Source organism: Rhinatrema bivittatum, chromosome 4, assembly GCF_901001135.1.
Source record: "Rhinatrema bivittatum chromosome 4, aRhiBiv1.1, whole genome shotgun sequence".
In the NCBI taxonomy this organism is placed as follows: Eukaryota; Metazoa; Chordata; class Amphibia; order Gymnophiona; family Rhinatrematidae; genus Rhinatrema; species Rhinatrema bivittatum.
Window position 1 is genome coordinate 188497894 of NC_042618.1, and position 288358 is coordinate 188786251.

General features: G+C 44.2%; 1 protein-coding gene and 2 long non-coding RNA genes across 5 annotated transcripts; 1 reads left to right on the forward strand and 2 right to left on the reverse strand.

Moving 5' to 3' along the window:
• Positions 1 to 59664: 59664 nt before the first annotated feature.
• Positions 59665 to 60736, reverse strand: LOC115089477. Its single transcript, XR_003856104.1, has 3 exons — positions 60603 to 60736; positions 60137 to 60189; positions 59665 to 59779 (listed from the first exon to the last, which is right to left on the reverse strand). It is a non-coding gene; the product is annotated as an uncharacterized LOC115089477 (long non-coding RNA).
• Positions 60737 to 114622: 53886 nt separating this feature from the next.
• LOC115090391 lies at positions 114623 to 162023 on the reverse strand. Its single transcript, XR_003856391.1, has 3 exons — positions 161768 to 162023; positions 160932 to 161649; positions 114623 to 117576 (listed from the first exon to the last, which is right to left on the reverse strand). It is a non-coding gene; the product is annotated as an uncharacterized LOC115090391 (long non-coding RNA).
• A 63-nt stretch (positions 162024 to 162086) lies between these two features.
• On the forward strand, positions 162087 to 241720 carry RFT1 (RFT1 homolog). Of its 3 annotated transcripts, XM_029599415.1 has the most exons (14): positions 162149 to 162275; positions 162898 to 163130; positions 168685 to 168770; positions 169304 to 169420; positions 171596 to 171785; positions 172784 to 172885; positions 180509 to 180643; positions 180740 to 180818; positions 197091 to 197141; positions 198375 to 198505; positions 205919 to 206063; positions 207223 to 207328; positions 229981 to 230230; positions 241157 to 241720. In XM_029599415.1, the coding sequence occupies exons 3-14, from the start codon at positions 168697 to 168699 to the stop codon at positions 241319 to 241321; spliced, it is 1545 nt and encodes a 514-aa protein (XP_029455275.1). In that variant the 5' UTR covers positions 162149 to 162275; positions 162898 to 163130; positions 168685 to 168696; the 3' UTR covers positions 241322 to 241720. The 3 variants fall into 3 exon arrangements, with proteins under 3 accessions (XP_029455273.1, XP_029455275.1, XP_029455276.1); XM_029599413.1 differs by lacking the exon at positions 162898 to 163130 and having other exon boundaries at positions 162087 to 162275; XM_029599416.1 differs by lacking the exons at positions 162149 to 162275; positions 162898 to 163130 and having other exon boundaries at positions 169327 to 169420.
• Positions 241721 to 288358: the final 46638 nt, after the last annotated feature.

The following is a 288358-nucleotide window of genomic DNA, read 5'->3' on the forward strand; positions in this document are numbered from 1 at the left end:
TTGAAAGGACATTCAATGAAACAGAATGTTTTTTATGTCATTTGAAAACAAGTGCACATCTCTTATTGCCTGAAGGTAATTTCTGAAATTGCTTTCTGGTCTAAAGTTAGGATGTTTCCTTCTACTACTTACTCTGCAACAATTTTCAAATTCTGTTGTCATTTTAGTAATAGTAACTCATTCTTTCTCCATTACTAGGCACTTTATGAAGTAACACAAAACCCTGCAAAAAAGACACTCAGAAGCTGTACAGCAAACCTTCCACACCAAAACAGCACGAAATCGCAGAACTCAAACAGCAACAACCTTACCTATGAAAAAACAACACTGAAAGATATTCCACTAGGCCCTAGAACACCGATGCACCTCTTCTTGGGAAAACAGAACAAGCTGAACTGCTATACATCCTTACAAAGAAACTACACACAAGTACCTCACCTCAGTCACACAAACCAAAGAGACCCTCATCAAATACAGAATAAGCCACCACATATTAGAAACAGAAATATGCACATAAAACCAGAACTGTTCTGTTTCCGGCGATGACGTAAACAGGACGGAAGCCTTGGGTTAGAGCTCCGCGGCCCCCCTCTGTGGTTTAAGAGCTAAAAATATATTATAAATAGCGTTTTTGCTCCCTTTCTGCTCCAGAGGGCTTCCTGTACATCCGTGCCCCCGCAGGTTAAATTTGGGGCGCAAAGGCTGGAATGGGCCAGCGGGCCACGCGAAGCGGCGTGGACCATCGGCAGAGTGCTCCCAAAATGACGGCCATACCGGAGAGCCCCAAAATGCTGGCGGCAATATCGGAAGAAATGCTGCCACAGGTTTCCCAGAGTGTGACCACAGTGCTGGATGCACGGCTGATCAAAATTCAGACCTTGATGGACAATATCAAGGGCACTTTGGAGGGACAGTCTAAGCGGCTTGACCACGTGGAGCAGGTACTCTCTGACTATAGGGACCGTCTGGCAGAATCAGAGTACCACGTGGAGGAGCTGCGGGCCCGGCAAAAAGAACTGTTAGAAAAATTGGAAGACCAGGAGAATAGAGGTCGGCGGAACAATCTTAAAATCAATGGGCTGCCAGAATCGGTAAAGGAGGGGGAGCTGGTAACATTTGTGGAGACTTGGCTTCCTGGTCAATTAGGTCTGACGCTGCCCGATGATAAATTACGATGCAAAAGGGTTCACTGTGTGGGCCTGCCACGCGAGGCGACCATCAAACCCAGACCGGTCATGGCGCGAATCCTAAATTGGTCACACAAAACGCAATTCCTTCGCGCCTTTCGACAGCAGTCCTCGGTGGAGTACCAACTTCTCAGCGGCTAAGGCAGCACAGAGGAAGGCAATGTCCCCGGCCTGCTCTGATTTACACAGAAGAGGGATCTGTTTCGTCCTCCTTTACCCTGCAAAACTATGGGTGCACTACGATAACAAAGTGCTTTTCTTTACTTTGAAAGAGGAAGCCTCATCATTTTTAGCAACGCTGCAAAATCCTGGAGCAGAATGAACTTTGTCTAATGAGGCCTACTGACGCAGGCGTTTTTCAATTTTGAGTGGGTAGTGTTGGTGGTTAGCTCCCTGGTAGAGGAAGGGAGAACCACCAATCTAAGTAATATGCGACCCTAAAAGCGCCGGAGATGTAGGGGCTGTTACTAACACTTGTTTGCTCTGTTATCTGCTATGCCAGGCCTGAGTGATTCCAGTGGTTATAGGGGGACATTGAGTACGGCTGGGCAGGCTTAAGTTACTTGAGTTCATAGTATGTTATTGTTCTTTTACATGTGATGGTTGATCTGGGAGGGGGGCCAGAGGGGGGTAACTCTGTCTGGAATTGAATGTTTCCCGGGGTGGGAGAGACCCTGTGCCTCTTGGAGTATGTGCATAGTGTTTGTGTGGATGTGGCTGTGGATGAGGTGTGTGTGTGTGTCAGGTTGAGGGGGGTGGGAGAGACACGGAAGGGGGGGGATTGGGAGGGTAGAGACCAGGAAATAAATATTCTGTTCTTGATCTTTACAGGTCTTGGGGCTCAGGCTGGGAGGCCCCGAGATCTTTTTGTTGCTTGTCCGGGGATGCGGGCCTGGGCCCCATCACTTACATACTAGAGATGTGCATCGTTTTTTGTGTTCGGGTCGTTCTTCGTTTTTTCGGCCGCCATGGAAAATGTCGGGTTTTTTTGGTTCGGGTCTTTTTATTCGCGAAAAATTGATTTTTAGTTAGTGCGGGCTAACTCCCTGTTAGTGCGCACTAACAAAAACCGTTAGATTTTGTTACTTTTTGTTTTTCCGGTTAGTGCGCACTAACAAAAACCGTTAGATTTTGTTACTTTTTGTTAGTTTTTGTTAGTGCGCACTAACCGGAAAAACAAATTTTTGCGAAAAAATGGGAAAATCCTGATTTTTTTCGGGCTCCCTGAAACATGCCGAATTGGACAATTTCGTTGCAATTTTCCAATTCGGAAAAAACAAATGCACATCTCTATTACATACTGCTTGGGTACCAGAAACGGCAAAGGCTAAAATTACATCCCTAAATGTGGATGGTATCCACTCCCCAATAAAGAGGAAAAAACTGCTTTCTATGTTTTGACACCTGCAGTCACAGGTTGTGTTCCTTCAGGAAACACATCTCACTGATGCGGAACATGGAAAGTTGAAAAGGGAATGGGTGGGACAATGCATGTTTTCCTTTCTCATCCCGCAAGCGAGGTGTATCCATCCTTATTCATAAACAATTGCCGTTTCAACTCACTCATGTGTGCCACAATAAAGAAGGAAGATTTGTGGTTGCTGCGGGGGTTCTCCATCAAAAGCGGGTGGCACTCTGTAATATATATGCACCTAATAGCTACTCCCATGAGTTCTTTACCAGACTGGTAGGCCTATTAACTGATCTGTCAGGTAGGTAGGGGGGGATTTCAATACAGTTATGAACAAGCATCTAGATTGTAAACCACCCAAGCTTATTGTCAACAATGATCTCTATCTGGGAGTGAACTTCCTGTCAGGCCGATACAGTACAGTGTGCTCCAGCGGAGTGCACTGTTAACCATTGTTTGGACGCGGGTTTTTGATGTGCTAGCTTTACCCCTTATTCAGTAAGGGGTAATAGCGTGTCGAAAACTGAATATGGGGTAAAGCTAGTGCGTTGAAAACGCGCGTCCAACCTCCCCGAAACTAATAGCACCCGCAACATGCAAATGCATGTTGATGGCCCTATTAGTTATTCCCATGCGATTCACTAAGTAAAATGTGCAGCCAAGCCGCACATTTTACTTTCAGAAATTAGCGCCTACCCAAAGGTAGGCGTTAATTTCTGCCGGCACCGGGAAAGTGTACAGAAAAAACTGCTTTTCTGTACACCCTCCAACTTAATATCATGGCGATATTAAGTCGGAGGTCCCAAAGTAAAAAATAATTAAAAATTAAAAAAAATATATTTAAAATTGGCCTGCGGCTCACGGGTCGAAAACCGGACGCTCAATTTTGCCGGCATCTGGTTTCCGAACCCGTGGCTGTCAGCGGGTTTGAGAATCGACGCCGGCAAAATTGAGCGTCTGCTGTCAAACTCGCTGACAGCCGCCACTCCTGTCAAAAAAGAGGCGCTAGGGACGCGCTAGTGTCCCTAGCGCCTCTTTTTACCGTGGGCTCTCATTTAAATACTGAATTGCGCACACAGGAGAGTGGCCTGTACGCATGCTGGGAGAGTGGGCGCTCGCCTGCTCTCCCGCGACTTTTACTGAATCGGCCTGTTAGTCAGGAACTGCAGTTGCTTGATGTATGGCGAGTGCTGCATGTGACTGAGCAGGATTTTACCTTTTTTTCCAATCCCCATCAGTCGTATTCTCGATTGGACTATTTGCTAGTCTTGGCTACAATGTTCTCTGGGATAGTGGACGCTTGCGACAGGACTTTGCAAACTGGTAAACCCAGCCCACTCCCGCCCCTAACGCCTCCTCTTTTTTGGATTTGCATCGCACCATACGATATGGTGCTTTTGCATGCGTTAAAGGCGTTTTCGCATGCGTTAAGGGCTTATCGCATGCGTTAATGGGGCTTTTCACATGCGATAAGCCCTTAACGCATGCGAAAACGCTTTAGCGCATTTTGATAAATGACCCCCTTAGGTAGGTAGGAAGGTAGCCAGTTGGTCCCTGGCATAGAAAGGTTGCAAAAGTCTGTTCTATAAGACATTAATCCCAAAATCATAATGGCAAAGAATTCAGGCCTATGCCTAGGCTGAGGCCCGGTAGTTGGCAATGGGACAGGGCCTCATCCAGCTCCTGATGTCAGACCGAGGCTTAAGTCTCAGCCCTAGGCCTGGGCCTGAACAAATGGTCCCCCAGTGGTTGTATGCAGAAAATACAACAGGTCTGGCATGTATCACAGTTTGCACTAACTTAGCTCTTTGCATAGGTAGTAGCGCAAATTGCAATAAATTATCTATTTGCATAAAACACACCCCTTTTGCTATTGCATGCGATACTTATCACATTTTGATAAATCCAGGCCTAAAATAGGTGGATAAGATGACAGCAAAATCCAAAAAGATACTCGGATGCATAAGAAGAAGAATGGTTAACAGAAAAAAGGTGAAATTGTTCCTGTATTAGTCCCTGGTGAGACCTCATCTGGAATACTGTGTACAGTTCTGGAGACTACCACTTCTGAAGGTTGGCTACTAAAATAGTCAGTGGTATTCATTCTAATGAATATAGGAAGAGACTTAAAGGAAAGGTGGGATAGAGGAGATATAATAGAGACATCAAAATGCATCCACGGTTTCCATGTAGAGGAGGCTGGCATCTTTCTAAGAAGGAATGTTTTATAATGAGGGGTCATGGAATGAGGATGAAAGGGGGTGGTGGTAGATTCAGGAGTAATCTAAGGAAATATTTCTTTACAGAGAGGATAGTAGAGGTGGTGGAGACAAGTACAGTATCTGAATACAAGAAAGTATAGGATAAACACAGGATCTCTGAGAGAGTGGTGGGGATTTTACAGCTGAATGGTCAGAGTGGGTGAACAAACTAGATAGGTTATAATGAGTCTTTTTTGTCATTGTGTTTCTATGTTTCCTTAAATTATATGGACCAGTTGCAATGCTGATAAGTGGGGGGAGAAGGGAGGCAGTTGGTCCCCCAGAAAATTAAAATGCAGGAGGAAAGATGTAATCCTTCCCCCACACCATCTCATGGGTCAGCCTGGCAGCTAGTGTGAGTCATTTTAATAAGGCAACTAGGCAGTTTAAGAAAACTGTTTTGTAAATAAAGTTGCATTTATTTAAAAAAAAAACAACCCAGCCCTCTCTGCTTTCTCCTCTGCTGTTTTTCCCAGGCAGCCAACAGTATTGTCCTAAGAAAAGAAGAAAAAAAAATCCCTCCCTCTCCCTCCCAGCCAGCTATTGGTTCACCATTAAAAAAAAAAAAAAAAAAAAAATCCATTCCTCCCTCTCTTTTCCTCCTCCATTCAGTCAGCCACCAGTTGGTCATTTTAAAAAAAAAATTAATAAATCCCTCTCTCCCCTCTGCAACCTAGAAACTACTAAATTCAACACCCCTACCCAGTGGACTTTTTGCCATCTGGGGCTGGCCCCAAGGCCTGATCTCTGAGAGCGGAGCAATTGCAAATGAATGCCAAGGAGTGTCTGCTCCACTCTCAGGCCCCATAGTGACTCTGTCCTCTCCAGACCCTGATACTGGAGCATACCCCCTGGCTCAGTTTCACACCTGCTCATTAACTTTCAACTTCAGCTGTTCTCCCTCCCAGAACTGGCTCCAACTGGAGAAAAAAAAAATGTGCAGGGCATGGCAGTGCAGGCGGAAGGATTAGAAAACGTCTCTGCTGGCTGTGGTGCAGGGTACAATGCAGTGTGCAGCTGCAGGACAGTTCTCACTTCCTTCTCATCCTCCTGCGATCACCATTGCTCCATGGACTGGCAGAAATGCTGCCGGGAACTGACTGGTGCCAGTCCATAGACTGGTGGTTGAGAAACACTGCTATGGAATGCATATTGGAAAGCCAGGACTGGATCACTATGGTTTCCTCATGGCATGGAGATTGGTTGTCAACACTGCCGTCTTCTCAATTAAAATGGCTGAAAGTCATTTACCAATAAAGGCCTGGAGGCTTTCTGGAAATACAGCAAGCATAATTTTAGAAAATAGTACAGATTAAAGTGGGAAATGCAAGGAAAAAGATAGATCTATTTTTAGATGTTATACGAGAAAGTAACACAGAAAATATTAATTTTTGTCTTCTCTTCCAACAAAATCTTTTGATGAACAGGAGAGCAGGAAGCTCTATGGTTTATCATCCCAGGTTTTGATATGCCTTGATTTTTATATGAAAATGACTTAGAAAGCAATTCTTGTACCAAATATTGTACAGTATTTAGAACAAAAAGACACATAATTTTACACTGATGACTAAGCATATAATAATAGAAATAAGATCATTCACTCATTCTGATCATGAGGCATGTAACAAAAATATGAGAGTCCTCATTAGGCATGATACACCTACTATCTGCAGTCTAATAAAATCTTCTGTGTTTTTGTTTTGAACCAGTACTCTTGCAAGATCTTTCAATCATTGCTGGCTGAGGTTATATCAGAAAGTCCTTGCATTTTTTAGACATGTCTCTTCATGAAGAAGGTTTTAGGATAGCTGGTTATCTTTCAATGGAATTCATCTTTTAAATCGGAGAGCATAGAAAGGGAAACAGAAAAATCCTTTTGTCTAATAGCCCCATTCCGATTAATAATACCACACCAGCCAAACCAAAGAGCACCTACTGACCTATATTCTGCTTCTATTACTCTCGCCTTCTTACATTATTTTTGTGTAATGGAGCAGCACTCATTTAGGGCCTATTTTTTTATTGTTTTATTTAAAAATATATTTATGTTTCACCTATAATGAAACAATCATGTTAGGCAAATTACAATCAATAAAAACAACAAAAATCAATTACAAAATACAAAAATTCATAAGCAATAAAAGAAACATAAAACATATTACAGTCTTATGAAGGAAAAGCCTCACAAAACAGAATGCATTTTAACTGCTTTCTAATAAGGTCATTCATCAAATCGCATTAGGGCTTTATTGCGGGCATTAGGGCCCTAACATCCATGATAACGCCATAATACGTACGATAAATAATGCATCGCGAGATGCATATGCAAATTCTAAGAATTTAGTCAAAAGGGAGGAGTTTGGATGGAGTCTATGAAAATGAGGGGAGTTTAATGTTGCATGCGATAGCGTAATGCACATTATCTACACCATTTTTCCTAGCTTTATGCCCGAAATGGGATTTGCGATAAAAGTTGCACATCCCATTTTGGGGAGGAGGGAGAGAGAGAGAGAGGGAGAGAGAGAGAGAGAGAGACGACCTAGTTTGATGCACTTTCTACCTAGCTGCTATCAAGTTAGGTCGAGAGTACAATGTATAAATCTCATCTTTGTGTACCTGTCATCACTCCAAATCACATCAAATCTTCACTGATGTCTACTGTGTTGTTCGTACCTCTGACAGTGCATGTAAAACTGCCCCCCAAAACCTAGGCCACCACCAAAACCTTACCTCGAGTTACTAGTTGCCCCTCTTACAGTGGTATAAATAGTTTATTTATAGGAGCCCTATATAAAGAATCTCTCTCTCTCTCTCTCTCTCTCTCTCTCTCTCTCTCTCTCTCTCTCTCTCTCTCTCTCCCCAAAAAGTGGTGAAAATATTGCAGGTGTGATAAATTTACTGCACATTGTATTAAAATACCTATGTGATTTGGAAATTACCCTAACCACACCCCTTTTTTTTATCACAGTCACTATTTCTGCTATATTTATAACACTTTGATGAATCTAGGGGTAAATGCATTAAAATCCTGTTCAAGCCTTAATTTCTCCAGAAGAAAATTCCAAAGAGATGCTTAATTCAGCATTGTAGATTTGGACCTCTAGTAGGTGAACAACATCCTAATTTCAGGTTTTCTCAAATATCTACTGACATAAACAAGGATACTGGGCCTTGTTTGAACTGTTTTGAAACACTGAACATTGGAAAGACCTGAAAGAGGCAGAGTTCACCTATATTCTCCATTGTCAGACTCCACTCTACCTCTAGTCCCGCCCATAAAGGGCTATTCACCTACCTAGATAGATGGCTTTTATTTGATTCCCTGAGGTCTAGGGCTGCCAACTGGCTCCAGCTTTTCAGGACAGGTTGATCCAGTCCTATTTTTATCCCATTGCATGCTGGGACTTTTTCTGATTTACCTATTGCATTTCCTCAGAAAATCAAGACTATAAGTACCTGTGAGTAGGGGAGTAAAACCAGGACTGGATTAACCTGTCCTGAAAATCTGGAGCCAGTTGGCAAAACTATTGAGGCTGCTATTCAAAATATATTTATTCCTGTTCAGGGATCTCACTCAGTAAGAGTGAGTGTTCTTCCTTGCAACTGTATTCTTCCATTATTTTCTATGGCAGGAACTGAAAGGTAAAAACAGGATAAATGGTGTGTATGTGGCAGTGGGGATGGGGTGAGATTGCATTTGTAAATCAGTTTGGGGTACACTTCTGTAGTTATGATTGTCAGATTTCTATTATCATATTTTTCCATAGGGCAGTAGCATATAACTTTAAAAAGGGAGACTACGATAAAATGAGGAAATTACTTAGAAAGAAACTAAAAGGAAAAGTTATAAAGATTAAAAGTTTGCATGAGTCATGGACATTGTTTAAAAATACCTGGAAGCCCAAATAAAATATATTCCATGCATTAAAAAAAAGGTCAAAGGAAGCTCAGACGACTACCAGAATAGTTAAATGATGAGGCGAAAGAGACAGTTAAAGCCAAAAGGACATTTTTCAGAAAATGAAAGCAGATCTAATTAAGAAAAATAAGAAAGAGCATCACTGACAAGTTAGATGTAACATATTAATAAGGCAGGCCAAGAGAGAATCTAAAAAGAAGTTTACCATAGAGGCAACATCTAATAATACAACTTTTTAAAGTGCATTTGAACCAAGAAGCCTCTGAGAGAATCAAATGGACTGCTAGATGATATAGGGACAAAAGGAGCACACAGGAGTGACAAGGACATAGTAGAAAACTAAATTAATTCTTTTCTTTGGTCTTTACTGAGGAGGATGTTGGGAAGATATCCACACTGGAAATGTTCTTTGATGGTGATAATTCAGAGGAAATGAAAGAAATCACTGTGAAAATGGAATATATACCAGAGAAAACTGACAAACTAAAGAGTAACAAATCACCAGGACCAAATGGTATTCATCCTAGAGTTCAGAAAGAACTCAAATATGAAATTGCAGACCTGTTATTAGTTATTTATTTAAAATATTTATTTTCCACTCATAGCGGACAGCCCTACTGGCTGATCAGAGTTAGGTGGATAAGTGCCCAAATCTTCATTTAGGTGGATAACTGAGTTATCCGGCTAAATGCTTTTGAATATTGACATCTTCCTTTGCAATATAGGTAAAGAATACTATTGTGGACTTTACAACTTCTCAACCAACTAAGGAAAAATTTATTTATATTACTTCCTTTAATATAGGGGAAATGAATATTACCTTTGAAAATTGTTACATATATGCTATTGAATTCTCAACAGGTTTTACCCGCGTTAAGGGCACTTAACAACATGGATAAATTAACTTTTAAAAATTGCTACATTAGTATGTTACATTTACATTTTCCTTTGAAAATTACCCTGATAGACATTTACACACATACACATGTGCATGTGCGATGCTGCTGCCATCCTTGAAGACACTATACAAAGACCTTAACTTCCCTATACTTGCCCTAGTGACTGTGTGGGAAGACATATGACCTGATCAATTGGAGGTCTCTTGCATCTGAGTATTGTATGTCCTATCACTTTGCTGTCATTAAGTCAGCAATGGAAAAGGTCCCTAAATCATAAAGCTAATGAAATTGTGGTGAAGTTATGAGTGAGTGGTAAGTGTTGCAGAGGTGGACCTCTGCAACACTTACCACTCACATTTCCCCCATGGGTGGCGCCAACACCACACTGAGGTGGTGTTGGCGCCACCCATGGGGAAATCCCCAAAGTCCGGATTGACTGGAGCAGAGGCAATGCAGTTGGAGGCTAAATCAAGACCGGACTGCAAGTCAGGCAGAGTTGAAGACGAGGCCATGTTCCAAAGTCCGGACTAAAGCAGACAGCACAGTTAGGAACAAGGTTAAGTCCAGACTGCAAGTCAGACAGAAGCCTGAGACAAGGCCAGGTCCAAGCAAGAAGTCAGGGGAGGCGGCTGGATACAAGGCCATGTTCAAGCGAGAGTCAAAGCCAGGGAGATCTGTCCAAAGGGTAGAAGGAACAGGAAGCTGGAACAGGTACTGGAGCAGGAACAAGGTACTGGAACAGGAACTGGAACAAACAGCAATGAAGCACACGACAGGAAGTGTGGAGACCTGTTGCCAAGATGAAGTCTGAATGGCGGGGACCGCCTTATATATGGAGACTGAAAGACGTCATCATCTGGGGCCGCGGGAGGCTTTTCCGCCGCGGTCCCTTTAAAACCAGGGAAGGCTTGTGCACGTGCACGTGCGCCCAAGGCAGACAGGCCGAAAACTAAGAGGTGGCGGCATCTCCCCATGATGCACGTGGGGAGGCCTGACCGGGACCAGAGGAGACCGCAGCAGTGCTGGAAGGGCCTGGGAGCATAGGCGGAGCATGAGTGCGTAGGCGGCTGCCTACTGTTGCCAGGGAAGGGACCCGGTCTGGGACCCGGGCATCGGGGGTGAGTGGAGCCAGAGAGGGCACTGTAAGAGGAATTGGCAGAGGTGGCCGTGGAGCTGCAGCAGGAGAAGTGGTGGGGCCTCCGGCAGCCGAAGGAGAGGCTGCAAGCTGCCGATGCTCAAGCCACTGGTGGCCATCGGAGAGGCCCGTTTTCCATTTGTGGAAGATGGGGGGCTGGGTGTTGAATCCCAGTACTGGTGAGGGCATGTTGCCAGGGAAGGGAGGTTCACACTGTGTGGGAGGGGAAGGTGAGAGTCTGAGATTTCAGATTATATTTTGGAGTAAGGAGAGAGTCCGGATGAAGTGAGAGCAGCGATGAGGTGTGGATCAGACATCCAGGGATGAGTAGGTCCCCATGCAGAGAGTGAGTGGCGGGAGAAGTGCCTCTCATCTCCTCCTGCACAGACACCGTGCTGACCCACAGTGTGGGAAGGGAGAGACGGGCAGAAGCGTGGAGTTTGAGGGAGATGTGGGGGCAAGTGAGGGACTTTCCCAGGAGGGCTTTCTGTGGGTCTCTATGTTCCAGGTTCTCAAAATGGCCGAGAAGAAGTTTGTGTGAGGAGTGCGCAGCCTCTTGGTCCTGGGGTTGGAGCTGATCTCTGTCTGCTGCTGTCTCTCCTCCCAGAACCGCGTGGCAGGTGGGGGATCTGAAGAGCTGCAGAGCGGGACAAAGACAGCTGAACTGCTCTGCTTTAATTTATTAAACATTTTAACCATAGATGCACAGCTTACGCTCTCCCCCCCCTCCCCAATCAGGAAGGCCCACAGAGCTGTGGTGGAGCTCATTCTACAACGGCCCGAAGACAACAGGAGGCCATGTGTGTGAGTGACAGAGCATGTGTGTTTCTGTGTGTTTCTGCATTTGTGTGTCTGTGTGAGAGCCTATATGTGTCTGTGTGAGACCCTATGTGCCTGTGAATGTGTCTGTGTGAGAGCCTGTGTGTATGTTTGTGTGCCTGTGAGAGCCCATGTGTCACATGTAGGCTTTCACAGGCACACACACACATAATGTGTCTGTGAGGGAGAAGGAACCTGTATTTGTTAGAGAGAGGGAATGTGTGAGAGAATTAATGTTATTGTGCATGTGTGTGAGAGAGAAGATAAAACTTGAGCGTCTCTATCTCCCTGAATCCACAACAATCTTAGGGTGACTGGAAATAACCAGATCACAGGTATGGAGAGAAGGAGATTTTTAAAATCCTTATTAGTCTTAATTATTGGGTGTAATTTGATAATTCTGCCCTTTCGATATATTTAATTTTTTTTGAGGCGGGGGGGGGGGGGGGGGAATAGAACATTTTTTAATTATTGGATTTTTTATTCATCAGATATTTTGAAATATTTTCTTGGTGTTTGGGAAATTTTGTTTATTCTATTCATTAACTGTTTGAAATATTTATTCTTTTTATGAATATGATTTTACTATTATGATTGTTTTATATTTCTTGATTTTATTATTTAATGTTTCATGCAGAATGGTAATGTTTCTGTTTTTCCATTGTTGCTCTGCATGTAGAGGCTGGCTTGTTGTGGATTCCAGTTCAGTTCTTCTCAACACGTTTCTGTTTATACTTTCTGATCTCTTTGGGGGTCATTTATCAAACTGCTATATGGCGTTTTCGCATGCAAAAAACGCCTTTAATGCATGCGAAAACGCCATAACGCATAGTGTGATGCAAATTAGAAAAAGGGGAGGAGTTTGGGGCCGAGTGGGCTGGCTTCATAATTTGCGAAGCCATATTGCATATTTTAACTACACCTTTTTCATTTGCATAAAGCCGTGCGATAGGGTTTTATTGTGCTTTGTGATGTTTTTGCAAATGCCATTTTTAAGCTCCTGGAGAGCCTGCCTAGCTATCAGGGCCCATCTACATGTAATTTCTGTGTAGGGATCTATAACAGCCTGGTTTCCTAATAAGAATTTTATTGGTGTTCTAGGGCCTGGTGTAATATGTGCAGTGTTGCCTTTTCATAGATAAGGTTGATTTGGTATGGGAGGTTTACTATATTGTAATGGTAATTCTGTTTGTTCATGGCTTTCTGAGGGCCAAGCTCACACCCAGTATGCATTACAAAAAGTCTAATTCCACAGGAGTTCCAAGTGTCTTTTTTTGCAGAGTTTTCTGGTTGGCACCTTAGGAGTGCATGTAATTATAATATGCATGTTGTAGGTGTTAATTTTGCCTCAGCAGGCTGTACTTTCGAATGTTCTTTTTCATGTAAAATTTATTATAAATGCATAATTTAATTGTGTGTGTCTGTAAAGGATGTGGAGGTGTGTGGGGTGGCGTGTGTGCAAGGCTGTAAGGTTTGCCTAGGGTACCTAACACCCTTCCCGATCCATGGTTTGCCTAGGGTACCTAACACCCTTCCCGATCCCACCCTGATTAGGATCTAGTGTAATTAGGCAACTAATGCATTCCATGGCTCAGAGCTGGTAGAGACCCAAATGCTTAATTATAATCTCATTATCGCCCAATTTTCTGCTATTCAGTCTCCTGCACAATCTCTGTTCCATATAGATAGATAGTGATTTTTTAAATTTTTTTTATTTATTGTTTATAATTTTCACAAAATTACAAAGTAACATATACTTTGTACAGCAACATAGGAAACATACAGAATAAAGAAATAACATAACAGTAAATCTATCCTTTTTAACTAGACCACAATTTTACTGGGAGTAAGCGTTAAAGAGACCAGGTTAAGGAGCATAAAAGGAAAATAATTTCTTATGGAAACAGCTTTACATGGTGCTATCCAACTAACTAATTACTCCTGGGATATGGGGCTTACTTGAGGAGAAAAGGCAAGGAGCAAACATTTTCGGGAATCTAAGAACATTTTTAACTGGAAAAAACAGGAAAAAAATATATGTAAATTTCATTGTTTAATTTCAGGATACATTTGCAAGGGAACTTTAACTGGAATGTTGCTCCTAATGATTGGGCTTCCTGTCATTTCCTCCTCTCCTGCGTGGATTTGGCTAGATCTGGGAATATCTATATGAACTGGCCATGGAAATTTACCTTTAAATTTTGGAAATAGCAATGCATTGCATGACATAACTGAGATCTGGTTTATATTCAAAAGAAATCAGTAGGATAGCTCTTTCTATTATCTCAATTGTAGAGGATTCTAAAATTTGTGTTAGATTTTGTAAATCCAACTGATGTTGACATTCATTATTTCCTCTTACACTTCGAAATGGCAAGAAGTATACCCTGTTAAATGATGGCATCTTTTCTAAAGGAATTTTCAAGATTTCAGTAAGATATCTTTTTAATGTGACTCTGGGCTGTTCACCAATAATCTTGGGGAAGTTTAGAAGCCTAAGATTAAGTTATCTTAGACGATTATCTATATATTCTATTCTTCTGTTTAACATCTGTTGTTCTTGTATAATTGTGGATTGTACTTCTAGCCCCTTTTTTTTGTACTGTCTTCCAACCCTTGAATTCAAATATTTTGTTCTTCCCATTTGGTACTATATTCTAGGGAAATATTATCCAGCTTCTGTACACATGTTGCTATTTGTTGGGAAAATATATTCACATCAGACCCAAGCTGTGCCATGAGCCTCCATAGGGAGTCTAATGTCACAACAGCAAGTTTAGGGAACAAATTCTCTGGATCAATTTGAGAGGAAAAAGCTAGTGCCGCATTGACATTATTCTCCTGACCCATTGCTGAAGTTACACTCACAAAATCTCCGGTTTCACCCTCTGGAGATTTAACTAAACCCGTAGGTTCGTAAGATGCCAAAACTGTTTCTGGGATAATTTGTGAGGTTGTCAATGTAATTTTCCTCAGGATTGAGGGACTTAAGGTGACATCCCCAGATGAAGCAGAGGCTCCTTCTCCAGCCTCAACTTCAGGGGAATTTGTCCCTTCCATATGGGGATAGCTAATGGTGTACTGCGGTATGGTACGCTGTCCTGATGGGATTGTAGGAGTAGAGGGATATACTCTAACTTTCCCTTTTCTTTTTGAGGGCATTTCTTATTACATCAGAAAATATTCAAAAGAATCTTTTTCAAGGACAGAGCAGACACTATTAACATATTGCAAATTAAAATCTCTTAACCTTACCGAGAGATGGATTTTTGCTATTAGTAGAAGTTCTTAATTCTCCCTACAGTGATAATATGATGTTAATCTCCTGATGGTAAGATTTCTCAGACTAAGCCGCGCGTGCCCCTTTGGCGCGCGCGGCTTAGGCGAAACGCGCCGCTCTAGGGCCGCTTTTAAGGCCCCTCTGATGGTCCCCATTGATGATGTCAGAGGCGGGGTCAGGGAACGGCGTCTGGGGCTCCGTTGAAGCAAGCTCTAATTTGCTCCTGGCAGTACAGGTAGGGATTCCACTCGCAAAAGCTCACAGTCTCTCACCTCCCAGATACCTAGATAGTGAATTTTTTAATTTGCTGGTCTTGGCAAATAGCTATCTACAATGATCTCCTTACTAGTCTCTGCTTGGGTGAATTGAGCCTTACTTCTTGAGGACTCAAGAGATAAATATTTAAACTGTTCCCAGTGTTAAAGGAAGACAGTTACTTTATAGCCATTCCCAGGGAACTTGGTTTCAACTGCTAAAGAAATATGTTGCATAATATACTGGTAAATGTTTGTTAAGTCATAAGCAAACTCTTGGAGTCAGATTTCAGTTTCAGACAAAGTAGGGCAAAAAAAAAAAATGCAAATAGCCTGCAAGTCAGTTTGCCTGCAGAATTTTGAAATGGTGCAACTTTTATCCAAGGATTTAATTTCTTGCAACTTTTAGGAGGAACAAAACTCCATATGCAAGCGAAAAATTATGTAAAAAGCATGATGGAACTTTGGCCTAATTATTAAATTTAATACCTTTTTCTCTGAAACTTAAGTTTGTGCTTTGGTGTCTTGCATTCTTCAACATGTCCTCACAAGCAGGGAGATATGTTCATAAGGCATTCATTTGGGTTGCCTCAGGTGGGACATTTGCCAACATTTTCAGAGGCCATCACAAGAATCTAAAAAAAACCAAACATTAAATGTTCTTGCATTGGAAGACTCATTTGATCTCTTTCCAGTTGGTGTAGAGCTGACAACTAATTTTATGTCATGAGAAATACATTGAGCTCACCATACCCTGATGATGTTTGTAACAAAGCACTGCTGAGGGAGGAGGTGGGACCTTTCTGCCACTGACTATGTGAGCTTGCCATTGGCAAATCACTTTGTTCCCGTGCGCCTCAATTTAGTTAACTGTAATTAGATAATTAAAATAACGTTTTTCTTTCTCCCCCTTGCCATCTGTGTCATACTTTAGTCCTTTAATGCCTGAAATGAATCTAATATTACTGCTTTAAATAAGGGTTGAGAGAGAAATAGAAAAAGTGAGAATAAAAATAGTTATTTTTAAGGGGGGCAATAGAATGAAGAGCTTTGTAAATTATTCCACTAAGAGTTTGACTCAAATTTACATTAAAAAAAAAAACTTTTGTAGATAGGACCAAGATCATAGAATGCAAGTTAGGGATGAGCAAACATTTAAGCACTTTGACTCCTACTATCAGACGGGTCGATACAGTAAGGCCGTGTTAGAAAGAGTGCGGCAGTGCCGGGCGCACCCTCGTTTGCCCCTCGCACTGTTCTGATCACATACCGCTCGATACTCTATTTAAATTGCTTGCAAATGCAAACCGCGTATGCAAAGCGTTAGGCGAAGCGTTAGGCCCGCGCAACCCATTTTACTGTATAGGCGCTTAATACAGCGCCTATACAGTATCCTGGGTGCGCTGGTACCTGTCATTTCAAATGACATTTGAAATGACAGGTACCAGGAAGTGGATCCCAACTTTAACCCAGGAAAACCTAAAAACCAAAAATCCCCTCCTCCCGAAGCGGCTCGACATGTGCCAACTTACCTTTTGTTGCTTTTCAGCCCCTTCCCTTCTCTGCCGCCCTCCGGAGGGGGCAGCCGGCGGCGAAAGCGGCTCGCAGCAGTCCCCCCTGCGCAGGTCCCGGTTCTCCTGGCTCAGCGTGAGGTGAGAGCCCACTGTTCTGTGCCCTCTCCGGCACGAGCGGAGTGAAGCGTTCTTTCATTGGCCGGAGCGCCCAAATCGACGGGTGCTCTGGCCAACGAAAGAACGCTTCGCTCCGCTCGTGCCGGAGAGGGCACAGAACAGTGGGCTCTCACCTCACGCCGAGCCAAGAGAACCGGGACCTGCGCGGGGGGAGGGGGGGGGGACACTGCTGCGAGCCGCTTTCGCTGCCGGCTGCCCCCTCCAGAGGTGGCAGAGAAGGGAAGGGGCTGAAAAGCAACAAAAGGTAAGAAAACAACAGAAAGTAATGTCGAGTCGCTTCTGGAGGAGGGGAGGAGGGGATTTTAGGTTTTTAGAGGTTTCCTTTTGGGGGAAAGTTTGCCATCTACCATTACCCCTGCCTCTAATGCAGGGGTAAGGGTAGGCGGTAAGTTAGCAGGTTAAACGCGGGGCAAAATGGCAGGGTAAAATAGCGATAGTCGGGGCGCGCGTTACTGTATGGGAGGGAATAGCTAATTCGATCGTTTACATCTGATATACATGCCGCGTGCGGAAGGGGTTACCCGGGGATTTAAAGAGGCGGTAAGGATGGGTTAAAGGGGATAGTGTATCGCAGGAAGGGCTAACGCGGCTGGAAAGTGAGTAGAAAGCGGGTTAGAAGCAGGGTAACCGCGGCCGCACTTTACTGTATCGAGCTGAGAGGTATCTGCCACACCATCTGTTACCTTGTAATAAAGTTGGGTTGCATTTACAATTTACATGATGATTGTGTATCCCTTACTGTAGCAGATTCATTCCCAAATCTAGTCTTCAATAACTCAGGTTTTTACAAGAAATATTCATGAAATATAATTGTATATATATATATTGCATCTTAGAACCATGTCCACTTGTATACTTTAGTTACCCTAAAAACCAGACCTGTTGGTAATTTTATGCGACCAGATTTGGGAACCACTAGCATAGAACATAAAAAATCAGTGTCAATATTGTTCATCAGCAAGGCCCTTGGACCTACATACAATACACATATACCTCCCATGACCTAATCAGGCTTGAACTGATGCTCTTGGAAACACTTACAGAAGAAGGAAGCCCTATCTTAGTGGGAAATAATGGCTTGTTTGAGAAGACACTGACCAATTTCTAAAGGAGCTACCTATACTAACAGGCTTATACTGGAAGCCAAGAGATGCAAAATGACTTAATTACAGATTTTATCTAACAAAGGTTAAAACCATCAAGAATAATTACTAAACAAGAAGGCAGATATTAACTTGAAGGAAACTTACTTTTGGCTTTAGGGAAAAGAGATCATATATCTTACCTCAATCCTTTTTGTCTTGATGACATCACAGAACCCTCTCAGAAGTTAAAAGGGACATTCACATACACACAGGCCACCCTTTTCTCAACTTTGATTCTCACATCACACTTTCCCCCTTCTCTGTTTCACTCTCTCTCTCTCTCTGTATAACAGCTGCACAACTCTCTGTAATATAAACTTGCAACAGACTTATATCTTATATAAAGTATTCTTATTATATGAATATCTGCTTTTGTGTCTATCTTTGCTACACCCACTCCACTGGGAAAGTGAACTTAGGACCTTGCATGCACATTACTTACTAATAATAATATTACATTTTGGGGTCTTGACTGTCTGGGATTTTTTCCTGTGAATCTTCATTTGGGTATGTAGAACATTTGCTTGTAGTATGTACTAAGAATTTGGATTATATACAGGGTGAGACATATATCCAAAAGTCTCTGTGGTAATTTTGAAATTTTGTTTAAAGGCTGATAAAATTGGTTATTTTTTTCAAGTTGTGAGTGTAGACAGTGTGAGGTTTATGATCAATAGTCCTTCTAATCAAAACTGATGATATTTCCAGGCATTGTATTTGTCGGGTTTAAATGAATGTATTGTATTGATAAGCTTGTTATGGTTTGTTTAAATTGCCAGAATCTTTTCCATGGTGTAAACTGCTTAGAAAGACATAAAGATATTCTGACTTGTTTTGGAATTGGGACAGAGTAAAACAGGCCTTAATTTAATACATTGCACATTTATCCCTGTGATTTAAGCTATGCCTTTTCCTTATGACATCTCTACATGCTAGTCTGTCCTTGTAAACTCAACTGTGGCTTGTCATACTGGAATAGACATCTAGCTATTCTTCATTTTTTCCTCCTCTTTATTCTCACTAAACTTCTCTCCACAAAAAGCCAGCTAGCCCTCAAATCTCTCTTCTTTGGAAAAGAGAGTATTTCTACATCCAAGGTTGCACATCTGTATAAGAAAAATATAAATAAAAAGCCCTATACTTTGAATAGATCTCTCTAAGCAGTCTTAAATATGGAAGCACTTGATTTCCAAGAGTTAAATGAGCTAGTATTCTCTTTTTGTAAGAAAAAAGATTGTCCATTTCTATTTGAGTCAAATGATTTGTCATGGAATGGAATAAAAAAGCAAATGATACGGTATAATCAGGAAATCAAGATAAAGAAGAAGAAATGTCTATTTATGCAAGGAATCCACAGAGGTCTATTTTTGTTTAAAAAATGAGAACACTGGACTCTCCAGTCAATGTGTACATCTCCAATGATTTAGAGGAGGCTCAAATCTTCATTAGCATGCAAAGAACCCAAGTGATAGAAGCCACAAATTCTTTTTAGCTTAGTGAAGAATTAGAAGCACTTAAGAATCAGGTTAAGCATTTAAAAAGTAATTGGCCTCCTAGGGACAAGTTAACAATTCAGTCTTGGCCAGCAGTTTCTATCTCCTCTTGTGCCCTTCCCACATACCAAGACCCTACTGCATGCCACCTACATGGGGGCCGATGCAATACAGTGTGCTCAGCCGAGCGCACTCTTCACCTGCAGTTGGACGTCGGTAGAATAGGCGCTAATCAACCCCTAATGCATTAACGCCCATCCAATGCGGAGTGAATCTAATTGCGCTCATCACATGCAAATGCATGTGAATGAGGCTATTAGGCATTCACTCCCCATGCAAAAAAAAATAAAAAATTGTGAGTCTCAGATGCACATTTAACTGTCATCTATTAATGCCTGCCTGGAGCATCAAAAGCAAGTACAGAAAAGCAGAAAAAACTGCTTTGGTGTACTGCCTCCTACTTAACATCATTGTGATATTAAGTAGGATGAAAAATAAAAGAAACAAAAAATGTTAAAAAAAAATTAGACAGTCAGTTTCAGGAAACGGACGCTCGACTGACAAACGTTCTCTTCCTGAAACCTCGGCATCGGGTTTTCTTACCAGCGGACAGCCATCACGAAAACCAATGCCGAGTTTATTGATGTCGGTTTCACTTACCGGCGGACAGCCATCACGAAAACCGACGCCGAGTTTATCAGCGTCGGTTTTCCTTACCGGTGGACAGCCGAGTCACGAAAACCGATGCCGATAAACCCGGCATCAATTTTTGTGACTGCCATCCGCCGGTAAGGAAAACCGACACCGGGTCTATCGGCGTTGGTTTTCGTGACGGCTGTCTGCCGGTCAGGAAAAACCATGCCGATAAACTCGGCGTCAGTTTTCCTTGCTGGCAGATGGCCGAATCACGAAAACCGATTCGGTTCTCGCAACCCTAGCGCCTCCTTGCTAACGTGACCCCCTAATTTAAATATTGTATGGTGTCCCCCTTGGGGGAACCTGGGGCGCGTTAAGAGAGCGGGCGCTGACTGTTCGGTGCCCGCTTTCTATGTGAATTTATTGCATCGGCCCCATAATGTATTGAAACAAAGGGTAAAACAAAAGTGCACATGGCAAGGCCAAGAAATGGAAAATCTACAGAAGAAGCTTCAGAAAGAAGAAACATCTGAAAGCCCAGTAAAGGAACACAAACCCAGAGTAGCAGGTCAGGCTTTATATTCCTCAAATTCTGATGATGAATCCCCTACACCTGTAAAAGTGGTGTTACACGATTCCTTGAAACAAAGTGATAGTGAAATGTTAGCAGAGAGGGCTGGCATGCCTTTTAATTCAAATGAATGTTGTACATGTACTACAGATAGCCTGACCCACTGGGGTCTAGGGAAGTATAAAAAGAAAAATTCAGTTTGACAACCTCATGCACCTGGTTTTGGGACCACACTACTATAAATTTGGTTCCCTTAAGAATCTATGCCAATTGGTGAAAAGGGAGCTAAAACAATTATTTTGCTTGAACCCTGTCCAAGTGATTGAAAGAAACCATTTCACTCCTACAAAATGATTCAGTAGAAGAGTTTGCTTACAATCTGAATTCTGGAAGCAATTTTGCATGAGGAGGAACACTGGCCCAGAGCAGGAGATTATGGTCATAGATAGCATAAAGAACTATTCTTAGAATTACTCTCCCCTGAAGTAACTAAACTCCTACTGCTGTTTTCAGAAGACTCAAAAGAAACACCTTTTGATACTTTAATGGTATGGATAGGGTCTGTTTGGAAGATTCAACCATCATAGATAACAATAGTATCAGGAAATGGCAGAGACGGAGGGAATAAAGGACACGGACCCTGGGGAGGGCAAGGCAGAGGTAATTTTCAAAAATTCCCTGGAATATATTCCCATTCATGAACTGAAAGCACAGCAAGATGAGCTAGAAAAAAAATGAATTGGGAACAAGATAAACTAGGATAGCTATCTGGCTCCAGATTTTCAGGACAGCTTGATCCTGTCCTAGTTTTACCCCTTTGCATTCTGGGACTGTTACGATTCCTCCCGTAGCTGTGTCACGGGAGGCCTCTCACCTTCTTTGGAGGCCGCTCTGAAGCCGGGGCCTCGCCTGAGTAATCGTCTGGATCTTGCTCCACAGCCTGGGAGGCCTTCGCTGTCAGCAGGGCCTACCCGAGGCCTACTCCACTGCAGCCTGGATGCTCTGGATGTGGGCCACGCCCTTCTCCTAAGGGGCGGGCCTGTGGCTCCTCTCCACTCTAGTAGGGCCAGAGAGGTGTGGCCCATCTGGACTCCTCCCAGGCAGTTGCCTGCTCCTGGGGTATAAAAGTTCTTCTCCAGCACTCATGCATTACCTTGCATTGGAGTTACTTGTCTCTGGAGGTCTCCTCTTCCAGCGCTCCATCTGGCCTTCGTTCTTTGTTCCAGCTTGGTGTCTGGTGTCTTGCACGTTCCTGATGTTTCCTGATGTTCCTTGATGTTGGTTCCTGTTGTTCCTGTCCCAGTCCTCGCTTCTGACTGCCGGTGTGCAGTACCTCGTCCCCTTCCTGCGCTGGTCCCGCTCCCGCGGATGTAGGACAGGGTGGTCCATGACCAAACCAGTGGTACTGGCTGTATAGGGCGCCCTGAGGGACCGTGCCAACGTCTGAACCTTCCAAGTTCCTGAGTCTACGTCTACAGTCTACAGTTCCCGAGTCTTTGTCTTCAGTTCCTGAACCTTCGTTTGTTTTCGTCCTGCGCTGGTTCTGCTCCCGTGGATGTAGGACAGAATGGTCCGTGACCAGACCAGTGGTACTGGCTGTGTAGGGTGCCCTGAGGGACCGTGATATGTCTGAACCGACCAAGTTCCTGAGTCTACGTCTACAGTCTATGGTTCCCGAGTCTTCGTCTTCTGTTCCTGAACCTTCGTCTGCCCATGCCCTGAGTCCGGCCTGCTGCCTTTTGCCATCCCAGCGGCAGGTCTGAAAGGGCCGGGAACGGTCGGAGGACTGTTCATTACCAACATTCCATAGTTGGTTCCAGAGGCATGCAGGTCCGGCTGGGGGTCGGGCTGTCTCTCGCCACCCACGCTGACACACGCTACACCTACCCTTGGCGCGGTCCTGATCCACCTGGGATTGTTCCAGGGGCCCAAGGGCACACTCCCTCTAAGGGGGACTGCTCTCCCAGCGCCCCCCATAACAGGGACTTATTCTGATTTCCCTATTGCATTCCCTAAGAAAAGCAAGACTATAAGTACTTGCATGTATGGGAGTAAAACCAGGACTGGATTAACCTGTCCTGAAAATCTGAAGCCAGTTGGCAACCCTAAGATATTACAGTTACAGCAAGACAAATTTAAACTTGATTTGCTAGCAGCCCAGGACAAATGTATATGGAAAAGGTTGACAACCAACAATGCTGGAAACATATCACTCAACTGGAACCATATGGTTAATGTGTGCTTATAGATTTCTGATTTCAGGCATTACTGAATGGGATAACTACATTGTTGCTTGCACTCTGTAAAAAGGTTTCTATGGGATGGTAATCTCTACATTGTTTCTACTTCTGCTGTACAGTTGATGAGTCCTATATAACGGATCTGCTATATATACAGTATACATATATATCTTGGTAACTAAGTGATGTTTTATCCTATTCTATATAAAAAGGAATATTGTTCATTTTATTTAGATTTTTATCATTTAGCATATCCCAAATTTATTTTTTTGCTTTTATCATGCTCTGTTTTGTTATTGGTTTTGCTTTCTTTTACCTAAGTTTTATTATAGGATGTGGACTAATTACACAGATGGAGTATACTAGTATCTGAAAGTACTCCCATCTGAATTTCTCTTCTGTACGGAAAAAGTCTGGAAGCCACCTATTTATTCTTTAGAAAGAACACAATTAAAGACTTTCCCAGAGACTGGCTTTCTTGGCACTCCTGTCTTGATGCTATACAATATCTCCTGTTAAGATAAGGGTACCTGGCCAGTTATCTACACATAGCTCCAGAGTAATCAAAAGCATATGACCAGGACTCACTTTTTTATGTATTTTGTTTACCTACCAGTTCTCTTATCACTTTTCAAGTTGAACATGATGCAACACATGATGTTTTATATGAGGTGAACTACCATTTTCTTGCTTGGGACCGTTTTCCTAAATTGTTTTTGGTTACTCACAAATATCCAAATTGTTTTCAGTTTGTTACTAGTCACATCCAAATGCTTAATGCTTGGTTTGATATACAGTCAGTCACATCTCAAGCTAATCAATTTTGATATACAATTTTAGGTGGCACAAGAACTATACTTTGTGTCCTTAATTCAATTGATTTAGAGGTATTCCACAGTAAGATGGGATCCACCTCTCAAATTGCTTCTGAAGGTTTTGTATCACAACATACAATTAATGAGGCTTCTTCAAAACTTTCCAATGTAATTGTTGATACTTTTGTTCTTTACATCACCCACATTAGTGCAGAAAAAAATACATATTAGGAAATAATATTTCGTGGGCTATAGCATGTGATCAGATGCAGATCAAGCTTATTACTACTAAGTCAATTGCATCTCTCACCTAGATGGCTAGCACCAAATTTTCCTAAATTTGCTATTGGTAACCTTGATTGGTGGACAGTTAGTGTTCCAATCTGTTCAGCATAAGGTTGAACTGGTCTTTGATCCCATGGTCAGGCCAATATATTATTATTTACCCTCTTGTCAATCTTGATGTACCCTCTAGATATCTCACATTGGTATAATCACTAGTTGATAGTTGCAAAATTCTCATACTCACCCACCACCTCATATTTTGGGAACTGGACATTTGTTTTCATTTACTTCTTCCCCAGAATGTTTCCTTGAAATTATTTGACCTTCATCTTCTTACAGACACTAAATTCTACAGTTTGGACTACCTACCTACTGAATGATAATTGGTGCAGCAATTCTTTACTATTCTCAATTACCAATGATGGCACAGCGTATTCCACACCCCTTGATACCAATGACTATTGACGTTCCAGACTTTCTCTCGTGCTGTGCATCTGCTATTTCTAGGTATGGGTGAAGAGACATTAAACTTTACAGAGCACTATGCTTATATTGATCACCTTAAGGCCATCTCCACAAAAGTGAACTATATCAGCACCTATGAGAATGGGAGATACGAGAATTGGTAACAAGTCCCCAAACATCTCACCATCAACATGAACTCTTCTCATCCAGGCAGGAAATATCATTAATAACTGGAATAGCGATGTCATATTGAAATGATATCAAATGATGGTCAGATCAAGTAACATCAGTTATTTTTAGAAAGGTATTCAAAGAAGAGCTAGTTGTTGAAGATTTCTTCTATTGATTTTAATAAATTCAATAAAATATAAATAAAAAAAAAGTTCTTCATGGAGTAGGAATAATCCCCAGTCGCTTCAACCCCATAGCTGTCATTATTACAAATGGCACCAATGTAAACCTTTACCGTACAAAATGGCATCAGCCTGGGCCTGGACAGCACTATTTTGTATGGTAAAAATTAAAAATGTATGGTAAAAATTAACAATGTATTTTTATTTATTTATTTAGGCAATTTATATTCTGCTGATCCTCAAATCTCAGTGGTAACAACTAACATACATAGTAACAGCAGATAAATCACAATATGGCACTGGTCTTGGTCTGCTGGTGCCATTTGCAATAGTGGCAGCTGTGGGGCAGGAGCAAGGATTGCTCCTGTTCTGTGAAAATATTTTCAACAAGAGGATCAGAGGGTCCATGATTGTGGAGGACTGGGAGATGACCAGTGTGTGTGGGGGAAGGAAGTGGGGAGGAACTGTTTGGCGGCAGTGACAGCCTTGGGCCCGATATTCAGCCATATCTGGCTAAGTTACAAGGGATATTTAGCAGCACAGCCCTGCTGCTGGATATCCACATACAAATTGCTACTTAGCTGGATAAGTTAGACCAGCTCCATAATCTAATCTATCCGATTAACTTAACCAGATAAGAACGAATATCGCTACTTAACTAGTTAAACCCGATGGTTTTTGAAACAAGCGTATTATAAAGAGAAGGGGAAATAGAAAACAGTCAGGAATAGGCAGAAGAGCACCGACGCACAGCACTAAGAAACATACAGTAGAGGGGTCTATGAACTCTACATTACTATAAAAATAATTGTAACACTATGAATAATGAATTCTTCCCGTAAACAGTACCTTCCTGGTACACTCAGTCATGACCTACTTCACTAAACAACTGTTTGTATTTAATGATTTATTGTTACTGAACCTTTGACGGCACCTGTTAGAATGTACTATAGTATGCTTCTCCCTACATTAATTTTTGTGCCAATATGTAAACCGTTGCAATGATAGATAACTTAGCGACGGTATAGAAAAGATTTTAAATAAATAAATAAATAAATAAGTAGTGCCACCCTAATCCACCCATTGCCTGCCTACTTTTTATGCAGCTAAAATATAGCCAGATAAGTCACTTATCCTCTATCTAGTGTTTGCTGAATATACCTGGATATTCAGCAGCCCACTAGATAGCTTGATAAGTTCCTCATATCCAGCTATCGAGCACTGAATGTGCTTTGAATGTGCCTCCTCCTTATTTTTTTGTAAATGAAACAAATGAAACCGTATGAAATTTTGTTCTTTATTTAGTTTTAAAATCAAAATGAAACAAAATGGAAAATTTCATTAAAATTTCCTGTTTTGTTTCCAAAAATGCACATCCCTACTATGAAGACTGGATAAGTCAACTGGTGTTTATCTGCCATCATGTGTTACTATGAGGTCCATATTCAAGGGTTTATCTGGCTAAGCCATTTGACAAACTCTTACATCCAAACCTCGCTGTCTCTTTGCCACACTCAATTTCCTTCTCAAACTTTCCTCATCTCCCTCCTCCCTTTCACTCTCTGCCCAGACTATGGCTGACTACTTCCATGACAGGATTCACGAAATCAGTCTTGAGTTCTTAACTAATTCACCTTTACCTGCCTCTCCCTGACTGCTTTCCTCTATCCTTCCCCTGGCCTCCGCCTCTCTCACCTCCTTTCCTGAAGTCACAGCGGAGGAAACTGCTCAGCTTCTCTTTTCCTCCAAACTCACAACTTGTTCCTCTGACCTGTACCCACCAAATTCCTCAACTCCATCTCCACTGCAGTCATCCCTTCCATCTGTCACATCCTCAATCTATCGTTCTCCACTGCTACTGTTCCTGCTGCCTTCAAATGTGCAGTAATCATATCATTCCTTAAAAAACCCTCACTGGATCCTACCTGTCCTGCCAACTATCATCCCATCTCGTGTCTCCCTTTTGCCTCCAAACTATTTGAATGTGCTGTTCACCGCCACTGTCTTGACTTTCTGCTTCTCAAGCCATTCTTAATCCAGTCCAGTCTGGTTGTTGTCCTCTATATTCAACTGAAACATTCCTTGCCAAAGTTTCCAATGACCTGTTTATGGCTAAATCCAAAGGTCTTTACTCTATCTTTATCCTTCTTGACCTCTCTGCTGCTTTTTATGCTGTTGATTACCTTCTACTCCTTGATATTCTGTCCTCACTTGGGTTTTGGGACTCTGTCCTCTCTTGGTTCTCTTCTTACCTCTCCCATTGTGCTTTTAGCATTTCCTTTGATGGTTCCTCTTGCCATTCCACTATCAACTGGTGTGCCTCAGGGTTCTGTCCTGGGCCCTCTTCTCTTCCCTCTCTTTATACTAATTCCCTTGGTGCTCTGATTTCCTCTCATGGCTTTCAATACCATTTTTCTGCTGACTCCCCCCAGGGTCTACCTTTCTACACCAGAAATTCAGTCCCAGATCTCAGCCTGCTTGTCTGACATTGCTGCCTTGATGTCCCACTGCCATCTTAAACTCATCTTGGCCAAGATGGAGCTCCTTATCTTTCCTCCCAAGCCAACCTCCCTCTTCAATTTTTCTCTGTATCTGTGGCTTACAGTCAACATCCCTGTCCCATCAGCCCATAACCTTGGATTCCTCTTAGATTCCTTTCTCTCCTTCTCTACACATATTCAAAGTTCTGCTAAAATGTGCTGTTTCTTTTTTTATAAGATTGCCAAAATCTATCCTGTCCTTTCTGAACACACTACCAGACGCCTTATCCACTCTCATCTCCTCCCACTTAGACTATTGCAGCCTGCTCCTCACAGGTATCCCAGCAAGCCATCTTGCTCCACTACAATCTGTCCTAAATGTAGCTGCATGACCTATCTTTTGCCAGTAACTATTCTCACATAACCCTCTTCTGAAGTCACTGCATTGGCTCCCTATCTTCTCCCGCATACATTTCAAGCTCCTCTTTCTCACTTACAAATGCCTTCACTCTGCAGCACCTCACTACCTCTCCTCTCTTTCTCTAAACCCTCCTCGTGCACTCCACTCATCAGACAATTCACTCCTATCTGTGCCCTTTTCCTCTACCATCAATTTCCGACTCTGTGCTTTCCACCTGGTTGCGCTGTGTGCTTGGAATAGTCTTCCTGAACTGGTGCGTCATGCTCCTTCTCTCGCCATGTTTAAATCCCATCTAAAGACCCATCTTTTTAAATCTGATTTTAAATCTTATGCCTGATTGTATGCTTTTAGTCTTGTTAACTAACTTTCTTTTCTTTTTAACCTTTGTCTTGCTTTATGAAATACCTCAAGTCTCTATTGAGCAGGGACTGTCTTTTTGTATGTTTGTATAGTGTTATGTATGTCATGTAGTGCTATAGAAATGTTAAGTAGTAGTAGTAGTAGTTGTTAGCTGGATTAACCCTGATGTTTGAAATGTTACCTGTCTCCTGCTCATTTGCTAAATTTTATCTAGGTAAATTGTTGTCCTGACAAAATTTATCCAAGTTAAAAGAAGTGGTGCTGGGAGTGTCGGATTCAGTTTGTGAAGGGTTAGCTGATATTCATCGCTGGCTGGACTAAGTTACATGGTTCAGCCATATAGCAATCCTAAAGTTACCCACATTCACATTTTTTTCTGGATATATTCTGTGACTGGATATCTGGGAAACTACAAAAATAACAACTGCTCAGAGGGTTTTCAAATTTGAACCTCTATGCTATTTTCACTAATAAAAGAGTCTTACAGAGCTGCATTATAGGAGTTGCACCAGGACAGAAAACCGTTACTCTATATTTAGACACTTTTGCAGTTTGCATACCCTAACCCTAGGCTTTATCCAATTGCGATGTCGGTAACATGAAGAAGAGAAAGGTTCTTGCACAAGATGATGCAGGAATCTGACTGGGTGATGCCTTAGTCCAGATCTAGGAGAATTCAAAACTAAGGAATTTGGAGTTTTCGCTTGAAATCACTTTAGGTATTTCAGACAGTACAGTACTGTTCATTTGATGTCCATGAAAGAACACCACTAGTGCCTTATGGCTAATTCTTAGCCTCTATAGCTAATTCTTAGCCTCTAATCTAAAACAGATTTTGTGTCAGAATTAAGACAAGGAAACTAAAAAGCAATAAATTGTATTCAGATCATGTCTGTGATGTTCCTTTTAGACATGCCAGATCTACAATAATGGATGAAAATTGAAAAAAAAAACCTTTCTTCAGTAGGATGCCTCTGTTTTTAATAAAAATATGAAGCTTTCATCGTCATCAAATGAAAACTAGCAATGATGTTTCTCAAAACTCAAAACGTCTTCCCACTGTTATCTTATAATCTCATGATCAGCAGACTACAGCTGCTAAACATATCCCAAGGATATTGTGTGCATTAAAGATACTGCTGGGTTGCTTGCTCACAAGCTAGCCACAATGACCATGTACCAGGACTTCCTGGCTCCCTCCAGCAAACATTTACACTGACCTGAGACATGCTGCATTTAAGATTCTGTTCTTTTTCGGTGGCATTTCAGTCTGATGCCACAGAAACAAATCTTGCTAAAGTTAAGTACTTTAGAAGGTTCCTTGTACTATCCTAATCACAAGATCACCGATGCAGTGGATCGGCTTGGAGAACTGTTCCTCACAATTGTGTCATCTTACTCTTTATGATGTGTTATCTTGTTTCTATGAAACTTAATTCTCGTGTTTTTCTTCGGAAGTTTCCCCGATGCAGCCCTCTTCACATTTTCGGCATTGGATAGTGGATTCTACTTTAATAAAGGAGCATGAATGTGATCCTCTTATGCTGAATGTCTTTCCCATGTGAGTAACAGTAGGATCTCTGATATGAGTGGGCTCAGTTTTCAGTGTGATGTCTTGCAGACTTTCATGCCATATTTCTTCTTTTTGTTTCTGTTTGAAGTTAATTTCTTATTAGTTTTTGCTTTCAATTAAGTGTTTGCCAGAAGGTTAGAACTGGAGGAGCAGGATTGGTATTGTCTTTGGAGGAAGGGGAGTCAGGAGGGGATGAATGCAGTGATGTACTAAGGTGGTGGGGGGGGGGGGACACATGCCTCGGGGAGAGCATGGACCAACCTGAGTGTCACTACCAGTAATCAATGCTCTTGCTGCTCAGGGGGCGTGCACCTACCTGGGAACCTTCCCTTCTTTCTCCTGTAGGCTGCCTGGGAAGGAGAGAAACAACAGGAGGAAACTGGCTGCAATAGGCAGCAAAATAGTTATTCCTTTCTTTGCTCTGCCTTCTCCACTGCAAACTCACCCCCTACCTCCTGCAGGGAATTGGGGGGGGGGGGGAGGGGGAACAACAGGAAGAACATGGCAGGATTAGAGAGCAGGGTGGTTCTTCTTTTATCTATTCAGTCTGTTCCAACCTGAGCCTTATCACCTCCCCTCCTGTTCCCTGTGCTGCTGCTAGGGAAGGCTGTTCTCGGACAATTCTTGTACTAGCCCTGTGTGCCCATGCTTAGCCAGGGTAGAACGCTGGGATCGGGGAGGGGAGGAATGGGGAGCACGTTGGGATCAGGCTTAGGGATAGAGGGAAGAGCACTATGGTCCACAATGGAGGGGGAAGATATATATATAGAGAGAGAGAGAGAATGTATGTGTGTGTCAGTTACAGAGAGGGAGTCTACTTGTGCGAGAAAGAAGAAAGAGAAAAGAGGAAAGTTATGGATCTGTGTTTAAGTGATGCTGCTCCCCTACCCCATGCATGCCCCAGTCTCTCCTGTGTGAGCTGATGCTTCTCTGCTATGCACTTCTATTCCATGGTACCTCTACCCCGCCTTCCCTGAATCCCTTTCATGCTGCAGTTCATCACCCGTAACGTTCAGCTGTGCTGTTGTTTCCCCTCTGTAGCAGTTGGCCAAAAACAGGACCTCATTCCCAGTCAATGTGGCCCTTGCCACTGCCACTCAGTAGACACACTGTGTGACTGCATTGCCCCCATACATTAGAATATCCCCTTTACATGAAGGATTGGGCAGTGAGAGGTACTGAAGCCACAATAACATGTTATGGCCTGGGAAAAAAATAGAAAAATGTAGATAAAATGTCATTCCCCCCCCCCCCCCCCCCAAAGATCAAAAGTGGAACACTTCTGAAGTTCCCTTTTATGCTTGCATTATTGTGATTTTCTGTGAAAGCATTACTGCAAGAAGGATGGGAAAGGGAGAAGGGGGGAGGTGGGCACCTATGAAAGCATTGGCTCCTGGGCACCAGACATCCACAGTATGCCACTAGAAGACATTTATATAACATCTCAGAGACATGGTGGGAAAAGGACAACTGGTGGGATATTTGATACAATGGTATAAAATATATCAAAAAGATTCTTGATATATCGTGCCACACCTCCACTATTTCTATAGAAATAGTGGAGGTGTGGCACGATATATCAAGAATTCCATAAAATCAACTAAAAAAGAGATTCTAAAAGAAACAAACTGCAATCTGAAATCTATATGGATATAAATTCCATGCGCGACAAGGAGGAAAATTGTGCTGGGGGTGAATCCTGCCTACCCAACTAGACTGGCTAAACAGACAATGAAATGCTGGGAGAGATTAGACAGGCTGCTAAGTGTGGAAACACAATAATAATAATGGGAGACTTCAATTACTCTAACATTGATTGGGTAAATGTCTTATCTAGGTATGACAAGGACATTAAGGGGGTCATTTTTTAAAGCTAGTGCACGCGAAAAGGGATGTTTCACACGTGAAAAGTCCCTTTTCGCGTGTGATATCTAAAAAGGGGCAGAGTCAGGGTGGCGTCTGCCCCGGAAGAGGAGGAGTTGGGGCAGACGCCGTGAAGACAGCATGGATGGCGAAAAGGTAAGGAGCCTTTTTGCTTCCAATTTCGTGCCCAATAACACCACCTTTTACGATGGCGCTATTGGGTGTGAAAGCGGCAGTGATCGCACCGCAGAGGTGCGATCGCTGCCGGCTATCGCAGGCCCGCCCCCCGCTTTGCCCCCCACCCCCCTGCACCACGCGATTCATGCTACCACAGTGTTTTAGAAAATATAGGCCTAAGTTTCTGGACACCATAAATGACTGCTTCATGGAGCAACTGATCTTAGAGCCAAGGAGTGTGGGGGGGGGGGGGGGGGGGGGGAGTGGCAACTTAGATGTAGTTCTTTCTGGAATATAAGATCTGATGCGAGAGATAGCAGTTGTGGAGCCATTTAGCAACAGTGATCATAATACAATCATATTTGAGATTGCAAAATTGGAGCAAAAAAACATAAAACTACCACAATAACCTAAATTTTAAAATGGAGACTATGATAAGATGAGGAAAATATTTAGAAGAAGAGTAAAAGGAGCAATTACAAAAGTTAAAAGTCTGCATGAGACATGGGGGCTAATTAAATCACTATTTTGGAAGCCCAGATAAAATGCAGTCTACAAATTATGAAAGGTCAAAAGAAAAACAAGCAGCATGGCTAAATGGTGTTGTAAAAGGAGATATCAAAGACAAAAAGCATCCTTTATAAAATGGAAAACATGGCCTAATGAGGAAAATAGCAATGTACATAATTATTGCCAAATTAGATGTAAAATGTTGATAAAGTAGGCCAAGAGACAATGTGAGGAAAGACTTGCCAAATAGGCAAAAATTAATAATAAAAAGTTTTTCAAGTTACATTAGAAACAAAAACCATGTAAGGGAGTGAGTTGGGCCAAAGAAGATTGAGGAGTAAAAGGGGCAGGAAGATATCCATACCTGAACTATTTTTTCTAGGCAATGATTCAGAGGAACTGAATCAATTCAGTGGAAGAAGTGCTAGAGCAATGACATATCAAACAGTAGTAAATCACTGGAATTTGATGGTATTTACCCCAGAATTCTAAAGAAACAAAAATATGAATTACAGACCTACAACTGGTAATCTGTAACCCATCACTGAAATCTGCCTTTATACCTGAGGACTTCATAAAGGGCATCAGACTGGTGAGCTTGATGTCTGTGTCTGATAAAATTGCAAAAACTATAATTGAGAACATTACTGGTCATATGGATAAACATAATTTAATGGGAAAGAGCCAGCATGGATTTAGGAAAGATAAGATGTGCCTCACTAACCTATTAGAATTCTTTGAAAGGTGTAAACAATCATGTGGATAAAGGAAAGCTGATTGATTTATATTGGGAGGAGGAATGATTTGAGAGGGAGACAGAGAGACAGACAGCCACACACAGAGGAGTGATGAGGGGGCTGGGGTCGGTTTGTGACAGCCAGAAGGGGTGATGGGGGAAGTATACAAAAGAATGCAAGAGAAGATATTGAGAGGAAGGAGACAGTATGCAAGCAGATTACTGAGGTTAGAGTGAATCAGAGAGAGGGAGATTGGGGGAGCATGAGACGGGAGTGAGAGAGTCAGAATGGAAGGGATGGTAGGGGGAAGGAGACTCAGTGTAGGTGATGGGGGAGTGGTGAGAGCGTCATAGACAGGGAGGCTGTCAGGAAGGTATGGAGACAGATAGTAGCAAATTGATGGAGAAGATGCAACCCAGTGAGGAGGAGATAGAGGGCTGAGAAAGGCAGGTGTTGAAAGAGGGAGATCTGGAGGGTGAGAGATGATGATGAAGGAAAGATGAGATGAGATCCAAGTGTGAATGGATAGAGAAAGTGAAGAGATGGTGATATAAGGGAGAGATTTAGAGGCAGAAAAGAGAGAAATGGAGGAGAATGAGATGAAAAGAAAAGAAAGATGTTAGGGAGGTGGACCCTTAGCCCAAGGTAGAGTTGACACTACCCATGGGGAAGCCCCCTACGGGTCCCCACCATCGGGAGGTGGAGCAGAATGGTAAGCGAAGTCCAACTGGAGCTTCGCCAATACCAGCCCTCGTTCCCCGCAGGTTGAGCCCTTGGGTACCGGGGCCGGCTGCTCTTAGGTGGGCCTCCGCGTGGTTGATCCCATGGAGGATGCTCAAGGCAGGGAGCCCGAAAGCAGCGGAGACACAGAGTCCAATGAAACTGGGTTCAAGACAGAGCCTGGATCCAGAAGCCCGGATAGGCTGAAGCAGGCTAGGAGTCGGGAACACTGTAAGTCTGGGTTTGTAAGTAGGCAAAAGCCTAAGAAAGGCCAAGTAGTCAGCTGGAGACAAGGTCAGGTACAAGCCGAAGTCAGGGCAGGCGGCTGGAGACAAGATCAGGTCCAAGCAAGGGTCAGAGACAGGGAATCCTTCCAAGGTGTGGTCAGGAACAAGCAAGGGTCAAAGCCAGAGAATCCGTCCAAAGGATAATCAGGAAACAGAAAGCTGGAACTGAAGCACAAGGACTGGAACTAGGTCCGGTACAGGAACAAGAGCAGGAACACGAACGAGCAGCTACTAAGCACACAACTGGAAGCGTGGAGACCTGTTGCCAAGGCAAAGACCAGATGGTGGAGCCTGCCTTAAATAGCAAGTCCCGGAGATGTCATCATCTGGGGCCGAGAGTAGGTTTCCTGCTGCGGCCCCTTTAAAGTCAACGAAGGCACACACGCGCGTGCATCTAAGACAGACAGACTGAAACTATGTGGTGGCGGCGTCTCCCCTCGACGCACGTGGGGAGATCCAACTGGGACTGGAGGAGGCCGCAGAGCTGCTGGAGGAACCTGGGAGCATAGCAGGAGTGCGAGCATGTAGGCGACTACCTACCGCTGCCAAAGAGGAAGGACCAGGTCCGGGACCCAGGTGTCAGGGGTGAGTAGAGCTGGTTGCGGGCCTGCCGCAGCCGGGAAACGCAACAAAAGATAACTGTCAGAGAGGTAGTGGAAGAAGTAATGAGAGGTAAGAGAAGAAAAGTAAAATGGAAAGGATACCTAGAAAACGAGTTAGAAAATAGACAAAAAGAAAGTAGAAAAAAGAGACCACGACCAATGCAATTATATCCCTCCTCCCCTACCACAAATCCAGACAACAAAGGTAGAAATGAGCCTTTCATTTTCAGTTTAATGATTGGAATTGTTAAGACAGTAATCTAGTAACTGTTCTATGGCTCCTGGAGTAAACAGGATTCTCTGATAGCTTTTATTGAATCAATATAAGTATTATTCAAACATATTATACATGTGCTGTCAAGACCACTCAGGCCCCTTCTTTAGATAGACAGGTCAATGTGGTTTCAAAAACTCATGTACAACATTTTTAGTTAATTCTTACACTAATCCAGTAAAAATGTTCAATCTGCCAAGAATCCTGAGGCTGTAATACAATTTTCACGTTTAAGTTATTGTATGGTACATGAGGCATTATTTTTCATTCTATGGAGAGATATGGTAGAGAGTTAAATAGAAAAGAGCTGGTGAAAACCCCTTAAAAAGAAGCTGGCAGCACAGCACTGATCATGTAAGAATCAATTAGTATGGTGTAATCCTTTTGCTCTTTGAATGTGTTTGCCTGTGTGATGGGCGCACATTAGGGATGTGCACTTGTTTAATGATATTTCCTGTTTTGTTTCAATTAGTTTTTAAAATGAACTGAAAGAAAAACAAATACAATTTCACCTTGGGGAAATTCCCAGTGCAGAGATGCTAAGCCAGCTGACGTCATCCTGAGGGGCCTCCTGCCCCCTTCAAATTTGCATGCCCTGTGGTCTGAAGCGGGAATTGGAGGCCGTTCCATCAGCAAACTTCCCAGGATGGTGACACTGAGCCAGAGGAAATTGTCCTCAGGGAATTCCTGACCCTTCAAATTTGCCTGCCCTGTGATCTGAATCAGGCGTTGAAGGCCCTACCACTGATGAACATCCCGGGGCAGAGACGCTGAACCAGCTGATGTCATCCATCCCTTCAAATTTGCCTGCCCTGCAGTCTGAATTAGAAATTGGAAGCCCTACCATCAGTGAACTTCCTGGGGCAGAGATGCTGAGCCAGCTGACATCATCCTCAGGGGACTCCTTTTCAAATTTGCCTGAATTGGGAGCTGGAGGCCCTACCATTGATGAACTTCCTGGGTCAGAGACACTGAGCCTTTCAAATTTGCCTGACCTGCGGTCTGAATTGAGAGTTGGAGGCCCTACCGTCATTGACTTTCTCGAGTCAGCGATGATGAACCAGCTGATGTTAACCTTAGGGGACTCCCGCTCCTTCAAATTTGCCTGTTGATGCGCCAAAGCCACATGCCTATGGTGTGCACACCTTAGAGAGGTTTTTATCTGTTGATGCCTCTATTGTTTCTTACCTAAATGGGAAAGGAGAGGCCACGTTCATATTTTCCCCTCCGAGTTTTCTGTGGCTTCCTCTTTTGTCCAACACAATCTAGAGGCATTTCAATTTCAGTGGCAGATTCTTTCAGAGCCTCAAGAGCTTGGAGGTTCGTTCTCCACTCCACTCATTGCATATGAGTGATTGAGTCCTGATGGTTCTTCCTGCTGCAGCCATCGGACATCTCATCTTGGGCTCGATTCAGGTATGATAAGAACATCTGTGCCTGTCTCTGTTCTGGTTGGGAAGTTCCAGGGCTAGACAAGGTACTGTCCAGCAATGATTTTTCACTAACATCTGTTGTAGATAAATGTTCCAACTGATGCAGTTACTTGTATGGTCAGCGATTACTCATCTTGAGAAAACTTTATCTTCTTGTATAGATGCTGCACTCATATCCCTTGGAACGTTATCCACCCAAGTGGCTGAACACTCTGTGTTGTTAAATGAACATTCAGATAAATTAGTAGACATTACTGAAAGATGTGCTGTTTTGCATGAATCTCAAGTTTCCTTGATTAATGAAATAAAATGCTTTGTCAGAGAATTGAAAATCTTGGTCATTTTTCCAAAAAAATTGAATTTGAGATTTTTAAAAATTCCAAGATGTTCCTTGATTCCCCCATTAGATATGTTACTAAAACTGTATCTTGAATTCTTGAAAATTCCTAAAGAATATTTGCCAACTTTCTCTAATGTCTACTTTAGTATCTGCAGCTCAGCAGTGGTAAAATGCCTCCTGAAAATTGAGGATTGAACCACTGAATGCGAGTTTGAGTATCTCATAAATCTAGCACAATCTCAATATGTAATCAATGATGGAGTTACTCTATTAGCTTCATTTAATTCTGAAGTTGACAAAGCAAATGGCATTAAGACTCTTTTTTTGAATTAAAGATTCTTGTTTCTTAGGACACAAAATTACTATTGTTCTTGATGTTGTAAGAAAGACCCAGTTAAAATGTTAAATGTTTCTTTTGAAAAAAACAGAGGGTGCTTGCCCTTGGAGGCCACATTTCTATTGAAATTTCCCTGTAGATGTTCAATTAAGTTCCAAGGGAATAAATAAAAATATGCTGTAACAAGATGCCCGAATGGGAGGTAGGCAGATCTTGCATAGTACTAAACGCACACACTATGATACAAAATACGAGATATACAGTAATGAAAATATAGCTTTATTTACAGCACACATACTTCATTTCCCGTGACTATAATACATACCAAATCAGCAACCTGCCACTCATCAGGTCAGGGAACCCCGGTGCGACCGAAAAACAGGTATCCCCTCGGGATACCACTGCTCGCGGCGCTCCCTAATACTCAGCCCCCTAGGCCCAGGCCTAGTTCGCCTAGTGCTTCCACCGGCCCTGGGTCCGACCAGGGAGCCTACCAATCCTGCACTAGGCCAAGGGTCCACCTCCCGGCGCAACACTAATAAAGCCACTTAAAGTTCAAATGGAATTCAGCGCACAAAGCCAGTTCTTCTGGAAGAAGTCCTAATAAGCAGTTGTTTCCATTACATTACTTAAATTCTGCAAATGAGATTAGGCACCCACTTATTAATCCACAGAAACTGTTTTTTTTTTCTAGTTTCTGTTTATCTTTGTGTAGGTAAAACCTCTACCTATGACTGTATACATCACACGTCTCTTTCCTACAGATCTTAATAAACCACACCCTTTCTTGGAAAAAAAATATTACAGGAAACATGCAGCCAAAATACACAAGGAATTGTTTTGGATGAAAAGAACCTTCAAAATGAGTGTACTAAGGAAGACAAATGTGACATTTTCCGAGCGGTGTACTACTAAACAGTTTCTCTCTGCTGCAACCTTTCATGCTAAGAAACCTGTGATTAAGATAATTTGATGAGACTGTGCCTGAAAATTGGAAGGCGATGGAGAGGCAGTATTAAATGAGGTTACATCTCCTGTGGCCAGGCTAAGGAACTAGAGATCCTGTTTAATCATAAAGGATCGTCAAATCTTTAAAAGTCAATCCACATCTGTTGAATACTGTTTCATTTTGTATTTTCTATTTGCAGCAGGACCAAATGTTATAGATCTAACTGCAATCCTTGTTCCCAATCCCATGCATTGTTAGAATTCTGTCATCAGAAAGCATCTATCAGACAAAGAGGACATTAGGGGGCCAATGCAATACCGCGCCCGCTTTCCTAACGCGCTCCCAGGCACTCCTCCTGGAAGCACCATGCAATATTTAAATTAGGGGTCACATTGTCAAGGAGGTACACTAGTTAACCCACAGTTGGGCGCGCGTTGTATAGGCACTACCTTATCCCCTTATGCAATAAGAGCATTAGCGCCTCCACAACATGCATCCAAAGTAGGACAAAACTAATAGCACTTATCACATGCAAATGCATGTGAATGAGGCTATTAGTTTTTCACTTCGAATGCAAAGATGCACATTTTTGCGCTCAGAAATTAACGCCTGCGATATTAAATAGGAGGAAAAAAATTCTTTAAAAACTTAAAAAAGAACGTTTTAAAAAAGTGCAGGAGGTTCTGGAAACGGACGCTCAGTTAACAAACATCCGTTTCCTGAATCCCTGGCTGTGCACTGGCCTGCTTCTGGCCAACCGTGGGGTTTGCTGCAACCACTGCCAGTTCCGGAACAGCCCTGGTCACACATCGCTACTGATTTTGTAGTCGCTTTACCCCCTTCTGGAGGAATGAATACCATCTGGGGAACAGTCGATTGCTTCAGCAAGATGGACCATTTCGTGGTGCTGCCTGGCTTACCTTCAGCCTTGGAGCTTGCGAAGCTCTTCATATCGCACATTTTTCACCTTCACGGCCTACCAAGACACATTGTCTCAGACCGAGGATCTCAATTCAAGGCAAGATTCTGGAGGGCCTTGTGCAAGTTATTCGACATCTCTCTAGACTACACTCAGCCTATCATCCGCAAATGGCCAAACAGAACAGATGAATGGAACCTTAAAGCAGTTCATTCGAGCCTACGCGAGTTGCCGTCAGAATAACTGGGCTGAACTGTTACCTTGGGCTGAATTCGCCATCAACTCTCATCCAGCAACATCAACTGGATCAACACCTTTTGAAGTGGTATATGGACGCTCTCCAACACCGCCACTTCCACTGAAGCTCTCAATCTACTGGTATATCAATCTACTGCTGATGAAATCCATAACCTGTGGACTCAGACGAAAGACATACTAGTTAAAGCGAGTGACCGCGCTAAGAAGTTCTATGACGCTTACCATTCTCAAGCGCCTGTCTTCAAACTCGGTGACAAAGTCTGGTTATCTACCAAACATCTCAGACTGAAGTTACCCTCCACTCGGTTCGCTCCTTGCTATGTTGGACCATTTCCAATCCTTCGATGTCTTGGCAACATCACCTACAGTCTGAAGCTATCACCCGGACTAAACATCCACAACGCTTTTCACGTTTCACTCTTGAAACCTCTCATACTCAGTGAATTCTCTTCCAAGACTCAGGAACCACCTGTCATCAATGCAGAAGATGACCTAGAATTCAAGGTTGAAGAGATTCTTGATGTCCGAAGATGAGGCAAAACACTTGAATACCTCCTTTCTTGGGAGGGTTTCGGCCCCAAAGAAAACTCTTGAGAGCCTCAGGCTAACATCCTTGATAAAAAGATGCTCCATCAATTTCATCTCGCGCATCCTTCAAAACCTAAACCTGGTACCCGCAGAGGAGACCGCCCTTTGAAGGGGGGTACTGTTACGACTGTCACTGCCCGACATCGCCACTCTGCCCTCCTTACCTCTCTGGCGACTCCTCCCGCGGTTGACAGATGTTTGGCTGCCGAGGCGTCTGCCTGCTGTCCTCTCCAGCGTCCCCGGTCCGGCTTGGGCGCTGCCTCCTGCCATGCTGTCCAGTTGCTTTAGGGCGCGCACGGCCCTGCTTCAAATACTTTCTTTGGTGCGAACCTCAGGGGCGGCCCCCTGTGATGATGTCACACATCCCGGATACAAAAAGCCTACACTACTGCTAGCTAATCGAGTTAGCAAAGGTATTTGTACAGGAACTCCTTACGGATGGGATTCGCTCTCCGTACCTAGCTACTCTGCCTCTCCATTATTGGACTTACTCTATTTGGGGTACCCGCTCCTCGGGGGGCCTCTCTCTTCTCTTTCAGGTCGCTGCCTGGAACCGGTACTCGCTCCTCAAGGGCCCATGTTCCCGGACTCGCTGCCTGGATGATGAGAATCTGCTGTGATCTCCATGAGAAGATAGCAATCTGTTGTCAAAGCTCTGTAGAGAAAGCTGGGAGTTAGCAATCTGTAGTTATTTAGAATAGTTGTGGGTGGATTCTTGGATCAGTGGCAGGTGACCACGCCCTCAGGGGAAATCCCGATAGGGACCACTGGTCAGGCTTAGTGTAGGAGACAGACACACACCAGTTCTTTTATTAGACAATATAGTAAACCACCAAAGGTGGCAGTAGTGAGCTGGAAGTGCCCCGCTGGGCTGTAGTCCCTCAGGTTCTGGAACAGCAATCCCAAGGTGGCTGAGCTGTAGAGAAACTAAGTGAGTAGGCAGTATATGCAGAGTTCTGGAACAAGTCCTTGATGGTAACACTCACACAATAGTCTCTTAAGGCAGCCCAGGAGATGGTATACATTAGGCCCTCGAGGAGCGAGTACTTAGTTCCAGGGAAAGCTCTGAGAGATACATATAGACACACTGATGTTAAGCAACAAAGACTTCTTAGAAGCAATATATTAAACCACCAAAGGTGGCAGTAGTGAGCTGGAAGCGCCCGGCTGGGCTGTAGTCCCTCAGGTATTGGAACAGCGATCCCAAGGTGGCTGAGCTGTAGAGAAACTAAGAAAGTGAGTAGACAGTATATGCAGAGTTCTGGAACAAGTCCTTGATGGTAACACTCACACAATAGTCTCTTAAGGCAGCCCAGGAGATGGTATACATTAGGCCCTCGAGGAGCGAGTACCTGGACCCAGGGAAAGCTCTGAGAGATAGATGGAAACTCACAATGTTGTAAGCAGCGATGACTTCTTAGCAGAAGTGGTATTCAGGAGCAAGTCCGGGACATGGGCCCTCGAGGAGCGAGAAAAAGAGAGAGCGAGGCCCCCAAGGAGCGGATACCTCTAGTGAAGTCTGAGGAGGCAGAGTAGCTAGGGTTGCAGAGAGAGAATCCCATCCGCAGCGACCAGGAGGAAGCTAGGTAACCAATCCCTTGCTAACTCATCTTATCGAAAGCTGAGGCCTTAAATATCTGGAGCTGGTGACGTCATCTCAAAGGGACGCCCCTGAGGTTCGCACCAACACTGGTATATCAATCGGGCCACGCGCGTGCGCATGCCCTTAGGCATCTGGTCAACATGACGGCTTGCAGCGTTGAGCAGGTCCGGGAACGCCGGAGGAGGAAGGCCTGGAGACGCCGCAGCAGCTAGCCTTCCATCAACCCAGAAGGGAGTCGCCAACAAGGTAAGGTGGGCGGAGCAGAGACGTCGGACAGCGACGGACACAACACTGGACTTCACTTCTGCCTGGAAGATACTGCTGCCTACACCATCAGTGAGTTACCATCTACTTCTCTCAGAGCTGTTCCCTGGAACCAGGTACTCGCTCCTCAAGGGCCTGCCTCTACTCCAGCTCCTATGTTTCCTACCGAGAGAAACCGCTGTCACAGCCATTGTGGGATCGCTGTTCCAGAGCCCTGAGGGACTACAAGCCCAGTCGGGTTTCATCTCAGGTCACTACTGCCACCTCTGGTGGCTCCTCAATACTGTTAATAAAAGATCTATCTGTGTTGTGTGTCCTACTCTAAGCCTGACCTGTGGCCCCTCATGGGACTTCCCCCCATGGGCATGGTCAGCAGCCACAGTGTCCAAGGGTCCACCGAAAACCTTACAAACAATAACAGTCTAGTTCTGAAAATCTACCCTTGTGGAGGAAGGGCAGGAAGCCAAGAACACTTGACTATCCAAGCATCTGCTTTTAGAACAACTAGTGTCTGGCAAAAGTTGAACATATGCTGTTATCTTAATTGAACCCATGATGTTTAAAGGTTTATTACTATAAAGGAGTGCCTGATGTATGACATACAGACTGTGACTCCTGTTGATCAATAAATGGTTCACATATTCTTAGGCAGAATGGCTAGAAGAGTACATTGCTGTAGGTCTTATCTAAAAGAAACTACCAACTCGACTATCCTGAAAGTCTTTATGAAGGGCAGCATGTTCAAGCTGTCTTTCTGTTTTATGGAGGAATTCCAAAAGCAGTTACGGATACAGATAAGAAAGTTGTTTGCCTGAACAATGCGTCGGGCCATTTCCTTATTTGAAATATAAAGCATGAGACAGAAGAGAGATGATCCTCCCTTTGTAATAGCCCAACATTTGCTATAATGAAGCGCTCCTGGGTTGGACAGCTCTCTCTTGTTCTGGGTCGCTCTCAAAGACTTCCGGGATAACTCTGCATGCAGTTTAATAATGGAACCCGAGGTTTTGCTGTTCACATAAATAGGTCCTTAACATGGAGGAAACAATGGACGTAAAAGATGTTACCAGGACCAATGATTATTCCCAAAATACAGGATTGCAAAACTATAGAAATACAATATGAACTTATCTTCTTTATACTTGAGACAGGATATATTTCGGTATTTATAATACTTTTCATTTTACAGAAAGCTATAAAAAGGAGCTATATTGTTTTCTAAAGGGCTGACTTGGCAGTATCCTTGTCAGCAAAGTCTTAGAACAAAATAATTTTGAAATATCTCACTTGTTTTCATGAAACAGCACTGGATACTGAAGTCCTCCATTTATCCACAGAATTGGTACAGCACAGGCAGTGATAAAGTAAACCTCCCCACAATATCTCACCAATGTGACTCAGCTTACAAGGGCTTGCTAAGCGATACTAACTTGATATGGATTGAATTACTCATCTTTCCAAATCCAAGTTCAAAACAAGTTACAAATTCAGGTACAGTTGGTAGGTCCCTAGCCTAGAAAATTCCTTCTAATGTGATCATTTACTACCTACAGTACTTTTTTGTAGAGCAGAAAAATACCACGGGAGCTTCCAAAGCTGTGGTACCCAGTACCACAGCTTTGGAAACCATTAAACATTTTTCTCCATGGAAACATAGCAAGGGGAAAATCAATGAAATGTGCATGATGGTGCCCCCCTTTGCCTGGGTCACCATTTTCTTAAAAGGGCAAGATGGCCCCTCCTCCACCAACATGTAAAAAACTGCTCAGGGGTTTTGAGAGACCCTGACTGCTTCTAGAGGCAGCCCAAAAGTGATAAAAGTAAAAAAAAATAAATATAGAAGTCACTTGGTGATACCTCACCCCCTACCTATACCTCCCCCTTTCAAAAGATTGCCCCCTCCCCAGATCCCAATATGGAGGGAGTTGAGAAGAGTTGAGAAGAGGGAAAAGCCTTGGAAGAGGGGTGAGAAAGCGTAAAAGCCTTTTATGAAGGGTTAAAAAGGAGGAAAAGCTTTTGAAGAGAGAGAGGGAGGGAGTGAGTGAGATGGAAAGACCTAAGGGGACTGGGTAGGAGCTGAAAGGCAGTGGAAGGAGCGTTACTCTCTTCATTTCTCACTTAGACCGCCAGCCTTCCACCTCCCTCTGTCACCCCCCTCCAGCCCCTTCATTTCCCCCTTTGTCTTGCACTTCTCTCTCAAGCTCCTATTCCTCCCATCTTCACCCTCTCTGCTCATCCTCCCCCAGCCCTCTGACCTCTCTCACCGGCCCCCGCTCCTTCCCTGTCACTCACCTCTCCCGGCATGGCCCAGCCCCTTTCTTCTCTCTCTTACCTCCCACCTAGACTCCCATTCCCTCCTTTTTACCTCCTCACTAGCCCCATTTCCACATTCACCCCCTTCACAGACCCCTCTCTTCTGTTTTTGTATTTTGCAGAGTGCAGGAAGGATTGCCTTTCTGTTTTTCATCCTCCAGTATTGCACTGCTTATAGAATCTGGCTTCACGTTTTGTCCGCATGATTCTGTTTCTGATTTGTGGTCCCTTGCTCTGTATTAGGCGAGGATCTGTCCATGTTCTGTATGTGTGACCGAGGGGAGGAATTCTGCTTGCGTGAAGTTCCTGTGTGGGGATCTGTAGCAATCCAGCTTGTTCTTTTTCCCAATAGGAGGTGCATTGGTATTCTAGGCCTGGTGTAATATCTGCAGAGCTGGCTTTTTGTAGCTAGGGTTTTGCTGTTTGAGTCCTGGGAGTTTATAGATTCTGAGGGTCTTTTTTCACAGTTTTATGTTACTTTACAAAGTATCAGTGGAAGGGAGTGGATGTAGCTCTTCCTGAGGTGACATTACAATCTGAATATACATTTTGTTGTCTGATAAGTTGTAATGGGGAAATGTTCTACCTGCGTTGTGGAAGGAATTTCTGTGGATCTGGTGTGTGTTACAGAACTGGAGGTGCAGGGTTTTACTGAGATTCTGTCCCACTCTGTGTAGACTCCAGACCTCACTCCCATCTAGAACCGATGGTTGAACGATGCTATCAAATAATGACAATAATAGGTTTATGGGAGGGGGGGGGGGGGGAGACTGAAACTGACTGGGGGGGTTCTTTGTGCAGAGAAAGCCCTTGAGACTTTTTCTTGCTCTTATAGCTCATTTAAAGTGGTGTGGGGCAGCCATGTTGTGTGGAAATGCCACTTTGACTTGCCCCCTTACAAACTTAGCTTGCCCTTCCATTGCCCCCCTCCCCCCCATTGTCTAGAGATTTCACCTTGCATGGCCCATAGAAAAAGGAGGAAACCCATGGGCTACACTGGCTGAAAGAGGAGACTGCTGCTACCTGTGCTTCCAGAGGTAGAGGGTTTATGTATGTGTGTGTATATAGGGGTAGGGGAGGAGTGCATATGTGTGTGTGTGGGGGGGGGGGGAGTGCATGTGTGTGAGGAGAAAGCTTGTGCACACAACCCTCCAGCCCTGCCCTGCCCCTCCCCTCTCACTAATCTTCGACATCCTCAGAACATCTGGAAATCAAATGTTCCCAGGCTTGGAGATTTTATAATCCTTATTTTAATAATTGGATGTTTGATGTATCTGCTGTTTTGAATATTTTATTAGTTTTTAGAAAAGTTTAAACAATTTTATGAGTTTTAATCATTGGATGTTGTTCTATTCATCAGCCATTTTGAAATATTCATTCTTTTATTACTATGACTATACTATTATTGATGTTTTATATTTCTTGATTTTATTTGCTGTATTATGAGGAATGGTGATATTTCTGTTTTCCATTGTTGCACTGCATGCAGAGTCTCTGGCTTGTTGTAGTTTCCAGTTCAGTTTTTGTCTGCCCGTTTCTGTTTATATTTAAGAACATAAGAAGTTGCCATACTGGGTCAGACCAAAGGTCCATCAAGCCCACCATCCTGTTTCCAACAGAGGCCAAACCACACCACAAGAACCTGGCATTTACCCAAACATTAAAAGGTAGATGTTTTTTAAAAACATGCGCGTGTCCATACGCACGCAGTTCCTAGTGCATGCACATGGATGTGCCGATTTTATAACTTGCGCACTCCGCTGCACGCATGTTATAAAATCTGATGCCCGCACGTGACCAGTCGCACGTGTGTGGGGGGGAATTTTTGAAAAATCTGCGCAGCGATGTGATCTGCCCGTTCTCAGTTCTCTATACCCCTTCCTCCGCAGAGTTTGTTCTGAGGCCAGTGTGTGGTGATCCCTTGAGCCAGCTCCTGCCGAACTGGATGATGCCCCAGCTGGGGTTGAGGGCTATGGACAAAGTGAAGAGGCTGGGGCTGACAGAAGGGTCAGTACTCCAGGCTGTGTAAAGCAGTTCTAGATACAGCAGACATTTCTCTGGTTCCCCAAGGTTCTAGTGGTCATGTTTTATGGGCCTTGTGTTCTCTCCCATTTTATAAATGGAATCTCGGGGATACTTTATATTTTAAAGATTTGAATTTTGTAAAATACCAATGATTTAACAAGATGTCGTGTAATTTTATATTCTTAAAGTTTCAAAGTATATTAAAAAAATGTTTAAAAATCCCATCTAGACAAAAGAATAATTTTAATTAGCTTAGTACACAATGAGTTATTAGAAAGTTTGTGTGACATTGATAAATGACAAGTTATTATGATTCTCTCTCAGATCAATTGCATGTTTTCTAAGGGTGGGTGACAGTATCAGTCGTGTGTGGATGTGGAAGGACACTGTCAGCAAAAACCTTACTCGGCTTCTCCAAGTGTTCAGAATTTTCACAGTTGAAAGTTGGTGACCCTATCTGTCTGTGATCTGCATGTGTGACCGAGGTAGGGTATTCTGCTAGCGTGTACTTTCTACGTAGGGATCTATAGCAGCCTGGTTTGTTCTACTTTCCTGATAGGTGTTATAGGGCCTGGTGTAATATTTGTAGTGTCGACTTTTCATAGATTGGGTTGTTCCTGTTTGAATGATTGCACTTAGTACTGTTTTGAAATGGGAAGTTTACTATATAGTTGTCATTCAGTTTACCTAAGGCAATTCAATTCCAATTTACATCTGAAGCTTTTAGCAAACTCAATGCATGTAAATGGTTTCTTTCCTGTCCTTTCAGTTGTGATTTTCAAATTAACTTTTTATCATATTTAGCAAAAGTGAATGGTTTTGCTTCTGTATATTCTCTCAGGTGTTGTGTACTTTGCTCACAGGGAGTCACATTCTCAGTGGAATCTCCTGTCAGGTCTCTCAGTCTTTCCTCTGGCTTGCACTGATTTCAGCAGTTTTTCCCCCAGGCACAACATGGGCAGGTATCTGCTCCATCTTTCTCTGATACAGTTTTAGTCATTTCCAGATGTTTAGTGGGTTCCTCAGGATGTCTCCCTTCATGTCTTCTCTTGGATTCATCAATCTCTGAATAAGAAAATGACAGACATTACTTGATGTGAGGGAGACTCAGAGTGACAGCAGTCAAGGTTTTCCAGCATTAACATCTCAGAGGGAACAGGGATGTCAAGCAGCCATGTCACCTCCTTTCTGCAACATTCTGATATGAACTAGAGCACATCACTGGGTCTTAGAGGAGGATGAAGCTGAGGACTGAACATCTCAACTCCATTAGGTGTATAAGTGGTAAGAGGAGAAGTGACACAGGGGAAAGAGCAGGAGGGAAGGGGACAGAGGGCAGGAGGAAAGGCATGATGGCAGGGGCCTTGGGTAAGATGAAGCAGGGCAGGAAGGAGAGGGGACAGAAGGTGGAGGGGGACATGGGGAAGATTAGCAGGGTGGGAGGAAAAGAGCTGGGGGAAAGGGCACGGGGGAAGGAGCCATGGGTGAGTGGGAGTGAGGCAAGAAGGAAAAGGCCATGGATGGAATTCAGAAGGGAGAGGACATGAGACAGAGGGGCTGAGGGTAAGAAAATGGACCAGAGGGCAGGAGGAAAGGCACTCGGGGCCAAGAGGAGGGAACTGCATTCAAAAAGGGGCTAGGGCTGAGGGGCAGTAGGGCAGAAGATGGTGTTGCTTTCCTGAAAAGTAATGGTCCTGGTGTACATCTCTTTATTTCTTTTATCACATTAATAATTTTCAATATATGTCATATAACTGTATGTCAAAATGAAAACCAAACGTGGTGGTCAGCAAACATTTTAAAGATTGCAAAGAGGTCCATGATCCAAACAAATGAAAAGTATTGACGACAGTGTTGCTTTTGGTGGCAGCGGCACAGCATGGAAATGGAATTCTGATTGCCCAGAGATTGGTGTTAAGCGGCAGGGGCTGGCATACACATCACGCACACATTGTCTCACCCAGACACCGCTGCTGCTCATGCACTCACTCAATGAGTGCTCCCTCCCACCCCCGGGCTAGCTATAAGGGTGATAGAGTATCGGTACAGGCATTTCTTGCACGTGCTGTCACCCCCTCACCCGCCTTCAGGCCCCCACTCCAGGGTTGCGCTCTGAGCAGGGACCAGGGAAGCACTAGGTGAACTAGGCCTGGGCCTAAGGCACCGAGTTTTAGGGGGCGCCGCAAGCAGTGGTATCCCGAGGGGAGCCAATGCCCCTGGGCACAGGGAGGCTCATGCGGCCGCCGGTGGACCTCATCCCACGGGCGGCTGAGCAGCGACACATAGCAGGCAGATCGGCAGGGCTGTGGTGGAGCTCACGTCACCATGGCCCGAAGAAAAAAGTTGTGTTTAAACGTGCAGGTGCTCCTCCTCCTTCCTGCCTGCACAGCCCCGGAAGAAAACGTTGCCAGAGCCGCGCAGGCAGGAAGGAGGTGGAGCATCAGCGTGTGCAGAAGAGGAGCAGCGCTTACTGGTTGCCGTGAATCCCAAGTCGCAGCGGCCCGAGAAGAGGACGAGGCCTGGTAGCAGGGCCGCCGTGGATCCCACTTTGTGGCGGGCGGCCCGAGAAGATCAGGGCCGCTGCAGAGCCCATCCTGCGGCGACCCGTGAAGAGGAGGCCCAGAGGTGAGAGAGAGGCTGAGGGACTGTAGTGTATGTGTGCGTGTATGAGATGAGTTGAGAGACTGTGTGTGAGAGTGAGGACCTGAATGTTTGCAGAGACAACATGTGAGGAGCCTATGTGTGTGTGAGAGAGACAGCATGTGACAGTGAGAGCCTGTGCTTGAGCAAGACAGCATGTGGGAGTGAGAGAGAGCCTGGATGTGTGAGACTCAGACAGCATGTGCCAGTGAGAGACTGTGTGTATGAATGATTGTATGAGAAAGAGCATTTGACAGTGAGAACCTGTGCTTCAGCAAGACAGCATGTGGGAGTGAGAGACAGTATGTGTGTGTGAGACTCAGACAGCATGTGCCAGTGAGAGCCTGTGCTTGAGCAAGACAGCATGTGGGAGTGAGAGAGAGCCTGGGTGTGTGAATCAGACAGCATGTGCCAGTGAGAGACTGTGTATGAATGATTGTATGAGAGAGAGCACGTGATAGTGAGAGCCTGTGTGTGTGTGTGTGAGAGAGAAAGCGTGTGAGAATGAGAACCTAACTGTGTCTTTGATGGAAGAAGATGGAGAGAAAATAAATAGAAAAAAGGCAATATAAAAGGAATTGGCAAAAAAATAAGAAAGGGAAGATGGGGAAAAAAAGCCTGTGACCAACCGATTAGAAAACTAAGATCAGACAGCAAAGGTTAAAAATAAATTACTTTTTAGTGATTGGCACATGTAATCTTTGGGAATGTGCAAGAGTAGCACTTTCTCTATGCGGATCTCACAATGCACGAGATCAGCTTGGAGGAAGTGGAAGCCCACGGAGCCTGCACAGAGGAGGCTGCAGAATGGGCTTCAGTGCCAGTAGCAGCAATTGGCACCTCCCCAATAGCCATGCGGCAGCAGTGACAGTGGCAGCAAAGGAATGAGAGAGGTTCCGAGGTTACTGGCAAAAGAAAGAGAGGGGGTTCTGCCTTTAGTGTGTGCATGTGTATGAATGGGACTCTGCCTGGGGGTGTATGTGTGTGAATGCATGGGTGCCTGCCTGGGGGTCTGTGTGTGTGAGAATGAATGTGTGCATGCCTGGGGGATGGAGAGGGAGTGGTGTGAAAATGAATGGGAGCCTACCTGGGGGTCAGTGTGTGTGTGTGAGAATGACTGGGAGCTTGCCTGGGTGTGTGTGTGTGTGCATGTGAGGGAGCCAGTGAATGTGAGAGCATGAGTGTGTATGAGAAAATCCAGGGGAGTAAGAGTTTGTGTGTGGGGTGTGTGTAGAGGGGGAGAGTGTGTCTTACACCCTGAGAGTGTGTCAGTGTCTGTGAGAGCGAGAGGTTATGGTGGTTATAAGAGTATGAATGTGTATGTATGTGACAGTGTGGGTTAGATTTTCAAAGGGGTACGCGTGTACCCCCCGAAAACCTACCCCAAAGCCCCCCTGCGTGCGCCGAGCCTATTTTGCATAGGGTCGGCGGCGTGCGCAAGCCCCGGGACGCACATAAGTCCCGGGGCTTGCATGGAGGGGCGTGTTGGGGGCGTTTCAGGGGTGTGCCGCGAGTGAGGCGGCGTTTCGGGGGCGGGTCCGGGGGCGTGGCGCCAGCCCGGGGGCGTGGTTGAGGCCTCCAGACTAGCCCCCGGGTCGGGTGATGGCGTGCCAGCAGCCCGCTGGCACGCGCAGATTTACGCCTGCTTTCTGCAGGCGTAAATCTGCCAACAAAGGTAGGGGGGGGGTTTAGATAGGGCCGGGGGGGTGGGTTAGGTAGGAGAAGGGAGGGGAAGGTGAGGGGAGGCGGAAGGCGATTTCGGAGCGGCCTCGGAGGGAACAGGCAGCGCGCGCTGGGCTCGGTGCGCGCAGGTTGCATAAATGTGCACCCCTTGCGCGCGCCGATCCTGGATTTTATAAGATACGCGCGGCTCCTCGCGTATCTTATAAAATTCAGCGTACCTTTGTTCGCGCCTGGTGCATGAACAAAAGTACGCCCATGCGTACATTTATAAAATCTACTCCTGTATGTGTGAGAGAGATTGGACATGTGAGTATGTGTGAGAGAGAGAAGATAACCTTCTAATCCTCAACAATATCAGGGTGACTGGAAATCAAGAGCTACCACAGAAGGGGACAGCGGGGGCTTTTTAAAATCCTTATTAGTTTTAATTATTGGATGTTCTTTGATATATGTACTGTTTTGAAATATTTTATTTGTGTTTGGGAAATTGTAAAAAATGTATATGATTTTAATTAATAGAAATTCTATTTATCAGTAGTTTTAAAATATTCTTTTATTATGGTTTTACTATTGTAACTGATGCTTTATGTTTCTTGATTTTATTTGTTTTATGAGGAATGGTGGTTCTGGTTTTCCATTGTTAATAAACAGAATCTGGCTTTTTGGAGTTTCCATTTCAGTTTTTGTCTAATTTGTGCTCCTTTATTTTGTATTCTGTATTTGGTGAGAGTCTGTCTGCTCTGCATGTGTGACAGTGATGAGAGATTCTGCCAGCATGTAGTGTCTGTATAGGGATCTATAGCAATCAGGTTTGTTTTGTTTCCTTAGTAGGTGGTGTATTGGCATTCTAGGACCCAGTGTAATATTTACCCTTGCTTTTTCACAGGTAGGATTATTGTTGTTTGAGTCCTTGGTGTTATTACTGTTATGTTACGATGGGATTGCAGTATAGATTTTGAGTGTCTTTTTTGCGGGGTTTTGTGTTAGTTCACAATGTGCCTGGCAGTGGAAGGTGTTTGTGCTGCTGTCACTGTGAGGTGACACCAGAATTTGAAAATATCTTTTAGTATGATGAGCTGTAAGGGAAACATCCAAGCTCCATGGTTTGGAGGAATTTCAGTGGATGCACAGAGTTAGAGAACTGGAGGTGCAGGATTTGTATTGACATTCTGCCCCTTCCTATATATTCCAGACTTCACTCTCATAGCCATATAGAATTAGTTGAATGAGGCTATCAAATGATTTTATAGTAGTTTTACTAGAAGTGTGAAACTGGCCAGCTTTTTAAAATTACACAGAAGACCCTTTGGACTTTTTTATTAACACTTTTTTTTTAAACCAATTTTAAAGCAGGATCCATGCTATAAAGGTGGGTGTGATGAAGAAATATCATTTTGGCTCCCCCCCCCCAAAAAAAAATTCTTCTGTCTAGAGATGCCACTAATTTTCTGTGACCTTAAGCAATAGTACAAGACGGATTAAGGGGGGGATGCTGGAGAGGCACAGAAATGCATTAACCCCCGGGCGCCAGAGACCCTTGTTATGCCACTAGGTGCGAACCATGTGGGGCCGCAAGCGGCGGCAAAGAGGAGTGGAGATTTGGCGGGACCCAGAAAACCACACAGTCAGTGGGCGTGATCGAGAACGATGTAGGAGTCGGGGCCGAGACTGGGGGGGGGGGGGGGGCGCAAGGGAGAAGGTTCGCCTATGGTGCCTAATCCCTTTGCACCGGCCCTGGTCCCAGCATACACAGGATCCCTCCTGCTCCGCGGGCCTTCTAGCCTTTTTGGCCGTCCGGGGCTTCCTAGTTAAGGGTATCTTTGCCACTAGCTCCTTCCTGGTTAAATAAGCCTTATGAAGGAGAAGCACAAACCCTGTGGAAAAAGCCCCCGGGTCCGAGGAGGAAGATTCCTGTTCAGCTTCTTCACGAGAGCCTCCCTGTCCTCTGCCACCAACAGGGTCGTTTCCCACAGGCAAAAGTGTGGGGGGAGTATCCCAGGGCTCAGATATGGGAGCCTGCACTTCAGCATGTGCTGCCAAAATGGCCTCTGACCCCACGGAGCCATCCCAGCCGCTTGCACCTTCGTGCTATTCTCCGGGGGTCGAAACAAGGTCCCGGTCCCGCCAAGGCACATTTGCTGCAAAACGAGGCCGCATCGAGGCGAGCTTGCCTCAAACTGCAGCCACAGCAAAGACCCAAGACCCCTGGCTATCTACTCCCCCTATCAAGAAGGGCCAAGTCTGGACAGGGATTACCAAGTCCCTGCTTCACCCGAGGGATAGCCCAGGAAGGAACCTAACACCTCGGGGAGCCAAATTCTCTTCTTATCTTTTTTTTTTTTTTTTTAAACAATTCCAGACTGCAGGTTTGCACCTCTACCATCTGCTGGAGACAGAGAAATACAGGTCAATACTGAAGGACTGCAGGTGGCACTCCAATTTATGTAGCAGTGCCTCAAAGGTTTGTTCTCTCCCTCCATCTGCTGGTAGGGATTCATAAACCCTCTCGTCTGGACTGATCTGGGGTACAAACAGGAACCTATTTCCTTAAAAGATGAAATGAAATGCCTAATGTCTCTTTTGCCCTGTATGTTTGTCTTGATTATATTGTAAGCTCTACTGAATAGGGACTATCTCTTATATGTTTTGGTAGAGTGCTATGTACATCGAGTAGCACTATGGGAATGATAATTAGTAGTAGTAACTGGTTTGTACCTTTAGGAATCACTGTCCCATGGGTCCATGTCCTCACTAAGAACATAAGAAATTGCCATACTGGGTCAGACCAAGGGTCCATCAAACCCAGCATTCCTGTTTCCTGTTTCCAACAGTACCCAAACACTAAGTAGATGCCATGCTATTGATGCCAGAATTAGAAAGGCTATTCCCTAAGTCAGCTTGATTAATAGCAGTTAATAGACTTATCCAAACCTTTTTTAAACCCATCTACACTAACTGCACTAACCACATCCTCTGGCAAAAAATTCCAGAGCTTAAGTTGAGTGAAAAATAACTTTCTCTGATTAGTCTTAGGGGTAGATTTTACAAAAGTACACGCGTATCTTATAAAATCCGGGGTCGGCGTGCGCAAGGGGGTGCACATTTGGGCACCTTGCACGCGCCGAGCCCTGCGTGCGCTGCCCGTTCCCTCCGAGGCCGCTCCAAAATCGGGCAGTAGCAACTTACGCGCTCCGGCGTGGAAGGCCCCGACACAGACCGCTTATGCACGTCCTGGGGCTTGCGTGCGCCGCCGAGCCTATGCAAAATAGGCTCTGTGGCGCGCGCAGGGGGGTTTTAAAAGGGTTACGCACGTACCTTATGCCCGTAACCCTTTTAAGATCCGGCAATTAATGTGCTACTTGCTAACTTCATGGAGTGCCCCCTAGTCCTTCTATTAAACAAAAGTGTAAATAACCGATTCACATCTACCCGTTCTAGACCTCTCATGATCTTAAAGACCTCTATCATATCCCCCCTCAGCCGTCTCTTCTCCAAGCTGAACAGCCCTAACCTCTTCAGCCTTTCCTCATAGGGGAGCTGTTCCATCCCCTTTTCATTTTGATCACCCTTCTCTGTACCTTCTCCAGTGCAACTATACCTTTTTTGGGATGCGGCAACCAGAATTGTACACAGTACTCAAGGTGCGGTCTCACCATGGAGTGATACAGATGCATTATGACATGTACTGTTTTATTCACCATTCCCTTCCTAATAATTCCTAATATTCTGTGTGCTATTTTTGACTGCCGCAGCTCACTGAGCCAATGATTTCAATATATTACCCACTATGATGCCTAGATCTTTTTCCTGTCACATGGTAGGAGCACTGGATGGCTGGCGCCCCTGGATCTCTCCTCTTCCCGAGGCCCCGAGGGGGGTCGATTTAAAGGGTCGGGTCGGTTTTTTTTTTTAGCGGCGCGGGCCTCCCTAAAAAAAAAGGGTCGGGAGGGTGGGGGAGGCTAAGGGGGGTCGATTTAAAGGGTTGGGTGGGTTTGTTTTTTTTATCGGGCCATCGGCGCCATTTTAATTAGTGGCAGCCAAAATGGCGCCGATGGCCCAAGAGCCGGTGATCGCGCCTGGACCCCCCCCACTGGACCACCAGGTAACTTAACATTTTTGGGGGGTTCGGGAGGGTGGGGGAGGATAAAGAATTGGTTTTAAAGGGTCGGGGTGGGTTTAGGGGTTGTTTTGGTGTGCCGGTTTTCCCGCCCTCCCCCAAATAATTCCCGTGCCCTATTTAACGATACAATACAAATGCCCCTGACGATAAATCGGGGGCATTTATTTATTTATTTATTTAAGGATTTTTTATATACGGGGGCACGTTAAAAACATCACCCCGGTTCACAATGTAACGTAACATACCAACAAGCTTTACAATAATTTAAAATAAGGCAAACAGTAAGAAAACTAATTCAACTTGAGACAGGTGGTTACATAATTAACTCTTAAGGAGAGTAGAGGAAAGAGGTTTTTTAACTATTAACAAGGTGACAGGATATAAGCGGTTAGTGAAAGGTAGAGGGACGATGGGGAGGGTGAGAGGGGAGGAGGATGAGGGGAAGGTTGGAGGAAGGGGAACACGGATGTAGGAGGAGGCGGGGATGAGGGGGGGGGGTCTGGGGTTGTTAAGTTCGATAGAGGTGTGTCAGTCAGGAGGGGCGTGAGGGTCGGGTATGTATCTTTGGGAGTAATCGGTTAGTCGGGGTATGCTAGTTTGAAGAGCCAGGTTTTAAGATTCTGTTTGAATTTTTTATGGCAAGGTTCCTGGCGTAGGTGGGGTGGCATTTTGTTCCAGTGGGAAGTGCCTGCTATGATGAATGATCTTTCTCTGATCGTGGCATGTTTGATGACTTTGGGGGAGGGTGTCAGGAGTTTGGCTTGGTGCTGCTTTCTAGTTGGTCTGGTTGGGTTGTGGAGATGGAGATGTTCAGGGAACCAGTGCATGTTTTGGTTGTGAATGGCTTTGTGTATGAGGGTGAGGGATTTATAGATTATCCTGGAGGTTACTGGGAGCCAGTGTAGGGATTGAAGAACTGGGGTGATGTGGTCATGATGGTATTTGTGAGAATGTGGGCGGCAGCATTTTGTAGGAGCTGTAACGGTTGAGGGGTATTTTTTGGAAGGCCTAGGAGGATAGCGTTGCAGTAGTCCAGTTTGGATAGGATCATGGCCTGCAGTACTGTTCGGAAGTCAGAAGTGTGTAATAGTGGTTTGATTCTCTTCAAGGTGTGGAGTTTGAAGAATCCGCTCTTTATAGTGGTAGATATGAATTTTTTGAGGTTAAAGTGGTTGTCTATCCATATGCCTAGGCTGCGGACAAATTGGGTGGGAGGGCAGCCTGGTGGCGAGGGGGAAGAAAGGCTGAGTGTGGGAATGTTTGGGGGAGAGAGGATGAGTAGTTCGGTTTTGTTGGTGTTGAGTGCCAGAAAGTTGTCAGTGAGTAATTTGTTTATTTCAGACAAAGCAGATTTCCAAATCTTCATTGCGTTAGGGATAGAGTCGGTTATAGGTATGAGTATCTGCACGTCATCTGCATATATGAAGTGCTGGAAGCCCAGTTTGGAGAGCAGTAGGCAGAGGGGTTTGAACGATTTTAAAATTATCTGACGATAATTTTAACCGTTCAAAAACGATTCACATCCCTAAAGCATACTAGGGGTGACATTTTTATGAATGAGAGTGATCGTAGCATCAGCCATAGTGCCTAGGGAATGCCCCCCACCACCAGTGGGGAACCCATTGGGACCAGGACATTTACCCTCCGGTAACAACTTGATAGCTGCCTGAATTTCAAGCAGAGAAATTGGGGCCGCCATAAGATTGTATTTTTAAACAATGTCCACATCTGTTGTACACTTTTAACCTCAGCAGCTGCACCTTTCAGTTTTTTTCTATTTTGCTCATTTTATCAAAGTTTCCCTTTTGAAAATTTAGTGTTACAGCTGTAGATTTACATATTGTCCCTTTCCAGTCATTAGCTCAAATTTTATGACGTTATGATCACCATTGTCAAGTGGCCCCACCACTGTTAGCTCTCTCACCAAATCTTGCGTTCTACTAAGAATTAAATCTAAAATTGCTCCCTCTATCGTTGGTTCCTGAACCAATTGCCCCATGAAGCAGTTGTTTATTCCATCCAGGAACTTTGTCTCTAGCAAGTCCTGATGTTACAATTACCCAGTCAATATTGGGGTAATTGAAATCTCCCATTACTGCACTGCCAAATTGGTTAGCTTCCATGATTTCTCTTAGCATTTCATCATCTGACCATTTGGGCCAGGTGGACGGTAGTATACTCCTATCACTGTACTCTTACCCAACACACATGCGATTTCAACCAATATAGATTCTACTGAGCATTTAGTCTCTTGTATGATCTTTATACTGTTGGACTCTATAGCCTCCTGGACATAAAGTGCCACACCCTCCAAGTTGATTCTCCCTATCATTGCGATATAATTTGTATCCTGATATAACACTGTCCCGTTGGTTATCCTTCTTCCAGCAAGTCTCTGTAATGCCAATTATGTCTATTTCATCATTCACCGCTATATACTCTAACTCTCCCATCTTACTTAGATTTCTGGCAATGGCACACAGACATTTCAAAGTGTGTTCTTTGTTTGTATTAACAACCTGCTTTCAGTTGATAGGGTTAATTTGGATTCTTTACTTACAGGCACATGGACTACGTTTGCTTTTATTGGAACTTCTCTGTTGGGATGCTCTAACTCTCCTATTTCATTAGTATCCTTCAAAGATACATTTTTCCGAACCGTTTAAAAGCTGCTCTATCTCCTTTTTAAAAGTTAGTGCCAGCAGAATGATTTCATTCTGGTTTCCCAGTTTCTTACAAAACTGAATCCCTGCTCCCTGCATCATCATCTCATCCATGAATTGAGACCCCAGAGCTCTGCCTGCCTCTGAGGACCTGCACCTGGAATGGGCAGCATTTCAGAGAATGCCACCCTGGAGACTCCAGATTTCAGCTTTCTACCTGAAATCCTAAATTTGGCTTCCAAAACCTCTCTCCCACATTTTCCTATGTCTTTGGTGCCCATATGTACCACGGCAGCCAGCTCCTCCCAGCACTGTCTTTAATCCTATCTGGGTGACGTGTGAGGTGTGCCACCTTCGCAGCAGGCAGGCAAGTTACCAGGCACTCCTCATGTCCACCAGCTACTCAGCTATCTACATTTATGATGGCCCACCTAACCCTTCCCTCCTGGGCAGTAGCACTAGGAGTCTTGTCCTCAGTGCGAGAGGACAACGCATCACCTGGAGAGCAGGTCCTTGCTACAGGATCACTTCCTGCTACACCAAGATGATGTTCTCCAACCGTGAGACTTTTCTGATCCAAGGCAGCACCGGGTGATGTGTGAGGTGTGCCACCTTTGCACCAGGCACGCAAGTTACCAGGCAGTCCTTCCGTCCACCAGCCACCCAACTATCTACATTTATGATGGCCGACCTAAACCTTTCCCCCGTACTGTAGAGGTTACATGGGATAAATCAATCAGGAGCCTGAGTTTTGTTTTTTTTATTTAATTTTATTTATATTCCAACTTTCAGCACTTCAAAGTGGATGACATTCAGGTACTGTAGATATTTCTCTATTCATAGTGGGCTCACAATCTGACCCTGAGGCCACAAGGAGTGGTGACAGTGGGATTTAAACCCTGGCATCCAGTCCACTGCTCTAACCCCTAGCTTTTACAGCCAGCGAGCAGATGTGTTTCAGGGATGGAGCTGAGGCAGAGCTGGAGGGGCGGAGTCAGCAGAATTTCAAATGTCTCTCCGGTGCAGCAGAAAAGTCGAGCCAAGCACTTGGAAAATTATTCTTGGTGATGAGCAGGAGTTTTAATTGTTATTTGCCTGGTATATTGAGAGGTTTTTTTATTCAGATGATCTTCAGCCGGTCAGCAGGCAGCAATATAAGAACGCAGTGTTCCACTGGCACCAGGAGCTGGAGCTGAGGGGATGAATCTCAGGACCGATGTCTTCACCCTGCTGCTAAGCTTCTGAGAGAGAGAGACTGTAACACTGAGAGAGAGATGCTCGTTTCAGCAGACATTGCACTGCTGCTGAGGATCTGTTAGAGTGATAGAACGGGCTGAGAGAATGACAGTTGGAATTAGCAGAAAGAGAGAGAGACCTGTTTCAGCTTGGAAGTACAGCTGTGGGTTGACAGGAAAAGGTTGCACAGGGCCCTCATATCTGACTGGGAAGGAAGCAGCATTTCACTCTGCAGACAAACTGTTAAGTACCAGCAGTTACTGTTCCTTTTCATTCCTTTTTGCTGTTTCCAGTTTTTGAAGCCTTTTGAGTTAACTGTAAATCCTTTTCTTATATATAATAACAAACATTCATTTATTAGCACTGTTTCTGTGAATGATTAGTGACAGGTAAGTTAGTGCTGGGTATCAGCAGGGTCCTGCACCAAGTCTCACACAGTTCTTTTAGGTTTTTGTGTCAGGTAGAGCTGGAATAACCAACCAGCATCTGAATCAGTGAGATCTTCTGACCACAGATTGTGCTAATAAATAAACATTTGACTGCTATTTAGTGATTCCTCACTTGTTATATTTATTGTTTTGTCTTTTCTGGGTCACCTTTCTAAGGTCTAAGCACCTCCCAGAGGAGGACCTATTTTAGGGTAGTGAGTGGACTAAACCATTTGCTATGGCTAAGTGGAGTAACTATAGCGGGCAGACAGTTCCCTGTGATCTGAGGGACTCCTCATCTCTGAGAAATCACTGATTAGCACTGTGAAATCCCTGAATATCAACAAAATGCTTCTTCATTTATATTTATAAACTAATAGGTCCATGCAGCGGTGCTGAGAGCAGGAAGTTAGCTGGACTTACCCAGGTACGAGTTTCCGCTGGATAGATCCAAAGACAGTGGAGTAAGTTTATTTAGCTAACTTCAGGGCTGCTACCCAACTAAACATAAGCCCCACACCCGGTCATCTTTTTTTATCCAGGTAAGTTAACCATTCATTGGCCCACAATTTTAACATTTTGCGGTTTGTCCAGCTAAATTCCAAACTCAGCCGGACAAATCCGCTGACCAAAGACCTTTAAAAGTATTTCAGGGCACAAAGCGATGTTTGCAAAGGCTCCTTACCGTTAGTTTTTCTTCGTAGCGCATGCACTGCAATCAGACCAAATACACACGGGATGTCAAGGAGAAGTAAGGGAAAGGAAAAGGGGGAAGGGGAAGCATAAACAAGGCAGAGAAAGGGGAGGAAAAGTAGAGAACAGCAAAGGCAGGTAGGCAGAGAGGAAGGAGAAATGAGATATAGAGAAGGGAGGCATGGGCTAGGGGAGAAGAGAGGAGGGAGAGCAGAGGGAGCATTGGAAGGAGGGGTGGGAGGAGTTGATACAATAACAGGAAGGAGCAAAGGAGAAAAAGATGGAAGGGGGAGAACAGGAGATAAGGCAGGGAGATTGATGGGAGAGGGAGGAGGGAAGATAGGGAGGGGGAGGCATGGTGTAGGGGAGAGGAGGGAGAGCAGAGGGGGCAGTGGAAAGAGGGGTGGGAGTAGTTGCACCGGTGCTGAAGTTTGCAGGATGAGCAGAACCGGAAAGAGAAAGAAAGGAGATATGTGAGCATTTCCTGATGTCCTACTTTCCATCTGAGGTACAGGCATTGATCTTGGTTATCACAAAGTTAATTGTGCCCATTTCTGTATACAAAGTAAGGGGTAAGTTTTCAGAAGAGCTGCTGAGTGACCATAAGAGTTGATTATGTGTATTGGATAAATTTTCAATCACAGCATGGCGGCTGGAAATGTTCCCAAATATAGCTTAGCCAGTTCAGCACTGAGAAGCCTCCTGAAAACTTACCCTGAGCAGCTCCAGAGGATCTAACCTCACTGAAGGGCCTGTCCCTTAATCTAAAAAGAATACCCACCTCTACCCTGACTCCCAATCGCTCGGTCATTTTTGATGCAGGCTTGTCTTCGTCTGTTGAAGAAAGGTTCAGACTTTAAAATGTGTAAGGCTGAATGCACATCACCATTATATACAGGGAGGACAATAATGAAAGCCATTTCTGGGGGTAAAGCGCTCTTTTATCCACAGAAATAGGCTGTTTGATTACTGTCCATCCTCTACACAAGTAAAGGTAGGAGCACATAACAAGGCATATTTCTGGTCTGGAGTTCGGACAGGGGGGGAACTATTTGCTATCCAGCTAAACATAAGCCCCACACCCGGTCCTCTCTTTTTATTCAGGTAAGTTAACCATTCATTGGCCCACAATTTTAACACTTTGCGGTTTGCCCAACTGAATTCCAAACTCAGCTGGACAAATCTGCTGACCGAGGACCTTTAAAAGTATTACAGAGCACAAAGCGATGTTTGCAAAGGCTCCTTACCGGTTTTTTTTCTTCGTAGCGCATGCACTGCAATCAGACCAAACACACACGGGATGTCAAGGAGAAGTAAGGGAAAGGAAAAGGGGAAAGGGGAAGCATAAACAAGACAGAGAAAGGGGAGGAAAAGTAGAGAACAGCAAAGGCAGGTGGGCAGAGAGGAAGGAGAAGGGAGATATAGAGAAGGGAGGCATGGGCTAGGGGAGAGGAGAGGAGGGAGAGCAGAGGGAGCATTGGAAGGAGGGGAGGGAGGAGTTGATACAATAACAGGAAGGAGCAAAGGAGAAAAAGATGGAAGGGGGCGAACAGGAGATAAGGCATGGAGATTGATGGGAGAGGGAGGAGGGGAGATAGGGAGGGGGAGGCATGGAGTAGGGAAGAGGAGGGAGAGCAGAGGGAGCAATGGAAAGAGGCGTGGGAGTAGTTGCACCGGTGCTGAGGTTTGCAGGACGAGCGGAACCGGAAAGAGAAAGAAAGGAGAGATGTGAGCATTTCCTGATGTCCTACTTTCCATCTCAGATACAGGCATTGATCTTGGTTATCGCAAAGTTAATTGTGCCATTTCTGTATACAAAGTAAGGGGTAAGTTTTCAGAAGAGCTGCTGAGTGACCACAAGAGTTGATTAAGTTTATTGGATAAATTTTCAATCACAGCATGGTGGCTGGAAATGTTCCCAAAAAGAAAATTGGTTCTTACCTGATAATTTTCATTCCTGTAGTACCACAGATCAGTCCAGACTCCTGAGTTTTGCCCCCCCCCCACCTCTGGCAGATGGAGACAGAAGTTTATCAAACAAAACTCCGCCTTCTCTAGGCTGGTGCTACCTACAGTCTGGCAGTATTACTTAATGTCAAAGCAGAATTGATTACAAAACACCCAAACTAACTATATACAGTAACCTAACAACTTGAACCGGTTCAATAAACCCCCAAATGGGAACAGAACCCGTGCTATCGATAACAGGACATACCCAATTGAGCTGTGAATGAAAGAAAACAAGCAGTATGGACTCTCCCTTTCCTTGTAAGAACAGATGGGCGGGACTCTGGACTGATCTGTTGTACTACAGGAATGAAAATTATCAGGTAAGAACCAATTTTCTTTTCCCTGTTCATACCCGGATCAGTCCAGACTCCTGGGATGTACCAGAGCTGCCATTAAATGGGATGGGATCCGGAGAGGCCCGCTCTGAGCACCCCTTCTCCAAATCCATCAGTTCCTGGAGCTCGAACGTCCAGACGATAATGTCTGGCAAAAGTATGTAAGGACTACCACGTATCCACCCTGCAAATCTCCTCTGGAGATATTTGTTGGCATTCCGCCCAGGATGCGGCCTGAGATCATGTAGAATGAGCCCGGAGACCCACCGGCAGTGACCATCCCTGCAACAGATACGCAGAGTTTATGGCCTCCTTCAACCAGCGAGCTATCGTAGTCTTCAAAACCGCATTGCCTCTTCTAGGCCCACTCCAAAGTACGAACAGGTGATCCGATACACGGAAACCGTTGGTAACCTCCAGGTAGTGCAACAGTGCCCTATGGACATCTAATTTCCGCAAGTCCTTAGACAAAGGATCTGAGCTGTCCAAATCCAAAAACGATGGAAGCTCCACCGCCTGATTTAAATGAAAGGAAAAGACAACCCTAGGTAGAAATGATGGTACCATTCGCAGAGACACCCCAGACTCCGTGATCCGCAAAAAGGGCTCCAGACAAGACATGGCTTGAGGTTCTGACACCCGCCTTGCCAATGCAATAGCCACTGAAAACACCACCTTCAGAGTGACATCCTTCAAGGTGGCCCTGCGGATAGGTTCAAAGGGTGCCCCACACAAAGCCTTAAGAACCACATTCAGATTCCAGGAAGGACAGGGCCGCCGGAATGGTGGGCATAAATGTTTTGCCCCTTTAAGGAAACGAGCAACATCTGGGTGAGACGCCAAAGACGTGCCGTGGATCTGACTGCGCAAAGAACCTAGTGCCGCCACTTGTACGTGCAAGGAGCTACACAAGAGACCCTTTGCCAAACCATCCTGAAGAAAATGCAAAACATCCGGAACGGTCACCTGAGTGGGCACGACATCCTGAGCAAGGCACCAGGCCTCAAAGACCTTCCAGACCCGCACGTAAGATAAAGATGTAGAAACCTTGTGGGACCTTAAAAGAGTAGTTAGCCAGCATCCAAGTACCTTCTGGATTTCAGCCGCTGCCTCTCAAAAGCCATGCCGTTAGACAAAAGCGTTCGACCTGGTTGAAACAAACGGGCCCCTGATGCAGTAGATCTGGAACGTTCAGAAACCGTTGGGGTTCCTCTAAGGCCATATTTACCAGATCCGCAAACCAGGGACATCGCGGCCATTCGGGAGCTATGAGCACCACCTCCATCGGATGTAACACTATGCGGCGAAGGACCCTGCCGATGAGAGGCCACGGAGGAAACATATACAGTAGAACATCCATCGGCCAAGGTAGCACCAGAGCGTCCATGCCCTTCGCTCCCATCTCCCTGCGACAGGCGAAGAACCGAGGAGCTTTGGAATTCTTGAACATCGTCATCAGATCCAGGGTGGGTGTCCCCCACTGGGCACAAATGAGCTGAAACGCGGTGTCCGAAAGTTCCCACTCTCTGGGGTCTAGGCAATTGCGACTGAGGAAATCTGCATGAACGTTCTCTACCCCGGCAATGAGAGAGGCTGCTATGCTGCACAAATTCTTTTCCATCCACACAATCAACTGACGGGCTTCCAACGCCACTGGTTGACTCTTGGTTCCCCCCTGCCGATTGGTGTAAGCCACCATGGTCGCATTGTCTGAAAGAACTCTGACCGACTTGCCTCGGAGAAGTGGAAGAAAAGCCTGCAGCGCCAATCGAACCACTCTGGTCTCCAGACGATTGATGGACCAACAAGTTTCCTGTGGGGACCATTGCCCCTGCACCGACTTCCGGAGACAAACCGTTCCCCAACCGGACAAGCTGGCATCCGTAGTGACCACTGTCCAGGTCAGAACTACTAACGGTACTCCGCGGCATAAGTTGCTCTGACACAACCCACCAATCCAGGCTGGACCGAGCTGAATCTGTCAGGGGTAAAGGAAGATAAATTGTTCTGACATCGGGTTCCATCGGAAAAGCAACGCTGACTGTAAAGGCCGCATAAGAGCAAAGGCCCAGGGAACCAATTCCAATGTCGAAGTCATTGACCCCAACACCTAAAGATAATCCCAGATGATCGGAACTCGCTTGGATAACAAGTTTCGCACCTGACCCTGTAACTTGTACATGCGTTCCACTGTGAGAGACACTGTTCCCCGATGAGTGTCGAATAAAGCTCCCAAAAACTCCAGAGACTGAGAAGGCACCAGCCGGCTTTTGGACACATTGACTACTCAGCCGAGAGTTCGCAACAATTGAAGCACCCGGCGAATTGCTTCCTGACAGAGCAACTCCGATTTTGCGCAAATCAGCCAATCGTCCAGCTCTGGGTGCACCAACAAACCTTCTCTGTGAAGCTGCGCCGCTACCACCACCATAATCTTGGTGAAAATCCGAGGCGCGGTGGCAAGGCCGAACTTCAGTGCCTGAAATTGGTAATGTTGACCCAACACGGAGAACCTTAGAAATCGCTGGTGATCAGTCCGGATCCCGATGTGAAGATACGCATCCGTGAGGTCCAGGGACGCGAGAAATTCCCCCTGTCACACTAAGGCAATCACAGACCGCAGGGTCTCCATGCGAAAACGAGGTATTCACAGACATCTGTTGACTTGTTTTAGGTCGAGAATGGGACAAAAGGTTCTTTCTTGTTTTGGAACCACGAAGTAAATGGAATAACGGCCCCTGCGAAGTTCGGGCGGCGGGACCGGAACAATCATGCCGAGATCATGAAGACGTCTCAGAGTCTCTCTTACTGCCCGGCGTTTGCCCGCAAAATTGCAGGGCGAGACTAGGAAGCACTGGCGAGGCTGACGTACAAAATCTAACGCTTAACCGTGTCTTATCACATCTAGAAACCACTGATCCGATGTGATTCTGGTCCACTCCTCGTAAAACCGAGACAACCTGCCTCTGACCACTGGTACCGAGGAATGGACCGGCCGCAATACATTGCGAGGGCTTTCCACCCTGCGCATTCTGACCGGCGCCCACGAAAGGACTGAGAGTACATCTGCTGCCTGTTGGCACTATGGCGGAAGGAGGAAACTGACCCCCGAGAAGTCAGAGGCCTCTGACCTCCCCTATATCGTGAATGGGAAGATAGAGCACCTCTCAACTTTGGTCTGTCCTCTGGCAAACGATGCACCTTGTTCTCGCCTAGGGACTCAATCAGATCCTCCAATTCCTTTCCAAACAGCAACTTGCCTTTAAACGGCAATGAACCCAGCTGTGATTTAGAGGACACATCCTCTGCCCAATGGCGTAGCCACAACAAGCTCCACGCTGAAACTGCCGACACCATGGATCTGGCCGATGTGCGAAGCAAATCATAAAAAGCATCCACACTGTAAGCAATCACCGCTTCCGGATGTCCCTTCTGGCCTGCTTCCTCTGGGGAAAGCGAGTTGTTGGCTAGTAGCTGTTGCACCCAACGAAGCCCTGCTCGCAAGGAGAAATTACTGCAGATAGCTGCACGAATCCCTAGCACAGAGACCTCGAATGTCTTCTTAAGCTGGATCTAAAGCTTATGGTCCTGCAAGTCTTTAAGAGCCATCCCCCCTGTAACCGGAATGGTGGTCTTCTTCATGACAGCTGCCACAGCTGAATCCACCTTAGGGACCCTTAGCAGCTCCAAGGCCTTCTCTGGCAGGGGGTAGAGCTTGTCCATCGCTTTAGCCACCTTGAGGCCTAAGTCTGGGGTATCCCATTCCTTGAAGAGCAAATCCGTTGCTGAAAAATGAAAAGGAAAAGCTGAGGGAGGACCCCCTCAGGCCCAACACCACCGGGTCTGTAGCCCCAAGCCTGGGGTCTTCCTGAGGCAGCTGTATCCCTAATTCCCCGAGTATTGCCGGAATGAGGGGACCCAGTTCGTCCCGTCAAAAGAGACAGACCACCTTTGGGTCATCACCGTCTGCTCTGTGGGCACCTCGCAAATTTCAGACAGGTGGTCACCGTCCCCTTCAACCCCCCTCGGGGGTTGGGATGGCAGGTCCTGGTCCTCCAACTGGTCCTCCAGATCCTCCGTATCCGAAGAGGAATCCGGATCCACCAGAGGGGTCCGCAATCTGAAAGGGCGTGGTCCCTCCGTGAGATCCGGGTCCTGAGCGGGCTTGGCCCGTTTTCCAGACCTTAGTGGGGGGTCCGTTCCTTGTGCCCTCTTCCTGCCCGCTTTGCAGGCCTTGAAGGCTTTATGCATAAGCAACATGAAATCAGACGAAAAAGAAGAGTCTGAAGACAAATCTGTCTGATCCCCCTCAGGGACCTCTGGATTGGCAGCGCAGCCGAGTCTCACAGGTCTGTCCCCCTCAGGGACTCTGCGTTGTGGTGACAATCGCGGTGGAGAGTCATTCTCCCCCCGCGCCGCTGGCGTCTTGGCAGCCACGGATAGCAGTGGGACCAAAATGGCGGCCGCTCCCACCGAAGTTGACCTAATGAACCCAAAATGGCGCCCGGGTTGGCACCTGAAGACTTTAAGTCTCCAAATGCTCCAGTCACCATTTGGACCTTCACCAGGACCCTGCCTGGGGCCGCAGAGACTCCCTCGCCTCCAGAGAGGCAATCGGAACACAAATTGTCCCGGGACAGTCGCGCCCGTGCGGTGCCACAGGCCCTACAAGCGGCCCCAACGCGGCATGCTGCAGCGAAAAACGGCCTGGAAAATCACTTGGAAGGTGGCGAAAATGGCGCGCAAGCACCCCGAACGCGACCGGAAGGGAAGGAGAATCAAGCCCCGACAGAACACACAAAAAAAATATTTTAACTTTTTTTTTTTTTTAAATATACTCGCACAATAGCCTCCGGGTCCTGGACCAACTGGGGGGAGTGAGCCAGGCTCCCTGGTATCATCCCCAGTCATGAATTCACGCTGGCAGGAGGGCAAAGCACCCCACACCTCAGCGGCCTCGGAAACCAGGGGGGATGGTCCCCTCAGGACCTCACAACTCCCTGGGAGGCGGAAAACTGGACCTGCAGACAAACCACTGCGGTCCTATACCTTATTCTAACTTTATCCTTCTTTTTACCCAGCTAACAATACTATCTAGAACTGAAAAACTAGGCCTCAGCACAGACTGTAGGTTTTGCACCTCCTCCACCTGCTAGGAGACAGAAGAATAATGCCAGACTGTAGGTGGCACCAGCCTAGATAAGGCGGAGTTTTGTTTGATAAACTTCTGTCTCCATCTGCTAGAGGGGGGGCAAAACCAGGAGTCTGGACTGATCCGGGTACATACAAGGAATTTAGCTTAGCAGGTTCAGCACTGAGAAGCCTCCTGAAAACTTACCCTGAGCAGTTTCAGAGGATCTAACCTCACTGAAGGGCCTGTCCCTTAATCTAAAAAAAATACCCACCTCTACCCTGACTCCCAATCGCTCGGTCATTTTTGATGCAGGCTTGTCTTCGTCTGTTAAAGAAAGGTTCAGACTTTAAAATGTGTAAGGCTGAATGCACATCACCATTATATACAGGGAAGACAATAATGAAAGCCATTTCTGGGGGTAAAGCGCTCTTTTATCCACAGAAATAGGCTGTTTGATTACTGTCCATCCTCTACACAAGTAAAGGTAGGAGCATATATCAAGGCATATTTCTAGTTTGGAGTTCGGACAGGAGGAAAACTATATGCAGAGTTTTCCTTTAACTACGTGCCCTCACAAAAAGCAGGCAGGGGTATTTTTGAGGGGGTAATAAACAAAGCAAATCTAGATATGTACTTTTGCATTCCTTATCACCTCAGGTTAAAATTCAGATGGGATTGGCCAGACCTTGCATACTTTGATAATTTAGGTCAAGGCTGTGAAACATCCAGACCCAGATGAGACCCACAGCTCAGTCCCAGGCAGCTGCTGCCAGAGCCCCGAACCAGAGGTTCTTGGAGGGAGCTTTTGCTCCTGGTCTCTGACTCCTCCCCCTCACCCCCGTAATCAAATGTTCAAGGCAGGAAAGAGCATGATCTGCTGCCACATCTTTGATTCATCCCTCCCCCTTATTCTTGAATTAAATTTTCATAAGGACTGGAGAGTGGAACAAGAGCTCCTGCCTCATCCTTGGCTCCTTCCTGCAGCCTCCCACCCCAAAAATTAAATGTTCACAGGGAAAAGAGAGCAAGAGCTGCTGCCACTTCTGGATCCGTCCCAGCCACACAGAATTAAATATTCATGGCAGGAATGAAGAGCACACATCACATCTCTTCCTTTACCTCCCTGGAATAAAACATTCATAGCAGAAGTAAAGCAAAAGCTGCTTCAGCTGACACTTGGAGGTTAAACCCTTGCTCACTTGCTTGGACTTTGAAGGTCCTAGCAAGCAGTGCAGAGGCCTTGCCTGCTCCTGCTCTTGTGCCTCACTCCTGACAACCTCCCACCCACCAACTGGGTTTCCCCTTGGATCTGGGGCAAGTACCCTACCACCTGCTCCTTCAGGAGGGTTTTCTGAGGACATTGTGACTCCCTAAACCTGGGGTTTCACAGTATCCAGACAAATAAAGACTGTACATCCAGAAAATACAAGAATCACTGAAAAACTCACTTACCTAGGATCCACAGTGCTAATAAACAGAGCTTGTTATGAAGGCAGAACAGTCAACACAAAGGATTTTAAATAAACTGCATTACAAGCAGGAGAAGAAGAAAAGGAATTTCACAGTAACTCCAACTGGTTTTTAAGAGAACGTTTTTGCAGAGCTGAATGCTGCACCTGTCTCAGTCGGCCGTGAGGGTGCTGATAAGATCAGCTCAGACTGTACAACTGGCTGGGCTTCCTTAGCTTTACAAACTCTCCCTGCCTGTCCCTATTAACCCACATCTCTCTCTCCCTCAGGGACCCTCTAATGGTAATAAAAGGGAATTTTACATGGGAGGGAAATAATATTAACCACTAAAACTGTTTTGCTGAAAGGAGAAGTAAGGGAAAGGAAAAGGGGAAAGGGGAAGCATAGACAAGACAGAGAAAGGGGAGGAAAATTAGAAAACAGCAAAGGCAGGTGGGCAGAGAGGAAGGAGAAGGGAGATATAGAGCGTTCACCCAGCAAGATAGGAACCAATCTCTTGAAGAGACAGCGTAGACCAGGCAGAAGGTGTGGCAAATAGCGAAGAGACGAAGTGATGGTCACAGGAACATGGAGACGCTGGAGGCATGAAGACCCAAGAGGCGCTGGAGGCATGAAGACACAGGAACATGGAGACGCTGGAGGCATGAAGACCCAAGAGGCGCTGGAGGCATGAAGACACAGGAACATGGAGACGCTGGAGGCATGAAGACCCAAGAGGCGCTGGAGGCATGAAGACACAGGAACATGGAGACGCTGGAGGCATGAAGACCCAAGAGGCGCTGGAGGCATGAAGACACAGGAACATGGAGACGCTGGAGGCATGAAGACCCAAGAGGCGCTGGAGGCATGAAGACACAGGAACATGGAGACGCTGGAGGCATGAAGACTCAAGAGACGCTGGAGGCATGAAGATACAGGAAGATGGAGACGCTGGAGGCATGAAGACTCAAGAGACGCTGGAGGGACGATGACACAGGAGACACTGGAGGCACGGCACCGAAGCACAGGGAACACAGCTTAGGAGCAACAGAGGAAGTCTGTTGCTAAGACCAAGAAATAAAGCAGTTGCAGGGTTTAAAACTTCTACTGTGGTGATGTCATAATCAGACATCATAATCCAGAGCTGGCTTAGCTCTCCAGCTGCAGCCCTTAAAGGGACCTAACACGTTGGTCTCTTGCTATAGTTTTCCCCCTGTCCGAACTCCAAACCAGAAATATGCCTTGTTATATGCTCCTACCTTTACTTGTGTCGAGGATGGACAGTAATCAAACAGCCTATTTCTGTGGATAAAAGAGCGCTTTACCCCCAGAAATGGCTTTCATCATTGTCCTCCCTGTATATAATGGTGATGTGCATTCAGCCTTACACATTTTAAAGTCTGAACCTTTCTTTAACAGACGAAGACAAGCCTGCATCAAAAATGACCGAGAGATTGGGAGTCAGGGTAGAGGTGGGTATTTTTTTTAGATTAAGGGACAGGCCCTTCAATGAGGTTAGATCCTCTGGAGCTGCTCAGGGTACGTTTTCAGGAGTCTTCTCAGTGCTGGACCGGCTAAGCTAAATTTGGGAACATTTCCAGCAGCCATGCTGTGATTGAAAATTTATCCAGTAAACGTAATCAACTCTTGTGGTCACTCAGCAGCTCTTCTGAAAACTTACCCCTGACTTTGTATACAGAAATCGGCACAATTAACTTTGTGATAACCAAGATCAATGCCTGAATCTCAGATGGAAAGTAGGACATCAGGAAATGCTCACATATCTCCTTTCTTTCTCTTTCCGGTTCCGCTCGTCCTACAAACATCAGCACCGGTGCAACTACTCCCACCCCTCTTTCCACTGCTCCCTCTGCTCTCGCTCCTCTCCCCTACCCCATGCTTCCCGCTCCCTATTTCCCCTCCTCCCTCTCCCATCAATCTCCCTGCCTTATCTCAGCAGATCTTCTGAAAACTTACCCCTTACTTTGTATACAGAAATGGGCACAATACCTGTACCTTAAATCCAGAACCTCCAGGGTAGCATTCTCTGAAATGCTCCCTGTTCCACGCGCAGGTCATCGGAGGCAGGCAGAGCTCCAGAGTCTCAATGCGTGGATGAGGCGATGGTGCAAAGAAGAGGGATTCAGTTTTGTTAGGAACTGGGGAACCTTTTGGGGAAGGGGGAGTCTCTTCCGAAGGGATGGGCTCTACCTTAACCAGGGTGGAACTAGACTGCTGGCGCTAACCTTTAAAAAGGAGATAGAGCAGCTTTTAAACTAGAACAAAGGGGAAAGCCGACAGTTGCTCAGCAACGCATGGTTCGGAGAGAGGTATCTTCAAAGGATACTAATGATGCATTAGAATTAGGGCATCCCGACAGTGAGGTTCCAATTATAAGAAAAGTAGTGCAAGTGCCTGTAACTAAAAACTCAGCTGAGCTAAAAAATTCTAACTTATCCCTATTGATTAAAAAGCAGAATGAAAATACAAACAAAAAACAAACTTTGAAATGTTTGTATGCTAATGCCAGAAGTGTAAGAAGTAAGATGGGAGAATTAGACTGTATAGCAGTGAATGATGACATAGACTTAATTGGCATCTCAGAGACATGGTGGAAGGAGGATAACCAATGGGACAGTGCTATAATGGGTACAAATTATATTGAAATGACAGAGCGGAGTACCTGGGAGGCGGTGTGGCGCTTTAAGTCCGGGATGGCATAGAGTCCAACAGGATAAACATCCTGCATGAGACTAAATGCACAATCAAATCTTTATGGGTAGAAATCCCTTGTGTGTCAGGAAAGACTATAGTGATAGGAGTATACTACCGTCCACCTGGTCAAGATGGTGAGACGGACAGTGAAATGCTAAGGGAAATTAGGGAGGCTAACCAAATTGGTAATGCGGTAATAATGTGAGACTTCAATTACCCCAATATTGCCTGGGTAAATGTATCATCGGTACATGCTAGAGATATAAAGTTCCTGGATGGAATAAATGACATTTTTATGGAGCAATTCTTCCAGGAACTGACAAGAGAGGGAGCAATTTTAGATCTAATTCTCAGTGGAGGACAGGGTTTGGTGAGAGAGGTAAAGTGGTGGGGCCGCTTGGCAATATTGATCATAATATGATCAAATTTGAATTAATGACTGGAAGGGGGACATTAAGCAAATCCACGGCTCTCGTGCTAAACTTTCAAAAGGGAAACTTTGATAAAATGAGAAAAATCGTAAGAAAAGACCTGAAAGGAGCAGCTACAAAGGTAAAAAGTGTGCAAGAGGCGTGGTCAGTGTTAAAATATACAATCCTAGAAGCACAGTCCAGATGTATTCCACACATTAACAGGTCTATCCAGTACCGAGCGGTAGGAAGAGCTGCGTTAGTGCCTACGGCACCCGCGGTTACCGCCCGCACAGTGCAGCTCACCTACCGCTCGATCCTGAACACTAATTATATGTAAATGTAAACCGCGTCCGTAATGCCTTCGTCCCGCGCAATCCATTTTACTGGATAGAGCGCCTATACAGTATCCTGGGTGCGCGGGCCTAAGGCTTCACGCCACGCTGGTATTTGTCATTTCAAATGTCATTTGAAATGACAGATACCAGGAAGCGAAAAAACCAAAAGCAAAAAGTAAGTCGCTTCGCCGCTTCACTCTTCCCTCCTCCCGGAGCAAGGCTGCTTTTCGCGCCCTGCTCCGGGAGGAGGGAAGAGTGAAGCGGCGTGACGTCACGTCTTCAGCGGCCAATTGCACGCTTTCCCCGTGCAGGCGGCCATCTTCGTTGGGAGGAGCTACGATCGCATGGGTTCCTGATGATGGCTTCAGAAAAGTAAGTTGGCAGAAAAACCAAAATTGCTTTTGGTTTTTTTTTGCTTCGCCGCTGTCTTCACCGCTGTCAGTGCCCCCCCTCCTCCCGGAGCAAGGCTGCTTTTCGCGCCCTGCTCCGAGAGGAGGGGGGACACTGACAGCGGCGAAGCAAAAAAAACCCGAAAAGTCGCTCGCCGTTGCTTCGCCGCTGTCTTCACCGTTGCTTCCCCGCTGTCAGTGCCCCCCCTCCTCCCGGAGCAAGGCTGCTTTTCGCGCCCTGCTCCGAGAGGAGGGGGGACACTGACAGCGGCGAAGCAAAAAAAAAACCGAAAAGTCGCTTTGCCGTTGCAGTCTCCGTGGCAGCCCCAGTCCGGACATCGGAGGGGGGCTGCAACGGTTTTTTCGCTTTTTTTTTTTGGCTTCGGGAGCAGGGGAGAGGACTGGGGCTGCCACGGAGACCGGCACCCATGATCGCGGCCGGGGCAGGTGAGCGGGGGCTGGGGGAAAGCTTGCCATCTACCCTTACCCCTGCCTCTACCGCAGGGGTCAGGGTAGGCTGTAAGTTTGCAGGTTAAACGCGCGACAAAACGGCAGGGAAAACTAGCGATAGTCGGGGCGCGGGTTACGGGATGGAAGGGAATAGCTAATTCGCTCGTTTGCATGCAATATACATGCCGCGGGTGGAAGGGGTTGCCCGGGGAATTTAGGACGCGGTAGGAGTAGGTTAAAGGGGATTCGGGATCGCAGGAAGGGCTAACGCGGCCGGAACGTGAGTAAAAAGCGGCTTAGGAGCAGGGTAAACGCGGCCGCACTTTACAGGATAGGCCTGTAAGAAAGGTGGAAAGAAGGCAAAATGATTACCGGCATGGTTAAAAGGGGAGGTGAAAGAAGCTATTTTATTTTATTTTTTTATTTGCAATTTTTATTGCTGTTAGTCATTAACATTGATGAACAAGATAGGCAAGATACATAGAATCAAACAGCATATTACAATTGAAAGTAAAGTATAGTATATTATGTCCCTCCCCTCCCCCCCATCATACTATACAAAACAAAACAGGTGATTGCCAAGTCGTTGATACAACACTCCAGTGGATGGTCGCATGTAGACCGAGGTCAAATTGATATCAAGAAGCTTCATTAATGAGATGAAAAGATCAGTTGTCTCCAGGAAATGTAAGGATTGCAAACAAGATTAAATTTGGGAAGGCGATGGTACTTCAGTGCTGTTAATCGGTAGAGAGTGCATACTCCGTCCAATTGTCATAATATTTCAGCCGAAGTGGGCGGGTAAGGTCTTTTCCATGTGGTGGCTATCTCTATCTTAGTAGCCGTGCAGACTTGTTGTATAAGAATTTGGGTAGCTATTTTAGCCAAAAGATCTTCATTCAAAAATTGGAAGAAGGACCCAACAGAAGAAAATAGGATAATGCATAAGCGTTGGCAAGTTAAATGTAAGACATTGATAAGACAGGCTAAGAGAGAATTTGAAAAGAAGTTGGCCGTAGAGGCAAAAACTCTCAATAAAAACTTTTAAAATATATACGAAGCAGAAAGCCTGTGAGGGAGTCAATTGGACTGTTAGATGATCCAGGGGTTAAAGGGGCACTTAGAGAAGATAAGGCCATCGCAGAAAGATTAAATGATTTCTTTGCTTCGGTGTTTACTAAAGAGTATGTTGGGGAGATACCCATTCCAGAGAAGGTTTTCATGAGTAATGATTCAGATGGACTGAACCAAATCATGGTGAACTAGAAGATGTGGCAGGCCTGATTGATAAACTGAAGAGTAGTAAGTCACCTGGACCAGATGGTATACACCCCAGGGTTCTGAAGGAACTAAAAAATGAAATTTCAGACCTATTAATAAAAATTTGTATCCTATCATTAAAATCATCTATTGTACCTGAAGACTGGAGGATAGCTAATGTAACCCCAATATTTAAAAAGGGCTCCAGGGGCGATCCAGGAAACTACAGACCGTTTAGCCTGACTTCAGTGCCAGGAAAAATAGTGGAAAGTGTTCTAAGCATCAAAATCACAGAACATATAGAAAGACATGGTTTAATGGAACAAAGTCAGCATGGCTTTACCCAAGGCAAGTCTTGCCTCACAAATCTGCTTCACTTTTTTGAAGGAGTCAATAAACATGTGGATAAAGGTGAACCAGTAGATGTAGTGTACTTGGATTTTCAGAACGCGTTTGATAAAGTTCCTCATGAGAGGCTTCTAGGAAAAGTAAAAAGTCATGGTATAGGTGGCAATGTCCTTTCGTGGATTACAAACTGGCTAAAAGACAGGAAACAGAGAGTAGAATTAAATGGACAATTTTCTCAGTGGAAGGGAGTGGGCAGTGGAGTGCCTTAGGGATCTATATTGGGACCCTTACTTTTCAATATATTTATAAATGATCTGGAAAGAAATACGAGGAGTGAGGTAATCAAATTTGCAGATGATACAAAATTGTTCAGAGTAGTTAAATCACAAGCAGATTGTGATAAATTGCAGGAAGACTTTGTGAGACTGGAAAATTGGGCATTGAAATGGCAGATGTAATTTAATATAGATAAGTGCAAGGTGATGCATATAGGGAAAAATAACCCTAGCTATAGTTACACAATGTTAGGTTCCATATTAGGTGCTACCACCCAAGAAAGAGATCTAGGCGTCATAGTGGATAACACATTGAAATCGTCGGTTCAGTGTGCTGTGGCAGTCAAAAAAGCAAACAGAATGTTGGGAATTATTAGGAAGGGAATGGTGAATAAAATGGAAAATGTCATAATGCCTCTGTATCGCTCCATGGTGAGACCCCACCTTGAATACTGTGTACTAGAGATGTGAATCGGAACAGATAAACAAAAAACCCACCCCAACTCTTTAAAAGTAACCCCTTAGCTTCCCCCACCCTCCCGACCCCCCCCCCCCAAAACCTTTTTACAGGTACCTGGTGGTCCAGTGGGGGTCCCGGGAGCGATCTCCCGCTCCGGGCCGTCCTCCGGCTACCGGGCCGTCCTTTGCCCTTACCTTGTGACAGGGTATCCATGCCATTGGCCGGATCTTGTCACATGGTAGGAGCACTGGATGGCTGGCGCCATCTTGTGCTCCTACCATGTGACAGGGGCTGACCAATGGCACCGGTAGCCCCTGTGACATAGTAAGGGCAAGGCTATCGGCGCCATTTTGGCTCCTGGCACCCGACGGCACGAGTGCAGGAGATCGCTCCTGGACCCCCGCTGGACTCCCAGGGACTTTTGGCCAGCTTGGGGGGGCCTCCTGACCCCCACAAGACTTTCCAAAAGTCTAATGGGGGTCCGGGAGCGACCTCCTGCACTCGGGCCGTATTGCCAGTATTCAAAATGGTGCCGGCGCTACCTTTGCCCTCACTATGTAACATATGAGGGCAAAGGCTAGCGCCGGCGCCATTTTGAACTCACTATGTCGACATAGTGAGGGCAAAGGTAGCGCCGGCGCCATTTTGCCCTCACTATGTCGACACCCCAACCCACAGTAAGAGACCTTGGGGTTATCATAGATCAACAACTCAATCTCAAAAAACAGATCAACTCCATCCTCAAAGAAGGTTTCTTCAAGCTTCACATCCTGAAGAAACTCAGACCCCTCCTCCACTATCATGACTTCCGCACCGTCATCCAAGCCACCCTTTCCTCAAAGCTGGACTACTGTAATGCCCTCTTCCTTGGCCTACCCTCCTCCACCACCAAGCCCTTACAAATGCTCCAGAATGCCATCGCCAGGGTCATCACCAACTCAAGGAAAGCTGATCACATTACCCCAATACTCAAAGAACTCCACTGGCTCCCCATCGCATCCCGAATTCTCTTCAAAATTCTAACCATAGTGCACAAGTCCATCCACTCGCACAATTCCAATTGGTTGGATGAACCCTTTCGTCCTATACGCACTGAACGACCCACTCGCACTGTCAACAAAGGCACCCTCTCCATTCCCCCTTTGAAAAAAGCCCACCTCTCCTCTACTAGGGACCGTGCACTATCCATTGCAGGCCCTAAACAATGGAACGCCCTCCCTACCACTCTCAGGCTAGAGCCATGTTACGCCAAGTTCAGAAAAAAACTTAAAACATGGCTCTTCCGACAAGCCTACCCTGATTAAGTACACCGACTTCTGCAAGTATCTTGCCTACGCCTTGTATATTCCTGTAAATAGTCCGTTGCAGTTTTTATTTATTGCTTTAATTCCTCCACCTCCTGCTCTTTGTATACTCCTCCTTGTTCGCCCTCCCTGTTCATTGTAATTTCTACCTTTAAAGTTACATTGTAAACCGGTATGATGTATGCATACTAATACCGGTATATAAAAGTTTTTAAATAAATAAATAAATAAATATGAATGAAGTTGTGGAATTATCTCCTATAGCTAGTTCTCCTCTGGATGTAACAGCACTTTTGGAAACTACCCAAAAAGATTTGGTAAAACCTGCCACATTAATAATTTCCTATTGGAGTCGTTTTTTCGCCATAGGCTGGAGCTTTTCCTGAGTATGAAGATCTCTGTGTTCCCAGATTTTTCAAAACAAACTCAAAAAAGGAGAAAACAATTTTTGCTTTTGAAACCAAAAGTTTTGGAACTGGGTGCTTTTTTCATACTAAAGTTTCCCTACAAATGTATAGTAAAATTTTAGAATGCCTCCTATGTCTTTTTCCAACCCTATCAATTGTCCACTTTTTTGTCGAGTAAAATAGTATCTACTCCATTGCCTAATAGCCGTCAAGGACAGAATGAAGAACCGCTCTTTACATAGGTCCTTTGCATAGTCAGCATTTCCTTAAATTAGTAATAAGTTTACTTTTTCTGAAAGTTTTACCTTGATATTTCCTCAATAGTGGACTTGGGTGTGGTGATTTATTTACATATTGTATATTACCTTTGAGAATTTATTTTCTTTTTTCTTGCCATAGAATTTCAAATCAAGTGTATTGTCTTGAGATGTAATTGAAAATGCATAAATAAAAAATGGAAAAAAAAAATAAAAATTGTGTGGTGAGGCTCTTCTTGGGAACCTTTGAGTTCGAAGGAACGAGACAGGGCATCCGCCTGGAGATTCTTCTCGACAGGACGGTATTGAAGGTCAGTCAAATTGGATGAAGAATAACACCCAGCGGGCCTTACAAACATTTAAACGCTGGTTGTGCCGGAGATGCTCAAAGTTCTTGTGGTCTGTGAAAATTGTAAGCTGATGTTCAGCGCCCTCCTGCCAAGGGTGCCATTCCTCGAGAGCAAGTTTGATTGCAAGGAGTTCTCGATCCCCAATGCTATAATTTCGCTCCACGGGGGAGAACTTGTGGGAATAGAAGGAGCAAGGACGCAGAACCCCTTTTGGGGAATGCTGACTTAGCACCGCCCCAGCTCTGATAGCAGAGGCATCAACTTCAACAATGAAGGGGCGATTCGGGTACGGCTGATGAAGGCAGGGCCCTAACTAGAAGGCATCTTTCAGGGCTTGGAAGGCGGCAGTTGCCTCTGGAGTCCAATTCTTCGTATCGCTACCCTTACGGGTAAGGGCCGTGAGAGGAGTGGCAACCAGAGAATAATTGGCTATGAAGTGGAAGTAGTAGTTGGTAAAACCAAGGAACCACTGGAGTGCTCGAAGGCCTGTAGGTCAGGGCCAGTCTTGGATGCTTCGTAGCTTACTGGGGTCCATGGAGAAGCCATGTCAGGAAACGATGTAATCCAGGAAGGGTAGGCTCTGTTTTTCAAACAAGCACTTATCTAGCTTGGCAAATAGGTGATTCTCCCACAGGTGCTGCAGCACTGTGCGGACATCCAAACAATGGGTGGCAAGATCCTTAGAAAAAATAAGTATGTCGTCTAGGTAGGCAATGACCTTTACATGGGGAGACCCAACTGGGACCGGAGGAGGCCGCGGAGCTGCTGGAGGAACCTGAGAGTGTAGCAGGAGTGCGAGTGCGTAGGCGACTGCCTACCACTGCCAAAGAGGAAGGGCCAGGTCCATGACCTGGGACCCGGGTGTTGGGGTAGTAGAGCCGGTCATGGGCCTGCCGTGGCCAGGAAACGCTGAAGCAGGGATTCCTGTGCCAAAGCTACAGTCAGGGGGTGGGGGGTGGGTGGAGTGGAGAAGGGGGTATCAATTTGTTTTCACAAATGGCATCAGTTAGTCTAGAACTGATCCTGGCAATAATGGAGGTGATGACAGTAGAAGGATATCTGGCCCATTCAGTCTGCCCACACTGCTAAGGATACATCCCAGCTGCTGGTCACTGAGTTTGACCACCTGTAAGATTTCTTCCTATTCAGGACAGTCTTTTTTATCTTCTCCTTTTGAACTCCACCATGCTGGATAGTACAGCATACAAGATCCTCATTTAATTTCCTCCAGCACCTACCTCTCCCATGCCTAAACACAGAATTCCACAACATTCCAAAGAATTAGAGACACCAGTGTGACCACTGCTTGAACATCTGATCTTTTAGGTCCACTGTGTAACCTACCAGACAGATCTGAATACTTAAGTGCCTGTGTTTCTACTAGAACTTCTAACATTTCATATTAACCACATTAACACTCAGACTGTAATAGTGATGTACTGCTAATTTCTTATCATGGGGCTCTTCCCAGCCCTGTTTACATGGTGCAGGGCTGGTGCTTCCACTAGACAAACTAGGTGGTTGTCTAGAGTACCACACCTTGAAGGGGGGGGGGGGGGAGGCAACAAAATCACAGGAAGAGGCCCAGGGCCACTGGTGGAGCTCATCTCATCATCAGCCAAAGAGCATGAGAGAAGGTCTGAGGCTGCCAGAGGAGCCTATCTCACCAGCAGAGAGTGTAGGACCTGTTGCCAGTAGGTAAGTCTAGAAGGGGGGTGCAAGGCTGAAGACTGCTGTGAGGCAGTGCCCCTAGTGTTCCCCTATGTACTTGTGCAGGACCAGGCTAGATGCCTGGTCCACCTTAAATACCTTAAGGAAAGTATGCTCTATGGGCGGGATCCTGCGGGATAGGTGGGGCTCAGAGGGCGTGACCAGAGACTGGGAAATAAAAGCTGTGATCCAGGTGGGGATAATCAGACCAGGCCAGGTCTCTGGGAAGAAGGCAGCTCCTGTGTGTAACACTGTCCACCCATGAACTGAGATGAAGCAACAACAGTCTGAGGAGAAGACAGTCTATGGTTGTGAGTTTGTGAAGTTATAATAAAGGGTTTCTGTTTTAAGAAGGCTGGAGTCAGTCTAATTTGTCTCCAGGCCTGTGGGAATCACCGTTCGTTCTCACAACTGCCTAGCGCGCCTAATATCCTTGCAGCAGCCCTGAGATAATCTTCGTTTTAATAACATGATTAAATAAGGGGCTCCAGCACATCATAATAACATAACACAGAAACAGAACTGATGACGGCAAAACTGTTCCATCCACTCTGCCCAGTTATTCCTCTTCACACTGCCAAGGATATATCTCAGCTGTCAGCCATAGAGCGTGACTACCTGTAGGATATCACTCCATATCCAATCCATGACTGGACTGTAATCCTAGAGACAGGGCACTTCTTTTTAGGCAGAGTATGTGCATGGCTAAACGATTTCTGCTACACTCCGATGTTAACTTCTGTATATATTTTATATATCGCATAGGCTGCTAGCAGGATAAAACATAACAGTGCAAATAATGAGACAGAAGAAGTAAATCAAACTTTGATTTCTTAAACAGGTCTTCTCATTGGTTTTGTTTCATAGGGTTAAGAATGTGTGAAAGTACTGGGCACTCTTTAATCAGAGTATTGTAGATATTGTTTACCCTGTTGGTATCAGCAGGAATGATGTCAGCACTGTTATTGTAAAAATACAACTCTATTTATATAAGGCCTACTGAACACAATAAAGTCTTTGCTTTCAAACAGGAATGGACAACAGAAGGCTTCTTTTTAATTTGATATATGCTCCTTTTTTTGTTTTTTATTAAAACAAGGTGCCAGCCTTATTGATAACCCTATATGTCAAGAAGGTCACAAGGAGTCATAGGTCTGGCCCATATCAGTTTGCAAACTTACTCACTTCCTATCTGGTTTAACACATGCAAAATCCTGATAAAAAAAAAAGTTATAAAAATCAGGACCTAAAACGAATGGGAGCCTTGCAGTTGGAAATTTGTATTTAACTTACCACTGTGCTGAGAGCCCTTTCACTTGATTCATGGGCAGATCAAGTTTACCATTTTAGCATTCTGCTGTGCTTCTACTTAAATTGTAGCCCTGTGCATGTTGCAAGACCAGGCTGAGTTAACTACATTTGGAAGTAGAGACCAAAAGAAGAAGATCGGTAAACACCAAGGATTCTTTATTAGCACAAACCGTCATAAAAAGCCAGTTTGTTTTTTTTAACTACATTTGGGATACACCAAAAAATGAGAATTTGCTTTGTTTAAAAGTGTTAAAAAGTATATCCACAAAATCTTTTCTAGGGCACTAAATGTCCTTGCAATTTCTCTTGCAAGAACATTCTTCTCATGGGCTCGTAAGAATATTTGTATCTTAGAAAATCACAGTGTTATACACGTTCAGTAGTGATTATATGATTCTTCTATCTCCCTCTATGGGATGTATTCTCCCTCAATTATTGTTTTCTGTTTTCCTTTTATTTGAAGTTTTTTTAAATAATTTTTTTGAATATTTGAATATTTAGAAAAACAAGTTGCTAGGAATGACACATTGCACCATCATAAGTGGGATTTCTTTAAGCTTTTGGGGTTTTGGTGACTCATGCTGTAGCATTTATTCATCTGAACAAAATGCAATTGCAGAGCTCATGATAAATCTTTCAACAGCCTGACCTTGCTTTGGAACAAGAGAGAGGCATTATGTCCCAATGACAATTCATGAAAGAATCATTCCAAGTCGCAACACATTTTTACTCTCTAGTAAACTGAGCATATAACAACGGTTGTTTTAACTCAGCAAACTATGCAGATCTAAGCTGTAAGTCACAGGGACACACACAGGCCACACAGAGGCAGTGACGGATGTAAGAACATAAGAACATGCCATACTGGGTCAGACCAAGGGACCATCAAGCCTAGCATCTTGTTTCCAACAGTGGCCAATCCAGGCCATAAGAAGCTGACAAGTACCCAAAAATTAAGTCTACTCCATGTTACCGTTGCTAGTAATAGCTGTGGTTATTATCTACGACAACATAATTAATAGCAGGTAATGGACTTCTCCTCCAAGAACTTATCCAATCCTTTTTTAAACACAGCTATACTAACTGCACTAACCACATCTTCTGGCAACAAATTCCAGAGTTTAATTGTGCATTGAGTGAAAAAGAACTTTCTCCGATTAGTTTTAAATGTGCCACATGCTAACTTCATGGAGTGCCCCCTAGTCTTTCTATTATCCGAAAGAGTAAAAAAACGATTCACATCTACCTGTTCTAGACCTCTCATGATTTTAAACACTTCTATCATATCCCCCCTCAGCCGTCTCTTCTCCAAGCTGAAAAGTCCATTTTGGTAGCCCTTCTCTGTACCTTCTCCATCGCAATTATATCTTTTTTGAGATGCAGCGACCAGAATTGTACACAGTATTCAAGGTGCGGTCTCACCATGGAGCGATACAGAGACATTATGACATTTTCCATTTTATTCACCATTCCCTTTCTAATAATTCCCAACATTCTATTTGCTTTTTTGACTGCCGCAGCACACTGAGCCGACGATTTCAATGTGTTATCCACAATGACGCCTAGATCTCTTTCTTGGGTAGTAGCACCTAATATGGAACCTAAAATTGTGTAACTATAGCATGGGTTATTTTTCCCTATATGCATCACCTTGCACTTGTCCACATTAAATTTCATCTGCCATTTTGATGCCCAATTTTCCAGCCTCACAAGATCTTCCTGCAATTTATCACAATCTGCTTGTGATTTAACTACTCTGAACAATTTTGTATCATCTGCAAATTTGATTACCTCACTTGTCATATTTCTTTCCAGATCATTTATAAATATATTGAAAAGTAAGGGTCCCAATACAGATCCCTAAGGCACTCCACTTCCCACTCCCTTCCACTGAGAAAATTGTCCATTTAATCCTACTCTCTGTTTCCTGTTTTTAGCCAGTTTGTAATCCACGAAAGGACATCGCCACCTATCCCATGATTTTTTACTTTTCCTAGAAGCCTCTCATGAGGAACTTTGTCAAATGCCTTCTGAAAATCCAAGTACACTACATCTACTGGTTCACCTTTATCCACATGTTTATTAACTCCTTCAAAAAAGTGATGCAGATTTGTGAGGCAAGACTTGCCTTGGGTAAAGCCATGCTGACTTTGTTCCATTAAACCATGTCTTTCTATATGTTCTGTGATTTTGATGTTTAGAACACTTTTCACTATTTTTCCTGGCACTGAAGTCAGGCTAACCAGTCTGTAGTTTCTTGGACCACCCCTGGAGCCCTTTTTAAATATGGGGGTTACCTTAGCTATCCTCCAGTATTCAGGTACAATGGATGATTTTAATGATAGGTTACAAATTTTTACTAAGAGGTCTGAAACTTCATTCTTTAGTTCCTTCAGAACTCTGGGGTATATACCATCCGGTCCAGGTGATTTACTACTCTTAAGTTTGTCAGTCAGGTCTACCACAACTTCTAGGTTCACCGTGATTTGGTTCAGTCCATCTGAATCATTACCCATGAAAACCTTCTCCACTAAGGGTACCTCCCCAATATCCTCTTCAGTAAACACCAAAGAAAAGAAGTCATTTAATCTTTCCGTGATGGCCTTATCTTCTCTAAGTGCCCCTTTAACCCCTCGATCATCTAATGGTCCAACTGACTCCCTCACAGGCTTTCTGCTTCAGATATATTTTAAAAAGTTTTTACTGAGAGCTTTTGCTTCTACGGCCAACTTCTTTTCAAATTCTCTCTTAGCCTGTCTTATCAATATCTTACATTTAACTTGCCAACGTTTATGCATTATCATATTTTCTTCTGTTGGATCCTTCTTCCAATTTTTGAATGAAGATCTTTTGGCTAAAATAGCTTCTTTCACTTCCCCTTTTAACCATGCTGGTAATCGTTTTGCCTTCTTTCCACCTTTCTTAATGTGTGGAATACATCTGGATTGTGCTTCTAGGATGGTATTTTTTAACAATGACCACGCCTCTTTTTTACTTTTGTAGCTGCTCCTTTCAGTTTTTTTGTAACTATGCTTCTCATTTTATCAAAGTTTCCCTTTTGAAAGTTTAGCACAAGAGCCATGGATTTGCTTACTGTCCCCCTTCCAGTCATTAATTCAAATTTGATCATATTATGATCACTATTGCCAAGCGGCCCCACCACCGTTACCTCTCTCACTGAATCCTGTGCTCCACTGAGAATTAGATCTAAAATTGCTCCCTCTCTCATCGATTCCTGAACCAATTGCTCTCCCTAGAGCCCTTATTCTCTTACTCATTTTCTCCTGGTTCTCCCCTCCCCTGTTCCATATAATTTCAATCTTTCGTTACAATGTAAACCGATATGATGTGTACTTTAATATCGGTATAAAAAAGATGTTAAAATAAAAATAAAATAAATATCATTTATTCCATCCATGAACTTTATCTCTCTAGCGTGTCCCGATGATACATTTACCCAGTCAATATTGGGGTATTTGAAGTCTCCCATTATTACTGCACTACCAATTTGGTTAGCTTCCATAATTTCCCTTAGCATTTCACTGTCAATCTCACCATCTTGACCAGGTGGACGGTAGTATACTCCTATCACTATAGTCTTCCCCGACACACAAGGCATTTCTACCCATAAAGATTCAATAGTGCATTTAGTCTCGTGCAGGATGTTTATCCTGTTGGACTCTATGCCATCCCGGACATAAAGCACCACACTGCCTCCCGGGTGCTCCTCTATGACATTGCCATTTGCCAACCCTAAGCACTGTTGGTGCTGTCACCCTCTTCCTCCTCCTGGACAAGGGATAACAGAGCAAAAGATCTAAAGCATAATCTTCTTAGCTCTGCTCTATCTGCTTGAGGCTCACCTTCTCCTCTCAAGTCCCTGAATGACAGAAAGAGAGGGGCTGGATTAGAGAGCAGAGTGGCTTTTCTTTGCTCCCTGCTGTGTGCTCTGGTGACATTCCATAGCAGGAGGGGAGGGGCTGGAATAGCACAGAGCAGCTTTTCTTTGCTCTGTCCTTCCAGCCTCGCCTCTCCCCTCCTGTTCTCTGCACTGGGAGGGGAGGGGGCAAGAAGTAGCAGATTGTTCTCTGCTGAGTGAGATTAAGCACAGCTGGTTGGTAGCAAATCTTCAGCTGGCCTGCTGCCCCCCCCCCCCCCACCCCGATTTCTGCCACCCTAGGCATAGGCCGAGTGTGCCTATTGGCAAATCCAGGCCTGCAGAGATGTCTCAGTTTTACAAAGTGACTATCTCTGGAGGCCTGCTTTAAACCAGTATTCAAATTAGCAACACATGTAAGGTGAGCAAATAGTTCCATGTCATAGGCCCAGGCTGGACCAGTGGCACCCATGGATTTATAATCCTGCTTTTCCTAGAGAAATTAGGACACATCCAGAGCCGCAATGGGATAATGCCAGGAGTCAGTCCCCAATGCCAAGCAGCGATCCAATCATTTTATACATATGCTAAGACCAAAAGTCAACACAAGAACCCCAGAAACTTTGGAAGGAGAGAATTAACGTAAAATGCACATTTTTATTTCCCTAAATTAGAATCCCGATACCAGAATCCATCCAAGATATAACACTAACATCTTCTGTGGTTTAGACTGAAAATAAAAAAAAAAAATGTACATGTTGAATAAACCAAGATACCTGGGAAGCATGGCTTGCCTGACGATACACAGAGAGTCAGTGGAAGAATTTGGAAGGAAGTCGTGAGTTAGAATGGTTCATATCCCTAAGCACTAGACCACTTCTCTTTCCCTTAATACAGCAGAGTGTGAAATTTAATGTAAAAATTACTTAGCGCATTTGCTTCTTCAAACTGCATTATCATAAGGTAACATCAGCATTGAGGCTGGCAGCAACTTAATATTAGTGTTTGGCCCCTTTTAGATTCCCCACTAATATAGGTGTGCTTAGTGTAGTCCCTGTCTCAACCTGGCCTTGCTCACAGGGGCTCATGGGGAGGCTCCTGGCCAAGATCAGGCACCATGTCCTCCTGGGGTTCCCTCACAGGGAGAAAGCAGTGTCTCTTTCAAGGTCCTTAGGGTCTCTCCTCTGCCCAGCCACTGTCAGAAAACACTACATGAACACTAAGACTGTTCAAAGAATAAAAGTTCGTTACTGGTGCTGATGGCAGAAAAAAAACAACAGAGTCCAAAATTAATGATACTCCAAAGGCTAGTGCGCCAAATAGAAAAGCAAAGTCCAAAAATCGCAAAAAAACTAACCTCAGTCAAAATCTCCATTAAAAATGTGAAGGACCACCTATTTATTTTAGCATTTCCCTGAAAGCAATAGGGCTTTGTTGTTGGATTTAATAGTGTCTTTTAATTCTGGATTCATATTATTTTGATTTTTATTGCACTTGTTTTATGATTCCTTATTTATGCATGTTTGTGTCATTTTCTGTTATTTGTATATGTTATGCGTTATTGATTACTGATATTTAACATGGTATCTGCTTAGACTAGCTGGATTTTATAAGCAGAATATTGAACAATGTTAAAGAAATAAATAACCTTTCAGCAGAAATACACTTCCCTCCCAAAACAGGTCAGCTTTCGGGACAGGAACTTTCCTCCCTTGGGTCTTCCCAGGTACCTGCTCTGAAGGTAGCTCTCATCCTTTGACCGGCTTCACTCTGGTGAGCTTCTGGATGACTTCTTTCAACCAGGCACTCCTTAGGATCCTTCCTTGGCTGGGGAGAGAGTCACCACATCACCCTTTTTTGAGTCAGTCTGGGAGTCTGAGAGCACATAAGCCTGAGAGAGAAGGGGGAGCATTAAAAGCAAGCCCTGCATGGGGAACTGTTTTTGTCCTGTGACTGCTTTTTTGCATAAGAGTTCCAGTTGGCTTGCCTAGCAGGGATCTGGAACCCACATAGCAGTCTGATATAATTCTGGGTGCAACGAGGAGTGAGGCTGAGTTGTCCAGCATGGTGACAGTGGTACCCAGCGTGAGCAGAGAGGAGCTGTGGCCAAAAAGGCACTAACGGAAGGAGAGGCGGCTTGCTTGCATGGGTGCAGCGTAAGAACTGTGGGGAAACACACAGGTACACAGATTTCCAGAGTTTTTCCCATCCAAGGTGTTTATCGCTGTAAAGACTCTGTTGGAAGCACAGTCTCTCTGTGGGTCCCAGAAACTGGACCCAAAAGACCTTTAAGTAAATCTCCCCCCCCCCCCCTCCGCTCAGGAGTGAATCAGACCCAGTGCCCCCTTATCCAGGACAGATAGCAGAAGAGGGGTTACAGTAGCAATACTAGAATAGTGCCAATAAAGCACTGCTAACCATACCCTCAGTAAAAACAGCAAAGTTAACCCAGGTTAGAGAGAGAGCACTATCATTGGCAGGACCATTATTATGGAACACATTACCACTTGAGCTAAGACTAATGAAAGATTTAAAACTCTTCAAAACAAGCTTAAAACCTTGGCTCTTCAAAAAAGCATTTCACAGTGAAGTCGCTGAAGAAACAACAAATACATTCAGCTGAAAGTCACCTATAAAAGCAGAGTTGTTTGTTTTATTATTTTACTTATAATTAAATATTAAATTAAAAACAGAATGCACATATATGATTATCCCGGCAATCATAAATAGCATCTCCAACCCACTTTTCATTTAGAGTATATTATTGAACTATGTAACCGTAAAATATTGGCACCGCATGGATAACTTAGAAAACAATCAAACCTATTTCGTGCCTAAATGTAAACCGTTGTGATGGTGTATTACTAAACGACGGTATAGCAAAGTTTTTAAATAAATAAATAAATAGAACAGCAGCACAACCTCCATTCCTTTCTCCTCCCCTCTCCTAAAATAATGTAGCAAATACAGCTAAAATATGGAATTTTAGCATTTTTGAAATTGGTATACAATATAATGCAAAGGACAACACTGCTCTAAATTCAGAAGAGTCAATTATTTTAAATATGTGCACTTTCCGTAGGTATAAATGATGACCATTGTTTCCTCTTCAGAGACAATGCTAAACACACTTCCTATAAAACATTATGTGCTTAGCAATCATTTCTGAAGCTACTGCCATGCAGCCAATAAGCTGGAAATGTTCGTGTTTAAAAGTCTGGCATGTGAAAGCTACATGTCCCAAAGTAAAATGGGAAAAGTCCACTAAATCAATTGATGAGTAAACTGGGTAAGCTTTTGGAGGAAAAACGTATTGTGGGTATGGGGGTACAGCTGCGAGTGGGGGAACTTGGTAATCCTAATGATCCAGAGCCGGTCAGCGTACTCAGAGACTGGAAGGAATCTTCTTCACTTTTGTACAGCTGCCTAGGGCTGCATTGTTTTGTTCACCTTTTTCTGGATTATCGTGCAGAGAAGGCTGCTGTGCAGTCAGGAGAAGACTTAACCTGATGGACCTCTGGTCTTCTTTAAGCCCAATCAAGTATGTGCTTGGACTAGGGCCCTGGTTTGTAGCATTGCAAGTCCTTCCTCCTCATCCTCTCGAATAGTGGCCTACCAGCATCAGAGGAGACAGAGAGAGAATTACTCTATGAGGAGATGAAGCATCAGGGCCAGGTCAGCTGTGACTGCAGGGCCCTTTGACTGGCAGGACACATAAACTGGCTGTATGAAAGTCGCCCTCCCTCAATATGGCCAAAGTACCTGCCTTGTTTAACCGCATGTAGGGGAGACGTTCCCAGGGACGGGTAGTGGGCAGATTCAGAAAAGTAATGAGCAGAGATGGGATTTTCAAGTCTACATATGTGGTCTTTCCCTAGGAGCTCTACTCACAAAAGAAAGAGCGGATGAAAATGTCTGTGGGAACTTTTGTACCTGCGTCAAGTTTTTAAGTGAAAGTAGGCATGCAAGATTGCACAGGGGGAAAAAGTACCCGCGGACTTTGTCCCAGTGCGGAGAATTTGAAAATTGCCCCCTGAATATCCCTATCAAGGAAGCCTGCTCTAAAAAACCTTCCCAACCTTGGTTATCACACTCTGAGTCCTTCTCCCCAAAAGAGATTTCTGTAGTTTATATGTCATTTCCTCAAAATGCCAAATCTCCTCTTTTTGTAATTAACATTGCTTTTATTGCTTCCAGAAATTTATAATTATTCCAAGAAGCCAGGCCTGGATTTTGGCATAGGCATTGTAGGCAACTGTATCTGGTGCCAAATTTTGAAGTTGCCAACTGGGCCTACAGTCAACATGGAGCAGAAAAAAAAGAGAGAGAGCCAGCACCTTGGCTATATTTTCAATCCGGAGCCTGCAGAAGAAGCAACAACAACAAAATAAGTCAGGATTGGATAGGAAACACATGCGGGCGGTGCTGCTGCAGAGCCAGGCTCATAGGCAGCAGCAGTGGAGCAATGATCACTTGGGCCCTGGTGCAAGTTTCATTGGGCTGCCCCCCCCCTCCCCCGGCAGGCTGATCCTAGCTGACAGCAGGAGAGCACAGCCAGTGGCACAGAGGGTCCAGATTTAACTGCTTGCAGGGGATCTCTCCTTATTCTTTTTTCCCTTGCCAAAGTCAATGTGCTGCTCATGCCAGGTGACCTGACATCTCCCCAATTATATTCCATATACTTGGTGCTGCTCCATTCTGGTTGACCCTGCCACAGTTCCCTGGAAGCTCAAGGCGGCTGTAGAGTACTGCTCTCTTTGCAAGCTAATTTTCTGGTCTCCGTTTTATGGCCCTCTCTTACTCTAGCTATAGATTCCTTGCGATTCTGATAAAATGTATAGTAATGATTGTGTGAGAAACCTATACTTCCCCTTTGTCTTTTGCACTCCAAGTAAGTACATTGAATTAGTCTTTCCACGCTGACACCTGCCTAACCTTATCTCTGTGTGCTAGGCCAGTACATGGAGAGACCCACCATGTCTCCAGAACGGTAGGTAGCGTGCATGTGCTGACTTACCTGCACGTCGATAAGAGGATGGGACACGCAAGGACTGGGAATGGGAGCATTATTCACAGATCTACGTTTATCCCCGACTCCTGTTCCACTACCGTAGCCTGTACAAAATTATACAGCCCCTTTTTGGTCTCTTCTCTTTATGGCTCCCAAATGATACTGGAAACATGGTGTTTATGGTGATTCAAGTCTCAGCTGGTCTGAGGAATAGATCTGATGTTACCTGCAAAAGCACATCTCCAGTTTTAAGAGGGCCACCTGGTCACTGATCTGGCTCTTTTGCACTCTTATTAATATTGACTAAAGCCTGCTAATGATTAAACTGAGACCATTAAGTTTATTCATTTACTTTATATGTTTAGCATAGAACCCAGATCTCTAGAGGTGAAAGGTTATCACCGCAGTCCTGTCTGCTACCTAGCCCTCTATACTGAATCGCCTTACAGAAATTATCATTTAGAAAGCTTTCTACTTATGAGTCCCGCATATTCAAAAAGAGACACAAGGATGACTAAAGTGCTAATGTCGAAATCACTTGGACAGGTGGCTGAAAGCCAACGATAAGAAAGAAAGAACAGTTTAAATATTATGCCATTATTTGATATAGTCACAGGAATCACATTAAGAAACTGATAACCATAAATACAACTACTGATTAACATCAACTATTGATTCAGTTTTTGTGGGCGTGGGAAGCCTTGAAGATAAAAGTTTCTTATACTTGCTGTGTATCAACTAAAAGGCATCAATCATGTGTGGTTTCCATTATAATGGCATTAAAAGGACAAACCAATGCAGTGTGTTGCCAATCTCAAAACAGGATTTGACGAGAGAGATGGGAAGCTTAGCTCCAGTGCTAAACTATTCATATAACACGTGCTCCATAATAAATTAGCAGGTGCTCCAAATGATATGTTTAATGGAAAAAACATCTGGGTCTTAATCTTTTCTTAATTGCTCCCTACATTTTTAATAATTTGTTATTTATATTCCACATTTTGTCACTTAAAGCAGATTACATTCAGGTACTGTAGGTGTTGCCCTATCTCGAGATGGCTCACTGTTACGCAGAGAGGTGGACCCCTGGGCCAAGACGAAGTTGGTGCCACCTATAGAAGGCTTGCTATAGGTCCTCGTCATCAGGAGGCGGACGCAGGTGGTGGAGACCCAGCTGGACCTTCACCTATACCAGCCCTCGTTCCCCGCAGGTTGAGCCTTTGGGTGCCGGGGCCAGCAGCACTTAGAAGCTGGTCTCCTGGACGAAGAAGATCCTGAAGACAGAAGGCGGAAGCAAGGTCAGGCATACCAGAGGTTGAGGCCAGCGGCAAGCAGGAGAATCCAGGAACGGGCCAGAGGTCAGGACAGGCGGCTAGCAGAAGAGATGGTGAGCAGACAAGCGGTCAGGGCAGGCAGCAGTCAATGTAGAATCCAGGGATGCAGAACCAGAAGAGCAATCCGAGGGGACGAGGAGCCAGAACAGGGATGGGACCACATGGAGCAGGGCAGGACCACATGGAGTAGGAGCAGGAACAGGACTACATGGAGCAGGAACAGGACCAAGAGCAGGAACGCATGGAGCAGGAGCAACCAGCAGCTCAGAACACAGCGAGACCTGTTGCTGAGGCAAGGATGGGGCAGCAGGAGCTGCCCTAAATAGGACCTAAGGGCGGTGTCAATATCCAGGACCGCAGGTAGTTTTTCCCGCTGTGGCCCCTTTAAATCTATCTGAGAGCTGCATGCGCACGCCTAACAGCAGCAGAGGCCAGCGGTGTGGCGGCGGCAGGATCGGCTCCCCACCACGTTGGAGGGAGGCAACGGAGGTGGCTCGGGGAGGGGGGGGGGACGCATGGGAGGCCCGGGCCGGCTCGGTGGGTAAGTTTGGCCGGCCGTGAGGCTCCATGGCCAGCCACTGCAACACTCACAGTCTTTCTATATTCTATTTCCATTTTAAGTTTATATCCCATGCTGCTCATAAAGATTCAGAGCAGCTTTCAAGCATAACAATAATACTCTAACAATAAACATATAATACAATTACATTTAAAAAATGCAATAAAATAAATCCATTTTAAAAACACAATATTCCTCAATACATACTTAGGAAAATGCAAATCGCCTCAAACAACTTCTCACACAGAGACCCGGAGAAGCCTTCTAAATAACACTCAATTGTGTCCTACTAAGGGGCACCCAAAGGGGCAAGCCCCTTTGGTTCACCCCTTTGGTGGTCACCTACCACCCCATGGCAATCCTCTTTTACAAGCTCTAAGCTTACACCAAAGTCAGCAGGGGAGTGGAACCAAGCACAGCGAGGAACACAGCAGCAAATGGTAAAAGCAGGAGTAACCAAGCATGGAGACGTGGGATGAGGCTGCAGGCAGCCAAAAAGAAGTCTGTAGTGTTCTTCACTCTGCTACATGTGAGTTATGATATAATCCGAAACCATGGACAATAATGCTTGACCCCTGTCCCACCTTCCATCTTTCTGCTGATGAGGCCATATGCTCTTAACTGCTTCCATGGTCAGCTTCTTGAAAACGATTGTACAAAGTGTTCTGTAGTGTATATTATTTGCAATTGATGTGATGTAAGTTAAAAAAGAGTATTAAACATAAAAGCTTTTAAAAGGATGCATGGCACAAGCTGAAATTGGATACCATGTGTCCTCATAAGTAGTCAAGAAATGTCTCAAATATTAAAGGCAATGCAAGGAAATGAAGACAGAAATTACTCAGAAAAGAGAAGTGCTGGTTTTACAAAGGTTATGGTCTTTAGCAAGGCACTGGTAATTGACTTGATGCAGGTCATTACATTAAATTATTTTAAAATGCCACTTTGTGAAAAAGAGATACTTGTCTTATCTATTAGTGTTTTCTTTATAACTTCCAGGCCTTATTTGCTCAGATGTCCAATTAAGATTAAGTTCTACTCTCTTCAGTAACTGCCCAATGAAAATCACTTAGGAAGTCTGGGCTGTGTTCTTGCTCATGACTGGGTAATATGGAAAACTGTAGGAAAAAAACTATAGGTTTGCAGGTACAAAAAAACTAAAGAATAAATAAGTCAAATACATTTAATCTCAGGGCTGTGCTCCTCCTATGCCACAGTTGCTTCAGAATATATCATCCACTTCAGCGGGGCCTTCAGGGTAGCGGTCATGATCCTGTTGGAGCTTCTGCTCGTCTTTTTGAAAGATGGGGGTGGGATTTCCTGCTGCTACTACAGTATAAGGACATTAGGGAAAAATATGTGGCTTTTCTAACAAAAACCCCAAAAACTTTGCCTGCAACAAAAATGACTAAATCCTACTTGTTGTCCGTGTTCACGTTTGCACTGCCTCATGATATTATGAGGCAGTAACTAGCCCACTGCAGGATGGTGTCATGAACAGGAAAGACACATTTCCTTTTCACGGGGCAGTAACCAAGATAATAACAAACCAGAAAGTTGACCAAGATGCAGCCTGGAAGTCATAGCGTAGTGTCTCATTTGTGGTAGAAACAGACAATCTTGGAATTCATGAAAGCATGGTATAAGTACAAAGAATTTTTAGTTATAGGGAAATGAGGGTGAGCTAGGAAAACACAAATCAGAATGATACACAACTGAAACTGGAGTACCACAAGGATCATCACTTTCTGCTATTCTTTTCAACATATATCTCTTACCTCTATGCCGCCTTCTTGATGGTCTTAACATAAACTTCAAAATATATGCTGACGACATTCAGTTCATTATACCTTTTTCTAATACTTGGTCAAATACATTCTCCTTGATGCAAATATACTTAACAGCCATAAAAACTTGGCTGTCCCACAACAGGTTAAAATTAAATGCAGCTAAAACCGAACTAGTTTATCTTTCAACGGTGCCTGACTCCATTCACAAACCTCCACAATTCTTTCTCTTTGACAAACAGCAAATACCCATAAAACCCTATGCAAAGAATCTTGGAATCTTCATCGACTCAAAGTTATCTCTCTCAAAACAAATATCAGAAACAGTTAAAAAATGCTTTTTCAAACTACATATGCTCAAAAAACTCAAACCTCTTTTAACCTTATCTGACTTCCGGACAATTGTTCAAGCGCTAATTCTAACAAACTTAGATTACTGTAACACATTATATTTAGGACTGCCACTATCATCAATATATCCACTGCAACTCGTTCAAAATGCCACAGCAAGAACAGTATATAACTTATCTCGTAAAGAGCATATAACACCCATTTTACAACAATTACACTGGCTCCCCATAACTCACCGTATTAGATACAAAATCTTATCTACCATTCACAATCTACTATATAATGTTGACTCAGTTTGGCTCTGCTCCATCTTATGCATATACAAGCCCTCAAGACAGCTACGATCCATGGACAAATGTTTGCTAGAAGTACCAACAGTCAAAACAGTCAGCCTGGCTCTAATCCGCAAAAGAACCTTCTCCGTCGCCGGTCCAATCTTATGGAACTCCCTTCCCGAAAACCTCCGACTTACATCAAACCGTAAGGAATTTAAGAAAATGCTAAAGACATATCTATTCAAAGAAGCATACAACATACCACAAATCCAATAACACAATATACCGATAGACCTTTATTATGTCTAATTTAGCTGTGTTTGTCTATTTTAACCTTCATATGTAAATTTGCTATGCTTTACTTTTAACTTCTGTATGTATATTTGTAAACCGCCTAGACAGACATGCAAATGTCTTATTGTTTGCGGTATATAAACATTTTTAAATAAATAAATAAATAAAAGCTAAAGGTCAAGTAAAGTCTTTGGTAGAGAAACTTAGGACAAGATGGCAGATAAGGACCATAAAACCCGTCTGGTCTGGGATTAGTGTAGATTGCTATGGCGGGCAGGGGGAAAGGATAGGGAAGGGGAGGAGGAAGAGGAGTTGGCTGTATGGACTTTCTTTCTTCCCTTTCCCCTCCTATAGGTCTTCTTGATCCTCCTCTTTCCTGTTCCCTCCTATACTTCCTTCATTCTAAAAAATGCAAGTTAGATGCCTGCAAATATTTGTAACCCCCCTCCTGTGTCCTCACTGTGGATGGAATAGGGATGTGCTGTCGTTTCAAATGAAATAGGAAATGCCAATGACATTTTCTAAACACAAAAAAAAAACAAAAGGCCATTTTTTTTCTTTCATTTTGTTTTGTGCAGCCACAATTTAGAAAAAACAAACAAACCTGGCTGCCATTTTTGAAAAGCCCTCCCTGGATTTTCTCCCACTTCCTGTGAGCCTTCCTGGACTTTGTGCCACTCCTCAGGGGCCCCCAAGGCCCCCTCCCCCTTCACACACCTCAAACTGGATAACCCTTCCCCGGGCCAGCACCAGGCCATTTTGTTGTAATGCAAATGGTCGGTGCCGGTATGAAAAAGAGCACTGGTGGGACAAGAGCGGCTGAGGATTGCTCCTGACCCTGGGAGAGGTTAAACAGTTTGAAACAATTGAAGGGGGAGACCCGGTGGCGTGGCGCAAAGTCCAGAGGGGCCCGCAGTGTGTGGGAGAAAGCCCTTGTAGAAATATCAGTAGACTGGTGTGAGTGAGTACCAAATCCCTTTCTGGCAACCCAGACTGCAATTTTCTTAAGCTCAGAGATAGGTCTCCCTCCTATGAGTGAGAACTATCATTCATTCTAGGGAAACTCTCACTTAGTATAAGAATGGAAAGCTTTAGATTTACTTTCCCCTCCTTACATCTATGGTACAGAGAGAGAGCCCTACAGACCCCTGCATTAGATCTGCAGTGTTCCCCAATAGCTCTTGTGCTGTCTGGGTGCCTCCATGCTTATTACATTACTCACTGACTCTTCTGGAATCTGCAGGGGTCTCCTCTATATACCCTCACAGGACAATCCACCGGTGACCCCCCCCCCAAAGGGGTTCTTTTACAAATGGACCATACCCACTCTTTGCTACCAAAACACGTCCTGTTAAAAAGAGACACGTTACACAGGGGACAATCTAAGGTGTTTCTATTTACAATAACATTCTCCTCCTCAACTCCCCCAGAAGGCAACCTATTCTCCTGCCCCTGCCAGCATTTACCCCCTTCTTACCTTCCCTTAGCATTTATCGCCATCCCCACCTCTCATCCTTCTCATCTCCCCCAACATTTACCCCTGACGCTGCCTGTTTCCCACCCCAAGCATTTACCCTTTCCTCATCCCTCCCCAACATTCATTGCTGGTCCTCACTCCCCACCTTCTCGTTTATTCTTATCACACACCCCAGCATTCACCTTCTCTTGCATCATCTGTGCCCCCAAACATTCGTCTAGCCTCATCTCCCCCAACATTTACCCCCCTCTCGTGCTGCCTTTTTACCCACTCCCAAGCATTTACCCTCTCCTCATCTCTCCCCAACATTCATCGCCGGACCTCAGTCTCCATGTTCTTTCTCCTCACCTTCCCTGCTATTCACCTGCTCATGTGCCATCTGTCCCCCAAAACATTCATCTCTGCTCACCTCCCTCAGCATTTAACCCTCTCTTCTACCGCCCCTTATCAGCAGCATTCACTCTCTTGTCACCACTGCCGCCTTTTAGCATTCACTTTCTCTCCCTCTTCCCCCAATCACTCGCAGTTCACCTGCCTGGTGCTCTGGGGGCGACCCCCTTCCTCCCCCAGCAGTGGAATACCAGGAGCACAGAGAACTGCTACTGTGCCTACTCTAGACCCTCCCTTCCCCTGCCCCCTGCAATAATAGGTAACGCACATGGGGGAGGGGGTGGGAGCAGGAGTGGGATAGACTGCAGCAGAGACCAGAGCATCTTTGCTCTGCCGTGTCCACGCAGGCCATGGGGGAAAAGAGAGGAGGTGCAAGAATCAGCAACTTCCTCCTGCCTCCCATCTAACCTGGCTGCTGTGGTTCTACTGCCTGCACCTCATTCAGTGCAGGAGGAAGTACCAGGCACAGCAATAGGGGGAGGGGAGAGAGTAGTGTAAGATCCAAGGCATCAGGGAATTGGGGCATCCAAATAGTTTGGCTATGTCTAGCGCCCTGGTAATCTGAGTAAAATCCTGCAGTCTGAAGAGTTCTCAGCTATGCTAATCCGCCCATTTTTTGTCTTGGTACAATGCCATAGACCCCAGTTGATTTATGGCTTACCCTTTACATCTTTGTGACTGAGAATCCTCTGAGCTTATACCAATCTTCCTTAAATTTTGTTACTGTTTTTGCCTTCACCATGGCCACTGGAAGGCTGCTTCGTGCATCCACCACCCTTTCTATGAAGAAATATTTTCTGATGTTGCTTCCTGACTTTACCCTCTTTGAGTTTCATCTCTTGACTTCCTGTTCTCTAGCATTCTTTCTTGTGAAAAAGGTTTGCTTTCTGTACATTATTTATACCTTTGAGGAAAGTAAATGTCTCTATCATATCTCCTCTACTCTGGGAGGTCCTCAAGTCTCATCCCATAGGGCTTTTGGGGTAGACCATGCATCATTTTGATTGCCTTTCTTTAAGCTGCTTCCACCTTATCTGTATCCTTTCGGAGGTACGGCATCCAGAACAGGGCTAAGGTGTCTCCAAATAGTTGCACGGAGACATGATCACCTCCCTTTTTCTCCCTATGCACCCCAGCATCTCTGCAGCTCTGGCCACCTCCTTATCACACTGTTTTGCTCTTTTGAGCTCTTTTGAGCCCCAAACTCTCTCCTGGATGTTGAACATTAGAATCTCAACCCCCTCCTCCCCATCATGCTCCTTTCGATTTCTGCAACCTGAGTACAGGATTCTCCACTTTTTTTGAGATGCATCTCAACTGCCAAACACTTGGACCCCACTCCTCAAACCTTCTTAGGTTACTTCTCATTCTGTCTAGAAACAAAACAAAAATCAGAAGAGAAAAAGAGATTCCTAATATTTTTTTCTCTGTTTCATACTCTGTAATTCTGCCTTAAGCTTCTAGAAAGGCAGCATACAAATATCACATGAATAATTGTGCTCATTGCAATGGCAACTGAATTCTGTAAATGTCTTAAGCAGAGCTGCTTTAAGGCCCAGGAAGGCAAAAGTCGCTTGCTCCAAGGTCAGATAGCATACCAGTTGCAAAACTGGGATTTGAACCCAGAGCTTCCTGACGTCTAACCAGTAGATGATTACAAACTAGAGATTAGAAAGTGCTGGTTCCAGTCCAACATTAGTACTTTGGGCACTTCTCCCCTCAGTTTGTCCTTTCGATCCATTAGCGGCGGTGGAAGACTTTGGCAATAATCACAAAATGTCCTAGGCACAGGGTTTCGAAAGAAAAAGCAAGCATAATGTCTTTCCATGAATATTCACTAGCAAACAGATCCTTCTTTCACACTGTATCTTTCAATCTGCTGCTTCCCTCTTGAAAGTGAGTTCCAGCAGTTGCAGTGGAGTAGCTTTGATTTTATGAGGGCAATGAAAGTGATGTCTGTGAAAGAGAATGCAGAAGGAAAGACAGTGATTGTTTTTACCATAAATGTACAATGTTCAAGATAAGAGGGCTGGGTGCATGGAATGCTCTCCAGGATGCTAATCGTGTCTTAAAAGGATTATTATTTTTTTTTTTTTTTTGCAGGACTCAGAGTCACACTATGCTTCTTAGAATGGTCTTTTCATGAATTTTGCCATTTTGGTCATGGCAGATTCATAATTGTACGCAAACTTTGTCATGACAAATTCATAGCCCCATTGATTATACAGCCCCAGAATTTGCCAAGGTTTTACAGTGGCTTCTGCTCTCAACTGCCTGGAAGGCGGGATCCTGTGGGATGTGAATATAAAAGAAAGCAGCAATTAAGTGGCATTTCAAAGCAAATACCTTGTCTTCATGAGAAGTAATTACCAGGCCTGTATGACAGCAGTTTCTTTGTCACAAGAAGTTTTGAGTAATTCAGAAGCAGAGTATTCCTATGCTAGCAGGAAGTACATAGTAGAAATGTTAATTTATATACAATATATTTTTGCATATTTTTATAGAAACATAGAAAATGACGGCAGAAAAGAACCAAACGGTCCATCCAGTCTGCCCAGCAAGCTAATGGTAGCATCTGCTGCGCCATACAAGTCACCCTCTTACTTAGCTTCCCAAACCGTCAAAGTCAGGGCCCTTGTTGGTTGCTGTTTGAGTCCAATTCCCTGTTGCCTCTTGCTGTTGAAGCAGAGAGCAGTGTTGGAGTTGCATCCAAAGTATCAGGCATGTTGGTTAAAGGTAGTAACCGCCACACCAGCAAGTTACCCCCATGCTTATTTGTTTTCCCAGAGCATAAAATCCAATGTCCTTGTTGGTTGCTGTCTGAATCTAATTCCCCTTTTCCTCGTTTCCCTCTACCATTAAAGCAGAGAGCAATAATGGAGTTGCATCAGTATAAAGGTTTATTGGTTAAGGGTCGTAACTGCCACACCAGTAAGCTACCCCCCATTCACTGTTTTTTCATTTCCATCCTCTAGCCCTTAGGGATCCACAGTGTTTATCCTATGCCCCTTTGAAATCTTTCACCGTTTTTGTCTTCACCACCTCCTCCGGAAGGGCATTCCAGGCATCCACCATCTTCTCCGTGAAGATATATTTCCTGACATTGGTTCTGAGTCGTCCTCCCTGGAGTTTCATTATGTGACCCCTAGTTCTACTGATTTCTTTCCAATGGAAAAGGTTTGTCGATTGTGCATGATTAAAACCTTTCAGGTATCTGAAGGTCCGTATCATATCTCCCCTGCACCTCCTCTCCTTCAGGGCATATATATTTAGGTCCTTCAACCTCTCCTCATAAGTAATTTAATAAAGACCCCTCACCATTTTTGTTGCCCTTCTCTGAACTACCTCCATCCTGCTTCTGTCCCTTTTGAGATATGGTCTCCAGAACTGAACACAATACTCTAGGTGAGGCCTCACCAAGGGGACTATCACTTCCTTTTTCTTACTGGTGGTTATTCCTCTCTATGCAGCCCAGCATTTTTCTAGCTTTATCTATCGCCTTGTCACATTGCTTCACCATCTTCAGATTGCTAGACACTATCACCCCAAGGTCCCTCTCTTGCTCCATGCACAACAGCCCTTCACCTCCCAAGATGCATTACTCTGCACTTTTTGGCACTGAATCCCAACTGCCATATCTTTGACCACTGTTCAAGCTTCCTTAAATCACATCTCATTCTCTCTACTACTTCCGGCGTGTCCACTCTGTTGCAGATCTTAGTATCATCTGCAAAAAGACAAACTTTACCTTCTATCCCTTCCGCAATGTCACTCACAAAGATATTGAACAGGACCATCCCAACACCGAACCTTGTGGCATACCGCTTAACACCATTCTCTCTTCAGAGCAGGTTCCATTTACCATCATATGCTGTCTTCTGTTTGTCAACCAGTTTGTAATCCAAGCCACCACCTTGGTGCTCACTCCCAAGCTGAGCATGTGTGTGTCTGACACTGGCTGGCAGTGTCACTACTTGTAACTGGTTCAAGAGCCAGACTGGGAATCTAGGATATATCTCTATAAGAGATATGTGTAGGGGACCCAACCAATTTGCATGGATGGAAACCGGGTTGCACGCAGTGCATCTCCACTCTTCAACCGCCGCCAGCCTGGCCTTCAGCAGAGGCATGTAGCATTAGGGATGTGAATCGTTTTAGGACGATTAAAATTATCGTCCGATAATTTTAATATCGTCTTAAACCGTTATGGAACACAATACAATAGAGATTCTAACGATTTATCGTTATAAATCGTTAGAATCGTGAGCCGGCACACTAAAACCCCCTAAAACCCACCCCCGACCCTTTAAATGGCGCCGGCAGGAGATCGACTGCAGGAGGTCGTTCAGCGAGGCGCCGGAACCCTCGCTGAACGACCTCCTGCAGTCGATCTCCTGCCGGCGCCATTTTCCGTACGAAAACGATTCGCGGCGGGAAATCGCTTCCTGACCCCCGCTGGACCTCCAGGAACTTTTGGCCAGCTTGGGGGGGGCCTCCTGACCCTCACAAGACTTGCCAAAAGTCCAGCGGGGGTCCGGAAGGACCTCCTGCCGTCCAATCGTGTTCGTCTATGGCCGCCGCCATTTTTCGGCGCCATTTTGGAAAATGGCGCCGGCTGAAGACAACAAGATTCAGTAGCAGGAGCCCGTTCCGGACCGCTGCCGTTCCGGACCGCCCCTGGACCCGAAGGTTATTTAAGTCATTTGGGGGGGGGGATTTAATTTAAAGGGTCGGGGTGGGTTTTAGGGGGTTTTAATGTGCCGGTTTTGCGATTTTAACGTTTTTTTCGATTTTTCACGATTTTTCACGATTTTTCACGATATTTTACCCCCCCAAACGGCAACAATACGATTCCCTCCCCCTCCCAGCCGAAATCGATCGTTAAGACGATCGAGGACACGATTCACATCTCTATGTAGCATCTCTCTGCACTTCAGCTGCCACCAGCCTGGCATCCAGTGGCAACACGCAGCATCTCTCCGCTTCCAACTGCATCAGCCCACCAGGGGATGATCCATCCCCTGATAGGCCCATCCGCCCCTGGGGAGAAGGGAAGCACAACTGGAGCAGTGGGACACTGGGAGCCGTGACACTTTTGCCGGTGCTTGGCGGCACACTGATGTGTCGTGACACACCGGTTGAGAATCGCTGCTCCAGAGTATACAGTTAGATAAACCCAGCACTGTATGATATTTTCCCAACACATTTTTCTGTGTCCCCCTGCACCCTGATAGTCTCCCACTCACTGCTTTTCAGTACCGGGGGCCAAACCTATCAGTGGACTAGAGTCCCACAAGTATATACTGAAAGCCCCTCTGTATTTTCACATATACTTTCCCGAGATTTAGAAGCCTTTAAATGTTCCCTGCTGGAAGATGTGCAGCTGGTTCATTATGTAGAAGACGTTCTGCTTTCTGCCCCTACCCCAGATGCATGTTTAAAGTATACTGAGTTATTACTTGACCAGCTTACACAAGCAGGATACAAAATTAATCCGCAATAAGCACAGGTATGCAGAACTGAAGTTTCTTTTCTAGGGCTCACCTTAGGCATACAGTGCCCTTTGCATAAGGAATTAAATGAACTCACTAGCCCACACTCCATCAAACGGTTAAGGGGTTTGTTTTAGGACTTTTGAATTTTTGCTGCTTATAGAGCCCTGCATTCAGTACTCGAACAGCCCCTTTGCGTAGACCCTTGAAAGGGAATCCAGCGGGGTCTACCCAAATTGTTTTATCCCCTAGCAATGAGGAAATCATAGCTGAAATAGTCTCTGTACTTTTAGAAACTCCTTTCCTAGCTCTGCTTAATCTGCAATTTCCGGTTGACCTCTGTTCATCATGGGGATTGGGGATGGGCAGCAGCTGCTTCCCAAGATAATAGCACTATCCCAATTGCATTTTTATCTAGTACATTCACACTTGTGGAACAGGCTTTCTCCCCCTGTGAACAAGGGCTAGTGGCAGGAAGTACTGCCATACTGAAATTCTTAGCCCATGCTCCTGGTATGATAATCAAATTACACACCTCCCACGATGTTACAGTTTTGTTGACCTATCCACAACTCACATTTACAGCTCCCCGGCGGGGGACTTGTATAGCAATGCTGTTAAAATCAGGAGTGGCCCTAGTGCCTTTTGGCTAAATCTGACCCTTTCCAATTCCTTCTTGAATACCTGGAGGGAGGCCCAGCAGTGGAACATTTGTGTGGGATCAATACTCTTCCACTCCCGGATAATTTTATCTTAGGAACTGACCCCTTGCAGCAGGGGCAGGCAGAGCTCGCAGCTCTATTTCACAATATGTGATTGCCTCTTTGCATGAACATTTAAGAAAATGGCACAAGAGAGGTTTTGTTTCAGCTTCGAGTGAACCTATTGCTAATTTGCCACTCTGGGAAAAAATTATTGGGACCCTACAGGACAGAGGTAGAAATAAAATTTAGACTGCTCTTTGTTGGCAGCGGACTCATCAGAGCCCTGATCATTGGCTGAGGAAACAGCCTGGCAGACACTGCTGCAAAAGAGGCTGTTTCTGGCCACCATGCCCTACAGTTACAGGAAGTACAAACACGACATAGTTCCTCTGCACCCCCTGTGCTGTCAGTTACTGATTTCCAACAATATGCTTCTAGGGAAGAAATGAATAGGTGGAGTCTGAATGGGGCCACGAATGAAAAAAGAGTGGAGTGGTTTGGACCCAATGGGCTACCTTGCTGTCCACTTGATGCATTATATTTGCTTTTACATGAATGGTACTACCCACACCATTTGTCAGCATTTGCTATGCTTACGGCTTTGTCCAAACTTATTTGGGCATGTAATCTAATACGCGGTGTGAAAAAACTGTTTCCGGTATCGAGTTCGGGTAAAAACCACGGGAAATCTTCGTTCCCGCAATTCTTACCCATTTTAATCGACTGTGTCGTACCGAAAAAAACCCAACACCCCGACCCTTTAAATTTAATTCTTTCGCATCCCCCACCCTCCAAATTTTTTAAGTACCTGGTGGTCCAGCGGGGGTCCCGGGAGCGATCTCCCGCTCTCGGGCGTCGGCTGCCACTAATCAAAATGGCGCCGATGGCCCTTTGCCCTTAGCATGTGACAGGGCCAGCCAATGGTTGGGGTGGGTTTGTGGTTTATTTTTAGGTGCCCTTTCTTTCCGCCCCCCCCCCCAAAATGATAAGAGAACCCCACGAAAAATTTCATGGGGTTTTCCTATTAGGTTCAGGGGCACCCCGAATTCTGACGAGTTTGAAAATATCTTCCGAAATTTTCAATCGTCAGAAAAATGATTCACATCCCTACTGTTTTTTATTGTCAGGTATGCACAACTGATATGCCCAGGCATGGGATGTATATCCCAGACGGACATATTCCTAAATCCTTAGGTCCTTACTTGGAATGGCATTGTGATTTCACAGATATGATTGACATATGTAAAGCATTTAGGTATTTACTTATCTGTATTGTGCATTTTCTCAATGAATAGAGGATATTCCCTGCCAATAGGAAACAGCCAAGATTATAGCTGAGACACTGGTGACTCATATCATTCCCCGATTTGGAGTGCCACACAAAATAGTTACTGATAATGGGTCACATTTCCGGAATAGTCTTTTACAATACTTGAAGGGACACTTGGCATTCGACTGGAGGTACGTTAGCATATATTTCCCTACCTCCAATGGACTACTGGAGCGATGTAATGGTTTGCTGAAAACTAAGCTACGCCAGTTAATAACAACAACCACTGGCCAATCATGGTTACAGGCATTGCCTGCCGCATTAATGATTCTCAGAAACACTCCTCTACGAGTGTGTAAGATTAATCCTTTTGAGCTTTGCTCTGGTAGGGCTTTATGCCCACCCTTGACTGGGAATGCTCCCAGAACCTACACTCCCTGATGACCTTTCTGTTTTTGTCCGTAATTTGCAGGTGGTCACTCAGGAAAATACAGCCATAAGAACTGCAGTACCACCCTTGCTATTGACGCTTTATTGATTATCACGCTTGGGATCTTGTTTACAGAAAGAACTTCACACACAAGACTTTGAAAGCCCCTGTGTATACAGGTCCATTTCAGAACGAGACTGTTACTCCTACAGCTGCCATTCTTGCTGGAGAAACTACCTGGACCCACTTAACTGACCTTCACCCTTGTCCTTTTGCTGCTCATGGGCAGTAACTTATTGCCACTTTGTGGATTTAAAGGACTTCATAAACACATTTGCATTTCATTTTTTATTACTTATTTCATTTACTCTTTCATTGAATTTTATATTTGTTTTTGCTTTCTAATAATGTTTTCCTTCCTGTTCTTTCTTTTGTGTATTACTGCCACTGATGCCATACTTCATGAGAACTCTGTAATTAAGTATGTGACCAATCTAACCTCCACTCTGAACATTTCTGAGTGTTGGGTAGGTGTCAAAACTCTCCTTTACTTGTTTTTCAAACTGGGGTAAAGGTCCCTTTTGGGGTAATTACTCTGCTAGTTGTATCTGGGTTCTTAATAAGTTTGGTTGGACTGCTCATAATGGGTCCGTGAACCAAGGTTTCGGTTGGATGTTTGTCAACAATAAGGGCACTCCAAAATTCTTGAGAAAAGGTTCCTGTAATAACACCCTAGTTAACCCTCACTGGGGTAGTACACTTCAATTGATTATCCAATACCGAGGTGGATATTATACTGACCATTGGTAGGCAGATAGTTCAGATGCAACTCAGGGTTTTGCTCCCAAGGATATGGTCACCCTCCTTGGACAATATTTTGCTTGTGGCAACACAGCATTCAGATCCCTCACAAGCAACTGGAGGGGCACATGCTATATAGCTTTTATTCATCCTCCTGTGAAGGTACATAAAAACATTACTGAAATTTTACACTCCCACAACTGGCTATCCCGCAGAAAAAGAGACATTAAGGAGGCTTATGATATATTAAACTGGACCTCACCTATGACTGAGGAAAAGGCAGTAGGATGGTCCATTTTGGGGTCAGAACCATTTTTAACAGGAATAACTGATGCTGTCCTATCTACTAAGATCTGTCACCTTCAGGCATTGTTAGAAATTATGGCCCATGATTATGAGATAGCTTTTCATGCACTAACCTTGGAGTTAAACCAGCTCCATACTTTTTCTCTACAGAATCGTATGGCTTTAGACTATCTGCTTCTCTCACAAGGAGGAGTTTGTGGTCTTATTCATGATCAATGTTGCCTTTATGTTAATGATTCCACACAGGTGGCTATGGATGCTGCCCATCACATTGCCAGTCTCACAGCTGTAAAGGACCCCTTGCCTATTAGTTCCTGGTTTCAGGATGCCATTGCCTGGCTCAGCTCCTGGGGGGGGGGGGGCAAGGATGGGTTTGATTTAATCTCTTTTCCTTATTTTGTTTTTAACCTTATGATTTTGTATATTGTGCAAATGTATTATAAGGTTTTCTACTCCCCTCCTAATAACTCTATCTTTCTGCAGTAATGGATTAGGGAATATTATGCTATGTTGCAGCGCATGTCTTGTGTTTGATTGCTTGCAGTCTATTGTTCCATCTCCAATTTAAGCCTAATTGTATCTAGAGGGACACACAGTAGACATTCACCTTGTGAATGAAGCTGTGAAATAGAGTATATTTGTTCTTTAGTTTTATTTAGGATCACCTCTTTCCTGTTTGTTATGCTCAAATGCTGAAGAACACCAGGCCTTCATGTTTCCCCTATGGATTATGAGGAATCCCTAATAATTATTAGGAATTCCTCAAGAGGGATATGTAGAAATGTGTCCAAATCCTTGTGTACAGGGCCCGGCCAGCTCTCTTTCACTGGGCAGAAAGACATTAATGGACAGAACATACAAGTATAAAAAATAATATACCCATATGAGACACTGAGGAGACCTGGAGGAAAATGTGCCTTGAGCTAGTAGCCAGAGTGTCTCGGTTCACATGGCATGGGGCAGAATTTGCATTCTGTGCCTGCAGGAAAAAGGTTGTGAAACTGTTTTTTTCCAGAAAGGAGCAAAACTAAAGAACAAAGGGAGAATATGGTCGCATATTGTCAGCAATAAAAGAAGGTGTGGAGGCTGGACATTGGGATGTAAAAGTGACTGTGTCCTGGCTGTCATGCACTCACACACACATAAAGGGAACCTATTGGTGAAATGCTTTTTGGAGATAAGCGTATCTTTCTATTTGTAGCATTCTCTCCCCAGGACGAGAGAAAGCTGACAATAAACCTTAACTATTAAACACTAAGGGGTAGATTTTTAAACGTGCGCGCGGGCGTACGTATGCGTGCGCTACCTGACGCGCACACATGTATGCCCGATTTTATAACTTGCGCGCGCAAATTATAAAATCAGGGGTCGGCGCGAGCAAAGGGGGTGCACACTAGTGCACCTTGTGCATGCCGACGCCCGCAGGCTTCCCCTGTTCCCTTCCCCCTAACCTAACCTTCCCACCCCTTCCCCTAACCTTTCCACCCCCCAGCCCTATTCTAACCCCCCCAAAGTCTTAACAAACCTTTTGCGCCTGTCTGGGGCAGGCGCAGGTTTTACCTGCCGGCACGCGATCCTCCAACACAGCTGCAAATGGCCGCTGTGTCAGAGGCCTCTGGCCCCGCCCCACCCAACCCCTGGACCACCCCGCCCCGCCCCTGGAGCGCCCCTTTAGTAAAGCCCCTGGACGTAGAGGCGTCCCAGGACTTTATGCGAGTCGTCGGGCCTTTTGAAAATAGGCCTGGCACAGGTAAGGCACTCTACGTGCGTAAATTCACTGGATTTACGCGCGTAGAGCTTTTAAAATCCAGCCTTAAGTGAGATGATTTTGTATGTACTAAGATATTTGCTGGCTACAGAATAAGTATTTACAACTTGTACATTGATTCTTTGTGTATCTCTTCCCATCTGTCAGGTTCTGGTAAGTGAAAGAAAATTCTAATTTTAGTAAAACCTGGGGACAAGCACCTACCTACCTAGCCAGAAGGTTTAGCCTGCATTAGCCTTCTGATTCTTCACCCCAAGTAGGGAGGACAGACAAAGAAAGGGTTAAACAAAATGCATTACTCTGCATTTTTTAGCATTAAAACAAATGCACCTTTCTGCCTGCACTTGCTGATGCAGCAAGTTTTGTGTGCAGAAAATGTGTGTTCCTAAACAGGAGTACTGCATAGCGCTCTCGCATGGAAATCTCATGCAAATGAGGGTATTAAGCATTACCACCACTGCATCTGGTCAGTGTGCCTTTTTTAGCACTGGAAACTTAACCCCTGGTTAGATCTGGAGTTAAGTTTCCAGCACTACTGCACTGGCACAAAAAAAGGGGATAAAAAGGTATAAAACGTCCAGAACATTATCCGGGAAGTGGCAGCAGCCATCGTCACTTACCCAGATATGTACTGACTTATCTGACTATCTGGTGCGATTTGCCGCTAATTAGCCAGATAAGCATTTCAGTCAGGAGGAGGGGGGTGAGGAGGGGAAGAACATAAAGCACATAGATTGAATTTTCAAATTATTGCATGTTATTTTCCATGGAAATAATACTCGCAGAGAATGCAGGTACGTATGTTTGCAGGTTCTTTGTCCCCGTGGCAATTTCCAAAGGGAAAGTTTGAGTGTCATTTCCTTTTTAAAATGGTGCAAAGTTCACGGGTAGAAAGTAGACGCAGACACTTATAGCCAGCTGCAGAGTTGGAAAATTACCCCATGAGTGTACCTGCACCTCCCATGGAGAATGGAAACACTGGGCCACTATTGTCATTCTTTCTCTTGCAGGAGATTTTTGGGAGGATCTCAGTCAGTTCCTTACTTTATTGTGCTTAAAGAATCTTTAAAAATGCATACATTTTTGCTTCTTTAAAGATGTGTAGAAAATTGCTGAATGTAAGCTTAGAACAATGTGAGAATCCCTAAGTGCGTCTTTGCTGAATTCAAATTTTCCCAGTCTTTTATTGAACAGATGCCCTTTCCAAACCAATCCTGACATCTGCACTCTACCTTGAATACGCAGTGGTGCCCCAAATTCTGTGAAGTTTTTTTTTTTAATTCTGTGCGCGCGCACGTGTATGTGGCTGCTTGTTCTGCAATTCGGGCTAAAGGCAAGAGGCTGTATTTTAAGCCTGTTATGGCTCTATTAGAATTTATTGTTCAGTTATCAGCATGCTATAGAAAAATTCTAGCAGAGGAAAAAGAGGGGCCATCTGAAAATGAACAATTATTTAAATATTCTGTCCAAAATCTTTATTAAGTGCAGTACAATACAAAACTTATAAGCTCATAGACTGTAATAACTGCCAAAAGAAGCTTCTTTATCATGTGAAAAGCCCTTAAGGTTCCTAGAAAATTTTCCTATGGAGACGTAAATATTTGTATTTATTATAGGCCCCTGAGGACTTTTCGCATGATAAAGAGCCTTCTTTTGGCAGTTAATACAGCCTTTGCATTTTTTAAGGTTTGTACAGTACTGTCCTTATGGCTTGTGACCCCAGATGTTTATAAATTGCAAATTTAGGTGCTTATTTTTCAGGCAATTAGGTGTATTTTGGGGGGAGGAGTACTGAAAATAAGTGCTTATTGATGTTTTTGTGTTGTAAACAATACCTCTAGGGGCATTTTTTTGGTGTATTCAATTTTATATAAAAAAAAATTAAACCATACAAAATGTTACCACAAATTAACAGTAAAAAAAAAAAAAAAAGGTGAAGGTGGAGAAGAGAGAGACCTGTGTGTGGTGAGGGGGAAGGGTGGCAGTGGGGTGGAGATGTGTTGCAGGGTGCATGCATGTGGCAGAGTTCATGGATGTGTTTGCCTGGGGTGGAGGTGGGAGGGAGGTGCCACCGGGACGGAAGTGAGGAGCTTGTACATATGGGGATATGTGACTGAGGAGGCTGGGAGTAGCTGCATATGTGGCTAGGGTGATGGCTAATGTGCGGGCGCTGTGGGGCTGGAAGGGCTCACTCCCCATAGCACTCCTCCCCCCCTCCCCCCCTGCATGCATTCCTTTCTTCCCTCCAGCCTCCTCCCTTGGTGCCTCTTCTTGAACTGGTGGGGCTTGGGCTTTGTTTGACTTTTGGGTTTTATTTATCATAAGTCTCTCTATAAATATTACCGTTATCTGAACATTGTCTCCTAATTCTGGCATTCATGAGAATATAATTAGGAGACAGGTTTATAGCATTTATTTTCTGGCTTGATATATTCAAAGTAATTTACAATCTTTGGCACCATGGTAAATATATTTATTTTTACTCAAGTTTCTAGTTGTTATTTAGTCTCCACTCCACCCTCTTCTAAAAAACAAACAAACTCAGTGCTTCTGATTATACTGTAATGTATTAAGTATGTTTTTATTCTCTTAGTCAAGGAATGATAAAGTTAGTGTTTTCCCAGTAGGGTAAACCAGCTCGCTCCAGATTTTTTTTAGGATAGACATATCTAGTCCTGGTTTTACCCCTCTTCCCACATGAACTTATAGTTCTGGTGTCCCTGTTGATTTTTCCAAACAAAACTAAAGGTCCGGGCAGGCAGTGGGTAAAACCAGAACTGCCTGCCCGGCCCCAAATTAATGATCCAGGCTTTTGATACAGGGTCTAAAGCTGCTTCTGCAGAGATTATAGTATTTCTTTGCAGTACATTTGTTTCCTGTTCTTACATTTTCATATCTAGAGTTTAATTTTGTATTTTTGCAATAAATATATTTGTTCAAGGTCTTGAGCTTCAGAAAAGCATATTGGCTGAAACCAATCTTTTTATTAAAAAACAAACAAACAGAGAAATGAATGCCAGAGAAAAGATTTGGTGTTTTTGGTTTTCAAAATAAGGTTTTAAAAAATGTTTTGAATCTCCTGGGTATCTACAGTACCTTAAGGTAGCTATTCCAAGTCTATAGCAGCATGGAGAAGCAGTGCCACACTTCTACTGTTAGGGCCACACTTTGCTTTCAAATGAATAAACTATACAACCCAGTTCTAAGAATCTATATTTAATACCACATATAGAAGCTGATGTGCTATGGTGCAGTAACCAGCTGTAAAGGAGTGTATGATAAACCCTCTTTAAAAGCCTGGGACTAGGCATTTAGCCTGGTCCACCTTAAACCACAGACAGGAAGGGAGTTCTATTCTGAGGGCATTTTTTTAGAAGGGGATAAGAAGCTAGGCCTAGGGAGAACAAGGGGCCCCAGGGGAAAATACGGAAGTCTAAGAGATACTAATATGGACTAGCTGTGAATTACATTGCTGTATTTTTGCTTTTGAAAACTACTAAGGTAAACAGCACTGTTTCAGTTTTGTTTTTCTGCATGCAAGTAATAAAAAGTTCATGAGCAAAGAGCCAGAGTCTAGCCTGAAATGATTTTCTGGCCAGCCACAGATCACTCATGGTGCCACATCTGTGTTGTTTTTAATATGGAAATCCCACATTACTAGTGAACAGCCCTCATTGAATAAAATGGGCAGTGCAATAAATAACGTGAGTTTTTCACGTTAAAAGTTTAATGTACACATTAGTGACTCAGCTGCTAAAAGAAACTTGCACAGCAGGTGAAACCATTCTACCCAACATTAAACCAGTTGCTGTTGTTCACAGTATTATGTCATAGCTACGCAGACTGGTTTTAAGTATTCTCCAGGAAAGGAATAGCTCAGGAGTCCAGGACAGGGCAGTGCAGGGTCTTCTGCCTGACCGGCCACCTCCCCTTTGGGTTGACTTTGCAGGTTCTGGTGGCTAGCAGCATTTAGCTGGATGTGCACACGAGTCAAGGGTACAACAGAGCACCCACAAGGGCAACACAGGCTGCAGGGTACAGAAGGGTGCCCATAAGTCACAGAACAAGGAATACACCACAAGGACAGACAACAAGCAGGCAAGATAGGAACAAGGCTAAATGAGCACAGGGCAAGACAAAAGCAGGGCAAAACTGAAAGGGTGCAAGGCAGAGACCAGACAGACATGACACCAGAAGGCCAAGGACAGGAACAAGGCTAAACAAGCAGGACACAGGCATGACACCTAAGACACCAGAAGGCTTTGCAGTAACCAGGAACAATAATCAGGCAGAGAGGCCTCTAGAAGGCCACACAGAAAACAGGAACCTAGACAAGGCAAGGCAAAGTGCTAGGGTGGCCACAGCAGGGAGTAAGGGAGACTTGATGTTGATTTAGGGAGCTGTGAGTGAGGCAGGCCAGAAATGATATTCATAGGTGATGAGTCAGAGGAACTGAAACAAATCGCAGTGAACCTGGAAGATATAATAGGGCAAACTGACAAACTAAAGAGTAGCAAATCATCTGGACCAGATGGTATACATCCCAGAGTTCTGAAAAAACTGAAAAATGAAATTGCAGACCTGCTATTAGTAATTTGTGAATTATCATTAAAATCATCTATGATGCCTGAAGACTGGAGGGTTGCCAATGTAATGCCAATTTTTAAAAAGGAATCAAGAGGTGATTCAGAAAACCACAGACCAGCAAGTCTGATGTCTGTGCCAGGCAAAATGAAAATATCATAAAGAGCAACATTGCTGAACATATATATTGCAGCTCCGTTACTGTGGGAGCATGTGGACATTACCTCCAGGGTGGCACAGGATGGCATTACTAGGGTGGTCCAGTGAGGCTGGAATAATGCTTGAACTGATACTCAGAAACAGTGTATGGGCAAGGCTGGTATTCGAGAACAGTGAATGGAAATGCTTGAACTTAGGAGCCATAAGCAGTCAGGGCTGGAACTCAGGAACAGACTGGAGCTGCATGGAGGTCAGGGAGGACTGGAACTCAAGAACAAACTGGAGCTGCGTGGAGGTAAGAGTAAACTGGAACACAGGAAAAGAAATTAGGGCAAGGACAGACTAAGACAGGACAGGACAGAACAGGACAAGGACAACACAGAACATTGAACATAAAGCCTGAAGGCAGCAATGCAGAAAGTCCCCAAAGGGGAAGACAGGGAAAGGCCTAGAATCAGGGACAGGCCTAGAGAGGCCTCAGGGCTAGGCCAGAGGTCAAGGATGGCCAAATAGGCCATGAGATAGGAAAGGACCAAGAGGCCCAAGGGCCATAAGGCAAAGCTGAGGTCAGAAGGCTCAAGGCCACGAGACAAGGCAAAGCAGAGCTAGGGTGAGAAGGCCCAAAGGCCACAAGACAAAGCAAGGTAGAGCTAGGGTCAGAAGGCCCAAAAGCCAAGAGCCAAAATAAGATAAGGCCTGAGAAGGCTGAAGGCAGAAGTGGCTAGAGCAAGGAGCACATAGGAACTCGATGCCAAAGCATTGAGGCAAGGGACAGACTGAGCTAAGTAGTGCTGTTGCCACCCCCCCCTTAACTAGACAGCAGGGAATCACGGCATGTTATCCTGACCTCCCACAGACAGTGGTGACAATCCTCCTGGGGTAGAACCAGGCTCTCAAAATAAAAGCAAAAATCTCAGAAACGAAAACTCCTCTTCCAAAACAATCCCTTCCAGACCCAGGGGATATGGGCCAGGGCAGTCTCTTCCCCTGGATCAGGCTTTGGGGCCTAAAATGGGGACCACTGCTTTCTAACTTCCTCCGCCAGATCAAAAACCCAACTCAAACTATGGGCCTCATTTTCCATCCGGATCGCACGCGATACCAAAATGGGGGCGGAGTTGGCCCCGGAAGAGGAGGAGTTGGGGTATCACCGGGGCCAACTCCACGAAGACGCCACGGACGACGAAAAGGTAAGGCCCTTTTCGCGTCCGAAGGTGTAGCTGTTGGGCACGAGTTCGTGCCCAACAGCTACACCTTCTATGGTGGCGCTATTGGGTGCGAAACCAGCAGCGATTGCACTGCGACGGCTAGAGCAGGCCTGCGATACTTTAGAAAATGAGGCCCTATCACACTTCTTGTGCAAGCCTGTTTTTTATAGGGTACTGCTGACCAATCCCAAGAAGCCTCTGTGAAGGTGCTTGCAGGGATGGTCAGCAAAGTAGAAAATCCTAGCCTAGGGCTTAAGCTAGGGACACGTTAACTAGTGGGGACCTAGAGGGTCCTTGCATCTATAAACAAACTATTCCATCCCCTATATTATTTTTGTTGCCCATTTCTGTACTTTCTAGTTTTGCTATATCTTTTTTTGAGATGGGCTGACCAGAGCTGCACATAATACTCAAGGTGCAGTCACACCACGAATCAATACAGAGGTAATATGATAGTCTGTTTTATTTTCCACTCCTTTCTGAATAATTCCTAACATAATTTTTTGTTTTTTTGACTGTCGCTGCACTCTGATTAGAGGATTTAAACATTTTGTCCACAGTGACGCCAAACGCCTTTTTTCTGGGTGGCGAGTCATAATACGGAAACCGGTATTGTGCACTTGTAAGGCTCATTTTTTCCTCTGTGGATCACTTTGCACTTGTCAATATTAAATTTCATCTGCTACTTAGATGCCCGGGTCCCCAATCTGGCAAGATTCTTCTGCAGATCTTCACAGTCTGCTCATGTTTCAACAACTTTGAATAATTTTGTGTCATCCGCAAATTTGACCACATTACTTGCAGCTCCATTTTCCAAATCATTTATGTAAATAATAAACAGCACTGGTCCCATTGCAAATCCAAGGGACTCTCCTTTCTTCATTCAACTCTCTCCATTGAGAAAACTGATCATTTAGTCCAACTCTCTGTTTCATATCTTTTAACTAGTTACCAATAGGGATGTGCATCGGGTGCCCGATCGTTTGCCCTTTCGGGTTCGTGTGGCTGCGGGTAAATATCGTTTTCCTGCGGATCGGCATTTTTTTTTCGGCTTAGTGCGCACTAACAAAAAATAACAAAAAGTAACAAAAAATAACAAAAATAAACGTTTTTCGTTAGTCTGCGCTAACCCCCATTAGCGCGCACTAAGCCGAAAAACGATTTTTCACGAAAATTCAGGAGAAAAGTGTTCGTTTCACGATTTAACCGATTTATAACGAATTTAAGAAATATCGTACGATATTTCAATTCATTATAAAAACGATTCACATCCCTAGTTACCAATCCACAGGAGGACATCGCTTTTTATCCTGTGACTTTTTAATTTCCTGTCAAATGTCTTCTGAAAATCCAGATACACTATATCAACCGGCTTGCAGTTGTACAATCTGAAAAATATCCAGTTGATAAATGTAATTGCAGGGGAGCGGTTAAGGTCACTAGGTGGCTCTTTCTTAATTCCTAAAACAGAATATATCTTCACATTGTACTTAGCAGATTTTCACATTTATTGTCCCAGGAAATTGAGTATATATAATAATCTAGGACTAATAAAAATTGCAAATGCACATAAGAATAAGGTATAATGTAAACAAGGAAAAATACAAATGCAATAAACCAAGGAATATATATATATATATATTCCTTGGTTTATTGCATTTGTATTTTTCCTTGTTTACATTATACCTTATTCTTATGTGCATTTGCAATTTTTATTAGTCCTAGATTATTATATATACTATATATATATATATATATATAATATATATATACTATATATATATAATATATATATATATATAATATATATATATTATATATATATATATATTTTTTTTTTTACAATGTAAAACTAAATCTGCTCACTTCTCTGAGGTTGTCCTCTGAATCTCAGCAGTGGAGCAGTCAGAACTCTTAGGACTTCAGTGCTGGACCACTGGCATGTCATGAACATCTTGCATTGGCTCCAGTATTTACTCATTGGTCTTGTGAAGTGGTTTATATAGAATATCTCATTCTTTGTCTAACTTTTCCTGCCAGTACCCAGCCATAAATCAGGCTGTGCACCCTTTCCTTTTCAATGCATTCCAGCCTTAGGGCAGAGGGGCCCTGTCAAGTGTTGGCTCAAAAAAGTAAGCGGAATGTGACCTATAGGAATCTTAATAATGCAGATGTCCTAAGGGCCTCAGAAACTCATCACTAGCACACAAAATTCAGTAGTTGAGTTTTCCAGGGAAGACAAAGAACTTAGCAGAAAAGGGAAGCCAAAAGGCTTAACAAATCCTAAATATATATATTTTCACAATTTATACAGCTCAGTCAGTGGTTCAATTCTTCAGGGGCCTATCTGGCCCTGCCTGTACAGCAAAGTTCTTCACATTGTTGGTCCCTGTCTAATACAATAACTCTTATCTACAATATCTCCTCCCCTTCCACCTCTGTGAACACAATTTGATATCCTCTACTACTATTCTGTGTATGGCTGGGGAGAGTATAAACAAATGGCATTACCAGCAACTCCCACCATGCTTAAACAGTTAATTATTGGCTCATGTAACTAAAATCTGTCAAACTGCTTCAGGGGAGAAGAAAGAGGGACCTGATGGATTGGAAACATGTGACTAGCACATTCTTAAAAGTCTTGTGACAGATACAAGATCTGTTTTGCATAAGGGATTTTCCCCGAGTCCCACAGACCAGCAGATAGTTTAGGGTTGATTTCCTATCCACTTAATAAAATGATACAATCTGGATTTCCCCCTCCACACACACACTTCCTTTGCTACCAGTGATCGATCCTCCTGCTGTGCCAAAACTAAGATGTCAGAGGCAGCAGTCATAAGCAACCTCCATTTTGTAAGCATAGACAGGTGATTTGAGATGAAACAGAATATCATGCTGGCTGTAATTGTTAAAATGTATTTCCAAATAGTACAATAGATATGCTAGATCAATGACCCTCAGCCTTGCTGTATGTTTAAAATTCTCCCAAAAAGTCTGACTGATTCATAGGATCTTTCCTCCCACACAAATACCATCCTTTTAAATCATCATTTTCAACAGTTTTTGCAATGATAGCACTAATATAACATTGTAAAACTCAACAATGTTCAGATATTCATTTCATGCATGATTAACAACTGACAAGGTCTTTTTCTTCCAAACTATCCTGCTTAGCTTGCCTTGCTCTATGTTTATTTATTGATTGATTAAATTGCTTTGGACACCTGCAGAAAGATAGTTTAATAAATGGAATGTAATCAATAAATAGACGAGTCTTTTGCAATCCACTTTTCCCAGTCACAGGCTGAGAACCGCTTCTGTAGTTTACCATAAATGAAACAGCTTTGCAAATAAAGTGGTCAGGTCAGAGAAAGAGTCCCCTATCCAGCTGAAATCTCTCCAGTGAACATACAGAGGGTATTCTAGTGAAAGTAAAGGAGCACAACCATTTAGATGTGACCACAATGCATCTGAAACTTGCTCTAACTACGATTAGCGATCCACAAATTGGTTAGGATTTTGGGCATCCAGCCAAAAAGCTATATTTTGTTTTTTATTCTTCGGTGGCAGCCCTGAGATCCATATTTGTTCCTGCCTGAGCATACCATAGGTCTGAGCTGGAGCTCTGCTACAGCTATGCAGCTGCCATGACTTCCTATAAGAACATGTTTGCAAATTATTTTCCCCTTTTCCCCTCTTTAAACACCCTTTACCTTAGACAGCATGCCTAGGCAGAGGAAGAAACCCTCATTAGCCCTGTTGTCTGGAGTTATAATCTTCTCTGAGATGATTATAGCCAACCACACAGTAATGGCAGCAGCCTCCCCTCGTTTCCAGGTTGGAACCCATCACTCTGCGGAACATCTGACTCCTGCTGGTCTACATGGACAGCAGACTCAAATCCACCATGCCGGATTTTGACAACACTTTTGTTATACTTGGAAATATAGGAAAATTAGCTTGAATAAATCATTGGACTTTAATATAAACACCCCTCCCCAAAACTGTGACAACTTTCCTCTATTTTTAAAGACTGCCTGTAGTTTTGCAAGCAAAAACATATTTTTGGAGTCATTTTAATTAGCCCATGTAAGGCTAAAGTTTGTGGGCAAATACTACCTTCAAACTTTATCCCAAATTTTCAAAGTGGTCCTACATGCATAAGTGTGCTTTGAAAATTTACGGGTTTGTGCTAGGTATGTGTGGAGACAGATGCATGGATATAAGACATGCTCGGGAGCAGCTGCAACTTAACACAAATATTTTTATGAACATAGTTATGATTTTTGAAAATATACATGTAAATCCCAATCCCCTCTAATTTCATCCCCCCAGAATACCTATTTAATATGCACCCAAAAATACATGCAAAATCATTTTCTGCAAATATTTTGCTGCACATACCCATGGGGCTATTTTCAAAGAACGTATAAAATGCATAAACTGGGTTTTATGCATATAACTGCCTTTGAAATTTACTTCTATGAATGGTAAGTGCTGCTTTTGCAGCCAGGAATCACAGTGCTCACCTTTTAAGAGTCACTTTGATCTACCCTAAGCTCTGCATTCACCTCTCTTATGCTAATTTAGAGCCATGTTTTTCTATGGGAAATGTAGTAAATCAATTCCTTAATTTTCTTTTTCTCTTCATTCATATCTTGATGCCCTCTGCCTCTCACAATCATTCTGTCATTACCTCTTACACACCACAAATTTTCTACATTAATACAATTCTCTTTTCACACCTATACCTCTCATCTTCTCTACCATACAGTGCATATCCAGGGCACTATCAATGTCTAGAACTGTAAAAAAAATCAGAAGGCACAGATATGAATGTAATGGAGCAACACTATACTAGAAAGCATGAATCAGTGAAACTAATTATAGTACTGCATAGTATTACTACATAAAATCAAATCTCAAGCTAACTTACATGTATCACTCACTCCACTTCTTCACACCACATACATTACATCTCAACAAGTCATATATTTTTAGTCATAAAGGAGCCAATACCACACACTAGAAATAAAACAGATACATAAAATTCACAGAAAACAAACATGTCAGCAAAATAAACCCCACCCCCAGCCTTTTGGTTAAACAGGCAGTGATGGAGATGGGTGTGGTTGAGTTTCTCTCCTCCTGATGGAGCCAAAAGGCTGAGATTCCTTCTCTCTTCTTGCTGCTGGTGGTACTTCTTCAAAGAGGCAGCATCGTGTATGGCTACAAAAGAAGATAAATAATGTATAAGAGAACAAATATTTAGATTTTTCTTAAAACCCTGCCTAACTGCAGCGTCCATCTTTAACACAATGTCAACTGATAAGGACAGGAAGTAAACAGACGAAGAGAGTTGCTGAGTAAGGAAACAGCAAAGGATCACAAAAAGGCATCAGAAAACTTTAATTGCAAGCATTGTAACCAATAATCTCCAACCTTGTTGCCAAAAGGGAAAGAAAAATTAGTAATTTCTCAAATATGAGTGTGACCATCGTTTCACACAATTAACTGAAACATCTGCTTTCCCCAGCAATAACACATAGCAATAAACAAGAAGCAACCAACACATATGATGACATGCATGCATCATGGACGGCCTTAGTATAGGCTCTGCATCATTACTTCCAAGTAGGGAAAGTTTTGGCTTCTGGAAGATCAACCCAGTTGGTCCTGCAACTACCATAAGAAATTGCCATGCTGGGTCAGACCAAGGCTCCATCAAGCCCAGCATCCTGTTTCCAACAGAGGCCAAACCAGGCTACAAGAACCTGGCAAGTACCCAAACACTAAGAAGATCCCATGCTACTGATGCCAGTAATAGCAGAGGCGATTCCCTAAGTCAACTTGATTAATAGCAGTTAATGGACTTCTCCTCCAAGAACTTATCCAAATCTTTTTAAAACTCAGCTATACTAACTGTACTAATCACATCCTCTGGCAACAAATTCCCCAGAGTTTAATTGCGCATTGAGTGAAAAAGAATTTTCTCCAATTAGTCTTAAATGTGCTACTTACTAACTTCATGGAGTGCCCCCTAGTCTTTCTATTATCCAAAAGTGTAAACAACTGATTCACATCTACTCGTTCAAGTCCTCTCATGATCTTAAAGACCTCTATCATATCCCCCCTCAGCCGTCTCTTCTCCAAGCTGAACAGCTCTAACCTCTTTAGCCTTTCCTCATAGGGGAGCTGTTCCATCTCCTTTATCATTTTGGTCGACCTTCTCTGTATCTTCTCCAGTGCAATTATCTTTTTTGAGATGCGGTGACCAGATTAGTCAGATAGTGAGGAAATCTCATGAAGCGTTTGACATGGCAGCCTTGATAATGACCACAAGGGCAGCACTGAAGGGTATTTTTATTTTAAAGGAGGTTTTACCATTTGACAGAGCTGATAGCGAGGGTGTGGTAAATCATGTCAGTAAAAACATGGCAGGATAAGGGTAGGAAATGTGAACTTACTTACTGCCTATGTGGTCTGTCAAAAATAGAATTATGTTAGATGTAAATGGGTGTGGCTAAGCAACTGACCAATCCATTTGATGTCCATTTCTGTTGATGTCTTTTTAGTGAGAGATTTGCTGCCAGAGAACACGTGGAAGAAGTAACATGGAAACAATAGTTTTGTATTCATTCCAGTATAAGAGTGAAATGAGACACAAATAGCATTATTCTCTCTTCTGTGTGCACGTGTGTCATTTCTTAGTTTCTGGAGAGGCTACTATGTCCAGTATTTCCTGTGTGCTTCTATGAAAGATCACTTGCTGAATGAGATTTGATCCTGATGATAGCTGTGAAATCTTAGCTAGATGGAAACTCTTTACTGATTCTTCTAACTCTAATCCACTCCTTTGAATGAGTATCTATATATTGTGTAATGTGTAGGTGCGAGTGCATGGTAAGGTTCAAAGGATGGAGCAGAGCATGAAGTCTTAGGGTTATGAAATACAATCTTGTACTCTCCTTTCTGATCCTTATTCTATGCAAGCTTCCTCACACTTGGGTTTTTCATTACTGTGTCCCTAACTCTGAAACAAGATTTTGCCAGATGTCCAAAACACGCCATCTATCCCCATCTGTAGGTCTAAGAGAGAAGCCTATCTTTTCCAACTTGCCTACTCTCAGCCATAAATCTCCTTGATGTTCTTAAAAATATAAGAATTGCCATACTGGTCCTTCAAGCCCAGTATCTTGTTTCTAGCAGTGACCAATCCAGGTCACAAGTACCTGGCAAGATCCCAAACACTAAATATTGTAGATCCCATGCTGCTATTGTGCTGTGATAAGTAGTGGCTATTTCCTAAAAGATAAATTTTCAAAAGCTGCATGTGTAAAAATTAGCAGTTACATGTGTAAAATAACCTTACCAACAGAGCCATGAGGATTCTGAAGCAACAGAGACCTTCTAGTAATTATCAAGAAATATTAGGGAGGCCTGCCCCAGAGGACTCCCTATTGGACCAACATTAGGTGTGGATCTAACAAACAGCAGTATATAAGAAAGCTCAACCTATCATACCTTTGCTGTTCCAACAGCCCACACAGAGTTTGCTCCATGTTTCCTACTTACTGGTCATATTCTGAAGCTGTTCTGGTCATGGCCATCAATTCCTGGCTCTTGCTCTTCTTCTACCTATGCTCCTGGATTTCCTGCTCCAACCTCCAGCTCCTGTTTCTAGTCTCACCTGGAATCTAGTCTCTTGCTCTGTTGTCAGGCACCACCCTTGGCACTCTGCTACTCTCCATGTCTCTGCACCTACCTTCACCTGAAAAGACCTGTTGGTCACCTGAATCCAAAGACTCAACCTATGGGGTACGGTGGCTGCTACAGATTCCTGCTCCAGAGCACCCACCCTTCATTAAGGTACATCTATCCAGTACCTTCCATATAGTCTAGACCCATAATGTATGGGCAGTGACAGGTCCTCCTGCAATTTTCCACAATCCATTTGGGATTTAAAAACTTGAAATAATTTTGCATTGTCTGCAAATTTGATCATATCACTCATTAGTCTCCTTTCTAGATTATTTATAAATATATTAAAAAGCACCTGTCCCAATACAGATCCTTGATGCATGCCACTGTTTACCCTTCTTCACTGAGAAAACTGATCATTTAGTCCTACTCTTCATTGCCTTTCTTTAACCAGTTTGCAATCCACAATAGGACATTAACTTCTATCGCGTGAATTTTTAATTTTCTCAGCAGTCTCTCATGGGCATTTTGTCAAACATCTTCTGAAAATCCAAATACATTACATCCACTGGTTTACCATTATCCACATGTGTATTAAGTCTTTCAAGAAAATGTAGCAGATTGGTAAGGCAAGATTTCCCTTATTTAAATTCATGTTATTTAAATTTATATGTTCTGTGATTTTGTTCTTTAGAATAGTTTCCACAATTTTGCCTGGCAATGAAGTTTCATTTTTGAGTTCTTTCAGAACTCTGGGGTGTATACCATTTGATCTGTGCAATTTGCTACTCTTTAGTTTATTAAACTGCACTTATTACATCTTTCAGCTTCACTGTGATTTGTTTCAGTTCTTCTGAATCATCACGATTGAATACAGTTTCCGGCATGGATATCTCCCCACCATCCTCTTCAGTTAACATCGAAGCATAAAATTAATTTAGGGGCAGATTTTCAAAGGGTTATGTGCGTAACCCCAACAACCTGCCCCTGCGTGCGCCGAGCCTATTTTACATAGGCTCAGTGATGCGCACAAGCCCCCGGACGCGCATATGTCCCGGGGCTTGAAAAAGGGGGCGGGGAGTGGGTGGGACAGGGCAGGGCGGGGCCAGAGCCTCAAGGCACAGCAGCTATTTGCCACTGTGCCCGGGATCGTGGGCCGGCCATTGGCCGGCGTGCGCAATCTACACCTGCCCAGAGGCAGGCGCAACTTGAAGATTAAAGGTCAGGATAGGGGTTTAGGTAGGGCTGGGGGGCGGGTTATGTAGGGGAAGGGAGGGGAAGGTGGGGGGTGGCAGAAGGAAAGTTCCCTCTGAGGCTGCAATCTACACCTGCCCAGAGGCAGGCACAACTTGAAGATTAAAGGTCAGGATGGGGGTTTAGGTAGGGCTGGGGGGTGGGTTAGGTAGGGGAAGGTGGGGGGTGGCAGAAGAAAAGTTCCCTCTGAGGTCACTGCCAATTTCAGAGCGGCCTCGGAGGGAATAGGGAAAGCCATCGGGGCTCCCCTAGGGCTCAGTGCGCGCAAGGTGCACATGTGTACACCCCCTTGCACGCGCCGACCCCGGATTTTATAAAATGACTGCGGTGGCACGCGCATGTTATAAAATTGGGCATAGATTTGTGCGTGCCGTGTTGCTTGCACAAATCTACACCTGCGCACACGTTTTAAAATTTGGCCCATAGTCTTCCTGCTATGCCCTTATCTTCCTTAAGTGCCCCTTTAACCCCTCAATCATCTAACGATCCAAACAACTGTACAGGCTTTCAGCTTCAGATATAGTTAAGAACGTTTTTATTATAATTTTTTGCCTCTATGGCCAGCTTCTTTTCAAATTTTCTTTTAGCTGCCTCTTTGTTTTTACATCTAACAATGCTTATGCTTTTTCAGATGGATCCTTTTCTAGTTTTTGAAAGAGATTCTTTTGGCTACAAAAGTCTTTTTCACCTCACCTTTTAACTATGCCAGCAGTCATTTAGTTTTCCTTCCATTTTTTTTAATGCATGGAATTAATTTAGACTGAGCTTCCAAGATATTATTGTTAAACAATGACTATGCTGGATACAAATTCTTGACCATAGTAGCTGTACCTTTCAGTTTTTCCTATTTTCCCAAATTCTCCCTTTTGAAAGTTTAATGATAGAGCTGTAGATATATTTAATGTCCTCTCATGTTTTGAGATGCAGAAATCCATTAGCCACTTATCAATTCGGACACGAACTGGAAACTGTCAAGCAAGAAAGAGATCTGGAAGTAACCATCTTAGTTTTCCCAATTGTTTATTACATTGACTGACTGCCTTGAGGTCATCTAACATTATGCTCAACTGCAAAAGTAAAGGTATATACATTAAGAAGAAGGAGGCAATATTGTACTAGTACAGATCACAAGCAAGACCCCATCTTCAGCACTGTGTTCAGTTTTGGAGGCCATACCTTCATAAGGATGCTGAGAGGATCGAAGTGGTTTGGAAAGAACTACTAAAACAATACAAAGCCTGCAACACAAAGGGCTAGATTTTAAAAGCTCTGCACGCGTAAATCCTCCTGGATTTACGCATGCAGGGCACTCGCACGCCGGCGGCCTATTTTGCATAGGCCGCCGGCGTGCGCAAAGCCCCGGGACGTACGTAAGTCCCGGGGCTTCGTAAAAGGGACGGGAGGGGGCGTTCCCGAGTCCCCCGGCACTGCGGCCTGTGCCGGGGGATGCGAGGCGGCGTGCGCAAGTTACGCCTGCTTCAAGCAGGTGTAACTTGCCCAACAAAGGTGGGGGGGGGGGGGGATTTAGGTAGGGCCGGGGGGTGGGTTAGGTAGGGGAAGGGAGGGGAAGGTGGGGGGACGCGGAAGGAAAGTTCCCTCTGAGGCCACTCCGATTTTGGAGCGGCCTCAGAGGGAATGGAGGCAGGCTGCGCAGCTTGGTGCGCCCCCGTTTCGGCCCCCCACCCCTCATTCCCTAAAGTATCAGGCCTGCGATACTTTAGAAAATGAGGCCCTTAGTCTTCTCTTCTCCAAACTGACGAGCCCTAACCTGTTCAGTCTTTCTTCATAAGGGAGCCTTTCCATCATCTTTATCATTTTTGTTGCTCATCTATGTACCTTTTCCACTATATATGTTTTGAGATGGAGTGACTAGAACTGCTGCACACATCATAATCTCTCTATCAGTCCATAGTGCGGTCACACCATGGATTATAATATTCTCTCTTTTATTCTCCATGCCTATTCATTTCTAATATTCTATTTGCTTTTTTTTTGACTGCCACCACACACTGAGTTGCAGATTTCAATGTATTATCCACAATGACTCCAAGATCCTGGGGGGCAACTCCCAAAGCAGAACTCAGCATTGTGTACATATAGTTAGGATTATTTTTCCCTCTGTGCACCATTTTGTACCTGTCCACATTCGATTTCATCTGCCAATGCCCCAGTCTGGTAAGGTCTTTCGGCGGTTCCTCACAATTCACTAGTGTTTCAACAACTGAATAATTTTGGGTCAGTTGCGAATTTAACCAGCTCACTTTTCCAGATTATGTATATAAATGTTAACGGCACCAGTCCCAGTATAGATTCTTGAGGCACTCCACTGTATACCTCTCTCCATTAGGAAAACTGACGAATTAGTCCAACTCTGTGTTTCCTATCTTTTAACTAATTTCCAACCCACAGTAGGGCATTGTGTCCTATCCTGTGACATTTTTAGTTTCTTGAGCAGTTTCATAAGCCTTCAGCATATGATCCCATATGCTACAGTGAAGGTTACTAGCAAGTGATAAAGGCATTTTATTCCGAACTAGCCTTTAACCTATGACTATATTTCTGACACTGTAGGTTAACAGGTTTTCAGTCTTCATTAATTAATTTTAATTGGCATTTATGATTTTATTTTATTGTTAGTATGTTTTAAATTAATATTTGCTTAGTTTGCTATGTTATTTAATGTTTTAATATTGATATTTTCTATATATTATATATTGGTATGGTCTATTTTAATGTTTGTTATCTAATGACTATGTTCTGATTGTTTTATGCATCTTTATGATTAGTACCCTGTTAAACACCTAGTAAAGTTGATGGGTAGTCTATACATTCAAAACCAAAACAAATGCTGGAATAAAGTGATACAGTCCCAAATTTTAAATGAGTGTGTAAATCCAAAATTTCTTTTATTCAAAGGATGGCAACTCCACTGTATATATTGAACACAATCTTTCATGCACACGGGGTCCCCCGACACGGACCCGTGTTTCGCCAACGGCTGCGTCGGGAGGGATGCCCAAGATTTTTGTTACAGGAATTCTAAAAGTAATTATAAAGGACTGTATTAGAAAACATGGTACCGGTACAGAATAAATACAATTGAATTAAGCACGCATCGGTTTTACCTTAGACGGAGTTCATAAATTCCGGGCATGGAGCGCGCTTGAGCATGAAGTAGAACAAACTTAAAAGCTGTCAAAACTCGCGCCAAACAGGTTTCACAGACCAATCAGAATAGAGGAACAAACAGCCAATCACAGGTAAGAAGGTAACAGCTGCACCCTATCAGAATCAGGTAAAATGGAACCATTCAATTTCTTTATTGAGGCCCTTCGGTATGACAGAATCTAAACGATGTATCCATCTTTGTTCACAGCGAAAGTGTCAAAATCACCACCTCGCAAGGAGGGGGAAACAAGCTCTAAAACAAAAAAGAATAAGTCAGATACTGTATGTGACTGTAATACCCAATGGTCAACAAGAGGAGCCAGATTACGAGAATGTTTTATGTTAGACCTGTGTTCTATAATACGGGTGCATATCTGTCTCTTAGTCTTGCCCACGTATAGTTTGTCACAGGGGCAGCGTATAATATAAACAACACATTCAGAAGCACAATCAGAGTCATGACGTAGAGCATAGCTCTTTCCAGTATGGGGTTCAATAAATTGAGAAAGTGCAGTTGTATGTTTACACACTGAGCAGTTTCCACATGGTTTATGTGTTCCCACCTGTGTACCAACAAAACGATTTGATAAAAAATCCAAGTCTGTCAGGATATCCCGGAGGTTTCTCCCTCTACGGTACGTGAATCTCAAGGAACCCTGGAACATGTTTGAAAGGGCTAAAGAAGACCAATGTCTCTGAAGGATATTGGATATCGCATGGCTAGACGGTGAAAAGGGCAAAATACAGTTTAAAGAAGTGTTATCATCTCTTCGTGAAGGGAGAAATAACCAATCCCGATTAACATATAGGATTATCTTTCGTGCCTACTGCTAAAGTTGATATTTTTGATGTACAAGTTCATTTGTACTGTTTTTTCAGATCTTTGAAATTGAAACTTTTCTTTTCAGATTTCCATCCTCCACAAGATGACTCACTGGTTACAGTGAAATCCAGATGGGTTCCCCCTGGTCCAGTAGACCCCATGCTGCTAGCCTTTGAGAAATTGGTACAAAATGATATTAAATTGTTGACACAAGATAATCACCAATATATTCACTTTAATCTTTCAAAGTATGAAAGAACTCTTTTATCTTCTTTGTCTGAGGACCCTTCCATCATTATTAAATCGGCGGACAAGGGTGGGGGTGTGGTAGTTATGAACAGGGCGGACTACAAAGCTGAGTTACTCTGTCAGCTGCATGATACGTCATTTTATCTCCCCTTGACTTCGGACCCGACAGAAACGTTGAAATTAGAGATAGCTTTGATTGTACAGGATGCTGTTTCCCACCATTATATTACTAATCGAGAGGCTACTTTTCTCACTATTCAATGCCCTGTTATACCAGTATTTTATGTACTTCCTAAAATTCACAAAACACTTGTGAATCCACCAGGGCGTCCAATAGGGTCAGGGATAGGCTCGGTTTTGGAGCCCCACTCACAATTTGTGGACATTTTTTTGAGACCTTTTGTCCCAACCATTAAATCGTACGTACATGACTCTTCTCATCTTATTACTTTATTAAATAGTGCTAATTTTCCTCCTACACCTTTTCTATTAATTACCCTGGATATCGTATCCCTATATTCTAACATCCCACAAGCTGACGCCCTTACAGTGATTGAAAACATTTTAGACTCCCGAATAGAGCCATCTAGGGTTCCAACATCATTTTTAATGCAGCTTACCAATCTAGCATTAACAAAAAATTATTTCCGGTTTGAAACCTCATTCTACCAACAGATTAAAGGGACTGCAATGGGTGCCACGATGGCACCCAGTTTAGCATGCCTATATGTAGCCCAATTCGAAGAGTCATGTATATATCCTTCCAGTTGGTGGAAATTTATACACTCATGGTATCGTTATATTGACGATATTTTGTTAATTTGGTTAGGGACAGAAATTCAATTTTATTTATTTTTCGATTGGTTAAATCAGTGTAACCCCCATTTACAGTTTAGTTTTTGCCTACATCATTCGGATATAGCTTTTCTGGATTTATTAATTTCTAATACAGGTTCAGGTTTTTCTACTACTCTTTACTGTAAAAAGACTGACCGTAACACTATATTAAAGTTTGACAGCTGCCACCCTAAAAACCTTAAGAAGAATATCCCCACTGGATAATTCCTGAGATTGCGTAGGCTATGTTCTTCCATGTCTGACCAAGTAGAAAAAGCTAAGGAGATGCTCTACCGGTTTAGACTGAGAGGGTACCCTTATAAAGTTTTGAAGTCTGCTTTTAAGAGAGCCCTATATGTTAATCGGGTTTGGTTATTTCTCCCTTCACGAAGAGATGATAACACTTCTTTAAACTGTATTTTGCCCTTTTCACCGTCTAGCCATGCGATATCCAATATCCTTCGGCGACATTGGTCTTCTTTAGCCCTTTCAAACATGTTCCAGGGTTCCTTGAGATTCACGTACCGTAGAGGGAGAAACCTCCGGGATATCCTGACAGACTTGGATTTTTTATCAAATCGTTTTGTTGGTACACAGGTGGGAACACATAAACCATGTGGAAACTGCTCGGTGTGTAAACATACAACTGCACTTTCTCAATTTATTGAACCCCATACTGGAAAGAGCTATGCTCTACGTCATGACTCTGTTTGTGCTTCTGAAGGTGTTGTTTATATTATACGCTGCCCCTGTGACAAACTATACGTGGGCAAGACTAAGAGACAGATATGCACCCGTATTATAGAACACAGGTCTAACATAAAACATTCTCGTAATCTGGCTCCTCTTGTTGACCATTGGGTATTACAGTCACATACAGTATCTGACTTATTCTTTTTTGTTTTAGAGCTTGTTTCCCCCTCCTTGCGAGGTGGTGATTTTGACACTTTACTGACACGCTGTGAACAAAGATGGATACATCGTTTAGATTCTGTCATACCGAAGGGCCTCAATAAAGAAATTGAATGGTTCCATTTTACCTGATTCTGATAGGGTGCAGCTGTTACCTTCTTACCTGTGATTGGCTGTTTGTTCCTCTATTCTGATTGGTCTGTGAAACCTGTTTGGCGCGAGTTTTGACAGCTTTTAAGTTTGTTCTACTTCATGCTCAAGCGCGCTCCATGCCCGGAATTTATGAACTCCGTCTAAGGTAAAACCGATGCGTGCTTAATTCAATTGTATTTATTCTGTACCGGTACCATGTTTTCTAATACAGTCCTTTATAATTACTTTTAGAATTCCTGTAACAAAAATCTCGGGCATCCCTCCCGACGCAGCCGTTGGCGAAACACGGGTCCGTGTCGGGGGACCCCGTGTGCATGAAAGATTGTGTTCAATATATACAGTGGAGTTGCCATCCTTTGAATAAAAGAAATTTTGGATTTACACACTCATTTAAAATTTGGGACTGTACCACTTTATTCCAGCATTTGTTTTGGTTTCTATAGTTTGACTGAATGCTGGCCGCAGCTCGGTTGCTTGTAGTCTATACATTCAAAATAAATAAATAAATGAAGGACTTTGTCAAATGCCTTCTGATAACCCAGATAAAGCTAAGCTGGTTGATATAGTGTATCCACAAATCCAAATCAATGGTACAACCAGTAAATCTAAAGCTAGTATCCAAATCTTTCACCAGATATTTGTAGGCCCCTTATTCCAAGGGTCTGTATAACATCACAGACTCTATTACGGTCCAGGGTCACCTTGCTTTAATTTATAACATCCTTTTGTTGTTTTTCATTTTTATATTTATGTTTATAATAAAATTTCTAAAAGTCTCATAGTACTCTTATTAATATACTTGCACTTATTTTTTCAGAAACATGCACACTATCCACAGATATAAAAGGAGCTCTAATACTCATCCGTTAGTTGGTCACCCTGACATGATCATGTTTCGGACAATAAGATGTCCTGCTTCAGGGATTGCCCTTCACACTTTTATCCGAGAATCGTCCCGTGTTAAATACTCCAATTCAAGCCTTCTTATCTTCTGTTTCAATAGATGCAAGAATAAACTGGTGCAAAACGAGCCTAATTTTCTTCCATATTGACTGCTATCGCTTGAGCCTTTTTATGTTCCTGGCTTACGTATCCGTCTTTTATACACAACAGCCCTAGAGCTGCGTGTCCTCCTGAAATGGCATCCCACTAGAGATGATCCTCTTATACCCCTGACCAACTAATGGATGAGTATTAGAGCTCCTTTTATATCTGTGGATAGTGTGCATGTTTCTGAAAAAATAAGTGCAAGTATATTAATAAGAGTACTATGAGACTTTTAGAGATTTTATTATAAACATAAATATAAAAATGAAAAACAACAAAAGGATGCTATAAATTAAAGCAAGGTGACCCTGGACCGTAATAGAGTCTGTGATATTATACAGACCCTTGGAATAAGGGGCCTACAAATATCTGGTGAAAGATTTGGATACTAGCTTTAGATTTACTGGTTGTACCATTGATTTGGGTTTGTGGATGCACATTACGGTACGCTAGAATACAGTGGTTTTTGTGGGGAAGAGGTTGTGATTGATATAGTGTATCTACATGTCTATATACACCTTAAAAAAGATTCTAATGGATTGGCAAGACAAAACTTCCTTTTCCTGAATCCATGTTGGCTCTTCCCCATTAAGCCATGTGAATCCATATGGCCTGTAATTTTTTCTTAAGAATAAAATTCTACTATTTTGCCTCGCTCCAACATCAGGCTCACTGGTCTATAGTTTCCCAGATCATCCCTGGAGCCCTTTTTGAAAATCAGAGTTACATTAACCACCATCCAGTCTTCAAGTACAATGGCTGATTTTAATGATAGGTTACAGATTGCAAGTAACAGTGCTACAATTTCATATTTGAGTTCTTTTAGAATATCTGAGCCTGGCAACTTGTTAATCTTTAGTTTGTCAAGTTGCTCTATTACATTTTTCCAGTTTCACAGTTATTTGCTTCAATTTCTCTGAATTATCACCTTCAAAGATCCCTACTAGTGTGGGTATCTCTTCAACATCTTCCTCAGTTTAGAGGATTTATGTTTTCACTTCTGGCAGTCTGGCATTTTCACTCGTACTAATTCACTAGCAAATTCGTTTCTGAAATGTACACATTTAACAGAAATAGAAGGGAGTTTGGATGGCTCGGTGGATTGTTACAGGGATGTTGAATTTTCCTAGTGTAAGTCAGCAGCTGAAATCTGGCTTGAGTTAGTGGTGGCAATGACATTAATATCTAAAACCACTGGGTGGCCTGCATGAAATTATTTTGTAGTCTCTACCTGGTTTCCAAGTGTCCATACCACTATTTAAAAAAAAGCCCATTCCATGACAACTGATATTAATTAGCTTCTCTTATCTCATGTTTCCACAAAACCACATTTCACTAAGAACATAAGAACATGCCATACTGGGTCAGACCAAGGGTCCAACAAGCCCAGCATCCTGTTTCCAACAGAGGCCAATCCAGGCCACAAGAACCTGGCAAGTAGCCATGTTACCGTTGCTAGTAATAGCAGTGGTTATTATCTAAGTCAACTTAATTAATAGCAGGTAATAGACTTCTTCTCCAAGAACTTACCCAATCCTTTTTTAAACACAGCTATACTAACTGCACTAACCACATCTTCTGGCAACAAATTCCAGAGTTTAATTGTGCATTGAGTGAAAAAGAACTTTCTCCGATTAGTTTTAAATGTGCCCCATGCTAACTTCATGGAGTGCCCCCTAGTCTTTCTATTATCCGAAAGAGTAAAAAACCGATTCACAACTACCCGTTCTAGACCTCTCATGATTTTAAACACCTCTATCATATCCCCCCTCAGTCGTCTCTTCTCCAAGCTGAAAAGTCCTAACCTCTTTAGTCTTTCCTCATAGGGGAGCTGTTCCATTCCCTTTATCATTTTGGTAGCCCTTCTCTGTACCTTCTCCATCGCTGTACCTTCTCCATCGCTGCACCATTTCCTTTCCTCACTGCTGTTAGTAACAAGCATGTGGAACTAACCCTCTGCAAATGTTTACTGCTTTTCAATGATAATTTTAACATGTCATGTTTATGATATCACAGTCAGTCACAGCAGTATTAAAAAAAATCCATAACATTAAATGGAACTATGGTAAAAATATACAGAGAGACACTAAAACCCCTCTCCTATAACATGATCATTTGTGAATAAACAGGTCCTTACAGCCATAAAAAATATGTATACAGTGTACTGTGTAGCTCATTGCATGTTCTTGGTACATGGTTTCCACATGACCAAACTTTATATCCTGCCTTTAAAAAAAATGTTGGGTTTTTTTTAATTGTAAAATAGAGAAGACAAAGAAACACATTAACACTGGCTGTGCCACTGGATACATAGATAGATATTTAGACCACAAAACAAAGACTGTAAGCCCACTGGGAACAGGGAAGTCCCTACAGTACTTGAATGTAATCCCCTTTAAAGTATCTGAAAAGTGGAATATAAAAATAAATAAACCCTGGATAATTCTTTGACTGGTTCATGAAAGGTATCACCATCTGCAAAGAAAACAATTAACTATATCTATGGATATATACATGCGGGGTTTTTTTGTTTGTTTTTTTTATATATATATGAGAATACTTTGTAGAACTTTAAATCAAGAGGATACTGCACACAAGCTTTGGAGAACTCTGCACTGAATATTAGCAAAAATGGAAAACAAAGCTTCAACAAAGTTCGCCTTTGAATGGCAGGGCTTCTGTTCAAGTTGATAATCTCCCTGTAAGTCATTATTTCCATTGGGATAAGGGTTTAGCTAGAAGGGACTGCTCCTGTTTTTTTCTAGATAATGTAGCAGAGTTATCTTAAAATAACACACTTTAAAGTGTAATTTTCCACCAGGTGAAATAACATTTCTTCTCAATAAAGGCTGGTTTCAAAAAGTATTTTACATTTTTTTTTTCAATAATTAAGAATATACAGTATAAAATCACTTTTTCAAGATGTATCTCCCCCAGTTAGAGAGATTGATTGACTTAATGTAGAAGTCTGCACCCGATTTCCTGTCTAGTAATTTGTGTGTATTTTAGTCTCCCATGCCCAGTGGCTATGGTGAAGAATGAAACTATTTTTGGTTCTCTTAGAAACTTGCTTATCAAACCGTGTAGCTGTGATCTCAGCAAATCTTCAGTCAACTAAGTTCTTGCTTTTATTTCAATTGCTATATAGGCAAATTGTAAGCAAAGAGGGAGGGAAGCATAATGGTAAACCAGATATTTCTGTACACAAGTATTACAGGACTTAGACTGTCCTGTTATTTAAAAGCTTTATCCTCAATGTAAAATGTAATATTTAAAAAGTAGGTGAAAATGAAAGACTAAAGTACCTCTTTTTACCAATAGTATTAACCCAAAACAAAAACAATTTTTTGTTTAATGACCTCATACCAGGCTTAATAGTGCAATTTCTGCACAGTCATTCGCCATTGTGTGCGGGATAGCATGTATTGGTTGTTTTCACCAGGCTATGTTTAATCATCGGTCATTAAAGTTTTTTTCATGCTATTAGTAATAATGCACCATATTATGGGGCGGATTTTAAAACCCCTGCGCGCATAAATCCGGCAGGATTTACACGCTAGGGCCCTCGCGCGCCTATTTTGCATAGGCCGCCGGCGCGCGTAAAGCCCCGGGACGCGCGTAAGTCCCGGGGCTTTCGAAACGGGGAGGGAGGGGGCGTGTCCGGGGGCGTTCCCGAAACGATGCGGCGTTTCGGGGGCCGGCCCGGGGGCGTGGTGCCGGCCCGGGGGTGTGGTCGAGGCCTCCGGACCACGCCCCCGGGACTGGAGGACGGAGCGGGGCTGCCGGCAACGCGCCCAAAGTTACGCCTGCTGAAAGCAAGCGTAACTTTGCCGACAAAGGTAAGGGGGGCCTCAGAGGGAACAGGCAGGCCGCGCTGGGCTCGGCGCGCGCAGGTTGCACAAATGTGCACCCCCTTGTGTGCGCCGACCCCGGATTTTATTAGATATGCGCGGCTACGGAGGATGGAGCGGGGCTGCCGGCGACGCGCGCAAAGGTAAGGGGGGGGTTTAGATAGGGCCGGGGGGGTGGGTTAGGTAGGGGAAGGGAGGGGAAGGTGGGGGGAGGGCGAAGAAAAGTTCCCTCTTAGGCCGCTCCGAAATCGGAGCGGCCTCAGAGGGAACAGGCAGGCCGCGCTGGGCTCGGCGCGCGCAGGTTGCACAAATGTGCACCCCCTTGCGTGCGCCGACCCCGGATTTTATTAGATACGCGTGGCTACGCGCGTATCTTATAAAATCTGGTGTACTTTTGTTCGCGCCAGTGGCGCGAACAAAAGTACCCGCGCACATAGTGTTTGAAAATCCGCCCCTATGTGAATAAAGTCATTTTGTGAACTTATCGCATTGTCCCTTTTTCATTGCATTATTTTGCATCGTTATATACAGATTCCCAGCTACTTAGCTTTATCATGGAGAAACACTTTTTGACCCACTGTCTAGGTATTTGACAAGCTGCCTGACACGGTCCGTGTTTCGGCAGAATACCTTCCTCATGGGGCCATGATTGACTCAGTTCAGCGTCTCATAACACCGTCATCCAGTGTGTAGTGTGCTACTTAGTGCCGATATTCACCGCTGCCAGCCAAAGTTACACGGGTAACTCTGGTTAGCCAAATAGCAGGCCTAAAGTTATTTAGATATATTCAGTGGCACTTTTATCAGATTTTATTTAGAGATCTTAACCCCCCCTCACAGTAGGTTTCTGAATACGGACCTCTGTGCAATATAATGTGAAACTCTTAGTAATACAGATGCTCCTAAAGATTCAGAAGGAATTGCAAGGGAGATGTTTCATGAATGTCACAACCAATGACAATGTATTTATTTGATGCAGGATCAGTGCCAAGATCAACTTCTCTGTGCCTGGGTCAGATATTCAGAATTATACTCTTTTCCCCTTGACTCACCAGTGGCTGCCCCATCATAGCACCCTTTTTGGCAGTAAAGGCACATATTTAGGTAGATATTTTTCCCCCATTCAAGGTCTGTAAGGATTTTTTGGCTGTTGGTTTCTTTGGGGTGGTCTCAGTCGATTCATTTTCACACCCATAAAGAGTCTTACTCATACACTGTTCATGAGGAATGGGCCTGTTGGGGTGCTTGACATGTTTCTGGCATCAGTATTCCTTAGACTGGTCATTCTTTTATTCATTGTATAATAAGTCATTCAGCTACCTCATTTCACAGGACTACTGCCCCTCTTGGATTCTACATAGGCCACAGGTTGATGTCGATCAATTGCGCTCTCGATGGCTTCCTTTTCTTGTTGATACCCCTGTACACTATGTCGAGGGACTGACAAATCATTGGCAGTCCTCTCTCCAGCCTGCCCTAAATACATTAGGCCCTATGAAACCTCTGGTTATTCGTCAGAACACACAGCCCTTGGTACACCGCTGATTTAAGGTTCTTAAAACTTGGGCTCAGGTCCATAGAATTCTACTGGCATAAGGAGAAAACTGTTTCTAACCTCACAGACTATTGGTCCAGACTTGAAGGGTCCAAAAACAGCCTGGACCAAGCAAAATGTGCTTGGTACTCTTAGGATCCCTTAGGTTAGTCCATTCACTTACTGCCCCTCCACTGAGTCCTCCCTGTGGAGTTTCATATCCCTTGTGTGAACTATTTATGTCTTTTTTTTTCCATAAAAAACTTCTCAGATAGTTAACACTTTCGCTGTAATTACTTTTGGGTGTTCATTTTCTCTTCCTCTCTCAAACGTTGACTGGCAGGATTTTGCAACTGCTTCATGTTCTGAGGTGTCCGCTATATTAGGGCATTTGAAGGACAATTTTTGTGCATTTAACTTGTGCTCCTCAGCCTTGATAAAAAGTGTTGGACCCTGAAGTGAACCCTTTTATCACCGAGCTTGTGAATGCATCTCTTCTCGAAGGCATGGAGCCTCCTTTGTTAAAAACAACTGTGGTCCGTCCTGTATTGAAAAAAACCAAACTGGATTCTGTAGATCCCTTTAACTATTGACTGATCTCCTCCCTCCAACTTCTCGCTAAAATATTAAAGAACACTGAACTTACTCAGCTTACTCCATAATAATCAGTTTGGCTTCCGCCTGAGATGTAATATGGAATCCCTTTTACTTTCCAGTTTCAATAATATTAGGCAGGACTTTGAAGTAATAACTAATATCAGAGCCATTCTTGTAGACATATGATCAGCTTTCAATAGTCTGAATCATACTCTTTTGCTGGACTGTCTGAAGTTACTGGGCATTTCCTCCACCGTTCATTCCTGGCTTACCTCCTTTCTTTCTAATCATTTTTTCCCAAGCGGTCTTCCGAATCTTACCACCTGAGCACGAGTGTTCCCCAGGGATCCTCCTTTTCCCCTACTCTCTTCAATATTTGCCTTGCTCCTGTCTGCACAGTTCTGTCTGATCTGGTTGTGCCTTTTAGTTTATATGCAGATGACAGAGTTGTTTCCTAGCCACCTGCACGATAAAAATCAAGGAGTGGATGACTGACAATATGCTGGCCCTTAACATCAGGAAAACAGAAATCATGCTCCTTTCCAGCTCCCCCCCATCAAGCAATAATATTTCACAACAGCTGATGAATATTCAATAATTTAAAAAACTCACAAATTTTCTCTAGTATTTCCCAAACACCAAAAATTTCAAAAACAGCAAACACATGAAATAACACCTACAAATTAAAAATAATAGGATTAAAAAATCTATAGCTTTCCAGACCTGGAATCTTTTGATTTGGGGTCACCCAGAGATTGTTATGGATCGATTTGGGGGGGGGGGGGGGGAGGTGCACAACTTTACCCGCTCTCTCTTCCTCACACATACTTGTGCTGACACACACATGCAGGCTCTCTCTCATACACATGCAGGTGCTCTCATACACATGCAGTCTCGCTCTCTCTCTCACATAAACATGCAGGCTCTCTCATACACATGCACGCTCGCTCTCACATAAACATGCAGGATCTCTCACACATGCAGGCTCTCTTATGCACACACAGGCTCTCTCTCTCACACCCAAGCTCTCAGGTCTCCTTTCTTCTTGGCTATGTCTTAAGTTTCTGCCGGATGACCAAGCTGCTTCTCACTGCTGGAAGGGAGCTGGGAGAAGACCATACTGGCAAAGCTACAGCTGCGTTGTTTCTTGGAGGGGGTGGGGCTTAGCATGGCCCTGCAGGCCTCTCTTCCAGCCACAGTTGGATGGGCTCCATCGTGGCCTTGCCAAGCCTTTCTTCTGGCTGTGGTGGGATGGGCTCCAATGTGGCCCTGCCAAGCCTTGCTTCAGACAGTGAGGAGTGGACTCACTTTCATCACACAAAACATAAATCCTCATCAAATACAGAATAAGGCATCATAAATTAGATATAGAAATATGCATACAAAAACTGGATTCTTTGTTCTGCTATCCTCTCCAGTGTCACCGACTCCTCCCCTCCCCTTTTTCCTATTCCCTGCAGATAGGAAGGCAAGAGAAAGTAGTGTCATCCTCCCCTCTTTCCTGTTCCCTTGAGATAGGAGGGTAAGGGAAAACATTTGTGGCACTGGTTAAGAGTCATTGGGGCAGAGCCTTGTATGCTTATGCTCATAGGCCACAAGCAGCTCTGCTACTGATACCCTCTTGGGCTTGACACCCGGGGCAGTCACCACCTTTGCCGCCCCTCCCCCCCTCCAGTCCCACCCATGTGAAGGATATTGCTAAGTCACATGTATGCTTTTGCAATCCTGCACAGTGCACAAAGTATAGTTTTCGCTTTAATTAGAGTCATTAACTATATTTAGAGATTGAGTGGTATTAACATTAATGCCCCATAATCTAGAACATGGTACATTTTGCTGGTTTGTCTACTCCATTGTGATGTTTGCCCAGGGGAGAAACATCTGTAAACATTTCTTTTATATGAGTACTATTATAAAGCAGAAAGGAATGGGTGGCAGAAAATAATGCTGTATTTACAGCACTTAAATTCTAAAGAGATTGAATTATTTTCCTTTCAAAGTTAAATAAGAGGAAAGGGATATTGATACAGCAACTAAGTAGGCCAACTTTTCTACTGAAAGTGAAATTTATGGTGAAATAGGAACTGACCACAATGTTTGAACAGTGGCGTAGCTAGACAATTTGGTGCCCGGGGCAAGAGACTTCTTTGGCACCCCCTCCCTCCATCAATGATTTGCATTGAAATCGGTGCTATTTTTCTGCAGAGCCAGGCGTTTTGGCGCCCCCTTAGACCCGGCACATATGCTCAGTGTGCATGGAGTTTATACAGTGTCTAATTAGCATACATGGCTGTTATTACATCCCGTACTTCCACAAGTTTTTGCAGGATGCGCACAAAAAAATCCACGCAGAAAAATCAGCAGTCTTATTACATTGGCCTGTCAGATAGCAGCATCACCCCGCCCCCATTAGACCTTCTGAAAGATAAGAGAAACACGATAGTGGCGCATGTGATCACCGTGGAAGTCTCCAAGATCCCAGTCCAGCTCGGTTCACAGATATACTGATTTCCCCGCTGCCGGCGGCTAACACACAACATTCAGTGTCTGACCTGCACTCAGTACGCGGTGCTGCAGGGGCCCTCCACGGCCACACGCCTTCTTCCTGTACCACCCCCCTTTCCTTTTGGCCGCTACAAAGAGGAGTGCAGTTCTGCAACAACGCTGCTGGACTCCTCTCGTTTGACTAACAGGGAAAGCTCCCAAAAGAAAGGCGGCGCCACCACCGCCTCAGTCAAAACAGAAACCAAGCTCGAATGAGCTTCCGCCCGCCACGGTCTACTCCAAGCAAGTCCACTCGCCGTCTCCCGGGAAACACCTCTGACTGCCGGCCGGCTCCGCCAATCAGAGGGCAGCAGCAGCGAAGACAGATGAGAGACTGCCGCCAATAGGGGACACGCGCGAGCGCGGTTGGGGAGGCTTCGCGGCCAGTTTTTCTCGGCTACAGTCTGTGCATGCCGGCGACGGGAACGATTGGGGTTCCTTCCAGTTGTGCGCGACGAGCTGTGGTAAACTGCTGCCACGAGGCGGTGCGCGTGGGAATGGAAAAAGTTGGTCGGAGAGCGTAACAGGAGCTTTGTGATTCCTAGAGAGTATCCAGGGGCAGATTGAGGGAAAATAGTGGCCCGGGGGATTTTTCTCCATACTGGCCCATGGGTACCCAATTACATATACAAAATAATTTACATATATAATTTACATATTTAATTTACATATATATGTACACACCCCTATATTTCAGCATGGTCCTCCCATATCAACACAGTACTATTTGCCAAAACTCAAAGAATAACAACCCCACCTATGAAAAAGAATACTACAAATATTACACCAGAATCTAAAATATCAATACACCTCCTATCAGGAAAACAGAACAGGCCAAGCTACTACAGATCCCTACAGAGAAACCACATGCTTCATCTCAGTCTTTGCATGCAGAACACAAACTCTCACCAAATACAGAATAAAGCCACATAAAGTATAAATAGAAATGTGCAGACAAAAACTAAACTGTAAAACGTATCATGCCAGACTCTATACAGTGCAACAATGAAAAACAAAAATGTCACCATTCCTCATGAAACAATCAATAAAATCAAGATATATAAATCATGAATCATAATTATAACATCATACTAATAAAATAATTTCAGAACAGCTGATGAATAGAATATCCAATAATTAAAGACTCAAGGAAATTTTGAAACCTTTACCAAACACCAATAAAATATTTCAAACAGCAGACACATCACATACTACCCAATAATTAAAATGGTAATCAAGAAAAATGAACTTAAAAAACCACCTTTACTTACCCTCTCCAGCAGTTCTCCTACTCCTTTCCCTTGCAGGCGACGCCAGAAGCAGCAGTAGCTGCTGAAGCTGTCCTCATTAAATTAAAAGAGGCTGGCGGGGGCCGAAGAAAATCGAGGCTGGCAGGGGCCGAAGAAAAGAAGATAGGCGCTGCCCAGCCAGCCCCTGCTTGAGGCTGGCTGGGAGGCGCCCATCTTCTTTGCTTCGGCCTCCGCCACCGGCCTCGATTTTAATGCATTCGGCCCCCGCCGACCTTCGGGGGCTGGCTGTCTCCGGCAGAGGATGAAGAAATTAAAATCAAAGCCGGCGGAGGCCGAAGAAAAGAAGATGGGCGCCGCCCAGTCAGCCCCCGCTTGAGGCTGGCTGGGAGGCGCCCATCTTCTTTTCTTCGGCCGCCGCCGGCCTCGATTTTAATTTCTCCGGCGGGGGCTTGGCTGGGAGGTTCCCATCTTCATTTCTTCGGGCCGCGCTGGCTGATCTTCTTTTCTTCGGCCCCCGCCAGCCACGATTTGTATTTCTTCGGCCCCTACCGGCTTGGCCTCCGGCAAGGGCTGACTGGAAGGCGCTGAGGCTGGGCTGAGGAAGAGCCACGCGGTCGAGACCACGTGACCAGGTAGACCGGCCCACCGGGGGATGCCCGATCCCCCGATAGGTCAATCCGCTCCTGAGCGTATCCCTCACGCGTTTTGGTGCCCCCCTTAGACCCGGCGCCCGGGGCGGCCGCCCACCCCGCCCACCCCTCGCTACGCCACTGTGTTTGAAATGTACAGGACTGCATTTTTTTTTGTCTACGAGGGAGAAATATTAAAAGGAAAAAATTGGACACAGAGAAAATGAAAGGCTGCCCCTTAAAAACAGTCAGCAGTCCATCCAAAAAGCGAGAGAAGGGCCTGGGCCTGCCTTTAGCACTGACAGGTAGGGACCTTTTTCCATATAAACTCAGTAGTAAGTTCTGAGATATATTTGCAGGTCTTATGTGTTGCAGCAATTGAGAGCTCCGCTCAGTTGGACGGTGTCTGCCGCAGCTGGGACTAAAGCAAGAGCATGCAAATGTTCGGTGGGCATAAAAGAGAGGTTTCAGATGCTTTGCTCAGTATCTTATTGAATAAATCATGGGTGTAACTTCAGATTGCTGCTACGTTATCCTACATGGGCCTGACAGGTTGAACAAATGGCAGGAAATCTCTATTCAGAAGGGCACATTTCTCAGTTGAGCTTCATTACAGAATGACTTCTGTTCAGGAAAATTTGGATCTGTGCGAAAATTATACACGAGAAAATCTCTGCAAAATCTCTGTGAGCCAACCCAAATATGTTTTTTGCTTTGGACTACCTCTCGACATGCCTTAATTTACACGACTCAGGAATGTTACTGAAGGCCAATGTGCTGGAAGTGTTTCATTTGCCAACATATTGGTTAGAAAGAAAGGCTTGTCTAACTTGAAAAATCTACTCAACAGCATGAATGAATTCCTGCAGTATTTCAGGTTTCAAATTGGGACCAATAGGTATAATTCCAAATCATGATTTTTCATGCTGGGTTAAGTACATGACAAAGATCTTTTGAAAAAAAATGGGGCTACCTTTGTAAATCTTAAATTAATAACATAATGGTTTGTCATTTGAGATCCCTTTTGTGAGCATAAGCTTCTTTTTTTTTTTTTTTTTTTTTTAACACAAACAGACATACTAAAATGTGCTGAATTTCTCATAAGCTGCTTCTAGGGTTGCCAACTTTCAAAAGTGAAAATACTGAACACTTAACGGTGCAGAGTACAATTTTTGCTGATGATGTCCTTCCACATCCACACATGACCATTACTGCCACCCCACCGTTGGTAATACAGTAATGACAGCAGATAAAGACCAACAAATAGCATCATCGTTAACCCTAAACTATGCAAAATAGAACAGAACAGCTATAGCAATCCTGCACTCCACTTCTGCAAACAATATTCTGTATGTATTATGTATGTGACTAGACTTGTAAGCTGTTATGAATTTTTGATATAATGGAATATAAAAATGTTTAAATAAAAAAATCCAAAGAAACACCCCTACTAAGGGTGCAGAGCAGGATACTTCTCCTTATTGTTCATCACACAAAAAAGAATATTCAAATTTTGGTATCATTTCAGTAAAAGGGACAAACTCCCTCCTGTACTAGACATTCTCAAGTCCATTTTTAAAGGCCCACGCACGTAAGATTGGGGGGTTATGCGCTGAATGACCAGGCCCAAAGAAAGGAGGCAGGCCAGAGGCATGGTCTGGGTGGGCCAGGACAACACCATTCGATGCTGTCCTGGGGAAGCATGTGCCGGCAGCCGGCCAGCGTACGCGGAGATTACTTCTGCTCCAGAGAAGCAGTAAGTATGAAAATAAAAAAATGTGGGGATAGAGTAGGTTTAGGGGGCAGGGAGGAGAGGGGAGGAAGGATAGGGTTAGGGAAGTTCCCTCCCAGTCCGCTCAATTGGTGAGAACTGGGAGGGAACTGGGGACCAGCTGATCGCATCGCCGCACGTACGTTATAAAATTTCCTCCCCCGTGCGCGCGATTCACGGGCCACCCGCACATACAAGTGCAGATTTTTAAATCTGGCGTGCATGTGTGCATGGCCATTGGATTTTATATCATGCGTGTGCTGGTGTTACAAAATCAGTATGTCCATGTGAGCACGCCCGGAACCACACACACATGGATGCACGCACACAGGTCTTAAAATTGACCCTCTGTGAAGCATTGTAAAACAAGAACGCTCAGCACTTATATAGCAAACCTGCCATCCCCAAAAAGCAATAATACCTAGAACATAACAACTCTACCTACAAAAAAGTGACACTGCAAATATTGCAACGTGCTCTAGAATACCAATATACTATGGGGAAAACAGAAAGCAGACTGCTATCAATACGGACACAAAAACTGCACACTAACAATATACCTCACCTCAGTCACATATGCAGAACACACAGACCCTCACCAGATGTAGAATACGTGATCAGAAATTAGAAATGTGCAGACAAAAACTAAGATAGAAATTCTGAGACTCCACATGCAGTGCAACACTGAAGAATTTGAAACAGAAATGCAGTTCCTCCTCTCCTGAGCAAAATGAAAGGATAACAGACAGTTCCAAACACACATATTCCAGTCAATAAACTAATAAAATGCTTTCTTCTATCTTTGTTGTCTGAACATCTCATTTTTCTAATTGTGTTGAATGCAATATCTTTCTTTTCTGCTTCTCCTAGAACCTGATCCGGGTTCTCTTGTCATATTCTCTCTTCTTGTCTTCTTTATTTTCTCCTACTCCATTTTTCTATCTCACCCGTCCATAGTGCCTCCATCTTTTTCCACTGCCTCTCACCCTCTCCCCAATCTTTCAGGTCACTCACACCTTGTCTCAATCCCTCTCCTCCCCCCCCCCCCCCACACACACATGCTCTCTTTCTCTCCCCCACGTATATACATACATGCAATCTCTCCCCCCTCTACACATTCTTATGTGCCATCTCTCACCCAGAATGTACAGACAGAAGCTGTAGCCTTCCCCTTGGACTTGTGCGACACTGGAACACTGCCTTTCTCCCATTTGTGGAGCCAGTGCTGCTCCCCTCGGCTACTCTGGCTTCACTTTCCCAGCCACTTCTGCTCCTGCTCACTTCTACAGTCGGCAGGCATGGCCACTGCTGCTCCCATTCATCTTTTTGACCAGGGGTCCAGCTACTGTTGCTCTGTCCTACTGCTCCTGTGGCACTGCGGGTGCGTAGTTCAAATGTCAGCTGGTTGAACCGTGCAAGATACCGAGCAAACTGCAAGAGGGTCTGTGTGGCTGGGGCAGCATTTAGTTGACTTTGCCGGGCTGGAGGAGCAGAGCGCATCAAACAACTATGATGGCGGACTCTCAGTGGTACAGGATCGGTGGGAGGGTACTGAAACTGGACTGCCATTATCATCTATATAGCCATTGCAACTCGTTCAAAATGCTACAGCAAGAACAATATATAATTTATCTCGTAAAGATCATATAACACCCATTTTACAACTACACTGGCTCCCCATAACTCACCGTATCAGATATAAAATCTTGTCTACCATCCACAATCTGCTCTATAACGTTGACTCAGTTTGGCTCTGCTCCATGTTACGCATATACAAGCCCCCAAGACAGCTACGATCCATGGACAAATGTTTGCTAGAAGTACCAACAGTCAAAACAGTCAGTTTGGCTCTAATCCGCAAAAGAACCTTCGCCTTTGCCGGTCCAATCTTATGGAACTCTCTCCCCGAAAACCTCCGACTTACATCAAACCGTAAAGAATTTAAGAAAATGCTAAAGACATATCTATTCAGTGATGCATACAATATAACTTAAATACACTAACACAATATACCGCTAGATCTTTATCATGTTTAAATTAGTTGTGTTTGTCTATTTTATCCTTCATAGGTAAATTTGTTGTGCCTGACTTTTTAACTTATGTATGTAAATTTGTAAACCGCCTAGACGGACATACAAATGTCTTATTGTTTGCGGTATATAAATATTTTTAAATAAATAAAATCCAGACTTTCAGCCCTCCTTCTGGCTTCCAGACATTACCTTTAATCCAGTTGGCAAACTATCCACTTTGTGCGTAAAATCAGCAACTTGCATGCTTAAGTTTGTCTTAGGTGCAGACACTGCAATATTTATTTAGTTTTGCATGCAGTAAGCTTATTGTAAAATTTAATGTGAAACGAGTTGCTGTGAAGCAAATTTGTGCAAAGCAGCTCATTAACTGTTTGCTGTGCTAGAATACATGCGACAAGGCTGCCACAGCTGGTTTTCACTAAAAAGATAACCTCTCTTCAGTTATTTCTGTTTGCAAAATTGTCTGTAGGAAACTTCTGCATGTACCTTTTCGCATGAGTCTTGTTCGAATACTTATAACTTCTGCACAAAAGGTGATGTGCTTTAGTATGCATCTTAGTTCTGCAAGACCTTCTATTGAAGGCAGAAAAACACAAACTCAAAAGTCTTTATTGCTCCTCCTCTACAAGTTCATTACATTACTGTATTTTACCATGTCATTGCTTTTAAATGTTTGCGGCTAAGGAATTTAACTGAAGCTTTACTTCCTGTTGAATTAAGGAAGTGATATTAGGAAAGAGTTGTGAAAATCGTTCAGACATTCAAACAGGGCATACAATTGCCAGTCAGTATTAAGCTACAGCACTTTGTTAAATGAATCTGAATATAGCAAACTCACCCATCGCTAAATTTCTCTCTCACCTATCTGTGATGAATAAAACATCTCAATGCTGAATTTTCAGCCCGGGCTTTTCCTGTATTGTTCGATTTCCTTACTTTATTCTGCAGAGTATTTTGCTGACATGCTGCTTTCAGTTAATTCTTCTGCAGTCCTCCATAAGCAGAGAAGACCTGCTGCTGGTGACCACTGAGAGTCAGCAGCATTGCTGATTAATGCTACAGATTGTGTGTACACTATGAGGAAATCTGGGTATACAAACAAAAGTAAAACTCAACAGATACAGAACTGAATTTTAATGAGTCTGAATTAAACCAGAATGTATATACATACATATAAGAGAAATGTAACAGGTTAAGCACATCCCCTTTTCTTGCGATATTATATTCCAAGAGTGACTGATTCTTTCCTATAAATAAAAAGCAGTTCTATTGTGTTTGAGTAATGTTTGTCTGTCTTGGATCTGCTGGATGAGCATGCTCAGCCCACATGACATGTGGAGACAGGGGCAGTATGGGCAGAGTAGGTACTGCCTGTCCTTCTGCACGACTTGATCCTATGCACTCAAGTCCGTTCTGTCATGCACTCATTCTGTGCATACTGCCCTGCCCTCTACACACAGTGGCAGGCCCATGCATGCACATCATCTCTAGGTCTGACCCCAGAAGTTTGTTAGCGATACGGTGGACTGCACAAGTGCAATCCACCACACAGCCAATATAAGGCCACATTCACTAAGCATTTTATCATAGCCACATAATGGGAGAAAAGCTTTAGTAAATCAGACAGCAGCATGAGGAACAGTAAGTACCATTAAGTGGAGAGGAGGCAATGCTGGTGGAGAGGCCAGGCCCCACCAGCCGAACATGCTGCTGAGCTGAGTAACACAAGCACCGCAGCTGCTGAAGAGCCAAGGCGACAAGAGACCAGTTTGGTGTGGCTTGACTGGGGTAGAAGCGAATCTGGCAAGGGACTAGGTGGAGATGTGCAGGAGAGACAGAGGCCTAGAATAGGAGAAGGGGAGCAGTATGCATCCCATCCTCTGGCAACAAATTCCAGGGCATAATTATATATTGAGTAAAAAAATATTCTCTTTTATTAGTTTTAAATGTATTACCTAGGAACTTCATTGTGTGCCCCCCCTGGTCTTTGTACTTTTCAAAAGAGTAAACAACCAATTAATATTTATTCATTCCTCTCCATTCATTATTTTACAAACCTCTATCATATCTCCCCTCAGCCGTCTCTTCTCCAAGCTGGAGTCCTAATCTCTTTAGCCTTTCTTCATAAGGGAATTGTTCTATCCCCTTTATCATGCCCTTCTCTGTAGCTTTTCTAATTCTGATACATCTTTTTTGAGATGTGGTGACCAAAACTGCACACAACACTCAAGATGAGGTCGCACCATGCAGCAATACAGACATTATGATATTCTCTGTTTTATTCTCAATTCTTTTTCTAATAATCCCTAGCATTCTATTTGCTTTTTTGGCTGCTGCTGCTGCACATTGAGCAGAAGATTTCAATGTATTTTCAAGTATGACACCTAGATCCTTTTCCTGAGTGGTGACTCCTAATGTGGAACCTCGCATTATGTAGCTATTTGGGTTACTTTTCCTTAAGTGCATCACTTTGCACTTCTCTACATTAAATTTCATTTGTCTTTTGCATGCCCAGTCTCCCAGTTTTGCAAGGTCCTCTTGCAATTTCTCACAATCATCTTGTGATTTAACAACTTTGAATAATTTTGTGTCATTGGCAAATTTGATCACCTCACTTGTTGTTCCCATTCCAGGTCATTTATAAATATGTTAAAAAGCAGTGCTCCCAGAACACTGGGAAAATTTACCATTTAGCCCTACTCTCTGTTTCCTATCCTTTAACCAGTTGTCAATCCACAGTAAGACACTGCCCCCTATCCCATGACTTTTTAATTTCCTAAGTCGTAAGGGACGTTGTCAAATGCTTTCTGGAAATCCAGATACACTGTATCAGCATGTTTATTTACGCCCTCAAAAAAATAATGTAGCAAATTTGTGAGCCAAGACTTCCCCTGGCTAAATCCATGTTTATTTTTATTTATTTTTGATTTTTTCTATACCGGCATTCGTGATAACATCACATCAAGCCGGTTTACAGTAAACAATGGGGTAATAACCGGAACATAGAACAAAATATGTAATATACATATTATAAATGCAGTTACAATAAACAAGGAGACGTACAACTAGGAGTAAGAAGAAGAAAAGATAGAAACTTTAACATGGTGTATTAACCTGTAGAATGGTAAAGTTTCCAAAAATGGAAGTGAATGATTTACAATGAATTGTTCAGTTCAAAAATGCAGTTTTTAACAATAAGGAAGAAATCATAAGTAATGAAGATTTGTTGGCTTTGTCCCATTAAACTATGCTTATCTATATGTTCAGCAATTTTGTTCTTTATGATGGTTTCTACCATTTTACCTGGCACAAATGTCAGACTCGCTGTCTGTAGATTTGATCACCCCTTGATCCCTTTTTTTTAAAAAATTGCCATTACATTGGCAACTCTCCAGTCTTCAGATGATGTTAACTGATAGTTTACAAATTTCCAATAGCCGGTCTGCAATTTACAAATTAGTTTTAGTATAAAGGCTAAGTCTGAAAGACATTTACATGTTCTTTTTTAATCCTGAAAAAGTACAAGTCCTTCCTTGCTTTATTCTCTTCGGTATGGTTTTTAAAAGTTCTGCATTATGCAAGTCATATAGAAGGCCCGGGTCAGGTACATTAATCTCGGCTTAGTGGTCAAGCAGCTGCAAAAGTATCAAAGCGCCAATGTTTGCATAAAGTTGTTATTAGCATGCATTCCATTCTAAGTGCCTACTGGCCCCATTTCTAGTGATATAAAAGTCTCTCAAAGATGATAACTGAAAATCTCATTCTGTTCCAGAAAACCAATTACGGTAAGAGTGCTACACACACACTGCTACTTTCACTTACAGTCCAGTCCATTCTTTCTCTCCAGTGGTTTCAGCGGAAGCTCTGTCACATCATCCCTTAGCACAGCTTCTTCGGAGTTGAGAGATATAGATGCTTAGACAATTATCCAGGACATGTATGAGCTCTCAAGAGCATGCGTTATGGAAAATATTCTTCCCATTTCCTATGAGTCAGCTGTGTAAGAAACTAATGGTGACAAACATTTGAGTATTTTATGCTGATTAGCCAATGCTAGACAGTGCTGTATGTAAAATACCAGTATTCTAGGTTTTGCTACCTTCCCTGCTGTATCTGGGTATGCATTTCATTAAATGCTGGTTTAAGGAGAGGCTGCCATCCAGTGGCTGAGATGCATTATTATACCAAAACTAGGCAGGTGCTTCACATATTGTTGATCAGCCATCCTCACTTTCAGGCCGATACAGAAACACGGTAGAGCGGGCGAGTGCCCGCTCTCCCGGCGCGCGCACAGGCCACTCTCCTGTGCGCGCGATTTAGTATGCAAATGAGGGCCCGCAGTAAAAAGAGGCGCTAGGGACACTAGCGCGTCCCTAGTGCTTCTTTTTTGACAGGCGCGGCAGCTGTCAGCGGGTTTGACAGCTGATGCTCAATTTTACCGGCGTCAGTTCTCGAGCCTGCTGACAGCCACGGGTTTGGAAAACGGGCGCCAGCATAATTGAGCGTCCGTCTTCCGACCCGCCGGCCAATTAAAATTTTTCTTTTTTTAATTATTTTTTACTTTGGGACCTCCGACTTAATATCGCTATGATATTAAGTCGGAGGGTGTACAGAAAAGCAGTTTTTTCTGCTTTTCTGTGCACTTTCCCGGTGCCGGCAGAAATTAAAGCCTGCCTTTGGATAGGCGTTAATTTCTGAAAGTAAAATGTGCAGCTTGGCTACACGTTTTACTGAATCGCGCGGGAATACCTAATAGCGCCCGCAACATGCATTTGCATGTTGCGGGCGCTATTAGTTTCCGGGAGGGGGGGGGTTGGCCGCACATTTTCGACGCGCTATTAGTGCAGAAATTTTTTATATTAGGGCTCATAAATCCTGGGTACCAGGTCACCATGGTGATTAGAAATTATACCATGGCACCTCGGATTTTCTTGCCTTGAATATCCTGCTGTGTTGCTCCCCAGCAAAAGCTCTTCTCTTCGGTGGGCACTGCACAACTGTCAGGGAGGTTGAGCTGCACGGTTCCCAAATTCATGTACTTGTCTGTTTCACAAGACGTGAGATCAGCATGGGAATCTGACGTCTGGACATCCACACACCTCAAATTCACTGAGGGCAGTGTGGTGCCCAACCAAAGAGAACAACAGATCTGGGAATGCACTGCCGTAGCCAGCAAAATGAGAGGGAGGAATAGTTGATTCAAGCTGGCTGTGGGGTAACTAGCTAAAGGTGACTGGGGGGGAGTGCTAACTGGGGGTGATGGTGGCTGGTTAGCATGGCTAGTGAGGTGGATACTGGTGGGAATTGGGATAGGGGTCGAGAGACAGGGAGAAATGGAATATGAATAATGTGCTTTAGTTTTCCCCTCTCCCCATGATTACTTTTCCCCGAATCTTCATCGACACTGTAGATGTCCAAGCTTATACACTTCCCCCTGTACGCTTTATAACTTGAATGTAATCTTCTCCCACTTCTTCCAATAACACCTCCAATTCCCCTCAGCGTAATATTAACCCCTATATTCCGCTTAAACCCCTACCCCTCCCTCCTCTTCCCCATTTTGAAAATCACCTTGTCGTTCTTTTCCCCGCTGTATATATTGTACATAGAATATTAGTTATACATTTATCTTTCAGTTAACCTATTTATCCAGCTAATTTCTTAAACGCTATCATATATCACGTATTTTATCTTGGTTCCATGTAAAGGCTATGCCTAACTGACAGATTCCCTGTCCGAGTTTCAAGTTATTTGTAAACCGATACGATGTGCAAACGGTTTGTCGGTATAAAAAAAATGCTAAATAAATAAAAATAAATAAATAAGTTAGAGGAGGGTTATAAAGACAGGGGAAGCAGGTGGATGGGAGGAGAGAAGGGAAGAAGGAAATGGATGGGGGTTATGGCAATAGCTGAAGCAAATGGCACATTAAAGTCCTGACTTGCTAGGCTTTTTTCCCCTCAATAGAGACAGAATGGGAAAACAGCCTTAGTAAATCAGGGCCTAAAGAAGCTGTAGCAGACCTTGGAGAGGATAACCCAATGTTGGAGGAGACTCCTGCTAGCTTCTGAACTCAACGATAATTTGTGAAGGCCTGTTTTATATTGTTTCCCAAATTAACACAGACGTTTTGCTGTCCACTATTTGCTATTGAAATGGCACTTCATAGGCAAATTGCTGCTCTCCCACTCAGGCTGGCCTTAATAATCTCAGACTACCCAGCTGGAAATGTAAGGAAGGCAGTGAGAAATGTTCTTTATTCCTTAACAGGGCATGTTATAAAATACATAGTTGGGTGGATAATTATAACCAGAAAGAGCAGACAGGGAGTACAGTGTTAGCCTGTCATCTCCCAGAGGAGGTGGAGGCAGTAGAAATAGTAATAGAATTCAAGAAAACATGGGATAAGCACAGAGGAAGCTTAGCTGTGAGGGAAAAGTCAGAGATTAAGTGCAGTCCATGAAACTGCAAAAGATAGCAATTTAGGCAGAATGGCTGAACTTTGCAGTCCTTACATGACATCTTTATTGGTGTGGCCTGGGTTGTTTCCTCTTACTCTTTTATACGTTCAGTTCATTTGCAACCATGACTGGGATCATAAGAACATAAAAAGTTGCCATACTGGGTCAGATCAAGGGTACATCAAACCCAGCATCTTGTTTCTAACAGTGGCCAATCCAGTTTACAAGTACCAGGCAAGTACCCAAACATTAAATATATCTCAAGCTACTATTCCTTATTGATTAATAGCAATTTATGGATTTTTCCTCTAAGAACTTATCCAAACCTTTTTTAAACCCAGAAACACTAACTGCTGTAACTATATCCTCTGGCAATGAATTCCAGAGCTTAGCCATGCGCTGAGTGAAAAAGAATTTTCTTTGATTTGTTTTAGATGAGCTACTTGCTAACTTCATGGAGTGCCCCCTACTCCTTCTATTATCTGAGAGAGTAAATAACCGATTTACATTAACTTGTACAAGTCCTTTCATGATTTTGTAGAATATCCTCCCTCAGTCATCTCTTCTTCAAACTGAACAGCCCTAAAAGAAAATTGGTTCTTACCTGCTAATTTTCGTTCCTATAGTACCAAGGCTCAGTCCAGAGAAGTAGGTTGTGTATCCCTACCAGCAGATGGAGTCAGAGAACAATTAGAACTTTGGGCACTGCTACATAATGAGAGTGCCACCTGCAGTCCCTCAGTATTGACCTGTACCCAGCCAAACAAACAATACTAACAGGCGAAGGGGCGACCAAAAACCACTGTCCTCCACTTTGCCCCAAGGAAACAACATGAGTAAATAAACCATTAAAAAAAAACTGCTCCAACAATCGTAATCTGGAAAAAAGGAGCTCCATGAAAAACTAGGCAAATTGTAGCCAAAACAATTTTCGGTAACTGAAGTAAGGGGTAGGCCTCTGGATTGATCCTTGGTACTATAGCAACGAAAATTAGCAGGTAAGAACCAATTTTCTTTTCCCTATACGTACAAGGATCAGTCCAGAGAAGTGGGATGTACCCAAGCCACCCTACATTGGGCGGGAACCCGAAAGACCCGTGCGAAGAACACTTGCACCGAAGGACGCCTCATCAGAGGCCTTAATGTCCAAGCGATAATGTTTAGTAAATGTGTGCAAAGAGGACCACACCGCCGCCCAGCAGATCTCCTAAGGTGATAGCAACTGACACTCTGCCCAGGAAGTAGCCTGAGCCCTGGTGGAATGAGCTCGGAGACCCAAAGGCACTTGGCGGCCGCGGACCAAGTATGCTGAAGTAATAGTCTCTTTAATCTATCAAGAAATGGTCGCTTTAGATGCATTGTCCCCTTTCTTTGCACCCCCGAAAAGAATGAACAAATGATCGGATAACGCAATAAGACCTGACGCACATCCAAAAGAAGAAGATCCTTGTCCTGAGGCGACCCCCTGGAACCCTGCGGGAATCCTGGAAGCTCCACTGTCTGATTAACATGAAACCACCTTAGGAACAAAGGAAGGAACCATGCGTAACGTCACCCTATCGTCGTGAATCCACAAAAAAGGGTCACGGCACGACAGGGCCTGCAATTCAGAAATCCGACACGCCGAGCAAATGGCCACCAAGAACACCGTCTTCAAGGTTAGATTTTTCAGGGAAGCGGTGCGTAGAGGTTCGAAAGGAGCGCCACACAGCACACGCAATACAAGATTTAAACTCCAAGCTGGACACACCGCATGGACGGGAGGTCGTAAATGTTTGACCCCCTTGAGAAATCGAACAATGTCAGGGTGTGCTGCAAGCGAACCACTGGCAAACTTTCCCCGCAAGGCTCCCAAGGCCGCTACCTGGACCTGAAGAGAATTGAACACCAAACCCTTCTTGAGCCCCTGTTGCAGAAAATCCAGTACCAGAGAGACCTTGACTGTTAAAGGATCGCAAGAGCTCTGATGACACCAGGTCTCAAAGAGCGTTCATACCCTCACATAGGCCAGGGAAGTGGACGGACATCTTGCCTGCAATAGAGTGGAAATAACTTGTTCAGAATAACCACTCAATCGTAAACGTCGCCTCTCAAAAGCCAAGCCGCGAGAGAGAAGCGATCCTCCCGATCCGCAAAGATGGGACCTTGACAAAGTAGATGTGGTAGATGAGCCAGCTGCAAAGGACCCTCTAGGGTCAAGCGTATCAGATCCGCGAACCATGGGCAGCGTGGCCACTCTGGAGCCAGTAGCACCACCCTTCCTGGGTGGAGTTCTATGCGACGGAGAAGCTGACCGATGAGAGGCCAGGGGGGAAAGGCATACAACAGAATCCCCGTTGGCCAGGGGCACACCAGAGCGTCGAGACCGACTGAGCCTTGTTCTTTTCGACGGCTGAAGAAGCGTTCTGTCTTCGCATTCTCCCGCGTTGCCATCAGATCCAACTGTGGGACCCCCTCATCTGGCACAAATGCGGTTCCATGCTTCGGAAGACAGTTCCCACTCTCCTGGGTCGAGTTGTCGCCTGCTGAGAAAATCCGCCTGCACATTGTCCACGCCTGCGACATGCGACGTGGCAATTCCCCCGAGATGACGCTCCACCCAAGTGAACAGAAGACGTGCTTCGAGCGCCACCGCGGGACTTCTCGTCCTGCCCTGTTGGTTGATGTAGGCCAATGTCGTCGCATTGTCGGAGAACACTCGAACCATGCGTCCCTGAATCCAGGGTAGAAACGCTTGTAGGGCAAGACGTACCGCTCTTGTCTCGAGATGATTGATTGACCACAAGCCCTCTGTTGGAGACCAAAGCCCTTGGGCGGATCTGGTGTCGCACACAGCTCCCCAACCTGACAGACTCGCATTGGTGGAGACTATCAGCCAATTCGGTGGGTTCAAATCCACCCCCTTCTCCAGATTGTCGCGCAAAAGCCACCATGACAGACTGGCTTTGGACTCTGGAAACAGAGACAAGGGTAGGTGGAACTGCTCTGACACCGGACTCCACCGTGACAACAGTGCACGCTGTAGCGGACGTAAGTGGATGAACGCCCACGGAACCAAGTCTAAGGTGGACGCCATGGATCCCAGCACTTGCAGATGATGCCACACAGTGGGTGTTTTTCTGAGAAGAAGCGCCTGTATCTGGCTCTGCAACCTGGCTACCCGGTCCGGCGCCAGAAAGACTCTGCCTCGCAAGGTATCGAAACGGGCTCCCAAATAGGTCAACTCTTGGGTGGGTTCCAGGTGACTCTTCTGAAGATTGATGACCCATCCGAGCGATCTCAAGGTGAACATCACCATGCGAACCGATCTTTCGCAGTCCTCCCTGGTCTTGGCGCGAATCAGCCAGTCGTCCAGGTATGGATGGACCAGGATCCCCTGCTTGCAAAGGAAGGCTGCTACCACCACCATGACTTTGGTGACAGTTCGAGGAGCTGTCGCCATCCGAATGGAAAGGCCTGAAACTGGAAGTGTTGTCCCAAGACTTTGAAGCGTAGAAACCTCTGGTGACATAGCCATATCGGAATATGTAGATAAGCCTCCATAAGATCCAGGGACGCAAGGAACTCCCCCCTTCCGAACAGCAGCCAGTACCGTCCGCAGGGTTTCCATGCAAAAACGAGAGATTCGGAGACAACAGTTCACCTTCTGTAGGTCTAGGATGGGACGAAACATGCCCTCCTTTTTGGGAACCAAAAGTAAACCGAGTAACGTCCCCGACCCTCTTCTGCCTCCGGAACCGGGACAATGGCCTGTAGCTGGATCAGGTGCTGCAGGGTCTCCCGTACTGCTTCCTGCTTGCTGCACGAAGCCACGCGGGACTCCATGAACACCTCCTGCACGGGACGTGAAAACTCTAAAGCGTAGCCTTCTGTGATCACCTCCAGGACCCAACGGTCTGAGGTAATCCTTGCGCATTCCGTGTAAAAGCTGGACAATCTGCCCCTGACAGCTTTGACGACGGGATGGGGACTCGTGGCTTCATTGGGAGGGTTTACTACCTCCTGTCCCGAGGTGTCCAGAATCCCGGCCGGGACGACGACCCCCTCGAAAGGACTGTTGCCGTCCTGAGGTCTGCTTAGACGTAGAAGGCGAGTAATACCTGCCGGAACGAAATTGGCGAGAATCCCGAAAACACGGCCGTGAAGGAAATACCTTTCTGGTGGGCCTTTTATTTTCCGACAACTTATGCCCCTTAGATTCTCCAAGTAGCTTTACCAACTGCTCCAGTTCCTCACCGAACAAGAGCTTACACAGCTGAGATTTTTAAGACAAATCTGCTGACCAATTGCGCAGCCACAGAGATCGGCGCGCAGCCACTACAGAAACCATGCTGCGCGCTGAAGTTTGCACTAGGTCGTAAAGCGCATCTGCTACATATGCGATGCCCACCTCCAAACGAGCGCCCTCCAAGGTGGCACCACTGCCAGCTCCTGTAGTGGTGTTAGAGGCCTGAACCCAGCACAAACATGCCTTTGTATGAGGCAGGTGCAGATCGTTGCCCGAAGACTCAATGCAGCCACTTCAAAGACTTGCTTCAACTGGATCTCCAGCTTACGGTCCTGCATATCTTTTAAAGCGGCAGCACTGCTACCGGAATGGTGGTCTTCTTTGTCACAGCCGAAACTGCCGCATCCACCTTCGGAATTTTCAGAAGATCCAAGACATCTGTTGAAAGAGGATAGAGCTTGGCCATAGCTCTGCCTACCTTGAGCCCCGTATACGGTGTGTCCCACTCGCGGGTCACCAGCTTGCGAACCTTTTTAGGCAGTGGAAAGGACGAAGTGAGCCCCCGTATTCCATCAAGAACCGGATTAACTCCATCACTATCTGATTCTTCCTGAGAGATCTTAAGCCCCAGAACTTCCAACACCTGGGGAATAAGGGGTCGTAGTTCCTCCCGCTTAAAAAGGTGGACCACGCTGGGATCATCCCCTTCTGTGGGTGGCAAATCATCATCATTTGCAGCATCTTGATCAAGGTCCCCAAGATCAGGAACCAAATCCAGAACCTGAGCCGAACCCGGATACGGAACTACGGAGGGTGAGGGAGGGATCTGCGGCCCCTGGGGACCATCACTTCCCCCGCGGGCCTGCTGTTCCTCGAGTTGACCCTTCTTGAACGGCGGCTCAGAAAGACCCACTGACTGAATTTGCCTCTTGAAGCCCGTCTGCTTTCTGGCCAGGAAACCCTGGTGCATTAACAAGACAAAACTCCGGCGAAAACCCCTCTGGGTCTCAATCTGCCAGAATGGGATCCTGAGGAGCCGGTTCACCCAGTCCCCCAGCGCTGTCCTCCGCCACAAGGGCTAAGACTGGAGGGGATCCCTCCTCCCTTGAGCCTTGGCATGAAGACCCCCTGTCCCGGGGGAAGGGCTTAGGGCCCGACGAACTCTCCATCCCTAGGAAGGATAAGGGAGGGAAAAAACAAAACTAAATTCTGCCTTTGCGCCCACACGCCTGACAGAGCGCGGAGAGAAAGCGAGGGCCCCTTGAAAGAAAACCGCGCAGCCACGCGGCCCAGCTGAGGGGAGGAACGGGAAAAAATAGAAAAAAATGCCGACAGGCCCGTTGCAACGGGTCACGCTGCCGAGCTGCACCAAAAACTGGCTGGCGAAGAAAACACTTACCCCGTCCCTTCAGAGCAACCCGGAGCCCCGGGAGTAGAGGGAAAGGGGGCCGAAGGGCTGCCAAACACCCTGGAGTGCCTGCAAGGCTGGCTGTCCCAACCTGACTCCTTACCTCAGCTCGAAACCACAGAGGAAGTCTCACTCAGTTTGACTTTTTTTTTTTTTTAAACTTTACTGAGTCCTGTAGAGCAGAGAAGGCTGAAGGAGCAGCTTTGGGGGAGCAGCCACGGAGGTGAGTAACCAGGAGCCCCTGGTCTTCACACTTCGAGTGGTGACGGACGAAACCCAGACGGAGCTAACCCCTGGATGTCCGGCTTCGACTAAGGGATGGCCCACGAAGGTGCCTAACACCTCAGGAAGCAATCCTGAAGAAAAAAACCCGGAGAAAAAAAATCTAACTAAACTGAAAAATTAACTAAGACTGCAGGTGCCTATCTTCCAGCTGCTGGAGTCAGAGAAATACTGAGGGACTGCAGGTGGCACTCTCGTTATGTAGCAGTTCCTGCTGGTTGGGATACACAACCCACTTCTCTGGACTGATCCTTGTATGATTAGGGAACCTCTTTAGCCTTTCCTAACGGGAGAGCCATTCCATGCCCCTTATCATTTTGGTCACCTTTCTCCAATGCAACTATATCTTTTTTGAGATGTGATGACCAGAACTGTACACAGTTTTCAAGGTGTAGTCTCACCCTGGAGCAATACAGAGACATTATGACATCCATTGTTTTAGTTGCCATTCCCTTTCTAATAATTTCTAACATTTTTTGCTTTTTTGACCAGCACAGCACACTGAGCCAATGATTTCAAGGTATTATCCACTATGATGCTTAGATCTCTTTTTTTCGTCGACAAGCAGGGCATTTAGCCATGTATGCTGGGTGACATCATCTGTGATGTCATGAAGGCGGAGCTTACTCTCTTAGCTCGAAGAGCTTTGAAGTGCGCATGACCTCAGGTTCCCGCACTCCTCAAGCTTCCCTTCAGTTTGTTTTCCAAGCTCATGCAAGTGTAGGCGTTGTCAGGATGAATGGCTGTCCAGGGAGGTGGGAGGGAATGCATGACTAAATTTCCTGCTATCTACCGAAAATACCATTTATGGTAAGCAAACTTGATTTTTTCTGTCGATAAGCAGGGCATTTTGCCATGCATGCTGGGAATCCCAAGCTCATAGGTTGCAGAGGTGATATAATAATGTAAGAAATTTTTCTTTTTTTGCAACCTATGGAAGGTTGCCCTTGGTTACATTAGCCATCTTCCAGTTTTCAGGTACAATGGATGGTTTTAACGATAGGTTACAAATTTTAACTAATAGATCTGAAATTTCATTTTTGAGTTCCTTCAGAACCCTGGGATACATACCATCCGGTCCAGGTGATTTGCTACTCTTTAGTTTGTCAATCTGGCCTACTACATCTTCCAGGTTCACAGTGATTTGATTCAGTTCATCTGAATCATCACCCCCTGAAAACCATGTCTGGACCCAGAATTTCTCCAACATCCTCATTAGTAAACACAGAAGCAAAGAATTAATTTAGTCTTTCTGCAATGGCCTTATCTTCCCCAAGAGCCCCTTTAACCCCTTGGTCATCCAATGGTCCAACCGACTCCCTCACAGGTTTCTTGCTTCAGATGTATTTTAAAAAGGTTTTATTGAGTTTTTGCCTCTGCAGCCAACTTCATTTCAAATTCTCTCTTAACCTGCCTTATCAATGTTTTACATTTAACTTCACAATGCTTATACTTTTTCCTATTTTCTTCAGATGGATCCTTCTTCCAATTTTTGAAGGATTTTTTTTGGCTAAAATAGCCTCTTTCAGCTCACCTTTTAACCATGCTGGTAATCGTTTTGCATTCCTTCCATCTTTTTTAATGCATGGAAGACATCTGGACTGCGTAGCTAAGATTGTATTGTAATAACTCTTTATATTTTCCCAAACAAACAGAGAAAAGTAAATATAAGCAATAACTCATATTGCAGTGAGGTACATGGCAAAAGAGAGTACATAGGGGAGCAAATGATTGAGGGACAATAGAAGTGGAAATAAAAAAATAACCCCAAGTGGCACCACAAATTAGCTTAAGTATCATTCAAATAATCAAGATACGGCCCCAAGTACTGGTAAATTTAGCATGCTCACCCTTAAGACTGTACCGTAGCTGTTCCAGATCAGCAATAACCTGTATTTGTGAGCACCAGTAAAGCATACTAGGGGTGACTTTTTTATGAATGAGAGTGATCGTAGCATCAGCCATAGTGCCCAGGGAATGCCCCCCACCACCAGTAGGGAACCCATCGGGGCCAGGACATTTACCCTCCGGTAACAACTTGATAGCTGCCTGAATTTCAAGCAGAGAAATTGGGGCCACCATAAGATTGTATTTTTAAACAATGTACAACACCGGTAGTACAGTTTTAACCTCGGCAGCTGCACCTTTCAGTTTTTTTCTATTTTGCTCATTTTATCAAAGTTTCCCTTTTTAAAATTTAGCGTTAGAGCTGTAGATTTACATATTGTCCCCTTCCAGTCATTAGTTCAAATTTTATCACATTATGATCACCATTGCCAAGTGGCCCAACCACTGTTAGCTCTCTCACCAAATCTTGCATTCTACTAAGAATTAAATCTAAAATTGCTCCCTCTATCGTTGGTTCCTGAACCAATTGCTCCATGAAGCAGTTGTTTATTCCATCCAGGAACTTTGTCTCTAGCAAGTCCTGATGTTACATTTACCCAGTCAATATTGGGGTAATTGAAATCTCCCATTACTGCACTGCCAAATTGGTTAGCTTCCCTGATTTCTCTTAGCATTTCATCATCTGACCATTTGGGCCAGGTGGACGGTAGTATACGCATATCACTGTACTCTTACCCAACACACATGCGATTTCAACCCATATAGATTCTACTGAGCATTTAGTCTCTTGTATGATCTTTATACTGTTGGACTCTATAGCCTCCTGGACATAAAGTGCCACACCCTCCAAGTTGATCCTCCCTGTCATTGAGATATAATTTGTATCCTGATATAGCCCTGCCCCTTGGTTATCCTCCTTCCACCAAGTCTCTGTGATGCCAATTATGTCTATTTCATCATTCACTGCTATACGCTCTTACTCTCCCATCTTACTTCTTAGATTTCTGGCAATGGCAGACAGACATTTCAAAGTGTGTTTTTTGTTTGTATTAACAACCTGCTTTCAGTTGATAGGGATAATTTGGATTCTTTACTTACAAGCACATGGACTACGTTTGCTTTTATTGGAACCTCTCTGTTGGGATGCCCTAACTCTCCTATTTCATTAGTATCCTTCAAAGATACATTCCTAAATGCTCAGTAGAATCTATATTGGTTGAAATCGCATGTGTTGGGTAAGAGTACAGTGATAGGAGTATACTACCGTCTACCTGGCCAAAATGGTCAGATGATTAAATGCTAAGAGAAATCAGGGAAGCTAACCAATTTGGCAGTGCAGTAATGGGAGATTTCAATTACCCCAACATTGACTGGGTAAATGTAATATCAGGACTTGCTAGAGACAAAATTCCTGGATGGAATAAACAAATGCTTCATGGAGCAATTGGTTCAGGAACCAACGATAGAGGGAGCAATTTTAGATTTAATTCTTAGTAGAACGCAAAATTTGGTGAGAGAGGTAACAGTGGTGGGGCCACTTGGCAATGGTGATCATAACGTTATAAAATTTGAACTAATGACTGGAAGGGGAAATATGTAAATCTACAGCTCTAACACTAAATTTTCAAAAGGGAAACTTTGATAAAATTAGGAAAATAGAAAAAAACTGAAAGGTGCAGCTACCGAGGTTAAAAGTGTACTACCGGTGTTGTACATTGTTTAAAAATACAATCTTATGGCTGCCCCAATTTCTCTGCTTGAAATTCAGGCAGCTATCAAGTTGTTACCGGAGGGTAAATGTCCTGGCCCCAATGGGTTCCCTACTGGTGCTGGGGGGCATTCCCTGGGCACTATGACTGATGCTACGATCACTCTCATTCATAAAAAAGTCACCCCTAGTATGCCTTACTGGCGCTCACAAATACAGGTTATTGCTGATCTGGAACAGCTACGGTACAGTCTTAAGGGTGAGCATGCTAAATTTACCAGTACTTGGGGCCGTATCTTGATTATTTGAATGATACTTAAGCTAATTTGTGGTGCCACTTGGGGTTATTTTTTTATTTCCACTTCTACGATCACTCTCATTCATAAAAAAGTCACCCCCTAGTATGCCTTACTGGCGCTCACAAATACAGGTTATTGCTGATCTGGAACAGCTACGGTACAGTCTTAAGGGTGAGCATGCTAAATTTACCAGTACTTGGGGGCTGTATCTTGATTATTTGAATGATACTTAAGCTAATTTGTGGTGCCACTTGGGGTTATTTTTTTATTTCCACTTCTATTGTTCCTCAATCATTTGCTCCCCTATGTACTCTCTTTTGCCATGTACCTCACTGCAATATGAGTTATTGCTTCTATGTACTTTTCTCTGTTTGTTTGGAAATATATAAATAAAGAGTTATAACAATACAATCTTAGATGAGCAGTCCAGATGTCTTCCATGCATTAAAAAAGGTGGAAGGAAGGCAAAACGATTACCAGCATGGTTAAAAGGTGAGCTGAAAGAGGCTATGTTAGCCAAAAAAATACCTTAAAAAATTGGAAGAAAGATCCATCTGAAGAAAATAGGAAAAAGCATAAACATTGTCAAGTTAAGTGTAAAACACTGATAAGGCAGGATAAGAGAGAATTTGAAATGACGTTGTCTCTAGAGGCAAAAAGTCATAATAAAAGGTTTTTAAAATTAGAGATGTGAATCGGAACCGGAATTGGTTCGGTTCTGGTTCCGATTCAAATCGTGCATTTTTTTTCGTCCGGCTCGATCGTTTTTTTTTTTAATCGGCTGTGCCCGATCCGATAAACAAAAAACCCACCCCGACCCTTTAAAACCACTCCCTTAGCCTCCACCACCCTCCCGACCCCCCCCAAAAACGTTTTAAAATTACCTGGTAGTCCAGCGGGGGCCCCGGGAGCGTTCTCTCACGCTCGGGCTGTCGGCCGATAAACAAAAAACCCACCCAACCCTTTAAAACCGCTCCCTTAGCCTCCACCACCCTCCCGACCCCCCCAAAAACGTTTAAAATTACCTGGTGGTCCAGTGGGCCCCGGGAGCGATCTCTCGCTCTCGGGCCGTCGGCTGCCACTAATAAAAATGGTGCCGATGGCCCTTTGCCCTTACCATGTGACAGGGTAACCATGCCATTGTCACATGGTAGGAGCACTGGATGGCCGGCGCCATTTTTAAAGATGGCGCCGGCCGTCCACTGGATGGTTTTACCCAAGGGAATTCTTGCCTCACAAATTTTTATTTTGAAGGGGTTAATAAACATGTGGATAAAGGTGAACCAGTAGATGTAGTGTATTTGGATTTTCAGAAGGCGTTTGACGAAGTCCCTCATGAAAGGCTTCTAAGAAAACTAAAAAGTCATGAGTTAGGAGGCGATGTCCTTTCGAGGATTACAAACTGGTTAAAAGATAAGAAACAGAGAGTACGATTAAATGGTTAATTTTCTCAGTGGAAAAGGGTAAACAACTGGGCGGCCCCGGACGGGTTGCCATCAGTGCTGGCCTGGTTTCAGTGAATGGCCTTGTTTCTCCAACTGGAACGTTTGGACCAGAACTGAATGCAATTTGATATCCAGCATGATAAGGTTCGTTTTGTGACTGGAAGTCCTGATGCGTTTGGATTAAAGGATAGAAAAATTTATGAGGGTCTGTTAGGCATTTGGGTGCGCTGTTTATAATAGGCAAGCGCAAGTTTACAGTCCAGAGTATGAAGTTTCCTTTCATTATCATTGGAATGAGGTTTTGGACAAAAAGTGGGTAGTGTGATGGACTGGATTAAGTGAAAAGTGGAAAGCCCCTTTGGTAGAAAACTTGGATGAGTGCGTAATGTTACCTTGTCATGATAAAATTGCAGGTAAGGTGGGTAGTGAACTGACTTGAAGTTCACTCACCCGTCAAGTGAGGCCCAACTCTCTCCCAAAGAGATTCCACTATGAACTGGGGCTCATCCAGTCCTTGTTTGCACCCAAGCATGCTAGTCTGGTCAGATTTACCTGTGGTGTTCTCTTTCTTCTTCAGCTCCTGCCCTACCAGGGAAACCAGTGCCTTGTTTGGCCTGTTGTCTCACTCCAGCAGGAAATCAGTACCTTAGGCCTGTTGTCCTGGAAGCCCAGTCCACAGCTCCTGCTGCTGGTCTCATCAAGAGAAGGAAAACCACTGGGAACTGCCCTCCAGTGCTTGCTCCTTGGCATTGGAACTCAGGCCCAATTGAGTAGATTCCCATGGAAGGGGAAGGAGAGTCAATTCTCAGTACAACTCTTCTTCTTCAGTGAATGGCAACATCTGAGCTCCTCGAGAAACGAAAACACCTGCTTGCCCTGCAGGGAAGAGCCAGGCTCATATTAAGACACAGACAATCGCTGAGGGCACCACGTTTTGAAGGCACCAAATATCCAATCCAAAGAGAAACTCCTGCTTACTTTAGGGCCGTGCGCTAGCACAGCTACAAAGGGCACTATGATTATGGGCACCTTAAATGCAATCCTGCGAGGAGCAGCAAATGAATCAGGAGTTCACGGAGTGGGAAATCGGAGGTGGGGGAGTTGGGAGAGGTATGGTGGAAAGCAGTAGGTGGCAGAAAAACAAATCCATCCCTGTTTCTGCCGGCTGTAATGGTAGCTTCATCTCTGTCTCTCAGTCAATCCTGACCTGTTTCCGGCCCAGCAAAATTCTGATTTTGAAGTGGATTTTCTGTTCAAATTACTGAAAGCTCTGCAAGAAATAAGCACAAATGTAGTAGCTAAGGAGAAAGGTTTGGGAAAATAAAACGCACTTTAAAAAAAAAAAAAGTTTTCGACGCTTTTTTTTTTTTTCTAAGCCTCTAACAGACCTGTTACTCGTGGCATAATTTAATTTGCAGGGACGAGGTGGCACCGCGGCTTCAGTGGGAGAGTTTGAATCCTTACTTGCTAACGCCCTCAAATTTTGCGATGACATAAGGGTTACTTTTGGGTAAAATGTGCATTGCCGAAACCCCGCCTCATCCATTCATTTAGTTTTTTAACCAAACCTTTAACTGCTCCTTGCTTCTGTCTGAAGAGGTGGATAAACCCAACTACAACGTAAAAACAGAAAATAACCGCACCCCCCCCCCCCGCGCGCTTGCTGACGTCATTAGAGTGCGCAGACGTGTCTGTCAGTTCCCGGCTTGGAATGATGACGTAGTCACAGTAGCCGGTAGAGGTTGAGGCGCGCTGCGCCGGCAGCAGCGGTCGGTTGGAGCTCGCCACGTTCCTCTGACACTTCCGGGCCGGGAGTGGAGGAAGGAAGGAAGGATGGAGTCCCACGATGTGCTGGCGGACACGGCTCAGCTCGCGTCCTATAACATGGGGCTGCAGGTGGGTGCCTTTTGGACTATTAAAGTGGGGCTGGTGGCCGCTCGCCGAGTTCTGGGTGTCATGGAGCCGAGTCCAGTGTCAGCCCTGCGGTTACAAAAGCGTGGTGAGAGCTGCCCGCTGCCACACAGGCTTTGGAGAGGTCCTCGGGACCTGGAGCCATGCGACCTTCTATGACGGTAGTGCGCCTTGTATGTCCTCCTCCTCCTCCTCCCTCGCTTCAGATTTTCAGGCTGACCCTAATGAATAGGCTTGAAATATTCATGCTTAGCACAGTTTTGCTCTTGCATAATCTTTGCAGATATATCTCATGGCTTATTTGCTATGAATGTCATGTAAACCAGCTTGCTAAGGGAGGGTGGAGGCAAGGACACGTTAAGCACCACTGCTGGAAGGAGAGGAGAGGAGGTGCTGTTGACAGATACTTGTCATAGTTGTGCTTGATTATCAGTTATTTGCTTGGTCAGATTGTTAGGCTTGTATACTTTCTAAAGAAAATCCCAAAGCTACTCTTTCTCCTTGTATTAATTCCTTGAGGACTGTGCGTACTAACGTTTTATCCTGTTTAATTCCTCATTATGAGCAGTAGAGCTCAAAATGCATGAACTTCATTTTTTTATTGAAGGCTGAAAGCGGCGTCACTCTGACATACCTGGTTCTCACCAACCCTTTAGAACAAAAAAGTCCTTGAAATCCCCATGATGCTGTTCATGCTTTAAGAAGCATGCTTTTATTGCCGGTATATATTGGTCTTGGAGAAAATTTGAATCTCTGGACTCTGATCCAATATGGAAGACCAACAACAAAGATGTTGTGCATGAGCTTTCAAGACTTCACAGGTCCCTTCAGAAGAGATATGTAAGTCTCAGAATCTCCTGTGCTACATAATCTGTCTGGTAGGTCTAATACATAATAAAGTAATAGCTCAGGAGTGAGCACACTTTTAAAGCTGTATTTTCCATCCATGAGATGTAATACACTGACTTCCTGACTTGGCGTCAAAGACTCTCATCAACAAATCAACTCTTGAACTGATTGCCAGAGAGGCAGACACACCACACCCTGACAGGTACAGAAAGGCAAGACAGTACTTAAGACACAGAGAGACACACAAAGACCCAAACACCCCATGCACCTGAAGAGACAGAGAGACCAAGAGAGAGACACAACACACCCAAACAAATACAAGGAGATAGACACCACAACAGATGTACAGATATAATCTTTTTAACTGGCTGACTTTCTCTCACTCTCTTTCTTCAGCCTGACTGGCTTGCTGGACTTACTTGCATGGTTGGTAGGCTGGGTGTCTGTCTCTTTCTCCCCTCCCCTGGTGGTGCAGACAGTGAATCCTCAGTCCAGTTCCCCACCCCATTTGTTCTCTGTATACCTTGTCTTCTTCCCAAGTATCTACCTCAGTCTGCATACCAGTATAGCATCTAAACTGGCAGTGTGAGGAGCTTCAAAGCTGTGGATTGGCACTTTCTGCCTGCTCACAATGCAGGAGATCAGCAGGCAGGAAATGCTGGTCTGTGAGCTTCAAAGCTGCTTGCAGTGATGGCACAGATATTGTGAGGCTCCAGTTTCTCTTTTCCTGGGTCAGGTGAGCAACTGTGCATGCATGGCACCTTACAGGGAATGTTTAACTGAACAGCACTGCAGTTTTTTTTCCCCCAGGATTGTTCACTATCCCACCCCCACTTGTGCACCCCTCTGATAGCTACTAATTGCAGTCCAAAGCGTTGAATATAATAATCTTTATTTTCATAGTTTTTCTAGTTTCTTTTTTTTTTTTTTTTTTAATGGATCTTGACCCAACAGTCCGGCAGGACTGGTAGGAATTTAGTATTTATTCAAAAGATTTTCTATACCACCTCCCCACACCAAAAATAGCACTTAAAATAGTGTACAATAATACTATCAAAGTACATGCATTTTGAAAACAATATAGCATGGTAATAAGCCCGAAATGATGCCATTTTACTGCAGGTCAGATAAAAATTGATGCCAGATGATAAACTGTAGTAAAAAAAAAAATTGGGTTCCTTTAGGAAGGACCTGTTATTCATGTTAGGGCAGCTATAGTATATACATAGTAGATAGCTATATTTAGTAGTCACAGAAATGGCCTTACATAAGTAAGCTTGTAATTTTTTCATATGTAAATAACTTAAGCACTTCAGTGCATCAGCATCAAAAACATAATTTAGTAGTATTATTGTTTGATGCAAAGAGTGGCAGTTTGGAAATTTACCCTCTGTGGTCAGAATGCCTTTGGATTCTGTGTATTCCATGGAGTGCACCTTTCCAATCTTGTTAATTCTCTTTATTCCTAAAACCAAGCACAATTATCTAAGCAATGTAGAAAGCACATGATTTTTTTTTTTTAGCAACAAACATAATGAAGTCTAATTTATGTAATAGAGACTAGAAATATTTGAAACTCCAAAAGGTTTGGGTGGCAGCTTTTAATCTGTGAAGCAATTTTGTTATGCATGTAAGTATGCACACATTTTGATATTCTTTTGCATATATATATATATAATTTTTTTTTTTTTTTGCTTGGTGCATAATTCCTCAGAATGGAATTGATGTGCCTTGATTCTAAACTATAAACTGCTTTGGGTTTCTTTTTTTCAGGGAAGAAAGGCTGTATATAAGCCTAAAATAAAGAGGTCCTCTGTTTTACACTCATATACACAGCCTCCCTTTGTCATGGACATAAATAAACAGCACCATTTACTATATCTTATTTTTTAAAATATTATTGTTTAAAATTTACCCCTTTATAAATTAAAATCATTTTGTCCATATGAAAGACAGGCAGACAATTTTTCTAAAGCAGGGTTTCTCAACCTTTTCACATCCAAGGCATACCTACATTAACAAAAATGGCACATCAACCTCCATGGAGCAGGCAGTGTGGTTATGAAAGGGACTCATATGGCCAAAAGAAAAATCCCACCAGTCTGTCTTCCAGATTTTAAAACAAAAGGAAATGGGGGCAGAAACACGTATGAACCCATCATGATGGAGTGCTCCCTCTGTAAGTGCAGGGTTAGGGAAAGGTTGGTGTGGTGTTTGCAGTCGGCTCAGTTAGTTACCTTGGCTGCCTCATGTGGCTGCCAGAACTCCTTCACTGCTCCTCTTCCCAATTCTCATTCAGTGCTCAGTACATGCTTTGCCCATCTCAATCAATCTGGGGAAAGGACTCAGATGAAGAGGCTGAACATGGGGAACAGGAGAAGAAGCTGGATGTAATGTGGGGACCACACTGCAGGGCTCATACTGTAGCTAGGAAGAAGAGGCATGCATGATTGCACAGATTCTCAGGAGCTCCTACACATTTAAACATCACTGCTGGTGTCTCTTGTTGCTGAGCAGAGCCCAGATGCAGGCTTGGATCTGAGCATCAGGCAGTGGTGACTTTTCTGTGGCATCCCTGATCAGATCTGAAGGCAAACTGGTTAAACACTGTTCTAAAGTGTGTATAATATATCGCTATCATATAACTAAGGAGAGAGAAAAATTGCTACTGAGAGAAAAACTATCTTTATTGTTTTATAAATATTTGATATTCCACTTTTTGCCAAGTTTGGTCTTAAAGAAGATTACAAAAATTAAGACTTAGACTGGTATAACATGGTTAAATGTTCTTAACACACTGAGTGCCATTGTATGGCATAAGGACCAAGTGTGGGAAAAACTTTAATATTCCTTAGCCGACTGGGGAAAGGCCTGGTTAAATAGCCATGCCTTGGCTTTTTTCTGGAAAGTGAGGTAGTTTGGGTCCTGGCGGATGAGTAAATGAACTTTGTTCCAGATCTTGGGAGCATAGCAGCCGAAAGCTCTTACAGGCCAATGCTATATGGCAGGGGTGGGCAATTCCGGTCCTCGAGGGCCGCAAACCAGTCAGGTTTTCAGGATACCCCTAATGAATATGCATAATGGAGATTTGCATACAGCTGAGGCAGAGTGCATACAAATCTCTTTTATGCATATTCATTAGGGATATCCTGAAAACCTGACTGGTTTGTGGCCCTCGAGGACCGGAATTGCCCACCCCTGCTATATGGTGTGCTCGGCCGAGCGCACGGCTTTACAGGCACTTGGATGTGTGTCCAAAACCCTTTGTACAATAAGGGGATTAGCGCATCCAAACCAGCACGTAATTAATAGCGCTTATCTCACGTAAATTCATGTTGATGAGGCTAGTAACTATTATCCCTCCGACGCAAATAAAAGATAAATATGTGCGCCCGATTACACATTTTTACTTTCGGAAAGTAACGTCTGCCCCAGAGCAGGCATCAATGCTTGAGGAGCCTCAAACGTAAAAAGAAAAAGCAGAAAATACTGCTTTTCTTAACTTCCTCTGACTTAATATTGTGGTGATATTAAGTCAGAGGAACTGAAAAAAGGAAAACTGGGAAAAAAAAAATGTCGCCGACCGGTCAGGTTAGGAAAACGGACACTCAATTAACCAGTGTCCATTTTCCTAACCCATGGCTGTGCATAGGTTAGGAAAACGGATGCTCGTAAGAAATTAGAAATTGCCATGCTGGGTCAGACCAAGCATCTGTTTTCCTAACCCACTGACAACCATCTCTCCTGGGCGCCTGATGCTGAGGAGGCGCTAGGGATGCACAGTTTTCCCTAGCACCTCCTTTTTTATCGTGGCAGCCCATTTAAATATTAAATCAGGCGCCTAGGAGAGGTGGAACGGCACGGGTTAAGAGAGTGGGTGCTAAATCATAAGTGCCCATTTAATCATGTCGGTATTGCATCAGCCTGTTAGTCTTCTGCAGTTCAATTCGGCAGAAGTCGGGGGTGAGGAGGAAAGAAGGGCCTTTTGTGAGGATTGGAGCTCTCTAGCCAGGGTATAAAAGGCAAGGAGATGGATGAAATACCCCTGGTCTGTTTGTTCATACATTTGAAGAATTCCAGGCTGCTGAAGGGATGGCGAAGCTTTCTAAGTTCTAGTGCCATCCATCTGAAATTGTCAGGGTTTTTAGGTGCTGATGGCAGTGGAACTTTTTTGGGTGTTGGATCCTGAGTGCCACATAGAACTGGCCTCCATTTCACAAACACATCTGACATGGTCACCAATGCATATACATAGCAAACCAATCTCTCTCTCTCACATACAGAAACTCTTAGCATTTCTAACACACACAAATACAAAGAACTTAACAATTTTCTCTTTCTAACAGAGACACACAAAGTCTCACACTGCCACACAGTCTCCCTATATCTCTCGTACACACAAACACAGCCTCTCGTACAACACACAGCCTCCCTCTTTTACATAGAAATAGCCTCTATCTCTCAAATAGATAAACCCATATGCAAATCCACCCACACATGCAATGCCTGCTTTTCTATTGTCCACAAATACATATGCACAAAAATTCAATCTCACTCACACCAACGTTCAAAAAAGAAATTTAATTCACAACCTAACCCAGACATACCACCTGCCTATTTAACACACGCACTAAAAGCCTCTTTTTCCTCACTCCTTCATAAGCAGAATCTCACCAATCTATCACCTACATGCAAAAAAAAAAATTGTCAGTCTCACTCAGACACAAACAAATTCTCCCATCTCTCACACAAACTCAGACAGCAATGCTCTCGCTCACATGCACACATAGAGCCCCAGTGAGAGTGGGGATTGTGATCAGCAGTATTTGATTTTATTTCTGATTACTTTTAATGTATTTTTGTCCTTCAGAGCTCGTTCTATCCATATTGTGATATAGCTTCTTGTTATTGGCTACTTTTATGCATGTATTATTGTAACCTACCCCAAACATTAGAGGGTGCAAGATAAAAATACATTACACACAAATAAATATTCTATTATTTATTGTTTTGTTGATTACATTCCAGGGCATTATGCAAAGTATTACGCCAACAGGGACACACTCTCGCAGAGTATTTTGTCACCTGAGGAAAGTAGTTATTTAAACTGAGAATTAAGTAGTTTTGGCTAAACGTATGTATTTTTATGTAACCATAAATTGCTGTTCACAGTTGAGTATTGTAGCCCAGTTCACTTTCTGTTACAGAGTGGAATACGGATGGTGGGACTTGCATGCAAATTAACTGCTGCCTTTTCATTTCTGCTTCTTGCACAGGTTTTTGCTAAAGTTTTTAACCAATGTTTGATGTTGAATTTGTTTTATCTTTGTGGCTCCGTTCATCATGCTTTGTGGCACTTTTTTCTGGTTTTAACTAGTGCTCATGTTTTTCTGTGTACTGCTTTATGAGAAAGGTGGTTAATAAATTTGGAAAAAAAATAAAAATCACAGCTAAGGCTTTCTCTTAGAAGTTGTATTTTGTGCTTTACTTGTTTTAATTTTCTGCTTTTGTGTTTTGTTTTCTTTTTGTTGTTTTTTATCCCCAGGTGTTATTCAGAATGCTTACTTTTGGCTTAAATGCATTCACTCTTCGTTATGTTTCCAAGGAAATTATTGGCATTGTCAACGTCAGGTAAAAGCAGTGAACATGGTTTCTTTTTTCTTTTCTCTGAATCGCTTTCCTTTTGAGAGCTCCAGACTCTCTTCTCGCCGGACATGAAGGGCTTGGAAAGGCAGCCAGAAACTCCAAACAGCTGTGTGCACAGCTCCGTTCATCATGCCTGTCGGGCATGCAGGGTAGTGAAAATCTCAGCCTGCTTCATGATTCCCATCACTTCAGGGGACAGAATGAACAGCGCTGATTACATTTTCTGGCTCGCGAGCGCTAATGACACTGGAGCCACCTGCATGACAAGGAACTGTGCTCTGGACACTTTCTGGGATTCCTCGGGTCCTACTGAAATCACACATTTATCTTCTGAAAGTCAGCAATGGCTTAAGTGAAATAGCTTTGTGGGCTTAAGTTCCTAGTGGACAGATGATCACATTCTTAAAACTGTCATTCCAGTTGACAGCCTCAGAAGGAAGGCTCCCATGGCCATGCTTTCTTTCCACTTGTTTGAAGTAAAGTTGCTGCAGCAGTTAATTGTACTCCTTATCTTTCAGGCTAACACTGCTCTATTCCACAGTCGTTTTCTTAGCACGAGAAGCATTTCGACGGGCTTGTCTTAGCGGTAATGCAAAGAAGAACTGGACCCAGACGGTGAATCTGCTCTGGCTGTGGTAAGGATGGTTTCCTGGAAATAGAAGCTTTGGCACTATCCTTCCTTCTGGGTGCGAGGCAGATTGTTGTTGAATGGCAGCAAGGGGAATTGGGTCAGAGACATGACTGGTTCCTTCACTTGCTAGACCTCGAGCAGAAGAAAAGCCCTTGAAAACTCCTGGAAGCTTTAAAATGAATCGCTGAAAACACTGGCTCAGATTGCAGCCAGTAAAATTTGCTGCAACCACTTCTTTTTTTTTTTGTAATTAAATTTTTATTATGGTCAAATGCAAGATACAAAAGATTTGTGCACATAGGCACCTGAAACATCAGGAAAGGCAAACATTCAAATGGTCAACCATAATTATCCATTTTGAGTATTCCCACCCCCTCCCCACCCTCCCTAGAATTGACCCCCCCTCCCTCCCCCATAGGTAGCTAGTGATAAGCAAAAGAACAATGGTAGGATGGTAAAGATACATACATTAACAAATGATATAATAGAGATACTAGCCCGGCAACTCCCGCGATTCAATGCGAAAGAGCACACAAGGGACGCCTCAACTGTCCCCAGCTGCGCCACATTGTAACTTCCAATTAGAGTAGCCCGACCACACATCCCGAAACCTAGGAAGCTGTTTTCGTAATCTGGCCGTGATCTCCGACATAGTATACATATGGCTTAGTTTAACTTGTACTTCAGCCAGGGACGGGATATATACCAGCTTCCAATTCCTGGCAATTTCAAGTCTAGTAGCCGTACATACATACATGATTAGGCGATTGGAACCCACTTTGCCCGGGATCAAGTCAGTGCCCAGTAAGGCATGCTGTGGGAGAAGCCTCATGGTTACCCCACATAGTTGCTGAATCCAAAATTCAATGGCCTGCCACAGGGGTATGAGTAACGGACATTCCCACCACATATGGAGAAAACTGCCCACCTGTTGGCAACCCCTCCAACATTTATCCGGTAAATGGGGCAGCATGCGGTGTAAACGTTGCGGGTAATAATGCCATCTATGCAATAACTTCAGAGAGTTTTCAATTAAGGAAGAGGAAATGAGCCCCTTACCCATGCTTCTGAAAATCTGTTCCCACTCATGTTGTGTGAAAGTCACCTGAAGGTCATGTTCCCAGGCCAACATGCCCGGTGATTTCTCAAACACCCCTATCCCCAACATGGAATACAGCACAGACAACATTTTAACTGTGAAATCTGCCTTCAAACACAATTTCTCAAAGTCAGATTGCGTCTGTAAACGGATCCCACTAAGCAAGGAGGCCTGTGCAAAATGGCGGAGTTGCAAATATAGAAAAATGTCAGATTCCGCCAGGTCATATCTCTTTTGTAAATCTACAAAAGAAAGGAGCCCTCCAGACCCCAGAAGGTGGGCCCATGTACTTATCCCTCTCTGTTTCCAGCCTAGGAAAGCCGCATTCTCAAAGCCAGGTGAAAAGTCAGTATTAGAATAAAGAAACGTAGACTGATGGTATTCGCTATTCCCCACAAGTAAATGTTTACTGTAGCCCAATGTTTGAGAGCGAGCAGCATAGTCGGCGGTAGGAGCCCCTCAACATGGATACGCCATGTCCGCTTGGGTTGCCACAACAGACTACTTAAAGGAGTTTCCCCAGCTAATTGCTGACTAAATAAAAGCCAGGGCTTCGGGTTGGTCCGTTTGTGCCAATCTACAAGCGTTTTAAAACGCGCCGCTAAAAAATAGCGACCTAAGTTGGGAACTCCCAGACCCCCTTGCACCCGAGACTTATAGAGGGTGCGCCTGGCAATCCTGCTGCAACCACTTCTGAACCAATCATGTTTAGATAAGATTGAGAAGTGTAATTGTGAATGTTTGTTTGTACTTCTCTATCGTGCATTCTACAGGTTTTTTGGTCATTGCAGTAAAGGTTCTAAGGCTGGGAGCCAAGCACTAGGGCTCCTTTTTGGAGCCTTGCATCATAGACTCTTAATTCTGCCACCAGATATTACCCTTAATGTTGCGCATGATTCTCCCCCTGCCCCCTGCTGGGGCTGTGAATGCTGCCTCTGCAGCATCCCCAGAAGACCTGATCCAGGAATCAATCCAGCATTACACTGAAGCACTGACTTTAATGACTTTGTAACTGGTCATGAAACAAGGCCTTAATGAGGATTTTTTTTTTTCCTTTTGTCTTGTGCCTTTCTCTTGTAGTGTGCCGCTGGGTGTGCTGTGGGCCTTGTTATTGGGTTGGGTCTGGTTGCACATGCTTGAAGTCCCGGATCCTGTTCTGGTTCCACACTACAGGAGTGGAGTGATGCTCTTTGGTCTCTCCGCAGTGGTGGAACTCGTGGCTGAACCATTCTGGGTTTTGGCCCAAGCACATTTGTTTGTAAGGCTAAAGGTGAGCAAGTCATAAAGGGATGTAGCAAAGTGTAAGTGGATTGGATTTTGAATGAGAGTTTTAATCATAAAAACACGTTGCCCGGTCAATACTGTAACCACAGGCTAGAGAAAGCAGTAGAACCTAGTGAGGCTACAGTACAGGTCTTCTCTACTCTGGATAATAAAAATGCCTCGGTGTTTTTCTCTGGATATGGTTTGTTCATGCCAGTCTAAGAGTAAAATGCCAAAACTGCTTATATAGATAGCTTGCCAAATTTGCTCTTATAAACATAGCTTAATTAGTCTCAGAAAGCACTCTGATATATGCGATCCTTTTGGAATTACACAGTCCTGAAGAAGTCCTATACAAATATAACAAATGCCCATACTCATCTCATTACATTGGTTGCCGCTTATCTATCGTATACAGTACAAAACTGCATGCATTATTCATAATATAGTCTATGGCTCAAATATAGAATGGTTGAACACAATGATACGTCTACACGTCCCACAGAGAAACCTACGGTCAGCTAATAAAGGTCTACTAACGGTACCAACAATCAAATCGGCAAACTTAGTCAAGTTCATGAACGAGCAATCTCTATAGCAGGCCCAAAACTATGGAACACTCTGCCTGAAGAAAAAAGATTACAAGCTGATATTAAAAAATTTAAAGCAGAACTTAAAACCTGGTTATTTAAATGTGCTTACACAGAACCACAATCACAGGGAAATTCAGTTTAACATAGCACATTGTCACTTTGTATGTTACTATTTTATTCCCTTTTACTTTATTAATTTTAATATTTAATTTTAAGTTCACTTGATGTTTTTACGATGCTTCATTTATTTACTATTCTACTGTTATCTGTTTTAGGAATTGATTATTATTAATATTATTATTGTATTTTCATGTCTTAATTTATTGTTCACCATTATGGTTTTACTGATATGACGGTATTAAAATAAACAACCTTAAACCTTATTGAAAATGTTGTGTTTATATTTTCCCAGGTGTTGGCAGAAAGTCTTTCCATAATTTGCAAATGCTTCTTGACAGTAACTTTGGTTGTCATATATCCTCACTGGGGTCTTCTCATCTTTTCTGTATCTCAGGTAAGCACTGTATGGCTGTGTATGTCTTGCTGATGTAATTTTGTCCTTTACTGGAGTAGGACGACATGTAAATGGAAAATGTAATATAATGTAATGTTTGTTTTGTTATTATATGGTCTCGTTGTTTATTGATCTCATTTTACATAGGATAACTAAGTTCTCCCACCACATTCAAACTAAGATTGTATTCAAAGGGATTACAAATTCCCACCCATTGGACCACCCTTGACTTATCTAAGCTTTTAGTCAGTTAAAACTTAGCTGGATAAGTTAGGGGTGGGCCAAGGGTGGAGCAGAATTTAGCTGGTTCCCTGTACATACCAGGATCAGTCCAGGTCATGGGTTGTCTCCCCCTTCCAGCAGATGGAGTCAGAGCAAAAGCTAGGAAGGCGGACCCTTATTAGTAAGAGCGCCCTCTGTGTCCCCTCAGTATTCCTCTGACTCCAGCAGATGCGGGTCTCACCTACGGTTCCCCAGTCAGCTTAAAAGGGATAGTTGTTTAGTTTATAGCTTTCTATTCTATTTCGTTGGATGGATCTGGTTCTTTAAAAAAAAAAAAAAAGGATAATAAAAAGAAGTTTCGGAGAGCTTGCCTCTGGCACTTGGGTCTGAGCTTGCAGGCAGGACTCTTGTCAGGGACTGGCCTCTCTCTTTATCTCTTTCTCTATCTCCTGTTGCCTGTCTCCATTTTGGGGTAAGTGTAGTTTTAATTTTTCAGCTTCTTCTCTTCTGCTGCCTGGGGTGTAAGCTGGTGGTCCAGCCTCTCCCCCATTTTGCCGACCCGCTGCCTGAGAGGCCATTCTTCCTCAGCAGCAGCCTTCTTTGGTCAGAGACGCGACATTCCTCTGACAGAGAGGAAAAAAAAAACCAAAGATGGAGAGCTTTTGGTCGCATACCTGCTCTCCGGGGTCGAGCGTTGGTTTGAGAAGCAGCGTGGTTTCTCAGCTGCAGGCAGCCTTCGGAGGTGTTCCCTGCTCTTGCCTCCATGCCGCACGCTGCGCGATACTCCGCGTGCGGAGAGCTGACCTCCTGGATGTCTCGGGAGGGTCTTTGTGCCGGGTGCTTCCTCGGTGGGGAGGGCACCTCGAGGCCGGAGGGGCGCACTGTTTCGCACGCTAAATCACGCCGGGGTGTTGAAGGGCCGGCCCCATTCCCATCCGATGCGGGAACGGTGGCCATCGTGGATTTCTACGATGATGCCTCTTTGCATTCTAGCGCTGATCCGGCCCTCGCACAGGCTCCCTCACCCCTGGTTCTTACCCTGGTGGACTTGCCAGATGTGGACCTGCCTCAGGGGGATCCTCCTGCTCTGTCCCCTCCTCCCCCCGGGCCATTTTCTACGGACTTCATTTTGTTGATGCACAGTGCCTATCTGGCTCGGCTGAGCCAGCAACAGCAGCAGCAGGATCTGGCTTTGCCCTCTCCCCCACTGAAAGTCCCTCGGGTTGAGGAGTCCCAAGGGGGGCTGAGTGTCTCTCCCTGGTCGGCTGTGGCCCCCTCAAGCTCTCGGGTGCAGGTGGTCTCGCAGCCCCCTCTACCGGCTCCCCCTCCTCCTCAGGACCCCTTTGTGGACCCGGATCTGGATGACACAGCTCCGCAGGTAGAGGGCGATGATCCCAGGGTTCTTCGGCTTTTTCAACGTGATGAATTGGACCATCTTATTCCACACGTCCTGGAGGAATTGGATGCCGACCCTCCACTGGAGTCTCCAGAACCCACTACCACTTCCAAGAAGGGGGATCCGGTTCTGGCAGGGCTCCGTCTGCCTGCTAAGACTTTTCCATTCCACCCTAGCCTCCTACGATTATTAACTAAAGAATGGGAAACCCCCGAGGCATCCCTGAGGGTAGGCAGGGCCATGGACAAGCTGTACCCACTCCCGGAGCAGTACCTGGAGCTCCTCAAGGTTCCTCAAGTGGATTCCGTGGTGATGGCTGTCACGAAGAGGACTACCATCCCAGTCACGGAGGTGCCGCCTTGTGAGATTTGCAAGACCGCAAACTCGAGGTTTATTTAAAACAGGTTTTTGAAGTATCCGCTTTGGGTGTCTGAGTGGCGGTCTGTAGCTCTTTGATGCAACGGGCAGGGTTAAGGTGGGTCCAGCAACTGCTTAGTACCCATGACCTTCCCTTGGCGGAGGCACAGCAAGCGGAGCGCCTGGAGGCAGTTATCTCATATGGGGCGGATGCCTTATACGATCTTCTCCGGGTGTTAGCGCAGTCCATGTTGTCCATGGTCTCGGTGAGGCGTCTTCTTTGGCTACGTAACTGGTCCGCGGATTCTTCATCTAAGGCTCAGCTGGGTTCTCTTCCTTTCAAAGGGAAATTACTGTTTGGGGATGAACTGGACCAGCTGATTAAGTCGCTGGGCGACAATAAGGTGCATAAGCTGCTGGAAGACCGTCCTCGCAGTTCAAGGGCTTCAGTTCCTCGCGCACCCGTTTCCAGGGACAGCGACGTTTCCGACAGTCTAGATCTCCGGCTCACAAGTGTACTTCTTCAAGATCGCAGTCTTGGTCTCAGTCCTTTCGCGGGCGGCGGCCCGTTCGCGATACCTTTGCACAAGGAGCAGCCTCTAAATCCTCCCAATAAGATGTTGTCAGTCCACTCTTCGACTCCCAGAATAGGGGGACGCCTCTCCCTCTTCCTCGAGGAGTGGGCCGAGATCACCTCGGACCGTTGGGTCTTGGATATTCTACAACACGGTTACGCTTTAGAATTTGCTCGGCCTCTTCGGGATTGGTTTGTCTTCTCTCCATGCGATCCATCCAGAAAGCAGGAGGCTGTCCGCCAGACCCTTGATCGCCTCCGTGCCCTCGGGGCCATCATTCCAGTGCCTCTAGCGGAATACGGGCGCGGCCACTATTCCATCTACTTTGTGGTGCCCAAAAAGGAGGGGTCCTTCCGGCCAATCTTGGACCTCAAGATAGTCAACAAGGCTCTCCGGATTCCTCACTTCCGGATGGAGTCCCTGCGGTCGGTGATAGCTGCAGAACGCCGCGGAGAGTTCCTTGCTTCATTGGACTTGACGGAGGCTTACCTTCATATTCCCATCCGGAAGGGCCATCAGCGCTTTCTGCGGTTCAAGATCTTGGGGCAGCATTACCAATTCCAGCCCTGCCCTTTGGCCTTGCGACAGCGCCTCGAGCCTTCACCAAGATTATGGTGGTTGTAGCAGCAGCTCTGCGGAAGGAAGTAATCTTGGTCCACCCTTATCTCAACGACTGGCTCATCCGGGCGAAGTCCTGCGACCTATGTCAGCAAGCGATCGACTGGGTTCTGCATCTCCTTCAGTCGCTGGGCTGGGTGGTAAATTTTGCCAAGAGTCAGCTCACCCCGTCGCAGTCTCTCGACTTCTTGGGGGTGCACTTCGATACCGCTGTGGGCAAGGTCTCTCTCCGAGTGGCGCGAGTGCTGGCTTTTCAGTCGCAGGTACGACGTTTTCGGATTCTTCTGCCCCCCCACCGCCTGGGATTATCTGCAGCTTCTGGGTACCATGGCCTCCACGATAGATGTGGTGCCGTGGGCTCTGGCACATATGCGGCATTTAAAAAGAGCCTTGCTTTCCCGCTGGAAGCCGATCTCCCGGGAATTTCAGGCTCCGCTGCTGATTCCCCCGTTAGCGCCAGTCTCTCGTGGTGGCTCATTCTGGATCACCTGCTGCAGGGAGTGGACTCTGAAATCCCACAATGGATAGTTATCACTAAGGATGCCAGTCTCGCAGGCTGGGGAGCAGTGTGTGGACGGCTCTCGGCACAGGGCCAATGGACGTCGGATCAAACAGCCTGGCCTATCAACCGTCTGGAGACGAGAGCTGTCCGTCTAGCGCTCAAGCGTTTTCTCCCACAGATCCAGGGCCGAGCGGTTCGCATACTCTCGGACAATGCCACAACGGTGGCTTATATCAACCGTCAGGGAGGGACCAGAAGTCATCATGTGTTGCAGGAAAGAGTCTCCTTGCAAGCCATTGGGTATCCAGGCCCCTAACTTATTTTACCAAGAGAAAGTGTTCGTCTCAAGGAGTAATGAGTCCATAAAGCCCTTTGCCAGTTCCACGGAGTCAAAGTTATGAATTTTGTCAGCGTGCCAGATCCTTAGGCGTGCCGGGAACATCAGGGCAAATTTTATGCCGCGATTCTGTAGAGTGGAACAAATAGGGGAGAATCCCCGTCTTGCCTCAGATACCGAGGAGGAGAAATCCTAAAATATTCGGATATGGTGAGTCTGATAAAGGAGTTCTGACCGAGACCGTGAAGCCCTCCAAATCTCTCCTTATGTGCTGAATTAAGGATTTTGGCTATAACAAGCCTGGGGTGCTGCAAATTCAGGGATCCCCCCCCCCCCCCCAGTCGGTGTGCTCGCTCCACCACAAGTTTACCCTGCAGTGCGGTAACCCTATGACTTCTGGGAGCCAGGACTCACGTAGAGAGCACAGACAGCGCTCCTCTATGTGCTCAGGAAAACCCAAGAGTCGCAAATTGTCCCGGCGAGCCCTGTTCTCCAAATCCTCCACTTTGGCCTGGAGGGTCTGCAGGGTTGAATCGCGGGCCGCCATCTTGGGGAGGTTCACATTCGCGGCATCCTCAAGTGCTGATAGCCTCGTTTCCACCACCTCTAACTGCGGGGGCAAGGTGGCAAGAGAGTCCCTAACATCCCCTAACTGTGCAGTTATTATAGCCCACTTTTCGTCTAATGCCTCCCTGACGGCTTCTTTAATGTGGGCAAGGGTAAGCGACATCGGGGGCGGAGAGGACTCACTTTCGGATGCGGTCACCATTTTGGATTCTGGGACTCGCGCCATTTCTTTGTCCTTTTTTCCACTCTTAGTCGGTGTTGGCAGCGTCGTTCTGCTCCGAACCCTGACCGTGCACATATGCTGTTCCCCGCTGTGGTGTCCGGTTCGGGAGATGGGGTGTTTTTGCGGTCAGATTTCACGCGATGTGCAAGGCGGGTCGGGAGCTAGGAAGTGATGCGACTTCCCAGCTACCACATCACGTCACCTCCTCTAATTCTCTTATTTTAATGTCCTGATTTTTATCTTGTTTGTTAAATTCTTATTTTCTTTTATGTATGTAACTCAAACATGTAAACCGTTTTGATCACCCTCGGATGAAACAACGGTATATAAATCATTTTAAATAAATAAATAAAGTTAGCCAGATATCCTGTGGCTGAATATGGACCTCCAAGATATCAGATAGTCCATACTGCTAATGACTGTTGAAAATGGCCACATGTCTCTTTGGTGAGTATCACCAGCAGACAGCACTGTAGTGACTACTTATGGTAAAAAGTGAATCAACATAAAAAGGAAAAAGAAAATCCTTTCTCTCAAAACAATAGTGGCATCAACCTCATTAAACACAGCATTAAAGAACCTTCGTAATGTACAGCTCCGATTCACCTTTATTGCATTTATCATGTGATGGGGCAAGGTCCAAGGGATCGGACCTAGGCCCCATGGTTAAGGTCCAGTCTCCAAACCTTGCCCCTGTCATGTGATGGGGCAAGGTCAGGTCAACGCCATTTTGAAAAATGGTGTTGACAGGCCCTGAACTAGGGAGCGTTCCAGGCCCCCACAAAATCCCAATGATTTCTTTTTGAGGTACGGGGGCCTTGGAGGGTGGCAATCTGGCTGCCTACCTAGACCACCAGACTACTTTTTTGGGGTTGGGGGTGGGTAACCACTAGACCCCAGGGATTTTACTTTATTTGGATGGGAGAGGGGAGGGATGGGGTGAAGGGGTGTCATATGGGTAAGGTGCCATTTTTTCACATTCAGGGGAGGGAAGGGAGCAGGCTGTCACTGTCACCGTGCAGTTTGAATCAATTCGTTTGGATGGGTGGGCCAGTGCCATCTCAGAAAGGCAGGCAGGTTTTACCATTGGCCCCCAGGATCGTTTGTAGCTTTTGGGGGGATTATGTTTTGGGGTCTCAGGCCCTTTCATTTTCCCATGGGACCATTGGGAATGCTCACTTGTTATTTTAGCTCCCTCAAATGTGCTAAAATAACAAGGCTTACTTTTTCTAAGTCAGCTGCTTTATTTTATTAACATAGGATTGCCTATGCATAAGCTGCTTTGCATGCATTTGGAAATTTTATGCATGCAAATATATGAAAAGCATATTTCTATGGGGGTAGGTAATCTTGTGTTATATCATATCATGATGTGATATCACACGATAAACAGCATTTAACGTACGTTACATGCTGTTTAACTTGCGATGTCGGCTTATTGCGGCTTAGTAGATCTAGCTCCAAGTTACTTACTTGTGAGTGAATGAGGACCCAATGGTGTACATCACAGGATACTAAGAGTTCAAGATTTTCAGACTCCACCCCTGGCAATTCTGTCCTTGTCCTTGAAGATGGGGGGAGGTTCCAAGGGATTGGAGGAGAGTGGTTGTAGTCCCTCTGCAGAAAAGGAGACAAGTCAGAAGTGGGCAAAAAAACAACGCTAAAGAAAAGGTTAGTATAGCACCTTGAAAGAAGTGGGTTACTGGGCAACAGACAATATGGTTTCGGAAAAGGAAGAGTCTGTCGGACAAACTTGATTGAACTTTTTAATGATGGAACAAAAGAGGTGGCTGAGGGAGGTGCAGTAGACATTGCCTGTCTGGTTGTTAGTAAGGTTTTTGACATTATTGTACATTGAAGACTGTTAAGCATGCTGGACAGCATGGGAATAGGCTAGAAAGTTGTAAATTGGGTGAGGAAAAAGTCAAGTGGCAGGACACAGTGTTGGAAAAGGAGTCCAGTCTGGTGCAGCACCTCAGAGCTCATTACCAGGACTTTTATCCAATATCTTTATTAGTAAGCTTGCTGAGGAACTTAAGGGAAAATATGCTTGTCTGCAGAAGACAGAAACTTAGACTAGACATACCAGAAGGGATGAAAAAATGTTTTTGAAAAAAAAACTGGAAGGAATGCTCAAGGGTTTGGAAAATGAACTTCAGTGCTAAGTAGTTGGAGTCAGGATGCTGGGCTTGATGGACCCTTGATCTGACTCAGTATGGTAATTTCTTATAAGCCATATATTTTTAGAATGCAAAAGTTCATTAGCCACATATCAGTTAGAAGGACAAGAAATGGAACTTGAAAACAAGAAAGAGGTCTGGGGGTAGTCTTCTTAGATGACCTCCGGGTAGCCATTCAATATAATAAAACAATCAAAAAAACTGAATGTATACTTCGTTGCATAAATAAAGGCATCAGCAGGGAAAAGATAATGTTGCCTTAGTATAGGTCATGAGTTAGAAACTCCCCCCACCTTGAGTACTGTCTTTTGCTTTCTTAAGGACGTTGAGAAGGTGGAAGTGGTTCAGACAAGGGCTGGTAAAATACAAGGCCTGCAACACAAAGAGAGGCTTAAAGCACTTAACATGTATCCACTGGGGAAACAATCAAATATCCGGCAGGATTCAGTAAAGTCGAGAAGGTGACATTTTCCTTAGGAAAGCAAATTGAAGGAGAAGAGTTCATGATATGAAGTTGCAGAGTGGAAGTTTGAGAGGAAACATGAGCAAATACTACTTTACTGAGAGGGTGATAGTTGCCTGGGATAGCCACTAGCAGAGGTAGTAACAACCAAAATGTGAAAGAATTTACATTTTTTGTTTGCAGCTTCTATATACGAGTCTTCTGGTGCTCTGCTATGTTATATATTTTCTGAACTTTCTTGGTTCGCCTGAAGCGGTGAGAAAATCATTTCCTGTCTGCAGAGTGACGGAACTGCTACCTCATGTTGTGAAAGACCAGGTAAGTAAATAAAAGAGCAAATCTTTCCCTCTGCTTTGTATAGTAATAATTGCTGGACTACCGCCCTGCTGACAAGAACACTTGATGTCGTTTCAGGCTTTGCTTAACTGGAAACAGGCCAAATTGACCTGGAGTTTCTTTAAACAGTCATTCCTGAAGCAGATCTTGACGGAGGGTGAGTAGGGGCAACATATTCTGTGTGCCCAAGGTCAGGTCTTAGCATTACTCTGCACTCTCATCAATTTACATCAGATATTCAAGAAACTATTGGGGTAAATTTGCACGGAGTGACATAAACAGCAGTGGCACAACAGCAGCCGGTTTGCAAAAAGGCTGGTGTGACCTGCATGAAAGGACTGTGGTTAAAACCCAAACCTCAGTGAGCATGGGAAGCCAGATATATATATATTTTTAACCATGATATCACTAACCTTGGTAACTGGAGGATCTTGCAGAACTTGGTAATGAGAAGGGAAGGGGAGCCTGGGTGTTAGCTTGGGTATTTGAACATAAGAACTTGCCACACTGGGTCAGACCAAGGGCAATTCAAGCCCAGCATTCTGTATACAACAGTGGCCCATCCAAGTCACAAGTACCTGGCAAGTACCCAAACAATATATACATCCCAAGCTACTATTCATTATTGATTAATAGTTTATAGACTTCTTCTCTAGGAACTTATCCAAAGCTTTTTTAAACCCAGTTACACTAACTGCTGTAACCACATTGTCTATGCAGTGAATTCCAAAGCTTAACTATGCATTGAGTGAAAACAAATTTTCTCCAATTTGTTTTAAATGAGCTACTTACTAACTTCATGGAGTGCCCCTAGTCCTTCTATTGTCTGAGAGAGTAAATAACCTGTTCAAGTTCTTTCATGATTTTGAAGACCTCCTTCGTATCCCCCCTCAGCCATCTCTTCTCCAAGCTGAATAGCCAAAACCTCTTTAGCCTTTCTTCATAGGGGAGCCGTGATCTTTATTTCATATAGGAACACCGGTATATAAAAATCTAAAAATAAATAAATAAATAAATAAATATCATTTTGATCGTCCTTCTCTGTACTTTCTCCAGTGCAACTATATCTTTTTTGAGATGCGGTGACAAGAACTGCACACATAATTCAAGGTGCAGTTTCACTATGGAGCGATTAGAGAGGCATTATGACACGATTTATTCGCCATTCCCTTCCTAATAATTCCTAACATTCTGTTTGCTTTTTTGACTGCCACAGCACACTGAGCTGACAATTTCAATATATTATCCATTATGATGCCTAGATTTCCTTCATGGGTGGTAACTCCTAATATGGAACTTAAAATCATGTAACTTTAGCAAGGGTTCCCTGTACGTACCAGGATCAGTCCAGAGATGTGGGTTGTGTATCCCTACCAGCAGATGGAGTCAGAGAGCAAAACCTTGGGCACTGCCATATATACTATAGTGCCACCTGCAGTCCCTCAGTATTTCTCTGACTCCAGCAGTTGGTAGAGGTGCACAACAGCAGTCTTAGTTTTTTTCAGTGTAGTTAGCATTTTTGGTTTTATTTTTTCTTCCTTTTCCTCGTTGCTTCCTGAGGTGTTAGGCACCTTCGCGGGCCATCCCTCAGTGGAAGCCGGGCGTCCGGGGGGTTGGACACCCCTGACTGAGTTTCGGCTGCTTTGGCTCGGGGGTCACAGACTAGGGGCTCCTAGTTCTCCTACCCTGAAGCTGCTCCATCCATCCCTGCTTGAGCTGGCTCCTTAAAGTTTGTTTAAAAAAAAAAAAAAAAAAAAAATCAGTGTTTCAGTGAGGCGTCTTTCTCTGAGGTAAGGAGTCGGCTGGGACAACCAGGCGGGGTTGGAGCTTCGTTTCTTCCACTCCCGGGGCTCCGGGAGGTTGAGTAAGACAGAGGATAAGCCTGCCGTGTCCGGACTGCGTTTTAAGAACATAAGAACATGCCATACTGGGTCAGACCAAGGGTCCATCAAGCCCAGCATCCTGTTTCCAACAGTGGCCAATCCAGGCCATAAGAACCTGGCAAGTACCCAAAGACTAAGTCTATTCCATGTTACCGTTGCTAGTAATAGCAGTGGCTATTTCCTAAGTCAACTTAATTAATAGCAGGTAATGGCCTTCTCCTCCAAGATCTTATCCAATCCTTTTTTAAACACAGCTATACTAACTGCACTAACCACATCCTCTGGCAACAAATTCCAGAGTTTAATTGTGCATTGAGTAAAAAAGAACTTCCTCCGATTAGTTTTAAATGTGCCACATGCTAACTTCATGGAGTGCCCCCTAGTCTTTCTATTATCCGAAAGAGTGCTGTGGCAGTCAGCACCATCGGGTGCGACAGCGCGGTTGCTGCGTTGGGGCCTTTTCGTCGGCTCTGTTAGTGTTTTCCCGCGCTGCTGACAGCGCGTGTGGCGCACCTGACTAGGCCTCTGCTCCGATCGCGGTTTCTTGTGGCCGCGTGGCTGCGCGGACCGGCATGGCGCCACGAACTAAATCAGCTGCTTGCAGCAAGTGTGGTGCTCACGGGCAGGAATTAAACGCGGCATCCCTCTGCCCCAATTGCTCCTCCGAGTTAGCAGGTTCTCTCGACTCGATTCTCCCCCCCCCCCCCAGGGGGGCGAATCTCACCGTGGTTTGCAGGGAGGACTCCCCTCCCGTTTTGGGCCCTATGGGTGAGGACCCAGTTTTGGGGCCTGGGGATCTGGCGTCACTGGAACCCCCGGAGGGGGGGACCATCCCGGTGGGTTTTTTCCCCGGAATTTGTACTCATTATGCATCAGGCTTTCCTAGCCAGCAGGCAGGCAGTAGCAAAGAGACCTGGGCAGGTGGAGGGTTCCACTGAACTGCCCCGGAAGCAGGGCAGGGCTGTAGACGCTACTCGTCCCACAGAGCGCCCCCGTCAGGTAGAGGACCTTAGCAGGGGGTTCTCAGGACCCAGACCTTGTTACAGGATCGGCTCCTACAGTCACGACGCCCAAACCGGATCTGGATCCAAATCCGGATCTGGGGGACACGGACCCTGACGACACGGATGGGGACGACTTCCCGTTGGTGGAAGGGGATGATCCCAGTGTGGTTGGTCTCTTTAAACCGGATGAGCTCCGTCCTCTGATTCCCCAGGTGTTGGACGTCCTGGGCCTTAAGGTTACCCAGGAGGAATCCGATAGTGAAGGGGTTAATCCAGTCCTCGATGGAATATGGGGACCGACAACGGCGTTTCCTCTACCAAAAAAGGTCCGCAAGCTCGTGAACTGGGAGTGGGATACTCCTAATGCGGGTTTGAAGGTTGGTAGGGCAATGGCAAAGCTCTATCCTCTGTCATCAGAGGTGTTGGATCTCCTGAAGATTCCTAAGGTGGACGCTGCCGTCTCGGCGGTCACAAAGAAGACCACGATACCCGTCGTGGGCTCTGCTGCGTTGAAGAATATGCAATACCATAAACTGGAGATTCAGTTAAAGAGGGTCTTTGAGGTGGTTGCCTTGGGGCTTCGGGCAGCAGTCTGCGCTAGTTTTATGCAGAGGACTTGCCTGTGCTGGGTTCAAGAGGCAAGCTCGAACGCCGGCAGTGGCGGTGATGGACCGCTCAGTTGGCCCGGTTGGAAACTGGCATCGCATATGGGGCGGATGCGCTGTACGATCTCATTCGGACCTTGGCTCGGTCCATGGTGTCCGTGGTGGCAGCTCGTCGGCTCCTCTGGTTACGGAATTGGGCGGCGGACTTGTCTTCCAAATCTCAGCTTTGTAATCTTCCCTTCAAGGGCAAGTTCCTTTTCGGGAAGGAACTGGATCAGCTGGTTAAATTACTTGGGGAATCCAAGGGTAATCGATTGCCGGAGGATAGACGGTCTTCTAAGAAGGTTTTTCCCACTAGGGCTCGATTTCAAGATGCTCACTGGTTTCGTTCTACCAGATATTCCACTCCTTCTGGTTCTAAGCCGACGCAGGGTCGCCAGCAGTCCTCTCACGGTGGCCATTGCTCCGGTAGGGACTCTGGACACCTCATTGTCTGCACTAGTAAGCCTACCCAATGAAGCCACAAGCACCCATTCCGTCGTCGAAGCTGTCGGAGGCAGATTGTCCAGCTTTTACACAGAATGGGCAAGAATTACCTTGGACCGATGGGTCTTGGAGGTCATCAGAGACGGTTACGCCCTGGAGTTCAAGCGGCCGGTTCGGGAGGTGTTCGTGGGATCCCACGTGGCCTCTCGCAGCAGATGCTAGGCAGTGCGGGATACCCTTCAACGCCTCCTCGAGCTCAGGGCCATGGTCCCGATCCCACTGGAACAGCAGGGGCGAGGACGGTATTCGGTTTACTTTGTGGTCCCCAAAAAGGAGGGTACATTGCATCCAATCCTCGATCTTCAGAAGGTCAACTGTTGTCTCAGGGTCCCTCGTTTTCGTATGGAAACCCAGAGGACAGTAATGGCAGCAGTGCGAAAAGGGGAGTTTCTGGCATCCCTGGACCTCACGGAGGCGTATCTGCATATTCCAATCCGTATGCATCACCAGAGGTTTTTGCATTTCATGGTTTTGGGTCAGCACTTCCAGTTTCGAGCCCTTCCATTTCGTCTCGCCAAAGCGCCCCACACTTTCACCAAGGTGATGGTGGTGGTGGCCACCTTTCTTCGCAAGGAAGGAATCTTGGTTCACCCGTATCTGGACGACTGGTTGATTAGAGCCAAGTCCCGAGAGGATTGCGAACGATCAGTGCGGACGGTGCTGTTCACCTTGCAGTCGCTCGGGTGGGTCATCAACTTGCAGAAGAGTCATCTGGAACCCACTCAGCAACTGGTGTATTTGGGAGCACTCTTCGATACCTTTCTTGGCAAGGTGTTCCTGGCGGAGGATCGTGTAACGAAGTTGCAGGGTCAGATCCAAGCACTGATGTTGATGGAGAATCCCACTGTGTGGCACCATCGACAGGTCCTGGGATCCATGGCTTCCACCTTGGCCTTGGTCCCCTGGGCGTTCGCGCATTTACGTCCCTTGCAATGTGCGCTGTTGTCATGATGGCAGTCTGTGTCGGAGCAATTCCATATCCCTCTGGAGCTTCTTCCCCGAGTCCAGGGCCAGTCTGTCGTGGTGGCTGTCGCGCACCAATCTGGGCCGGGGGGTGGATTTGGACAATCAGGATTGGATGATAATCTCCACTAATGGCCAGCCTGACTGGATGGGGGGTGGTATGTGCAAACAGATCAGCTCAAGGGCTTTGGCCCCCTTTGGAGGGATCCTGGTCCATCAATTGGCTCGAGACCAGAGCGGTTCGCCTGGCCCTCCAAGCCTTTCTACCCTGGATCCAGGGCCGAATGGTTCGGGTGTTCTCAGACAATGCGACAACGGTGGATTACATCAACCGCCAAGGAGGGACAAGAAGTTCCGCGGTGGCGCTCGAGACACGGCTTCTCTTCGCCTGGGCGGAACGCCATCTCAAAGGCATTGAGGCTTCCCATATAGCAGGAGTGGAGAACATACAGGCGGACTTCCTAAGCCGCCAACAGATCGATCCAAGTGAATGGGAGCTGTCTCTCGAATCATGGAACCTCATCTGTGCCAGATGGGGCGTACCTCAATTGGATCTGATGGTGACCAGAGAAAATTCGAAACGCTGCGCTTCTTCAGTTGTCGACGGGAGCCGGGTTCGGTGGGGCTCGATGCTCTGGTGTGTCCCTGGCCCACGGGGATTCTGCTATATGCCTTTCCTCCCTGGCCCCTCATCGGGAAACTTCTCCGAATAGAGCTCCATCCCGGCAGGGTGGTGCTCGTAGCTCCAGAGTGGCCGCGTCGTCCGTGGTTCACGGATCTGGTTCGCTTGGCCCTCGAAGGACCATTACAGCTTTGGGTATCTATTGCGACTACTTCGGCAGGGCCCAATATTTTCGGATCGGGAGGATCACTTCTCTCTCCCGGCTTGGCTTTTGAGAGACGACGTTTACGCTTGAAGAGCTATTCGGAGCAGATCATTTCTACACTCCTACAGGCGAGACGCCCAGCCACTTCTATGGCCTATGTGCGAGTGTGGAAGCTGTTTGAGGCATGGTGCCACCAACGATCCTGCGACCTGTTATCGGTGAAGGTCCTGGACTTTCTGCAGCAGGGGCTTGCTAAGGGGTTAGCGTTTAGCTCTCTTTGTGTTCAAGTGGCAGCTCTTGGTGCTTTGCTTGGCAAGTTTGCGGGCTGTTCGCTGGCGGTACGCCCGGACATTGCTAGGTTTCTCAAAGGGGTTAAACACTTATGGCCTCCCGTCCGTTCTGTGTGACCTGATTGGAGTTTGAACCTAGTGTTTTGGGTGCTCTGTGGTTCCCCATTCGAACCTCTTCGCAGAGCTTCGTTGAGGGATCTCACCTTAAAAACGGTCTTTTTGGTGGCCATTTGCTTGGCACGTCGGATTTCGGAGTTACAGGCTCTGTCGTGTCTGGATTCCTTTCTGCGCATTTCCGATGATAAGGTGTCCTTGCGCACGGTTCCATCCTTCTTTCCAAAAGTGGTTTTGGCGTTTCACGTCAATCAAACAGTGGAGCTTCCAGGCTTTCCCCAGTGGTCTTGGACTCCTCGCAAGGCAGGGATCTGCATATGCTGGACGTGTGTCGCATATTGTTGCGCTACCTGGAGGTCACTAATGACTTTCGGAGGTCCGATCATTTGTTCGTTCTTTTTGGTGGCCCAAAGAAAGGGGACAAGGCTTCTAAAGCTACCATCTCTCGGTGGATTAAAGAGACCATTCGTTCATCGTACATAGCTCGCGGGCACCAGGTTCCCGTGGGTCTCCACGCTCATTCTGCTAGGGCTCAGGCTACTTCCTGGGTGGAATGTCAGTTGCTGTCGCCTCAGGAAATCTGTAGGGCGGCGGTGTGGTCTTCCTTACACACTTTCACTAAGCATTATCGTCTGGACGTGCATGCTGCTGAGGGATCCTCCTGTGAGAGTGTTCTGATTGGGGGCTCTTTCGGGTTCCCGCCCAGTGTAGGGTGGCTTGGGTACATCCCACTTCTCTGGACTGATCCTGGTACGTACAGGGAAATGAAAATTGGTTCTTACCTGCTAATTTTCGTTCCTGTAGTACTCAGGATCAGTCCAGAGGCCCGACCCTTTCTTCAGTTCATGAAAGACTGCCTTACTGTGTTATAAGTCCACTGCTCGTTGCACGGAGCTCCGTTTTTGCAGACAAGGTTGATGGAGCAGTTTTTTTCTTCGTTGGTTCAGTTACCTGTATGCTGCGGACGAAGGGCTGTTACCTTTGGCTAAGTTCACTTCATCCGTTCTTATGTTAGTTTGGTACCGGTTGGCTTGGGTACAGGTTAATACTGAGGGACTGCAGGTGGCACTATAGTATATATGGCAGTGCCCAAAGTTTTGCTCTCTGACTCCATCTGCTGGTAGGGATACACAACCCACTTCTCTGGACTGAAAATGAGTACTACAGGAACGAAAATTAGCAGGTAAGAACCAATTTTCATTTATTTTTCCCTATATACATCACCTTGCACTTGTCCACATTAAATTTCATTTTCCATTTTGATGCCCAATCTTCCAGCCTCACAAGGTCCTCCTGTAGTTTATCACAATCCGTTTGAGATTTAACCAGTCTGTATAATTTTGTGTCATCTCAAATTTGATCACCTTACTCGCCATACCCCTTTCCAGATCATTTATAAATATATTAAAAAGCACCAGTCCCTGAGGCATTCCACTGTTTACCTTTTCCCACTGTGAAAACAGACCATTTAATCCTACTCTCTAATAACACAATACCTGTCTCAACCTCAGAAAGAAAGAAGGAACAAGTATGTTATAAAAAAAAAAAAAAAAAAAGCAGAGGTGGTGGAGGCCATTACTTTGGCAGATTTGGGGCATGCTGGGGATAGATGTGTGGGTCCATGGTGGGAAAGGGATTGAGAGGACAGATAAAAGTCTTGGGTGAGGGGGAGTTGGTATGGAGTTGCATATGGGATTTGTGTGTGCATCTGGATGAATTTATTGGCAGACTGGACGGACCATTTTGGGCATTACCTGCCATCATTTACTACACTATGCTAATTTCCAGGAGAATGCAGTTGTTGGAGGGTAAATTTGGGGTTTTTTTATAACATGCGTGCGGCAATGAAATAACCACTTTTACCATTTAGTCTACCAGTTCACCCAGTCCATCTGCTGCTCATGAAGACCCTCCTAGATCTTCAACCTGAAGCCCCTCATTGCACCCAGACCCTCTTCTCAGTCATTTTTCCACTTTAAGGATGTTTACAATCACTTACACTTGATATTTAAAAAGGGCTCCAAGGGGCGATCCGGGAAACTACAGACCGGTTAGCCTGACTTCAGTGCCAGGAAAAATAGTGGAAAGTGTTCTAAACATCAAAATCATTGAACATATAGAAAGACATCGTTTAATGGAACAAAGTCAGCATGGCTTTACCCAAGGCAAGTCTTGCCTCACAAATCTGCTTCACTTTTTTGAAGGAGTTAATAAACATGTGGATAAAGGTGAACCGGTAGATGCAGTATACTTGGATTTTCAGAAGGCGTTTGACAAAGTTCCTCATGAGAGGCTTCTAGGAAAAGTAAAAAGTCATGGAATAGGTGGCGATGTCCTTTCGTGGATTGCAAACGGGCTAAAAGACAGGAAACAGAGAGTAGGATTAAATGGACAATTTTCTCAGTGGAAGGGAGTGGACAGTGGAGTGCCTCAGGGATCTGTATTGGGACCCTTACTTTTCAATATATTTATAAATGATCTGGAAAGAAATACGACGAGTGAGATAATCAAATTTGCAGATGACACAATATTGTTCAGAGTAGTTAAATCACAAGCAGATTGTGATAAATTGCAGGAAGACCTTGTGAGACTGGAAAATTGGGCATCCAAATGGCAGATGAAATTTAATGTGGATAAGTGCAAGGTAATGCATATAGGGAAAAATAACCCATGCTATAATTACACAATGTTGGGTTCCATATTAGGTGCTACAACCCAAGAAAGAGATCTAGGCGTCATAGTGGATAACACATTGAAATCGTCAGTTCAGTGTGCTGCGGCAGTCAAAAAGCAAACAGAATGTTGGGAATTATTAGAAAGGGAATGGTGAATAAAACGGAAAATATCATAATGCCTCTGTATCACTCCATGGTGAGACCGCACCTTGAATACTGTGTACAATTCTGGTCGCCGCATCTCAAAAAAGATATAATTGCGATGGAGAAGGTACAGAGAAGGGCTACCAAAATGATAACTGGAATGGAACAGCTCCCCTATGTGGAAAGACTAAAAAGGTTAGGACTTTTCAGCTTGGATAAGAGTCGGCTGAGGGGGGATATGATAGAGATGTTTAAAATCATGAGAGGTCTAGAATGGGTAGATGTGAATCGGTTATTTACTCTTTCGGATAATAGAAAGACTAGGGGCACTCCATGAAGTTAGCATGGGGCACATTTAAAACTAATCGGAGAAAGTTCTTTTTTACTCAACGCACAATTAAACTCTGTGGTTAGTGCAGTTAGTATAGCTGTGTTTAAAAAAGGATTGGATAAGTTCTTGGAGGAGAAGTCCATTACCTGCTATTAAGTTCACGTAGAGAATAGCCACTGCCATTAGCAATGGTAACATGGAATAGACTTAGTTTTGGGGTACTTGCCAGGTTCTTATGGCTTGGATTGGCCACTGTTGGAAACAGGATGCTGGGCTTGATGGACCCTTGGTCTGACCCAGTAAGGCATTTTCTTATGTTCTTATTGAGCAGAAGTAAATATACGCAAGTAAAAGACGTATGCATGTCACTTTGGCAGGTTTTAAAATAGCAATTTATATGTGTAAATGTTATGTTGGCCCTGCCCCGTATGCCCTGGCATGTCCATTTCTTACATGTGCGAAATTCCTCGTGGATCCCAATTTACGCACGGAAGTTGCAGTTTTGAAAATAGCATGCATTCATGTAGGTGCTACTTTATGTGCGGAAGTGCTAATTTTTACATATGCATAATTTGAAAATTCACCTGTTGTGACTGAAAGTCAGCTATATGGTATATGCTACAGCTTAGGTGACCATGTCCAGGTCTCCTTTCCATTGAGGTGTTGGGCTTGTGGGACAGTGATGGGAAGGGATGGCTACTGCTATAGGGACGCATGGACGTGAGTGCTGCTGAAGAGTTAGTGCCATCTAAACCGGTATCCAAGATGCTTTTCCTTGTAGAGCATCAGAATCCTACATTCCCTGTACGTACCCGGATCAGTCCAGACCATGGGTTGAGCCTCCTGTCCAGCAGATGGAGACAGACCAAAAACTGAAAGGGTATCCTATATCAGGACAGAGCCTACCCTGCAGCCCTTCAGTATTTGTCTGTCTCCAGCAGATGCCAGACAGCTCACCCTGCGGTTCCCTGTTAGCTTGCCCTTCCCCTACGGGGTTCCTTCTTTGCTTCTTTTCTCTGGGGGCAAGCTCAAGCAAGTATTTGATTCTGTGTAAAAAAATAAAAATATTTTAAATTGTAAAACTGTATTTGACTGTGTCAGGGAGACAGCTCTGGCTCCCTCACTCTTGGGGTGCCTAGGGGGGCTTCGCCTCTTGACTTGTGCAGCCTAGGCTCCCTTCCCGGTGACCCTCTTACCTGGGGCGATACTGGTGGTGCCAGTCACTCCCCCTAAGCCTTCTGCCTTGCCCCGGGACGTCCATACCTCGGGTGAGTCTTCAGAGACGTTTCATTCCCCTGTAAAAATAAATAAATAAATAAATTATATATATATATATATATATATATATATATATATATATATATATATATATATATATATATATATATATATTAATAAACATCCATAAAGGGAGAAAAATCTTGCAGAGAGGCAGAAAGGTTATTTGGATTTAGTTGGCTATTAGGGAGAGAGCGGGGTTCGATCTCCTGCACTTCTCCTCGGGGTCCCCCTGCTCATCTGTTTTTCTTTTTGATTCGCGGCTGGGCTGCACTTTCATGCCACATTCAAATTTCTGTATTGCGTGTGGAGAGCCGGCCTGTGCTCCGGATGCCTGCCGGGTGGGGAGGGCCCCTCCTTGGCAATGCTAAAAACTTCAGCCCAGAGACATGCTCCCCAAGGCATGGCCAGGCCGTTCCCAACCCAGCAAACCGCGGGAACGGCGGCCATTTTGGGAATCTCTCCCGATGCCGATTCTGCTTCACTGGGGGCAGAGGAGCAGGATCTGCCTGAGATCCCCCTGAGAGCGCACATTTGAGCCTGGTGTGCTCTCAGGGGGATGTCCCGGACCCCCCCTCGCCCCGCCCTCGCCCCCTCAGCGAGAAAATCAGCCTGGGCCCGATTTTCTTCTGATTTTGTGCTCCTGTTGCACAAATCATACTTGGCTAGTTTGCAAGAGGAGGAGGACCTCCCCCCCCCCCCCGAAGATACCTCGGTTGCCCGCGCCACTACGCTCCGGGGTTCCGGATTTGCAGGGCCCCGTACGGGTGAGGGTGGTCCCAGGGGCCCCCTCCCTGTGGATCCTCCGCAGCCTCCCGCGGACCCTCTTCAGGATCTTGATGACGACTTGACGATACGGTGACGGCTGCGATGCCGCCTAACGTGGACCCGGTCCTGGCGGGACTTAGGGCGCTCCCGCGTACATATCCCTTTCATCCTATGCATAAGTTGCTTCTCCTTCGGGAATGGGAAGCTCCAGAGATGGGTCTCTGAGTTGGGAGAGCTATGCATAAGCTCTGCCCGCTCCCCGAAGATTGCCTGGACATGCTGAAAATTCCCAAAGTGGATTCTTCTGTCTCTGCGGTCACCAAACATACCACGATTCCAGTGGTAGGTGCTACAGTTTTGAAGGATGTTCAAGACCGCAAGCTCGAGTTTTTTCTCAAGCGCATTTTTGAAGTCTTAGCTTTAGGGGTCCGTGTGACAATCTGCAGCAGTCTCATGCAGTGGGTTCAACAATTACTCGGCACCCAGGACCTCCTGCCGCGGAACGTTTGGAGGGCGCCATTGCTTATGGCACAGATGCCCTGTATGACTTGCTTTGCGTACAGGCCAAGGCAATGGTTTCTGCAGTTTCGGCCAGACGCCTTCTCTGGCTGCGCAACTGGTCTGCGGATTCCTTGTCTAAGGCTCAGCTGGGCACACTCCCTTTTAAGGGCAAGTTGCTTTTCAGAGAGGACCTGGAACAGCTTATTAAATCTTTGGGCGAAAATAAAGTCCATAAGCTGCTGGAGGACCGCCCTAAGCAGTCTAAGTCTTTCTTCCCGACGTGTTCCCGCTTTCGGGGACAGCGTCGGTACAACAACTGGGGGTGTGGTCCTTTTCCACGGGGTGGTACCTCCAGGTCCCAGTCTTGGTCTCATTCCTTTCGGGGCCGTCATGCTTTCCAAGATGGTAGTCAGCAACACCCGGCCGCCAAGTCTGCCCCACAATGAGATCTGGCCGGTCCATTCCTCCGCACGAAACTTAGGTGGGCGTCTTTCTCTGTTTTGCGAGGAATGGGCTAAAATCACATCCGATCAATGGGTCCTCGAGGTGATAGAAAAAGGTTACGCATTAGAATTTGCCCGGGACCTGCCGGATCTTCATCTAGTCTCTCCTTGCGGTCGACTCAAGAGACCTGCGGTCTGCCAAACCTTAGCCAGGCTCCAGGTGCTCGGGGCGATAATCCTGGTACCGGTGCAGGAACAAGGTGCCGGCCAGTATTCCATTTACTTCGTCGTGCCCAAAAAGGACAACGCCTTCCGTCCAATCCTGGACCTCAAGCGAGTCAACCGAGCCCTCAGGGTACCCCATTTCCGAATGGAGACCCTGAGGGCGGTGATAGCGGCGGTCCATCCAGGAGAATTCCTAGCCTCCCTCGATTTAACAGAGGCTTACCTTCACATACCGATTCGACCAGAGCATCAGAAGTATCTCCGATTCCACATCCTGGACCAGCACTTCCCTTCGGCCTTGCCACCGCTTTCTGCACCTTTACCAAGATCATGGTGGTAGTGGCGGCTGCTCTCTGCCGAGAAGGAATCATAGTCCACCCTTATCTGGAAGACTGGCTCGTGCGGGCCAAGTCATCCGCTCTTTGCGGTCAAGCAGTCAACCGGGTTCTTGCTGTCCTCACGTTGCTCGGCTGGATAATCAACTTTCCCAAAAGCATTCTCCAGCCCTCCCAGGTTCTGGAATTCCTGGGAGCTCGCTTCGATACCCAGGTAGGAAAAGTATTTCTTCTGGACGCTCGGGCGCTCAAACTCACCGATCAAGGGCGCAGCTTTATTTCCCTGCCGCTTCCCACGATGTGGGATTACCTGCAGGTGCTGGGGACCATGGCCTCCACTATCGATCTGGTCCCCTGGGCTTTTGCGCATATGCGTCCATTACAGAAAGCGTTATTATCCCGCTGGCACCCAGTGTCCGAACAGTTCCAGGAGGTCCTACCTCTCTCCGACTCTATCATTGCAGACATTCAGTGGTGGCTGTCGCTGGCGCATCTCCTGAAGGGGATGCCCCTTCTGACTCCCTCGTGGGTCATAGTCACAATGGACGCCAGTCTCTCCGGGTGGGGGGCGCTCTGTCAATTTCAAACAACTCAAGGACACTGGTCCCCAGTCCAGTCCCGTTGGCATATCAATCGTCTGGAAGCCCGTGTGGTGCGCCTGGCTCTCAAGGTCTTTCTTCCACTAATCCGCCGCAAAGCGGTATGTATTCTCTCGGACAATTCCATCACGGTGGCCTACATCAGTTGTCAAGGGGGCACCCGAAGTTGCCTGGTGGCGCTGGAAGCCAGCAAGCTCTTCGCCTGGGCGGAGAGGCACCTGGATCGTCTAGCGGCCTCCCACATAGCGGTCAAGGAGAATGTTCAAGCTGACTTCCTCAGCCGACAACGTCTTGATCCCGGCGAGTGGGTGTTGTCCGACTAGGCAATGGATCTGATTGTTCGCAGGTGGGGTCCCTCTCACCTGGATCTGATGGCAACTTTAGCCAATGCCAAGGCTCCCAGATTCTTCAGCTGCTGGAGGGAGCATTGGGCGGAGGGAGTGGATGCGCTGGCCCTCGCTTGGCCGCCCGACATTCTCCTCTACGTGTTTCCATCTTGGCCCCTCATAGGAAAAATTCTCAGGAGAATAGAGCTTCACCGGGGACCGTTAGTTCTTGTGGCCCCCAAGTGGCCTCGCAGGCCGTGGTTCGCAGATCTGGTAAATCTAGCGATGGACGGTCCTTTTCACCTCGGCCATCTTCCCCGGCTTCTTTGGCAGGGTCCCGTATTTTTTGACCAGGCGGATCGCTTCTGTCTAGTGGCCTGGCTTTTGAACAGTGCCGTTTGAGGCGAAAGGGGTATAAAGAAGAGGTTATCTCTACTCTGCTTCAGGCTTGTAAGCAGTCTACGTCCCTGGCCTATGTCTGCGTCTGGAAAGTTTTTGAGAATGCCTGCGCGGAATTGGATGTCTCTGCTCGTTCGCTGTCGGCCTCTATGGTTCTCACTTTCCTTCAGCACGGCCTCTCCAAGGGTCTTTCCGTCGGCTCAGTACGCGTTCAGGTTTCCGCTCTCTGTTCCCTCCTGGGCACCATTGAGGTTTATGCAGTGGCCTCTCACCCAGTTGTCATTCGTTTTCTCAGGGGCGCTAAGCACCTAAAGCCGCCCGTCCGGGCCACTTGTCCCTCGTGGAACCTAAATTTGGTCCTTCGGGTTCTTTGTGCTGCTCCCTTCGAACCTCTCCATCGGGCTACTCTCAAGGACTTGATGCTTAAGACTGTCTTTCTGGTTGCCATTTGCTCCGCTAGGAGGATGTCGGAGCTTCAAGCTCTGCCTTGCAGAGAACCCTTTCTGCGATTTTCGGATTCGGGCTTCGCTCTCAAAACTGTTCCTTCCTTTTTGCCGAAGGTTGTTTCTTCCTTTCACATCAATCAGTCGTGGAACTCCCCGCGTTTTCTTCTGAGGATATAGCGGGGCCCGGAGGCGGTGATCTTCATCGTCTGGATGTTAAACGCATCTTACTAGGTTACCTCCAGGTTACCAATGACTTTCGGGTCTCGGATCATCTTTTTGTTCTGTGGAGTGGCCCAAAGAGAGGCGACCAAGCCTTTAAGACTACGATCGCTCAGTGGCTGAAGGAGGCTGTTGCTTCAGCATATATCTGTAAGGGCTGGCCGGTCCCTGAGGGCTTAAAAGCTCATTCCTTGCGGTCTCAGGCTACTTCTTGGGTGGAGAGTCAAGCGGTCTCTCCTCAGGAAATATGCAGGGCGGCTACGTGGAAATCCCTGCATACCTTTGCTCGTCATTACCGCCTTGACGTTCAGGCGCCAATGTTTGGTTCCTTCGGTTGGCAGGTACTTCGAGCGGGACTGTCTCGGTCCCACCCTTTGTAGGGAAGCTTTGGTACATCCCATGGTCTGGACTGATCCGGGTATGTACAGGGAAACGAAAATTAGTTCTTACCTGTTAATTTTTATTCCTGTAGTACCACGGATCAGTCCAGAAGCCCTCCCATATTCGGTTCGCTCGAACTATTTACTGTTCCTTTCCTTCTTATAGGAATATTTTTGTGCCTCTGCATTCCTCTCTTGGATTCTCTCATCACAGGCACCGGAAGCATCTTTCACGATGATCTGGGGTAGTCATCCAAGAGCGCTTTGTCACACAGTTCATTCAATTGTTCTATTGTTTGATTGTTTTAACAAAGTTAATAGTTAATCTGTTACTTGCTTGATCTTATGCCTTTACTGCTTTGACAATGGTTATACTGAAGGGCTGCAGGGCAGGCTCTGTCCTGATATAGGATACCCTTTCAGTTTTGGTCTGTCTCCATCTGCTGGACAGGAGGCTCAACCCATGGTCTTAACTGATCCATGGTATTACAGGAACGAAAATTAACAGGTAAGAACTAATTTTCCTCTAGCCATTTCTGGGTGGCATAGTCTCGTTGCCCCTTTTCTGGCAGCAGAATACCAAGATGGCCTCCAGTCCAGAGAAGGGTGAAGTAATAGTATAGTGGTCATCATTGTTACTGTTATTCCCCAGCTGCAGTTGGATAAACAGAGAGAAAGTGACTTCAAATGAGTCTTTGGGGTCGCAAAATCATGTTTAAAGTGTCTAAACTCTAACTCTTTGAAGCCAACACTCTGAGCACAGACTCCTATCAATGTGCAAACAGAATTCTTGTTTGTCCTGAGTGATATAGGAAAAAACAAAGCATAAAATGCTTGGGGCTGCCTGCTTTCACCACTCTTTGTTTTCTTGTGCCAGTGGACTCTACTCTAGGCTGTTCTCCTGTAGTCTTTTCTGTGCTGCCTCTTTGCCTTTAGTCCATGAGTTTCTAAGTGTCACTGGTAGCTGCTTAAAGCACTGTTGCACAGAGCCCTTAGGTGACTGTTACCTGCCCTGGTGAAGAGCTGTTGACTTTTTGTCTCTGCTTAAAATGTATTTTACGGGATAAGTTCATTGAAGGAGAACAAAGTCCTGGCTGATGCATTTAAGAGTTTACATTCTGTTTGTAGGTGAACGATATGTCATGACGTTTTTGAATGTCTTAAACTTTGGAGACCAAGGTAAGCATGTAGCAAAGTTATTTAAATAGTTACTTGTGTTCTAATTTCTCTCTGAGTTTTATAAAAGTTAAGAATTTCTTTTTTTAGCAGGGCTAGACAGCAGTATTTTGGGGGTGCTGTTTGGAGTAACCAATGCAGGTGCGAGGTCCGCCGGTTCTTTTGTGCCTGCATATACCGTGTGGAAACTACTCTGGCAGTCACTTGGGCTGTTGAGGCAGTGATAGGAGTCTAACACTAGCCCACTGGCACAGTAACAAGGGGCTGTGTTATTAGTGCTGCTTCTTGTATTATGCACAAAATGGCAGAAAAAAATCTGGTGGTCACTGACTAATAAACACTGTTGACTAAGTCAGTCTCTAAGATTGGCCCCTGGATTTCTGTTAAAGAACTTCTTGGACAGCTTGCCAAATAAATGTTCATATGGTTGCCATTGATCATCTGACCTCCTTGTTTCTGCCATATTTATTATTGCAGAGTAAAGTGAAGGTAGAGAGCCATACAAAGATGAGATTAGAGACAGGTTGAGAGCACCGATCTTCAGTAGTGACTGGAGGGCAGATATTAGGTTGCATCACTCTATAGCAGGGATGAGCAAACATTTTTATTTTTTTTTACACACAGGGCCACATTAGTGACTCTTGGAGCTCCCCCACCCCCTATACAGACAAGATCTTGCCCCCCTTTATTTCTAAGCAAAGGGATTGGATGCCTGACCGTATGCTCCCCTGCCTTGCTTCACTGTTCCTCCTTGCTAGCTCCGTGATCAGCTGTTTATGTGATCTTTTTATTTTTGTTTTATCTTTATAGGCCTGGCTTTCAGGTTTGCTGTTGTCACTGTTTGCCTGTAGTGTGGCGACAAACTGGAAGATGGTCTGCAGTACCGTAATTAAAAAAAAATAAAAAAAGGAAGATCACCTGATTGAGGGCAAGGAGGAACAAAGAGGTGGGAGGGCGAGGTGTGCAGCACCTGGAACTGTAATACATGGAGCGTCTGAGGGCTGGAGGAAACCTGCCCATGAGCAATACTTTGCCTACTGCTACTCTATAGGCTATATTGTTGTACTGCTGGGCCTCTGGAAGGATGATTTTAGGTGTATGAGTACTTGGTAAGTTGGTATCGCTGCTCACCAGCTCAATAATCAAGGGGATGCTGTGGCTTTTTTTTCTGCTAGAACTCTTTGCATTTTAGGATACAACAAATCTTGTAATACATCTTTTCTTTTTTTTTCACAGGTGTGTACGATATAGTAAATAATCTTGGCTCACTTGTTGCCAGGTTTATATTCTTACCAATAGAAGAGAGTTTCTACATTTTCTTTGCTAAAGTGCTTGAGAGGGGAAACGATATAAAGCAACAAAAACAGGTCAGTCTGGGCTTAGGGCTGGGTCTATTTTTGAGCAAGATATACTGTTTCCTGAAGTTCTAAACCTAAAAACTTGGCAGAACGTTTCAAAGATAAGTGTGTGACTTACGTGTCATTGCGCACCTTAACCTTTTGTGAGTAATCTGACCGTATTCACTGTGATAGGCAGATATTGCCATAGAGAGAGCATTAACAAATGCCAGCAACAAAATGTTATCTCTTTAATAGACAGTATGTTGGCAGTCAGACATCATAATGTTTAACAGATTTCTGTATCCCTTATTGATTACTTTTCGTCAGATGGCAGCTCTCACAATACACTTTGCCTACCGTGTAGATTTCCTGAACATACCCAGATCAGTCCAGACAAGTGGGTTTATGCATCCCTATCAGCAGATGGAGGCAGAGAACAAAACTTTGAGGCACTGCTACATAACCGAGTGTGCCACCTCCAGTCCCTCAGTATTTTTCTGTCTCCAGCAGATGGTAGAGGTGCATACCTGAAGTCCTGACTGATCTGGAGTTGAAGAGTTGGATCTGCTCCTCGAGGTTCCTCAGTGGGCCATCCCTTGAGTTGAGCCGCGCGAATGGGGGAGTTGGATACCCCTGGCTGTTGTTGCCCGCAGGTTCCAGGGCCCCTGATACCCAGAGTACTGGCACCCTCTGGGGAGTATCCCTTTTGGGGTTTTTCCTTCTTTTTCTTCATTTTTTCTAGTAAAGCTTGTTGTTTTTCAAAAAAAGAAAAAATAAAGCAGTGGGTTCTTTCTGTAGTTGCTTACTGAGGGACAGTCAGGAGAGTCAGCCTGCAGTGCAGGACTGCGGCAGTCCGCGGTTTGCTCTGCCACATTTTTCTTTCAGGAGTGAGGAGCAGCGGTCACCGCTCTGTGCGGGGCGGGGGGGGGGTTCCTGGGGGGAAACCTATTTGCTCCGGCGTGTGGCTTCTCCCGCTCAAGGGGGGGGGGCAGGTTTATTTTTAGCACTGCAGGCCTCTGCCTGGCCATGTGGTGCTGAAGGGACAGCCGACCAGGGCTTCCCATGTTACTGCCGCTTTTTGCAGTGCTCTGAAGTTTTTTTTCACAAGCGCGCATCTCCCACATTTGCCAGCCTTCCTGCGCTCGTTTTGCTGAGTGATCTGTTTGGACCACGTGGTGCGGCCTTGCTCGCAGTGAGGATGTCGGAGAAACCGCATGTGGAGGCCTGTGGGACCAGGTCAACCCACCTTAACTCCCTTTGGCTGTGCTTCGGGGATGGGGGGAGGGATCCTCCACTAAGGGTCTTAAGACCCAGAGGGCCTCCCGGTCCACAGGGGTAGCTGGGGGGGGGCCCAAGGTGGGGACCTCTCCCCTTTCAATTCCCATGGGGGATCGCTGTCAGGGGGCTCCGGACCGCAAGTCAGGTGACTCTCCACCTCTCTCTGCTGCAGTGCTGGTTTGTGAGGATGATGTTGAGGAGGGGTAGGTCTCTGAGCTTAGCAGCCCTGAATGGGCTTCAGAGGGCTTTTCCGGGTTTTCTCTGGAAGTCGTCCTGCTTATGCATGAGACCTTTCTGGCACGTCAGGCAGCTAAGCAGAGACCCAAGGAGCCATCCTCGGGGCCATCCAAGAGAGCTCCGGCGTCCTCTGGGGCTTCCTCAAGGAGACTGGACGGGCGTCGCGGGCCACTTGTCCGAATCAAGACCCTAGGGATCTGTGGGACTCTGATGATCCGTTGGAGGAGGAGGCGGCGGCTTCTCCGGCTGTGGACCTGGAGGGAGACCCAGATGAGGACCAACCTCCTGAGGATGGTGGCAAGGAGGACCTGGATCTTGCAGAAGCAGCTGGAGCAGAGGGTGATAAATAAGCCAACCAGCCGGGGGTTAAGAAAGAGGAATTCTGGCCACTCACTCCTCAGGACTTGGAGGAATTAGAGGTCAAGCTGACTCAGGAGGAGTCTGATAGTGAGGCCGTTAACCCCGTACTGGATGGTTTGCGGGGTCCTCCCAGTGCCTTTCCCATTCCAAAGCAGATTCAGAAGCTCATTAGTTGGGAGTTGGACTTCCCGGAAGCAGGCTTGAAGGTTGGAAGGGCCAAGGAAAGCTGTATCCCTTGTTGGAGCACTTGGAGTGCCTTAAAATTCCTAAGGTTGATGCTGCGGTATCGGCAGTGTCCAAGAAGATTACGATTCTGGTGGCTGGGGCGGAGGCCCTCAAAGATGTCCAAGATTGTAAGCTGGAAGTCCAATTGAAGCACATGTTTGAGGTCTCAGCGCTGAGCCTCTGGGGGGTGCTGTGCACTAGTTTGATGCAGTATGCTTGCTTATGCTGGATTCAGAGACTGCAGGAGTGGGTGTCTCCGGGGGTACTGTCCTCCACACAGGGGGTCTGTCTGGAGGCGGGGGTGGCCTATGTGGCAGATGCTTTGTATGATGTGGTTCATACTACAGCTAGGAGTATGGTCTCTGTGGTAATGGCTTGGCGCTTCTTGTGGCTGTGTAATTGGTCGGTAGACATGTGGTCTAAGAGTCAGTTATGTAACCGTCCCTTCAAGGGCAAACTGCTCTTTGGGGAGGACCTAGACTTGCTCATGAGGTCTCTGGGTAAAACCAAGGGCAATAAACTCCCGGAGGATAAGAAGGTCATTAAGAGGAGTTTTTCCTCTCGCTCTCATTTTCAGGAGTCACGGAGGTTTCAAACTGGTAGAAGTTCTTCAGCAGCGGGACAGAAGTCGTCATCGAATCATTAGAGGGCCTTTCTGGGACTCAGCCATTTCTCTAGAGGTGGCTCCGGTCAGGGGTCTAGAGCAAGTAAGCCAGTCCAGTGAAGCCAGGGGCGCCCACTCTTCGTTCATTCCAGTTGGGGACAGGTAGTCCCGGTTTTACAAGGAGTGGGTCAAGATTACCTCCGATTGGAGGGTCCTGGAGGTGATAAGTGACAGTTACGTCTTAGAATTTTCTCGCCCGCTCAACGACGCCTTTCTGGAGTTGCACTGTTCTTCTCAAAGCAAGTGTAACACTGTAGAAGAAACTCTGCGCAGGCTGATAAGTTTGGAAGCTATCCTTCCGGTTCCCTTGGACGAGCAGGGGCAGGGAAGGTATTCCATCTACTTTGTGGTGCTGAAGGACAGAAAGTGCCCTCCTTCTATCTTGGATTTGCAGAAGGTGAACTTGATCTTATGAGTGCCACAATTCTGGATGGAGACCCTGTGTACAGTGATCGCGGCTGTCCGCAAAGGAGAGTTTCTGACGTCCTTGGACCTCACCGTGGCTTATCTCCATATTCCTATCCAAAAGGAGCATAAAAAATTCCTGTGATTCAAGGTGCTGGGATGGCATTTTCAGTTTCAGGCCCTTCCCTTCGGTCTAGCCACTGCCCCTCACACTTTCACGAAAGTGATGGTGGTGGTGGCTGCGGCCTTGAGGCAGGAGGGTGTGTTGGTTCACCCCTACCTGGATGACTGGCTCATCCGGGCGAAGATGGAGGAGGAATGCACTCATTTGGTGCAGCATGTGAGGCAACTACTGAGCTCCTTGGGTTGGGTGATCAATGTGCAAAGAGCCACCTGGTACCCTCTCAATCTCTGGCTTACTTGGGGGCATGCTTCAATACCCAGCAGGGCAAGGATTTTCTGACAGAAGACAGAATGTTGAAATTGCAGGAGCAGGTTTCCCAGTTTCATGATCTTCCAGTCCCGAAGGTCTGGGATTATCTGCAGATGCTGGGGTCCATGGTGTCAAAGTTGGATCTGGTTCCGTGGGCCTTTGCCCATATGCACCCAATACAGAGAGCATTGATGTCTCGGTGAAATTCGACGTCTGAGGAGTATTGTGTCCCCTTACCTCTGAGGCGGGAGGCCAAGACCAGCCCGGAGTGATGGTTGTTTCTGACCAAACTGGGCAAGGGCATGCCTCTGGAAGTCCCAGATTGGGTGTATTGACCATGGATGCCAGCCTCAAAAGCTGGGAAGCATTGTGTATGGGGTGCTCAGCCCATGAGCTCTGGTTGATGGTGGAGAAGACCTGGTCGATCAGTTGCTTGGAGATGAGAGCAGTGCACAAGGCCTTGGAGCTGTTTCTGCCCATGGTCCGAAATCGGATGGTTCGGGTGTTGTCGGATAATGTGACGATGGTGGCGAATATCAATTGTCAAGGAGGTACAAGAAGCCTTGCTGTAGGTCGGGAGGCTCTGCTGCTGTTTGCATGGGTGGAGCGCCACCTCAAAGGGATCGCGGCCTTTCATGTTGTGGGAGTGGATAACGTGCAGGTGGATTTTTTAAGCCAACAGCAACTGGACCCCGGGGAGTGGGAGCTGTCCCCAGAAGCCTGGAACCACATTGTGCCAGATGGGGAGTTCCTCAGCTGGATCTCATGGCAACCAGGGCCAACTCAAAGTTGCACAGGTTCTTCAGCCGCAGAAGAGAAGTCGGTTTGGTGGGCCTAGATGCTCTTGTTGTCCTTGGCTGCCGGAACTTCTTCTGTATGTGTTTCCTCTGAGGCCACTCATAGGTCGAGTGCTTCGTCACATAGAAATGCATCCAGGGACAGTGGTTCTGGTCGTGCCAGAGTGGCCGCATTGTCCGTGGTTTGCAGACTTGGTGCATCTGGCGGTGGATGGTTCTCTTTTTGGCTGGCACACCTTATGGGGTTACTGCACCAGGGTCCCATATTTTTGGATCGGAAGGATCACTTTTGTCTCGCAGCTTGGCTTTTGAGAGGCAGCGAATGCATATGAAAGGATATTCTGAGCCAGTTATTTCTACCCCTTCTTCAGACTAGAAGGCTTTTCACTTCCATGGCTTATGTTAGAGTGTGGAAGCTTTTTGAATCTTGGTGTGGTCAACATAGGGTGGATCTTCTGCTGGCTTCTATCCCACAGATTGTGTCCTTTCTGCAACACAGACTGTCCAAGGGCCTGGCTTATAGTTCGCTCCAAGTCCAGGTTTCGGCACTGGCTTCTCAGGGGCAAGGTGGAGGACAGGCCCTTGGTGGCTCATCCGGATGTAATTCGTTTCTTCAAGGGAGTGAAGCATTTGAAGCCTCCGCTTCGCAAGTTCTGCCCAGACTGGAGTCTTAACCTGGTCCTGCGAGTTCTCTGTGAACCTCCCTTTGAACCTTTGGGTCGGGCTTCCTTGAAGGATCTTACGTTAAAGACGGTTTTTCTGGTTGCAATCTGCTCGGCCAGACATATTTTGGAGCTTCAAACATTCTGTTGTTGTGACCCTTTCTTATGCATTTCCTCCAACAAAGTGTCTCTGAGTATTGTGCCTTTTTTTTTGCCAAAGGTGGTCTCTGCCTTCCATGTGAATCAGACAGTGGAGCTGCCGGGTTTTCCAGATTGATCCAGAGATGCGGCTTTGAGTAGAGATCTTCACTTTTTAGATTTTCGACGTGCGCTCTTGCGGTACTTGAAAGTCACCAGTTCTTTCAGAAAGCTGGACCATCAGGGGAGCAAAGAAAGGAGATAAGGTGTTGAAAGCTACTTTGGCCTGATGGTTGAAAGAGGCTGTTTCTACGGCCTGTATTGCTAAGGGTCATGTGGTCCCTAGTGGCTTTAAAGCACACTCTGCTAGAGGACAGGCTACCTCTTGGGCTGAGTGTCAGTTGGTGTCTCCGCAGGAAATATGTAGGGCCACGGTGTGGTCCTCTCTACTTTTACCAGGCATTACAATTTGGATGTTCGGGCGCCGGAGGTTACAGTTTTTGGTGAAAGTGTTTTGAGAGCGGGTCTTTCGGATTCCCACCCGGTTATAGGTTTGCTTTGCTACATCCCATTTGACTGGACTGATCTGGGTATGTTCAGGAAAGGAAAATTTGGTTCTTACCTGCTAATTTTTGTTCCTGTAATACCACAGATCAGTCCAGAGGCCCGCCCCAGTATTGTTACCGAAAGACTGACCTTCCTGGTACTCAGATGTATGGTATTGTTTTGATATTGCCGCTGCAACAGTTAAGTTGTTTTTTCAGTTTCCCTAGTTGGCAGGGCATGTTGGGGCCTTGCGGTTTGCATAAGTTCTCCAGTTCAGGGGAGTCCAACCCTGAGGTTTTTCCAGATTGACCGGTGGGGAGAGAATTCTATATAGTCTTGGCTTGGGTACAGGTCAATATTGAGGGACTGCAGGTGGCATGCTCTGTTATGTAGCAGTGCCTCAAAGTTTTGTTCTCTGCCTCCATCTGCTGGTAGGGATGCATAAACCCACTTGACTGGACTGATCTGTGGTATTACAGGAATGAAAATTAGCAGGTAAGAATCAGTTTTCCTTTATGCAGTACAGGTATTACAGATATTGTTGAGGTGAGAAGTAAAAAACAGGAAAAAATGAAAATAATTCACACCAAAAAATAATTCACACCAAAAAAAAAAAAAGTGGGGAAAAAAGGTCTAGAATTGAGAGTAGGCTTTAAGCTGAAGATTGATAAGAAATATACTGGAATGCTTGGCAAAGAAAAATGGTAATTCCTTAATATAAAGCTCCATTTTGGACTTAGTAAAAAAAAACAAACAACTGTGCTGAGTTCAGATTCCTCCTCAGCACAGAAAAGATACTGAAGAGATTGAACGAGTAGATGTGAATCGGTTATTTACACTTTCGAATAATAGAAAGACTAGGGGGCACTCCATGAAGTTAGCAAGTAGCACATTTAAGACTAATCAGAGAAAATTCTTTTTCACTCAACGCACAATAAAGCTCTGGAATTTGTTGCCAGAGGATGTGGTTAGTGCAGTTAGTGTAGCTGGGTTCAAAAAAGGTGTGGATACGTTCTTGGAGGAGCAGTCCATTAACAGCTATTAATCAAGTTTACTTAGGGAATAGCCACTGCTATTAATTGCATCAGTAGCATGGGATCTTCTTAGTGTTTGGGTAATTGCCAGGTTCTTGTGGCCTGGTTTGGCCACTGTTGGAAACAGGATGCTGGGCTTGATGGACTCTTGGTCTGACCCAGCATGGCATGTTCTTATGTTATGATGTTCATCCTCCATTGCCTCAGGAGTACCTGAATGCAATCCACTTTGAAGAGGCTGAAAGGTGGAATATAAATCAAATTAAAAAGCAAAGAAGTACAGATTTAGATTGTAAGCCTTCTGGGGATAGGGAAATACATTCGGGTTCTGTAGGTATTTCAGGTTTGAAGTGGCTGACCAGTTATGAAAGGTAGGATATTAAATTTAAAAAATGAAAATAAAGATGGACAACGGTAAGAGAGATGGGGGAAGGGAATGGAGGACAGTGGTTGAAAGAAGTGTTAAAAGGTGAGAGAAGAGAGAGATAAGGAAAGTGGCGGTGAGGAGTAAAAGTGCAAGAGAAGGGAAGGTGAAGGCGGTGGGGTAAGAAGGAAGGTGCCGGGAAGCAGGAGAGGGGCAGAGGAGGGAGATAGCACGATGTGAGATGCAGGGGCCTCCAGGGGAACATCTTTGCTCAGATGAGGTGCATGTCTTTTGCAGGAAGATGTGGCCATAGCAGCGACGGTTCTGGAGTCCCTCTTGAAGTTGGTGCTTCTGATTGGATTGACCATTACCGTTTTTGGCTACGCCTACTCTCAGCTGGCTCTGGACACTTATGGGGGGGCCATGCTCAGTTCGGGATCAGGTATGTTGAAAATTTGCTTTGTCTCAAAAAGTGTGGCAGGTGCAGCTGCATTTCCTTGTTTGATTCGTATTCTGTTTGCTCTGAGCTTTAAGCAGGTGGACTTTTTAATTACCAGTGCCCGGTTCTAGGGGTCTCTTGCGTTCCAGCATCATCTTTTTGGTTTTCCTAATAAAAGGTGTCATAACGTTTTTTAACAAGTAAAACAATGCCCTTCCCAGTCCCATCCCAACTGCCACCTGGTTCTGAGTGGTGGTATATGGGCGAGGAAGGACAGAGCATGATTAATCAGATTTAAATTGTTTGTTTCTAGGTATATCTGTTGGCATGCAGTTATTTTTGCATGCATTAGTCTGCTGTTGGGGAGAATGTTATTGCATTCTAAATACTCCAGATTAGTTTTGACTGGAACAAGACTCCCTGCTCTTTCTGTAACCACATGTTTTGATAAGTGTTTCTTTTATCCTTTTCACAGGAGTCACCATTAGTTTGACATTCCAATAAATCAGACCATGTTTAGGGCTGTGTACGAGAGTGAACTGATCAGAAGGGTCTCTGTATGGCCTCTATAAGCAGCCTGAAAGGAATGTGATAGCCAGAAATTGTAGAATCGGTTTAGTTTCATTAGAGGCCAGTAGGGTTAAGATGTGGGTGGAAGGAAACTCATCTCTCTGGGAAGGGAGGACTTATTTGACCTTCCCAGAGCTAATTAGGTTCAAGCGTGTTAAAGTTTTGGTTGCAGTAGTTTTACGGGAGACTAACGGAGAGTGTGCCACCAAATTATCTTTTCTGTTCCTACTGTTATGGGGAGAATTTATTTTGTGCCCCAAACTGTGAAGCAGATCCTTTGTGCCCATTCCCTAAGGGCATGAGATAAACTGACATTACTAGAACAGTGGCTGATTCCAGTACCAATCGACAGATGCTTCATGTTCAAGGTAAGGTTGCTAGAAGGTTCATTGTCCAGCCAACCCGTCATTCATTTGGTGAAGCAATCCATCTCTTTTCCGTTTTTTGCTAAGACTGTTGTCTTTGAACTTTGTTGCACACATCTTTTATTGTCAAGAGCTTTCTTTGCAAGCTGCTCTGAAAATTGAGCCTTGATGTAAGGGCAACTATAGGAGCTAATGCAAAATCATGCTGCTTTTCATTGCTTCCTTAGGTCCCAGTCTTTTACGCTGCTATAGTTTGTATGTCCTGCTTCTTGCTGTGAATGGAGTAACTGAATGTTTCACGTTTGCGTTGATGAGCAAAGAGCAGGTGGACAGGTGAGTGATGGGAATGGAGAAGAATATTTAGGGACCATTTACGGTGAGTAGGAGATGCATGCAGTTTCCAATCTGCATTTGTGGAGATGTGTTTAACACAGCTTATTATCTAGTTAATACCGATTATTTTACCATCTATTATGGATGGATTTTAAATAAATCTGTATTGTTTATGCAGATACTTAATTCCACGTAAGGGCAATGTCACAAGCAGGAGAGTGTGTAGATGACCCAGGAGATATTGCAATTCTCTCATCATTACACTGTTAACTCTTGCCATGCACCACCAGCAGGTAAACAAGTAAATATGTATAGAATTCAGTATTTTAAGAGGTAATATCTAGGTTTTAGTTCTTAAGTTCCTGTTCATACCCCAGATCAGTCCAGACTCCTGGATTCTGCCTCCCTACCAGCAGATTGAGACTAATAGGGTCATTCACCAAATCGCGTTAGGGCCTTATCGTGGGTGTTGGGGCCCTAAGGCATGCGATAATGCCATAATGCATCGCGAGATGCGTATGCAAATTTTCAAAATGTAGACAAAGGCGAGGATTTTGGGCGGAGTTTATGAAAATGCTAGGTGTTTAACGTTGCGTGCGATAGCGTAATGCATGTTATTGCATGTTTTAACGCCGGAAATAATTACACCTTTTTTCCTGTGCGATATGCCCGAACCTGGATTTGCGATATTTTGATAGCAACTACGTAAAGAGTGCATCAAGCTAGGGTGAGAGTTCATTGTACAAATTTCATCTTTGTGTTCCTTTCCTCACTCTAAATCACATCAAAGCTTCACTGGTGTGTACTGTGCTGTTCATACCTCTGACTGTGCATGTAAAACTGCCCCCAAACCCTAGACCACCACTAAAACCTCACCTCGCTGTAGTACTTCAGGAATGAAAATTACCAGGTAAGAACCAATTTTCCTTTACAATTGACTATCCCTAGGTACCTTCATTTTCAGTTTTTATTTTATCTTTCCTGGGAATTTCTCAGTGTTTGTTATAACAAACAAAAATGAGAGAAAATCAGTGGAAAAAAAAAGATTCTTTATTTTTCGACTGATATTCTGCCATTGAATGAGAAATTCCCAGAAAAAATAAAATAACATAGGAATATATAGTATATGATAGCAGATAAAGACCTAAATGGCCTATCCAGTTTGCCTAGCAAGTTGCTTGTGTAGTAACTGCTGCTCCGTCAGTTACTTCAGGATACTGGGCTTGATGAACCCTTGGTGTGACCCAGTATGGCATTTCTTTTGTTTATGTACCCCCATTCAGAAATGTTTTCTCTAAAGTTAGCCAATGGTTATCCCTTTTCTTCATTTTCTCTTGCCATTAGGGATCCTCTATATTTATCTCACACCCTTTTGAAGTCTATTGCTGTTCTTGTCTTCATCACCTCTTCTGGGAGGGTATTCAATGCACCCACCACCTTTTCTGTGAAGAAATATTTCTTGGTTTTGTTCCTGAGTCTGACCCCTTGGAGTTTCAGATCATGAGCCCTTGTTCTACAGCTTTCTTTCCAGTGGAAAAAGTTTGGTTTTTCCTCATCATTTATACATTTCAGGTATTTGTCTGTAACCTATCTCCCTGACTCTCCTCTTCTCCAAGGTATACATATTTAGGTCCTCCAGTCTCCTCGTATAAGTCTTCCATTAAAGACTCCACACCATTTCTTTGCCTTTCTCTAGACCACTTCCAACCTGTTTCTATCTTTTTTGAGCTAGTCTCCAAAACCAAATATGGTAATCCAGGTGAGCCCTCACCAATGACTTGTACAGGGCATTATCACATCTTTTTTTTTTCTTTCTACTGGTTGTTCTCTCTATGCAGCCCTACATACCTCTGGCTTTAGCCACCACCTTGTCACATTGATGATCTGAAGACAGCAAAGAAAACACTATCACTCTGAGGTCTGTCTCCTGTTCTGTGTATAAAAACTGAAAATGAAGATCCCTTATAGCACATCTTTTGCCCAGAGTCTTAATTTCTGCAACTTTTAGAAGGGAAAAAATCCCACCAAAAATATTGTACAAGAAAAATGCTTGCACAATAAAAGTACAGTTAAACTTGATCCACTTCTTAAACTGAGCACTTTTGGACAAAAGTTCTACAGCTGTTTTTGGATAGATATATATGTATTATTTTTATTAACAGTACATATAAACAAAAGGACAGAAACATAGCAGCTAGCCAGAGTCCAGAATCAAACCAGCAATATAAAAAACATTACACATGGGTAGATATACAACAGTTATGCATATAAAGAACCCATAAATAGCCATATATATATATAATATATTTTTTTTATTTGCACAACTTTTTTCTGTGGGTATTTTGATGCTGAAAATTTAAATCCTTGGGCCAGTGCTGCATGGATTCAAAATTCTGCCAACAAGCTGCCTTGCAGGTTTTATTAACTTTTTTTTGCCCACATCTGAAATTGGACTCTAAAGAGGCTTTTGCCTGAGTGAGTATGACTGGGAAAGAGGTTTAGATCTGGAGGGTAGAAGAAGGATGCACGGTTCAGAGTTTTAGCCTATTGAATACTTGGCATACATGCTTGTGTTTCACCAGGGAAATACATCTGCACGCCTTTCCTTTGACAGCATAAATGAGTGCCCACCGAGTAGATCAGTCCAAAAGCAGATTTCAATTTCGATTATGCACTAAAGTGGAAATATGGAAATGATTTATAAAAAGGATTATTTATAGAAAGATTTTACCCCCTAAGGAAAGACAGCACTATAAAACAATGCAGTAAGGTTGCTTGGGGGACTTGTATGGCTATTTATGGGTTCTTTATATGCATAACTGTTGTATATCTACCCATGTGTAATGTTTTTTATATTGCTGGTTTGATTCTGGACTCTGGCTGGCTGCTATGTTTCTGTCCTTTTGTTTATATGTACTGTTAATAAAAATAATTACACAAAAAACCCCAAAAAACAATGCAGTACATCCACAGGGATATATAACCCACTGCTACATTTTGGGGCCAATGTAATAAAACCCATACTAAAACAGGAGTTAAATTTTAGCGCAGAGTTTTACCTAATTTGCGTGGTATAAACACACAGCCCTGCGAGGTGCAGTAAGCTAATGGAAAGAAAATTGAGTAAGCAAGAAAAAAGTGCGCTAAATGAAAAACAAACCATGCTAAAATGTGAGAGATCCTGAAAATCCACACTAATGCAGAAAAATGCTTTAAAACAGGAGTAAGGAGGATTGTGACGAAAATGGCTTTGCATGCAAGATTGGTGCTGTGCATCCTAACTTGAGCACAATCTTGCAAGCATGGTCATTTGGATATGGCATTTCTAGTTAAATCACAGGGTAAACTCTCTTGGATATACAGCTAATTACTACATACTTTGGTGCTATGCATCCTGACTTGGGCACAAAAGAGTATGAACTGTTTGGCTGAGGGTGCTCTCCCTATTCTTTCATTTCACTTGGATTGCCTTGAAAAATGGCCTCCCAGTGGAAGTGGTGGAGACAAAAATGGTATCTGAATTCAAGAAAGAATGAGATAAATACAGGAATTTCTAAGGAAGTGATGGTAATTGTAAAACTGAATCAGTTCAGATTAAATAGACCATATGGTCTTTTTCTGCCATCTCTAGTATATCTCCCCTATCTCACTGTTCTTTTGGGGTATACAGGTTTAGATCTTTAAGCCTAACCCCATATGCTTTAGAAGAAAGACCACTGACCATTTTAGTAGCCACCCTCTGGATTGACTCCATCCTGTTTATATCCTTTTGAAGGTGCGGTCTCCAGAACTGTACACAGTATTCCAAGTGAGGTCTCACCAGGGAGCTATAAGGGGCAATATCACCTCCCTTTTTCTGCTGACCATTTATCTCCATAGGCAATCAAACATCCACATTGCTTTTGCTGTTGCTTTATCCACCTGTTTTGCCACCTTAAGATCATCAGGTATGACCACCTCTGGATCCCGCTGTTCTTTTCTGCTTAGAAGAATTTCACCGCCAATGCTTTACCTCTCCCTTGGGTTTTTGCATCCTAAATGCATAACTCTGACTACCATGTTGCAGATTTTGGTATCATCGGCGAAAAAGACAAACCTTTTTCTGACAATTCTTCTGCAGTGTTTCTCATGAAAATGTTGAAAAGAACTGGTTCAAGGGCCAATCCCTAAAGCACACCTCTACTAATACCCTCCTCCTCAGCGTGAATTCCATTTACCACTATTCTTTGTCACCTTCCACTCAACCAGTTTTTCGAGGGCCCATTCCAAGGATGCTCAAGTTATTTATAAGTCGCCTATGTGAAAACATATAAAAGACCATACTGAAATCCAAATACATTACACACTCTAGTTACCCAATCAAAGAAATTGATCAGATCTGCCTGACAAGAGCTACCACTGGTAAAACCATGCTGCCTCAGATCTTGCAATCCATTGGATTTCAGAAACTGTGCTACCCTCTTGTTTTAGCAACAAGTCCATTAATTTGCTTAGCACGGAGGTCAGACTAACTACACCGTAGTTCCTCCTTACATCCACTTTTATGAATAGGAGCCATATCCTTTGGCTTTCAGTTCTCTGAACTACTCCTGCCTCTAAAGAAGCTTTGAAAAGATCATCTAGTGAAGCTGCCAGAACTTTTGTAAGTTCCCTTAGTATCTCAGATGTGTTCCATCTGGCCCTATTGCTTTAATGGCTTTAAATATAGTTAGCTCCTCACAAACACACTTTTCTGAAAATTGATTGAGGTTTACTTAACTCCCAATCTTATTTCTGTTTGTTTTATGTGGTCCTGCTCCTGGCCCTTCTACATATCATTTCCTTGAATGATATTAAGGGTGATTGTTCGTTTGGAATATCTTGTTGGTAGTGGTAAAACTCCCAACATCTCAATCTCATGTCCTGAACGGCCTCTGTGCAACCTCCTGGTATTGAACTTAAATGCTAGGTGATCTTCTTTGTTGTAACTTTGTAGTTATTGGCATATTTGTTTTGTATAAGTGCTCTGGCTAAAAGCACAGTATAGCAACACAAATAGGGTTGTTATATTATTATACATCTTTCCAGCTGGAGCTCAGCCCCAGTGATTTGAAAATCTAAAGTTGTCTGGGAAGGTATTTCATTCTACTCTTACTCAGTGTTTGAACTAAATGGGTCTCTCCTACTGATAAGTGCTAAAACTCAAGCCCTTTTTGATAAGTGTTCAGTAAAAATGATCATTCTGTAATAAGCCACACCCTGCGATCACTGAATTTTAATTTCAACAAAATGATTCTCAAAAGGCATTTTGTTTTAAATGATCATTTTTGTTTTCCGAAGCCTTATGCCTTGCTGGCTGCAGATTGATGTGCTGTGGGGGTAATTAATTGGAAAGTGCGACAGCTGCAAAGTGATTTTTTTTAATGGAAGACAGCAGGAATTGTCGTTATCAGCATCAGAAAACAGCCTCGAGATTGTTTGCCCTGATGTTTCCTGCTGAGGATGGGATGCCGGATTAATCTTCTGCTTTAGTGAATTACTTGTTAATCCACAGCAATTTTGGCCAAAATCTCCATATGACTTTGTGAACTAATGACCTTGTTGCCACTGTGGCAGAAGGATGTTGTAAAAAAATCGTGCTTGTCTTTTTTAGAGGCATCACATGGGGAAAAAAAAAAAGCTTGGGGGGAGGTTGGCAACATATTAAATTTAGCCACCAGCCAAATTCTTTTGGAGCCAGAAAAATCTGTGTTTTCTTTCTTAATTATTGGTCTTTTTTGGATTTGGGGTACAGAGGTATTCCTAATTTTCATATATTTTTGCTTTTCTTTACTCTCCCTTTCTCTTTCTCTGTCTCTCTCTCCCTCTCTGCTTCGCTCCATTCCTTCCAGTCTCTCTAGATCACCCCAGGAAGGGGGGGGGGAGGTGAGAGGGGCAGCCCTTGAATGTGGTGCCTCTGCTTGGGCCTGGACTACTGTAGTAGTTTATCTTGGGGCACTGGAGCAGCAGGAGGGCAACAGGTGTCAAGCTTTAGGTGCCTGGGTGATTTGGTGCCTGCCTCTGGTTGTGAGCACATAAGCAGGGAGCCCAACTTTCAAACCTATCCATGGTAGAACATTTACACACATAGGTGGACTTGTGGAGCTGCACAGTTCATAAAATACACACATGGTTCTGCTCCAAAAGTACGCACGTATGTTTTAGTATGCGCAAATATTTCCCATGCAAGAAAGCGCATACTTCCTCTACTTATTTTATAAATATTTGCACGTATATTCTAGGTGTGTAAGAAAATATAACTTGTACATGTAATAACTCCGATTTAAATGTGGAGGCAAGAAATGTATAAAGTACATGCATGTAGGGGGTAATTTTCAAAAGGATTTACATACTTGAAATTGGGTTTTACGCCCATAAATGCACTTTATGTATGTAAGTGGGCTTTTGAAAACTGCTACAATATATGCTATTGAATTGTCAATAGGTTTTACATGCGTAAGTACATTTTAAAAGTCACATTTTAAAAGCCCAGTACCTCAGTAATTAGGGGATGTGTGAATAAGTTGGGTTTGTGTGCGCCAAGCAGGTATACGCATGTATCTCCCGCAGTGCGCACATCTGCAAAGTTTTTTAAAAGAGGTGTGGTCTGGGCAGGGTGTAGGCGCTTTGAGGCATGAACCAGAAATGTGCACATAAATAATTATGCACCTGGGTGCACATCCAGATCAGCTTCCGCGTAAGTTTACTTCTACTGTGGAGGAGGTGTAAGTTATAAAATAAAGAGAAATAGGACATTCCTGTTCATACCCCAGATCAGTCCAGACAAGTGCATTTTGCATCCCTACCAGCAGATGGAGGCAGAGAACTAAAAACTTTTCAGGCACTGCTACTTAATAAAAGTGCCACCTGCAGACCCTTTGTATTTCTCTGTCTCCAGCAGATGGAGAGATGCAAACCTGCATGTATAGTTAAAAAAAAAAAAAAAAAAAAAAGTAGATTAGGGTAATTGAAGAAGAAAAGAAGAGCTGCCTAAGGTGCTAGGTTCCTTTGTGGGCCATCCCTCAGGATGAGCCGGGTGAGCGTGGAATGGTGATCACTGTGCTGCTTTAGCCCGCAACATCCAGGGTTAAGAAAGACAGGGCTCCTGGTTCCCTCCTTTCCCTAAAGGCTCCTTCCCTGAGGATTCAGCCACCACCCACCAGCAGGAAAATATTTTATTCTTATTTGTTTTTTGTTAGCTGGACTGCTGTGCTGCCTGTACCTTTAAAAAATAAATAAGGCAGACTAGAGAGAAAGCAGGTGCTTCCAGTAGACCCGCGACCGGGTGTTTAGTCGCAGGCCGCTGGGCCGGGGACAGGAGTTTTTTCAGTGCTAGGCTGCCGTTTTGGGTATTTTTTCCCAGGGAACTCGGCCCACCGTGTTTGGAGAGTTGCCATGGCGGGAGACAGACCGTGCCGCGTGTTTCCCCCTCCCCCTCATGGCGCCGATGTCGGAACGCACCAAAAGTTGCAGAGCTTGCGGCAACACTTGATGGCGGCTTAACAAGGCCGTGTGTTGTTCAGACTGTGCCGTGGGGAGGAAAGGAACCTTGTCAGGACAGTCATCCAACAGGAGGGCTACCCGTTCACAGAGCCTTATAATGGGGGCCTCTGGGGAAGATTTTGTGGCAAGAATTAGACTGCACAGGCCATGATGCAGGGGCCAGCTCAGGATTCCCCTTCCCCTCTTTCTGGTGATGCAGGCCGGAGCTGAAGATCAGAGGGTGGAAACTTTTTGAACTTGCCTGAGGTGGAAGACAGTAAGGGAGAAGAATTCTCCAAAGAGTTTGTTTTGCTCATGCACAAAGCCCTTTTGGCCAGAAGGGGTGAAGGGACTAAATAGTTTCTAACCCAAAAAGGACAGCCCAATCCTAAGAAGACTAAAAGGTCTCCAATTAGACATTCGGGGACCCTCCTCTGCCAATTAGGGCTCAATCACCCAGATGGGGATTTGGAATCAGATGCCTCAGATGAACAGTTGGACGATCTAAATGAGGATTGGGCAGATGTGAACCCTGGGGTTAATCAGGGGATGAGTCTGTGGATCGCGAGCTAGGAGGGAACCAGGACAAGTCTGGAGATTTTTCCGAGTCTAAGGAGCTCCCTATTGCAGAGGGGGATGAAGAGTGATCCGTCTTTTCCATAAGGAATAGTTGAAGCCGCTTATTCCTCACATCTTGAAGGAGCTGGGAGTGAAGGTTCTATATGAGGATTCGGATGATGAAGGAGTAGAGGTTCTGGACAGTCTTCAGGGTCCTCCCACGGCTTTCCCTTTACCTAAGAAGGCAAAGAAATTGGTGGACAAGGAGTGGAATGCACCAGAAACTGGGCTAAAGGTGGCAAGGGCGATGGCAAGGTAATATCCCTTAACTGAGGTTGTCTTACAGCTCTTGACTTTGCCCAAGGTAGATGCCTCAGTGTCAGCAGTCAACAAGAAAACCACCATTTCGGTGGTGGGGTCAGCTGCGCTGAAAAATGTCCAGGATCGAAAGCTGGAGATCCAGTTAAAAAGGGTGCTTGAGGTCTTGGCCTTAAGCCTACGTGCAGCCATCTGTGGTAGTCTAATGCAGAGGACCTGTTTGCGATGGGTGCAGAAGTCTCAAGAGAAAGTGGGAGACTCAGAGGAAGATGCTCAAATGGCGGTTCAGTAAGAAGCTGGAATTGCATATGTGGCAGATGCATTGTATAATTTGATAAGGACCTCGGCCAGGAGTATGGTGTTGACGGTATTGGCCCGTTGTTTTCTGTGGTTACGCAATTGGTCAGCAGACATGTGGTCCAAGTCTGAACTCTATAATCTTCTCTTTAAGGGGAAACTGCTTTTTGGGGAAGATCTGGAGCAGTTAATGAAGCAGTTGGGAGAGTCAAAAGGAAATGGGCTGCCTGAGGATAAGAAGAACAGGAAGTCTTTTCCAGCACGTCGCATTTTAGGGAGGTGAGGCATTTTCGTCCCAACAAAGGTTCTTCATCCGTGCGGAAGTTAGGTTCCGGGAGGCAGCAATCCTTTTGGGGGTCCCGAAGACCAGCTAGGGATGGGGCCAGCCAAGGGGCTGCAAGAAGTAAAGCCTCTCACTGAAGCCAAGTTGGTCACTCTCCTGAAGAGCAGCCCCAGCGCGACCGGGTGTGCATACTGTGCATTTGCAAGGGGCGGCAATCCCGGGGGTGGGGGGGCCGGCGGCGGAGTTCAACTCATTGGCAGCTAAAGAAGGAGAAAGGCCGCCAGCGGGGTGAGCTCTGCCGGTGGCCTCTCTCCTTCTTCAGCCACCAGCGGCCTATGGCCTCTCTCCTTCTTTGCCACCAGCGGGTATTCTTAAATGGGCAAATCTCTGCCATTATCAATTTTTATTTCTAATAAAGTCTGGGTCCAGTGGAAGCAGTAAGCAGCTGCCTAGAGTGATGGTGATGGCATGGCTTCTCCTCCTTTTCGCCTGTGTGGCTGGAAATGCTGGGTCTGCGTGGCGGGAAGAAGCAGCAGATAGACTGGCGCACACCCCACTGGGCCATCACAACAACAACAGAATCAGCTCTGCCGATGTGAAGTTGTTTGTTTATTTATATTGATTTATAGACCGATATTCTGGTTATCAATCATACCGGTTTACAACCCAAATAAATTAAGTTAAATAAATGTGAAACATGTACATAATTTAAAATAAACAATCATACACTAATACAGCATAGCAAATAAACAATAAAATACAATTAATAATTATCAAATTAAAATTAAAACAAGTTAAAGAAATAATAAAATAGAATAAAAAGCAATAAGATAAGAAAGTAAAATAATAGGAGGAAGAGCAGTGACAACAGCGGCCCCCTTTGGCGCAGGAAGCAGAGCAGCAGCAGCCTTCAAGACCTCAAAAAAGAGGAAAAGTCCCGACTGCCAGGGGGACTGAAGGAGGAGGCTGCTGCTGTGCTTATGACGGGGAGTGGGCAGGAAGTGAGTGAGAGAGCGCGGGCTTATATGTATGTGTCTGAGAGCATGCCTGGGTGTTTGTGTCTAGCTGTTGGAGCATTTCTGTGAGAACGTCTCTGTGAGAGCATATATATGTGTGTGTCAACGTGAGAGAGAGCGCATGTGTGTGTCAATGTGAGAGAGAGCGTGTGTGTGTCAATGTGAGAGAGAGCGTGTGTGTGTCAATGTGAGAGAGAGCGCGTGTGTGTCAATGTGACAGAGAGCACGTGTGTGTGTGTTGTAGCGCCAGCGATGAGGAAGGATAGAAGCCGCAGGCTGCCGGTGGCAGCTGAAAGAGAGACCCTTGTTTTTGCTTGCACGTACCCACGCACAACTTCCACTCCCCCAAAGCAGGAAGGCTGTTGGGCCATGATAGAGCTCATCCCACCATGGCCCGATGACAATAGGAAGCCCTGTATATATATGTGTGAGTGAGAACCTGTATGTGGCTGTGTGAGAGCATGTGTGTGTGGCTGTGAGAGCCTGTCTGTATGAGTACATGTGTGTGTGTGTGTGTGTCTGTATGACAGCCTGTGTCTATGTTTGCGCATGTGTGTGTGTGTGTGTGTGTGTGTATGAGAGCCTGTGTGTGTGTCTCTGTGAGATCCTATGTGCTTGTGAATGTGTCTGTGAGAGCCTGTGTGTGGGTCTGTGAATGTTTGTCTGCCTGTTAGAGCCTATGTGTCACTTATAGGCTCTCACAGGCACACACACATACATAATGTATCTGTGAGGGAGAAGGAGCCTGTGTATTTGAGAGAGAGAATGTGTGAGAGAATAAATGTGTTGTTGTGCGTGTGTGTGAGGGAGAAGATAAAATTCGTACAGCCCTACCTCCCCCAAGCCACAATGATCTCAGGGTGACTGGAAATCAAAAGATCCCAGATATGGAGAGCAGGAGATTTTAAATCCTTATTAGTTTTAATTATTGGGTGTAATTTGATGTTTCTGCTCTTTTGAAATATTTAGTTTTTGAGGGGGAAATAGAAAATTTTTCTCATTATTGGATTTTTTTTTTTTAATTTTTTTTTTTCCAATTTTCAAAATACAGCAAGTATTATCTTACTTACAGAAAAAAGAAATACAATATGTTAACATAGAGAAAAAGAGAACCTCCATTTACCCAATGCCGAAACCTTTCTATTTAAGCTTCTAAGTTACATAATGCATTCCTCCATTGAAGAAACTATATCGTTGGGGACAGAAAACTAGGGAAGTGCAAAATTACATAAACATACTTGCATGTAACAAGCTTAACGTAACAGGGTACCCACACTTTAATTGTTCCAAATTAAGGCTTAACTACAGAGGGAACTATTACCCTCCTAGCGTTGAGAAAGGATTTTAACTGTTCAGGATATTGGAAAGCATATATATCTTTCGCAGACTTTACAACGCATTTACACGGGTATTTTAAAACATAAGAAAAACCCATTTCTATTACTTGAGATCTCATTACAAGAAACTCACGTCTCCTGTTTTGTGTAATAGGTGCATAATCTGGGAACACATGTATCGGTGCCCCGCGAAACTGACTCTGGATATTTCTAAAATATCGTTTCATTATCTCATTGAGATCTTTTTCAACTATAAAGGATACCATTAATGTAGCTGTTTCATAATATTCCATTGTTGAATCTTCTAAAAATCTTGTTAAATTCCCTTCATTAACATTTTCATTTGCCTGCAAGAAATTCCTATTTCTATTTGAAGTAGGTAAATAATACAATTTATTAACTAGAGGTATTTCTCCTTCTTGGAATTTCAGATTTTCAACAAAGTACTTTTTTAAGGTAATAAATGGAAGTTTACCAACAATTTTTGGGAAATTTAAAAATCTCAGGTTTAAATGTCTGGAGAAATTTTCCATAAATTCCAACCTCCTTGAAATTGTAGTGATATCCTTTATGATCTTAACGTTACATTCCTGATTTTTCTTTAATTCAGCCTCCATTACTGCGAGTTTTGGCTTTATTTCTTCTAACTGGTTTTCACACAGTTCTACTTTCTGTTCTACGTTTTCCATATTGTCCTGATAGTTTCCAATTGCATTCACCAGCGCTGCCATAATATCCCAGATAGCTTCTAAAGTTATTTTCTCTGGCTTAGTAGGCATTTGAAAACGGGGTCTCAAAAACTCACCCGTTTTTAATACCGGTGATATTCCAGCCAGTTGAATCTCCCTCTGCGATGTCGAAACTGCTTCTCTCAAGAATTCTTTGTCCTCATTTCCAATCGGTGTCGATACGGGGGGCACAGCCAAATTTCCTGCCCCTGAAGTTCCGGGGACCTCTGAATCTTGCTTCGGCGTTTCGGCTTCCACTGCCCTCTGACCTTCCTGCGCCGAGCTCTCCAGCACCACGTCATGTACCTGCGACTCGGCGGTCTCCGGACGGGATGGGGAGAAGGCAATCTCGGGTTTCCTTGGAACAGGGGGGCTGAGAGTCACATCTCCTGGAGAGGCCAGCGCTTCCTCGATGGCTCCCTCAACGGAGTTCGCTCCCCCAACTTCAGGTACCTTCAAAGACGCGTAGGTGGTAATTAAATGTTGAGCGGCCATAAGCTCTGTATCTGAGGGAAAGATACGGAGCTTGCCCTTTCGTTTCACCGGCATCTTTTGCAAGAAATTGTTCAAACTGCGGAGCTCAGCGTTTATGCGTCTGCTTACGCCGCCATCTTGCCCCCTATTATCCTTTGATTATCCTTTGATTATTGGATTTTTTATTCATCATATGTTTCAAAATATTTTATTGGTGTGTGGGAAATTTTGGATACTATTATTCATTAACTGGTTTGAAATATTTATTCTCATAGGACAAGCAGGATGGTAGTCCTCACATATGGGTGACATCATCAGGATGGAGCCCAATCATGGAAAACTTCTATCAAAGTTTCCAGAACTTTGACTGGCCCCTACTGGGCATGCCCAACATGGCACTAACCCTGCAGCCAGCAGGGGTCTCCCTTCAGTCTTCTTTTTTCCACGCAGCAGTAGCCTCGCGGTTTAGGAGCTCTGAAGAGATTCCTGACAGGAATTTTCCTCACGGAGTTAATTAAACTTAAATTGCCCCACAGGGGTCCCTCCTCTAACTTTTCTCAGACCGCGGTACTCCGGTAAGTTTTTTGACCGTCTTTTGTCGATTACCATCGAGTTTGGCCCTCGCGGCCTACTGGCCATCGACCGTACCACGGCTCGATTGTTTTCGATGGCCATGGCGTCGGGGTTTTGTCTGTGCCCAGACTGTACTTGTACCATGTCCATCACAGACCCTCATGGAGTCTGTGTAATGTGTTTAGGCCGTGAGCATGATGTCCTGACTTGCACCAAATGTGCCCTCATGACACCAAAAGGTCGCAAAGCCAGAATGGAGAAGATGGGACTCCTCTTCCATGCTCACACCCCGACGTCATCGGAACCGGTACCGTTGAAGTCGCACCAGCATCGACCACCGTCCGGTGACCGTCCGCCATCGATGTCTTCATGGCCATCGACTCCCGTTACTTCCCCTCAAAATCGAGGAGATCGTAGGGAGAAACATCGCCATCGGCATCGTAAGTCTCGGACCGTCGAGGGAGCAAAATCATCGACCTCACCACCGTCCGAGCCACCATCGAAGAAGCCCCGCCCAGGAATGGCACCGACCATTCCTGCGACTGGGACATCGAGGCCACCCTCACCCGATCGGGGTTTGGGAGTCGCGATTCCGCTTGTAAAGGTGGTCCCTCCGACTGTGCCTCCGCCTCCCTCTTCCGTCATGGAGCCGGGGCTGCTTGCTCCAGGTCTCCTGGAAGAACTGGACCGGCTGATCCAGGAGGCCATCGACAAGGCGATGCAAAGGCTCCAGGTTCCTCCGGCACCGAGAATGGAACCGGTCACTGACCCGATGACAGCAGCGCTGGCACTGCTGCTATCCCGAATGGAGGCGCTCATGACCGCCTTTCCACCGGTGATTCCCGGGTCTCCGATGGCTCCGGTGCGCTCCCTGTTGACAGCTTCATCGGGAGGAGAAACACCGTTCTGCATTCCTCCTTCGGGAGTACTGCCTTAGCCATCGATGCCAATTTGTCCCTCGCCACCGATTCATTCATCGGGAGTGATACGCACATCGGTGCCATCGATGCCTTCGATACCGGCACCGATGCCTTCCAGGCCATCCACGGTGCCCCCGGCGATTCCTTCGATTTTCTCGGAGCCTCAGCCGGGGCCTTCGGGTATCCAACCTCCTTCTCGTCCTACAGGTCAGTCTGCTGATCCTTATGACACCTGGGGTGATGATACTTCCACAGACACCAATGACTTACCTTCACCTCCCTCTCCTACTGAAAGTAGAAAGCGTTCTCCTCTATAGGACCTTTCTTTCATTAATTTTGTGAAGGAAATGTCAGAATTGGTCCCTTTTCAGCTTCAGACGGAGCAGGATGATAGGCACCAAATGATGGAGCTCCTCCAATTCCTGGATGCCCCTAAAGTGATCACTTCTAGTCACATTCATCAAGTTCTTCTTGACCTCCTCAAAAAGAACTGGGAAAACCCTGGATCCGTTGCCCCAGTCCATAGAAAAGCTGACACTACCTATTTAGTACAGTCAGCCCTCGGCTTTCAAAAATCTCAGCTCGACCAGCACTCAGTGGTGGTGGAATCGGCTCAAAAGAAAGCAAAAAGGATGAAGCCTCACTCATCTACCCCTCCTGTTAAGGAACACAAGTTCTTAGACAATATTGGTTGACGAGTATTCAAAGCGGCCATGCTCATCTCCAGAATTGCTGCTTACCAGCTGTATATAACCCAATACAATAGGGTCATTTTGAAGCAGATACAGGACTTCTCTGAAACCCTGCCTGACCAATTCCAACAACAGCTTCAAATCCTTGTCAACAAGGGGTTTGAGGCAGGAAAGCATGAGATAAGAACAGCTTACGATATCTTCGACACCTCTACTAGAGTGTCTGCAGCTGCCATTTCGGCAAGACGATGGGCCTGGCTCAAATCTTCTGACTTTCGCCCAGAAGTACAAGACAGGCTATCTGACCTGCCACGTGTAGGAGACAATCTGTTCGGTGAACAGATCCAGCAAATAGTGGCTGAATTAAAGGACCATCATGAGACCCTTAAACAGCTCTCATCGATACCTTCCGACTTCCCCTCAAGACAAACCTTTAGGAAGGGCTCTAAGAAGTCATTCTTCTGTCCAAGGAAGTACTATCCTCCACTAGCAAGGTCCCGAACTATGAGGCCTTCTCAAAAACCTCAGCCTCGCCAGGCCCGAAAACAAAAGCCGCAAGCAGTATCCCAGCCGGGGCCTGCTTCAGGTTTTTGAATTTCACTTTGAGAGCAGCAGCCTGATTCCTCTGCCAAGCATACCAGTGGGAGGTCGATTGTGCCACTTTCACAGCATGTGGCAATCAATCACAACCGACCAATGGGTGCTAGCAATCATGGCTCAGGGTTACCACATAAACTTTCTTGCTCTTCCACCGGACTCACCACCTCTGCACGCATGGAGAGTATCCGACCATTCTGTCCTTCTGGAGCAGGAGGTTTCCCTTCTTCTCCAGTTAAGAGCAATAGAACCCGTCACTCTCTCGCAACAAGGCCTAGGGTTCTATTCCCGATACTTTTTGATCCCCAAGAAATCCGGGGGAGTTCGTCCAATTCTGGACCTACGTGCTCTCAACAAGTACCTACAGCGAGAAAAGTTCAAGATGGTAACCTTATTTATTTTTATTATTTATTTATTTATTTAAAGCTTTTCTATACCGGCATTCATGATGCAATCATATCATGCCGATTTACAGATAACAGGGAGTGCAATAACTATGTACTTTTAACCAGTGCTGAAGAAGTAAAAGTTACAATATAACAAGGTTGATGAAACTGGGGGAGGAAGGAGACAGGATAGACATGAATTATATAAACCTTGGGCTCGCTTCTACCTCTTCTGCAAAGAGGAGACTGGCTCTGCTCTCTGGACCTTCAGGACACATACACACACATTGTAATAACTCCAGCTCATCGCAAGTACCTCAGGTTTTTAGTAGGCCCAAAGCACTATCAATACCACATGCTTCCCTTCGGCCTAGCATCGGCACCACGAGTCTTTACCAAATGTCTTGTGGTTGTCGCAGCTTTTCTCAGGAAAGAAGGTGTTCACGTCTACCCCTATCTTGACGACTGGTTAATCAGGGCCCCAACCCAGCAAGCTGCTCGGTCATCCCTCAGTTTGTCCCTACACACTCTAATTTCTCTAGGATTTCTTGTCAATTACGAAAAATCCTATTTAGTCCCATCTCAAACCGTGTCGTTCATTGGGGCAGACTTGGACACCTTGCAGGCAAAAGCCTTTCTACCTCAACAACGAGCGTTAACTCTTGTGTCTCTCGCTCACCAGTTGCAGTCTCAGCATACAGCAACAGCTCACCAATTCCTCATCCTTTTAGGACACATGGCGTCCTCAGTCCATGTCACACCAATGGCCTTCTCATAAATGCGCAATCCTTAACCAAAAAATACATGTTAATATCAGACATACTACAAGAAAAGAACCCCGATTTCATCGCTATAACAGAAACATGGTTCAAAAATACCGATCAAGTCCTATTGAACCAAATAGACAGCAGTGCATATGACACATTCTCAATCCCTCGCAAGCACCATAGAGGAGGAGGGCTACTCCTCATTATAAAAAAACATTTCTCAGTGAAAGTGATCCCACACAATCTCCCAAAACAATTTGAATTATCTCTCTTTGAATCGCAAAACCTACAAATATGCCTAGTACACTGCCCACCCAAGCTTCTAGATAACAATATCTCCCCACTACTGGAATTCCTAATAACAAACAGCATGAAAAAACCGACCATAATCCTTGGCGACTTCAATCTTCACACAGACACAAATCCCAGATCGCAAAATTGCCAAACCCTACTAGACATGCTAACAAGTCTAAATTGCATCCTACAAGTGAACAACCCCACACACAAAGCTGGACACACACTGGATCTGATTTTCACTAATAACTATTTCTCAGACACATCTATAACATACAGTCCAGTCCCCTGGTCTGATCACTACCTCTTACAATGCAATACGAAAGCGAACTTCAACAACTCCACAAAAACAAACGAACCGCAACAAGCCTTCAGATACAGACCACCCCTCCAAACCAACCTTCTCCAACAAGAACTTGGAAAACAACTTGCAAATTTGGACCTCTCAAATATAAACAATGCTATCCATTCCTGGTTCCAAATTACAGAGGACACTGCTAATACTATAAACCCTGAGAAATTCAAAAAGCTAAAAAAATCACAGAGAACTACGCAACCCATGGTTCACCTCTCAACTAAAAAACATGAAATCCAACCTTAGGAAATGTGAAAAAGAGTGGCAAAAAGACAAATGTCCCACGACGCTGCAGAGATATCGCACGAATCTAGCCGCTTATAAAAAAATGATTTTAAACACTAAACGTGATTACTACAGTCAAAAGATCAAGAACTCCTCCAATAACACCAAATCCCTTTACAACATAGTAAACAACCCCATTTCTGAAAACATCAACCCCAACCCAACTGAATCCAAAAATTTGAGCAAAGGCTTAGCTATGTTCTTCAAGAACAAAATAACCAAAATAACAGATGCTTTCAACAACTCCTCGATTGAAGAAAACCAAATATCTACATCAAATACAGCAACATGGTCTAACTTTGAACCGATATCCGCCATGGAAGCAGAAAAAATGTTAAGAAAAATAAACCCAGCTCGCCATGACCTAGACACCATCCCCACGCGAGAGCTAAAGGAAATTGCTCATTCCATAGCCCCAACAGTAGCAGCAATTATTAACAAATCTCTCGAAGAAGGGGAGCTACCAGTAAAGTTAAAAATAGCAACAATCAGACCAATTCTGAAAAGAAAGAACCTGAATCCAGACGACCTGAACAACTACCGCCCAATATCAAACCTACCCCTACTTGCGAAAATGACCGAGAAAGCAGTCCTAAAACAACTCAATGAATACCTCGAGAACTACAAAATTCTACATCCCACCCAACACGGCTTCAGGAAAAACCTCAGCACGGAAACTCTTCTGCTCAACCTATCCAACAACATACTAAGAGGATCTGATAACAAAATTGGTCACATACTCATCCTTCTCGACCTTTCCGCGGCATTTGACACAGTTGATCACAAAAAGCTAATTTCCAGTCTAGCTAACATAGGGCTATCAGGCAAAACTCTTGACTGGTTCACTTCTTATCTAAAAGACAGATATTTCAAAGTCTCCATCAACAACAACGCATCAGAAACCATCCCCTTGGAAACAGGAGTATCACAAGGGTCCGCTCTTTCGGCCACACTCTTTAACATCTATCTTCTTCCCCTATGCCAACTCCTATCAAGCCTAGGCATCACTTACTACATGTATGCTGACGACATACAACTCCTCATTCCAATTACTTCCACCACCGAAGATGCTCTGTTACGAGCTACCTCTCACCTTGGTTCGATCAAAAATATGCTAAACCACCTAAAATTATGTCTTAACATGAGCAAAACTGAATGCATCTTAATCGAAAGAAAAAACTCTGGGCCCAAAACCAACTCATCCTTCCAAGTAGATAACATCCACATTCAACTTAAAGACAACGTAAAAGACCTCGGAATTTGGATTGACAGTGAACTAACTTCAAAAAACACATCTCAAAGACAAAGGAAGGTTTCCACAAACTCCAAATACTTAAACACCTTAAACCGATGCTTCATCAACAAGATTTCAGAACAGTCTTACAATCTCTCATCTTCACCAGCTTTGACTACTGCAACTCTCTTGATAGGTCTACCCAAAGTGACCTTAAAACCACTTCAACTACTACAGAACGCAGCAGCAAGAGTACTAACCGGCAAAAAGAAATCAGAACACATCACACCCATATTCAACAGCCTACACTGGCTTCCAGTTGATAAAAGAATCGAATTCAAAATTCTTACAGTCCTACACAACGCAATTTACAAAACAGATAACACGGCCCTTGACAATGTCATACATATTCAAAGATCGCAACGTACAACCAGTAAATTACAGCTAGAAATACCATCACTCCCACTAGCCAAGCTATCCACCACAAGGAACAGAGCCATATCCATTGCTGGTCCAAAATTATGGAACTCACTACCAGTGCACTTGAGCTCACAAAGCAACATTAAGTCATTTAAAAAAGAGCTCAAAACATGGATATTTAGCCAAACATTCAAAGATGGTTTTGCTTAATCTCTCATAACATAACATAACTGACCCCATGTATAACCTTTATCGGATATGCAACGGAATAACTAAGACTATGACAAAAACGTTTTCAAGTTACAAATTACATGGTTAGGTTACATATATTCCCTGTATTAATATCTGATATTTTTTGCTTGTATCAAGTTTAGTTTAATGATGCCTAAGTTTCTCCGTTCTTTGTTAATTGTAATAAGTTGTTAGAATTGGAAACCGGAGTGAAGGCTGCTAGCTATACCTCGGTATAAAAAAACTTTTAAATAAATAAATAAATATTGTGGGCTCTATATTAGCTTGAGTACAGGTCAATACTGAGGGGACTGTAGGTGGCACTCTCGGTTAAGTAGCATTGCCTGAAAAGTTTTTTTAGTTCTCTGCCTCTGTCTGCTGGTATGGATGCAAATCCCACTTGTCTGGATTGATCTGTGGTATTACAGGAACGAAAGTCAGCAGGTAAGAACCAATTTTCCTATCTGCGGGGTTTTAAGAGTCGGGGCTAACTGAGGGGAGTGAAGAAAAATAAACTAGCGGGTTTGGAGGACCTACCCCTTAACTGGGCAAACTGGGGACGAACTGGTTTAACTGGCAATGGCGTTGGTGCGCACCCCTTTTAAAATCCCCTGATTTACACAGTACAAGTGGGATTTGCGCACGCCCACTTAAAATTTGGCTACATGCGCACGACCAGACTATTTTATAACATGCGCGCATATGTGGTTTGAAAGTTAAAAAGTCATGGGATAGGAGGCGATGTCCTTTCGTGGATTACAAATTGGTTAAAAGACAGGAAACAGAGAGTAGGATTAAATGGTCAATTTTCTCAGTGGAAAAGGGTAAACAGTGGAGTGCCTCAGGGATCTGTACTTGGACCGGTGCTTTTCAATATATATATATAAATGATCTGGAAAGGAATAAGACGAGTGAGGTTATCAAATTTGCGGATGATACAAAATTATTAAGAGTAGTTAAATCACAAGTGGATTGTGATACATTACAGGAGGACCTTGCAAGACTGGAAGATTGGGGCATCCAAATGGCAGATGAAATTTAATGTGGACAAGTGCAAGGTGTTGCATATAGGGAAAAATAACCCTTGCTGTAGTTACACAATGTTAGGTTCCATATTAGGAGCTACCACCCAGGAAAAAGATCTAGGCATCATAGTGGATAATACTTTAAAATCGTCGACTCAGTGTGCTGCAGCAGTCAAAAAAGCAAACAGAATGTTAGGAATTATTAGGAAGAGAATGGTTAATAAAACGGAAAATGTCATAATGCCTCTATATCGCTCCATGGTGAGACTGCACCTTGAATACTGTGTACAATTCTGGTCGCCGCATCTCAAAAAAGATATAGTTGCGATGGAGAAGGTACAGAGAAGGGCAACCAAAATGATAAAGGGGATGGAACAGCTCCCCTATGAGGAAAGGCTGAAGAGGTTAGGGCTGTTCAGCTTGGAGAAGAGACGGCTGAGGAGGGGTATAATAGAGGTCTTTAAGATCATGAGAGGTCTTGAACGAGTAGATGTGAATTGGTTATTTACACTTTCGAATAATAGAAGGACTAGGGGGCATTCCATGAAGTTAGCAAGTAGCACATTTAAGACTAATCTGAGAAAATTATTTTTCACTCAAGGCACAATAAAGCTCTGGAATTTGTTGCCAGAGGATGTGGTTAGTGCAGTTAGTGTAGCTGGGTTCAAAAAAGGTTTGGCTAAGTTCTTGGAAGAGAAGTCCATTAACGGCTATTAATCAAATTTACTTAGGGAATAGCCACTGCTATTAATTGCATCAGTGGCATGGGATCTTCTTAGTGTTTGGGTAATTGCCAGGTTCTTGTGGCATGGTTTGGCCTCTGTTGGAAACAGGATGCTGAGCTTGATGGACCCTTGGTTTGACCCAGTATGGCAATTTCTTATGTTCTAACTTTCATACCATCCATGCACATAAATAGGCTTTTGAAAAATGCTGCGATATATGCTACTTTTATGTGCGTAAATCCTTTTGAAAATTACCCTCGTACCGGTTTGCAAAAATCTGTGTGCATATTTGAAATCACCAGTTGGTTGATACCTCTCCCAGTTCAGCCAGTCCATCTTCAGTTCACCCAGACTTCCCACCCAAAAACTGCAGCCAATGGATAAGTCCAATTTCACGTGCGACAGTCTATAAGCAGGAGTAAAAGCGTACAAATAAGTTTGGTAACATATACTTGTATATCTTTTACAAAATAGTAACTACCATGCATACTTCTGAACCATGGTTTGGAACGCCCTTTTTTCCACCAGTAAAATGAATGCCCAAAATGAAAAATACATGCATCTTCTCAATATTTATAAAATAGCATATACCCAAGTACATGCTGTTTACTTGCAGATATGCTAATTTATACATGAAAACCCATTGAAAATTTACTTCATAGGATCTACCAGCTTACTGACTTTGTTTAAATGCTATGAAACCTTTTCTTTTAGTAGTTGAAGAAATATTTTAAGTTGATTTGCCAACAGACGAATGATTACAGCATGGGGTAATAATGCTAAGTGAGACCTTTTATGAGAAGTGGGCACCTTGGAGCAAAGCTCAAACATTGCTGGCTGAAGCTCAAGTCTTGCATCTGCAGATACCATTTTCTATTCCTCAGCAGGGAAGAGCTATGGTGGAGTGAGAATTCATTCACTTCTAATAAGATGTGACTGCCTGGTTGACCAATAAATTTAGACTCAAGTGATTCTCCAGAATTATATGTAAATGTGAAGTTACAGCTGCTTCTGGGAGCATCAGCTTTGTACCAGTACAAGAGCAATTGGTGATGCAAGCTGTTCACTACTATTCATCATGGGTGGTGGGATGAGCAGACATTAGTAATACAACTTCTGGTGGCATAATAATTTTTAGTAGCAGTAGGATCCTCATGTTCAGGGTAAGATTGCTGGATAAAATTTACTGGCCAGGCATTTTCACCTGTCTCCTTTGCTCCTTTCAGTGCCAGGACTGCTTGACTCTACTGAGCTGTTGTAATGAACGAACAAAATGGGGCCACTCTAAAATGCCTAGGAGGGTCCTGGCATCATGTTACAGACTGTAAAGCACCTCAAATGTTATGTTCACAAATGCTTTGCAATTCTCTGTTTAAAATGGGGAAATTGTATTTTTGTTTATATTAATTATATTATTATTTTATATTTATTTTTTAACTAAAAAGGGCTGCTTGCACCATGTGCAGAAATCTGCTTTTGTATGATGCACGAAGCAACACTCGATGCATTTAGAATTTAGAAAATCAAAGGATTGGCTTGCAGGAATGTCTTTTGCATTTCAGTACCAAATTCAGTTGCACTGTAATTAATAGATTTAAATGATATGCAAAGTTAACCACTGTATATTTTTATTTCAGATATAATTTGGTCATGTTGGCTTTGTCTATCACCTTTTTGTGCATCTCCTACTACTTGACCCATTGGCTGGGCAGCATGGGCTTCATTCTTGCAAACTGTTTTAACATGGGCCTTCGGATAGGACATAGTGTACACTACATCTACAGATACTACCGCGAGAGCTCCTGGAGACCTCTGATGGGTCTGCTGCTTTCACCATGGTTAATTCTGGTTTATCTTATCTGTGGAGTTGTCACAACATTTTCAGAGGTATCTTCCGAATTTGAAGATGATATAATTTCAAAGCATAACATTTTGTTTATTCACATAAACCACCCCCATCTGCTCTGCCAACCTTTCTCTTTTTACTTATGTTGTGTAATCCACTGTCTGTGAGGATAGTGTTGTTATGTGTTGCTAGCAGAAGTCTGCTATTCCCCATTCCTTTATAGTGGTAAAACTGTGACTCAGTGGTAGTAAATCAGAATCTCTTCTCAAAACAATACTGTCTTTCTACCCCTTCCAACTCCCTCTCAACTCGCAAATGCCTTATCTGCTTTCCCCTCCCCTCCATGCTTTATGTTAAGCTAAACCTTAACATAAAGCATAAAACTTGGGGAAAGTTTTTCAGCTAAACTTTCTTACTCCTTGTGTCATATGGAATAGCAGAGGGTGGAAAAACTGAGTTGGTGTTTGGCTACTTTGGGAAGGTATGAATCCAGAATATGGAGGTGTCTGGGTTTATTCTCAAAATCAACAAAATAAAAACCCAGGCTGAAATTTCTGAGTGATTAAAAAAAAAAAAAGGAGGAAAAGACTTCTTTTTCACACAACACACAATAAAGCTCTGGAATTTGTTGCCAGAGGATGTGGTTAGTGCAGTTAGTGTAGCTGGGTTCAAAAAAGGTTTGGATAAGTTCTTGGAGGAGAAGTCCATTAATGGCTATTAATCAATTATACTTAGGGAATAGCCACTGCTATTAATTGCATCAGTGGCATGGGATCTTCTTAGTGTTTGGGTAATTGCCAGGGTCTTGTGGCCTGGTTTTGGCCTCTGTTGGAAACAGGATGCTGGGCTTGATGGACCCGTGGTCTGACCCAGCATGGCAATTTCTTATGTTCTTATGTTCTTATGACACAATGGGGGTAATTTTCAAAAGGATTTATGTGCGTAAAGGTAGCCTATATCATAGCAATTTTGAAAAGCCCATTTATGTGCATAAAATATATTGACAATTCAGTAGCATCATAGCAATTTACAAAAGCCCACTTACGTGTGAATAAAATGCATTTATGTGAATAAAACCCGGTTTTAAACATGTAAATCCTTTTGAAAATTAACCCCAAAATGAGCAGCCAGCACACGTAGTGGTCAACTATAATCCTAAGTCATAAAAACCTACTTACTTTTCCTTTAGATGTGATAATAATAATGTGGAAGAAACAAACCACTATATAACACTTAAACCAAAAGTGACTATTTCAGAAATTTAACTTGTATGTTGCGGGAGTGAATAAATTGGCTTGATATGCTGAACCAATGTGGCACACGTTTCACCGGAATGGCTGCCTCAGGTATACGTTGTCAAAATAATTGTACAGAGAAAAATGTTAGCATAGGTGTCAAGAATATTCCACATTCTTACTGTAAATAACACCCACCTCACGCAAGAGTGATTTTCTAACAACTCCAGAACTTTCAGTGTGATTCTTTGTCTATTCCACAGCTTCCAAATGCTAACAATTTGCATATTGTAAATATTTTCAGGTCCGAGTTTAAAAGTTCCCAACAATGGGGCCTATGCTGTAAATCAGCGCGGAAAATGGGCGCTCAGTGTTGAGCACCCTCTTTCGTAACGCGCACCCAGGAGAGGTGGCTGTCAGCGGGTTAAGAAAACGGATGCTCAATTTTACAAGCATCTGTTTTCCTAACCTGTGCACAGCCACCTGATAGCCACCTCTCCTGGGCACCTGCTGCCAAGGAGGCGCTAGGGGCGCTCATTTGTCCTTAGTGCCTCCTTGGCAGTGCGACCCCTCATTTAAATAATCAGTCTGTATCCTGGGCAAGCATTAATTTCTGAGCTTAAAAATGTGCGGGTCGGGGGCACATTTTTTGGGGGGGATCTGGGGGAGAATAGCTAATAGCCTGATCAACATGCATTTGCATGTGATGAGCGCTGTTAGTTTCGCAGAGGGTTGGACGTGCATTTTGGACGCACTAATCCCCTTATAGCATAAGGGGTTGTGGACACACATCCAGCCATGGGTTAAACAGTGCACTCGACAGTGCACTATTTTGCATCGGCCCCAATGTGTTACTTGGGTCTTTGGTTGCATTTTTTTATTTTTATTGACCAGTGGGATTCCTGTTCATACCCCAGATCAGTCCATGGGTTTTGCCTCCCTACCAGCCTCATGGAAACAGAGAAGAAAAGCTTTACTGATATTGCTACTTATGACAGTGTGCCACCTGTAGTCTCTCCAGCAGATGGTAGAGGTTCAAATCCTACAGTCGGATGATGTGTGATGTAATTTGACTCCAGGGAATGCTTAGGTCTGCGAAGGCTATCCTGGTCGAGTATAGGTGAGCAGAGGTTCAGTGGCCCTTGGTGGTGTTCTGCCTGGAGAGAGATCTGAAATCTGGTGGTGCCGGTTCCCTAATTTCTCTCCATGGTGGGTTCCACTGTGGCTCCTCAAATTAGCTGGCAGGGAAGTATTTTATTTATTTACTTTTGATTTTAAGTTTAAAAGTTAACAGTTTATTTTTATGGCTGGAGAATATGTCCATCATCTCAGGGTTGGGTGCGATTAGTAAGGTCCACTTCATAGTCAGCGCCCTCGCTAACTACGAGCAATTAAAGCAGGAGGCGCCATGCTACTTGCTCCTGCTGAGAGCGGGTTGAGGCATCCCATAGCACCATTATGTACACTTCTGCTCAGCGCAAGGAAGTTAGTGTATCGGAGCCATTGTGATTGCTCTCGCTGGGACAGGGAAGGAGTCCCGCAGCGACATGGCAAGTGTTCCCACACAGCATGAATAGTGACAGTTTGACAGCGCCATTGTTACTGTTGCCAGGAAGAACAGGGAAAAAGGAGTTAAAGGTTCTCTGCGCCATGGTAAAAGATTTGCTGTACCATGGTAATATCTACTGCTGGGAGTGAGAAACAGGAGTCCCGTGCCATCAGGGCAAGCGTTTTGGCAGCGCTATGTTTGATGGCTCCTACTGGGAGTGGGAAGAGAAGTCCTGCAGCACCAGGACAACTGTTCTTGCTAAGTTCAAGCACTTAAAATAGGGCAGCGCTATTGGATTAGCTCCCGCTGAGAGTGGGAGGAGGAGTACTGCGGCACCAGAGAAAATGTTTCTGCTCAGCAGCAGCATGGAATCGCTCCCACCATTAGCAGGAGGGACTGATTCTGGTGGCGCCATTGCAATTGTTCCCACCAATACGATCGCTCCCGCTAAACACAGTAAAGCAAATGCTGTGGGGCATACTCTGCACGTTGTCGCTGCGGGACTCCTTCCCTGTCCCAGCGAGAGCAATCACAATGGCTCTGATACACTAACTTCCTTCCGCTGAGCAGAAGTGTACATAATGGTGCTACGGGATGCCTCAACCCGCTCTCAGCAGGAGCAAGTAGCATGGCATGCAGGAGGGAGATTGCTATTTAGGACCCGGAGGCTGATATGCAGCCAGTTGTAAGAAGGTGACAATTTATTCCCTGTCGCTCTTGAGGGAGTCCTAAGAGGAACAGGACTGTCGGCTATTTTAAGTCTTTCTTTCATTTGTTATGAGGAAGGTTTAAGGCTGGTTGTGAGATCTTCAGATGTCCCTGGGAGGAGGTTTGGAGGGCCACAGGATGAGACAGGCATAAGTTCTACTATTCAGCAATTTAAAGGTGATTTTCTGGGGAACCCATCTATTAGGAGTTCTGCTGCTCTTGCACAAGGCTGTGACTCCCAATAGAATTCCATTGAGTCTCCCAGTTATTCTTCCATTGATGTGTCCTACTCTAGAAAGGGACATGGATTAGATTCAGGCTTCGGAAAAAGTTCCCTGAGAGAGCCTACAGTTGAGCTCATAGGGGCAGCGAACCAGGCAGGGCCCCTTTGGATGAATGGGTGTTCCTTATGACAGAGGGTGGCTCCGTAATCCCAGTCTGGTAATTGGAAGGCAAGGGGTTTGCCACTTACGATTAGACTGAAATGAGGTATGGTGCCAGGATATACTCTGTTTGGTAGCACTACCAAAAATGGGTAAGTTCCTTACTGGAAGGAGTTTCTTGGGCAAGCAGAGGTACATAGCGGCAAGAAGTTATTGTCCAAGCAGGGGCTCCTCCTCCCACAGATAGGGGTCTGGCAAGGTGTAATCCTTTCAAGAATAATGTAGATCCACCTGGGGAAACCTTCAGTCAGAGGTCAAAGAAGGAGATGCAGAGGATCCCATCTTCCCCAGGAGTAATAGGGGCACAGCTAGCCCTCTGGTTGTTACAAAGAATGGACCAAGATTAACAGTGGACCTGTGGGTGCTAGCAGTCCTCAGGGAGGGCTATGCCTTAGTTTGCTTGTCCGGTCCACGAAGCTTACATAGTCTCCCCCTTATATCTCCATTGGCAAACAAGAAGCAGTTCACAGCACGGTAGTTTTGCTGTAGCTTTTGGAGGCAATATTTCCCTTACCCTTAGGGGAGCAGAGCAAAGGAAGATATTCTATGTACCCTGTGGTTCTAAAGAAGGAAGGTGCCTATCTGCCTATTCTAACGTTCCAGAAGATGGATATAGCCCTGAGGGTTCCGTGTTTCTGGACACTCTGATATTGCAGCTGGCTATTACGGCCTTTCACAAAGGGGAAGTTCTCAACTTTGCTAGACATCGTGGAAGCATATCTATATGTTCCCATTTCAGAGGGCACATCAGAAGTTTCTAGAAAGTTCATCAAGGTGAAGGTAGTAGGGGCCACAGAACGTCTGAGGGGAGATTGGGTGCATCTCTATCTTGACAATTGGTTAATTTAGACGAAGTTGAGGGAGTTCTGTTGGCACGAAGTTCCACGAATCATGCAAATATTGCTGTCTCTGGGCTGAGTACTAAATTTGGCAAAGAATGACTTGATTAAGATTCAGTCACTGAAGTGTCTGGGGGAGGGGCCCCACTTTATTTCCAGTCTTGGCAGGATGGTCCTCCCTGAGGGAGAGAGTGTTGAAGTTGCAGGCACAGGTCCACAGGTTATTGCATCTTCCAGTTCCCAGAACCAGGGACTAATTGCAGGTCCTGGCTCTTATGGCTTCTTCTCTTGGCCTAGTTCCTTAGGAGTTCGGGCATATACTACCTGTTTAGAGGGTGCTTCAGGCCCACTGGCTTCCCTGAGTCAGAAGAGTTCCTGTGTCGACTATCGCTACAAGGAGTAGCCAGATCCAAGCCCCCTGTGTGGCTTTCTCGGGCCAATTTGGTGCCGGGGTGGAATTGGAGATCCTGGTTTAGGTGGTAGTAACCACCAATGCTAGTTTGAAAGACTGGGTGGGGACCTAACGGTACAGGATCAATTATCGTTGGAGAGGCTTCATGGGCTATCAGTCATTTAGAAATGAGAGCAGTTTGCAAAGGCTTTCATTTCTTCTGCAGTTGTGCAATTGAGCAATGAGAGTCCTGTCTGGCAATGCAGCAGTGGTAGCTTATATCAACTGCCAAGGGAGTACCAAGAGTCTCATGGTGTCTTGGCATATCCAGAAACCATGTTGCTGAGTGGAGCAATACTAGCATGACTCTGGCATCTCCTGTCACAGGCATGGACAGCATTCAAGCAAACTTGCTCAGCTGGTAGATACTGGCTTCCAGAGAATACAAACTGGCAGAAATGACAATGACTCCTGATTATTGTGGGTGTGCAGTCCTCGATGGGACTTGATGGCACTGAAGCAGACCTCCATAACACGCCGCTTTTTCAGTTGTAGGCGAGAGGTTGCAGCGGAGTGCCTCAACACTCGCTCTCCAGTAGCTGTCCTGGATTCTGTTGTAAGTAATCCCTCCTTGGCCCTTAATGGGAAGGATGCTAAGGCAAATCGAGACTCACCCAGAGAGGAAGTGACCCTCATGGCTCCAGAATGGTCACTTAGGCTGTAGTTCACAGATACAGTAAATCGGGTGTTGGAAGACCTCTAAGAGTCGGGCATCTTCCGAAGTTACTTCATCAAGGATCAGTCTTCTTGCATTAGGAGACTTGCTTTGTCTCGTAGCCTGGCCTTTGAAAGAAATCATTTGCTTTGAAAAAGCCATTCAAAGGAAGTCATCACCATGTTACTACAAGCTAGGAGACCTTCCACTTCATTGACCTATGTAGAGTGTGGAGAGTTTGTGAGACATGGTGTCTCGGGGAGGATATTATGCTCTTTGAACATCGATGCCTTGCATCCTGGTTTGTTTTTGCAGAACGGTCTTTCAAAACAGCTTCCAAGCAATTCTCTAAGATTCCAGGTGACAGCCTTGGGCTGCTTTAGCGATAAGGTACATGGGGTATTCTTGGCTTTGCATCTGGATGTGGTTCGGTTTCTTTGAGAGGTGAAGCATTTGCATCCCCCAATAAGGCAAGGGATTTCTCCGTGGTACCTTATTTGGTGTTGCGCATTCTCAGTGGTCCTCCATGTGAGCTGTAGAAAAAGCATTGCTGAAGGATTGTACATTAGAGGCAGTCTTTCTAGAGGTGATTTGTTTGGGCAGGAAGACTTCAGAGCTTCAAGCGTTGTCTTGTAGGACTCTTTTTCTCTTGTTTTCAGATGATGGGGTGTCTTTATGCATAAAGCCTTCCTTTTTGTAATGTTTGCCGCTCGTGGGATGGCCCTGTAATTGGCTGCACTCACCTTGATGGCCACAGCCATAACCTGTGACTGGGATGCCAGCATGGCCACCACGCCTTCCTCCGGCATGCACTCGCCCGATGACCTTGGCTATATCGGGCCCACAGCAGAAAAGAGCCGCAGCATCCGTCAATGACGTCAGGATTTTTGGCACTATAATAGGGCCTCACAGACCTCACTTTGTCACCTCAGCAATAGGTCCCTTGCTCGTTCATGCCTGTGTTTGGTCTTGTCTCGCTCCAGCTTGGTCTTCAGCCTGCTTCGCTCCAACCTCGTCTTCAGCCCTGCCTTACTCTCATCTAGTCTTCAGATTTGTCTTCAGCCAGCCTTGCTTTCAGCAAACCTTGCCGTCAGTTAGCCTTGCCTTCAGCCAACCTTACTTCAGCCAGTCTTGCTTTCAGACGTGTCCTGTACTGCTTGTTCTTCTGTCTGGCCCTTTCTGTTCTCTCGTGTCTGTCTTACCCATGTCCTGGTATCTTGCCATGCTTGTCTCTTGGTCTTGTTCTCCCTGTTCCCCTGAATCCTGTCCTTCTGACTAGTCCCTCTAGTTCTGAACATTGACATATTCTTGCTTGCCATCTAGATCCAACCTTAACCTTGGACTTTGATCATGCCTTGTCTGCTGCTTGCCCTGACTGCTGTTGGCACAGACCTTGGGGCTTTACCCGCGAGATTGTGCCATAGCAAAAAGGGCTCACACTGTTCATTACACTTTTTACTGGAAAGAGTATCTGTTTTTCACCTCAGTCAGATGGTGGAGTTTCGGAATTTGTTCTGCATACGAAGGACCTTCACTTGTTGGATGTCAGTCGGTTACTATTGTGCTATTTGTAGGTCACTGACAGTGTTCGGAGGTCTGATCACTTTTTCATTCTGATTGGTGGAACGAATAAAAGGAATAAAGCTTCTAAAGCTACCATGTCATAGTAACTAAAGGAGGCCATTGTTGCAGCCTATGTTTGCATAAGCCTCTCATTTTCCGAGGGACTACAGGTCCATACTATAGGGCACAGGAGGCGTCCTAGACCGGGGGTCAGTTGGTTTCCCCTTGGAAGATCTGTCAGGAGACAACCTAGTCTTTACTGCAAACTTTCACAATGCATTACCAACAGGATGTTTGAGTGCCAGAAGTAACTGGTCTTTCAGATTCCCACCCAGTTTAAGGGAGCTTGGGTACATGCCATGCGTCTGGACTGATCTGGGGTATGAACAGGAAAGGAAAATTGTTTTTTACCTGCTAATTTTTGTTCCTGGAATACCACAGATCAGTCCAGAGCCCTACCCTCTCCGGAAAGACTGCTCTGTTTTCCTTGATTGAATAGTAAGAAATGCTTTTTGGTTTGGGAGTTTGCAATCTCCTGAGAAAATGAAAAAGCACCAGGTCAGGGGCTCGACATTTCCCCTGCTTGTGTTGGGGGGGGGGGGGGGGGGGAGTTGTTTAGGTTTAACTATCATCTTGGTTTGGGTACAGGACATAATGAGGGTCTGCAGGTGGCCCGCTATGTTAAGTAGCACAGTGTCAGTAAAGCTTTTATTCTCTGTCTCCATCTGCTGGTAGGAAGGCAAAACCCATGCGTCTGGACTGATCTGTGGTATTCCAGGAATAAAAATTAGCAGGATAAGAACCAATTTTCCTATAAAAGGATGACTATTTAGCAATATGCATTCAAGTGTGTGAGTTACTCATTTGGAAGCTGTGTCACTTTTGGTTTGTATTATGTAGTGGTTTGTTTCTTCCAAACTATGATCAGAGCACCTAGGCTCCTCCAATCCTGCAGCCCTGGGAGAAGCCGCATAATTAAATTGTTGTTGCATTATTGACAGCCCATCTGCACATTCAACAAACTTCTAAGATCCCCTGCTGTGTGATTGAAGTAGCTAAACAAAGCCATATAGTGCCTGCAAGACAGCTTCAAAGCCGTTCTGTCTCAAACTACAAGACAGAGCTACATGCTAATTGGCTCTCTCTTAACAGCCAGTCAGCATAGCCAGAAAGCTGTTCACTGTCACTAGGACACAAGCTGATTTAAGAGAGAAACAGTCCTCTGTCTAGACCCAGGATTCATATTGCTGCTGCCATTTTCTGATGAAGATTTAGAATTGCCTGCTCTCACTGCTATACTTGCCGCTGCTGCCCTGAATCCAACTTTGAGGTATGTATTATACTTTGAAAATTATTTTTGCTGCTTTCCTTTTTATTCATATAAATAAATGTCATTTTATTTGGAGTATTTTTATCTCATGTCCCTTTTTTATTTATTTTTATCAGTATTTACTGTAAATGTATGGCAATGGCAATTTTATTCTTGTATTCCAATTTTCAAGTACACTTCAAATAGTGTACAATATAAATTAATATAAACAGCAATAAAAACAATTTATTTTTATTTAAACAATTTATATTCCGCTGATCCTCAAATCTCAGTGGATTACAGTATTATGTAGTATAACAAACCCTACTGATGCTGAGCGTAGCTTCAGCATACATTAGCTAATATAGTCAGAAAGACGACGAGGATGTTCTCAGGAAAATACAAAAAGAATGGTTGCACTGAACTTCAATTCAGAATAAAAGTGATAGAGCACAGTTAAGTTTGGAACTTATGTTTACTTGATGAATAGTTGATTTTTATAAATGGTGCATTTTGTATATGGTTTAAATATTGTTTAAAAATGTGAATGTTTTCAATAAAATCTTGACTTTTTTGCATAGACAGAGCTGTGAATCTTTAAAAAAAATTACTCACATTTGCCACATAATTGCTGCAGAATTTTGAAAAACCTGCCCTAGAATTTGCTGACCCTTGCTCCAGAATCTTGAAAATTCTGCTGCAGGAAACTGGGAGCTCTGACTATAATTATCCCTTTTAAAGAAAACTTAGAGGTTTTAATGATTTATGATCATAGTTGAACACTACGGGGTAGATTTTCAAAGGGGTACGGGCGTACCCCCCGAAAACCTACCCCAAACCCCCCCTGCGTGCGCCGAGGCTATTTTGCATAGGCTCAGCGGCGCGTAAGTCCCAGGGCTTGCATGGAGGGGCGTGTCGCGAGTGACGCGGCGTTTCGGGGGCGGTGCCACGGGTGTGGTTTCGGCCCAGGGGCGTTCCGGGGGCATGGCCGCGGCCTCCAGACCAGCCCCCGGACCGGAACATGGAGCGTGGCAGCCGGCCCAGCGCGCGCAAAGTTACGCCTGCTTCCAGCAGGCGTAACTTTGCCGACAAAGGGGGGGGGGTTAGGGAAGGGAAGGGAAGATGCGGGGGGGGGGGAGGTGGAGGGAATGGAAGCAGGCTGCCGATTTTGGGCAGCTTTGCGCGCGCCGACCCCGGATTTTAATGGATATGCGTGGCTAAGCGCGTATCTATTGAAATCCCGCATACTCTTGTTCGCGCCTGGTGCGCGAACAAAAGTACGCATGTGCGCAGATTTATAAAATCTGCCTCATGTGCTGGCTGCTCAATTTCAGGGTAATTTTCAAAGGAAAATGTAAATGTAACATACTATTGTACCAATTTTCAAAAGACCATTTACCCACATTAAGGGTGCTAAGTGCAGGTAAGTGGGCTTTTGAAAATTATAACATACTATCCTTATAATTTTCAAAAGCCCACTTACCTGCATTTAGCACCCTTAATGTGGGTAAATGATCTTTTGAAAATTGGTACAATAGTATGTTACATTTACATTTTCCTTTGAAAATAACCCTGATTGTGTCATATGAAGTTTTCTTCCTTTTTCATCACTCACCTGGGAATTTTAAGTATTTCAGCCTGGATTTTTATTTTATTGATTTTGGCCATTGGAAGATCACATCTAATTGGGTTGTTAAACAGTAACGCTACTGAAGGTGATTGTTGAGTAATTATCTTACAAAGTAGCTAGCACAGTGAGGATTCTGCTCACATAGATAATTTTCAAGGGAGTTTCGTGTGTAAATGTAACATACTTTTGAACCAATTTTCAAAAGCCATTTATTCAAGTAAAGTACACTTACGCAAGTAAATCCTATGGACAATTCAGTGGCCTATATTGTAGTAATTATCAAAAACCTACTCGAGTAAAGTGTATTTATATATAAAACCCAATTTTAAGCATGTAAATGCTTTTTAAAATTGGGCCGTAAGGTCCAAATTATAGAACTTGAACTATAGCTTTCCTCCAAACAGAAGTCATCTTTGAATATGGCAATACAACTTATCTATACTAGAAATGCAAACCTGTTGTACTGTGTAAGAGTGGTAACTAAAAACATGCCAGACCGTACTGTTAATTTTGTGTTAGAACATTAACATATTCTAACATCTTCTCTCAGTAACTAATGTCTTGTATTGTTTTTCTTTCTTTCAGGCCTCGCTGTGTTGTGATAAGGGCTGGCTTGCAAGGCTCGCACACATTGTTGTGGGATGTGTATGTCTTATGGTAACTCTAACCACAGTTGTGTTCACGGAGACTAAGCTAGTTCATTTTATTAGAACACAACTGCTGTCAAGATACACCAAAAAAGAAACATAAAAATATTAAAAACAGTAATATATATATTGTATATAGGGTAAATAGTATGGCTATTGATATATATTTTGTATACACATACACATATTTGGATTTATTCTCATTTGAACAAAATTTTGTTTGAACCCTGAAAGGAAATTTGTTATAGCATAAGGTATTTTCTTACCCTTATTTTGTGGATACAGGCATTCCTGTGGTTTTTTAATTACTTTATATGAATGAAAACAAATTTATGTTAGTGAGCAAGATATCTGCAAGAACTGAAGAGGGAATGAAACCACAAATCCTCCCAGAGATGTCACAAGTTGATGATATTAGCCATGCTGCTACTGCTACTATTACTGCTGCTTAACATTTCTATAGTACTACTAGGTGCACACAGCACTGTTAGATGATGAGAGATGGTACCTACTCCATGGAGCTTACAATCTAATTGAGATACATAGACAAGACAAATAATTTTCTAGTAATGACTTATGGGGTCATTTTCAAGCACTCTTCCACACTGTTTCATGCACAGAAATGGGGGTTTATTAAACTGCCTGCCCGATGTTGTGGGTAAACTTGCTTGCATGCATCCTTGTTCACATGTGAGTCTACCCACAGTTTGTGGGGACGTTCCCAGGGGCAGAGTTTTCACTTCTGCACACACTTTTTTGTTTTTAAAAATGATGCATGTAAACTTACACAGGAAATTTACGTGCTCCAAATAGCAGGCATAACTTACGTGGGTAATTTCAGTGGGATAATTTCAGAGCAAATGTATGTGCGTACATTTCCTTTGAAAATTGGTATAAATTATGTGTATATTTATCGTGTAAGTTACTTGTTATGTTACAGAATTACCTTCTAAACTATTAACAGTAATCATGGTTTACCATCTTGAAGCATGGAGCAAGTACTTAGCAGTTCCATCCTACCTCTCCTCTCTTATCTCCCCCTAAACCCCTCCTCATGACCTCCATTTGTCAGGGAAGCTGCTCCTGTCTGTGCCCTTCTCCTGTTTTGCACTTTACGCTTTCTGTCTTGCAGCGCTGTGTGCCTGGAAAGGCTTTCATGAGTTAGTGTGCCTTGTTCAAGTCTATGACAGTATTTAAGTCCCACTTATAGACTCACTTCTTTGAGATTGCTTTCAAATCCAAAAACCTGATTCTTCATGATCCAGGTCCTCTCGTATTAAACATGTGTTTTTAGACAACGAGCAAAACACAATCAAATCTATTAAAAAGAGAGTTGGGAAAACCTTTCTATTTTGGTCAAATCCATTCATACGAAGATCAGATCAAATAGACCATAACAAATTCGATACCTTGGCAAAGCAAGGTAACTTGTTTTCAAGGGAAGGATTGATTATGGCTGTAATAATTACCAATGATAGTAATATCTTCTTGCAGTCAGGTCAGATTGTTAGAGATAATAGATTTCTAAGCCTGATGAATAAGAGTCTTCCAAGTTCAGCCTACCATATCTGTACAACCATAGACAGATACACAATGGCCACAATCAGCTGACTCTCTGAACAAACCATATCATAGAAGGACATTTTTCAAAAGGTTCTTGATGGCCAACTAAGGATTTAGCTGGCTAGATTCCTTTTGAAAATTGTCCTGCTGCTGAACAGCTAAAGGTAGCAGACTAATTTCACCAGATGGCTATATTTCTCTTATTTTAATGCAGGGATTCCCAGGGGGGGCAGAGGCATGGTTAGATTTGGGGAGTAATCTACGCTTGTATAATTTGATATTCAAATTCAGTGTGGGTAGTTCATCTCTGCCACACAAATAGCCAGGGCAAAGTACACGGATACTGTTGTACCTGCTCACGTTGCACTAATGTTTAAAGAGAATCTACCTAAGTAGTTTATCTTTGAAAGTCAACTCAAAATAACCGGATACAAAACTATCTGCATACTCTGCAGTTTGGAGGCTAACTCGAGAGTGCCCTCTTATATATACTGTATTTGTGATTTCCTAGGGCCGGATTTTAATAGATCCGCGTGGGCATAGATTTGTGCTCACAACCCGGCGTGCACAAATCTACGCCCGATTTTAAAACATGCGCGTGCAGCCAGAGCGGCCTCAGAGGGAACTTTCCTTCCCCCCCCCCCCCCCCCGCACCTTCCCCTATCTAACCCACCCCAGCCCTACCTAAATCCACCTTTGTTTTCTTATTTACACCTGCCGGCCGAGTGCTAGCGCACGATCCCCCCGGCACAGCTGCTGTGCTGGAGGCCTCGATCCCGCCCCTGGACCGCCCTGCCCCCTCCCTGCCCCTTTTTCTCAAGCCCCGGGACATACGCGCATGTCGCTGGGCCTATGTAAAATAGGCTCGGCGCATGCAGGAGCGGGTTTAAAAGGGTTACGCGCATATCCCTTTTAAAATCCGCCCCCTAGTGTTTAAATGTAAGACTAAAGGTGATCCCTTTTCATTGGACTACTCGGTGAGAAGCTTACAAGAGTGATGTGTCCTTAATCAGGTCAGTGCAAAGTGGGCATCTGTCAGGTAAACATGCGCTGACCTGATGGAGCATAACTCTCAAAAGTTAGTCACCAGTGTATTAAGTTAGACCATAAAAGGGTCTCAGAACTAGTTTGTTAACCCTGTTATTTTATTATTTTTTGTACATATCTAAGTGGTCTAATGCAAATTGCAACACTACTTTTGTATTATTCGCTGGTGTTTAAAAGAATCACAACTGGTAAGGGCAGAGCACTGGTAGTAATAGTAGTCTGGAGCCAGGCAATCAATGAAGTGTAAACAACGATGAATACATTTAGTAAAGGGCTATTAGGGGAGGCTAGGAAAGACTGAGTAAAGGCCTTTGTCATCTCCCGTGCTGATGGCACTGTAACAGCATAAGCAGTCCTGTATCTGTGAGAAGATACTGTATGCTGTTTGGAAACATTGATACCTTCTGATCATGCATTTATTTCTGGTCTATAAAAAAAAAAAATTAAAACATTTTAATTTTGAATGTAAAAGTTATTTTGTTTATGCTTTTCTTTCACATTTCTGCTTCCCAGCATCTAAGTAATAATATTCCTTTGTGTTGAGCCAGAAGTTAATCTGTGGAACCCAAATGTGGAGAACTTAGATTTCTAAGTTTCTTATAAATCTGCAGAGCAATAGTGTACCGCCAGTATGCAGCCAATGGTAAAACAGAGCCTCATCGCAGTGACAGTGGACACTAAAGTAGCTGTCAGGGTGTTAGGCACTCTGACCTAGATTCATCATTTTGCTATAAATTTTACATGAATAGCACCCGCGTTAAAAGAAGGGGCGTGGTTAGGGTAATTTTTCGAAATGCCGCAACATGTGCTATTTTACCACATTGCATAGGTATTTTACCACAACACGCATTAAATTTATTGCACCCACAATATTTTTGCATCATAAGCTGAGAAAGAGACTCTTTATAAGGCTCTCATATAAGTAAACTATTTATACCACTGTAGGAGGGTCAACTAGTTACTTGAGGTGAGGTTTTGGTGGTGGTTTAGGGTTTGGAGGGTAGTTTTACATGCACAGTCAGAGGTACGAACAGCACAGTACACATCCAGTGATTTGATGTGATTTGGAGTGAGGAAAGGTACACAATGATGAGATTTGTACATTGTACTCTTGATCAAGCTTGATGCACTCAAACTAGGTACAAATTTCATCTTTATGTATCTTTCCTCACTCCAAATTACATCAAATCTTCACCGGTGTCTACTGTACAGTTCGTACTTCTGACTGCATGTAAAACTATCCCCCAATCCCTAGACCACCACCAAAACCTCCTCTTGACTTACTAGTTGCCCCTCCTACACTGGTATAAAAAGTTGACTAATATGTGTGTCTCTCCCGAGGCACTCTCTCTCTTTCTCTCTCTCTCTCTCTCCCCCTCCTCCCCCTTCACTCCCCGAAGCGGGATTCGCATTATTTAGTGCAAATCCTGGATGGGGCATAATGCCAGGAAAAAAGGTGTAGTTATTTCTGGCATAATTGCACGCAACGTTAAACCCCTTAATTTCATAAACTCCTCCCTTTTGACTACAGTTTTAGAATTTGCTTATGCGTCTCACACTGTGTTAATGCCCCCAATAAGGCCCTAACGCAGTTTGATGAATGACCCCCCTCTGTTGGCCCAACTGCTTCTCCAAGATGACAAAAACTCCTTGTGATCCAGAAGGTGCAGTCTAGAACAATGGTGGTGTCTCAGAAATTACAACTTTAAGAAATGGTGCTGATTTATGAACCAACACTGAATGCTAATGTTTCAGATTTAATCAGTCTACCTGGAATTTTAATCCAGTTTTCACTCTATCAAGAACTAATAAAGGGAAGTACCATTTGGGGGACAAACCTTACTGCACCTTTTAAGACTACAAGATGTATAATGAGCTGTCAAACATGCAGGCAAAATGTCTGATTTTAATTATCCTGGTCTCAGCAGCATTGCCTAATGCATTCTCAATGACATACATACTGACCTAGAGTAAAAACGTAACCCAAACCATGCATGTATGGAAGCTGCAGTGCAGGCAAGCAGTTTGGTTAATGGCATCTGACTGTTGCTGGAAACAATACAAATCGCAGATTTTTTTTTTCTCATTTTTTGATGGGAAGGTCCCTACACACAGAATAGCATAATTATTTTTTTGATTTCAATAAAGGCAAACATGTATTTGCCACTGCACTCCTGGGGCTTCCAATTTTAAGTTCACCTAGGGTGATTGCACATTATCTGTTAGTGGATACAGCATTGCAAAAACCTGGAAGCGTTCCACAGCGTATGGGATGTGTGTGCTGTAAAGCAGCTAACATATTCTTGTAAAGTGCCCTGTCTGGATTATATTGATAATTGATGGCCCTTCTTAGACATTACAGAATGGGATAGAAGTTATGCAGGAAGCGTCATTTTTGGGCCAGCTCAGTGTTTGAGTCTGCTGTCCAATCAGGCTGGCAGGAATTGAGACTCCTATGAAGCAACGTGAATTTTAAAACCAGCACATGGCCGCGCAAGTGCGTCTGCCCCTGCCCAGGGAAGCAGCCATTTTATAACATTTGTGCACGTATGTGCGCGCATGTTATAAAATAGGCTGGCTGCACGCACACGTGTGCCCAGTTTTAAGTGGAATGCACCTGTGCGCACAAACGCCACTTCTACCACCTGAGAGGGATTTTAAAAGGGTTGCGTGCTGATGCTATTGACACTAAAACCAGTTCGTTCCCAGTTCATCTAATTGAGAGAGGACTTCCAAACTCCCCTGGTTTATTAGCCCTCCTTCCCCCCAATTAGCCCCGACCCTTAAAATCCTGCTATGTTCTAGGCTGCTTCATCTCGTACAGTAGAAATGAAACACTTGTGCATAATAGCTTGACATATGGATCTGAGCTGGATCCAAGATAACAGCTGTGTGCCAGATGCACCTCCAAACTTAGTTTTAACTGTCCCAAAATCCTGTTTTTTTCACATGCATTTTTCACTTTCTGTTAATTGTGGAATGTGAATCACTGTCGCTGGCAAAGCTTCCCTGCTCTACTGTTTCAGTCTCCATTGTGGTGCCAGGGAATCTGTTCAAGATGACAACAGAAAAAGGCCAGGGGCAACTTTGTAGAACTGATCAGAGGAAGTGGTAGTACCTCCGGTTCCTGGTTATAATAGTGGTCTTCATATTTGTTTGGCTGCAATATCAGGGTGGGCAACTCTGGCAGAGAAAGATGTTGTTTGCTTGGGCTGAATCCAGTCATTTTGTTGGTAGTGGAAGGTTTATGATTTCAATAATTTTAGGAGAAGGTGAAGCTCAGGCTTCTGTGAAGGACTGATGATAAAAATGCTTCTTTGCTTTCAATGCCAGTTTTGTCCCAAGATGTGCAATACAGAAACCTTAGCAGCGGAAGTTCCCTGTACAAGGGCTTTATTAATCACATCTCTGGTAAGCTCATAGTGATTTACAAAAATATACTGTCAAATATAAATTAAACCCATCCAATTTAACCAATTGTCAGATAACATATATATCTGTATCATATATTACTATCAGATGATGCATTGGCTTGCATCATCAGCCAGTAATACAGCAATCAATTCCACTACTTAGAATTTACAGTTCGGCTGCAATGGCTTGGTAATTCTAAATAGCAGAGTGAAAGTGGAATGGATGAATTCACTGCTACAGTCTTGGTTCACAGGCAGTAAAACTGAGCATGGGAGTCAATGTTTTTGTAAGCTCTCAGGAATGTAATTTATAGAAGTAATTCTTAAAATATATTGAGACAGATACAGCTTTATATTTATGCAAACAGTTGACATCATTATTAAATCTTCTGAAAGGTTGTTATTCCTCTGTTAGCTAATCTAAATACTGTAGAACAAAAGTTCTCTCCAGTTGTTGTTCAATAAAGAGTGCAGAGGAGGGATGGCCAACTTTTCAAGCACCAAGAGTCAAGGAACCAGAATGCACAGTGCCAAAGAGCCTCACATTTTGTAAACTCAGGGCAGAGGTCCACAATGGGGAGCCCCCCTGCATCTCCACGTTACTCTTTCTCAATCCCTCCACCATATCCCCATTAGTCTCTCTTCTTTTTTTTTTTTTTTAATCCACCCACCCTGTCCCTACAAGTCTCTCTTTCTTAATCCTTTACCCTATCCCCATCCCTTGTGCCTCCTTGCTCCTCTCCCCAGCACAGGGCTGGATTTAGGTATAGGCAACATAGGCACTTGCCTTGGGCATCAGATTCGAAGATGCCTACACACTGGAGCTCCCCACACTGTTCTGTGATTTCCAGGGGAAAATTCCCATAACCTGAGTTTTCTGCCTATGGGCACCATAACTTTAAATCTGACCTTGTGCCCCTGTGAAACCTCCATATATTTTTTTTTTTTTGTGGGGGGTATTATGGGTAGAACATGGAGGGGAGTGAAGAGAGAGACATACTAGGTAGAGCATGGGGGAGGGGATAGAAAGAGACTACATGACCCAGTATCTTGTCTTCCTCCACATAGCTTTGTCCAGTGGCTCTCTCTCTCGTAAGAGCATAAGAAGTGTTGTGCTGGGTCACCCATTGAGCCCAGCCTCCTGTCCCTGACAGTGGCCAGTCTGGATCACAAGTATCCAGCAGATCCCAAATAGTTGATTTATTTCACTCCCAGGTATAAGCACTGGCTATCCCAAGTTCACCTTGCTAATAACTAGTTATGAACTTTTCTTTCAGGAACTTGTCCCTACCTGTTTAAACCCCCACTGTGTTAGTTGCCTTGACCACATCCTCTGGCAACAGATTACATTGCTTGATTGTGCCATGAGTGAAAAACTACTACCTATGATTTGTTTTAAATCTGCCGGATGCTAGTTTCATGGTGTGTCCCTTAGTCGTAATGTTTCTTGAAAGGATACATTTTCCCTATTTACTTCACTTTCCATTACCTGCCCAGTATTACTCTCCCCCCCCTCCCCACCCTTTTGCCCAGCATCTCTCATTCCCACATGCTCTGCCCAACATCTGTATTCTCTCTCCCTTTTTTTCCCTCCCATCATTCCACTCTTTACCTCCATCTCCCCCCAACCCCCCTGACTTAAAAAACAAAACAAATCTCATTCCTCCTATGAGTAGGACTGAGCCAGGCACGGGTTCCCCTAGTCCCTCTTTCCAGCTCCAGCACAGATGAATGCTGGCAGTGAGGGCTCCTGGTTCTGGCTCCCTGGGGTGATGAGGACTTCTGGGATTGGCTCCTGCAGTAGTGGGGGGACTCTTGGCTCTAGTTCCTGCAGCAAGTAGGCCGCTCGAACTCAGAACTCCTACATGTGGCAATCTGCCCCTTTCTCAGCAGCTACTGCAGGGGCGAACATAGTAGGTCCTACAGCTTCCACCTATGAGCTGGGTGCTAAGAAGAGAGACGATTGCCACTTGCAGGGGCTATGAACTCCTTGCTACTGCCTAGCCTCAAAAAGGAGGACTTCAATTGCTTTTGTAGGGGTTGAGGTAATAAGTTGTACATTTAAATTGTGTGCTGAACTTTAGCACATATTTTCTTAACACATGCACAAAATTTTTTTTTTTTTTTTTTTTTACTTCCAGTGCTGTAAGCCAGTGGTTCTCAACCTTTTTCCCATGGTGACACACCGGACAGGCCACGCTCACATGTGTGACATACTGCTCATTACAATTCACAGCGAAAATAAAAAGTAAAGGTCCGGTAATTATTTTTATTGTTTAAAATGACACGAGGAAAAGATACATATTCTGTCTGAACAGAAATTGCATAAATAGTAAACATCCCACACCAAAACAGCACCAATTTCCAGCACTTAAACAGTAACCACCATACCTAAGAAAAGGCAACACTGAAATATTACACCAGGCCTTGACACCAATACACCTCCTATTAGGAAAACGGACCAAGTCAGGCTGCTATACAGCCCTACACAGAAACTACACGCCAGCAGAAAACCTCACCTGAATCACATGTGCTGACCCTCACCTAACAAAGAATAAAGAGACCAAAACGCATAACTAGAAGCATGCAGACTAAAACTGAATTGGAAACTGCAACAAGCCAGAGTCTCTGTATGCAGTGTAAGAGAGGAAAAAAGAGACATCACCCATCCTTATAAAACAAATCAAGAAATACAAAATCAGTAGCAGTAAAACCATACTAACAAAAAGAACAGATTATTTCGAAACAGCTGATGAGTGGAATATCCAATAATTAAATACTCATATAAAAAATTTCTAGATACCAATAAAATATTTCAAAATAGCAGTCTCAAAGACCCAGTAATGAAAAATAAGGATACAAAAATGTTTTTGCTCTGCATACCTGGAAACGTTTGATATCCAGGTGTCCTGAGATTGTTTTGAATTAGCAGGAAGAGGGGTGGTTTGTTTGGAACTTTCTCCTCTCTCTCAGTCACATACCAGCGCTCGCTCTCACACTGGCTCTCAATTACACACCTATACACTCATGCTCTCAGTCACTCACATATACACATGCTTTTTCTCTCACTTATATAGGCTCTTAATTACACATTTACACACATGCTGTCTATCTTTTCATGCTTACACACACAGGCTTTCAATCACACACATATATGCTGTCTTTTTCTCTCACACACAGACTCTCATTCACATGTTTACAAACATTCTCTCTCTCATTTACACACAGGCTCTCAATCACATACTCACATGCTCCCTCACCTAAACTATCTCTCAATCACACACAGACACACATGCTCTCTCTTACTTATACACACAGGCTCTTAATCATACATACACATGTTCTCTCTCACACACAAAAGATCTCAATCATACACACATACTCTTTCCACAAACAAGTTTTCAATCACAAACTTACACATACAGGTTCCCAATCGTAAACGTACATTCATACTGTCTCTCACAGGCAGGCTCTCAATCACAGACATACTCTCTTTCACATATACAGGCTCTCAATCATTCACATACATCCTATCTCACTCACACACACAGGATCTCAATCATTCACATACATCCTATCTCACTCACACACACAGGATCTCAAACACACATGCTTGCTTGCTCATTCACTCTCTCTCTTTCCCTCCCTCCCCGGAACTAGCGGCAGCAGCAGCAGCCTCCTCCCAACCCTAACCTTCATTTTCTGCCCTCGCGGAGGAGGAGTCCCATCGGGCACAGGGGTTGACGTTTTTCTTCATTTTTCTGCGCACCGCGCTGCTCATTCCTCGGGCCGCGTCTCTCTTCTCTTTTTCGGGCCGACGCTGACACACTAGCATGGTCTCTTCTTCCCGCGCACACACCCACTGCTCACCACTTCCCCTTCCGGGCCGCGGGGTGGGGGGTGGGGGGGCGGGAAGAAGAGACCATGCCGGTGCCGCTGACTCCACCTGTTCTGCCCGGGCTGACAGCATTTTAAGCCCGGGCAGAGGAGGACCGAGGAGCAGCTGGGTCAGCGGGGGACCGGGAAGTGTGGCGACACACCTGCGTGTTCTTGGCGACACACTGGTTGAGAACCAATGCTGTAAGCTAATGCTCTGCTAATACATTGGGAGTACAAAAAAAAAAAAAAAGCAGCATACTAACCAGAGGATGCACACGCAAAATATGCTTGGCACACATAAACTATGGTTTATGCACACAAAACATTTTTTGTGTGCACAGTTTTTTCTGCGCATAAAGCATGATTTGTGCCCAGAAAATAAAATTTGTGCATAAAGGGGTAGATTTTTGAAGACACGCATGCACGCACCTGGACACGCGTATTGTAAAATATGAGCAGCGCATGTACACGCGGCGCGCGCAAGGGGGGTAGAGAATTCCAATTTCCGCACGGCGACACATTGAGGCCTTCCCCAGTTCCTTCCCAGTCCACCCCCTAAACCCTTTCTCTTACCTCTCTCTTTCTTTTTTTGTTTTTGTTTTGTTTACTGCTCCAGCGGAGCAGTAGCCACTTGCGCGTACCTTCCAACCCTTCCATGGTACAGCGGCAAATGGCCACTGTACTGGCCAACTCCAGCCCCGCCCCTTTAACTGGGCCCGGCACTTTGGCGCGTAACAGGGCCCCTTTGAAGATGTGGGCAGTGTGCGCAAGGGCCGGTCACACACACAACCCCCAGTTTTTGCACACGGGGGGGGGGGGGGGGATTTAAAATTTGGCTGAAAGCATTTTCTCTGTGAGTAAAACATGCTTTTTATTAAGAAAACTTGAGTTTTGCATGAATTGTGTTTTGTGTGCAGAAATTCTGAGCCCAGGACCCCTCACACCATAAACTCTGGGTGCAGCCATGTAGACTAACAGCCTGAGTAAATTTACTCCAACTCTGATCAGGAGTTAAGAAACCATGTGTTAAGTTTGCGTGCCTCTCTCTGCATTGGGGAGTAATTGATAATGCCTTCATTAACATCAGATTTAAATGGAAGAGCATTGTGCACAAAACTCCTTGCTGCATTATGATTAAAGTCTGCACACAAAAATATGTGCGCACATTCATGGGTAAAACAGTGCAAATAGCCCAGCACGCCTTCTTACATCGGACTCTTAACTTGCTACAGTTGATGAGCAGATCCTGAAGAGCCACAATTTTCACATAAAAAAACCGCTCCTGATGTAGAGCGAATCAATGCTGCGCTCATATTGCTTGCATTAGAGATGCTTATTCCAATGGAAACTGCCCATAATCTTTAAGGGTCATCAAATAGTCTTGAATTTAGAAGACCTATAATCAATATGCAAACATCTATTTGTATGGAGTGGTTCTAATTTGAATAAAAACAGGTTCCTTGTCAGATAAACTGGTGGTTAATCTGAAAACCAGTCCTCTTTTCTACTCTTGGGGGTGAATTTTCTAATTGGAAGTTACGCATGTAAGTAGCACGTACACACAGAAGTAGAGGTTTGCAAAAGCCTGAAGTATATGCGTAAATGTTAATGGGGCAGTTCACCAGCATTCCAGGGCAAGAGGGTTGAGCACAAGTTGCTATTTTGTAAGTGGTATAGACATACATTACTAAACTTGTCTACCTGGTTTTACTCCTACTAACTGACTCGTGCAATTGAAAATCCGCTTGTCTTTTGTCTGTAGTTTTTTGGGTGGGAGGTGTAGGTGAACTGGTAGATCAGGATGAAGTACTGGGAAACTGGTGATTCCAAGTAAACATACAGGTAAGTATGTTCATAAACGGAGTACGCGCCTCTGCGTTAAACTTTGGGTTATTATGCATCCATTGTTACACCCATACAGTACGCACATAATTTTATAAAATGAGTGGAGAAAATATGCGTTTTCCTGCATTACAAATGTATGTGTGTACTGTTGAGGCAGAAATATGCCGTATTTTATAAACTCTGTGGCTCCCACCACACAATTTATAAAATAAACTAGCATAAATCTACATGAACCCACTTGCATATGCATTTGGTGACTTATGTAGATCATGGGAAACTGGGCTTTCCTGAAGGGTGAATTTTGAAGCTGGGTGTGCGCCAAAATCAAATGCTGAATCATTAATTTTCGTTTTTGGCATGTTTTATGTTGTTGATATTTTAATTATGCATGTTTTGACGTGTAAACCACCTCGGGCATTCTTTGATAGAGTGCGATAGATTAAGCCTTTTAAAATAAATAAGATCAGGAGATGCGTGCACATCTAGCACATGCCACGTGTCCACCTGCTTTTATAAGCTGCCCAAATGCGCACACAAATCCTGATGCATGAATATCTTGCATTGGGGGGGAAAAAAGGGGTGGAATGGGGGTGGGGCAGGGTGTGAGCATTCTGGGGCAGGAACAAGAGATGTGTGCACGGGTACCTATGCGCTTGGGTGTGCGCCCAGGTGTATTTGGGTGTAAAGTTACTTCTGCTATGGAGGAGGTACAAGTTTCAATAAAACTATTTCCAGGCATCTGGCTTCACTGAGAGGAGTGCAGGCTAAAGAACCAGCGAGGGTTTGGAGAACCTAAGCTGTAGACTGGGCAAACTAGTGGATGAAATGGTGAAACTGGTCATGGCCTGGAGGCGCGCCTGTTATAGAATTCCCTCACTTGAGTGGCTGAAAGCTGACATTAAATGGCTGTGCACGCACACTTGTAAAATTAGGAGCACAGATACACACACCAGGGCTTTTTTTTTTTATAACATATATGTGAATGTGCACACAGGATATAAAATTGCCGCCTATCTAGCTGCGCACCCATCTACACTTGTATACATGTTTTCTGTTCCCCCATTTGAAAGTTACCATCCCTGAATAGAAATGTTTTCCTGTTCTTTCCTATGGAGAAAGCCTTTATTTTAAATAAGGGCCATAGTTTAGTAGAAAAAGCACATCAGTTCTTCAAATTAAATTGTGTTTCTCCTGTATATTGTCAGCCAATCATGGCCCCTGTCCCCCGTCCCCCCCCTAGGAAAAATTCCTCCTGACCTCAAGACAATGAAAAGGATGCTGTTGCGTCTGTCGGACTCAGACGGCTTCGTCCTACTTGCCTCACCTCTTTATTCGCCTTATCCACCAGCCTTGGGAAGATGGCGACTGCTGCGTCTGCTAGCCGCACACTCTGGCGTCCCCGGAACTGCTATGGCAAGGCATTCCGCCATGATGCACCTGAGGGCCTCCTAGGGTGCGTGCGCGCTACCCAGGTCTTTATTCCGGCATTGGCGCAAACCTCGGGGGCGTCCCCCTCGACTGACGTCACGCCATCCGGGTATTTAGCCTGCCCTATTTGCTGACTGTCTTTGAGTTAGCAAGGATTGGACTTGTCCAGTCTAAGCTGCTCTGCCACTTCCTGCTGCCGCTGGAAGCTCTCTCTACCCTTCAGGGTTCTGCTACCTTGGGTACCCGCTCCTCGGGGGGCCCTATGCTTATTTTCAGGTACCTATCCAGTATCCAGGTACTCGCTCCTCGAGGGCCTGTGTAGTCTCCCTTGGTGCTTGCTTACCATTTACTTCTACCTGCTGGGAACTCTACTATTGCAGCTACAAGAATGGTGAGTAATCTAATAACTGCCAGTCTGTCATCTACAGCTCCGCATTGGAACCTGCTCCTCGGGGTCCTATGCTTATCTCCAGGTGCCTATCCAGTATCCAGGTACTCACTCCTCGAGGGCCTATGTTGTCTACCTTGGTGCCTGCTTCTGTCTGCCGGGAACTCTACTATTGCAGCAACAAGAGTTGTGAGTAATCTAATATCTACCAGTCTGTCTTACCTACAGCTCATCATTGGAAACCTGCATCGGAGTTCCCTACGCCACCATTGTGGAACGGATCTCCTCAGCCGAGGGCCCCAGCCTGCTGCTGCAAGGATCTACTCATTACTACCACCTCTGGTGGCTACTACAAGCTGCATAATAAAACTTACCTCTGTGTTTGTGCATTCTGAGTCTAGCCTGGTACTACAGTTCCTCATGGGGCTCCTCCCTGTGGGAGTGGTCATCACTATAGCACCCAAGAATCCACCCAAACACCTCAAAACCATAACAGATGCCATGGCACAATTATTTATTTATTTGTTTGCTGAGTTTTATATACCGTCATTCGGTGAAGCCATCATAACGGTTTATAAGATTCAAATTGTAATACTCTTAACAATTGTGCAAAAAAGTATAACGATGCATATTAAACAAAAGATTAATCATTTATAGTCCAGAAGAGAATCATTTTTGAGTGAGGAGGGTTTGTTTGGAGCTGGTTGGAGACAAGTTATTTTGTGGATTTGGTTGGAAGTTCCTTTGGGTGTTAGGATGATGAGAGGTTTGAATGTCAATGTAGACTTTGTGAAGCAGTCATGTTTTTAGGTCTTTTTTGAAAGTTTTGGGGTTAGGTTGGGTTCTCAGATCTTTTGGGAGGGAGTTCCAAATTTTAGGGCAGGCAATGGAAAAAGCTTTTTCTCTGGTTGTCAGGTGAGCATCTCTGATGGGGGGACATTTAAGCGTCCTGAGTTGTTTAAGCTTAGGTTTCTTTGAGGATTCTGGGGGGTTATGTTTAAGCCAGTTAGTCCTTGATGTTCATTGTTTAGTATTTTATGTATGATGGTCATGGATTTGTGTTCAATTCGTGCTTTAATTGGAAGCCAGTGTAGTGAAATCAAAATGGGCATTATGTGGTCATTTCTCTTTGTTGCTGTCAGGCTTCTGGCTGCTGAATTCTGTAAAATCTGGAGAGGTTTAAGGTTGGAAGATGGTATTCCAATGAGTAGGGAGTTGCAGTAGTCAATGGTGGAGAATATGAGTAGCTGTAATACAGTTCTGAAGTCATAAGGGTTAAGAAACGGTTTTAAATGTCTTAGGGTTAGTAGTTTGTGATATCCGTCTTTGATTTTGTTTGATATATGGTTCTTGAATGAAAGTTCTTTGTCAATAATAATTCCTAGGTTTCTGGTGTGGGTGATAGGAAGTATAGAGTTCATTTGATTGTCAAGTAAAGGTAGGGGTGGTGTAGTTGGGTTGGGTTTTTTGTCCATGAGTAGTATTTCAGTTTTGTCGATATTGATTATGAGTTTCAGTGAAGTTAAGAGATGTTTAATTGAGACAAGTAGAGCGGATGTTTCTTTGTATGTGTCTTCGATTGAATTTTGGATGGGAATTAGAAGTTGAATGTTGTCTGCATAGAGGAAATGAGTGATTCCATTATCTTTCAGTAGTTGGCAGATGGGAAGAAGGTATATGTTAAATAGAGTGGCCGATAACGCTGATCCTTGGGGAACTCCAGTACTGAGGTTAATCTTTTTGGATGGGTTGTTGTTAATTGATACTTGGTAGGTTCTGTCAGATAGATAGGATGAGAACCATTGTAAGGTGGTGTCAGACTGATTTCAGTCAGTCATTCTAATAGTATATTGTGGTTTACTGTGTCGAAAGCAGCTGAGAGGTCAAGGAGAATGAGCAGGTATTTTTTGCCTTTGTCGAATCCTCTAAGTATTGAGTCATTTAAGGAGAGTAGGAGAGTTTCTGGGCTTAGGTTCTTTTTGAATCCATATTGTGTTGGTGATAGGATGTTGTTTGTTTCAAGCTAATAATCAAGTTGGAAGTGTACGACTTTTTCAATGATCTTAGCTATGAAAGAAAGGTTTGAAATAGGGCGGTAGTTTGCAAGGATTTCAGGATCCAAGTTGTTCTTACTACTCACTGTGACCTTATTCTGACAAACCTCCACACTGTAGTGGGAATGTAATTCTCCTTCATTCCTTACCCTTTTTTTACCCTCAACCTTCCCCATGTTGCATGTGGGTGACATATTAAGGTGGAACATAAAGCAAAATAAAATTAAAAAAAATTATATATAATATAAAATACAGATTAGCTATGGATAATTTGGGTTTTGCATGTGTGTGTATTACACCCTGCATAGCCTCCTATTTGGCAGTAAGTGGTCCCTAAGATAGAAATGAAGACTGTACAGTTGCAAAGAGTCACTTCTGATGCAAACATGTTCATTAACATTTTTAATTATTCTAAAACATCAAGTAGACAACATGCACACTGCCTCTATTTCCCCTTTTACACCCCAACAATGGCAACTTAGCTACACTTATTTTTATTTCACTTAATGTTCTTTATTTTTGTCACAAGTTAAACTACTAACATTTCCTTAGGATATGATACTTTTCCTCATAATTACTCAAAAAAACTCAGGGCTACTGAGAGTAAGGTAATAAAAGAAGGTTTGGTTATTGTATAAGTGAGTTATATATTACGTGCAGAAAAGGATGATAGTGCTATTTACTGTGTATATAACAGAACACTAGAAGAATACCCATCATAAATGACAGGATTTGAGAGTTTGAAAAATTCATAGTATAGTACACTCACAGTCCATTCTCTCTCAAGATTGGAAAATGTGTGTATACCATGGCGTTCATAATTTCCAAAAATATTCTAGTCTGTTGAATCCCCTGTCCTTTGCTCCCCACTCCCTCCCAGTCAATCTTTATTTCTTTCTCTCCTCCCCCACTCAATCCACTCTTTCCTCAGTGCTCTCCACTAAGCTTTAATTATACCTCGCAGTGCTCCTCTTGGCATTAATTCTTGCGCCACTCCCCACCCTGGCATCAGTCTCTCACCTCAGCCAATCCTTCCCTTATCTCAGCAGAATGGGCTTGTAGCCCCCGTCCCAGCTTCAGTTCCCTCCCTCCAGCCTCAATTCGTGTGTATGAAGCTCCTTGCTGCAACTCCATGAGAAACACAACGGGGTTCTGAGCCTCTGCTGGTTGGCAGTGTGGTTGCCTGATTTCCTGGCAGCTAGTTCAAAAGCTGATTGGTTGGCAAGAGAGCTTATGATGTCAGACTCCTTTAATGGGAGAATGACAAATACTGGGTTTTTATTATAGAGGATTGGCAATGCAATCTATTGGAAGTAATAGTTATTGATCTTGTATTAAATAGCCATCTGTCTATTTATGTTTAATACTTTCAGATTACAGTGTACATTGTGACTCAAATACAACTTACATCTTATCAATTATGCCTGTGTGCTAACTACAGCTATGGATAATGTGAAAATATGCCAGCCATGGGGATTGCTTTTCATTTTCATTTTATGCCTTTCAATCAATTAATATTTGATGATTTAAGTGGTTGGTTGGGAACCATCAAATTGGTCCTAAACTTACAGACGTCCACACTATTAGGAGTGGACAAGAAGTTTTAAAATCAAACTCTGAGAGCTATTGTTTATAATGGTGTGTCAATGCCAATTCTTACAGAGGTCAGAAAATTGTGGGTCATTTTACACTCACAATTGCCATTTCAGCCCCGCATTAAGAACATTGCAAAGTCTGCATTTTACATGCTTAAACTGCTGGCTCCTCTGAAGTTTTTATTGCCAATGGAACATTTTAGATTTGTGGTCAACTGGATTATGGTCAACTGGATTATTGTAATAGTTTGCTTATATATTTGCCCAATAAAACCTTATAGGTGCTGCAACTTATACAGCATGCTGGTGTAAAACAGCACAGTATTAAAACAGCTGCCCTTGTTACCTATCCAATGGAGGGCTCTATTTAAGATTCTGGTACTTGCTCATAAACTTCTGTATTCTGAATCCTAATGCACGCTGGGTGAATAGGCTGCAGAAATGCACGCCCACATGAATCTTAAGATCCACATAATTGATGCAGCTAGTGCAGCCTTCTGCACTTGCATACAAGCTCCAGCAGACCAATAATATGGTATTTTCTCATGTGGTTCCCACTCTGTGGAACATACCTCCCATTCAGTTACAAGATGAAAAAAATATAAAGAATTTTAGAAAGAAGCTGAAAGTTCTATACTTTATGGAAGCTTACTTGTAACTCAGGCCTAACTTGTCTGTATTATTATATTTTATTTGTTGTATAGTTTTTTGTATGTGTTGTTTGCTTTAGGATTTTATAAATGTTTTAATTTGTAAATCTGTGCTGAACAAAGTTGCTGAAAATAGCAGAATATAAAAGTTTTTAAATAACTTAAAAAATGTAATTGACTTGTTAATATATAGGAATAAATTAGGACATGAAAGTTTCAAGAAACTTTTGCTTTGCCTGAGAAGTTATGGATATAACTACACTATGTCGGGTGGATTTTAAATGCCCTGCTCGTGTAAATCCGCCCAGTAGGAGTATGCACAAACATTTTTAAAAATGTTTTATTTTTATTTTTTTGTTTCATTTATTTGAAATGAACTCCTCTCCCCCCCCCCCCCCCACAAACAAAAAACAAAATCATCTTGTCCTTGCCTGCTGCTGCTACTGCAAAAAAAAATAAATTCTCCTGAATCCTTCCCCAATATCCTGGTATCCTGCCAACTCTCTCACGCCATGAAATCTTTCAAATCCAATGCATTCTTCATGGAGCAAGAGTGATCAAATGGGGCTGGCAAACTGAGGCTAGCCACCATTATTACTTTCTTCTGTACTAAATGGCATCAGCCCAAATCCAGTCAGCACCATTTTGTACAGAAGAAAGTAATGGTGACAGCCTCAGTCTGGTGGTGTCATTTGAAAAAGTGGATTGTTAAGATTTCATGGGGTCTGGGGAAGACTGGAGGCATTGGGGGGATATGGGAGATGTGTGGGGGGGGGGGGGGCGGTTAGTGGGGTAGAGGTTGCACAACCTTTTTTTTTTGTAATGAAATAATGGAAAACAAATGAAAGTTTGTTCTCTTTTTTTCAAAACAAAATGGAAAATAATGTTACATTTTCCTATTTCATTTCAATCAAAGTATAGCTTAGTAAGTAGCCACCAAAATTGCTTTTACAGAAATAGCTCAGATCTCTTTTGGATAGCAGAGCCGAAGATTGTAAAAATGTACAAAAGAACATACAGTATTTTTGGATTGAAAAGAAAAGTGAACAATGAATCAGCCATAAGAAATGAAACAGAAAGGAACTGCCATACCTGTTATCTAAGGTAAACTCTTTTCCTCATATTGATGCTTAATGCTGTGTGACTTGTCTTGTGCCCGGTTGTCTACTTAAATGAACTGTGCAACTCAATAGATTATGTCATGCTAATTGACAGTAACCTAGCAGATAGAATCATGCCAGAATCTCTACAGGGAGATTCTGGCTGGTTTACATTGTACTCTAATTATGAAGAGACCATTTACTTTGGCATTTTAACACTATATTGATAATGGATAATTGAATTCTACTGCAAACACGAGCTGGTTACCTATTTAGAATTATTTTAATATGATATCACATTAGCAGCAGTAGCCATGCTTTTCTCATAGAAACAATAAAACAATTCTACTGTACACCACCAATGAAATGAAGTGACTATAACAGCTCTAAATTGAATTGCAATTTAGCAGCCAGCTTGTTAGAATTAATTCTCATTGAGGAAACAGAACTAAAGTAATATATTTGCAATATTTTGTACTCAATAAGTCAAAATGATGACTCACTAATGTATATAATATTGGGAGATTTATCAAGGCTTGACTCCAGTAAGATGAAGAGAGAGCAGAATAGCATGATTAACTCTTGAGTTCTGAATAGTGACTTAATTCAAAACAGTGCTGCAGTCCACCAGCTTCTAAAGATCACACTCTCAACACCCATCACTTCTTGGCTCCAGTGTCATCATCTTCTATAATAAAAACCATGACCATGAGTCCTGAGGGAGAGCTGACAGCAGAAGCAGCATCTGCTGGTTAGTAAGTTGGATTTGCTTAAATCCTGCAAAGGAATTTTTTAAATGATTAAACTGTTGCTGTCTGTATATTTGTGTATTCATAAATAGTTTTAGAGATTGAATTCTGTGTACAGTTTAATGTTTGAATGCAATTCCAAGTTTATAAGTGTGTGGGTCTGTGAAATAGTTTGAATTAATTGTGTTGAATCTGAGGTTAGAATTTTAATTCTAAATTTATAATTGTGAGTTTGGTTAAGGTCACTTGCTTGATCTAAGGTATAAGAACTGGCTCGTGGGCAAATAGTTCATGGTGTTTCCCAGAATAAATAATATCAGTGTGACAGGGCAGACCGTATTGATGGAGATGTGGCATTATATGTAAAAGATGGCATAAAAATCCTGCAGAAAACAAAATGCACTGTGGAATCCTTATGGATAGAAACTCAATGTGGGGATGGGTATAGCAGTGGATGTATACTGCTGTCCATCTGTCCAGAATGAAGAAACAGACCGTGAACTGCTAGCAGAACTTAGAAAAGTAAACAAATTTAGCAACAAAATAATGACTTAGAAAATAAAATAGCCACTGCTATTACTAGCAACAGTAACATGGAATAGCCTTCATTTTTGGGAACTTGCCAGGTTCTTATGGCCTGAATTGGCCACTGTTGGAAACAGGATCCTGGGCTTGATGGACCCTTAGTCTGACCCAGTATGGCATGTTCTTATGTTCTTAATGTCTCATCAGGACATGCTAGAGAGGTTATGTTTCTAGATGTGATAAATGACTGTTCCACGGAGAGGCTGTTTCTAGAACTGATAAGAGGAGCAGCTAATTTAGATCTAATCCTCAACAGAACATACAACCTGGTGCAAGGTGTTACTGTGGTGGAGCTGCTCAGCAATAGCTATCTTATAGGGTCATTCATCAGAATGCGATAAGCTGTTATCGCACGCATTATGGCGTTATTGCTATTGGCCTATCGCAAAATGCGTATGCAAATAAAAATTTTCATATTCAAGTGGGAGGAGTTGGGGTAAATGTAAAGTAGGGGGTGATAGTGCGCTGCACGAAAGTTATAGCACATTATCACAGGCGAGTAACGCGCGGGCCTTCCATTGCTCCTACTATGTGACAGGGGCCGGCCAATGGCACCGATAGCCTCTGTCACATGGTAAGGGCAAAGGGCCTTCGGCGCCATTTTGATTAGTGGCAGCCAATGGCCCGAGAGGGGGATATCACTCCTGGGACCCCCGCTGGACCACCAAGGACTAGGCAAGTTTTGGGGGGGGGGGGGTCAGGAGGGTGGGGGATTGTAATTAAATCTGAAGGGTTGGGGTGGGTTTGGGGTTTTTAAAAATTTTATGTGCCCTTTCTCCCCCCCCCCCCCCCCCCGAAAACGATAAGAAAACCACACAAAATTTCATGGGTTTTCCTATCGTTTCGGGTACCCCCCGAACTGTGCTGAAATAGGAAATATCATCTATATTTCCTATTTCATCGAAAATGAATGCACATCCCTAGAAAATTCTGCAATTTCGTTTCATCTGTTTACTGGTGGAGTGTTTTTTGACTGGAAGTGTTTTTAATTAAATTTTGAACTATGGTAAATAATGGTTTGGGGTTATGGCTGCAGTTTTGGATTTTTTTTGGAATAAAATTCCTTCTTGGTACGATTGATTAGAGCTTTACAGTAGGCGAGGTAGGATCTATATTCACCGAGAGTGATATCAGTGGGGTGTCTCTACTCCAAGATTTTTCTTTTTTCCAGAGAACGTGTTTACTTTCCTGATGTTACTGTTGTACCATGATTTATGAGTCTTAGGATGTTTAATTACCTTAGTTTGAAGAGGATTGATTTTTTCAGCAATCACGTTTGTTGTTTGATACCATGAATGAATAGCCCAGTTGCTGTCTGTGAGATCTATGTTTCTGGATTTTTTTTTTTAAGTTCGACTTGAAGATCATCTGTTACAAATGGTGGATGATAAGAGAAAGTTATGGACTGCTGTTTCTGTATATTTTGACTTGTTTTGACTGATATTGTTTCAATCATGTGATGATCAGACCAGGGAATAGGAGTCATTTTTTATTTTAAAGAGGTCGCTATCTGTTTATTAGCAAAGATCAGGTCAAGCATATGACCAGCTTTATGAGTTGGACCAGATGTAAATAGTTCAAAGCCTAATGCTGAAAGTGTATCAGCGAGAAGTTCACAGGTATGGGAGAGTGGGTGTATGTCGATATGGAGATTGAAATCCCCTAAAATGATGGAGGGTTTATCGGGATTCAGGTTACTATAAATAAATTTAATTAAAGGGGAGCTGTTATGGTCTAAAAGACCAGGAGGACAATAAACAAGGCAAATGTGTAAGCATTTTGATTCAAACAATGCAATTTCATATGGGGGAACAATTGTGGTGGGTATTAATTTTAAATTGAGTTATTTTTTGGCAATCAGCATAAGATCTCCACCCTTATGGTTCGGTCTTGGATTGGAAGTGATAGTGTAATTGCTATCTGCTTTGTTAAGCCGATATCTGTTGTTTTAAGCCAAGTTTCTGTGATTGCAATAATGTTGGGCTTCAGGTCATCAACTAAATCTGAAATCACTGGTATTTTTTTTAGTCAGAGATAGTGCATTGCATAAAATAATAGACAAAATTAAGCAATTGTTCATAAAGGAAATATTACTGGGATTGATACTGATTAAACAGCGATTTTGCTTAGTTCTTACTCTGTGATGAGCTGTCCATTGTTCGTTGTCTAGAATCCATCCTGAACAGTATTTACCATTATTTATACTGATGGGGATCATAGATCCTTGATGAGGAGCCATGGTGAACAAAAAGGAGATATATGGAGACCTAAACAGGCAGAAGAAAATTATTATGCAGAGGTTGGAAGGGGCTGCACAAAGGGGCGTGCCCCTTTGTCACGCTCCTTCGGCATGCGGCGCCTCAGGCATCTCGCTAGTGCTTATAACCCCCTTGGCACCCTTGATGATGTCAGCTGGGCGGAGTCAGCAGCCGAGGGGGGAAGCGGCGCAGCGGCAGTTCAGGAGCCGGCAGATCGGCTGGCCTCAGGTGGTAGTGGAGGCAGGTGTAAGCAGAACAGCTGATGGTAAGGAGGTGGAACAAGGCAGTCCCGGTGAGGCATCTCACTAGCTCTTATTAAAAACTCCTCTAAAAATATTCCAAATGGCAATAAAAGTTTTCACATCATTAGATACCATCAAATAACAGCCATAATTAAAATTAATGAAGATATTAAAAAAAATCCCCCACTTTCCATACCTGGAACTTTTGATTTTCATATGCCCTGAGATTGTTGTGGATTTGCAGGGGGGTGGGGGTTGTTGCACACATACTTTCTCCTCTCTCTCACACGCTTAATCATACACACACACTCTCTCTGTCTCACATGCTCAGTCATATATTTATTTATTTATTTTATTTATTTTTAATTTTTATAGACCGAAGTTCTTGTAGGAACTACAAATCACTCCGGTTTACATACAACTTTGGAATGCCCAAAAAGAGTAGGGGCTTTACATAGAACAATAGAACAAAATAACCAATTAAATATAGTAATATTATAATATAGTGTAAATACAGTATAAATACAAGAAATGTATGAGCTCAAAATCATAGTGCAGTTGAAAAAATCGTAATAGTAAAAAACAGTGAGGTATCCCATAATTTGGGTTTATAATCTTGCCTAAGCAGCATTAAATGTCTGGGAAGGCTTGGCGGAAAAGCCAGGTTTTTAGCTTTTTTTTGAACTCCTGATGACCTGGTTCTAGTCTTAGATCTGGGGGGAGCGCGTTCCATTGGTGGGGGCCTCCTGAAGATAGTGCTCGTTTGCTCAGTGATGATTTTGCCTGTGGGGCTTGCAGTGTGCCTTTGTATGCGCTTCTAATTGGTCTGGAAGATGTATGAGGTTGAAGTTGGGTGCTTAACATGATTGGAGCAAGATTGTATGTTGCTTTGTGAATGATTGTGAGAACTTTATAGAGGATCCTGTGATTAATAGGAAGCCAGTGTAGGTTACGAAGGATTGGAGTGATATGATCTCTTTTATTAGAGTTTGTGAGTATTCTGGCGGCGGCGTTCTGTACCATTTGTAAGGGTTTGATGGTATTTGTGGGAAGACCGAGAAGGAGGGAGTTGCAATAATCGAGCTTAGAAAGTATGATGGATTGAAGTACTAGCCGGAAGTCAGTGAAGTGAAGGAGGGGTTTTAGCTTTCTGAGGACTTGCAGTTTGTAAAAGCAGTCCTTTGTGGTAGTGTTTACAAACTTTTTTAGGTTTAGATGGTTGTCTAGCCAGGCTCCAAGATCCCTGACGTCAGGTGAGAACTTGCTAATTGAGTTTGGTTGAGAGGAGCTTGATGAGATGGTGAGGGGATCATGGGAGATAATGAGCATTTCGGTTTTGTTGGCATTCAATACTAAGTTGAGGCTTGAGAGTAAGTCTTTAATTGGCTGGAGACAGTCATTCCAGTAGCTTTTTTGAAGGGATTCTGAAATCGGGAGAAGGATTTGAATGTCATCTGCATAGAGGTAATGGGTAAGCTTGAGGTTTGAGAGCAGGTGGCAGAGAGGGAGGAGGTAGATATTGAAGAGGGTGGGTGAAAGTGAAGATCCTTGAGGGACTCCTTGATCTGAAAGGACTGGAAGAGATTCCTTGTTGTTTATCCTGACTTTATAGAATCTGTTGCTTAAGAAGGACTGAAACCAGCTGAGAGCTGAACCTTTGATACCTATGTATATATACACATCACAAGCTCTCTCATATGTTCAGTCATAAACGTGCATGTTCTGTCTCTCATACTTGATCCAGTACACACACACACACGTTCTCACATGCTCAGTCATACACACACATGCTGTGTCTCACATGCTGAATCATATATATATATATACACACACACAAGCTCTCTCATATACTCAATCACACATGCACATGTTCTGTCTCTCATGCTCAATCTTACACACACACATGCAGTCTCTCTTGCTCAGTCAGTCATATACACACTCATGCACAATCTCTCATGCTCAGTCATACACCCACACGCTCACACGGTCTGTCTCACTTGCTTTTTCACTTGTTTCCCCCCTCTGGAAGAACAAGGGGAAGCAGCAGCAGCCCGGACAGTCACTAGACTCTTCCTTTTACTTCTATATCCAGGCCCTGCAGTTCCTGCTCATGACTAGGGGATGGGGGAGGGGGAAGCCGATGCTGCTATTTTCTATCTTGCAGTTCATGCTCCTCCTAACTGTTATTAGTAACAAATCACATTCAAAGCAGGCCTAAAGTTATTCGGCCTTTTATGGCCAGATAACTTGCTACTTTTACTGATATCTTCAAAAGATATCCAGGTAAGTAAGTAGCACTGTCAGAATGTTAAAATAAATAAATAAGGAAGTAAAAGTGCCTGTGGCTCCATTCTCTCCCTTCCCCAACCTAATGCAATGGATGCCCAGCTTTGAGCAAGGTTTAAACTCACTCACTCCCACCTGCTCCCAGAGTTGCTTTTGACAGAGGTAGCACTGGATGTGTTAACTACACTCAGTTTATGCTTCCAGCTCTTGAAATGTAAGCAAAATTAGATTACACTTCTAGTGCTGGAAGCATAAACTGAGTGTAGTTAAAGTTGCTAGTGCTAGACATGTCAGTCTGGAGGGACCAGGAGCAGGTGAGTTTAAACCGCCCTCCCAGCTAGAATCTTTATGGGTATCAGAAGGTGGGATGGGGGTGACGGTGGATTGTGGGGGGTACAGCCTGGCCCAAATTTAGGATTCAAGCAATTCTGAAGCTACAAAATGCTGCTGCCTAGCCGATTACCGGAATCAAAGTCAGAAAGCAGGTGGCCCCAGTACTTAAGCTATTGCAAGGGCTACCAGTTGCTTATAGAATTAGATTTAAAATTCTTGTTCTAGTATTTAAGGTTGTTAGATCGAGGGCTCTAGTTATTTGAGTGATCTGGTATGTAAATATTCATCTGCATGCTATCTCCATTCTGTTGATGATTTCCTATTGGCAGTATCTGGATTAAACAGATGCGCTCATGGACATTCTCGGTTATTGGACCTAATATGTGGAATGCGCTGCTAGCTGATATACAGATATTGCAGTGTTTCATAAACAGCTGAAAGCCTTACTTTTCCAAAATGTATTCACATGATTTAGATTATCAGTAAGTCTTGTGGCATAATAAACACATTTTATGTTTTTATTTTTGCTTGTTTTTATTTGCATTGTGTTTTAGTTCAGTGGTTCGCAACATTTTTTTCTGTCGGGATACACCTGTCTGATGGTTCTCACATGCATGACACACTGAACACATGACCGTCATAGGGCTAAATGTAAAAGTACAGTTTGCATCCACAGGAACCCCCCTGACCCACAATTATGGATGTAAAGTAGAATTGACATTCCCCGTACAACTCACCTTACAAAAAATATATTCTGGTTCTAGTGTCATCTCAGTAACAGCAATACAAACTCCCAACTACCAGGCTCAATAGCCCTACTTATGAAAAGACAGCAGTTTATCACTAATGCATGTCCTCTTGAGAAAATACAACAAACAAGACTAATACAAACTCTTACATGCTAGTAAAATATCTCATCTCGGTAACACACACAGAACCGACCTAACATACTCCCAGGATCTGCAGTAATGCACATAAACTAATCCGCACACAGTTACACCTGTATTATGGAATACACTCAAACAGGAGCAACCCTATCTATGAAAAGGCAACACTACAAATATTAAATCAGGCCCTAAACACCAATACACCTCCTATTAGGAAAACAGAACTAGCAAGCACTATAGATCCCCACACAGAAATAATTGTAAAACTATACTAATAAGCAGAATAAATGTTTCAAAACAGCTATGAACAGAATAACATCCAACAATTAAAAACTCATAAAAACTATTAAAAAATTCTCCAAACACCAATAAAATATTTCAAAAAAGCAGACACATCACATAATATTAAATAATTAAAATGGCAGTCAATTAATAAAGATAAACTTTAAAAGTCACCTTTACTTATCCCCTCCAGCAGCTCTCCTACTCCTGTCCTCTTCCATGCAGGCTGTAGCACACATCAGAAGCAGCACTCCTCAGGCACGCACAGATTGGCAGAGGAAGGCCCTAGCCACACACAACGTGGGGAGACAGGGGCGAGTTGTGTTTTTCCCTAACAGGGAGCGGTAGTGGCTGGCTAAAGATAGCCTAAGTGTTTGAGACTTGTGCTCACGAGAACAGCCAGGTATTACCGAATGGACAACAGCGTGTGAGGCTGTAGAACTGCATTAAACCTTGTTTTAATAAAGACTTTATGTTGTACTGTTTGGGGGTGCCAGGGCTAGGCCTGGCACTCTGACTAAAGGAGCTGGTGAGTCTAGGGAAGCGGTGCGAAAAGGGCCGTACGAGTGGACAAGAAAGGGCGCCAGGCTGAAGAGGTATCCTAGCACCAGGACGAGCGGCTGAGGAAAGCTGAGAAGAGGGCGTAATCTTGACAATACTCATGGTCCTCTTCCTTAGGGCCCTTGACCAGTCTCTCTGTCTCTCACACACACACCATACCAGTCACACCCCCATGACCAGTTTCTGTCTCTCACACACCAATCACCTTCCTGAACAGTTTACACACAGGCTTCCCACTCCCGTGTTCTATCTTACATATATGGGCTTCTCATTCCCATTCTGTGTCTCCCACACACCCAGGTTTCTCACTCCCATGCTTACTTTCTCCACATGCACAGGCTTCTCATTCCCATAATCACTTTCTGTCTCTTACACACACACAAGCACCAGTCTCTCTCTCATTCCCATGCTCGCTCTCTCCACATGCACAGGCTTCCCTTAATCACTTTCTTTCACATACACACACCCCAGTCTCTCTCTCACACACCATCACCTTACCAACCAGTCTCTCTCTCATGCATGCACACACAGGCTTCCCACTCCCATGCTCTCTCTCACATATACAGGCTTCTCAGTCCTATGCTTTCTTTCACACACACCCCCACAACACCAGGCTTCCCACTCCCATGCTCTCACATATACAGGCTTCTCAGTCCCATGCTTTCTTTCACACACACCCCCACAACACCAGGCTTCTTACGCCCATGCTTTCTCACATACCCAGATTTCTCACTTCCATGCTTTTTCTCTTTCTCACACACACATCAGTCACCTCCCTGACCAATCTCTCACTCTCTCACTCACACTCCAGTCATCTCCCTGACCAGTCACTTTTATTGTCTCTCACATATACACACATCACCTCTCTGACCAGTTTCTCTCAATCACACACATGTTCTCTCTCACACACTTACACACATGCTTTCAGTCAAATACATGCTCTCATTTACACACATGCTCTCACACACACACATTCTCTCACTTACAGGCTGGCTGCCTTCTCTCTCTCTCACTCACTTCCTCCCTCCTCCCCGAGCACAAATGGTAGCAGCAGCAGCCTCCTCCAGCCCCTGCAGGCCAAGAAAGAAGAATCCCATCGGCCGCGGGAGGCTTATACTGCTGTCTCCTTTGTCGATTGCCGGCTGCTTCGATTGCTCCGGGCCACGCTACTGCTCGGGGGCCGATACTGCTGCTGCCGCCGCTGCTACTTTTCCACGCGGCACGGCTCTTTCTCCTTCCCGCACACTGCACTGTGTATCACTTCCTGTTCCGGGTCACGGGTGGGGGGGGGGGCAGAAGCGGGAAGAAAGAAAAAGCCAGCCGCAGGTGCCACAGCTTCCTCAAACAATGCTGCCATTCCCATTGGGCTTGAACGTGCTGCTAGCCCGGCGGCAATGGCAGCAGGGAAGGAAGAGCAGCGGGGGAGACCGGGAGCATGCGACACACCGGTTGAGAAGCGCTGTAATAGACTTTTTCAATATAGCTATTTAGGGTTTTTAGTTATCTGGCATTTTGTAGCTGGATAACTTACTACTTATCCGGATTTCTTCAAAAGATAACCGGGTAAATATCGTGTCAGAATGTTAAAAAAAAAGGAAATAAATGGGCCCGTGGCCCTATTCTCTCCCTTCCCCAATCTAATGCAATAGATTGCCCCCCTCAAAACTCATCCAACATTAGTTTAAACCTTGCAGTCTAAAGATTGGGGCCTGCCCCCAACACCATTCCTTCTCCGTTGTCATAAAGATTGTGAAAATCATTCCCTCCCCCTGGACCTTCCTTCCCTTCCCCTCCTCTGCAGAACCAATATTTTATTTATGATTATTTATTTAAAATTCTTATAGCCCACTTATAACAATATAATCATGCTGGGTGAGTAACAAAGCAACATAAAATACAATAAAATAGATAAAACAGTACATAGTACATAATAATGTAACAGGATCAACTAAATTGATCCTATTCTCAACCAGTGTGCACCGGCAGGTGTGTCGCGTGCTCCCGGTCTCTCCCGCTGCTCTTCCTTCCCTGCTGCCGTTGCCGCCGGGCTAACAGCAAGTTCCAGCCCAATGGGAATGGCAGCATTGTTAGAGGAAGCTGTGGCACCTGTGGCTGGACTTTTCTTCTTCCCGCGCCTGCCCCTCTTCCCCCCCCCCCCCCCCGTGACCTGGAACAGGAAGTGATACACAGTGCGGTGCACGGGAAGGAGAAAGAGCCGTGCCGCGTGGAAAAGTAGCAGCGGCGGCAGCAGCATTATCAGCCCCCGAGCAGTAGCGTGGCCCAGACCAATCGAAGCAACCGGCAATCAGCAAAGGAGACAGCAGTATAAGCCTCCCGTGGCCGATGGGATTCTTCTTTCTTGGCCTGCAGGGGCTAGAGGAGGCTGCTGCAGCTACCATTTGTGCTCGGGGGGGGAGGGAGGAAGTGAGAGAGAGAGAGAGAGAAGACAGCCAGCCTGTAAGTGAGAGAATGTGTGTGATTGAGAGCATGTGTGTAAATGAGAGCATGTATTTGACTGAAAGCATGTGTGTAAGTGTGTGAGAGAGAACATGTGTGTGATTGAGAGAAACTGGTCAGAGAGGTGATGTGTGTATATGTGAGAGACAATAAAAATGACTGGTCAGGGAGATGACTGGATTGTGTGTGAGAAAGTGAGAGATTGGTCAGGGAGGTGACTGATGTGTGTGTGAGAGAGAAAAAGCATGGAAGTGAGAAATCTGGGTATGTGAGAAAGCATGGGAGTAAGAAGCCTGGTGTTGTGGGGGTGTGTGTGAAAGAAAGCATGGGTCTGAGAATCCTGTATATGTGAGAGAGAGCACGGGAGTGGGATGTCTGTGTGTGCATGCATGAGAGAGAGACTGGTTGGTAAGGTGATGGTGTGTGAGAGAGAGAGACTGGGGTGTGTGAATATGAAAGAAAGTGATTAAGGGAAGCCTGTGCATGTGGAGAGAGCAGGCATGGGAATGAGAGAGAGACTGGTGTGTGTGTGTGTGTAAGAGAGAGAAAGTGATTATGTGAATGAGAAGCTTATGCTTGTGGAGAGAGTGAGCATGGGAGTGAGAAACCTGGGTGTGTGTGAGACATAGAATGGGAATGAGAAGACCATATATGTAAGATAGAACACGGGAGTGGGAAGCCTGTGTGTGTGAATGGCATGAGAGAAACTGTTCAGGAAGGTGACTGGTATGTTTGTCAAAGACTGGTTGGGAGATGATTGGTGTGTGAGAGACAGAAACTGGTCATGGGGGGTGTGACTGGTATGGTGAGTGTGTGTGAGAGACAGAGAGACTGGTCAAGGGCCCTAAGGAAGAGGACCATGAGTATAGAGCTTAACCACTACTGCTGCTTCTGATGTGTGCTACAGCCTGCATGGAAGAGGACAGGAGTAGGAGAGCTGCTGGAGGGGGTAAGTAAAGGTGACTTTTAAAGTTTATCTTTATTGATTGACTGGCATTTTAATTATTTAATATTATGTGATGTGTCTGCTTTTTTGAAATATTTTATTGGTGTTTGGAGAATTTTTAAATAGTTTTTATGAAACATAGAAACATATAGAAACATAGAAATGACGGCAGAAGAAGACCAAATGGCCCATCTAGTCTGCCCAGCAAGCTTCACACATATTTTCTCTCATACTTATCTGTTTCTCTTAGCTCTTGGTTCTATTTCCCTTCCACCCCCACCTTTACTGTAGAGAGCAGTGATGGAGCTGCATCCAAGTGAAATATCTAGCTTGATTCGTTAGGGGTAGTAGCCGCCGCAATAAGCAAGCTGCACCCATGCTTATTTGTTTTACCCAGACTATGTTATTAGCCCTTATTGGTTGTTTTTCTTCTCCCCTGCCGTTGAAGCAGGGAGCTATGCTGGATATGCGTAACGTATAAGTCTTCTCCCATGCCGTTGAAGCAGAGAGCCATGCTGGATGTGCATCGAAAGTGAAGTATCAGGCACATTTGGTTTGGGGTAGTAACCGCCGTAACAAGCCAGCTACTCCCTGCTTTGTGAGTGCGAACCCTCTTTTCTTCTCCCCTGCCGTTGAAGCAGAGAGCTCTGCTGGATGTGTGAAGTATCAGTTTTTCTTCTCCCCTGCCGTTGAATCAGAGAACTTTGCTGTATATGCATTGAAAGTGAAGTATCAGGCTTATTTGATTTGGGGTAGTAACCGCCGTAACAAGCCAGCTACTCCCCTCTTTGTGAGTGCGAATCCTTTTTTCCACATTTCCTCTTGCTGTTGAAGCTTAGAGCGATGTTGGAGTCACAGTAAGCATGTGTATGTTTATTTAATAAGGGTATTGACTCCAGGCAGTAGCCATCATTCTGGCGAGTCACCCACTCTTCATTGGCAGCCTCTTGACTTTATGGATCCACAGTGTTTTATCCCACGCCCCTTTGAAGTCCTTCACAGTTCTGGTCTTCACCACATCCTCCGGAAGGGCATTCCAGGCATCCACCACCCTCTCCATGAAGAAATACTTCCTGACATTGGTTCTGAATCTTCCTCCCTGGAGCTTCAAATCGTGACCCCTGGTTCTGCTGATTTTTTTCCTTCGGAAAAGGTTTGTTGTTGTCTTTTGATCATTAACACCTTTCAAGTATCTGAAAGTCTGTATCATATCACCTCTGCTCCTCCTTTCCTCCAGGGTGTATAAATTTAGATTCTTCAATCTCTCCTCGTACGTCATCCGATGAAGATCCTCCACCTTCCTGGTCGCCCTTCTCTGTACCGCCTCCATCTTGTCTTTGTCTTTTTGAAGGTACGGTCTCCAGAACTGAACACAGTACTCCAGGTGAGGCCTCACCAAGGACCTGTACAAGGGAATAATCACTTCCCTTTTCTTACTCGATATTCCTCTCTCTATGCAGCCCAGCATTCTTCTGGCTTTAGCTATCGCCTTGTCGCATTGTTTCGCCGACTTCAGATCATTAGACACCATCACCCCAAGGTCCCTCTCCTGCTCCGTGCACATCAGCCTTTCCCCCCCCATCGAATACAGTTCATTCGGATTTCCACTCCCCATATGCATGACTTTGCACTTCTTGGCATTGAATCTCAGCTGCCATATCTTTGACCACTCTTCCAGTTTCCTTAGATCTAATCGTTGGATGTTATTCTGTTCATAGCTGTTTTGAAACATTTATTCTGCTTATTAGTATAGTTTTGCAATTATTTCTGTGTGGGGATCTATAGCTGCTTGCTAGTTCTGTTTCCCTAATAGGAGGTGTATTGGTGTTTAGAGCCTGATTTAATATTTGTAGTGTTGCCTTTTCACAGATAGGGTTGTTACTGGTTGAGTGCATTCCATAATACAGGTGTAACTGTGTGCGGATTAGTTTATGTGCATTACTGCAGATCCTGGGAGTATGTTAGATCGGTTCTGTGTGTGTTACTGAGGTGAGATATTTTACTAGCATGTAAGTGTTTGTATCGGTCTTATTTGTTGTGTTTTCTCAAGAGGACATGCATTAGTGATAAACTGCTGTCTTTTCATAAGTAGGGCTATTGAGCCTGGTAGTTGGAGTTTGTGTTGCTGTTACTGAGATGAAACTAGAACCAGAATATATTTTTTGTAAGGTGAGTTGTACGGGGAATGTCAATTCTACTTTACATCCATAATTGTGGGTCAGGGGGGTTCCTGTGGATGCAAACTGTACTTTTACATTTAGCCCTATGATGGTCATGTGTTCAGTGTGCCACGCATGTGAGAACCATCTGTCAGGTGTATCCCGACAGAAAAAAGGTTGAGAACCACTGGTCTATTAGATTTTTTAGTTATCTAGCTACAAGTTACCGGATATATTTAGTCAAGTATATTCAGTGGGACATTTATCCTGCTGAATTTACAGGACAAGTTGTCTGGCTAACTTTAGCCAAATAACTTGTCTACTAACTGGCCTACTGAACATGACCCCAAAATTACTGGTCAGGGCGACAGACATGGTTTTAAGAAAAGGGTACTCTGTTGGATTTTTTTTTTTTTGAAGGTGTAAATAAAAACGTAGATCAAGGAGAACCAGTGGTTATAGTATATTTCAATTTTCAGAAGGCATTTGATAAAGTCCCCCATGAGAGAGACTCCTCAGGAAATTAAAAAGTCATGGAATAGGAGGCAGTGTCCCATCGTGAATTAGCAACTAGTTAAATGAAAGGAAAAGGTGGGTAGGACTAAATGGTCAGTTTTCCAAATAAAGAAAGGTCATTGACTGCTGAGCTTGATGGACCTTGGTTTGTCCCAGCGTGGCACGTCTTATGACATTTATTCGTCAAATTATCATTTTGTTTGCTTCACTGCATAGATCTTGAAGCAGAAAAACAAAGTATGATGCTATTGACTTTGACCATTTATGCCATCATAAGTGAGAGAGGCTTGTTCATGAAGCAGTTGCTATCTTAATTAAGTTGCTGGTAATTACAAAGAATATGTCCTAAAGGTTTTGAGAGGAAGATGGAAGACTTTACTCATGCCAGAATACTGTATCGCAATTCAATGCCTCCATATGTTTCTGATTGACAAGAACCCCTTAGAGGTTTGCTTAAAAGGTTGCAGCTTTTTTTTATGGTCATTATTATAAAAACATTCCACATGACTATAATTTAATTCCTGTGGTGAAATCATTTGTAACCTGCTTGCATTCATTATAAGGGTCATTTCATCTGTTGTGAGACTCACACATTTTTTGCAATGTAACAAGCAAAAGAAGAATATGCAAACTCACAGGATGATCTGGGTTAAGCTGTTATTGCAATAATCCACATCCTGGGTGAGTCACTATAATAAAACCAGCGCAACATTTTCACGCTGATTTTTAATACCACACACGTTAAAAAAACGTGGCCCTGCTCCACACTATAAACAAATGGTATGCAAATGAAACTGATGTTAAGAATCCGTGGTAAACACAAAAGTGTGTCAAAATCAGCATGAAAACTAACATGCAGAAAACTGTGCTAAAACCGGCTGTAAAAACAGCACTAGTTTGACAAATGCTGCAGTGTTCCCTATTGATTGATAGAAGTGACCTAGACTGACCTGTGGTGTGATTGGTGGTGCACAGACGTCCATTTCTTTTCTTGGCCACTCCTACTTGCAGGGAAATTAAAGGCAGCCTCTTCCAGGGTCATTTTGTCAGTGTTGGTGTTAGGCGAGCTCTGGACTCGGTGCTGGAGGTTTTCTTGGAGTTGGTGGTTGTTCAGTTGTGATTGCTGAGTGGTATCTTCTGTGCTGCTTGTTTGCAACTGCAAGATCGCTCCCCACGTTCATGGTGGTGGTGGTGGTGGTGGCGGATGAACTGGATACAGATATCAATCAACATGGGCCCTGAGTTTTATGGTCTGGGGTACTGACACGTAGACATAAAGGGCAAAAGCACAGGACGGCTTCTATAGCCAAGTCCTAAAGCAAAGAACGTCAAGCATCATTGTCTGAATTATCAAGAAGGCTCCTCATCCAGTAAAAATGTTGCTATAGCAGTAATTTATGGGTTTGACCGTTACTTGGTTTTGATTGATTGTAAATATTATTATTACCCTTAAAATAAGGCTGGGGGTAACTGCACAGAGCAGCAGTTACTACCCTTGAAAGAAACATTGGGCTATCCTGCATGGATTGGCAGATACTACTATAAGAAGCTTGCAGGGCAAATTGGCCATCTGGTCATTTTCTGTCATCATTACTATGTTACTATGTTTCCCATACTTTAGTCTTTGTCTGTGTTCTTGAGTGAATCTTTAGAGTGCATTTGATTGTTGGTCTGAGATTGCCTTTTTTGTCCACTTTTGTGTTCAAGTTCCTGAAAGAGCGGAGTGGGTGTCCATGGCTGTGGAAAGAATGGAGCGTGTCATAGGGGGTGCGCATGTGTGTGGGGGGCAGATGAGCATGACAGGCAGGGGAGTGGTGACAGAAAGGATAGGAAAAGTGTGGTAAATAAGTCAATGGAGTATAGTTAGGGAGGAGTGTTGGGGTGAGAAGAGAGTGGCATGAATGAGCTGGAGGGGACAGTTAGAAGAGAAGAAAAGAAAATGGATGGGAGGGGTCAGAGCATGGAAGCACAATGCACTTTTTAGGCAGAAGACATCCTCAAAGAATAATACAACAAATCTGGGAGATCATCACCAAGGATGTCAGCAGCCTGTCAGTGAAGACTAGACCAGCTGAAGCATCAGTGACAGAACACCAGGGCAGCTGACAAGACCAAGCTTGCCCAGCCAGAGAGGCCCACCATATGAAGTGCAGGTGACACCAGTGGAGGAGCTGAATCAGGGTATTCTTCACTGAGACTACTTTGCTGGTATCCATACTGGCGGCATTAATACAGCTATTGCAGAAGGAGCAGGTGAGAATGGTGGAGAATGTGTCTCCCGGGTAAAGAGCTCTGGCTGAGAGTGGTCCGAAGGATGTAACATTATTCAGCTCTGTTATGTCTTTTGTTATTTTCCCAGGTGATCATCAGCCAATGGGCACAAAGGAGCCTGCTATTAAGGGTCTTGCCACAGAGGATGAAAAAACCAGCTAGCACTTCTGGATAGGGATGTGCATTCATTTTAAACAATTATACAAAATGCAACAAACAAGGGGCAATTAGTTTCACGAAATGAATTCAGGGGCCTCCACGAATTAAACAACCTTATTCGTTTAATTTGTTTGAACATCTGGTTGGGCCTTGGTCCAGGCCTGAAGCTGGGGCCTTGCTTAGGGCATAGGCCAAGGCACAAAGCAGGGGCTGTGGTCTATGCCTGAACATTACTCCAGCGCCTTGCTTAGGCCTAGGCATAGGCATAGGCCCAACCAGAAGTTTAAACAAATTAAATGAATAAGGTTTGTTTAATTCGGGGAGGTCCCTGAATTCATTTCGTGAAACTCCACGTGAAAAACCACTCCCCTGCCAAGACCCCAGCAAAGGCACAGAACCCCCTGAAAAATTATTTACCTGATCTGTCAGGTATCCAGAGTGCATCTCAGCTGGGTCCCGATGCCAGGCCCGACACCAGGGCCTGGCCCTTGGCCTAGGTTCAGGCCCAGATCCCAGGCCTCAGAGGTACTCTTCTTAGGTCCTTTCTCTTCTTTTTTCTTTCTTCTAATGATGCCGTCCGCTGGGGTCACACCAGAGTAAATTAAATTTAGCTCATCTTTCTCAGCTGAGGGCACCATTTTGCTGTATGGATTCAAGTCTGGGTCATGCCTAGAGTTGGGCCTGGGTCTGGGTTGAGGCCCTGGCTTCAGGACCTGGTCTTCGGGCTGGGCAGCAGCATCAGGTTTATGAACAGGCATTGGGACCTGGCCTCAGACCTGAGTCAGGTCTGAGGCCCAGCATTGGAACTTGGCCTCCAGGCTGGGCTGCGGCATTGGGCCTGGGTCTGGGTTGGGCTGCATGTTTGGGCCTGGGTGTGAGCTGAGGCCCCAGAATCGGGCCTGGGTGTGGGCTGAGGCCCCAGAGTCAGGACCCGGCCTCCAGGCCAGGCAGCAGCATTGGGCCTGGGCTCAGACCTGGCCTAGGTCCAGGCTCAGGCATCAAAACCCAGCATCCAGGGCCCCAGGCAATGGGTCTGGGCCAAGGCTCTGGTGTTGGGACCTGGCCTTTGAGCCAGTCTGCGGCATCGAGACTGGGCCCTGGCATTGAGCCCAGGCTCCAGCCAAGGACGAGGCCTGGCATCCGGTTTAGGCTCTGGCATCAGGCCTAGGCAGAAGCGTCAGGACCAGGTCTCCAAGTCAGCAGATCATCACAAGACTGGGTAAGTGAGGGGGGGACTGGGAGGGATCCTGGCCCCAGCATTTTTCCAGGTAGAAGGGATGGATGGTGGGATTGGGAGGCCACGTTTTCTTTTTGTTTGCTTGTTTTTGTTTTTAAAGTTTGATTTGTTTAAAAAAAACAACCCAAAATATATGAATCAAACATTCCACAAATCAAAATTCTTGGAGAAAAAGACCTCCCAAAAAATGAACCAAAACCCCCCCCACATTTTTTTACCCTTGCATATCCCTATTTCTGGATCTTCCTTCGATGGGAAGTGCAGAGCAACCCATTAACAGACTCCAGCTGGCAAGTGATACACAGGAAGATGACAGCCAAATGTTTGAGCTCCACTTCACATGGCCAGATAAATCCATTACGGACATCCCATATGTACTACCAACACCTGGCACCAGTGCGGGCATTGTTTCTACAGGCATCACAGTGGTTGGTGGTGGGGCTGCACACCATGACATTCTCTTACCAACAGGAACACCAATCTCTGGCTTTGATGCAATGGCAGGAATTCTCTACTGCTTAAGAGTCATCCCTTCCATCTTTTGAGTGGGTTCCTCAAATCTGGTCATGCAGACGGTGAAGTTGACCTGAACAGTACAACATGCTTTAACCACAACTCTACTCTGCTCTTTTACTATATGGACAGGGAGGATATCCCCTCAATCTCCTCCATGATCCCTGACTCCATCCATAAAAATCAAGCTGCCTGAAGAATGGACACTGGCACACTGTATCATCTTCTAAAACAAATGTAACTTTATTTTCTGGAATATCCAGCCAGCAATGACAACTGTATGTGTGGATGAGGTCTCTTACAAGATGAAATACTGCACAAGTCAGAAAGATCATGGGCTCTCATAACAGTGAGCATTTCTACTAATGCTGACCAGAGAAGTCAGCTTGGTTCTTCAACTCCACTGTCTTTTCTCTCTCTCAGCCTTATGGGAGCTATTCAAAGATATCCATATCAAAATTATCATCCAATGTGCACCAAATACACAATCACAAAATTCCATGGCATTACAATACACCATCAGTTTTTCCCAGGGCACTGTTCACACCCCACAATGGTCATGGACCTCTTTACCTGACTCGTCACAATACTATCTTTCTGTGCTGGCTTCATCAGACACAGCACAAGAAAGAACATCTTGGGGCAATACTTCGTATGACTCACCTCACTCATGAACATGGTTTCTTCCCCTCTTTGAGCATCCTTCTTTTGGGTAGTTTCTCGGGAGGAGGAGAACACCACTCCACACTCCGGCCACTGGCCTCTCCACCTCAATACTTTGGCAAGCTCCTCTGAGGGAGCTTGCCAAAGCCTTTCCATCTTTTCTAGGTCAGTTCCCCAATTGGTTAACTCACTCCACTCTTGGACTTCTCTTGTTGGTAGTTTCTCGGGGGGGGGAGAATCCACTCCTTGCCCCTCCAGTATTTCTCTGCTCTGGTCCAACCATGAAGAGGGATGGACTTTGCTCACCACATCTTGGCCTGGGCCTCTTCCCTTGAGGAGGAGAGCCCCTGCAGGATTCCTCTTCCCTCAGAGGGTTGCTAGGCCTCCCAGCCCTCAGGCTGGGTACTCCAGATGATTATATAGCTGGAGGTCCCTACATGGAGAAGGCAAGGGAAGAAAGGGCAAAAACCCACCAAAACCTATCCCCACTAAACTGTCCATTCTCTAGAGTCCACCAATCAAATAGTCGTAAACTATTAAGGGAACATACACATCTTTCTTTCAAAAGCACCTTACACAAATTTACATCATGACTCATTTCTTTAAAATGTCATCCAGTGGTCATTTCTTGGTAATATAGTACATGGTAATTATTTCACCCATACTTTAACAAATCAGCACATGATGAGGGCAGCGTCTCCCCACCCAACGGTTTGGCACATTTCACCCCATAAGAAAAGAGCCAAACCTAGGGGAGTCGCCACATTTTGATTTTTGAAAAGGTGTAGCTTTTAGTGAGTTTCCACACACACCTGCACATTTTCAAAGTGGATATGTGTGCATAAGTCTGCTTTGAAAATCCTAGGTAAAGTCTGTGGGTAAAACATACTTGCAGACTTAAGCCTATGCAGGCTGTTTGAAAATGACCTTCCCTTGGTCTGCTGATGGTACATCATCTGTACTACAGAAATTCTACCAAGGGGTCCAAGCATCCCTTATCTCCAAACTTACAAACACATCAGCTAGGAAATGTAGTCTTCATCAAGACTGGTTTTTCTTTTCTTATGTGACTACAAAAATGCTGCCAGGGGATAACTGTACAGGGTTTACGACTGCAACCCAGAATTTCAATTTCTTAGCTCCTCTCTAGTCCTGCTTCATTAACTGTGCAGTTTGGAAAGCCTGTGGGCTCATAGAGAAGCCCAGAATCGCTTGAGTGATTTGCAGTATGAATGTCAATGTTATTCATCTATAGCTGGGCTTTTTTCAAGTTTTTTCTGGTAATTTCAATATTATAGTTTTAAAAAAAAAGTGTAAAAATGTTCTTTATTATATAACACACAAGAGAAAAATCAGTGGAAAAATCATTTTTGCACTGATTTTTTTTCTATAAAATTTAAATTCCCCCCAAAAATAAATTAAAATTAAAATGAAGGTCCTACTCTACCTCCATACAATGGCCTAATATTTACAGAAATTGGCTCAGTTGCTGATTCTAATACTTGATTTTATAAGTATAATGATGGCAACATATCTTCCTGCTGACAAGAGGTGGAGCTGGTGATCTACACAAGCAAGACTAGCAGCTGCTTCACATACTGTAGCGCCATATTTTACTATATTATAGGACTGCATCTAGTATAGCAGGTCAGTCATAGCACGTGCCTAAACACTATGGGAGGAATCTTTTAAATAAAATGCTCAAACCTGTCTGGCAAACTGCTGTATGGCATTTGACTTGCACTTTTTCGTAGTACTTATTGAAATTTTGAAGTGTTTACAATCCCAAGAAAAATGTGCCAGAGTAAACATGAATATCAGTTTCTTATATATCAGATTCATTCTGGTCTCAATATGTACATGAAATGTTGGAATAAAAGAAAACAAATTGACTTGTGTTGCAATTTTTAGTCCCCTCTGTGTGCTAGTGTGTTTATCAACTTTTTATCCTTATGCCAGAAACACACCACTTTATAAGTTCTTTTAAGATGTTGCAGCTCATGACAACTGAGACTTTTAGAACCTTGTGCTTAAAAAAAACTTTAACAGCAACACAACAAAAGAGCTTGCACTTTGAAAAAGGCTTCCTGGAAAGCTATTCAACAAGAAATTAAAGTTAGCCCTTGAAAGGATGCTTTCAAAGGATCCTGGTCTGCTTCCCTTTAAAAGTTTGTTTTCACAGGTTAGAGTTGGAAATCCTTACTGCATATTGTTTGCTCTCAGCCTTAAACGGGCACCCAATCTGTATGAAACCTGAAACGTAGCGGCCTATGTTGAGGACAGTTTTCAAAGTCATTGACCCGAGTAAGATGGCTTTGCTAGAAATTGTTTTCTTCTGCCTGGCTGAAAATACTTGCCGACTTTCACAGCATGCATACTCTTAGCCAGGTGAAAAAGAGCCCTTACTGGGGCGTGCATAGGTCAGGAGTGTAAAATAGCATTAACACTTGACATTTTGTCAAATGTACATGTCCTATTGTACTCCCTCTCGGTCGCCCACACAAATAACAGGTGCAGAATGATATACATGGGCAGCTTTAGGGCACGGGTTTTGCACTTGCTAATTTTCAAGGGGAAACAACATATGTTGCTTCCCTTTGAAAACTGACTACAATGTACACAGCCTCAAAGTGTCCATGTACTTTGCAAATAACATAGGCTATTGAAAAATTGCTGCCATTAGCTGGAATTTTTTTCAGCTTGGATACATTCTGCCAAAGGGTGTAGTATAAATACACTAAATACACAGAGGTCAATATTCAAAACTAAACATTTAAATGGCTAACTTGGAGTTAGATGGCTAACTTGGATAACTTGTGAGTTATCCATCTAAATGGCTTTGAATATTTGTCCTCACTATGCATTATTATTGTTATTAATTACATTTGTTTATAAAATATTTTATGTGGCATTAAAACTGTATCTTCCACTCTCAACTATGTTGTGAGTGGAAGATTTGACCTCTTAGAAGATACTCAACCAACTTGTTGGCACTCTGAGCCTTGAGCTTTGGGTCCCATAGGGCTCCATGCTATCACCTGTAGTTTTCAACATCTACCGAGGACCATTATTACCCTTGATATAAAACCCTACATCTATGTGGATGATATCCAGCTTGTACTACCAATGGACCAAGACCCAGCAACAGTAATGTATTTATTTGCAAACATTTGATATTCTACCTTTTCTAAGTTAGTCTTAAGGTGAATTACAATCAGAATTAGACTTAAATTCCTATTACTACAGTGCACAGTATACAATCAACATAAAGAACAAAGGAAGGCATATAGGGATATGATTGGAGGTATAAGAAGCTTTAATTGGCCATTTGAGGTCATAGAGGGGGGGAAAGGGGGCCTCAACTTAGTGCAATGAAAGAAAGAGTCTTTGGGTAATGTCTGGCTGTGAATATGATAAGATCTCATGACCAAGTTCCATGATGGATAAAGGAGTTTTTCTTTGCTAACCTTATCATAGTTTTCACAATTATCAATGAATTTTAGGGGAAAGCCTGGCTGAATAACAGCTTTGGCTCTCTTCCTAAAGGTGAGATAGCAAGTATCTTGGCATAAGGATTGAGCTATCTTGTTCTATAGTTTGCCTGCAAAGCAACTGAATGCCCAAAGTCTAATGCAGGTCAGAAACTAGTAGGAGAGGAAAGAAGGGCCATTTGGGATGAATGAAGATCTCTATTGGGGATATAAGGGAACAGAAGCTGGGAGAGATAATCAGGTACAATATTGTTTACATACTTGAAAACAAAGCAAAGAGTTTTGAATGTAATCCTGTCTTTGACTGGAAGCCAGTACAATTGCCTTAAGTTAGGTTTTAAGTGGTCAGTTGCCTTGGCTCCTACCAAAATTCTAGCATCTGTACTTTGTAGCAGTTGGAGGTGTTTGAGATTATGTTGTGAGATTTGGTGAAGCAGAGCATTAAAATAGTCAGTCCGGCTACTGATTAGAATGTGTATCACAGTGGCCAGGTCGAAAAAAATTGCAGAGATGGTGAATCTGGCACAGGTACATAAAGCAGGTCCTTACCACCTTTGTGATATGGATTTCATTTGTGAGGGTGCATTGAGTTGGACACCAGACTTCGGACTGATTCTTTTGATTGTTGGGGAGTGCCTGATAGAGAAGGCAGAAATAGTAGAGGGTGATCTTGTCTGCTTTGTCAGAGGAATTCTGACTTGGAAAGTTTGAGTTTGTGGTTGTGGAGCCTTTGGGCTACTGTTGGGAGACAGTGATTAAGATTTGTGATGACTAAGGTTTGGTTTGATCCTAGTTTGATGCAGAGTTGAATGTCATCAGCAAAATGGTGGCAATCAATGTTGAAGTACGAGATGAGGTCACAGACTGGACAATTGTAAATGTTGAAAAGGATTGACAATAGTATTGATCCTTGGGGTATGCCACAGGTGAGGGCTTTGGGTGAGGATGATTTGTTAGCCCATGATACAAATTGAGTCATGTTATCTAGAAAAGATCTGAATCATTTAAGGAATATGCCATCAGTGCCGATGGAGTTGGTGATTGACAGTATCAAAGGTGATGGAGCGATCTAGCATAACTAGTAGGGAATTGACGTCTTGGTTAGCATTCATGTGGATGCTTTTAGTTATAGCTAAAAGCACAGATTCTGTTCCGTGACCTTTCCTGAACCCAGATAGATGAGGATGCAGGATGTTGCCTTTTTTCCAGGAAGTCAAGGAATTGGATGTAAACCATTTTTTCCATTAGTTTAGAGGGAAATAGAAGGCTGGAGAGTGGAAATAGTGGTCAAATATTTTAAGATCAGAATGGGTTTGATTATGGCTTTTTTAATTTCAGATGGTAGAATTATTTCACTTTAGAACAACGCTTTTTCCAACAAGTATGTGGCACTGCCATGGGGGCCACCATGGCCCCTGATTTAGCGAACCTATATATGGGCCATTTTTAAAAAATCTGGATTGAGCGTCCACATCCCTTTTCTACATACATCAAGTCATGGCATGATTATATTGACGCTATATTTATTTTATGGCAGGGCAGTCAAGGAAAATTTTGACTCTTTTATTGGGTGGTTAAAGTCACGCAATACTAATTTGAGATCACAGCCAATTTCTAGTCACATCGGATAACATTTTTGGATATTCTTGTGACAAAAGTGTCCAGATGGTTTCACGACCACCTTACATAGGAAATCTGTAAGCAGTAACACTCTGCTTCACTTCACGAGTGCTCACCCTAGACACCTTAAAGAAAACCTTCCAAGTCAATTTTTTAGAATTTGGAGGTTGTGCACTACTTTAAATGAGTTCAAATATAATTCCAGAGATTTATCTGATAGATTTCTCGACCGTGGTTATCCAGCCCGCTGTGTTAAACAGGCTTACACGCATGCTAAACATACACATTGAGATTGGCTTTTTTTACCTCGCTTGGACAAGGAAGATGACAAGGACATTTTGACGTTTGTAATACCGTTCTCATCGATGGCTTCTAAAGTGAAAACTCTCATTTCTCAAACTGGTATATTTTACAATCACATGACGAGTTCTCTCAATTGCCTCTTGCACTTACACCCGTGGTGCAAATCTAAACTTCAACTTGTGTTCACAGATTCTACCCCGAGAATTTTTTCCACTGAGAATGGATCATATAAAGCATATGGTAATTGCTCGGTTTGCCAAGTTATGATTAATGTTTCCTCACTCTTCTTTCCATCAGTAAATGTAACGATTCACCTACAAGCTTCTACGACCTGCATGTCATCTGGGGTGATATATATCATTAAATGCCCCTGTGAGAAATTGTATATGGGGAAAACTAAATGTTTGTTAAAAATCAGATTGATTGAACATCGCTCCTGTCTTACCAATAACTGCATTAATGCCCCATCAGTAAGTCATTGCAATGATTTTTCGCGAGGGTGATCAAAATCATTTATTACTTCAGTCTGAACAACGATGGATACACCAGTTAAACACCGTACAGCCTCACGGCTTGAATGTCAGCTTGGATCTCCAGGTGTTTCTTTAATGATTTTGGAATCATCACGGGATGACATCATCCTTGACATGGATCGTCCCCATTGGTTGCGTGATTTAACAGTCCGCCTGATTTAAACAGAGGTTGTTTTACACATTGGTCTCTGTTTGTTTTGAAATCAAGTGGGAGACCTTTTGGTCCCAAGTAAGGATTCAACAACTATGCTCACCAAGAAAAGCTAAGTATTATCTCATGTTTCTAATATGTGTTTCTCTTATATGTAAGGTTCAACAGTTGACAGAACCTGAAAATGCATTAGAAGATTTTGACCACAGGCTCTGGAGACTTATTGTCCCTGTTTCTTGTGAGAGTCGGATTTATCATAGACATTGTTTGTCTTCTGACACAAAATTGAATTTCGATAAGTTTGGCTGCTGAAGAAGCTTGTTAGCGAAACTTCGGCCATGGTTGAGCCTATTTCATTTCTGCGGAGATCTTGGAATTTCAACGTGTCTTGAACTGAACATCTGTCACTCGTGTTTTTAAAAGCATGTCTATACAGCGAGCCTATTTAATTTGTTCTGGTTTATATCACTGCAAATTTGAGAAGTTTCATCTTAAAGATGCACCGCACATAGAATTTACCGCAAATGATTGAAAAGACCAAGCGATCTCCATAGCCACAAGAGATATGCTGCCTAGCTTGCTGATGCGGTTCATTCTGATATAAATAAAAAAAATAAAATAAATTGAAATTGAAATGTAAAATACAGTAACTTTAAAATAAAAAAAACCCAACACGATAATTCCATAATTAAGAGTGGGCAACTCTTCCAAGCACTTACATTGTTTTCCCTTTTTGTGATGATACTATGGTAGTTAGCCAGGGAGTTAAATCAGGTCTTATGTCACAGATGTATTTAAGGTATCAGATCTAAAGGGCGGGTGGATCGGCTATCCTCTGGATGATTTTTTCAATCTCTTCAGGGGAGACTGTTCTGAATTCAGCCACAGAATTCAACATAGAATTCAGCACAGAATTCAGCCACAGAACAAATTTGAACTGATTTGTCAGCTGTCATGGGAGTTGTAGTTTTGGTTGAAAGAAGACTGGTAGAAGATGGGTCATTTGGACCTGGTGAGAATGTGGGAGAAGGAGTTTCAGTTTTATCCAGAATTCCACAAAGTCCTCAGCTGAAGGGCTGTCAGCGATAGTAGTAGGTGTTTCAGGATCAAGATTGGAGAGTTTCCTTAAAAACTGAAAAACATTTACCATGGGGGATGCCTCAGAATCATCGTCAGAAAATATTTTTTCACAGAGAGGGTGGTGGATGCCTGGAATGCCCTTCCAGAGGAAGTGATGAAGATGAAAACAGTCAAAGAATCCAAAAAAGCATGGGATAAACACTGTGGATCCCTAAAGGCTAGAGGATGAAAATGAATAAAAGGGTGATTGAGGGTAATTTGCTGGTGCAGCGGTTAGTACCCTTAACCAGTAAACCTTGATCGTTTTGATGCAACTGCAAAATTGCTCTCAGTTTCAATGGCAGGGGAGAAGGGGAATTGGATTTGACACTAACCAATGAAAGCCTCGACTTTATGGTCTGGAGAACTGATAAGCATGGGGATAATCTTTATGGAGAAGCAGTTACTACCCTTAACAGAAAGTATGAGATACTACCCTTAACCAATAGCCTTGATGCTTTTGATGCAACTGCAACATTGCTCTCCGCTTTGATGGTGGTGGTGGGAGGGGATGAGGAATTGGATTCATACAACAACCAACACTTACCCTGACTTTTATGGTTTGGGGGACAGATATCCAGACATAAGGGAAAAAGCATAGGACTGCTTCTACCGCTCAGTCCATAAGCAAAGCACATTTATTTATTTAAAACTTTTCTATACCGACATTCATTTAAAATATCACATCTGTTTACAAGGAACTCGGATAGGATAACACAGAAACAGAGGCAAAAGGTACAATGAACAGGGGAAAAATAACTTGGAAGTGGGAGTCAGATTTAATTTGAGATTAAAGTAGAAAACAGGATAGGGGTAACTAGCTAGAACATAACTGGATTAACTGGGGAGGCAAAAGGAAGTCTACCGATAGTCTAATGGATTTATATACAAAAGTTTACTATTTTTACTGATAGTCTAATGGATTCATATACATCAAGCAGCACTGTCTGAATTTTCAAGAAGACTCATCATCCAGTAAAAATATTGCTAGCAGTACATTTTTTATGGGTTATCATATGGCTTGGGGATAACTGCATGGAGCAGCAGTTGCTACCCTTAAGAGAAACACAGGGGTAACCTGCATGGTGCAGCAGACACTACCATAAGAAGCTTGCTGGGCAGACTAGATGGACCATTTGGTCCTTTTCTGCCGTCATTACTATGTTAGACCTCCAGCATCCTCACTTGTTACCTCCATAACAACTGCGTCAACAAAAGAATGTGTACCCATCGACAAACTTTCCCAGGAGTAGCACGTGCCCTATGCAACTCTTTCCCGGAAGAGCTGCACCAAACATAAGACTACTCCTGTAAAAGCCTGGCTCTTCTGCCAAAAAATATTAATGCTAAACCCATGCACCTCCACCCTGGAAAGCAGGTGAAACCTGCTTCCTACTGCTGCATGCACTATACTTAAACTGACTGCTATAAACTGCCTGGCGCCATATATGAGTGCCGGGAATATGCTGATACAATGTATTGTTTTGCTGAGATGCCACATATTTTTTCATGTTTAATCCTATTCTTGATCTATTCCAAGTTTAGCCCTTAGTGTCCACCTCCTTTAGATTAGAATTGTTAAGCTATTGCCACTAATATTTTGTACCCTGCTTTGGATGAATTCCTTATTGAAAAAGGTGGGTAATAAATCCAAATTAAAAAAAAAAAAAAAGAAGTATGAACATTCAGAAATCTGACTAGATGGCGGCTCCAAGCATCAGGAAGAAGTAAAACACATTGAGATCCATATTCAGTAAGTCAGCAAATGGGCAAGTTATATAGTTAGCCGGATAACATCACGGATATTTAGTGGGGCAAGTTTCCCTCTGAATATATTTGACTAATTTATCAAGGTTA

Coding starts and splice junctions, on each gene's coding strand:
- RFT1 (XM_029599413.1), top strand. CDS start 162,213: ATGGAGTCCCACGATGTGCTGGCGGACACGGCTCAGCTCGCGTCCTAT. Junction 162,276..168,684: donor CCTATAACATGGGGCTGCAG/GTGGGTGCCTTT, acceptor TTTTATCCCCAG/GTGTTATTCAGAATGCTTAC. Junction 180,644..180,739: donor CTCATGTTGTGAAAGACCAG/GTAAGTAAATAA, acceptor ATGTCGTTTCAG/GCTTTGCTTAACTGGAAACA.